Source organism: Rhinolophus ferrumequinum, chromosome 9 (genome assembly GCF_004115265.2).
Source record: "Rhinolophus ferrumequinum isolate MPI-CBG mRhiFer1 chromosome 9, mRhiFer1_v1.p, whole genome shotgun sequence".
NCBI lineage: Eukaryota > Metazoa > Chordata > Mammalia > Chiroptera > Rhinolophidae > Rhinolophus > Rhinolophus ferrumequinum.
Window position 1 is genome coordinate 87,554,167 of NC_046292.1, and position 288,358 is coordinate 87,842,524.

The 288,358-nt window shown below is 40.0% G+C and overlaps 1 protein-coding gene and 1 long non-coding RNA gene across 4 annotated transcripts in view; both read left to right on the top strand.

The window, feature by feature from the left end:
* LOC117027210 (uncharacterized) overlaps nt 1–4,934 on the top strand; it is a 12,580-nt gene extending 7,646 nt beyond the window's left edge. The window contains exons 3-4 of the long non-coding RNA XR_004423884.1: nt 2,044–2,148; nt 4,260–4,934. This is a non-coding gene — a long non-coding RNA (uncharacterized LOC117027210). The remainder of the gene's footprint in view (nt 1–2,043; nt 2,149–4,259) is intronic.
* A 10,052-nt stretch (nt 4,935–14,986) lies between these two features.
* On the top strand, nt 14,987–195,245 carry F13A1 (coagulation factor XIII A chain). 3 transcript variants are annotated; one of them, XM_033114690.1, is made up of 16 exons: nt 14,987–15,004; nt 15,600–15,660; nt 17,512–17,659; nt 34,167–34,355; nt 66,674–66,925; nt 92,064–92,182; nt 94,703–94,810; nt 120,408–120,582; nt 124,199–124,337; nt 141,678–141,781; nt 143,356–143,444; nt 152,590–152,743; nt 159,802–160,089; nt 166,477–166,637; nt 187,910–188,046; nt 194,139–195,245. In XM_033114690.1, exons 3-16 carry the CDS (start codon nt 17,530–17,532, stop codon nt 194,287–194,289), a joined length of 2,196 nt encoding a protein of 731 aa, XP_032970581.1. In that variant the 5' UTR covers nt 14,987–15,004; nt 15,600–15,660; nt 17,512–17,529; the 3' UTR covers nt 194,290–195,245. The 3 variants fall into 3 exon arrangements, with proteins under 3 accessions (XP_032970581.1, XP_032970579.1, XP_032970580.1); XM_033114688.1 differs by lacking the exon at nt 14,987–15,004 and adding an exon at nt 15,113–15,326; XM_033114689.1 differs by lacking the exon at nt 14,987–15,004 and adding an exon at nt 15,113–15,326 and having other exon boundaries at nt 15,604–15,660.
* Nucleotides 195,246–288,358: the final 93,113 nt, after the last annotated feature.

Below are 288,358 nucleotides of genomic sequence, written 5' to 3' on the forward strand. Positions count from 1 at the left end.
AACCTTATCTGTCATAACCCGTTTAGGAAGCCTGCCCGCTCTCAGTCAGAACTTGCAGGAAGCCGGACTGCTATCTGAAGTAACAATCCAGAAAGCCAAACAATGACTTCTATAACAATTGGCTCCAAATGGTCAAGACTAAATTAAGGGCAGGTTCTCTACTTTTTATTTCCACTTCCAACTTAGGACTAACCAGAGAAAGCCAAACGTGTACCCCTAATATATCACATGGGAGGCCCTGCATCTAGGGATGCCCTTCTACAGCCTCCTCTGCCAACAACCTCCGATCAGGGCACGCCCACAGCCTTCCTTTTTGCTACTATAAAGTTGTCCCACTCCTCTGCCTCCCTTTCTGTCTCTGCCAAACCACAAGAGATGGTGGCTCAGTTCCATGTTAGAGCAAGGTCAAAATCAATGGACTTTGCCTGTTCTCGTTTGGTAGGTCTTCAACTATTTCCACAGAAATTATGCACCCTGCGAAACCAATCTCATCAGCTCTCAATGCAAACACCATATTAAATAATCTTTATTATCAGTAAATATCACTTTTATTGTCCTCTTCCAGAAAGACTTCTCTTCTCTTCTCACCCATGTGGATCATGCACTTCAAAACCCTGCCCCCTTCAAAACCCTACCCCAGATTAGTGGCAACTACAGTTGACCTTTGAACAACACAGCGGTTAGGGACACCTACTCCCACCCCCATGCGGTCAAAAATTTGCATATAATTTTTAACTCCCCTAAAACTTAACTACTAAACGCTTACTATTGACTGGAAGACTCATTGATAACATAAACAGTTGATTAACACCTACGTTGTATTCTTACAATAACATTAGCTAGAGAAAATATTATCAAGAAAACCATAAAGAACAGAAAATACATTTATGGTACACCATGTATTTACTGAAAAAATTCCTCATGTAAGTGGACCCATGCAGTTCAGACTTGTGTTGTACAAGGTCAACTATAGTGTGATACCTTTGGCCCACCTTGTTCTCATCACCTCCTGAAGGCCCTTGGCATTCGGCATCTCCAGTGTGTATTTGGAGACTTGGATCACTGGGCCCTGTATTATTGGTTGTCTTAATCTTTAATTCAAATGTGTTTGCATATCTTCCCACAAACCCTTGAAAATTCATTAAAGGCTCTCTCATGGCAGTGCTCCTCAAAGTAGGCTCACAGACAGCATCAGCATCCCCTTGGAGTGTTTTAGAAATACAAATTAATTGGACCTGTCCCAGGCCTGTCTAGTCAGAAGCTCTTCTGGTGATTCTCGTGCAGGGAACAGTTTGAGAGGCACTGCCCTACAGCCACTGGCGCTGTTCTTGAGTCATAGGAAGTATTCAATGAACACATGCAGAATTAAATTGATTGCTCCCCTTTGAATAAACCAAAGCTTCAAATAGAGGCGCTGCCTTCCACCTTCAAGGACTGAACAAGTGCAATTGAGCAATACCTCTTTGCCCTGAGAACACAGGGGAAAACACACTAAAAACTCCCCACACATTTGGCCTTCACACACTTCAGAGACTTCAAGGAGCAGAGATTTTTATGGTCTGTGATGAATGAGTTAAATATTAGCAAATTCAGACCTAACAATAATGCTGGAGCTGGTACTACTCGTAGATGGGAAGTCTTGCAAAAGAAAGGAGGTTTATGCCGTGGAGAGTGCCGATTCCTCAGCAGGAGCTGGATCAGACGCCCGACACTGCAATGAACGCAGTCTTGGGTACCTTCAAGCTGTCACTGCACAAGAGGGAATCGTCAAGCCACAACAGCTAAATGAAGTCTTTTTCTTTCTCTCCAAACAGAGTGACTTAGGCAAAACTTGGACTCTCTGAGCAGTTGAAACCAATTGGAGAAGTCAAGGGCATGAAATTATATTTGGGGGGAATCTTGCATGCCATCTGCACAGGGTGTGTAGCTACAATCACTATTGGAAGAAAAGTAGCTGCAGTAGGCAGATCCTGTATACCTCTATTAGCTTCACTTTAAGGAAGTAAGGCCAGATGACCAGATTTTTTTCTTCTTGTGTTTTAGAAAGCATATGAAGTTGGCAAGAAAAAGAACATCTGAAATTAGAGGAAGAGATTGTAGCACTAGCCATGCATGTGGAGCCCTGGCAACCAGCAACTATCCCTCCAGGTCCTCTCATTTTTATGTCACAGTGTATTCTAAATGGTCCATGGGGTTCTTTGGTAATGGGGGCTACAAAGGGGGCCCAGGGACAGGCTGTGGGAACTACCAGCTGGCCGCACTGAAGAATCCAGAGAGTCTGATACACAATCATGGCTGCTTCTGCTCAGGGGGAGGGAAGATGCTTCTTGGACCCAACAGGCCTAATATGACACAGAAGTATGTTTCATAGGCACAGCAGGCTTCATTTTAAACAGGCCCTGCCTCTGCTTCACAGGTTTCATACTTGCCTCAAGAATCCAACGGAAACTAGAAAATAGAGTCTGAGGTTTTTTACTGGCAGTGCTCTCTATGCTATGCTGCTGATGTGAAAAACCGATCATAAAAAGCCAATATATAAATAGCCCAATAATTCCTCCATCTCCTTTCTAAAGGAAAAAAACATGATTAAAATTCCACACAAAGACCGGAGCCTGCCTGCCGATGGGAAGGCCGGTAAATACATTACAGCCACCTTAAAATGTGAGTGTTATCCTAGAACCATCTCAGCAATTAGACACGACAGTGCAGAATAAAGAACTAAAAGCCAATTACAGGTCCCCTGGGCCCTAGAGAGAGTTCATAAAAAATTAATGCAGGGTAAAATAGAAATCATCTGAACTACAGCTGGCAAACATGTGTGATGCACTTTGATCACCAACGCTCAGCCACAAAGAGTATTTTCCGTTATAATGTGTTAGAGTGGAAAGTTCTGTCATATTTCTTGTCTGTGTCAAAAGGCAATTTTAAATTAGGGAAGAAGTGGTAGGAAGTGTGTGTTGGAGTGAGGATGGTCGTTGGCTGGTGTACTTAGAATAACTGGGTGGTTTTAACCTGCTGTGGGGAGCCAAGGTTGTCCACAGCTCAATGAGCAAAATTCCAGCAGGCCGAGCCACAGGAAAGCGCCCTCAGGGGTGGGAGTATCAGGATTGAAGTGTCCGAGACTAATGATAAAGGCTGCTCTTTCTCTTCACTGATGAGCTGAGGGACAATATCTCTCTTGCTCCAGACAGAATCACTGACTTACAGAGGTCCACTAAAAACTAGTCTGTTGACTGACAGGTGTGGCTGGTGTCACCCCACCATAGGCAGTACCTCTGCGAGGTACACAGTAGCCATCTCACTATTGTCCCCCACTCACAACACTTAAAAAGCCCTGGGCCAATGCCTATTTGCCTATGTCACTGCTCAGAGTACTTGGATAGGTCCAGTCATTGCCTTCCAAAAGCAATGAGTCCAACTCTAGAGGGACTTTGGAACATAGCGGTTTGATGAGAAAATTTGCATAAGAGAGAGATGGTGGTTTGGTGAAAGTGTATTTTAGCTGAGACACTGGATTTGATGTTTTAAAAACTTTAATTCAAATCTCAGATGTGTGACTTATCAGCTGTGTAACTGTAAGTCCCTTTGCCTCTTCAAGCCTCAGTTTCCTTATTTGTGTACAGAGATATTGCAGAGGGTTATTTAGAGAATTAAATAGCAGTCATGAAAAAGCCTTGTATGATATAAGTTACTAGGCAACTACAAGGTACTAATATTGTACAATAAATCATATCCGTGTTTTCTATAATTAATCCCAATTTAAAGAATGACAGAAGTTACAATTGACTTTTTAGAGGAAAATATTTTGAAGGCCAATGCTAAAAATCAAAATGAAACACTTCTGATTTCTGTATCTTTCTCTAGGCTGTTCAATTCTATGACACCCATTATACCAACACATAAATACATATATATGCTTTCTGTATATATAAACATATATTTTTGTATGTATATAAATATGCATACATATATATCATAGAATTCCTACGTAAGTATTGTATCCATAAGAAAATTAAAATTTATGCTGTAATAATAAATTGTGTATATCTTTATCATCTGTATCTATTTATATATATATATATATATATATATACACGTATAGGGGAGAGAGAGAGAATTTGAGACTATTAAAAGTTATATAAATGAGTACTCTTATGGGACTAGGCTAGGGACTGAAAGAAATAATACCATATTAGTCTCAAGTTGATTTGATTAATTGATTTTGTTCATCTATGACATACCTAATGTTTCTCTTCCAGGAGCCCTATCTCCCTTTCAAAATGAGATTGCGCCTGAAGTTTTCAAGTTTATATTGTTGAAAACAGTACATGTGGGGAGAGGAGCATTTCGTGGACGTGGTTCAGGCTATTGAGCAGATTTACCACCATTCATAGATTACAAGTTTCTGTGCTACTGTTTCCAAATTCAGCTTCTAGAAGCTATTTGGTACTCTTCACATATGTCCTCAGATCAAGGAAGGGCCATTGTTAGCAAAGTATACATAAAGGTTTCCCAGGTCTGCTGGTATAGGACTTACGTGCTTCCCTCTGTTCTCTCCCCATGATTAAAACAAGTTTGATTTGATGCACATAACAGCCATGGAATAAATACCCTAAAGAAAGTGTGGAGGAAAGAGAAATCCTGGGAAGTAACATGTAAGTGGTTATTAGTTGGGGGACAGAGTGTGGATTGGATATAATTTACTTAAATAAAGATTACTATGCACAAATACAGCATTTTGGGACACAAAAATCATTACTTACCCTTGAAATTATTTGGTGTTCTTTTTATGTGGTTCTCAGATTTGGAAACCAAAGTTTAAAGTGAGTGGCTGACTATCAAGGCAAGAAAAAAAAATGACAGCTCTCCATACATAATTCACTGAAAGTCTTTGCTTCCTATTTTTTGTCAACAACCCATATTGCTTTCATTGATCAGAGTTATTCTACTGACTTTAATACATTAATTATTCAACACATATTTTGAACATGTATTATATGCCAAATTAGGTCCATATAAAAGAAATTTGTCATGGGAGAGAAAAAGAAAATATTTTGAAGTCTATGAAATCATTCAAACAGGCTTGTTGACTAAATCCCAAAAGACTAGCTTTTACTATAGTTTCCCCCTCTGGACTGTACCTCTGGACTGTATGCTTTAAGAATAATTATCACTTCTTATTAATTGCACAGTCTACCAATAGTAATTATTTAATAAATATTTGTTGGATTAATGTATCTCAGTTACCTTTGCTGTGTAACAAACTATCCCAAAGCTTAGTGGATTAAGATAAGAACCACTCGATTTAATTGCTCAATAGTTTTTATGATTTTGGTAGGACTCAGCTAGGCAGTTTTTCTCTGCTCCCTGTGGCATCAGCTGGGATGCCTTGCCTCCTGCCTTGCCATCCATTTCCAAGATGGCTCATTCATATGGGTAGTGAGCTGGCAGGGACAGATGAAGTCTGGGCTCAGTGAGGATGCTGGGACAGCTAGACTCCTCTTTCTCTCCATGTAGTCTCGGGGCATCTACCTCTCCACCTGGCCTCTCCATATGATCCCTCCACATGGTAGCTGGACTCCATGAGTATAACTAGACTTTTTATGCTGGTAAAGGTCCCAAAAGAACAAAATGGAAGCTGTTAGGACCTTCTAAGGAGTAGGCTGAGAACGGGCACAGTGTCAATTCCACTGCACTTCACTGGTTAAAGCCCAGACTCACTGTGAGAGGGGACTACTACACAACAGCGTGAATACTGGGAGGCGTGGATTATTGAGGCTGTCTTTGGAAACCAGCTAATTCAGAATGAATGAATGAATGAATGAATGAATGAATGAACACAATCATTAAAGAACCATTCAGGTTTGAGACAGGATGTTTTAGGACAAGTGGAAGAAAGTACTACAGAAAGCCATACAAACACACACATACACACACACACACACACACACACACACACACACACACACAGTGGTACCTTAGAAGGGTGCATAGAAAATGAAAATATAGTAGAGAAATATGTGGACACATTTAAAATGAAGTTAATTTCCATGAAGTGCAATGCTACTTATAAAATATTATTGGCTCCGTTCCCCCCACCAAAAAAACAAACCAAAAAAAGTTTTAATGAGCTTATGACTAAGAAGGAATTTGAATAATCAAGGACAATGTCCCATAAGTCATGGCTGTCAGAAGACTTCATTTTGGAATTCATACTAGACTATTATCACACATAGAATGTAAGAGGTAGGGTGGACCACTCAAGACTCCTAATATTCTAAGTCACAATATCTGAATTTATTGAACACATATTATATGTGTGCTTGCAAACTGTTTTTATTGAAGTTGAAAGTGAGTTGTGGGAAACGTTTTCAGTGGATCATGATAAATGTCCATATGGTAGAGCGATGCTACTTGAACAATTTACAGTTATCACTGTGATGGGAGACAATTACTAACAAGGAGCACATTCAAGGAATAACAAGGAAGGACTCTGGCACATTTATCTGCAAACCTCACTTCAGAAATTGCTGAGTGAGCAGCAAAGAAAAGAGAACTTGCCCCATTCCTTGGCTGCATTTTAGTCTCCCCACATATGGTTATGCAATGGCCTTTGCTTGCTTTGGAAATTCAAAGATCATTATCCAGAAGTTCTGCTGCTAGGAAGACCCTGCAGAAAGAACATCACGTCCTTTCCATTTCCGGCCCGACCTCTCTAGAAGCTTCTCTTCCAGTTTCCAAGTTTCGTTTTGTGTCTCTGCTCCCGCTCCCCATCAGAGCAGTCCTGCAGGCCTGGTTCTAGCTCTCCACCTCACCAGTAAGAAGGTGCTGTTTTGCAGCTACAACAGACAGCAGCGAGTGACTGCCGTAAACTGGGCACCGCTGCCAGTGGGCCTCCATGGGCCTCATTGCAGACTTTGGTGAAATGCCCAGGTAGGTCTGCCCTTTGACCTACCTGGGTGTGGGCTTCCAAAGAGAGCTGTGAACCATGCAAAAACTGATGCGTTCACTTGGCAGACTTCATTTAAAATCTTTCTCTGACCCACTACACTGACAGCTTCTTTGTGTTCGAAGATATTTCATTCGCTTCAGTTTGAAATAGACAACTGCAACCAGCCCGTTATAAATCTAATTCCCCATTGACAAGTGTGAATTGCAGGTGAAACTCCTGAAGAGTTTCTGGACTGAAAACTACTACAAAAAAACGCTGATTGTGACCAAACCCCTAAGTATCTGAAATTACTAGCAAGTTAAATATCCACTTCCCTGATAATGAGAGAGTATAGATGATATCAATTATTAGGAAAAATTAAATTATTCATCATGAATGAGTTGAGGATTCTCAGTTCATACCTCCCAGTATTGGTAATGTTTAGTATTCGCTTTGGACCAGGGGCACACACAGTGTTTTATATGTATCCTCTTCTTCCAGCTTTATGACCTGTGGGGTAGATACTACTATGATCACCACTAGAAGTGAGGGACTGAGGTGCAGAGATGTTAAGTAATTTGCTCAAGGTCACACAGATAGCAAATGAGGAAGCCTAGATTCTAACTCCAACTGTCATATTGTCCTTGGGGACATTGCAAAACTTCTACTGAAGATGCTCCTACCTACACACACACACACACACACACACACACAGCATTCTGGCAATTTTAATGAAGCAAGCATTGCTTTTAGTGTATCTGATAATTATCTGGTGTTTTTGTGGTTTTTCATTGCTACTATTCTTTCAATTAACACGTTTGTAATAAATATGTGGTATTACTATTAGGTTTCACTTCTGTTGATCATTTCTTCATATGCATTGCTATGTTACTGTTTTAATTGCTTTTTTTTATAAGGCTTTGTTATCATTGACTGTTTTTTCTTCTGAAAAGTGAGATAAGTGTGGTAGGTGGATGTTGGTCTCTTGTTTTGTTTCTATGGTCAAGAGTGTCTGGGCCTCGCCAGAGTAAGGGATGGAATTGAGTAAACCAAGCAGGCCTTGCACGTGTCCATGCTGTAAACTAGTGGGGCTGGTTATAGCTTCTCTACCCACTCTGGATGTCTTTCATTAATCAAAATTTTATAGGAAATTTACTCCCTTCAAATTTGAAAGCCTTCATCTATAAGAGATCCAGTTCTAGTTGACTTGTCGTATTTTATAAAGTCTTTTAAGATTAAAAAAATCTCTTGGAGTCTCTTTAAACCAGTCTAGCCAGAACTTTGGAATAACTAGGAAGCCAATGGAGAGTGTTTTCGGAGCTTACCGCCCCCCCCAGGAGAGTCCCCTTGGTTGAGACACCCCCTCAGGAATTCTCCAGTTCTCCCTGTGTCCCTGCACACACACTCACTCATACAGATGGGCACACACTCACATATGGATACACACTCACAAATACAGTCAGACATACACACTCACATAGAAAATGTGACTCCCATACAGACACACACACATTCACATAGATGGGCACACACACGTAGAGAAAACACTCACAAATATAGTCAGATATACACACTCACATAGACAATGCACTCAGAACAGCCACTCACTCACAAATACTCTTACACACACACTCAGACACACATATTCACCAGATGGGCACACACTCACAATTACAGACAAACACTCATATAAACAATGCACTCCTATACAGACACACACACTCACAAATGCCCTTATACACACTCACACACACACACACACTCACATGCAGGGGTTTAATGGGTCTGGCCTTTCAATTTTACAAGACAAAGAAATTCTGAAGATTGGTTGCACAATGATATGAATATACTTAATTATATTATATATATATATAATTATAATTACTAGTTAATTGTACACTTACAATAGTTAAGATGGTAAATTTATGTTATGTGTATTTTACCACCATTAAAAATAACAATGATACTGTATATCTGAAACTAATATAAAATAATATTGAATGCCAACTCTAATTGAAATTAATTAATTAACTGGAAAAATAACAATAATAGTAAAGATCTTCATTATGAGTACATTAGTTAAATCATTCACTCCCAAGGAGAAAACAGCTTTCGTCCATTTGTCCTCCTGGGGGCCCTGCCATAATAAGGAGAGACAGCCCAGCAATGCACTGCTCCTCCGGAAGGTTCGTTAGTGTGGTGGCAGGGCACTGGCAACACCGAACGAAGCTGAAGCGAGAGTCATCTGCCATCTGGAGCTGTCACTGGCGTGGATTACATTTCTCCTAACAGAAAAAGAAAGAAAAGAGCTGTTGGAGGAAAGGTCCTCTCTTAAACCTCAAGCGCTATTGCAGTGGTAGCTGTGATGGTGCTTTATAAATTCCTTACGGGGACTTTAAATGTCATTGTCAGCCTTCCGAAAACTCCCCCGAGGCCTTTCTAAAGACGTGAATGGATGAAGAGGGCCACTCTGGCTCACTACTGTGGCTGGAATGTGATTATAAACTTTCGCCCAGGCTTCTTTCCATCTCCACCCAACCCCACCTACTTCTGGAGTGGAAAGTTTCCCCCCAACTCCTAAAGCTAAAGCTCAAGGGCACATGGAGGATAACATCTCCCTCAGGAGGTAAACTTTGATCATTCATGCAGGAGGGTTGGGCATCTTTGTACCAAGCCAGTTGTTATTTATATCCACTCACGTCCCTCTGCAAGGACATCTGTAACCAACAAAATCCATGTTCTGTTTCACCTGGAAAAAACCAGCAGGGTCCAGACATGAGTGAGTTTTTTGTTTGTCTGTTTGTGTGGGATGTGAACTTTTACATGGAAGTCAAATAGAGTTTGCTGGAAAAGCCATCCCCTGAGCAAATACATTATGCTTCCTGGATATTACCAAAAAGGAGAAAGATAGTAATTTATCTAGAGAGAAGAAGATCCATGCCATAGAAATAAAAAACTAGAATTGAAAAGTCAGAGTAAAAGAACTTGGAATCTTTCCTCCCACACGTGTTCTGTCACCTACAACTCCCAAAGGTTGCTACTTAATTCTGACAGAAGCCAGGATCCCTAAGTGACTGCTTAGGCATTCTTTAAAAAAAAAAAATTAAAGTTTATTTGGGTGACAATGTTTAGTAAAGTTACATAGGTTTCAAGAGTACAATTCTGTAATACATCATCTATATATCCCATTGTGTGATCACCACCCAGAGTCAGTTCTCTTTCCATCACCATATATTGGATCCCCTTTACCCTCATCTACCACCCCCCAACCCCCTTACCCTCTGGTAACCACTAAACTACTGTCCATGACTATGCGTTTTTGTTTCTTGATTTGTTTGTCTTGTTCCTTTGTTGCTTTCAGTTTTATATCCCACATATCAGTAAAATCATATGGTCTCCACTGTTTCTCTCTGACTTATTTCACTTAGCATAATAATCTCAAGATCCACCCATGTTGTCACAAATGGCACTACATCTTTTCTTACCGCCAAATATTATTCTACTGTGTATATGTACCACATGTTCTTTATCCATTCATCTATCAAAGGACATTTTGGTTGTTTCCATGTCTTGGCCACCGTAAATAAAGCTACAATGAACATCAGAGCACATATATCTTTGTGGATTAATTTTTTCAGATTTTTTGGGTAGATACCAAGGAGAGAGATTGCTGGGTCATATGCTGGGTCATTCTATTCTTAATTTTTTGAGGAACCTCCATACTGCGTTCCATAGCAGCTCCACCAATCTTCATTCGCACCAACAGTGTATGAGGGTTTCTTTTTCTCCACAGCCTCTCCAACAGTTGTTATTACTTGTCTTGTTTCTGATAGCCATTCTAACTGGTGTGAGGTGATATCTCATCGTGGTTTTGATTTGCATTTCTCTGATGATTAGTGATGTTGAATATCTTTTCATATGTCTATTGGCCATCTGTATGTCCTCTTTGGAGAAATGTCTAGTCAGGTCCTCTGCTCATTTTTTAATTGAAATGTTGTTTTTGTTGTTGAGTTGTATGAGTTCTTTATACATATTTTGGATATTAGCCCCTTATTCAAGATATTGTTTGCAAAACCCAGAAATAAACCCACATAAATATGGACAGATAATTTTCGACAAAGGAGCCAAAAACATACAATGGAGAAAAGACAGCCTCTTCAATAAATGGTGCTGGGAGAATTGGAAAGCCATGTGCGAAAGAATGAAACTAGACTGCTATCTGTCACCATGTGCCAAAATTAACTCAAAATGGATCAAAGACCTAAACATAAGGCCTGAAACAATAAACTGCACAAAAGAAAACATAGGTACTAAACTTATGGACCTTGGGTTCAAAGAGGATTTTATGAATTTGACTTCAAAGGCAAGGAAGTAAAAGCTAAAATAAATGAATGGAACTATATCAAAGTAAAACCTTCACAGCAAAAGAAACCATCGACAAAATAAAGAGGCAACCAACCGAATGGGAGAAGATATTTGTTTAGGCGTTCTTGCCCTGCCCCTTGAGCAGGCAATAAGGTGTAAATTGCAGCTTTATTCAAGTTTCAATCAATAGAACATTCAGATCGTGGTCCCTTCAGTTGCAGCAAAGTGAGAAGGTGTGCCAGGGCTTATGTACTGAGAGAATGCACATCTCCTCAGAGGTCCCATTCCGAGCCCGTGAGGCCAGGGGAAGTGGCGGCAGAACTGCATTACCCAAGTGACCTTCCCACTGGAGTGTCTTCTTGCTCCAGGTCATTGTTGTGGTCCAACAACAATGTCTGGAAGGGACAATAAGGGACTGGCCCTACTGTGATGAAAGGTCTGCTGTTTGATGTGTACATACTGGAACTGTTTGCCCTGAGATCCACTCCTCACATTCTCTCTGCTCTGCTCTGCTCTGTCTTGGGTTGGGGTGAGGAGAGTGTGCAAAGGAGCCAACAGAGCAGCCCTGACACTACTCTCCTTAGAAAGGCCTCCTTGCAAGGCTGGCCCTTGGCAGCTGTCCGGGAATTTGGATTCCAGGCGCCCTCCCACCATTCCCTAACTGACCAGCATGGCTCGTTGCACCTACAGGGTTTGCACAGACAGTGTGGTTTATGCGGAGCACCTGCTTGCCTTCGGGGAGGGTGGAGTTTGGTACGTGCCAGGCAGAGGGTGTCTATGGGATCAGGTCCCGGTAAAACCCTGGGCACTGGATCTGAACTGAGCTTCCCAGGCAGACAGAATTCCACACAAGCTGTCACAGTGCTGGGGGAGTTAAGCATGTCTGTGCGACTCTATTGCGAGGGGACTCCTAGAAACTTGCACCTGGCTTCCTTCAGCTTTTGTCCCATGTGCTTTTTCCCTTTGCTGATTTTAATTTGTATCTTTTTGCTGTAATAAATCATGCTGTGAAGATGACAGTCTGCTGGGTCCACGTTGGAGTCACTGAATGTGGGGTGTTCTTGGGACACCCCCTCAACGCAGGTGTGGTGGTGCCAACTTCGCAGAATGTGTTTCCCTGACGCCTCTGTCAACTGATTTTAGCTGACTACAGCCAATGAGCGGCAGCAGAGGGAGAGTGAACGAGCAGCTAGGATAGCTCTTTCCTCCATTTTGACCTCAGGCAGTGCTTCTGACAATGGCTGAATTTCAGAAAGAAAAGACACTGTAGACCTCAGAGTCTATGCACCCAGCTGCTTCCTCAAAAGTCACATTTTTCTGGCAAACTCAAGGTTCATTTTATGGCCATAAAACTTTGTTCTGATTTCTAAGTCACAGGACCATGAGGAAAGGCTCTGCGACATAGATGGTCTTCAACCACATGCTAGGGATTGGCCCACACGATACTCTCTTATTGACACTACTTGTAGGCACAAGGAAAGCCATTGGACATTTAACGCTCCTGGATTCGGTTGGTAGTTTGGAAGAATTAGCGTGTGTGCATGTTCACGGAATAATCAGTGATGCTCAAGCCAAAAGGGACACTGTGGCGGTGGCTGTGAGGGTGACAAGGCTGTCCTGAAATGTACAACACAGCCAGGAATCCCAGGGGCAGCTGGCAACTGTACAACCTAATCTGGAGGGTGCAAGGCTGGCCACTCTTCCCACACCCCACGTGCACAGAGGTATCTAGGAATCCAGCACACTCAGGCTGGATGTTTGCCAGGAGAGCCACAAAAGTGTGATGGCAATGTCTCTCGGGGCTTTCTCTAGAGCTTAGCCAAGAATATGGGAAGGATGGGCCTTGGGTAATTGAATGGCCAGCAGCCCTTCCTTGGGGAACGCTGACTGGATTCTCCATCCTTTTGTAGTCTAGCGAAGGCATGCCCAGGAAACAGAAAAATGGCCATAACATCTGAGGCGCATCGTTACAAGCCAAGCTCCTTCTTTGCAGGGCACCTGAGTGATTTCAGTTAAGATCTGGAAGGTGCATAAGAAATAGTCTTGTAGACAGAGGACAAGAGGGAAGAGAGCACAGGGTAAGATGTTTATTGCGGCTGGAACGTACACGTAGAATGGGGTGAGTGGGGTGCTGGTCGGGGTGGAGGAGTGAGACAGTGTGCCAGAGATAGTGACAGAGATAGGACTGGAGAGTAAAGCAGGGCCTAGACGGACAGAACATTGGTAACTGATGCTTGGCATTTAGAGTAAGAGCAAAGGGAAGCAGCAGTAGAATGTCTTTGCGAAAAGTATTTGATTTCAGATTTAAGCTCCACAGAGCTCATTCTGACTACACTATGAAGAATAGATTGGAAGAGGGTATGTGAGTATATTCAAGAGATATTTAAGAAGTAGAGCAGAAAATATTTGTTGAAAAGTTCGATTTGGGAGTTGAAAGAGGGAAAAGGAAGTGTCAACAATGAAACTATGTGTTTGGCTAGGCAACCAGATGCAGGGTGGTGGCATTCATTGAGATAGGAAACCCCTGAGATGACTAGGTTTTCAGGGAAAATTATATATCTCGTTTTAGACATGATGAATGTGAGTTATCACTGGGAAATGCCAGTGAAGATGGTTGGTGGGCAGTTAAATAGGAGAGTCTGGAAAAGATCACGGATAAGACCTAGATTAGGGGATGTCAGGATAGAGATGAAAATTGAAAACATGGGCATTGCTGAGGTTATCAAGGGAGGTTTCACAGCACTGAAGACACCTAAGAGAGTGCAATGTCTCAAAGTCCAGGGGAGGGTGAGAGTGGGCAAAAGAGTTTAATTCTTCCAAAAGGTTAAGTAATTGAGAATTGAATCCTGTCCTTTGGGTTTAGCAAGTCAACTGGTGACCTTTAATTCCACTTCCAGTGGAACGATGGGGACAGACACTTGCAATCAAGATGAGGAGAGAGAGAAGCAATTGCTAGGGGGATGTGGGATGAAGAAGGTTTTTGAAAACATTGAAGAGCCTTGACTTCAAGTGTATCATGTTGATCGGAAGCAGCTGCTAGAGAGCAGGAGCTAAAGACACAGGAGGGAGAGGGATTCACAGGGTAGCCAGGCCCTGGAGGAGCAGGGGACACAGAACACAGGCCAAGGGGACAAAGCACACTTGGCCATGGACAGGGGGGTGGGAATCCTTCCCACTTCAGTAACATGAAGAAAGAGGGACAAGATGTATGAGGTTGCATGTAAGTTCACAGATTTGGTAGCAGAAAATTGACAGAATTACTAACCAATGGCATTTTTTTTTCCTCTGTGAAATTAGACTAAGTAGCAGGGTCAGAAATTTGGAGACAGTAAATAAAGGTTAAATATAGCCATGACTGAAAATAGAAGTATTGAGAGATATGAAGACTCAAAGAAAAAATATGGAAAATTTTAGAAGGAAAATTTTCTCTTTTTTTCCTCCAATTGTTTGAAGATAAACCAAATGGTTTTTGAAGGAGGAGGAGGAGGAGGAGGAGGAGGAGGAGGAGGAGGAGGAGGAGGAGGAGGAGGAGGAGGAGAAGAAGAAGGAGAAGGAGAAGGAGAAGGAGAAGGAGAAGGAGAAGGAGAAGGAGAAGGAGAAGGAGAAGAAGAAGAAGAAGAAGAAGAAGAAGAAGAAGAAGAAGAAGAAGAAGAAGAAGAAGAAGAAGAAGAAAAGTGCTATTTTCTAATTTTTGTGGCACTCTTAAAAGTATTTACTCATTTTCTCTCTGGCTGGGCATCCCCTCCCTGCAGGAAGTTTGTGGTTAGATGGTGGCTGTGGCTCCCAGGGATGGTTCAAGAATACAGACCATGTCCTTCAGCCTTATTTATACAAGAAGGACACCTGGCTCTTGCTTCATGCATGGTCACAACTGTCTGTGACCCGGCTGCAGGAGGACAGACCCTCCATTCTGCCAAACCCCACCAACCTGAATGGCAAAATCCAGACCCTTCTAGTCCTCTGGACCAAAGAGAAGGGGGCGGATCTGCCTGACCCTGCAGGGCCCTTTGCTGGTCCTCCCAGCCACCGGGTGAGGAGAGGGAGGCACGACTGGGGGTGGGGATGGTGGGGAGAAGCCAAACTGGGGAATTGGAAGTAAGGGGGCCATGGGTGGGAGGAGGGCGTGCATGCCAGAACAACAAAGCAGGATGGCAGAATAAATAGAAAGTCCTGAAACTGCTCACTTGCTCCAGCTGTCAAGAAGGGGGAGGAGAAAACCCTGTGGGAAGGGGGAGAAGGGAGGGAGCTTAGGAAGTTATTTAAAAGCCAACTTTCTTGTCGTTTTTTCCTGCATCGTTTTGAGGAAGTACTCCGGGGACTGACAGAGCCAGCGTGTTCTAGGGCACCTCAGGCGGGGACCGCAGGTAAGGAGCCATTACTCCTGCCAACATAGCCACAGCCCTGCACCCACGGGCCACCTAGGGCCTGCTATGTCCACCCCCCTGAAACTGGGTCCATTGGGCAGCTGCTCGGGGTACTGAGTGATGGGGTGAAGGCAGCCCCACTTATCCAATTCCTGTCCTCGGCCCTACCCAGCCCCTGTTCTGAGCAGGACTTCTCTCAGGTACTCCATGAAGCTTTCCTGAAGGCACTGCTTGCCAAGAAGGCACCAAATGGCAATGGGGATATTGGGGGTGCCCCTCAAGGGAATAGACTATGGAGAAGGGACCAAAAAGGTTGCAGAGATGGAGAAGTAGGACCAGGTAAGAACACCTGTTTGGCTGCATCCCAGTGTGCGAGCTGAAATGGTGCGCCTTCCCTTCCCTGAGACCTGGGTGAAAGGGGTACTTCTGTCCACTTATATGCACGGGCTCCCCAGTTCTCTGCTTTATGGGTTCTCTTTCCCAACAGGCTACTGCACTGTTCTGTACTATTCTCCCCAAGTGCTCCCCTCCCCTGGTGACACTATAGCCCATGCTTGCTATTTCCCTCACCCAGGATGACCTTTTCCTGCCTTCTCTCCATCATTAACCCTTTTTTCTCTCCTCCCTTCCTGGCCCCCTCAGTTCACTAGAAACTGTCTGTAAATAGGTCTGTAGATATTTAAGGATACCTGGTCAGACCTTATACTTCCCCACACTGCTGTCTCCTTCCAAGACCAAAACCTTAGGAAGTGATTCTCTTGTCTCCAGCTGTGTTGCCTTTGCTCAACGTGTCTCTGGAACGGTCTCCTCTAGTTGTCTCTATAACGGGAGCTCGTCACCTTTTGAGGGTGCACCTGGTTTTTGAAAACAGCCAAATCACCAGGAGTCATGACTGGGTAACCCAGGTGATCAACAGAACACTTACTTCATTGGAGCCAGAAACAAGGTCTCCCTTCATTTGGTCAGTTGGTCAACAAGTACTTATTGGGCACTGACAGTAAGGTGTGTGGCGTTTACACGGGCTCTTTGCCTGCACAAACTCCAAAGGAAGGGGACACAGGCTTGGCGCAAGGGCAGTGTCAGCACCACTGACCAAGTAAGTTTAGAGAACAGGCTATTTATTGCCCTGTCTAATATTGCAGTGCGCCTCCTTCTCACCTACCCACACTCTCCATTTCCCTCTCCTGTTCCTTACTCTGAAGCAGTAGCTCCGAAGCAGTGACGCTTTCTCACATCCTATTGAGTTTCCTTCTGAATTTTGTTGGTTCGGACACTAACGCTCACCGACCAAAAGCTCTACAGGGCAAGAATCCTCCTGTTTGTTCTCTGATTACCCAAGCACCCAGACCGCAGCCTGCCACATAGAGGTCCCTCAGGAAACATGAGTTGAATTAAATTGCAAATATGAATGCTTGGAAGGATGTCACTTATCTGGACATGATTATATGAGTTTATTCTTCAAAGAGACTTAGGCCTCACAAGTCTACCTGAAGTGGGCATTATATGCATGCATACAGCAGTGAACATTTCTTACAAAGGTATGGTCTTTAGGGGCAATGTGGAAAAAAAGCTTGCTCCCCAAAATCTTTTACATTGTTTTATTTTTTCAAATCAGCCCCCTTTCTTCTGCTTTCCATATGTTTTGACAAATCTTCCCAAGATCCTTGGGGAACCCCACTCCATCCTTAGACCAGTCTTCACCGCCACTTCTTAGGTTTTATTTATGTGAAACTCAACATGTGTTGCTCAAGTGCTATCATACACAATTATGCCTATTTCTCTATTTTTGAATCCTTGTGTCAAATGGAACTCGCTTCACATTCCTTTTCCATGTCTCTTTTCACCCACAAGGAGCCTGTGAAGCTGAGAATGTCGGAACCCCCTCGGACCACCTTTGGAGGCAGGAGAGCCGTCCCCCCCAACAACTCCAATGCGGCAGAGAATGACCCCCCCACAGTGGAGCTGCAGGGCCTGGTGCCCCGGGGCGTCAACCTGCAAGGTACAGGCACCTCTGGCCCAGGCACAGTCTCTGGGTCAGCACCCTCTGTCTCCACTGAGTTCCCACGAAATGGGGCCCCCTGCCAGTCTCTGGTTATAAAGAAATGCCTCCAAAGACCCGGATTCTTGTCCCAGTTCTGCCACTTAACAGCTTTATAATCGCAGGGAAGTCACTTCTACGAAACAAGGGCACGGGCTTGGTTGAGGCCTCTTCCAGCCCTACTATTCTGTCTTTAAAAATGTTCTCTAGCTGGAAGTTTCCGCTTCCAAAATGCTGTGGCTATTTTGATTGCCTGGCTTGCACCACCTTCTAGGTCCTCTGCCCTCCTACCTCCATTGCTGTGAATTTCAGAGCTGGGGAGAGGTGGCAGACTCTGACCGTAATGGAGATGGAAGCCATCTCTTTCTCTCCAGAGCAGCCTGGTGAGCACGCGAGGCAAGCTGCTTTTCTGCTCTTGCCTCTGCTGATCCAGAGGGACTTGCTCTGGGAGCAGCAGCCAGCAGCTGACCTCCATTCAGCCCTGTCAGCTGTGACAGGGCCCAGGTGCCACTGGTGGCTTAGTGACACAGACACAATTCCCCTGGGCCAGGCAGCGACATTCAGACTCATGTCCCTGAATGGCATTCAGCAGGGAGCACTTTTTGTCAGTAGCACACATGCACCAAAACCCACTTTTGCTCCCGAGGGTGTTCTGTGCTATGTTTCACAAGTGGTAGGGGTGGGGGTTAAACACCCACCTGCCAGGGTAGGTGCCCATGGTCACCTGTGGTTGTGCGGTTAATCCACCTCTTCAGAAAGAGATCGCTGGGGGAAAGCAAAGGAAAGGGCAGTGCTGATTCCCACAATCCAGCAGGTCGAGCCCCACCCAGATGCTGTGGGCAGGCTTGACTGTGTTTCTCTCATGTCTAGACGATTTGATATCCAACTGCGAAAAAAGAGAGCAATTCAGTACCTTCCATGAGATAACATCCAAATTTGGAGGAGGGGGCTCACAGAACAGAGGGCATCTTCTGTTGAGTAGAGAAACCAAGACCACTTCTGAACTTGTAGTTCTGAGCTCTCTCTCCCAGCTTGGGGCTGTACTCTAAAACTCCATTGTTATAGCCACAGAACTGAGTTTAAAAGGACTTGCTAATCTACTCATCTAAATTCTCATGTTATAAGTTAGGAAACTGAGGCCAAAGCAAGCAACTGATGTCAACTCCTTCACTGTCCAGTCTGGGAGTCTTTTTTTTTTTCTTTTAAGAATGCAAATAAATGGGGATGTGTGCAGTCAAATTATCATGCAGGTTACCTTGATGTATTCAGTCTTCTAGCCAAATTCTCTCTGGCAGAGAAGATGCTGGGCCCCAGGGAAGGGTGCTAGAAGTGGGCGGGAAGAATGGAAAGAGAAGGAGGCATGGGATCGGTGAGGAAAGTGTGAACTTTCACAAAGGCAGTGACGTTTGGCGAAGACTCCCGGGCCAGGACTCAGCAGACCTGGCTTCCTGTTCCACATCTGGCACTCGCTCACCCTGGGACTCAGGGCAAGTCATGGAAGTGCCCCAAGTCCCAGTTTTTCCATCAGCAAGTGGAAGCAATGCCTACATCCCAGTTGTCCTGCGGATCCAATGACTAGTGCCTGGGCGAGTTCCTGCCCCCCACTGAAGGCTCAGTATTATTGTTTTTTGTTTATTTATTTTTGGAGAAAGGGGTGAGAATTATTTTGAGCTGAATTATTTTGAAAAATCAGTCATTATTTGCCTGGCAATCGATCATGTGTCCACACCCAAGTGATGTTCTGGGACACTTATTACAGTCCCTGGTGTAGAGTGCCCGTCCCGTGGCTGTAGAATGAACGAACATGCAATCACTGGAGAACGGAATGACTCATCAGCCCCAGAGTCATTACAATCCTATTATTAATAACAGCTTCCAGAGCTCATCAATATGCATCCATTAACTATTTCTCACACAGATGAGCTAGGTACTACATGATATGAGGACAGAGTCTCTGAACCCAGGAAGTCCCAGATGAGTAGGACAGGGGAAAAAATACTAGCATATTAACCATCTGATGAAGCAAGTCCATCTCCTAGTTATACTTTGCTTTCAAATTTCTGTTAAATTGTGCCAAAAGTGGGTTTTCTGGCACTAAATAGTATATCCATTACTCCCCAAACCATCCTTGCTGAGGCAGTCTATGTGTTTAAGTGCCACCTTCTTGCAGTTCAAGCAGTCGCCACTAGTGGCCTTCAAAAGGACTTGCATCTCCCTGATGTCCTGTCTCCCAGATGACTTTGGCTCTGGGAGCACAAAGCCCGAAATCAAACTCTCTCTCCTCATTTGCTTTGATAGAAGCTTTTAGCAAAAGCCTCCCCTTAGCAGTGCTCTTGTGATATCAACTGAGAAAAGCAGAGAAGCAAGATTACAGAAAGGGGAAAAATGTCAGAATTTTCACTTTGAATGTCCTATGGCAGTCAATGTATATAATATATACTGAATGGGTGTGATATCCTTAAATCACAGCTTTTGTAAGTAAATATTTGACTAAGAATTATTTAGCCTATAATTTAAAATGTATAAACTTAAGTAAGGTTCCTCCCATACAGCAGCACAATATTTAAGAAAAATTGAAATATTTAGGTGACAATGAACCCTGGAGCTGAGATCAGCCGGTCAGTGGTGGGGTTTGATGTCCTCATGGGTGTTTGAAGATCTTTAATGGCCCCCTTTGAACTGAACTATAGTCAAGAAAAGTGTGTGAAAATCTGCTCAGATTGTTTGGCTTTGCATCAATTTCTAATAGACTGCTCTGCATGCACAGTTGGTGTTTCTGAAAATCTTTCTACAGTGTTCTTGTCTCAAAGGTTATTTTAGCAGGAGATGTAATGTTCTGGAACATGACCTTATATTCTTGGGCTGGTTTGACTTTGTATTATTAACAATGGGTGATCACGTGCAGCAGTAATTATAATACTTATTTGGCAGGTCTAATGCAGTGAGTTCAAACTGGAAAGCAAATCTGGATCTATAAAAATAAAATCAAATGCAGGCAGGATCTCCTATTTTTCAGGCTAATGGGGTCTTATGTCTTTCTGAGCATTTCCTCCCTCCCACTACTCCATGTCAGAACTAAATCAACTAATTAACTGGTTAGTGGTCAATCAGCCCTTTGTGCAGACTAAACCTCTCTAGATTCAAGGTTATTGAAAGAATAAGAAAGGCATTCTAAATATAATTAAGAAATTATGTTGCATAAAACTAGTTCATTCTTTTTTTTGGTTTCTGGAAAAATACTTAATGATTACCACCTGTGTCGGACACTATGCCAAGCTCTCTCTTGGGACACAAACATGAATAAATCAATCCCTGGCCTCAAGCAACTCTCCATCTAGTAAATGAAACAAATGAAAGGAATGTCTAGTGGTGTCAGTGGAGTGGGAAAAGGAGTGAGGAAGTTTTCATGATGAAAGGACACCTGAGTTAGGGCTTAGAAGATGAATAGGAGTGTTCAGACAGACAAGTGCATGGAAGGGCGGAGGGAACAGTATATGTCAAATAGTGAAGACAAGAGAAGGGAGATGAGCCTGGGACAAGTAAGCAGGGATCACACTGTATATCTTGAAGATCTTACCTTCCCTCTTCAGATAATGAGGGGCTTGTAAAGGATTCTAAATAGCAGAATGACATAATCAGGATTATGTTTCATAAAGGGAATGCTAATGATGAGGAGAAAATGGAGAGAGGATGGTACATTTAGAGGCTTCTGAGATACTTTGAGATAGATGAGAAATTGACCAGGGGGATTTTAGTTGCTAGAGAAGATGTTAGTCTCATTTCTCTTATTCTACTGTGTTTCCCCGAAAATAAGACTGGGTCTTATACCGTATTTCCCTGAAAATAAGGCTGCGTCTCATATTAATTTTTGCTACAAAAGACACATTGGGGCATATTTTCAGGGAATGTATTATTTTTTCATGTACAACAATCTACATTTATTCAAATACAGTCATGTCGTCTTCTTCTGGAACATTATCATAACGTACTAAATGCATCCGTCTGGCTGACGATCTTAACTTGGGCTTATTTTCAGGTGGGTCTTATTTTCATGGAAACACGGTAGCTTCCTCTAAGCAGCTGAGCATTTCTTATACATTTTAGTTGCAGGACATTTTTGATAGCAACAGTTAAAAAACAATAAGCTGTTTAAGAAGGTGTTTTTAATCATTCTAGTAAAAAATACTTTAAAATTCTGAGTATCCAAAAGAAATAGGAGAAAAGAACCTTTACTCTAATGTTTTCACAATAAGCAGACCTACTTCCTCGTGGACATTATATATGCCTATAGTTTGCTAATATTGCCAAAGATTGCATGGAGAATTCAGTTCACTAGGGAAGTCCTGGGATATGAACCTAAACATTTAACTTATTTCAAGATTCCATCTGTGACAGGTATAATCGTTCTCTGAAGAACATTTGTACAATCAAAGGAGAATATAATCCACTTTTTTCATATTAGGGAAAAGACAAGAAGACAGGGAAGCAGCTGGCTCATGAGTAGAGTTGTTGTTTTTTTTTTTTTTAACAGTCCATTTTCTGATGTGTTTAGAGTTAGGCTAAATTGTGTTGGGTAGACTTTTTCAAAGCTGTCACTTTGAAAGAGCGAGCTGCCAAGTGTCCAGCTACAATATCTCCCTAAAAGACAAAAAACTAGCTTAGCAATGAGTTGCTCCATTTTGCCAAGAACTAGGCTTAGACAGAGAGAAGCAAGCTCATTTCCTGTTTGTGGCAACTGGAACCCGGGCAATGAGTAGGCTCTTTCAGCCTAAACTATGTTTTGTTAAGCAATAAGCAAAGCAAAAATCAATATGCCAGCTTAATAAATGTTTATTGAGTCACGACTATGTGGACAGGGGCAATACTAAACAAAATGAATAATAGAAAGAACTATGATATTTGTATATCTATGCTTGACTTCATCTGTGGGTGATTCTCCATGAGCAATGAAAGAAATATTGTTTAATCGGTGGTTTTGGGGACTTCACCTCATTCTCCAATACGTGGGGCAAACTCTAGTAAATCTATACACCTACTAGGAGATTATACCCAGGATTTCCAGGCGGGAATTCCTGCCCGGACTCAGGAATTCTTTTTGCTTTCCCTTTCCCGAATCCCGAGATATAACCTGTTTTTCGTTCTCCACGATGAATTATTTCCACAAAGTGACGGCTCATACTACCAACCACCTGGGTTCAAGGAGCCGATTTTCCCGATTTCCCGATCAACTTTTCTCAGGATCCAAGAACGGGAAAGTGAAAGAAATTACTGAGAATGGGTGGGAATTCCTGTCTGGAAACCCTAATTACACCTAAGAGAAGGCGACATGGCTGCCATTTCCTTCTCCTTATAAAGAACAAACCACTCGCCTGTTACCTTTCCATATGCCATAAATTTGACTACAGTCTAGAACACTGTTTCTTTAAGCTCTTGACTTCTCAGTGTAGCTCTTAATCTTCAAGGTTTTAGTCACTTTATTTATTTATTTATTTATTTATTTTTAATTTATTGGGGTGACAATTGTTAGTAAAATTACATAGATTTCAGGTGTGCAATTCTGTATCACATCATCCATAAATCACACTGTGTGTTCACCACCCGGAGTCAACTACCCCCCCACCACCATACATCTGATCCCCCTCACCCTCATCCCCCACCCCCCAACCCCCTTACCCTCTGGTAACCACCAAATTACGTTCCCCAGATTAATTTTCAAACCCGCGGCCATCCTGTGGTCACCGACTGCCCTCCAATCCCCTCACCCTCCCCCCCACCCCCCACCCCTCCCGCCCATCTAGCAACCCTCAGTTTTTCCTCTTTGTCTCCAAAACTGTTTCTGATTATTTCATTCATTTATTCTTTTCTTTAGAATCCGCAAATAAGTGAGATCATATGGTACTTATCTTTCTCTGTCTGACTTATTTCACTTAACATAATGTTCTCTAGGTCCATCCATGTTGTTGCAAATGGTAAGATTTCTTTCTTCTTTATGGCTGCGTAATACTCCATTGTATAAATGTACCACAGCTTTCTTAATCCAGTCATCTACCGATGGGCATTTTGGTTGTTTCCATGTCTTAGCTATTGTGTATAGTGCTGCAATAAACATAGGAGTGCATAAAGATTTTTGAATTAAAGTTTTGGATTTCTCCGGATAGATACATAGGAGTGGAATTACTGGATCATAGGGTAGTTCCATTTTCAGATTTTTGAGATACCTCCATACTGTTTTCCATAGTGGCTGCACCAATCTGCAATCCCACCAACAGTACACAAGCGTTCCCTTTTCTCCACATCCGCGCCAGCACTTGTTTGTTGATTTATTGATGATAGCCATTTTGACTGGGGTGAGGTGGTATCTCATTGTGGTTTTTATTTGCATTTCTCTGATGGTTAGTGAGGTTGAGCATTTCTTCATATGTCTGTTTGCCATCTGTATGTCCTTTTTAGAAAAATGTCTCTTCAAGTCCTCTGCCCATTTTTTAATTGGATCGTTTGTTTTTTTGGAGTTAAGTTGAGTGAGTTTTTCATAGATTTGTGATATTAATCCCTTATCAGATATATCATTGGCAAATATCTTTTCCCATTCAGTAGGATCCCTTCTTGTTTTATTGATGGTTTCCTTTGCTGTGAAAAAACTTTTTAGTTTGATATAATCCCACATGTTTATTTTTTCTCTTAGTTCCCTCGAGCGAGGGTATATATCAGTAAAAATCTTACTCCGGGTAATGTCTGAGAAGTTTCTTCCTATATTTTCTTCTAGGTATTTTATAGTTTCAGATCTTACATTTAAGTCTTTAAGCCATTTTGAATTTATTTTTGTATATGGTGTAAGGAGGTGGTCCAGCTTCATTTTTTTGCATGTGTCTGTCCAGGTTTCCCAGCACCATTTATTGAATAGACTGTCATTACTCCATCGTACATTCTTGCTTCCATTGTCGTAGATTAAATGGCCATATAGGCGTGGATTTATTTCTGGACACTCTATTCTGTTCCATTGATCTATGTGTCTGTTTTTATGCCAGTACCATGCTGTTTTGATTACTGTAGCCTTGTAGTATAATTTGAAGTCAGGTATTGTTATACCTCCCACTTTGTTCTTATTTCTCAAGATTGCCTTTGCTATTCGGGGTCTTTTATGGTCCCATATAAATTTTAGGATTATATGTTCTATTTCTGTGAAAAACGACGTTGGCAGTTTGATAGGAATTGCATTGAATATGTATATTGCCTTAGGCAGTATGGACATTTTAACTATATTAATTCTTCCTATCCATGCACATGATATGTGTTTCCATCTATTTATATCTTCCTTCATTCCTTTCTTCAGTGTCTTATAATTTTCTGAGTACAGATCTTTTACTTCTTTGGTTAAATTTATTCCCAGGTATTTTATAGTCTTTGGAGCGATTGTAAATGGGATTGTTTTTTTAATTTCTCCTTCTGATGTTTTATTATTGGTATATACAAATGCAACTAATTTCTGAATATTAATTTTGTATCCTGCTACTTTACTAAATTCATCTATCAGCTCTAATATCTTCTTGGTGGAGTCTTTAGGGTTCTCTATATATAGTATCATATCATCTGCATACAATGATAACTTTACTTCCTCCTTACCAATTTGGATGCCTTTTATTTCTTTTTCTTGTCTGATTGCTGTGGCAAGAACTTCCAGCACTATGTTGAATAGAAGCGGAGATAGTGGGCAACCTTGCCTTGTTCCTGATCTTAGGGGGAATGGTTTTAGCTTTTCCCCATTGAGTATGATGTTAGCTGTGGGTTTGTCATATATGGCCTTTATTATGTTGAGATATGATCCCTCTATTCCCACTTTCTTAAGGGTTTTTATCATAAATGGCTGTTGGATTTTATCAAATGCTTTTTCTGCATCTATTGATATGATCATGTGATTTTTATTTTTCATTTTGTTAATGTGGTGTATCACATTAATTGATTTGCGGATGTTGAACCACCCTTGCATACCAGCGATGAATCCCACTTGATCATGGTGAATGATCTTTTTAATGTATTGCTGAATTCTGTTTGCTAATATTTCGTTGAGAATTTTTGCATCTATGTTCATTAGAGATATCGGCCTGTAGTTTTCTTTTTTTGTGGTGTCTTTGTCTGATTTTGGGATCAGGGTGATAGTGGCTTCGTAAAAAGTGTTTGGGAGTCTTCCTTCCTTCTGGATTTTTTGGAAGAGCTTGAGGAGAATAGGTGATAATTCTTTTTTGAACGTTTTGTAAAATTCACCTGTAAAACCATCTGATCCAGGGCTTTTGTTTGTTGGGAGACTGTTGATTACTGATTCAATTTCCGTGGTGGTAATCAGTCTATTCAGGTTTTCTGTTTCTTCTTGAGTTAGCCTTGGAAGGTTGTACGCCTCTAGAAAATTGTCCATTTCTTCCAAATTGTCAAATTTGTTGGCATATAGTTGCTCATAGTAACTTCTTAAAATTCTTTGTATTTCTGCAGTGTCCGTTGTCACTTCTCCGCTTTCATTTCTGATTTTATTAATTTGTGTCCTCTCTCTCTTTTTTTTTTAATGAGTCTGGCTAAAGGTTTGTCGATTTTGTTTATCTTCTCTAAGAACCAACTCTTGGATTCATTGATCTTTTGTATTGTTTTTCTGGTTTCTATTTCATTTATTTCTGCTCTGATCTTTATTATCTCCTTCCTTGTGTTCCCTTTGGGCTTATTTTGCTGTTCTTTTTCCAAATCCCTTAAATGTGAAGATAAACTGTTGATTAGTGATGTTTCTTGTTTCTTTAGGTAGGCCTGCAAAGCTATGAATTTCCCTCTTAGGACTGCTTTCGCGGCATCCCATAGATTTTGGGTCGTCGTGTTTTCATTTTCGTTTGTCTCGAGATATCTTTTGATTTCTTCCTTGATCTCCTGCTTGACCCATTCATTATTTAGTAAAAATTTATTCAGCCTCCATGAATTGGTGTGTCTTCCAGTTTTTTTCCTGTAGTTCATTTCTAATTTCATAGCATTGTGATCAGAGAAGACAATTGGTATGATTAGTCACTTTATTTTTTGAATGGAATGTTTAGCTTAAATTATTTTAATGTGGACTTTTAAGAGATTATATAGAGAAATTTTATTTATCATTGTCTTAGTTTTCCCCCACTGTGATTTCCTGTATTTTTTTCTTACTTCCTGATGGCTTTGACTTAGAGTGATATTACAATAGAGAATAAAAAGATCACTTAGAAAAACCATTTAAAAAATTACGTGCTTTGAATTAAATGTTTCCAAACACATAACAATATAGACCACATTATTTTAAAACAGACTCTTCATATATATGTGTGTGTGTGTATATATATATATATTTGTGTGTTTTCACTATGAAAAAACTATAAAACCATGAGGATTTTGCAGGGGCAACTTACATTTTTTTATACTCAAAGGAGTTCGTTAGCACTCTTTTGTTTACCCTTTGTTATAAGCATATAAGTGGGCTGTGAAGACATGGTATTTTCATTTCAATTGTTAAAATTGCTGGTTTGAAGGCCTGATGTTATAAAACCTCACATTACCCTCTTCAACAGTATATGTGCACAATCTTGAAACTGGCATGTTTTGAGAATGAAATTGTCTGAGAAATGACATTGAAAAAATCTTATGCTTAATTCTATGGTAAGTGGAATAATCTATTTAAAAATGAATAACCAACTCCAAGTACAATTTTTCAGGTATGAAATTTATTAAAGTGAAAAGCATCTGCTAAGGAAGTTTTGCACATTGCCCCGGGCACAGTGGCAAAATGATTAGGACATGATCTGGTCCTCAAGGGGCTTACAATTCCATAGATAAAATCACTTATATTAAGATAATAGCAAGTGGTTAATGATGATAAACTTTTTTTTAAAAGAAAAATATATTCTGGGAATTGAAAGGAGAAAATTATTTTATCCACTTATAGAAATTCAGGAAAAGAAAAGCAAGTCTATCTGCTCAGAAAACAGAGTATGTAATGTAGCATTTTCTCATTTAATCCCCACACTGCCACCATTTTTCAGGTGAGGAAACTGAGGCACATTTATCTAACTTGTCCAAAGTCACAAAGATAGTAAATGTCAGGGTTGGGATTTGAGTCCTGGCAGTCTGGCTGCAGAATTCATATCCATCCAATCTGCTATTCTATCTCTCCTAACAATCAAAATAATTATATAATAATAAAAAGTGTTGAGAATTTACTAGTTTATCCAGACACTGTGCTAAAGCACTTTACTTTACATGCTTTTAAAAATGTATGCTTAGACCAACCCTATGAGATATTTTGTTGCCTTTTTAAAAATAAGAAAACTAGACTCAGAGAGATTAAATAACTTTTCTGAGGTTGTACAATTAGTAAATAGTGAAGCATCTCCTAAAACATTTTTTGCAAAATGCTCCACAAAAAATAGTTTCCAGGGTCATTTAAATTTAGAAAACATTGTACTTTTGGGAGATTTGCAATGCATATCAGCATATTAAAGTCTCCCATAAATCCCACCAGAATACTGATTAACCTGGGTTAAATCAGCATTTCCCAAACTGGTTTAACCATGGAACTCTTGTTATTCCAATACTATCAGTATCCTACAGAACTAGCACTGCACTATGCCACCTCAAGGATGGGCAGATTCACTAGGCCTTAACCCGGTCCACTAGTAGAACTGGAAAGCCAGGATTTTCCTTTGTAATGAGTACTTGAACCAGTGAGAACTGGATACCAAAGATATATTTGAATTTCTCCCTCCAGCTTTATTTTTCTCTGTAGGCAGAGCTGTCTAAAACACCAAAGCATACAGCTAACCTGATCATTCTCAGGGGCATATTATCATGGGGGTGGGGGTAGGAAGAGGTGAGCCAAATCCTGTTAGTATCCTGGACTGGAGCATTCATTCCCTATATGCAGACTAGACTCTCCTATCCCTCACCTGGAATGCTGCAACAACCTCTAGCTTCCATTCCTGCCTCCAGGCTGTCATCGTCCAATCCTTTCTCCGTTCTGTCACCTGAAGCAGTTTAAATGTGTATACTATATAAAGCTAATTGTGTTGGTTTGCTATTTCGTAGTCTTCACTGGATTCTCAATACAATTAAAGTCCAAACTCCTTAACATGGTCTTCCAGGCTTGCATGAGCAGCTCCTGCCTACTCTTCATTGTGGTCCCACTACTACATTCCGGAAAACCAATCATCTTTCAGTTTTTTAAGTAAACCATGCACTCTCTTGTTTTATTCTTCACTCATTCTCCTCTCTCTCTGAAATGTTATTGCCTCCCGCTCTTTCTACCTGTATAACTTGCTCATCTTTCAGATCACTGTTTATGCTTCTCTTCTTCCAGAAAGCTTCCTTAATCCCCCCTAACCTGGGTTAGGGGCTCCCCTGTACCTCCCATAAGCCCTCCCCCACTTAATAACCTATGCTTCCTTTATCAGAGTGTTTATGACACTATATCATAACTACCTGTTCACTTTTTGGTGTCTACCACTGTGCATTTACCTAGCTTGTGTTAATTAGGCAATGACGTAATCAGCACTTATGTTCATGTCTTGAATGTCAATATAAAATATCACACTTATAAAATTCCTGGAGGACAGGAAGTTAGGGAGGATATTAAATACACTGGGTCTCAAATTATCTTAGGAACTTGGAACAGTTCACCAAATTCAGTAAGAGGAAATTTAATATGAATACATGTAAGGCCTTAAAATTGAGCTAGAAGAAAGAAAACAATTGCATAAATAGATATGGTTGAATAGCATTATGATTTAGTGACTTACAAGAGTCTGGGCTGAATTTTAATCCACTACTGGTAGAAATGACATCAAAATGTATTTTTAAGGCTTTTGCTTCACCAGACGCTTAATGTAAATCAACAATAAAATAAGAATATTCAAAACACTAATAATATTTTGGACTGAAATAATAGAAATATACTATTTATTTTGAAAGATGTAGTGGTCTCATTGTTTTTCATTGTAAAAACCAAAACCAGTGTAGTGTATTTAATTCTAGAGAAAATACTATGAGAGATAAATTTACAAAATGGAATACACATTCCAGGACAGAGTAATGAGTAAAAGGTATGGAATGATTTCTTCAAGAAAAGCTGAAGGTATGGAGGACGCTTTACTTGTAGGAAACCTAACAATAGTTTTTATAAACCTGAAGAGTGCCAAAAGAAATTAATAAAATGCATTCTATATTTATTCAGAAGTCAGAACCAGGATCTGATTATAGGGTATCAGATGTCAATTCATCTTAAGAAAAATTTTCAAATAATTAGAATTGCTTAAAAATGAACTGTTTGCTTTGTGAGATAGTGGAGGCTAGAAGCCTAGGTATTAGGGCTTTCATGGAGATATTTCATGCAGTATATACAGGTCTTCCAGATGGTCTAGAATGTACCTTTGCCCTACGAGATTCTGTGAGGCTAACACATCAGTATGTTCTTACCATTAATGCTGAAGAACAGAGCTGATTGAACTCGTTTCTGAGAAATTAGCATTTTAGACTTTTTGAAAAAGAAACATTATTAAAAAGCACAGTCCTAAGAAAGACAGCTAGATGAGTTGAGCACTAAGATCTTTTTAAACTGGGACATTTATGATTCTCTAGCTCTTTCTTTCTTTCCTTTTTATTCAAGTGTAGTTGACATACAATATTACATTAATTTCAGGTGTACAACACAATGAATTGACATTAAATTTTTTTATTAGTTTCCGGTGTACAAAACAATGCAATATTTAAATAGTTCACCCCTCACAAAGTGATAACTCCCCGCCCCCAGTGTCTATTGCCCCTCCGACAGGGTATGTATCTACTACAATTCCATTGACTCTATTCCCTATGCTGTACTTCATATTGAATTGATATTTAAGTACCTTAAAAGTGATCACCACGATAAGACTAGTAACTATCTGTGAAAAGTAATTATGATGATTGACTGTATTCCTTATGCTGTACATTACATTCCTGTGACTTATTTATTTTAAATTGGAAGTTTGTACTTAATGCCCTGCACCTTTTGCCCATCCCCCACTCTCCTTCCCTCTGGCAACCACCAATTTTTTCCCTGTGTCTATGAGTCTGTTCTTGTTTGTTCTTTGTTTTGTTTTTAAAATTCTACATATAAGTGAACTCTTACAATATTTGTCTTCCTGTGTCTGACTTAGCATAATATCTTACGGTCCATTCATGTTGTTACAAATGGCAGCATTTCATTCTTTCTTATGGCTGAGTAATATTCCATTATGAACATATACCTCACATCCATATTATACATATGGATATATATATATATATATATATATATATATATATATATATATATATCACATCTTCTTTATCTTATCTGTTCATCTGTCAATGAACACTTAGGTTGCTTCCATATCCTGACTATTGTAAATGATGGTGAAGTAATCGTAGGGGTGCATGTATCCTTTCAAATTAGTGTTTTGTTTCTTTGGATTAACACTCAGAAGTGGAATTGCTGGGTTGTATGGTAGTTTTATTTTTAATTTTTTGAGGAACCTCCATACTGTTTTCCATAGTGGCTGCACAAATTTACAATCCCACCAACAGTGCCTGAGGGTTCCCTTTTCTTCACATCCTCACCAACACTTACTATGTGTTGTCTTTTTGATAATAGCCATTCTGATTGTGTGAGGTAATATCTCATTGGGTTTTGATTTGCATTTCCCTGATGATAAGTGATGTTGAGCATCTTTTCAACATGTCTCTGCTGGCCATTTGTATGTCTTCTTTGGAGAAATATCTATTCATGTCCTGTGCCGATTTTTTAAATGGACTATGTTTTTTTGAAGTTGATTTGTATGTTCTTTATATATTTCGGATATTAACCCTTATTAGATATATCAGTTACATATATCTTCTTCCATTAATTACATTGCCTTTTCATTTTGTTATTGTTTCTTTTGCTGTGCAAAAGCTTTTTAGTTTGATGTAGTCCCATTGGTTTATTTTTGCTTTTGGTGGAGTGGGCAGATCGGGCAGGGTGGGACCTCAGGGGAACACCTCGGCAGAATGAACAGTATTGGCAAGGTTAACGACAAGTGTTAGAAACAGTGCCGGCCAGCTCCAGATCAGATAGGACTGAAAAAAAAGAAACAAGGATTTGCCAGTGTTTTTGTCCCCACAGAAAGTTTCAATCGATTCCTGCTCCTGCAACACTCACCCTAAAATTATTCAATGTATCTCCTTCAGTCTGATTTAGGAGCTTTTCAGAACACTGCCTCAGTGCTAGAACTCCAAGCAAGCAAGTTTGTGCTCAAGCTATTTAAGAGTAGAGTCTTGGTTTCCTACATCCCGTCAGCTCTCCTAGACATAAGCCCCACTGCTTTTCATAGCCAGATGCTATGTGGACTCTTCTTCCTGTACAGCTTCCCCTGCACTGGGGAACTCAATGTGGGGCTCAGATGCATCACTCCTGCGGTGGGGGTGGGGGAACCTCCATGGTTATGAAATCTCTCCCACTTGTGGGACACCACACAGAGTATGTGGGTCCTGACTAGACTCTGCTACCATTCTCAACGTGGTTTTTTCCTATTCCTTAGGTGTAGACAAATCTGTTCTGCTAGTCTCCTGGTCATTCTCAGAAATGGTTGTTCTAAAGGTAGTTGTAGTTTTAGTATGTCTGTGGGAATAGGTGAACTCAGGAATTTCCTACTCCACCATCTTGACCCCCTCCTCTCCAACTCTTTCTGAAGCTGGTTTAACACTGGGGATTGTGACCTTAATAAGGCCAGAGAACTTAGGGGAAATGCAGCTTAGAGGAGAGAGATCTAGAGAATTAAACGTCTTTAGCCCACAGCATAATGGAAGGAAAGTGCCCTTCAGGGGACCATGTACTGTGGCAGGGTTCTGAAATGAGGCAAAAATAAAACCGTGTCTTGCGCTTTCTGTTTGCTGTAGTGTTGCAGTCAGAATAACCCGTTGAGCACCACACCATGTAAAATATAAATTGGCTCCATCGGAGTTCATATTAAGCGAGCCACAAGTAAGCCTGTGGCCCACTATGTGGCAGGCATAGTGCCAGACACATTGCTTTGTCATGTCATTGAATCTTCATAGAAATTCTCAAGGTATTAGTATCCTCATTTAAAGTTCAGAAAATTCAGCTTTTGAGAGGCAATGTCCCTTACCTAAGTAATTATGAGACCTGATATTCAAATTTTGGATTACTTGAACTTTGAATTAATTAAGAGTGGTTCAGGAACTCCCAGACTTTAGAGCTGGAGACTATTTTTATAAATCCAACATCTTGGTTTTCCCAATGAGAAAAAAATGAAGCTGGAAGGAACCAGGTACCCTACACAGGATTCCTATGTGAAAGCAAAGGAAGTCACTGGAGTCTTGCAGAGTGATGCTGCAGCACAAACTCAGCAGCTGGGCACATTGTGTTCACAGATGTGAGGGTAAGCCATGCAGCCAGCAGCGTGCAGGAAAGGGAGGGAAGGCAAAAGGCCAGTTCATCACCCACACAGGCTTTACTGCCCAATGCCCCGTTAGAACTGCAAATGCACAGAGAAATCTGTCTCTAGGCTAGATTTTCTAAACTACAGGGTAGATGGGTAGCTAGAGTTACCTTCATATTTGGTGATCATTTGCAGAAGGAATGGGAAAAAGGCAGGAGAAGATCTAAACTTTATCCAGTGCCATCATGTCTCAGATAGATGTATTACTGACTTACAGTTCCATTTCCAAAAATTAGAGGAAAAATGTTTAGATTTTTGGCTTCAGACCAGGGTTTGACTTTTAGATTGGTTGATTAGTAGCTAGGGAAATGTGAGGCTTGTTTCTGCATGTACAAAGTGAAAACTATCATACCTATCTCATAGAAATGTTAGTATCCTTTCCCCACACCCATTCCTTCTCTTTCCTGCCTTTGAGGCACAAGATCTACTTTAAAAATTACAAACGGAAGGGTATTTGACCCTTCTTGATGTAAGATGAGAGTTTTTCATTAATGGTCAATTTTGTCCGTAGAAACATCCTCTGAGGTTTTGTCAGATTTGACTTCTCCCCTTTTAAAGTTAAGAAAATTGAAGTGGCTATTCCTTGCTTATCCCTAGTTAGTAGCACAGCAAGGCGGTAGGCACTTGGGAAACACCTGACATAAGGAAAAGCTGCATGAGACTGGGACTGTGAATGCTTGGATTTGGTCCTAGTTTCTCTGCATCGAGACCTATACAATCAACATCATCAACACTGCTCCATCTCAAAGTGAGTGCCATATGGTCAGAAATTAGATCAGGGGTGGGGGAGCTTTTTAAAAATCCTCTTTGAAGACAAAAATGTCACAAGAGACTGACTGCGAAACCTACAAGCCCCTATATAGAGTATTATCCAATACTCTTCAGGAAAAATAATCTTGTTTTTTGAGTTTGTATTTAAACTTAATTACTAAATCATTTCTCTCAATTGTTTTCTTTGTGCATAGACTACCTTAATGTCACAGGGGTTCACCTGTTCAAAGAGAGATTGGACTCCAACAAAGTGGATCACCACACTGACAAGTATGAGAGCAACCAGCTAATTGTACGTAGAGGACAGTCTTTCTACATCCAGATTGACTTCAATCGTCCATACGACCCCCGACGAGATCTCTTCAGGGTGGAATATGTCATCGGTGAGTAGCATGTGCAAGCCTTAGTCATGATAGTCCATCCATGTCATCATGTCACGATAGTCATGATAATACTATATCACACAATAGAGGGTGGGTACAGATTGAGTTGCATTATTTCCCAGAATCATACTTTAATCGTTGGCTGAAGCTGGGATTACATTCAGCCCCTGGACCACCCTATGCTCTAAGATGGGTCTGTATAATGCCAAACATCAATAATTTGGGTCTGCTTAGGCAAAACTCTGGTATAAATAAAAGTGAGTAAATTGACACAAAAGGTTAGTTATTTTTCCCCAAATGGTTTTAGCATCCTACAGTTGTGACTTTTAATTTATCAACTCTGCCCCTCATGATATAATTGGTCTCATATGCTGAAAATAGTTGCAAATCTTAGTATATGATCTCCATTTAAGCATTTCCTAAAGTTTATTCTGCTCTAATGTAGTATGTACCATGGGATGGTCCATGAAAAATGGATGGTCAAATAAAGTTCTCTAAACACTTTGTACCCTAATTTTCTCTTGCAAGTTAACAATGCACATTAGCTTTAATGGTTCTGGGAAGTACCATTTAACTTTGTTTGGTCCAGTGTTTCTCAAATTAATTTGATCATGGAACCCTTTATTAAGCAATAGCTATTAATATTTGACACACTTTTTCTGGGAATTTACAAGTGTAGCAAGTAAACGAATGCACAAAAATGCAAGGATGGCTCAATATCAGGAAATCTAGCTATATAATTCTGTATATAAATAAATTAAAGGAAAACTTCTGGCAATCAAATTATAGTCACTGAAAGGAACATGATTAAATTCAGCAGCTATTTTTAGAAACAATTTAAATAAAACAAAAGCAGAAGAAATCTACTCAATTATTTATCCCAAACCAAGTATTTTTGGTATCCTAAGTGACAAAAAGTTAGTAATTAGAAATTAAAGATACCTACTATCATCATTCCTTTAAAAAGCAAACAAACAAACATTGTTTTAAAGGTTTAGCAAATGAACCATATAAGAGAAATATCTACAATAAACACTGAAAAATAAGAGGTAAAAATCATACTTTGCTAATGCTATCATAGTATATATAGAAAACCCATCAGATTAAAAGAAATAAGCATAGTATTAACAAGACTTTAAAGCTGGGTAGAGAGAAGATAATAGGCTTTTTCTTCTCTATCACTAAGGGCTTAAAAATAGAAATAAGAAAAAAATATTCCACATATAAAAGTAGCTAAAACTATGAAACGTAGGAAGAAATTTTATAGAACAAGACACACAACCTATATGAAGCACCTATAAAATCTTTCTTTGTTCCCCCATCTCTCTCCATTGTTCTGCAGAGAGTCATTTTTATTTTTTCTTTAAATTAAAGTTTATTGGAGAGATAATTGTTAGTAAAGTTACATAGATTTCAGGTGTACAATTCTGTAATACATTATCTATATCTCATATTGTGTGTTCACCACCCAGAGTCTAAAATGTTAATAAAAGGCATGAAAAAACAGTGAAAAGGCAAATATGTTCTTGGATGTGAAGTCTCAGTACACCTGAAATTAGTGTGAAATAATATTGAATGTCAACTGTAATTGAAAAATTTTAAAAAGGGGGAAAAGATGAGGGAGAATAAGAGATCCGAATTTCCAGGTATAAAACTAATAAGTCACGAGGATGTAATGTACAGCATAGGGAATATAGTCAGTAACATCGTGATAACGTGGTACGGTGTCAGGTGGTTGCTGGACTTATCAAGGTGATCACTTCTTTAGGTATAGAAATGTTGAATAACGATGGCGTACACCTGAAACTAATAAAATATTATGTTAGCTATATTTTAATAAAAATCTTTTTAAAAATGGTCTCCCAATATTAATATGTGAATTTAATTCACTTCCAGTTAGAATCCCAATGGAAGAGGGTTTTTTGTTTGTTTTGTTTTTCCCCCTTTGAATTGGATAAAACAACAGAGTTTGAAAGAATAATTACCTGACAATAACCAAGAAAATTACACAAAGAAATAATAATGGAGCATTTTCTATCAAAAGCAGCTATGAGAACATACAATAAAAATTATTTAGAACAGAGAATCCAGAAATAGATCTCAGTATATGAGATTACTTAATATAGTTATTTGTTTAATGGAATAAGAAAAGTATGTGGATTTTTTCTGCTTTTTTTTTGTTTGTTTGTTTGTTGCTTTAATAAGTTAAATGATGCAGAAACAATTAGTATTTAGTATTTTGGTATTTTAGTATACATATGTATATATATATTTGGTATAACATTATGTATGCTACATGTAATATATACATATATATTTGGTACATACATACCACGATACCACAAATGGCCATATATATGACCAAATGGCCAAAACATAAATATATGACCAGAAATGCCACAAATAAAGTCAATGCACAAAAGAGCTCTGGGAAAATATTCAAAATATGCATCAGAGATAAAGGGTTAACATAGAAAGCAAAAAAGCTCTTACAAACTAGCAGTACAACGACAAGCAATAGAAAAATATGTAAAGTATATGAAGAGATAATTCACAAACGAGAAAATCTAAATGACCTATAATCATATGAAAATGTGCTCAAATTCACTAGCACAGTGGGAAAGCAAATCAAAGTAATATCTATAGACCGCCAAAATTTTAGAAAAGACTGGCATGTATATAGAGAAAAGGGATACATTGCTGACATAAAGGTACAATTTGATAACATGTTTAGAGAGTGATTTGTAATATCTATTAATATTTAAAAGATATATGCCCTTTGACCCAGCAATTCCAGTCCTAGGAATCCATATAAAAGATATTTAAAATCCAGTTTATAAAGGTGGGTATTATTTACTGCAGCAATGCTTACAGTCAAAAAAAAAATAAGCATAAATGTGTCTCGATAGTGAAATGATTAAAAATATTGTGATATATTCAGATAATGCATTGTTATTTTTTTGTAAAAAAAAAAGAAGGAATTAGACCTATGCCAGAAGACTTCAAGAAAGGTAGTGAGTAAGAAAATAAAATACAGAAAAGTGAACATAAGATCTTGTATATGTGTGTATAACTAGTCGCATATGTACATAGATCTGTATAGTATTGAGTTCAGACAGGAATATGAAGTGCATACATAGGTGTTGACATGGGTTCCTTGGTGACAGTGTTGCCAAAATAGGAAAAGTAACTGGGAGGAGAACAAAGCAAGAAAGGGAGAAAAAAAAGCAAGCATGATTTATTATATGAAAGCATTTATGTAAAATTATTGATCTCTGTGGTAGTATATATAAAGAAATTAAAAGTAATAAAATTAAAACTAAAAATACTCTCTTAGAAAAAATCTGTGATCCCCTTACTACTTGAGTAACATGGTTTGTGCTTACTTGCTTTTACAGTACAACTTTGTATAATTAGTGTGGGGAAATTGGTTGAAGACAGACTAGAAACGGGAAAGGAGAAAAGAAAAGAACAAACAGCATCAATGTGATGTTTGGGTTCTACACAGAATTTTTTATCATCCCAGTTATGGGGTAAGAGAAAAGGAAAACTAAATTGCTGTTCATGTGTTAGGGAAAATTAAATATCCACAATTTAATTACATTTAGGGAAGAGACTATTATTGTCAATACTTTTAACAATGGGTACTTCAGTTGTAAAGGAATCCACAGATAATATTTTTAACAATATTTTAAAATCTGATGAAAGTTTATCTCTCTTTCTTGTGTGTGTGCCCGTGCGCATGCACACTCATGCGCAATTTGGGCTAGATTTGAGTGACATGCCCTTGACACATTTATAATGGATCACTCCATGCATCTCAACAAATACACACTTGAATCTCTGTGCACAGTTTTGCTCCACCTTCACAGGAATTTTTATCTCCACCCTTATAGCAAGTATTTAGGGAAATGAAAATATGATAGGGAATATTTGCCCCTGAATTGGACTTGCTTGAGGTCTGAGATCTTCTCCCGCTGACCATTGAGAAAATAATTATGATGGAAGTCTTAAGAAAAAATATAGATTGAGTGTTTTAGATTGGTTTCCCAGGAAACAAACCCTGAGAAGGTAATTTGTGTGTTAAAAGTGTATTGTGGAGTGCTCTCAGGATGAACATCTGTGAGGGAGTGAAGGATCCAGTGTTGGCCAGAGGGAGGCATTGAACTGGCATCAGCAAAGGCCTCAGTGAATTCCCCTGCTGAGTTCTGAAGCTGGATTGGGTCTTCGTACTTGTCCAGTCTTGAGGCAGAGACGTGGGCCCTTCATACCCTAGCATTAACTGGACATTGGCTACAAGCTACCCCAGGGAGAGGATAATTACTGTACTTTGCTCTCTATGGCTGAGGGCAAACCCCTGAGAGCAACTCAGAGATTGCTGAGCCACCAACACTCTCAGCATCAGGGCCATTGATGCCTCCTTCCTGAAGGGAAAGTTCTGGCACGATACACCATACCACAGTACCCACTACAGTGAGCATCTGAAGTCCGCTTTTTCACAAAAACACAGTATCATTTTTGATCCTTTAGTAAAATAGTGGGGGAGGGGAAGCCAGCAAATTTGCCTTTGAGATAAAAATGTACGTAGTTTAAAAACTAATATGTATTTTAAATGCTTCATGGATCCCGTAATGTGTACTTTCAGAGTTAAGCTATATTCCAATACATATGGCATACATAGGCATTATTACAGTAAGTCCTCACTTAATGTCATCAATAGGTTCTTGGAAACTGACTCTTTAAGTGAAATGATGTACAACAAAATCAATTTTACCATAGGCTAATTGATATAAACAAGAGTTAAACATTCCTATGGCCTATTTCTGGTCATAAAAAAAAAAAAAAATCGCCAAACTTCTAAAGACCCAAAACACTTCCAGTGTTAAACATTGAAATAAATGAGAATTATACATACATTTAATAAGATGAATAAAAACAAGTAAGGTCCGGTAGATGATTAGATAAAGAAGATGTGGTGTACATACACACAATGGAATATTACTCGGCCATAAGAAAAGATGAAACAGCGCCATTTGCGACAACATGGATGGATCTTGAGATTATCATGCTAAGCGAAATAAGGCAGACAGAAAAAGTCGAGAACCATATGACTTCACTCATATGTGGGATACAAAACTGAAAGCAACAAATGAATAAGACAAACAAAAAAAGAAACAAAAACTCATAGACACAGACAATAGTTTCGTGGTTATCAAAGGGGAAAGGAATGGGGGGTGGTAGATGAAGGTAAAGGGGGTCAAATATATGGTGATAGAAGGAGAACTGATTCTGGGTGCTGAACACACAATGCGATAGATATGTAGATGATGTATTACAGAAATGTACACTTGAAACCTATCTAATTTTACTAACCAATATCACCCCAATAAATTTAATAAAAATTTTAAAAAAGTAAGATTATTATTTTCCAACCCACTGATTCCAGTTCAGGGTTGCAGGTGTCCAGGGCCTATCCTAGCAGCTCAGGGCACCAGGTGGAACCGCCCTGGACAGGACCATCACAGGGAACACTCATATACATACACCCACGCTCCCTCAGACTGGGACAATTTAGACTCGCCCATTCACCTCACATACACATCTCTGGGATGTGGGAGGAGAAAACCCATGGAGACCTGTGGAGAATGTGCATCCTCCACACAGACAGTGGCCCTGGCAGGAATCGATTTTCTTTTCTAGTTAACGTTATAACAAAATGATGTGGAATGAAATGTCGTTATTCAAGAAACTGCTGTACATTTGAGAACTTTCTATTTCCAAATTCATTGTAGAAACAAGAAAAGGAAAATGACAAAACTCCACATTCTACTATTTAGTGTATGAAAAATCAAGCACATTTCTAAAGGGGCCCTAGAGGGCCAATGATGGAGGACTTAACCCAATCAGTGTCTTTCTTGCATCTCACGTCACTGGGGGGGTGTCACAACAACCTCAGGCTTCACCACTTCAGTAAGACTAAGACTGAAAAAAAAAAAAAGAAAAAAGAAAAAAAAGAACAGCTCTGGACACCTACTGGGGCTCAGAAATAATTGTCTTAAAATGCAGTACTTGTTTCAGTAGGATTAAATAAAGCCATGAAAATTTTATTTTACAAGTAATTGCTGTAATGAAAAGAGACAAGTATCGAATGTGAACTGGAAATGAAATTAAGTGAAAAGGTTTGTCTATGCAGATGGACCTCACTTTCGAGAAACCTAGAATGTGAAAACTGATTTTAAAAAAGCAGTAAAGAAAATACTTTGTGAAAAATAAAGGACACATAAAAGAATCTCTTCAAATATTTTTAGAGTGTTTACGATAAGAATAGATTTATCAACAAAGATTTAAATATATGCACTACTTTTAAAAGAATATGACCATTGTGTAATCTATTATTACATTAAAAATACAGAAAAAATAAATTTGCACTTAATTGTTTCCAGTTTGCATTTAGTTCTTTGTTATTATTTCTTTCTCCTTCCCTTTGACTTTTTATAACATGGGCTGGCATGTGGAAGTTTCCTTTTGTTCCTGTCTTCAGAACCTAGGTCATGGGATTTATTTATAAGTGATTCTGCCTTCAAATCAAGCTTCTTTCGCTCTTTTCAAATATGTAAGTAAATCGCTTTTCTCGGATGGTCCTAGATAAACCCACTATGTGCTGGGTTCTCTGATTAAAGAAGATGAATAGAGGAGCATGTGCTGCAGATGGTCTTGGGGCTTTGATAACTGCAGTCATTAGTTGCTGGCTAATTAGAGCACAGCTATCTCTGTGAGATACGTGGGAGGTGTTAATGAATTTGAGGAGGTGAGTGTGGCTGAAAAATTTGCCTGGTAGTCTGTGGGGTCTTTTGTCTCTTTCCACCTCTGAACCTGCAGCCTTGACAAATCATGAAAGGCATGAAGCAGAGCGTTAATTATAGGTTTTGCTAACCTGTAGCTGGAGCTGTGAAAACTTAGGAACAGCTTGTGGTGCTAATTTGCTGTTACTTTAACATGGGCACCCTATTTCTTTGATACTCTGTTGAGCGAACATCATTATAAGGAAACGATTCTCAGCTGTATTTCTTACCAGCTCTCCTCAAAACAGTACAAATTGACTCTACCCAGTGAACCCTCCAAACTAACAATAGGGTCCGTGAGCAGGTTTCTTTCTCCCTGGAATCCAATCACAAGAGCCCTAAGTTGTCAAGGCCAGTATCGCAGAGATTCTCTTGACTCACAGCTCCAGGTTTCATATATTTGGTTGTGGCAGAAAAAAAGAAGGGAAGGATGGCAAAGCCGGCTTCTCTTACCATAATAGAAGTTTTCCCAGAAGCTCTCAGCAGGCCATTCCTGATTTATTGGCTATCCTTATCTGTAAAAGAATCATTTCATTTTCCAGTCTCTTCAGAGGAAAGGGGCAGGGAGAGCTAAGCATGGATGTCGGTAGACATCCAATGGTGCATGCCAGAAGTCCTTTCTATTTTTGCCATCGTGTGAGTCTAAAAGTGCAGTCCTGACGTATTGAGGTATGTCGTTCATACGTACAGTTATCATGTGCTGGAGCACATACAGGACCATATCAATTGCACATGTTCTGCATTATTAACGCAACAAAGCATTCAAATATGCTCAACATTTCAATATTTTTATTTCAGTCATTTCTTGAGTAGCATTTATCGAAAACTGGCTAGGGAGTCAGACTGATGTGTTTTAAGGATGGGAGTGACTTGAACTATTCTCAGTCATGGGGTTCAAGACTGGAGAGGAGGTGCTCAAAGGGAAGAGAATGAGAGCCTGGATTAGGGCAGAAGTGGTAGAGATGGAGAGGAGGGGCTGGACTTGAGAAATATTTAGGAGGCACAAAGTACAGGACCTGAGATTGGCAGTCTGTGTGGAGTCAGGGGGAAGAAAGAGTTGCTGGCTGTGTGACTATGATAGAGCTAGCTCTTCCAAATGCAATCAAGATTGTGGGAATTTGGGAGGAAAAAACTGAGTGTGGGAAATGAGGATTGAAGTGGTTCCCATGGAAACTCACTCACGGGATCTGGGTACTCACTTACTTCTTGAAGCACCCCTCTGGGTATTGGACTCGTTTTTTCAGATGAGATTAGGATTGAAGTGGTTAAGGAACTTACCCAAGGTCACACTTAGAAAGTGCTGAAGATGCAATTCGAACCCAGGCATCTCTGCTAATCACAATGCAAACTACCTCCACCAAGGCAACAGTGGAGGTATAAACATGATTCCATTTGAGCTGCTGAAATTTGAGGTACTTGAGGAACTGCAGGTAAACATACCCAATAGACAGCCCCATACATGAGTCTGAAGCTTAGGGAAGAGGTTTGGCTTGGATATATAGAAATGTGGAAATCATACACACAGAGGTGGGCAAGATCATTCAGAAAAAGTAAATCGATTGAGAAATGGACACAGGTCTTGGGGAAAAACAACTTTTAAAGAGTCAGTTCAGGAGCCAGTGTGCCTGGAGGAGACAAAGACCACATGATCAGATAAATAAAAGGGAAATCAGGGAAGTACAGTATCATTGAATCCGAAAGGGCTGGATATTTAAAGAGGAAAGTGTGACCAGTTTTATCAAATACAGTAAGGAGATGAAGGGATACAAGAACTTTCTACTGGACTCAACAGTTAGAGAGACATTGGCTATTTGAGGAGAAACAAAATTTTAATGGTCCCAAACTAAATGAGATGAAGAAATGGACATAGAAACGTGGATTAATCTTTTTGGAGATGTTGAAAAGAAAGGGAGGGGTGTTTTGGTTTGAATGTTTGTTTTAGGATTGGAGGTCCTTTAACATGTTTATAGTCAGAGGGGAAGGAGCCAGTGGAGGCAGAATCCTGAAGATTCAGGGAAAACATTAGGTAATGGGAGGGGAACGCTGGAGGAAGTAGAAGCATGGATTGAAGAGGCATGGACGAGGGATTGACTAGGAAGAAAAAGCCTTTGTCCTCTGAAAGAAGCGTTGGGAGAGAGGTAAGGGAGAGTGTGAATGTATCAGGTAGAGAGATAAACTGATCATCATACCTGATGACCTCAAATTTGTCAAAGACGTAGGAAGTAAGCAGGTGCAGGGGCTTAGGATGGCAAAGGACCATTATTAGGATGGCAAAGGCCTTATACTTGAGGCCATCGCTCACATCCTTTAAGACTAAGTGTCCCTATGGATTTTTGTTTCAAAGTCCAGATAAAATCACCGTTCATGATTTTCAGGCACATAGCACATTTTCTCTGCTGAGAAACTTCTTGCCCCAAATCATGCCGCTGGTAAGATATAAATATTCCTTAGCCTGTGCTCTTTCTACTGTATTATGCTGTGTTTTGATGAAAATAGGCTACCTATTTCATCATTTTGAAGCAACATTTATTTGGCAGTTATTTTCAATTTTTGCTTCTGTGTGTCTTGGCATCATGACAATCAGTGCATTCATTTTTAAGTGCCTCTGTGAAATGACTAATAATGGCATCTAAGAAACTAGGACAGTGTTTCCCAGAGTGTGTCATCTGTGAACACCTATTATGTGAGATGCTCCTTAAAAAAAATATTCTGTGGGCAAATACATTTGGGTCATGCTGTGGTCCATGCCTCTTCTCAGAGAGTCCCAGTACACATTAGTATATTAAAAGCTCTGAGAAGGCACAAAGTTAAAAAAAAAAAAAATCTTTTCTAGCCTAACATTTCCCCAAATTGTTTTACTATAAGCACTACTCTACCATATTTTTATTTTATAATACCCCTTAGTAAAATGCAGAACTCAATCTAGAAAATACCTAATTACAGTTGCAAATTACCTTTATTCTGTAAAATATTAAAGAGGATGGATGATGGAACTTGAGTGGATTTGTAGTCTATATGTTATGGCAACTTGACATAATGTGCATTTCTTCCTTTTAACACTTAAGACTTTGTGCCAACATTAAAATAATGATCAATTTGTCGTTCAGTTAAGTAACTTTTCTCTTCAAAAATAATTACTTTCCTTGTCTTATATGTATATAATTATTTTCCAGAATTTTATTTGGCTTGTTTTATCAAAAGCCAACTTACTGTCCTTTTGAATGTGTTTATTGGACTCTTACTGAACATCTTTCATGTGCAAAGCACTGTATTGAGAATAAAGTAGTAATACTGTGGGGACAGAGCCAGGAGTGCAGTTTCCAGGCTCTCGACCTCACATGGAAAGGTGCTGGCTCAGGTAATAAATGGCCATTAACTGTGATTGGATGGCCATCAGCTGTGGCTAGTTGCCGTCAGCTGTAACCAGTGAGCCATTGGCCACTAATATAACTGCCGTGGCTACGCTAGCAGAAAATAGGGGCTAGCAAAAAGATGGTGGCTGAGCTAGCAAGCACGGATTGCAGTTAGTAGGGCGGATTGCAGCTAGTAAGTGGGGTTGGTTGGTTGACAGAGAAGCGGACAGCAGGTTGCAGGTCGTGTGGATCCTGCTTCCTGTCTCTCCAACCCAGCCGCCAGCGAGACTATAGTGTTATGACTCCCCTATCTATGGCTCCGTGGGTGTTCCTTTTTGGCCTCACCATATCCTGCGTTCTTATGAGGGGAGCAGGAACTGAGACCCCGCATGACACCTGGCATGACACATGGTGCAGCGAGCAGGGTACGGTGCCGGCCAAAGCTCCCTGAAGGGCGGTGGAGCAGTTTGTGTATATGAACACTCAGTCTCAGGAAGACCAGGAGGAGCAGCTGCTGGAGAGCTGGACCCCCATGGAGGGGTGGGAAGACATGGACGTTTCCCCAACCAGCATAGGCCGGAGAAAGCGAAGGTCACTGCGGCCCTGTGGGCTGGGAAGTGCTTGCTGAGGCCCTCACCCCCAGGTTGAGGAGGACTTGGAGCCCTCGCCCTACGGAGAGGGCACAGATTTTGAGACTCACAACCCTTGCGAATGACTGTGGACTATGGGGAATTGCCGTCCATCCCTGATTTGATGGACTGCTTCACTGTTTCCCTGGGAATGTACCACCAAGTAGTGGAACCGGTGGATGTTTGCTTCCTATGTCTTGACTGGCTTCCATCAAGAATTTGTAAGCACCTTGACTGTGAGTCTCTGTTGTTCCAGCATGGTACCCTGAGAGGCCCAGAGAGAGTGGCAGTGCCCTGAGAGCCCTGGCTGTGTCCAGGAAGTCTGGCTGTGCCCAGAGAGAGTGCCAATGCCCTGAGAAACCCTGGATGTGTTTGGGGAGATTGGTGGTACCCTAAGAAGCCCAGGAAGTCTGGCTGTGTCCAGAAGGACTGGTGGTATCCTGAGAAACCCTGGCTGTGTCCAGAGAGCCTGGCTGTGTCCAGGATATTGCATTAACCTCCTGGCTCCTCGCATAGGGCCCCTCACGGAAGACACTTGTCACATAGATTGTGAGGTGAGACCCTGTAGGGATAGAGTGTGGGGACAGAGCCAGGAGTGCAGTTTCCAGGCTGCAGCCCTCACGTGGAAAGGTGCTGTCTCAGGTAGTAAATGGCCATCAACTGTGATTGGATGGCCATCATCTGTGGCTAGTTGGCTGTCAGCTGTAACCAGTGAGCCATTGTCCACTAATATAACTACCGTGTCTACGCTAGCAGAAAATGGGGCCTAGAAAGAAGATGGCGGCTGAGCTAGGAAGCACAGATTGCAGTTAGCACGGCAGATTGCAGTTAGTAGGGCGGATTGCAGCTAGCAAGTGGGGTTGGTTGGTTGACAGAGAAGTGGACAGCAGGTTGCAGGTCGTGTGGATCCTGCTTCTTGTGTCTCCAACCCAGCTGCCAGCGAGACTATAGTTTTATGACTCCCCTATCTATTGCTCCATGGGTGTTCCTTTTTGGCCTCACCATATCTTGTGTTCTTATGCAGGGAGCAGGAGTTGAGACCCCACATGACACCGACATGACAAATACATACATGTTTATCCTCTGCCCTCAAAGAGTCTGGAAGGGACAGCCTGAACAGCAGAGGTTGAGTTCAATGCCAGCCTTTCAGGCAAAATTCTTGGAAAGCACCCTGGAGAGATAAATTGGGAGGCTAGTTGGAGGAATCCCCAGGAAGTGTTATTTGAGCTGGATCTCAAAGGATGTGTAGGAGTTGATCCAGTTGAATATTAAAAGTATATATTCCAGAAAAAAAAAGAAATGAGAAGTTCAGTGCGGAAAGAAAACTTGTAAACACATTGATGGTCTTTATACCTAGATAGGTTTAGAGGTTATTCTACAAACAGCTAGGAGCCTTAACAGAAAGAAGTATTTTAAGTGAAATATTACAAAGATTTAATTTTTTCTTTTTAGATTACTGTGGCAGAGGATGGAAGATAAATGGGAGGGATGAGAATGTTGTCAGGGACAACAGTAAGAGATTTAGGGGGAAATTTTACCAATAGAAGATAGGGTAAAGGTGTAATGCATTTTTCTGTATGATTTTTCCTTTTTTAAAAAATGTCCTTTTATAAGAAGCATCAGCTCCTGGCCAAGAGTTTGCGGCTTGCTGGTCTGCCCTACAGATTTCAGACTTACCTCGGCATCCCCTATAACTGTGTAAGCCAATGCCTTAAAATAAATCATTTAATACACAACACACACACACACACACACACACACACACACTCACACTCATACACACTCACAAATAAATAAAAATGTCCTTTTATAAAAAGAGGTAGTGAAATTTACTTTTTCCTTTTCATAGTCAAATAAGACTCACCTGTAATAACGTAATGTCCTGTGGTCTGAGGAATAGGAGTGTGTTACAGTGACGAGCGCTTTGCCATTTGTAGATTCATTTCTCAGACGGCGGCTCACGTGATAAAAGGGCCAGGAGGCAGGTAAAGGTAAGGGGCTGGAGTCAAGCAGACCCCAGTCAGTAACTTACTGTCACCACTTCCAGCAATGATGGAATAGCCTCGTCCCCTGTGTTACTGTTTCCTCACCTGAAAACAGGATTGTAATATTTACTTCAAATAGCTTTGTATGTATTAAAGAAGATAACACACACCAGTACGAAAGCACATTTCTCTTCTCACAACGAAACTGGGCAGGAAGCAGGGAGGGTAGAAATAAACTTCATTAAAAATATGGAAACCAAAGGGATTGGTAAAACACAAGCACTGAGTGATTTACCCAGGGTTGTGCAGGGTAGGGGAGAACCCCTGTCCTCAATTTCCCCTCAGACCATCAGAAATTTAGCCCAGTGGCCTGTCCATCTTGGCCCTTTTAAAGAGGACACAACACACTGTCGAGTGCCAGGCTTGCAACAAAAGAGTAAAATTAATCCTAGTTACATTGTTTATTGGATTAATTCATTTATTCTGCTCTAGTCTCCCTGATTGTCTACTTGTAAAAGGAGATTTGGCTGAGGCACCAGCCTAGCCTGATTCTAGGTATGGGTGATTCTTCAGGCAGCTTTCCATGGGATCCACTTCTCCATTATTAAATATACACTCTGTAACGCCCCATCCCCGTCCTGGGTCTGCGGAGATGGGGGTGAGAGAGGGGCTCTCACCCCGCCTGCCTTCAGGGTGAGCCCTTAAAGACCTTGCAGTCAGCACCAACAGTTCTGGGTGAGGGTCTCATGAAAGACTTGTACTAAATAAGAAAACGTTGTGCAAAAGGCAAACACAAGTCCATTGCTTTCTGTCTTCTCTGTCCTGGGAGCAAAGCAAAGATAACGATCACTGAACCTGCAAACAAAAATATCCAGTGTCTACAACACCCATGCTGACAGCATAATTAGTCAAATGGGAACTCTGACAACCACAAGCCAAGTTCTGCCCAGAATAATTTGCCCACAGTTCTAGCTAAAATGATAGAGGCTGTTTAGTCTCAATGGAAGAGGGATAGCCATTCATATTCTAGTGCGAGAGAACTACCGGGAGCCCTCGGCCCTGCCCTGTGACCAACATCTCAGCCTGCAGAACTTGAGTTTCTAAGTGAAGCTCCGTGTCCTGAGGGTGGTGGAGTTGCCAGTGTGTTTCATAACATCAAGAGCACTGCGTGGAGCCCTGGGAAAGCAGCATGGAGGTTGCAATGCGAATTCCCACGCAGCTGCCTGACGCCTCCCTCCTTTCTCCTTTCTCCTTTTCTCCCCCTAGTTTGCCTGCACCCTTGCTCCTCTCTCTGTTTCTGTCTTCATGCTTGTGTCTTTCATTGACCTCTCTCACTTATGAGAATTCATAACCTTGGCTAATTAGCACCCAAATAATTGAAACTGTACTTTACCGGACACTCACGATCTGAACTCAGGGATTACACAGCATAGGCATTCCCTGCCTTTTTCACATAAATTCTAAGAAATTCTTGCAGTATATGAACTTAGGGGTGGAAAAGGTGGGGGGAAAGCATTTAATGAAAACTAATGTGCCTACTGTTATACCTTGTTCTCAAGTCTCCAATCTGTGAAAAGAGAGACGGTGTCCAAGTGGAATTAAAACCCACTGAAGAAAAAATAAAAGTGCACTAATTATTTATAATCTGCGCCCTTTCATTACTCCATGAGTGTGCTGTAAAGATTGATGAGGGACTAACTGAAAAGCTCTTGGGACTCCTTAGTAATGGTTGCTTGCTAGTAAGATGACCCAATTACCAGCCTTATTTTGAATATTGCACCTGTATAGGAAAGCTAAAACCTTATAGTATTCCTTAAGGAAATATAAACTCCATAAAACATTACTATAAGAGCAGTCAGAGCAAGACAGTATTAGAGGACCATAAAATAGCTATAAATAGTTGTACCTCTCTTTTGCTACCCTTTTCAGCCTTTCTTTCTTCTCAATATCTCAGTCCTTCTGATCTTCCCTATCATTTCTTGTAATGTCTCTTACTCTCCATCTCTGTCTCTCGGTTTCTCTCTCTCTCTTATTCTCTCTCTTATACACACATACACACTGTCCTGTGGATGAATGTCTTGTTATTTATCCAGTAGTTAAGGGAGAGACAGGAGTTACCCTCAGGAGGTGGGTATAACAATTTTTGAGTCTGTTCACAAGTGTTTCTTCAGCCTTCTGGAAGCTAGGATTGGATGTTCTAAATGCACCTCTGTTCTAAACATCCTCTGAAGCCTAGCTGAGCTGTTTGGAGGTCCCTTTGCTGCACTGTTGGAAGTTCTTCAGGGAGTCTCGATGTGGCTTCTGAAGTTCTCCTGTCTGCTTCCTTTCCCTTTCTGCTTAGGTGCCTCTATAACATCTCATCTAATGTCTGGGTTAGTGAATTTCTGATGCAGAAAACTGCTGGGTCTGGTGCGGCACGAGATGCCACGGGGGATTTAAGAAACTATCCCTGTCTTTAAAGGGCTTACTATAATTGGGGTGAGAAGAATTCCACAAACAATTAGTGAACACAACTATATATTATATAATCAGGAGTTAAACTGATACAATTCTCTATCAGAAATGTATGACAGAGGCAGGTAGGCATTGCTCTAGGCTCTCAGGAGGCACCTATGCTAGAGTTGAAGGGCAAGGTTCTCAGAACAAGGCAAGTCTTGAAATAGAACTTGAAGAACTGGGAGGATCACAGGAGGAATAGGAAATGTGTGCCTTCCATGCTGGGAGGAAGGCATTCTTGTAGGTCCAAGAGCTTATTGTCCTGCAGTTGCGTATGTGTTTCCAATGGAAAAAGATCTCCTTAACTGAATTAAGTTTCTCAGCTGTATTTGGGGTCCCAGGGTTTTGAGGAGCTTGCAGCAGTAGGGGAGACCAATTCTGGCAGGTCCGTAAGGGATGGGCTCCCCTTATGGAATCAGTCTCCAACTATTTTTGCTTCATGACTCTTTGCATTTCGGGGTAATAGAATTCAGAGTTCAGATTTTCTACTTATGTAGACATGAACTGCCGCATCTGGTTTCTCTACACAGAAGAATCACTATTCTTTCTAAACAATCCATTCATTTCATCGTGTCAGATTAAAACACGAGCCCTGAAAAACTATCTTTTATCAAAAATCAGAATCTCATTAACATGACCAATTGCAATTAGGTCACCATTAGTTTTCAAGAACAGTTTAAAAGGGACCCAATAAATGTTGTAGGTCTCTGTGCACATGGGAGCAAAGATAAACTTCAATGATATCCACCCCCTTTACTTATTCACCAAATGTGCCTGTGGGAGGGTAGAGATGGGGCATATCTATAATCCGTGCTTTCCTGCTAATCTAGAGGTAATCAGATTCTCCTACTTTGAATTGTGAAACCAAATATAATTTAAAAATAAAGGCTTCTAAGGGATGAATCAGATGGGTTATAATAAAAATAGATTTTCAATCTCAATCATTCACTTATTCACACATTATGTTCACCAATCATATGTTAATAAACATAGGATTGCCACCTGCCAAATCTATAGCCTAGACATGAAAGTCTACAGTATGTTGACTTCTTTCATTGTAGTTACTTCTTTGAATGAATACATAATAGCTGAACCTCCCCTAACAAAATAAAAATGCTCTGTGAGCATAGATAATACTGTCAAACTGACTCTTATTTATAAATCTGCACAAATTGGTTTTGCAGAATAACTAGCTGACATTCTGAAGAGGAGCAGTGTCCTAAGGAAACAAGGTATTCTAACAGTGAGTTTTGAGAGAAAAGATAAAGAGCATGGGGAGTCGGGCATGGACAGATGCAGGAAAGTAAGGTGCCATGAGTTGAAAGTGGGTGGAATGAAAATGCTGGGGGTTGAGCTTATATTCAAGGCAGAAACAGGAAGCTAAAGGAGGAGGAGAACAGCCTGGGCATAACTGCCCACTGAGCAATTAGGACTGGCTGCTCCAGAAAGCATTCCTCTCTAAATGTTTTACTGTATGTGTTTGCTCATCGTTAAAGGTGAAGCAATCTAAAGCGTGATGTGTTTCACAGAATCACAGAATCAGAAATGTTAAGGCTGGAAGGAATCATAGCCATCACTCTGCACTACCCACTTGTTTTACAGATCTGGAAACTCTCCACACCCAGTAAAAGGTTCAAATACGTTTCCTCACAAAGTCAGCCCAGGGCTGGATGAAGCTCAATGGGTCACAGTGAGGGTAACCCAGTAATTTATCCTCCAAACCAGCATACTTTTGAGAGGAAAGGAAGGGCTAACTAGATGGGATGCTAGAAAAACAGCCTTCTGTTCCAGCTGAATGGTCGGATCCCCACTGTTTTTCACAAGCATATGTGGGGGCTCCTCTTCTCGGCACCAGTACTCTGGGCTGGGGAGCCTTGTCTGAGGATCTGGAGTCCTTCATTCCTCCGGGGCGAACCAACATGCCAAGATATCCTTGCTGATTCTCAACCGCCACATGCAGGTTTGGGGCCTGTTCCATATCTCTGCCCCTCCTACAAGTCTTGACGTGGCATCTTCATTAAATTTTTAGTTATAGGACTTCTGTTCAGCCAGACTTCAGATGGTTCTCTTGGTTGATTGTTCTGTAATTTTGTTGTAGAACAATTTAGTTCACAGAAGGATGCAAGCACAGTGTTTGTCTACTCCACTGTCTTGGATCTCTCCTCAAGTCCTACTTTCTTAACTAGGAAAATACAAAGGCAAAATATCATTTCCTCTCAACCCTGTAACTGGCTCTCAAAGAGGGAAGCCACATTTGATGTTCAACATCTCAAAATTCAGTTGACATTATATATATGCTATAAGTTTTCCAGAAAATTAGTGCACAGTGTAGACAAGAGCCTTTAGTATTCTGAAGCAATTAATTTCACAAAAAGAGACAAAAATAATTATTCTATGACTAAAATGATGGAAATGAAGTAGTGCAGACAGCTAGGGTGGCATTTTCCATCAAACAACTTTTTTATTTGTGCAACATATTCGTAAGTGATAGAAAATGACACACTGTCTCCATTACTTCATTTCCGTCATTTCAATCTTTTCTAACTTTCATGTTTGTGAAACAAATGGCTTTAAACATGTCAAAGATACTCGAGTGGAATGTTAGCCAAATTTTAAAAATGAAGATGATTCATAAAGAGAAAACTTGTGTTTATAACCATCAAGGTAACATTTCAGGAAAGAAAATCACAATCTTGATTATTTAGGGCATAAATATAAGGTAATCATTTTCAGAAGGTAAAAAGAAATGTCTTTTTGCTCTTTGCCTCATTTCCTCTAGATTTATATGGTATAGTAAACCTGGTCGTATGGGTGCTCAGTCATCCCTGTTTCAGTGATTTACTGAGTAACTGCCCACATATTGATTTCATCAGTCTTGGATTCCATTTGCATTGCTATGCAACAGGTTGAGCTCTTCATTGACATTTTGCTCCTCCCTGGTTAGTCCTATATTTCCTTAGAGCTGATGTTTCTTGAGGTGAAGTTTACATGGTGCCCTTTGTTTGACCTAGGAAGTTGCCTAGTGCAAGGCAAATCAGAGGTATCCTTTCGGCACATACTTTTCAAGAATTGATGTTGGTGTTCCAAAGAGAGAAAGCTAAAAAAAGGACAGGAATATACAAAATAATTGTACAAATTGTATTCCGTTGTCGTTATTGTTGAAACGTTATTTTAAAATTTTGAAACAAACTTCCACTTTACAGAAAATTTACAAGAACACTACAAAGAACTTCAGGGTTTTTTTTCCCAGAACCACTGGAGAATTGTCAATGTGATATTGCATCATCCCTGAATACTTTGGGGCATATGTCCTATGAGCATTCCTATAGACATTTTCCTATATATCCATCAAAATCAGGAAGCTAACATTGATACGTTAAGATCACCTAATCTTCAGACTCCACCTGAGTTTTGCAAATTGTTCCAATAATGTCCTTGATAGCAAGAGGATTCCATCCAGAATCACATGTTGCACTCTGTTGTCATGTCTCATCTCTTTAGTTTTCCTCACTTTGGAAGAGTTTGATAGTCTTTCTTTGACTTGCATCACTTGATACCTCTGAAGATTATAAAGAAGTAATTTCGTAGAATGCCCCTCAATTTGGGTGTGTCTGATGTTTCCTCATGATTAAAATCAGGTTATGTATCGTTGGCAGTAATATCACAGAAGCCATGTTGTGTCCTTCTCAGTGAATCCTATCTGGTTGCACATAATTTTTTACAGATTCCAGTACTGATGATGTTATCTTGGATCACTGGATGAAGGCATTGCTATAGGTTGGTGTCTTAGTTCTTTTGGGCTGCTACAACAGCACACCATAGACTAGCAGCTTATAAACTAAAAACATTTATTTCTCACAGTTCTAAAGACTGTGAAGTCCAAGATCAAGGTACCAACAGATTTGGTGTCTGGTGAAAGCCTAATTTCTGGTTCATAGACGTCTGTCTTCTTACTGTGTCCTCACATGGCAGAAGGGGTAAAGAATCTCTCTGGGATCTGTTTTACAAGGGCACTAATCCTATTCATGAGGGCTCCACCCTTATGGCCTAATCACATCCCAAAGGCCACACCTCAAAATACTATCATATTGGGGTTAGATTTCAGCATATAAATATAGAAAGATAAAGGATTCAGTCTATAGCAGTTGGGTTCCCTAGGAAATAGGCTTTGAAATTAGCATGCAAGAAGTTGATTAGGGATTGTTCTTGGGATCAACCCCTGTGGAAGAAAGCAGAACTGGCAGAGGGAGAATTTCAGCTGTGATGCAGTCTCAAGGAAGACCACAGGTAACCTCATCAGGAGCTACAGAACTGGCATGGCTCTTCAGAATTCTGCTGGTGCGGGGTGAAGGGACTGGGCCCATGTTATTCATCCACTGGATGTGAGCTGCTCCTAAAATGAGGTGTCTTGGATGAGGAAGTTTTCTTCAGCTAAGACAATTCCTAAAGAGAGCTGACCCACTGAAGACCATATTCTGACATCACTTCCAGCATCTTTGTGTAAGTCTGTCATTCCTGAAGGGGGCTCTGAGAAGTACATCCAACACAGTGGTGTCTTTCAGGATTTCTCCACTGCAGAATTAGTCATTGTTCTCTTTGTAGTTGATAAATGCTTTATACGAAAGTACCTGAGACTATGAGATTATTCTATTCATCGTCAAATTTTTATTGATAGAATGATTAACTGATATCAGTATGAATTTCTGATATCTTCTTTAATTAAATGGCTTACTGAAATCTGTTACTATCATTAATTAATCCAATCCTCAAATTGTCCTAGATTTTGCCAATTGGAAACTCTTCCAATTGGCTTCAGTATCCTTTATTTCCTTATCTGGCACTAGATGCTTTAAGCTCGTCTTATATTTTCTCTGTCACAGATCTGGAAACCATTTCTCCAAGGAGCTCTGTTTTCTTTTAATAGAAAGTGGTATTTAGAAATCAAGATATGGGACCTAGGTATGTTTATTGCTATTTTATCTCCTTTCAGTATTTCCCAGTCTAGCCCAGGTTAATCTCATTTACCATTGTTTCTGCCTCTATGGTGTGCCTGTGTTGACCCCTGACCCATTCCCCTGAACCCCATAACATTTCTCATCCTTGAAGTTTCTCTTAATTCCTACCTAAGAGACTTGAGTGAGTATGAGTGTAGGCCCAATAATAACGTCACTCATAAAATGACATTTGGTAATCTTTACAATGTGCCAAAAATGTGCTTTGTGTTTGGAGTAGTTTTCTATTGCTGCTAAAACAAATGATCACAATCTTAGTAGCTAAAACAACAAGAATGTATTATTTTGACATAAGACATAATGACAATAAGTTACACAGGTATAATGATACCTTAACCAAGTTCTTCATACCTAATTTCTTCTCTCATGAAGGAATCAATGGAATTCAGTTGCGAATTGCTAGCTGGTCCTCGTATTCCTGGCCCAATGTTTGGCCTGAAATCTGGAAAGGTCTTGGAAGGACACAGAGTCCACTGAATGGGAGCCCATCCCCCTCTCCAACTTATATGTAATGAATGAATTCAACTATGGCAGTAGTAGCAGTAAATATAGAGGTTAGAGGAAGCATAGCTAGTCTTATCAGATATTAACATTTTAACAAGAATGAATTTACTAGAATGTTGCCATTGACAGTTAGCTGAGAATAATTCCCTCAGAATGAGTTGCTAAATGGCTGTTTTTATGGGGTGCAGTGTGGAGATATTTGGGGACTAGGAGCTCCCAGGGAAGGCAGGCCTAGAGGAAGTCCCAAAGTAAGGATTCTTTGGCCACTTAGCAGACAGTGTGAAACTTCAGAATACATGCTCTGAGTTTGGAGTTAAACCTTGGAGCTTATGAGTAGTGACAGATGTTTTAAACAAAGTTCCCTTACTGTGCCACTTTCCAAAGGACTGGACTTGGGTGTCATTCATAGAAGGCCAAATTATATCTCTTCAGTCCACAAATAAAGAAGTATTCAGCAATGACCTTTATTTTAAAAGAGTTTAGGCAAATCAGTAGGTAACAAGTTACAGGAAGAAATGAGGGAAGATTGGAATATACCCCAAGGCCTCGGGAAGATGTCAAGAAGAGCAGTCACCTTCTCCCAGTAGGTGTCCCTAGGCAGGGCTCCACTGATCCAACCTAGAACACGGTCCCTTTACATCCTTGTGTTCAAACAAGGTCTTCATGTTCACTTGTGAAGTTGATTTATGTCATTTATGAAAACCAGGCTTGAGTACAGTTCTTTTTATGATGTTTTTAAATGTAAACAGTGATCAGCTCATGAAGCAAATATGCACATCTATAATAAGCAAATGGACATCCACACATAAACATATATATGAACTAATAAAATGCAATGTGTGCATCATTCTTTCTGCCCATCCTTTAAGTTCTATCTTTGTTATGTCTTTAATAAAGTTGCTCTTGACTCCACCAGTAGTCCACAGCTTTTGACGGTCTGTTACCGTCATGTGGTAGAGTTCTTCTGACCTGAATTACAAGCTAAATTTGGATGTTGGATCATAAACTCACTGAGCACAGGAAGCATATCACATAGATCTCATATATTCACCCCTGTCATCTCCAGGCTAAGTGCTATTACGTTGCTCTATAAGCACTAGTTAATATCTGTTTAAATAAATGTTTATTGAGCATGCATTATCAATATCTACATGCAAACTAATAACAGATAGACTGCATCCTAATGCTTAGAAAATTTCCATGTTGATTTTTGCTTTACTAACAATTGGTTTAATCTCTGGTAATGAAAACTCATTTAACACTTGCTGTTATATATTGCATTAATATATATTGCATTCCAAAGACAGGCAAATATTTTGGTAGAATTACCAATGATTTGTCATTATTCTTGTTGTTGCCTTTAAATTATTAATAAGAATTGACTGTTCTGTGAAAATTTCATCACAGCTCGGTTTTATTTGGAAAACATTCAGTTAAACTTTTGATCTTATCTTTTTGGATAATGATACTGTTTTTTAAGTGTTGCCATGATTTTAACTAAATGAGTCTTTCTTTTAAGACCCATAAGTCTCAGTCTGCTTACATGGTGGATAAAATACAAACCAATGGTGCTTTGGCTCCATAGAATTGCCATTTGCTGGGGAAATTTAATGCTTGTAGGAGAGAATTTCTTATGGCATGCTTCCTGAAGCTGATTGACAACACAAAAGAGGTAGGCCCCAAAGCTGCTGGCTCTTGTATCTGGTCAATGATCCCCATTTTCAGTCCAAAGTATGTCCCTACCCACACTAAACTTGCCTTGGGCTTCCAGAGCCCAGCTTGAGGGTGGCAAAACCCCAAGAAATGTGGAAACATCCTTTGTCAGTTGAAAGTGTTGCTTAACAGTTGGAGTGAGGAGGAACAAAAAGCTGATACACAGTTTGGTTTATAATCGTGAAACCCATCAAAGTACAATAAACTAGACATTGTGCCACCGACATCCTATCACTCTCCTCCACGTCTGCGGATCCTAGTAGATTTCAACCCCCGTGGACTGATAGACCAACAGGGCTTAGTTTAAACTCATGCCGAGAAGGGCTCCAGATTGCCCAGAAACAATTGTGACATAGATAATCTTTGTACTTCAAGTGGCCACATTTTTGTACCATTTCGCATGGTATAAAAGTTTCACTATTCCCAATGTCCAGTTCTCTCCCATCTGTTAAGAACAGCTGTTAGGAAAGGTTTCATATTATAGAGTAGCAAATTTATGCAAACGTATCACCTTTCCCAGGGATAAAAGCATATTAGCATTATCTCTAATTTGTCCTCTATTGGGAGGATTTTCAGGATCAATAATCAAAATGGAAATGTTATGGGAAGTCAAGAGATTTTTATAGCAATCTCACACAGCAACCAAAGTGATTTTTCCCCCCAATAATGCAGTCCATGCTTCTTTCCTAAGTGATTTCTTTTCTACATCAGAATAAATTCTACAGTCCTACAAACAGCCTCCAAGGCCCCACTTGATGCCCCTCACCTGCTGTTGTCTCTGCTTCTGGAGGTCACATCAACCTCCTTGAGCATGCCAAATGTCACCTTACCATCATGTCCTGCTCTGGTCACTTTCTCCTAATCAGCACATCTACCCCCATCACTCTCTGTCCCCTTAAGCGGTTATATTTATTTTTTTCATAGCACTTACACCCATTGATATAATATATATGTATTTGTTTATCATCTGTTTACTCCCACCAGACTATATGCTCCATGAACGTATCCGTGTTGGTACCACTGTATTCTCAGTACCTAGAACAGTATCTGGCACTTACATGGCACTCAATAATTGCCTGTTGAATAAATCCCTGAACCATGCCACACCAGCAGCCACCTTCGTCACTGCCCATGTGGTCACACTCAGAAATAAAAATAAAATAGGTTTAGTAAGTTTTCTTTGCTGTTGTGACCACTGACAACATATAATAATGAGAATAATGATTATTTGTTCAGTTCATGACATGACCTTCACATATATTAAGTGATATTTATTATTTAATCCTCATCTTTTAAAATTGTATTTTTCAGATGGAAAATAGACTGAGGGGTTCATTAGCTTCCCCTGTCACGACTGCTGGACCAAACAGACAAGGGTTCAAATCATTGTTCAGCAATTTGATAGCTCGGTAACCTAGAGTCAGTTACTTCAGTTCTCTGAGTCCCAGTTTCTCCAGATGCAAAATGAATGTAAGTCTTAAAGTCGATATAGAGTGTCAGTACAATATCTCACACATTGCAATGTCAGGGTCCGGAGCATAAAATGAAAACTCCCCTAGTTTTATAATGAACAGAAGTTAATTCAAAACAATTGGTTACACTGATGAGAGAACACCTAAGACGTCAAATAAGAGACACAGTGAGGCAACCCAGGAATTAGCAATAGAAAAACAAACAAACAAAAAAAAACTGCCCACACCTGCAACAGCAGGTACATGAAGGAGGAAGTGTCACCAACACCCAGAAACCATCCCTAAGACAGCAGGGAGAGGTGGGAGCCATGGAGGTGACTCAGCCTCTCAAGAAGCAGAGAGAGAAGGGGAGACACACCTTGGCGTCTCCCTTTTCTGCCTGCAAAGGCTCTCATTGTCTAAACCTAAGTAGAAGCCAGAGGGTAAAGGAGCCTGGGAATGGGGTTTCCTGTGGATCCAAAAAGAGCATTCTGAAGTAAGTGTAAATCTCATCAGGCCACTTAAAGCAACCAGTTTCCAGCCCCTCCCTGGACACAGCCTAAATGCCTGTGCACAGTGTCAAAGGTCCCTTTGGTTCTTAACCTGCTCAGTCAGTGCTTTTCCTGCAACAGGTGTCTGGAGTGTCTCTCCCTCCCTTAGGCTCCATGCTTTCATTGTTCCCGCTGCTGGGAAGGCTCCTCTCCACATTACCCACCTTTAAGATTATACCTGAAAGCCACATTCTCTGAGGGGTCCTCTCTGACTTTTGTAGGCAGTCTCTGGGTTTCTACTGCACCCAACAGTTGCAATGATTTATGTTTCAGAAGCCTCCACCATAGCTTGTTCCTCATGGCTCGTAATCCGAGCCAAAGCCTGGCGTACTGTAGCCACATTTAAAATGTGTGTCAGATTCACTAAAGGAGCTCTAGAGAGAGTCCTGTTTCACAGGTGAAGAAATTCTCCTATCTCAATCTGTTCATGCTTCCTCTGAATTTTATCTCCTATCCTTTCCTTCCTCTCTGTGCTGCACCCTGAGCCACAGCTTCATCTCCACGTGTCCAGATTATTGCCTTGGTCAGCCATCGAAGGTGCGCACTTCTTAATGCTGATGGTCAGCATCACGCGGTAGCCTTATTATTTTTTTCTGAATCATTCAGTCTAGCACAGTGTTCGTTTTGTAGGTATTTTGCAAAATTACAGTTTACTCCAAAAAAGATTTTAAGAGAATTAGGAAGGATTGAAAGAAAGGTGAAATAAATTAAAGGTAGATAAGACACCTTAAAGAGTATCTATCTTCAATCACCAAATATTTATTAAGCGCCTATTATGTCCTAAGGGTCATACAAGCCACCGGCCATACAAAGTTAAACAAAACTCAGTCCCTGTCCTCGAGAAGCTTCTCCTTCCTTCCCTACTTCGCTGGGGCCACAGAATAAACAGTGCCAGGAAGATTTCTTCCTTTAGGAAACATCACATATATCTTCCTTTAGGAAACATCATATGTATCCATCTGTCTATGTATCTATATCTATATATCTATATCTGTATCTATATCTATATCTATCTACATCTACAGCTACACCTATATTTATATCTATATAAAATAAGGTGTGAATAGAAAGGGCAGGTTCCTGGAGGTCCTTATTGAAATGATCTGCTTTTGAACATTTGTGTTTTTCTCCTCTTTGTTGCTGTCATCCAAGATTTCTGTGCCCTTCTGATTGTTTCTTTTTGGTGGTGGTGTTTTATTTCTGTAGTTGGTAACCTAATGTTTCTAGGCGTCATTCAAGGACTTATTCCGTCCTGGACTCTGCACCCCTGTTCCATCATCAGACTGTTAAAACAAGCTTGCTTCCCTTCAAAAGGCTACTGCATTGGTGCATCCAGCTCTGCCACGAGCATCGCGCTGTCACAGTAACACTTCCGGTGCCCATTTGGAAATAGGTCGATTATTTTGAACATGAAAGGTGCATCTTGGTAAAAACAAATGAAGCAATTGAAAAAATGAGTTAACATCATGAAATTTACCTTCACCAGCTGGAGACATGCTATATTCATGAGTTCCTCAGAGACAAACCTCATAGAAGAATTCCCTATTAAAGAAAATCTGCAGTTACTAGGTGGAGTCATAGTTCAGCTTAAAAGTATTTATATCTGAATGGAAAACACCTTCTGAAGGAAAAATTTAGAGCTTGAAGCTTTGGTTTCATGGGAAGGGTGCTTGGAATTGCCAACTGGCTTGCTGCAGCCATCTCTTTCCAGGGCTTCTAAAGTCTCTCTCATGTGCTTAACAGGACAGGACATCTGCAAAACGCTCAATTCAGTCCCATTTGACATTTATTGGGCACCCACTCAGTACAAGGCATTGTGACTTTCTACAAAGACAAATAAGACAATACCCTTAGTTCAGTAAGAAAAATAGATATCTAAGTGAATAAGGGGGAAAAGCTCTGTTTGGGGTTTTCTGGTGATTGATTAAGGCTTGCACAACCAGAACTGATACTATTACTAAATGTAGCATAGGTGCCACTTGATTTTCAGATGACATGCCCATGAGATGAGAGAAATAGGTGTGTCCTGACATACGAGCTTCTTCACTTCAGTGCACCAGGGGAAACAGTGACTGACAAGAGTGTATTTTTCAGGTACAGGGGCCTCCTTCTCCTCCATGCTGAGTACAATCTTCCAGGTTCTAGATACAAGCAAGATGAAGTGTGTATCATCCTATTAGCAACAATATTCAACCATACCAACGATACTATACGCTAATGGTGGATTTCCTAGACTACTGGGGATCCGAATCACCACATGGGACATTGTGTTTTTAATATAAAAATATTCCAAAGCCATCAGCTGAACTATAAAATTAATTTTTTAATGCACACATTCCTCTGTAGGGTGCTACCTATGTGCTTTGACTGCAATGGGTTCTCAATTCTGAAATGAACGGTTGAGAGTAAACTCTCCCCACAGTCACACGTAACTGAGTCTGAGCTGGAGGTAGATTTCGCTGGCCAACTTCTAAGTGACACTAAGATGTAGAAACCATAAAAAAAGCTCAGGCCCATTGAGCCAAGGTAAAAAAAGAATAAAATCTTAAAGTAATTAAATATTTTTACTCTCTTCCTCCTGATTCTAGGCTGGGGGATTAAGGGGTTATGGTAGGTGCATTTCTCTGTATTCACAAATGTATATATAAGGAGAGAGTGAGACTAAAGAAGGCACAGGAGCGTTCCAATATTGGCACAGGGTCCAGCCAAATTTTGCCTTACAAATAGTATTTCTGTGGTCTCAAAAATAATTTACCGATTAAAACTAGCATTTAAACAAAGAGCATATGTTAATTTCTAGATCACTTGTGAAGATGGCACCAATTTTAGATAAGTGTGAAAGAATACAATTGGTAATTATATTTTTTCATGTTTGTAGTCCAATTTCAAAGATGAATCATTAAAAACAAAATAAAAATCCTTTCTGGGATATTATATTTCCTGCTTCTATTTTTCTTGCTCATAGTTTTTTAACACAAAAGTTATACAATTTGTGAGGGTAAAAACAAAACAAAACATCTATCCGGCATTTGACACTTTCAGTTAACATGAGCATGGTTGTCACCTATGTAGGGCTGCATTTCACATCCAGATTTGGCCAAGGATAGCTGATGGGCAGTCATAGCTGCTGATGGATGGGTGTTCCAGAGTGTAGCCTGATTGTGGTTTCAAACATGCCACCTCCTGAGGGTGAGAAGGGCTATTTAGTGAAATGAAATACTACTCTGTCACAGCTTCCTTACTCACAATTCAATCACGGAAAATTCTTCCCCAGTGCTGTCATTGAAATCATTACATCCAGAATTAAACATGGTGTAATAGAGCAAGCGACAATACCCTGAGGTACTATTGACATGTCAGGTCTCACATTAATAATCAGCTTTTCTATACAGTGAATATGAAAAGGACTGCCAATCTGGGTTCTTTTTTTTCCCTTTGGAATGAATGTAATCACTGCCTGTTCCTGATTTGCTTCCATACGCTGGTCTGGCGCCACATAGCCGGACCATACATATTCTCTCTTCAGTCACTGACACCACTTTAGAAACCTTCCCAACTCAAATCCATCTTAGCCCTGAGACCTTCTTTGCAGGCTCCTCTCAGCCAAGTTTTCTTTCTCACCACCAGTTACTGAGCCCTTGGACTCATACTTCTTTCTGTCTACTACCTACTACCACCACAGTACGTCCCCGCCCTGCCTTCTCGCCTCATAGCCCTTCAGATTTTCCCACTTCATTCTTCTCTTGGCTTCCTTCATCTCTGTAATCCCTCCAGCATCCTCCTCCTTGTCTCCATGGAGGCAGCATGATGCAGAGGACGGAGAATGGCCTTCACAGTGCAGACACCTTAGTCCACGCCCTGTCTCTGCCTCTGCCTAGTTACTTGATGTCCTGCATGTGACAACCTCATGGAGCCTCAGTTTCCCATCTGTGAAAATTCCCTCATAGGGTTTGTTGTAAGGAGCCCAGGAAACAAATCTTTATTCCTGTCACTTTATTCCCATCTCTATCTATGTGAACTACCTTCACAACTCTAAACTTTTACAGTAACAAAATTGAACATTTTAGCAATGTATAATGAAATCAATAAGAACTTACAACAAATTTCCTACGTCTTCAACACGCTCTGAGACTGTGAGGATTTAGCTAGAAGACATTAAGGAAACTAGATGTTGACCTAATAGTAGTTCAGTTGTTTGTTATTAGTTAAATAACAAATTTCTCTTTGGAAGGAAAAACTAGGTGATGATATTTTCTTCTTAGGCTCAAGTCTTAGACTGTGTGTCTATAATAAATCACCACTTAAATAAATAAATGTAAAACTCTCTAAGGCAGAAGTTGTGAAGTTTTATTGTAAGGGCCCGATACTAAACATTTTAGGCATTGCAGACCAGATGGTCTCTGTCACAGCTTCTCAGCTCTGCTGTTGTAACACAATAAGACGCAAATGAGTGAGCTGGACTGTGTACCAGTAAATCTTTATTTACACAAATAAGTGGCAAACTACATTTGATCCATGAACTCTAGTTTGCCGACTCCTGCTCTAAGGAATGAATGGAGATTATGGCGACCATAAATGATTCAAAAAATCAGAAATTATGAGTGGAGTTTAGATTTCAGGTGATTCTTCGATGACAATTCTGGAATTATTAAGGCTTTTCAGTTAATAATGAGCATCATCACTTTGGGTGTGTGTGCGTGTGTGTGTGTGTGGCAGCGTGACCTACAGAAGTCCTCTGACAGAAAACAGTCAGCTCAAGATTTGGGAATCTGGAATGAAATGGCCTTTGAAAGTAGATTTGGGTTCTATAGCTTTGTTGGGGTTCCTACTGCTGGAGCAGAGAAAGGACCATCTGGAGGAATCAGAAAGCCAGAGAAAACGGGGAAATAACAATAATAATAACAGTGATTTATTGAACTGCCTTCCTCATCATAAACTATGACCACAATTACCCACATTTTATAGAATAAATAAAAGGTTCAATTGAAAGAGGCTAAGACTTTGCACACACTCACACGGTAAGTATCAGAAACAGCCTTCCCTTTGGCCATAATAGTTCCCTCAACAAAAGTGACTGGCTTTCCCTGGGACAACCACCTTTCTTCAGATTTAGAACCTGAGGAGGTAAAATTGCCTCTTCTTCCTCCTGTCTTTACTTTCCAGTAACTGTTGAAAACACAAACAATATATATCTCCTGAGTCAGCCCATATTCTGTGCCTGGCATAAAGCTTTCATTATATTATAAAATCTATTTTCTTCCCATTTCCAGAACTAAACTGAAAAAAGACAAGAAAATGGGAGCTCAGCAATTAAGAAATGTGCCCAAAGTTGCGCCAATAGTTAATTGTGGAGTCAGAACTTGAACATAGTTCCCACCAACTCCAAAGCATCTTCTATACATACAGCTGCTGTGGAGTTTAGGGGTTAAACTTGCAGGTTCTCTCTCAAGCCAGACTGACTAGGTTCAGATCTCAATTCCACTATTTACTAGTTTCATCACCTTGAACAAATTGCTTAATGACCAAGCCCGTCTGAATTTCCTAATTTGTCAAATTAGGATGATGGTAATGATTTCTCTCCCACAGTTTGTTGTAAGAAATAAAGCAGTAAATCAATTGCACAGGCATTGACTTTTCCCATGAACTATAAGCTCCATGAGCACAGGAGTCTGTCTCGTTCACTGCCGTTCACTGTTGTATTCCTAGCACTTAGAATGATGCTTAGCACATAGCAGGCAATATTGTTGCATGAACAAAAAATGCTCAAACTAGAGTATTTAAATTAGGTCCTGAGTGGGTTCAAAGCCAGCATGAATAAACATGGTTTTCTTTTTCTTTACTTTCGTTTTGTGTAACATGAATTTGATAGGTCAAATTTAACATGAGTCTTTGAAATCATAATTTGAAGTGTAATAATGGAAACTAGTAATGGTCTTAGTTATTCCAATGCTCCCCACAAAAGTGGACATTAGTACAAAGGCCCATAGCATACAGCATCAGATATATTCTCCTAGTTCTTTGCTATTCCTGAAGGAACATCCTTATGAAATTCATTTTAAAATTCCTTTCACTCTTTTTTTTTAAATCTGAGTCTGTCATTATCACATAGATTTATCTCTGAAAGTTTATTTTTATTAAACTTGTGTCATATTTAATACTGTGTATTTTAAATCCAAGCCAGTATTTAGTGGCAACACCTGTCAGGAGCTACTGTAATAAATGAATTTAGCTGGCAAGATTGCCTTTGATATCTACACTTCAACAGTGATGGTGGTTCCAGAGAGCAACGATGCCTCCGGAGAAAAGGAAAACCTCAACCCCCAGTTTTAATGTGTGCAAGAGGAGTATACACAGGAAATTTGGGGAAACAGATGCCTTTGGAGCAAATAGCTTTTGCAAGTGGAATTTCTTGCAGACTTCTTGGAGGCTGAGCCCCATGTAGACCGAGAAAACCACCTCGACACTGTCCACCATGGCAGAAAACCATTTTTAAAGCTTTATTGATTTCTGATGATATTCATTCTGAGTGGTGATTAACTGGTACCCCTAACACAGAGCAAAATATTGGGGTTCTAAAACAATTGAAGTGAATGGATAAGTTTTGCTCTTGAAGTTTCTTCTGCTTACAATCAAAATAATTTGCAGACTAGGTTTGAAATGCAGCTTTCTTCATTTGAAGAATCAAATGTCTAATATATTTTGGAAAAGTTTGTAAATGAAAAGATTTGCTCCATTTTAAATTATTGATGCATTTGATTATCCTGTAAATTAAACTGTAATTTAAAGAGTGACAAAATGCTGTGAGTTTGACTTTTTATATACAGTGAAGACTTTGATTTTTCAGGAATCCATTGGTAAAATGTAGTTTAGAAGTTAACACGTGAAATAAGAATTTGTTCCAAAATGGCAGTAATAAAGAAAAATAAAATTTACCTGAGAGAGCTTATACATAAAGTATGATGAGCCTGGAAACATGGTAAAATACCCTGATGTTTAATCTTCTTTTGAAATAACTGCTGAAAATCTGTTATGCATGAAAAATTATGTGCACAGCATCTTGTATTATTTTATGTCATCCTTAGGTAACATTATTACCCTCATTTATTGATGAAGAAAGAAAGAAGGAAACAGGGATTTGTAAAGGTCAAGTAATTCGCCAGAGGTTTCGAGGCTAAGGAAGTAGCAGAGCCAAGATTCAAACCTAGATAATTGCCCCTGAAGCCTGAATTCTTGCCCAGGACATATGCCTAAATCATTGAGATTGGCAATAAACACATGTTTTGGTTGAATATGGAAATGGTTACGTAAAGCAACCTATAAATATAATCTTATTATAGGTCATGCAACACATAATACAGTTATATTCAAAATAAATAAATAACATTTGCCTTTTGCCATTAAAGAAGCAATTCTACTTTTTAGAGGGCAGAATTTTAGGGAAGGATAACTTCACAGTACCCTATAAGTTCCATGTCTGTTTCTGCAGTCCAGATTAGTATTTGTACATCTTATTTGAATTCATTGGCTAACCAACCAATAAAAATAAAAATCCCTATAAATATTGTTACATTTTTTATCTAGACATGACAAATCAGAGCCCTAAAGAAATTAAGAAAATGGCCTACCATCATGTAGCTAGTTGGTAACAGAAATGAAATTCAGCCTAAGTCTTATGATGTCAAGTCTAACAAATTATTTTCCACCTTCAGCTATAAGATGGCAGAGTGAAAACAAAACTGGTTTGTGAAATCTACTCAACACTGTACTTCTTTCTTCTCATAGGTCGCTATCCTCAGGAAAATAAGGGAACCTACATCCCAGTTCCTATCGTGTCTGAGCTGCAAAGTGGCAAGTGGGGAGCCAAGATTATCATGAGAGGGGACAGGTTTGTCCGGCTGTCCATCCAGTCTTCTCCCGAGTGCATTGTGGGGAAATTCCGCATGTACGTCGCGGTCTGGACCCCCTATGGAATACTCCGCACCCGCCGAAACCCGGAAACGGACACGTACATCCTCTTCAATCCTTGGTGTGAAGGTAAAGGGCAGGCATTTATTTTACTCATAAAAAAATATTTCATATGTGTACAATGCATCTCTTTTTGGAGGGATAACAAAATTATTCTAGAAATATGTTCCTTTTCTACATGCACTGTTTTCCATGATTAAAAGACAGAAAAAGATGCAAATTTTATCCTCAATATATATGAGGACAAAACCTGTATACGTAAAGTTAATGCTGCTATACATTGATTTCAGGCAATTGCCTGAAGTTGCACAATTAGCTAATTGTGGAGCTGTATGTTGATAGCGTCATCTCTGTGTTTACTATTGCTCTGTGAACAAAATGGACTCATTAAAATTGACTTTCAAAACTATTAAGATCCATAATCGGGCTTCAGAAAAACACAATAAAGTTGATCCTGTCCATAGTGGAGCTAACTTCTCTATCTCCCTGATTCGAGAACAGAAAGCCCTAATGTCTAAAGGCTTCTACATATTTGTTTATATGCATAATGGATGCAAATTTCATAAGCCATAACTGGATGTGCAAACACATAGCTTTATTTAAATATAATGCAGCTTAATCTCTACTGCCATTTTGAGTCTTCTTTCTGTCTGCTGCAGAAGCTTAATCTAGTTATATTTAAATAAACTCAGTCAAATCCAGGAATTTCTCTATCAATTCAATTTAAAAACTCAGTCACACACAATATTTTCTCTCCATCCCTATCTCTACTCTTCTATATCTGCCTCCTGCTTCCATACTTGGCATCAGGCTGATTTTAAGTTCCAGAGGCAGATGTAAATATTGCAGCAGTATTGGTGGGAGGGGCTCACTTTTAGCTCTTAAGAAACAAGGAAGGGCGTGGTAGATGAGGGTAAACAGGACCAAGTATATGGTGATGGAAGGAGAACTGACTATATCCCTCAATGTGGTATATAGACGATGTATTACAGAACTGTACACTTGAAACCTATGTAACTTTACTAACCATTGTCACCCCAATAACCTTTAATTTAAAATAAGAAATAAGTAGTAAAACATATAAAAGCTTACATGACACTGACTTCTCACATCATCTTACACCGTGTGCATTGCTCTCTAAAATCTTCCTAAATGAATCTATATTATTGCTAATTTTGAATGATCTTTGTTTGTGAATTGCTTTTGAATCATGGTCTATCTGGACTTACACATAGATAATAAGTGAACAATGTTTTCTACTCATATATAACATAAACCTGGACCCTACTGACCTTTTCTTTGAATTATCTATTCCAACAGTGTTGGCAGATGGCACCAAGTTAATTCTATACTTCCCACCAACCACCCCTATTATCGTGTTCCCAATAATCTTATCTATGTGACAGATGTTTAAGGTTGATGGTAACAGGAGTGTTACCTGGACCATGTGTAGGTCAAAGGTCCACTTCTGTTTATAGTAATCTTGTCAACCAGATAGAAGGCATTCTGCAACTGAGTGAATGGGATGCTATTTACAGAAATGGAAAAGACTGAGGAGAGTAAAGGTATAGAGACAGACTAAGATTTTGAAATGTTAAGTTGGAGATAACTTTAGATAGCAAACAAATGAAAGTAGTTTTCCTGATATGTGACTCTGGAGATGAGAATCTGAAATGTAAATTTAAGAGTTATCTGTACCTAGGGAGAAAATAAATCAAGAAGATACAGTATCAGGTCCTAAACAACACCAGCATTTAAGAATCTGATACAGAAGGAATCAGCAAAGGAGTCTGAAATGGAGGAGTACATAGGAGGTGGTTTATTTTAAGAAAATTGAATTTTAAAAATCCATACTTATAAAATAAATAAACCAGGAGTTTGTTATTGACTTTCCTTGTATTACAAAAGGAAAATCATATATCTGGTGTCCTAGGATATTTAAAGAATGATATGATTTACACAAACTTTGGTTTGTTTGCCATTTTCTGGATTACATCATCTGTGTAAAATGAAGTACATGTTTACGTGCATTTCAACTTATATGACCACTCTTCTAGAAGTGTAAAGGGTTAGTCATGTTGCCTGACATAGTCATTTTCCAGGAGAACCATTTCAGAGGTGGGTCGTCTAATAACTTTCGACTACTTCAGTTGTATCAATGGTGAACAGCTTCCAGGTACCTCTGTTCAGAAAGGGTTGCCTAGATCTATAGACCGCATGGCCCCAGCACTGGATACTGCATTACAGAAAAGGGGCGGAGGGACCTCCCCTAGGTATCACTGGTTGGAGGAAGGTGAGAATAAAACCAAAGAGATCAGAATGAAAGCTGTGGTGCAGGACAAAGATGGTGGACTGGACTGTGATGGTGGCCGTGGAGGTAAGAAGGAAGGGATGGATTAGAGATCCACTTTGGATTTAGAACAGAAATTGCAGAGGGATTGAACATGGCAAGTAAAGAAGAGGTTGGAGTCAAAAGCATCTCTGGTTTGACCAGTTGATGGTGGTACCATTCATTTTCAGAGCTAGGAAGACTGGGAAGTGGAGAGGGAGATCTAGTGGTGAAGCTTAGAGTTACATCTAGAAATGTTAATTTGGTGATATCTGTGAGACATTCAAGTGAAAATGTCAAGTAGGTTCTTTTTCTTTTTTTTTTTTTACTAGTTTCAGATGTATAAAGCAATGTAATAATTAGACATTTACACCCCTCACAAAGTGATAAACCCCCCTCCAATCTATTACCCCTCTGACATTGTATATAACTGTTACACTTCCATTGACTCTAATAATACTGAATGTCGCTATAATTATATATATAATTATATATATATATATATATATATATATATATATATATATATATATATGGTCACAGGATATGGAGTACAGTCAAGTAGATTTTTGAATAAGTGGATCTAGAGATCAAAGGAGATACCTGAGCTAAAAATGTAAATATAGGCACTACCAGGAGGTAGTGGGGATGTTTAAAGAAGAAGAAAAATGGACTTAGTATCATCAACAGTTAGAGTTTTGCAAAGGAGAAAAGTCTAGACTGAGAAGTAGTAGATGTAGTAAATCAGAAGAAGATGGTGTCACAGAGCCAGATATATCGGTTGACTCAAGAAGGCATCAGTTAGCGCTTTGGAATGCTGCTGGTAAATTGAATAGGATAAGGAAATACAGTAGCATACATTGTGGAAATGCAGAAGTAATTGGGGAACTTGAAGTGACTGTTTTACTAAAGAAAGAAGCCAGAAAGACCTGCATGGGCTGCCTTGTAATGGGAGGTGAGGAAGTGGAGATAGCAGGTATTGCCATTCTCATCAGAAAGACTTCCTGAAACTGAGTGGTGATAGGAAGATCAAAGGAGACTTTTTTAAAACAGGAGAGAGTGGGCATAATCTAATGGTGCTAGAGACAAACCAGGAAAAAGAGAGTTCGCTACTCTAGGAGAGGGTAGTATTCACATCCTTGGCTTCACACTGGAATCACAGGAGGAGCTTTATAAACTACTGATGTCTCATTCTCCCCACCCACACATTCTGAGGTAATTTGTCTGGAGCTTTAGGGTTCTTAAAAAACTCCACAGGTGATTCTTGGAGCCAAAGTCGAGGAGCACTGACTTCCCAAGTGCACTTCTTGAGTGGGCGGGATCCAGGGAACAAATGAAAGCCTTTGTAGATGGGGCTGTTCATCCTCCATTGGGACAAGAGCGACGTAGGAAAGAGATGGGCGAAAGCACGGGTTTTCCAGATTCCACTGAATCCAGGAGGATGAGGTTGTTGCCATTTTATGATTCTCTTTTCCTCAGTGAAGTGTAAAGCAAAGAAATCTGTGGTGAACAAGAAGGAAGGAGGGAATATTGGAGGCTTGATAGAGAAGACGTAAGAGTTTGAAGTGGGAAGTGGGCTTATTACAGAAACATGGTAGGTGGGTCCTCCCTGCTCCCCAGAACACAATCCCCTAATTCCTGGCCTGTGAAAGTCCAAACATTTCTGCAATTTCCTTGGGGATTTCTTTCCTTATTGCCCTTCTGCCTCTAGGAATCGTATTTCTCCCAGTGCTGACACAAATGCTGCCTCAAACAACAAAAACAGTCCCACAAAACATGCGAATGTCCAGACATTAATTGCAATGTGGTGTGGAAAGTGAGGGGAGAGAAGATTTACCCTAGTTGTCAAACTTGGAGCACATCAGAATCACCTGGAGGGTTTGCTACAGCAGATTTCTGTGTGGCACCCTCGGGGTGAGTAGGGGGAAGGCTTGAGAATTTGCATTTCTAACCAGTCCCCAGGAAATGCTGATGCCGCTGGTCGGAGTCACACTTAGAGAACTACTGGTTTATGTAAGAATCACAAAACAACAATTACAAAACATAGAAGGGTATATTTACTATTAAAATTTCATCGACTCCTCCCTAAACCTAATCCCAGTCTCTCCCGACCTTACTGCCCGCCCTCCCCCCGCCCTCTTTCTGTTCTTCCTTGTTCTCCAAACTTCTCGCCCATCCTCTCTTAGGAGCAAATTCCCTTTCTTCTCTCATGCAGAGCAGTTCAGCAAGCTTTTCTATTTTTTGTAATTAAATTAAATTATTGGGGTGACAATGGTTTAGTATAATTACATAGGTTTTAAGTATACAATTCTGTAATACATCATCTATATATCACATTGTGTGTTCACCACCCGCAGTCAGTTCTTCCATCACCATATACTTGACCCCCTCTTTTACCACCCCTTTTTCCCCCTTACCTTCTGGTAACCACTAAACTGTGGCCTGTGTCTGTGAGTTTTCATTTGTTTGTTTGTCTTGTTGCTTTCAATTTTAAACCCCACATGAGTTTAAATCCCACATATGGTTCTTGACTTTCACTGTTTGACTTAATTCTCTTAGCATCATAATCTCAAGTTCCATCCATGTTGTCACAAATGGCAGAATTTCATCTTTTCTTATGGCAGAGTAGTATTCCATTGTGTATATATACCACATCTTCTTTCTACATTCATCTATCAGAGGACACTTTGGTTATTGCCACGTCTTGACCATTGTGAATAATGCTGCAGTGAACACATAGTACATATATATTTACAGATAAATGTTTTCAGATTTTTGGGATAGATATCCAGAAGAAGGATTTCTGGGTCATATGGTAATTCTATTCTTAATTTTTTGAGGAGCCTCCACACTGCCTTCCATAGCGGCTGCACCAGTCTGCATTCCCACCAACAGTGTATGAAGGTTCCATTTTCTCCACAGCATCTCCAACACTTATTATTATTTGTCTTGTTGATGATAGCCGTTCTAACAGGTGTGAGGTGGTATCTCATTGTGGTTTTGATTTGCATTTCCCTAATTGATAGTGAAGTTGAGCATTTTTTCATGTTTCTGCTGGCCATTTGTATATCTTATTGGGAGAAGTTTCAGTTCATGTCCTCTGCCCATTTTTTAATTGGATTTTTTGTGTTATTTTGTTGTTGAGTTGTGTGAGTTCTTTATATATTTTGGTTGTTTAGGCTACTCCAACAATCAGGTTTTGGGAACCCTATACTATTTGAAAACCAGTCCTTCCAGAAAAATTGTGGTGCCAGCTTTTAATATAAAAACTTTTTACATTCTTATATCAGTACTCACTGATACCTCCCAGAGAATATGAAATGGAAGAAAGAGGTCAGCTCCTCATTTCACTCATTGTGTGATTTTCCCAGTCTAGAAGCTAAGGCATAAACCAAAAGGGGGATCTGTATCTCATGAACCCCACACACAGTCAAATACACTGTAGCCTGGAAATCACCATGTTCTGTGCTTGCATATGCTAACTGATAATAAGGGACTCTTAGAGATGCAGTCTGACAATTGGAAAGAAGGTAAAAGGAGAGGGATTTGGCCATCACCCAAGTGGGAAAGATAACAGAAGAGGAAATCAGAAATTGTTAGAGAGTAAGGTGAGCCAGATGCTGAAAACAGCACACTCAATGTGGGAGTGACATCCAAGGTGGCTTACGACACTGGGCAATTATACGGGCATGTACAGTAATTAATGATTAAAAAAAAATTGCTTGGCTGTCTTCCTGGAGACCATTCAGCTTGCTTTGTATTCATAGGCAATCTATCCTCCTTAATCACTAAATCATTAGCAGGAATCAATAGCAATACCACACTAGTGAGGACATGGGTGGATGCAGGGAGAATTATTGGCTAGTGTTTTCAATTTAATAGCACTAACAAGGCTTCAGATCCATTCCATGAGGCAGCCCTTCTCCAGGAGGTTGGACAGAGAACTGTACCCACAAGGGCAGCAGGAGTGAGTTAGATAGTTATTGTGAATTTATCTTGTTTTTCTGACTACTCAGAAACTCTGGATTATTGAATGTATTTCATTATTTAACTTCAGAATGTTCTAGATTGGTAGTGTAGCCTTAGCGCCAGACAGTATGTCCGGAAAGATTTAGATGTCCCATACCTGCGTTTGGTACTCTGTCCGGGCAGGGTTTGATTGAGTATCATTCATTTTCATGGAATCTTTCTTCTCTTGATGACTTGTTTCCCCCACCTTCACCGTCACTGACTTCCCTTACCTACTCACCCTTGTATCCCAGCATCTAGCCCAGTGCCTGGTACATACTTAATGTTTAACGAATATTTGCCACATTGATTTAATAATTCCAAGTAAATGATTTTTAGGTTCACTGCATCTATGAAGTTGTTTTTGTGGGTTTTTTTTTTAATTTATTGGGGTGACAATGGTTAGTAAAATTACATATGCTTCAAGTGTACAACTCTATAATACATCATCTATATATCACATTGTGTGCTCACCACCCAGAGCCAGTTCTCCTTCCATCAGCATATATTTGAAGTTTTAATAAAGCTTACGTGAAAACTTTAAGGCCTTATTTATTCCAACCTTCTAGTTAATAAAATAGTGTATGTCATTCTGCCCAGAGGCTCATTCATCCTTTTTATATCAAGTGAATATCATTCATATAAAAAACTAGGAAACAAGCTGGGGCTAAAATTTGGATATCCTGATTCAGTAAGTATAAGCTGTTTTATTTTTAAAACCAGAACCACTGGCATCCTGTCTTGTGTATATGAGAAACAAGAAGTAGGTGCCAACCAGGAAGCTTCTATGATATTATAATCAACACTGCAACGTCCTACCATGAAAAATAAATAAAAATAAAACAGGTTGATAGCTATAAGACCAAACGAAAATTTTCTTTGACAAAAAAATTACAAAACCATGTAAGCATGCCAACAAGGACACAGGCTCCCTTTGAGGATAAGTGCTAAGTAAAGAATCTCTGACATTTTTCTCTGTAGAATTGCTTCATGCATAATAGTCTATCTTCTGAAAATATTTCAGTACCCTTAAAAATCCTGAATCAGCAAAACTGGCAAAGTAGCACAAATCAAATACACTTCCCAAGCTGAGCTGAGCTGTAATGTAATGCAACATGTTTGCAAGGAAAGTAAATGGGCCCAAAGGTTGAGGAACCACTTGCCTGCGTTCCGTGGATTTGTTCCATTCCAGAGTTAATAGGTACAAAGGCAGGCCTCAAGAGCAGCTATATTTAGCTATTTTAAGAAGATAGTGGCTTTGAAACCTTCCATAAGAAAAAGGGAAAAAGCACAGACTCTAGAAATGCTGTTTCTTATTCGCCAGTGTTTCCCAACTCCCAGGGACAGGAAGTTCTTCCTAACACGCCTCCAGTACACACAGCCTGCTGGAGTTCACCACCTCTTCTGATTTACTTGGAGATGGAAAACATATCATGATGACACCAATCTGGAAACCCATTTGCTCTGCAGTTGAAGCCACTCCCTCAAAGAGTGATTGCACTCGTCCAGCATAAGTCTTCCGTCTTTCTTTAGTGATGTTCAGCTTTTATATAAAGGGGAGGCTAGTGGAAGTTATTCCTAATCCCCCCACTCAGAATTCCTCCCTTCACTGAAAAGGTGATACATTTTGCCTTCTTGAAGGGACCGAACCATTATTCTTTCTAAAGGATTTGATACAAAACCAAACTCTGATTTAAGTTGGTATGCACTCTCTTCAGAAATACCTTGTATAGTAGCATTACCGGACACTATGGTTTTCTTCCATCCCTCAATTCACTTTGCTGGTTGACTTCAATGACTTTGGAAATGGGACTTGCTTTAACTTTAAAATAGCATGTAAATAAGCAAAAGGAATTTTTCAGCCCCAGTAGTGATGAATAGCCCTCCTTTTACCAAAGAGGTTATACAGATACTAAAATCAACAGGCTCATCATTCCTTTTTATGTGTTTGTTATAAACTCTTCTTTTTCTGGGTGGGGAGCAAGTGGTAATTTCCAAGGTTACCTGAAATCAGCCCTATAACTGAGTCACAAAATTTCTCAGCCCACAATTTTCTTTTTTTAAACCCCCCCACTATTCCTACCAGGGGAACAGTAAAATCAATGAGATCATTCTTGTTTACTACTTGACTCCTGTGAGTCACCTTGGAAGGGTGGTTATTTACAAGGCATATGGAAGGTCAGTTCTGGTGGCAGAGCTGCTGAGTAAAGCGGGTGGATGCTTCATGCCACAATCACCAAAGATGCCCTGTGGAATCTGTTTTCCTCTGGTTTTATGCTGGTGGCTATTTGTCAGCGGTCACTTAGGATCAAAAAGTTGTCAGTAGATCCATGGTGCTGCCAGTCAAACTCCGTGGGCTATCTAGACCTAGCTTTGATCGGTTCTCATGTATTTGAGAAGTATGGCTCCCAATCACCACACTTACACACGCACACACACACGCACACACGCACGCGCACACACACACATCAGAATATATTTGAAGTTTTAATAAAGCTTATGTGAAAAGTTTAAGGCTTTATTTATTCCAACCTTTCAAATTGTTGGGTTTCTAGAATACTTCTAACAGTTCAAATTGTTGGATTTCTAGAACAGTTATTGGTCAGTTTGTTCTTACTAGTAGCATCCTCCATTTTACTAAATGGAGAATAATGTTCCCCCTGGATTAGTAAAACCCCACTATGCCTCTAATACTAACCAAAAAATCAAAACAACACCAGAAAGCCATCAAAAAAATCTCCAGAGACGAATTATTAAAATTTCCTTTTTTTTTGTTAGCCTATCAAACATAGCAACTTTTTTGGAGTTTCCATGGTGATTAAATTTTTTTTTTTTTTAAATCCAAGCTTGAGACAAACTGACAGATCTGAATAAAAGCAGGAAATAAAGCTCTGCTTTCCACATCTCAATCTTCTTTTAAAATCATAAATAAATTTAAAATTAAAATCAAGGCTTCCCATTTGACTTCCTTGCCATGTTGAGGATTCATAATTATGTCCGCCCATTTTCAGGGAAGATTTACTTCAGCTGCTGGAAGGAGAAGGGCTGCCTCAGTCTGAGCTACAGAACTCCTCCCTATTCATAGTGGGCCACCTAAATTTATAACTTCCCATCAACAATAACTGAAAACCCAAAAGTAAATCATTCATTTTCTTGGATTTCTCTCACACTCTCCAAGCTCCAGGTATCTATCCCCATCTCTCATTCTTGCAGAAGGCATTTATGCTGCCACGTTCCCAGGCACTCTGAGCTGGGAGCTGGGGACTAAGTGACCTGATCCCCTGGACTCGAGAGTCACAGTCCACTTGGGAGACAGCTTAGTATTCAAACCCTGCCTTCGCCTCTTACTAGCACTATGACCTCAGGAAAGTTACTTTACTTCTCTCTTCCTCAGTTTTCTCATCTATAAAATGGGGATTTTATGACTTCCGCTGAGGGATGTCATGAGTTTTAGTGAGTTCATTTGTTTTTGTACTGCACTTAGAAAGTTCCTGACACATAGTAAATACTAAACATATGCTTGTTCAATTGGCAATTAAATCACAGAACAATCTCCTTCTAGTGGGATAGAGGTTACCACAGCATCCATAGGACACTACAGGAAGAAGGCTTAATCCAGACTGTGCTGGTAAGAAAAAGGTACAGGGAGACTTAAAAGAGGAAGTTATTATCATATGATGATATTTAATAATGACATTGATAATTAAAAAAACATAACCATATTGTTCGTGAAGAAAAATTAATACATTAAAGTTGAATTTGGTAGCCTTTTATTAAACTTAGTTTCACTGAAATGCAACCACATTTTAAAAAATACTTTTTTTTCTGGTGATGAAAGTCTTATTATAGAAGTGAAAATAAAGAAAACATAAAAAGAACTCAGACTTACAAATCAGAGACACTGTTAACATTTTGGTGTATTTCCATTTATTTAATATAATTTTAATGGTTTTCCTTTTTAATTGACAATTAATTGAATATGCTGTCCTTTTTAAATATATACACATGTACTCATATATATGGTGAAAAGTATATTTTCCCTTTTTACCCTCCAATCCTAGAGAATCTCAAGAGTAAACCAACTTTAACTGTGTACATCATTCTGGATATTTTGCTATAATTTTACATATCAATGTCCATATAATACATCTATAGAGTTTGGATTTTTTTAACAACAAATGGGATTGTGTTAAGCATGTTACTCTATACCTTATTTTCTTGTACAATATGTCTTGGAGAGTTTTCTATATCAGTACATAATATTCTTTTTAATGACTGTTCAATATGGTTGTATCGTAATTGATATGGTCTTTTTATTTACAAATATTTAGATTGCTTCTTATTTTCACTATAGCATGCCAGGCTATATCACATGTTGCACATACATTTTGTACAAATATATTTCTGTAGAATTGATACCTGGAAATAACATTGTTTGGTCAAAATGAACTCACATTTTAGATTTGCATAGATACTGCTAAATTACCCTTTAAAAGGGCCACAGTTTTATAATACAGCCACAGTACGTGAGAGGATCTATTTCTTCATACCCTCATAGGCAAATGTAACACCATTTGTTTTAAAACTTGCCAATATGGTAGCCAAAATATAGGATTTCATGGTTATTTTAGTTTATATGTCTGTAATTATTAGTAAAGTTGAGCATCTTTTTATATATTTATTGAATGTTGAATTTCTCTACTTGTGCGTTTCTCGGACAATATAAGTTAAGCATTGGCAGGAAGAGACACATGCATCTCTTAAATCTATCAATAAATTTTGTATATAGTGAAAGAGGTCTTACTGAAACTTTCCCCCACATGGATAGACAGTTGTCAAAACATAATTTATTGATCAGATCTGTCATTACCTATTGTTTTTAAATGCCACCTATATCATGTCCTAAGACTTACTATACATCTAGCCCTATCCATGCATTTATCTTTTACTGTGCCAAAATCAGTTTTAATTACAGCTTTGTTTTTTTTAGCTATAATCACAGTAATGCTCCACCAGAAAAAAAACAAAAAATCCTACTGGCATACAACAATCAGCATTTAATCTCATGAATTTGGGGCTTGCCTGGGCTTGGGCTAAGGTGGGCTGAGCTTGACCGGCCAGCTGTGCTTCAGGTGGGAGTACCCGGAGAGGCTGTCCCCCTCACTGCATGGTTGTGGAGATGCTCTGCTCCAGGTGTCACTCATCCTCCTGTGACTAGTGGGCTTTACCGGGGAATGTTTTTCTCATGGTGCTGGCACATGCTTAACTGTGCAAGCACATTTCAAACCCCTGCTTGCGTCACTTCTACTAACACCCCTTTAACCAAAGCAAGCCCAAAGTCAAGAGGGGGATAGTCTACCTTTAGAGAGAAAGATGTCCAGTTACATGGCAAAGGGCATGGATCCAGGAATGGGTAAATTGGGGTCAAAAGTTCAATTTACCCTGGGGCAAGTCCCTCATTTTTTTTTCTTCTTTTTCAACACTTTTGGGCTATTCTTTCACACTGCCTTTTCAGATAAACTTTTGAATCTGCATGCAGAGTTCTAAAACCATCTGAGTGGAATTTTGGCTGGTTTGCATTGACTGTATAGACGAATGTGGGTAGAATTTATATCTTTACAATATTTGAATTTTCACATCGAATTAGAAACATTTTGAATGTTTTCATTTAATCAAGTTTTCTTTTATACCCTTTGGAAAAGTTTATTTTTATTATTAAAAATTTCAAACAAACTCAAAAGCACCAGGAATAGTACCATGAATACCTATATCTATATCTCCCACATTCAAGTTGTCAAGATTTAGCCACATTTGCTTTATCTATCCTTTTTTTCCATTAAGGATAGATAGGAATCTATAGAATTTCCCTTGGTATTTTCAAGCAAATTCCAGTCATCATGTTATTGTATCCCTACACATTTTATCATGCATCATTAAAAAATAGACATATATACATAAATGTGTGTGCATATATGCATGTGTATATGTATGTATAGGTGTGTACAGATACACACACACTCCATTATTACAACCAATAAAATAAACAAAAATTCCTTTGTATTATCTAATGACCAGTCCTTAAAAATGTCTTTTCACGCTTTCTTTGATTCAATGCCTATAAATTAAATTTGGTTGATATATCTCTTAAATCTTTTAGTCTAGAGCAATCCTTTCATCTCTTTTTTTTCATACCACAAACTTGATGCTAAAACTGAGTCATTTGTCATGTAGAACTTTACATATTCTCAGTTTTGCTAACTTCCATTCCCTGGTGTCATGTAATGTTTCTGTAACCTCTGTATTTCCTGTTAGACAGTTAGTCTGATCTAGAGTCTGAATCAGATTCATCTTCAAGTGATTCATTTTCTTTTTTGAGTGGGTGAAGGGAAAGAGAGCAAGAATACTTCATAAATCATTCTGTGTGCTTCCCAGGGCGTTCATCTCATCAGCTGATACATAATATCTAGTTGTCCCTCTTTTTGATGTTTAGATTTATCAATAGGATCAGGTTTTATTAGTTTCATCCATCGATTATGGAATTCTCCATTAGACTTTTAACAAATTTTAGTCTAGATCCATTATTTCACTATGGACTACAAAATGGTGGTATTTTAATCTGCCGTTCCTCCTGCATGTATTACATCAATTATTTTGTTGCCTTGAGGTAGTATTTATCTAAGAAAGTCTAGAAACATATCTCTTTCCTTATTTCTAAGTTTTCAGAAAAATGAGTTTGTTCCTAGCACCCTACAAAGGTGACCAATGAATTTTTTTTAAATCACCATGAATTTATAATTACTGAAATATTTTATTTGTTCTAATTCTTTGTAGTGACTGTTATTTGAAGGATATTTGAATGGTCCCATTCTTGGCCAGTGGGAGCCCCTTCAAGTTGGTTTCTGATTTCTTTATCATGACTCCTCGAATCATGATAGCTTCCTTGTTTTCTGGTATGAAGACGTAGTTCAGTCTAGTCTTGCGCATTTCCTGACACAGACTTCTTTGAATCGTTCTCTTGAGGAGCCCGGATGCCTTGTAGTGGGGAGAGGGGAGGAGGAGGAGTGGTACTTAGAGACTATAATCAAGGCTCAATGGCAGTTGTTGCTACTACATTGGTTGTTTTTTTCTAGTTCTATTCAATGGACGGAAACAGAAAATGTGATTTTTCAAGAGAAAATGAATCATGAGTTATTACTTATATTTTCAATTTATTTTTTTCTAATGTCCTTTTGCTTGATATTTTTATTATGATGGCTAAGTTTATGATTATTACAACATACTCTGATGGAAACATTTAACAATATTGTAAGGATTCATAGAAATGGGAAAATCTTGAGCAAACCTCCAAACAGCCATTTGTAGGCCATAAGAGCATAAGCACAACCATATGGGACGAGATAACCAATCTCTCCCTTCATATGTATTCTTTTTTTATTTTCTTGTTATACCTTCAAGAACAGTAGTTAGATTGGCCATCTCCCACCACTTAAAATAATCGTACCCCCCAGTGGGTGAACAAATTAAAGAGTCGTCATCTAGTGAGCCACTTTGGAGTCCTCAGTGGTGAAGTCTTCCAACTTCAGAGTGATGTGTCCTCAACTTGCATCATCATTTTAGTGGAAAAACATAATTTAATTTTAGTGAAATGAGAGTCATCTCTTGACAGCATTATTAACTGCATTCACTGAATTTCACATTCTTCTTTTGTTAACTGTGAAAAAGTGAATGGTAGCTAGAAGATCAATGGGAGTCTAGCTCCAGCTATAGATGGAATGATGATATACCAAAACAAAAACACCAAAATGTTGATTTACAAAACTAACAGTTTGTTACATTTGCGACTTAATTACAGACCAACCACACCACAACCTTTTAAAATGGCAAAAGAACAACCGAAATAAAATGTTACAAAATATTTCATGAAAAGTGCAGAGTCTAAGTGCATAGTAAATACAAGTATTTACAAGTAATATCTTCTAGAGGGAGTTCAGCTTGGAAAAGTTATTACTAAAGCTAAACATTTTTATTTTACACAAAGTACACTCAAAAATGGATTTATGAGACTGATTTCTGGCTAAAAATATCAAAGGATCTATCAGTCCAGAAACAAATACTTTACCTGACATGGGTGGATAGAAAAGAAACAAGGATGGTGCCTACCCCAAAGTCCTTATTCACTAATATTTCTGCAGTATTACTGTCCTAACATATATCCCTTAATGGCAGGCTGTGATAATCATGGAATTAATTCATGCTTAAGTCATTTTCAAATGAAAAAAAAAAACAAACAAAAATTAAGCCTGATACCATCTGACCAAACACATATCAATTTACAATTTCGAGATTATTTTACAAAATACCTACATTTACACAATAGTCTCCAGGCAGCATTCTCAGACAACAGATCTTTTAACTTATGCTCATATGTGTGCTGTGAGGGAATAAATCATACTCTTTAAGTAATTATTTAATGTTTTATTTATTAAGTTTATTTATTTATTCAATAAGTTTTTCTTTCTCTTGAGTCAGGACGAGAAAAAGAAAAGAGTGCACGTATAAGATGGAGAGGAGACAAGCAAGCACACATATAAGTTGCAGAAATGAGGGGCAGCAATCACGTGAACCTCATGTGTGAGGCTCTCCAAGCAGAAGAGTCCATCTTCTTAGAGCCATTTAACAAGGATTGTAAAGAAAAACTTCATGTTGTAGTCAAATCCTTTAATGCGTCCATTCTTATTTAAAACCAGTCTAGCTGTTAGTCTGCAGCTGCAGTGCTACCTAAGTATCATATCATGTATACAAGTCATTAAAAAAGAAAAAGAAAAAGAAAAGAATGCCTTTCCCCTGTTTTTATTTTAAATAAAGAAAATCGAGGAGAAGTAATATTAAATCTAGAATGATTTGCAAAGGAATATTATGTAACAAACGCCTTAAAGTTAGAATCCAATGCTTAAATTTTCATGTCTTTGACTTTGTTTATACATTTCTTCTTTTATAATGCAAATCTTGTTTTCTAATGTAGTTAACATGATTGCTTAGTTTCAAAATAGCAATATCAATTTTTCTACTAATAATTTGGTTACTAAAACAGTTTACCTTTTTCATTTTGTTTATTTTGCAATTTCTCTTGTCCTTATGTTACATTCTACTGGGAATAGGCAGTGAAATTGCTCAGTTTTAACGTAACTTAAAGTAATTCTCCGTGGTTAAGGCACCAACCTATTACAGCCATGTTCATTTGTTTCATTTTGGTTTCATTCATTTAGAAATTGCTTTGTCTTTCATTTTTATGTAGTTTTGTTGTATAACTTTCCAAAACATTTACATGACTCCAAATTTACAAAACAAAACAGAGATACTTCAGACAGAAAGTCTACCTTCCTACATTCCCTTCCCCTGAGATAATAACTTTGTTAATTTGGGGCTTATTTCTACTTTTTAAAATGTAAACACATATGTGTGTATATAAATGTGTACCTAACTACCTATTAACCCCCTTCTTTCTTAGATAAAATGTAATAAACTGTATATATATTTGTACACCTTTCTTTTTTTTTATCTCACAACAGATGGGCTATCCTTCCATAGCAGTATATAGAGATCTTCCCAATGCTTTATACAGCTGCATACTATTCCATTATATGGATGACCATACTTCATTCAACCAGTTGTCTTTGACAGAAGTTTGGGTTGTTTCCAGTCTTATACTATTACAAATAGTGCAATAGAGAATAAATAGCCTTATGTGTATGGTATTTTATGTGTTTGGGACAGATCTCTAGAAGTAATTTTTCTAAGCCAAAGTACAGATGCAAATGTAATTTTGCTAGATATTGCCAGCTCCCTCTCCACTGGTGTATAATATTTTGCATTACTGCAAGCCTTATATAAAGGTTACCTTTTTTCCTCTACATTGTTCCATTAGAGTATGCTGTCATATTTTTGCATTTTTGCCAATCTGAAAAATGAGAACTAGTATTTCAGTAATAGCTTTAATGTTACCCCTTTTGTTTGAGCAAATTTAAGAATGTCTTCATGTGTTTAAGGAAATTTTTAATTTTTTTCATCAATAATCACTTTATTTTTTTAATGTTTTTTTATTAGTTTCAGTTGTACAAAGCAACGTAATAGACATTTAACCCCTCATAAAGTGATAACCCACTCCCCAAGCTACTACCCCTCTGACATATTATATAACTGTTACGATACCATTGACTATCTTTCCTATGTTGTACTCCACATCCCATGACTATCTGTATATTTAGTTATAGTTGACATTCAATATTATTCTATATTCAATATTATTCTATATTGACATTCAATATTCAGGTGTATAGCGCATTGGTCAGGCATCTACAGTCTATGACGTGATCCCCCTGATAAGTCCAGTGTCTATCTGGCACCTTATGATTTTTACAACATTATTGATTATATTCTCCATACTGTATTAACTATCAATTTATATTTCTTAATCCTTTACTTTGTTCACCCTGACCCCAACCCCATTCCCATCTATCACCCTGATAGATCTAGTACCTATCTGGTACCATACATGCTTATTACAATATTGTTGACTATATTCCTTATGCTATAACCTACATCCCCGTGACTACTGTATAATATCCAATTTATTCTTCTTAATCCCTTCCCCTTTCATCCATCCTTAATCCCCCTCCCATCTTAAAGAACTCCCTCTAAGATTCCTTGTAATACTGGTTTAGTGGTGATGAACTTCTTCAGCTTTTCCTTGTCTGGGAAGCTCCTTATCTATCCTTCAATTCTAAATGACAGTCTTGCTGGGTAGAACAATGTTGGTTATATGTCATTGCTTTTCATCACTTGGAATATTTCCTGCCACTCCCTTCTTGCCTGCAAAGTTTCTGTTGAGAAATCAGCTGACAGTCTTATGGGGGCTCCCTTGAAGGTAACTAACTGCTTTTCTCTTGCTGCTTTTAAGATTCTCTCTTTGTATTTAAACTTTGGCATTTTAATTATGATGTGTCCTGGTGTGGGCTTCTTTGGATTTATCTTGTTTGGGACCCTCTGTGCTTCCTGGACTTTTATGTCCATTTCCTTCACCTCATTAGGGAAGTTTTCTGTCATTATTTCTTCAAATAGGTTTTCAATTCCTTGCTCTGTCTCTTCTCCTTCTGGTACCCCTATAATGTGAATGTTGGTACACTTGATATTGTCCCGGAAGCCCCTTAAACTCTCCTCAATTTTTTGGATTCTTGTTTCATTTTGCTGTTCTGGTTGGGTGTTTTCTGCTACCTTATCTTCTACATCACTGGTTGGATCCTCTGCTTCATCTAATCTACTGTTGATTCCCTATAATATATTATTCCTTTCCATTATTGTATCCTTTATTTCTGACTGGTTCTTTTTCATGGTTTCCATCTCCATTTTTATGAGATCATTGAGCATTCTTATAACCAGTGTTTGGAACTCTGCATCTGATAGATTGCTTATCTCTGTTTTGCTTAGTTCTTTTTCTGGAGCTTTGTTCTGTTCTTTCATTTTGACATGTTTCTTTGTCTTCCCATTTTGGCTCCCTCCCTGTGTTTGTTTCTATGTATTAGGTAGGGTTGCTGTGTCTTCTGGTCTTAGTAGAGTGGCCTAATGAAGTAAGTGTGCTGTGGGGTTCAGTGGCACAGTCTTTCTGGTCACCTGAGCCAAGCGCTCCAGGTGTGTCCCATGTGTGGGTTGTGTGTACCCTCCTCTTGTAGTTGAGCCTCGGTTGATAATTTCACATCAATGGAAAGGACTGACCCTTGGGCTCACTGGTTGTGAGGACTGGCCTTGATTACAGTGGTAGAGTTGTTGTGCAGGGGCTGATCCTACAGAGCAGGATGTGCTTCAGCACGACTCTTGTGCCTTCCCAATCCACCCCCTGCGTGTATCGTTCTTGGAGACAGCTGGGTGATGCTCCAGCTCTTTTTGAAGCTGGCCACTGATGGCGCCAGCCCAAGTATCACATGGGAGGGGATCTGCTGTAGGTCTACTTCAGCCACAGCCCATGCCCCACCCAGGGCCACCTAACCGGAGCCAGAAAGAAATCCACAGATGGCTGCCACATGTGGTGTGCTTGGAAGCATCTTGAGAGGCTAAGCTGTGAACGAAGGTCGGCTGCCACTAGTGCTGGCTTAGGTCTGCTCAGCCAGAGATACAGGCCACACTCAAGCCAGATGCTGCTTGTCTGGGTTCTGCGAACTTTTGAGAGGCCCTAGGAAAGTTTGCCTCTTGAGCCAAGGCAAGAGGCCACTGAAAGCAGGCTGGGTGTGCCTGAAAGTTGGGCGGGGCCAGGTCTCAAATCATGGGTGGGGCAAACAAACAAGGGAGACTCAGAAATTTCGGCAACCTGTGTTTGCATGCCAGGAAGGGGGAGGGTTCAACAAAGAAACAATGGCCTCCACCAGCTCCCCAGTCCAGGAGAAAGCTGCCTCTCCAGCCCCTGTCCCAAGCCAGGCAACTCAATTCCCCACCACTTGTCCCTGCTGCCTTTCCAGCTGCTGCCCCAGCGCTGGAGCTCAAAGCGAGTGATGCGTTGGTGGGTAAGTCCACACACAGTCCTTTTAAGAGGAGCTCCTGTGAATGCAGCCACACTCAGTCTCGCTCAGTCACAATCTCTGCTGGTTTTCACAACCAAAAATTATGGGGACTTCTCTCCCCAGCACTAGAACTTTGGGCTGGGGTGGAGCTGGGATGTCTCACTCCTTTAGGGCATGGGGGGGCCCCCACAGACGAAACAGCCCTCCCGATCTTTAATAGTCACACATGGGTGCGGGACCAGCCTGTTCAGCGTCTCTGCCCTTCCTACCGATCTGGAGGTGGCTTCTTCTGCACATCCGTAGTTGAAAGGCTTCAGTTCAGCTTGATTTTAGGTGATTCTCAATAATGGTTGTTTTGTAGATTAGTTGTAGTTATGATGTGGTTGTGAGAGAAGGTAAACATGGTTTTACCTACTGCACCATTTTGATTGTCTCGATAATCACTTTAAATGTAAATGAATTAAAATCGAAAATTTTTTTAATTTTAAATTACATATTTAATTTTTTTTCAGTGCCTAGGAATAATTAATATATGTGATCTTCTTCAGGGTATGACAGGAGCCTTTGCAAACATTGAGTGGAAAATTTTCCACTTAACCTCTACCACTTTCTGTATTGAAATCATCTGGAATTTTAGTTTCATGTTGTTAATAATGTTTTACATCATTCCTCAGTACTTTTTAATTGGTATTTATAATGCTTTTGTATTTGAATATTTCTCATTCAGTTAACCTCTGAATAACTTTTACAAAGAAGATGTGCAAGTAATCAAATTTCTGAGTTCTTATATGTCCAAAAAATGTCTTTTGGTTGACTTTCAGTTGAAAGGCAGTTTTGCTGGGAATAGAATTCTGGATGCAAAATAACTTATCCATGTGGATGTCTGTGACATTACTTGTTTGCCTTTTAGCATCCAATAGTACCTATACAAAATCTGCTATCAAAAAAGAAAGTTTTCTCTATGAAAATATTTTTCAATCTGTTTTCAATTTTTGAAGATAATATTTTTTAACTTGACTTTATTTAAAATTTTCACTTTTTCTTTGAAGTTTTGACATTTAAATTTCATCTAGTAGATGTAGGTCTTTTTTTTATTTATCATGTTTGATACACTATGATCCTTTTCAGCTTGGTTTTTTTAAATTTTTATTTATTTATAAATTACATGTGACATGTAATATTATATTAGTTTCACGTGTACAACATCATGATTAGGTATTATAAACCTTATGAAGTGGTCACTCAATAAGTCTAGTACCAGCAGATACCACACATAGTTAGTATAATATTATTGACTATATTCCCTATGCTGTACTTACATCCCCATGACTGTTTTTATAATTGGCAATTTGCACATCTTAATCCCTGCCTCTTTTTCTCCCATTCCCCTAACCCCCTCCAACCTGATAACCATCTGTTTATTCTCCGTATCTATGAGTTTATTTCTGTTTTGTTTGTTCATTTACTTTGTTGTTTTACATTCCACAAAAAGTGAAATCATATTGTATTTATCTTTCTCTGACTGACTTATTTCACTTAGCAAAATACCCTCTAAGTCCATCCATGTTGTTGCATTTGGCAAGACTTCGCTCTTTTTATGACTGAGTAATATTCCAGTGTGTCTATGTACCACTTCTCTTTCTATTCGTCTGTCAAAGCACACTTAGATTGCTTCCATACCGTGGCTATTTTAAAGAAAGCTGCAGTAAGCATAGGGATGCATATGTCTTTTCCCATTAGTGTTTTGGGATAAATATGCAGAAATGGAATTACTTGGTCCTAGCTTTTTCTCTTGTTACAGGCTTTATTTTAAAATCTACCTTGGCTGGTATAAGTATTGCTACCCCAACTTTTTTTTAATTCCATTTGCATGAGATATTTTTTCCCATCCCTTTACTTTCAGTCTCTGTGTGTCTTTTGATCTGAAGTGAGTCTCTTATAGGCAGCATATGTAACGGTCTTACTTCCTTATCCATTCAGCCACCTATGTTTTTTCGATTGGAGCATTTAAACCATTTAAAGTAATTGTTGATAGATACGGAGTTATTGCTTTTCACTATTCATATTTTTTACCTCTTTTTTTTCTTCTTCTTCTTAAAGAAGTTTTTTTAACATTTCTTGTAATACTGGTTTGGTGATAATGAACTCCTCTAGCTTTTTCTTGTCTGGGAAGCTATTTATCTGTCCTTCAATTCTAAATAGCCTTTCTGGGTAGAGTAATTTTGGTTGTAGGAGGTGTGATCAAACAATATGGTGAATGTTTAAATCAAAAAAAATGTATTATAGTAAAGATACATTGCCATTAATCCCCCTCAAAATACTCCCCCTCATTTTGAACACACTTATCCCATTGTTCTTGCCACTTTCTGAAGCAGTTCTGCAAGTCTTCTTTTGTGAGTGTTTTTAGTTGTGCTGTTGTGGCTGCCTTGATGTCCTGAATCATTTTGGCTTTGGGGAAGAGCCAGAAATCACACAGTGCCAGGTCTGGTGAATAAGATGCACTGTAATATTTTTATTTGACAGAAATTGCCATATGCCAGAAGTGATGTGTGACACAGAGCATCGTCATGATGAAGGATGATTTACGACACACTTTAAAACACACCTTTTCTCAACCATAGCTCACACCCGACTGACTACACTGAACAAGTTGAAACTTGTCACACACTGTGACTAAGGTTCAATGTGCTGCTTCCCGTATTGAAGATCCCTGCCTTTCTTGTGTGTTGGATCACACAAGGCAACAACATTCACCGTAGTTTGTGATCACAACGGAAAGGCTCCGTGTCACACATCACTTCTGGTATGGCAATTTCTGTCAAATAAAAACATTATGGTGGGTCCTCATCCACCTTATTCACCAGATGTGGCGCCATGTGACTTCTGGCTCTTTCCCAAGTCAGAATGACTTTTAAACCTTTGCAGTTCTTGGAATACTGCAGTTCTTGAAAACAATTTAGTTAAAATTGTTTTTATGTATGTATGTTTACATTTCCTCTTCTGTAATGGTTTTCCCTTTGCTGACTTTCTTCTTATGATATTTTTTAAAGATTTTTGTATTTTAATCTTTCTCTTATTGGAATTCTTTACATATAAGGGAAGTTTACTAACATTTTCTGTTGTTGCAACTGTTTCCCTAGTTTGTTATATACTTGTATTATATTTGAAAATGAAGTTTTATATGTATATTAAACAAAATGCATTAATTATTTTCTTTTTGATTTTTTTAAATTTTTATTTAGATAAAACTTCCTCATCTAGAGACCAAGTAAATATGTACCTTTATTTTATTCCAGGTTTCTTATACTTTCCATTTTTAAATTCAGATTTTAAAATAATTTTCAGTTTATTTTGATATACAGAAAATTTACTTTCCTAAACAACCAATTTTCCCAGCTGAATTTAACGAACACTCCAGTTACCTCCTTTGATTTATAATACTTTCTTTATCATATATTAATTTCACACATAGATATATGCATATCGTAACATCTATTTCTAGGCTATCCATTTTGACTCATTAATCTCTTTTTATACAAATTGTTTAAATCATAATAGCTGTATAATCCAATCTAATATCTAATATCTTATAGGGCAAGTCCATAAACATCTCAAATTATAAGCAAAGCATGTTTAAATACATTTCTAACTGGCATTTCTAGACTTCAGTGGTCTTAAGAGGTGATTTCTGTCTCAACAACTGGCATTTAAAACCCAACTGATATATTAGACTAGTCAGGGGGATGACTTCTTAAAGTATGTAAATGTCTAATCACTATGCTGAAATTAATATAAAATAATATTGAATTTCAAAATAAATAAATAAATAAGTGTAAAAAATAATTTTAAAAATTGGCTAAGATATTTATTATTACAATAGCCAAAACAGTTAAACCACTATTATCAAAGAATAAAAACAAAGGTAGCCTTTCCTTTTCAGGACATTTGATAGCATCTGGTGGAGGGCCATGTGCGTGCAAACGGTCAATGCCCTTTCACATATACTCTCACATTATTTTCTTTTAAAATAAAAGTATCCTTTCATGTTTTTACCCAGACATATTGACCTCAAACTTAGTTGTCAATTCTTTTTGTGTTATCCACTTGGAAATGAATCTGTCATTTCCATTTAGGAGCTGTAGGCCTTTACAGATTGCTGGTAAATCCATGGCATTCTGCCCCCAGAACCTGTCAAGGGCAGCAGTTTGAGGCATCAAAGTTTATAGTTGCAAGGACTGAGGGAAGGTTGCAGCATACTTGTCATGTAATTCTTCTAAAAAGATAAAATGACTTTAGGAGGAAGGAATTATTGATACATGCTACAACAGGGGTGAATCTCAAAATAATCCACCTGAGTGAAAGAAGCCAGACCCCCCCCAAAAAAAAAGTACATACTATACGATACTATTTACATAAAATTCTATAAAATGCAAAGTAATTTACAATGACAAAAAAATTCATATTAATGGTTCCCTGGCGGGGATGGGGAGATCAGAGACAGGCTCAGGAAGGAGGAATTACAAAGAGGCACAAGAAACTTTTGGGGTGATAGATCTGTTTATGATTTTGATTGTGAAATTGTGTACTGTAAATGTGTGCAGTTTATTGGATGTTAGTACATATGTAAGTTTGTGTATTTACAGTTGAACGTAACCAGGCAAATGGTAGGCAAAAAGCAGAGAACAGATACATCAAGATACAAGAAAATATTGGAGAGCAGACAAGATCAAGGAATCTCCAAAATTCCATCAAAGCTATAATATAGCCCATGATGGGGATCAAGCTGGTTGGGCTGAGCCGAATTTTGTAAACCTTAATATATATTTATAAATCCCCTGGGGATCTTATTAATATGCAGATTTTCGTTTAGTAGGTCTGAGCCGGGGCCTGAGATTCAGCATTTCTGACAAACTACCAGGTGGTGCTGATGGTGCTGGTCTTTCAACCCGTCTTTGAGTAGCAAGGGGTTAGAGAAATTTTTCTCAACTTTGCTTGCTTATCAGATTGACTGGAGAGCTTAAAATTAACTAATTGCTAAAAAATCCCTGATGCCTGGATCTCACCCTCACCCTACCCCCAACCCCCAGAGATTCTGATTTAATTGATCTAGAGTTCAGCCCAGGAATGGGGAATTTTTAAATCTAGCAGATGATTCTAATGGGTAGCAAATGTTGATACTTCTGTTCCAGAGAGTCATAAAAGCCTTATCAGTGAATGAGGAGGAAAGAACCCTGAAAAAGTGATAGGGAGGCAGGAATGACTTGGGCCAGAGAAATGTAATGAGCCAGGTCCCCAGTTAGAACCAAAACTGACCCTGGTTCAAACATGCAAGTGTACCTGATTGTAATTTATACCTACGGCCCTGCCTGTGTTAAAGAGGCTTTGGCTGCTTTCACACCTGCCCTGGGAATGTGTTTCAAACTGATTACTAAGTAGGTGGATGGGGAGCATGGCCTTCCTAAGATTATAGTCGCAGGAAATAAGAGTCTTTGCAATGAAGGAAGCTGACCAGAGGGACTAGTGGGGCACAAACTTCCAAACACATCCACAAGAACTGTTCATTGAATAGTCACAGGCATGTAAAGTACAGCATTGGGAATATAGTTAATAATATTGTAACAACTACATATGGTGTCAGATGGGTACTAGATTAATTGGAGGAGATCACTTCATAAATTATATAAGTGTCTAACCACTACGCTCTACACCTGAAATTAATATCAAGTAATATTGAACATCAACTGTGATTGAAAAATAAAAATTTAAAAATTCTTAAAAAAAAAAAAGAATTGTTCATGAAAATGAGACAACCCCCAGCCTCCCTCTTCCTGTCAGTGATAGGCCACAAACCAGGCATGACAGACGATGCTGCAGTCTTCTAATATGCCCCAGACTTGTTTTAAAAAAATCATTTGCAATTTGGCAGGTTTTCTGTTAACATTAATAGGTTGAAAATTATTTTTTGATCTGTGTTACAGATTTGTATCTGCATCACAGAATTCTGATTCTGAAACTACCGGTGCATCAGAATCCTAAAATGTTTAATAAGACATGTCGATTTAATTGTGCTGCTTAGAACTTAAAGAGATAGAGTTTGTCAGCATTTTTCTGACAAATGTCATCATTTACAGACTGATCTCGGGTACTGATTATGTTCACCATTGCTAAAATTACATATTGGGAAATGAGTTATCTTTAGTGAGACAAAATACTTTTTTTTTTTCATTTAGTTGATTTAATTACAGTTTAGCAGCAAAACAAACTTCAAATATACAAATGCAGTCGGTTTGACAGTGGTCACTATGTTTCCATTCTGGTGCAGAGGATGCTGTGTACCTGGACGATGATAAAGAAAAGGAAGAGTACGTCCTCAATGACGTCGGGGTTATTTTCTACGGAGACTCCAATAACATCAGGAGTAGAAGCTGGAGCTATGGTCAGGTGAGCCATTTAAAATTTGTCATTGTCAAGGACATTTTTGCTTAATATTTTTTGTCACATGTATCACTGCAAGATGCCATATGTCAATATTAGACAAGCACAATTTTATGCTTTTCAGGATCTGAGACTCCAAGACAGGCAGCCCAAAAGTAGAGACCTAGAAAGGTAACTGCATAATTTATGAGCTGAAATCACACATCTTCCGTTATTACAATGTTACAGAGATCACAGAGTCTATGGATAACATGGCATTGTGGCAAGAAATGCTTGGCATCTTAGTACAGTGAAATCTCATTAGCTCAGACAGTGCTCTGCAACCTGAAATGGACTCAGTTTTTCTTTCCTTATAAGGAAAGGCATTTCAATAATGGTGCAAAGGATACTGCAAGGTGTGTACCCAACTCAAAGAAATAATTTTTCTTAAGTGTTAATATAAGATACTGCTATGTAATTAGAAAAGTCTTGCCATTTCATCAAAGGAGGGCCCACTGGGCTTTTACCAAGAGACATTTTATCTGCTGCAACCTCAAGTTACTGTCTGGATATAAAGTAGCAAGTGATATTTTATTTAAGATATTCAATAATTTGAACTATTAGGTTGGTGCAAAAGTAATTGCGGTTTGTGGAATTATTTTTAACCTTTTAAACCACAATTTCTTTTGCACCGACCTAATATTTCAGTTTGGTATCTTTAACAATAGAACAAATGGATGATATTTTACCGTATTTCCATAAATGAATGCATGTCCTATGATTCAGAAACAACTTTTCATTGGCAGCATGAGAGGAGGTGAACGTGTCCGTTGTCAGAGAGTTTTGGCTGAGAGGATTGAAATTAGGCACCATTGTTCTGGTACCCACCAGGGAGAGTTCACATAACCTGCCTTACCAGGTCGCATGATACTTTCTTGGCTTCTTGATGCCTTGTTTTGCCTTCCACAGAGGCTCTCCTTGCACCTGTCACCCCTGCTCCAGCCTGACCAATGGGACCTGTGTCATCTCTAGCTCTTACGTTGTCCACCTGGTTTTGTGTCCTGCTCCTGAACCCTGACTCCTGAGAATCACATGCCTGGTGCTCAGTCTTGCCCCCCTGCATTTATGACATTCTGTCAAGCTAATGACCTATGTGCTCTTCCCCTGTTTTGGATCCCTGCCTGGCTCCCTGATTATACGCTCGCCCCTTCCTGAGTGACATACAACCTTGACCATTGCCTATTGTCTGGTGCCCTTGCTTTGGGTCCCTGCTTCCTAACCTTCAGATGTGATTCTCTTTATGTTCTTAATGTGACAATATATAAACAGCTAAGGAAAAAGTCATCAAGGTAGGTAGCAAGGAGGACTGGGAAATGGTCCCAAGAATGATCGGGGGACTCCTCAGCCACAGCGCCTTTGGTAGACACCCTTGAGCACAGCCACTGTCTGTCTCTACTCTCATTTGGAGTCCATTAATTTGGAGCCTTCAGCATATAGCACGAGCTAAGCCAATAGTTTGCAGTGATGCAGAGAAGCAACTAGTTCTATGACTAGTTCTTCCAACTCTCCAGTTCGCTGCTATCATGTCCCAGACACAGCTGAGAGATGCTGCTTAATAAGAACCAGGGTAATGAGTCCTTTACGTACGAGAAGAACTAGTGCAATTACCCGTGACTGCATCTGTCACACCAGTTTAGGGTGCACACAGAGTTGGTGTTCTAACTGGATTTAATAAAGAATCACATGGTGACTAGGCATTAAGATTGTGGTTTCTGTCACAAGAGCTTGTGGGGATAATTGCAAGATTTCTGTATTCAGGAAAATCTCCAGTACAGTGAGTTACAGGATGAGTGAAATCTTCCCATTTTGCCATTTTATTACTATTTTGTGTTTATTCCTTTTTTGGAAAATGCTGATGTTGCAAATGGCTGGCAGATCTATCTAAGGAAATTGAACTGACTTTTAGGCTGTTCCCTTCATAATATAATCTAATTTCTCCTGCCCTCTCTTTGACTCTGGAGTCCACCTTGTGTCAGAAGCGGGAAAAACCTTATACAGACATCTGCTTCTGGTGCGAGTTATACAAGCCTGATGTACTTCCTGTGATATACCTGAGAGCCATTTATTTTCCAGACGTATAAGGACTTTTGTTACTAGCGAGGTCTCAAGACTTTGGCCTGACTTTCATAAAGCATTAATTTCTTTGCCTTGGGCACTGGAATTGCTGTGTTGGAAAGATCCTTTAAATTAACTTGTACAATTTTCTGAAGAACTTCCAGTCAGTTCATGATCCTTGAGTATATTGGTTCTCTAGCAGTTCTGTTTATATTTCTAGCTTGCTCTTAAGTTCTTACTCATTTTACTGAGAAATAAAAGAGGATGTTTCCGTCATTCCACTTTAATATTTCATACTAAAGATTATGAGCATTTATGATATATGAAATACACATATCTAAACATTAGGTTGTGATTTCATTTTATTTTCCACCAGAGTGTCTTGTTTGCGCAGTGGACATTAAGTAATTTTTCATGTTTTCCCCCAAATAGTTTGAGGATGGCATCCTGGACGCCTGCCTGTACATGATGGATAGAGCACAAATGGACCTTTCAGGAAGAGGGAATCCCATCAAAGTCAGCCGTGTTGGCTCTGCAATGGTAAGCAACAACTACAGATTATGAAAATCAAGTACACGTCATTTGCCTCAGTGTACATGCCAGTGCATTAAGAGCTGTTGAAACTGTGACTTAAACTTAGTTAACTTTTATTTAGAATAGCCTGGAATTCCTCTAACTTGTCATGTGCTACGAAACAAAATTCTTATCCAGTACTGTATGTTTCTTTGGCTTCAGGTAGATGGCATGATACTGTAGACCAGTTATTCTTAAGAATCTCTTGCCTAGGGACTGAGGAGTGGCCATGAAAATACCAGTGACTATAATCAATCAAACAAACAAGCTTCAGCAGCAAAAACAAATATGCAAGACACAGCTTTTCTCCATTTTCAAACCCACAGTAAGAGTAAAGAAATAAATGACTCTATCTAACCCTAACTTCTATTACAATAATACCTCTCCATCAGGCTTTATAGTTTATGAAATGGGTTTGATTCTTCACACTAATTGCATGAGATAAATAGGGTGGGTATTACTCATGCCATTTTACAAGTGAGGAAATGGTGTGATGACAGGTTGTAATGACGAGCAGGGGAAAGGAGGAGGAGGGACACACGCTAGAATGGGGCTAATGAATTTATTTATTTAATACCTAATCAATTTATTTAGCAATATGCAATAGCAAAAGACAAAGGCAATTAATAGAATGTGCTAATGACAGACAGTAAAGGTGGTTAAGACTAAACTGTATACATCGGATAACAATGTCATGTCAGAGGAGTACACATACATATAAGTTTAAGAGATCCCAGCATATGTTTACTATTGATCAAAAATCACTTGGCTACATACACAAATAACATCAGTAAGGAGTATCCCAAAGCAGTAGAAAGCTCTATAGGATAGTAACTATTACAGTAGATGTCACAAGCTCACCAAACTAGGGGAGAACAGCACTGGAAAAGTCATAAATCCAAACCTTGCCAGGTCTGCAGCTGAGAGAAACTCAGGCGTCTCCCACAGCGCTGCTTGCTAGTTCCCAAGAACGCTGCTGCTGCTGGCCTTGTTGTTGTTAGAAGTCAAGGCGTCTTCTGATGCTATAAGCTGCAAGCTGCACATAAGTTTTCAAGGTGTTAACAATCTGAAGAATGTTGCTGCTGTTGTCATTGTTGTTATTGTTGTTAGAAGTTAGGACGTCGTCTGATGTTGTAAGCTGCAAGCTACATATAAGTTTTCTAGATGCTAACAAGTTCTCAAGAAGGCTAACAATGGGGAACAACACTGGAGAGGCCGGGAACCAGCCAGCCCTCACCAGGTTGGTGGCTGGAAGTCAGGACATCCCCTGGTGTCGTAAGCTGCATGTTGCTGGAAGTCTTCAAAATATTATAATGATGAAAAATCACTAATGACAAACGACCAAATGACGAAATAATAATTACACTGTCAACTGAGGTCTGACTTATATATTTCCTCAGATGTACCTTAGAGCCAAGTTTCTTTGTTCCTGCCTCCCCCTCCGGGAATGGCCAGTTTCGGGAGGGTCCAGCAGTTACTGATATGAATGCTGCCCATCCGGCCAAAGGGCCAATTCATCCAGATAAGTAACAAAGCCTGGCAATGTGCCTGCCAGGTCGTCCTGATATAACTTAGCTACTTCCTCACTTCATCTGTGATATGGGTGAAACAGACAGAAAGCAACATCGTCTCGTATCTCCCCTACTCGGGAGGGTGAGACCAAAGGGGGAATTCCTCAACCCCTGATCATAGACTTTTTTAACCCTAAGCTAACTATCACCTCAAAGCACAGACAGAACAATAGCTTCATCTCACACCTCCCAAGCCCGGGAAAATGAGACCCAAAGGGGAATTTACTCAACCCCTGATCACAGCACAGAAATCACCTCACATGCAGAAACAGATAAAAGCTAATAGACAAAAGCTCACATCAACCAATCAAGGCAAATTTTCCTCAGCATCTTACACTACACAGGTTGTCAGTGACAAAGCTTCCCCTAGAACCCAGATCTGCTGACTCCAAATCTAGACATTTTCTACCTTCCATTCTGCTCTTTGTAGGAAATCTTGAAACATCTTAGAGAATACAGAGATCCTGCAATGGAATAACTTCCTGTGAGAAGGGACAGAATTCCCATGAGTGGGAAGATTAGGGGTCAGGTGTGGGAGGTTGTTAAATGTGATGCCCAGGTCCTGTGCAGTCCTGGCCTATACTGACATACACAGCACATAGATCCTGCCCTTGGTGCACACAAGCATATACAGCAGTTCATGAGCAAAATATTCCTGAAGATACGTTAAGTTAGGTACTATTTCATTCCATCAAAGACTGAGCAAAATACAAATCCTTATGTTACCTATTTCCTTAAATTTTCTTTAAAAATTCTCTCTATGGAAGAATTTTGTCTTTGAGTTTGGTTTGAACTAAATAAAAACAATGTTGTCCCATCAATCAACATTAGACTGAGAATGATATGAAATGTAATTTCTAGTTAGTTCTTCAGAAAGATTATTTTTATTTTATTAATAACTAAGCTACATGTGAATTTATGAAATAGTGGAGCTTAAAAAGAGGGGGTAAAAACTAATATGTAAAGGCAGTTTTGTTTTCTGTTGTTAATTTACATTGCATAATGAAAAAACAATGAATTCTAAAGAATTGAGGCATTTCTTTATGATAACAGTTTACAACAACATGCATTAGACGCAGTCGATCACTATTTTTTCTGTTTCACAGACAAGATTCCCCTTTTTCTTCTCCTCTGAAGTCACCATGACAGGTTTGCAGTGAGAAAGGAAATGCTAGCTAGCGGTGGTTGAGTATAAATTAATTCCTTCTTATGCATTCTAAAATGGCATGCTCATCAGCCTAAGCTTACTCACACATTGTGTGTATTTTTCCTAATCTAGAAATCATTGCCTAACACAAGCTAATGCAAGAGGGAGGTCAACATGAAGCAGCTAACCCAATACTTTCTGTAGTACATTTGGCCAAGTGGAAGCTGTTCAATCTTGAATTAAGCATATAATCCTAACGCAAATTGCCTTGAAATTTTATTAATCAAAAAAAGCCTATGAAGTTCTAATTTTGAAAATCCATAACCCAATTACAAGAATTAGAACTAGACAGAATCTATATAGGGGGTTGTTTGGTTTGGTTTGATTGCTGGAGGGGGAGCCCTTGGGTGTCAGGGGTCAGAGGCCCCACGCTGGGCTGTTTCAGGACAATATGTCTATTTTTACCACCACCATTATTTACATACACAAAATACATGTTTGATAGTTTTCAAAACCCTTTCACAACTACTATCTTCTTTAATCCTTAAAATAGCTCTGTGTATGTTTCCAGAATCTATTCAGTTATAATAATTTTAGAAACTAAAATATTGAGCTTGCAAAAATCAATAAAAAAGATGACACTTAAAAAAAATCGACTGTTTTCTGACCATTCAGGCAGTTCCGCTCCTGTTCACAAATTGCAGAAGTCTACCATGAAATTGCAGAGTGAAGTTAAGCAGAGATTGAAAGGAAAGAAAAGAAAAGAAAAAAAAAAAACTCTCAAATTCTCAATTAAAGATTTGCCTTGAAATATTAGAAGATGTATTTAGAGAGCCCAGAAAACGTTGCAAAGTTGCGAGTCTAGCCAGAACCCTGATTCCGAGGCAGATGTGCCGGTGTATGCTTTCAGGGGGCTGGCCCAGTCTACTGGAAGAACAGAAGCCATTACAGGTTGTTTGGGGAGTTCTCAAACATCTCCCCAGCCTGATCACTGAGGCAGGGAAGTCCTTTCACGGGATACGCGTACTGAAACAAATACATTGTGACACATACATTTTCTGATTTCAATTCATGCCGAGATGAAAGTGATGGGAGGTAGAAATCTCCTGGGATCAAGTGTTGGGCACCTGAGGAGGGTAGAGTGGGGACAAGAGGCAGGAACCAATTTGAAGCCCCAGAGACAAATAGGCTTCCTGTGATCATAGCGAAGTCTAGCACTGAAGGTTGGCAAGGAATTTGCAGGGAGTAGTGGGGTGCACGATACTAAATGAGCACAGAGAGTAACTCAGGTTGTGCAAACTGTCTAATGATAATAACAACAATATAAATACGGACTTAAGTGCATAATCCCCAGATAAAAATCGCCGTTGTCCAGTGTCTATGACCTTGGGTGATTTTTTATTGTGGGGCTGTCCTGTGCACAGGAAGATGTTTAGCAGCATCCCCGGCTTTCACCCAAGAGATGCTAGCAGCTTCTTCCCCCCACCAGTAGCGACAATCAAGAATGTCTTCAGTTATTACCAAATGTCCCCCGAGGATCAAAATCGCCCCCAATCAGGACCACAGCAGTAAACCCTTCTGTGGCTCAGTTTCCCTGCCTATGCACTAGGCATGATCCTCTCTTCTTGCCTGCATGAAGGATCTGTCTTCTTTCCTCATTCGAAACCTGCTGGTTTTCATTCCTTAACCGAAGAGAAAGTGGAGGCAACATCATATGGGAAGGGCCTGGCCCTTGTCAGATCAGACCTCTCGGTTCTGACTCCACCATAACTTACTATGTGACCCAGGGCAAGTCACTCAGCTTCCCCGGGCCTCACTTCATCTTCAAAATGAAATTTTGTCCCTGTACTCAAACTACATTTGTTATTCCCAGTAGCAGTAAGAATATTCTTTTATTTTTCAAAATGATGCTCTTCTTTCTTCTATTTTTCCCTTTATAAATTCAGTATCTTATTAGTTCTTATTTTACTCTGCTATTACTTCACTTTGATGTGAAAATGGAAAAAGTTTTTGACAATCTGGACAGCCTTGGGCTATTGTATTCTCCCAGCAGAACCTCTGAAAATCCTGTAATTTCATTGTCTGGGGATTGGGCCTGAGATGTTACCACCTTACGTAAGCTACCTTTTATTTAGGCTCCTGAATACTGAGTGGTACATTTTACCAAAACTACACAGAATGATGTAAGAGAGGAAATTTTTAAAAAGAGAAAATTATAAAAATGAAGAAACTTATCCAAAGTTATACTGTCTCTCCTTTAAATTACATCGCTTGATTCCTGTTTTCTTTCTACCTCATATCTGGTGTGACGTACCCACCATGACAATTGACAGGAAATGTGCCAGGAAAATTTTAGAAAGATGTTTTGTGACATCTGAAAAGTTATTTTGCTCACAGGGCATTAATAAAGCATTTCGTCGCTGGCTCTGGATAACTGCGAAGAAACTAGACATGGACTCTGAGCCTCAGTCAGACTATCAAAACAGTTGTGTGATACCATGTTGTGACAAGTACAGCATGGTCTTGGGGCAAGGGGGAGACAGTGACAATTGCCTGGCATTCCTGCTGAGTGGTTACCTGTCTATGTCTGTTTCTACCCCCATGATTGATTGAATCTGGCAGCAACTGTGGGCAGAGAAGCTCTCTAGGGAGGTGCAGTGCTGCTCAATGGCTACTGTTGTTTATTATAAGTTTATCTGCGTACTAAGCAGATGCCACTTGCTTATTCACTGTGAAACCCCTAACCTCATCTCCGTGCTGGTTTGCTCCTTTGGGTTGAGACTTTAACAATAGAAGATCTATGTTGAAATGCACAGAGAACCAGTGCATGAGATCTGGATGCCTACCCAGGGGTCTTCTAGGTGAAGAAGCAAAGGCCCTTGGAAATGATGTCACTCAAGGTCACACAGCAAACAACTATCTGAGCTGGAACTAGATATTGTCCTTACTCTCAGATCATATTACCTTAGAGGGCCATTACCAACACATTAGTATCAATAACACAATTGCTATATCAAATCAAGTAGCTGCTTCCTAGAAAAAAAGGACCAAGGGAGTGGGGTCCCGAAACAGGTGAATTTTGAAATAAAAAATACATGAAGAAAGATGTAAATCAGAGAATTGTAAATGGCCAGAGGCATTGGGCCACCTGGGTAAAGAGTTCCCAAAGAGTATTGGGTAGCAAATATTGTTTGATGGTAGTATCGGTGGGTGCGGTGGTGGTGATGATGGTAAAGGTGATGATGATAATAGTGATAATGGTGGTGGTGGTGCTGATAGTGGTACTGGTTGCTGCAATGATGCTTATGGTAGTAAAACACTCAATATTAACTCATTCATTCAACAAATATTTATTGAGAAACTACTAGTTTAGGTACTGGGGTGCAACTGAAAACAAAACATAGTTTATGCCTTCACAGAGCTTAGAATCTAATAGACAAGACAGACTGGTAAGTAGAAATTTTCAACACAATGTGGAAAATTCTCTGATGAAATAAACGCATGGGAAAGCAAATCTCTCAAGCTTTGCTCGGAGTTCTCCCAGGATTGAACACTGGCCTAGCAAGTGTTGGGATATTGTCAGAAGAATGACTGACGAGGGCCCATAGCAATAATAAACCATGCTATTATTCATGGAAACCCTTTCTCTATGGTGGAAATTATACCTAAATAGCCAGTCACGAAAAGCACTGCAAGAAAATGTACACCAGGGTAATTTGCTCCTCCGGGGACTTATTAGATTCAATTATAATAATTTTTTAAAAGATATCATTTTGGAAGGAGGGAGGGGGGAATGTCAATATGCTTATATATTTTTAAAATTCCAGTTTTTATACTGTTTCCACCTTGGACTTTCCTGCTTCCCTTGAGGTCTACACTTTTATTTTTAACCTGGTCTTTTGCTAATATCGAACCACAATGCTATCATTAATCCCCATTAATATCCTGTTCTGACTGTGCCGTTAGAGCACTAACTTAAGATTGAACTTTTCTTTAACCAATCAATGTTCAGTGTACTCTTTAATGTTATAAAAGAAAAAGTCTTGAACTCCAGCTAGTAAGTCAAACTGACCAGAAGGGGAGGTAGGTCCTGAAGTTTCCTAAGACTGAGTACAAGACGAACGAGTAGAGCCCTCTGAGATAAAATGGTCTTCCGGGCTTCTGACCCCTAAGCATATGCAATTTCATAAGTAAACTGAAAATAAAGTTCTTTCTCACTTTGTCCATCTTTTCTGCCCTTCTCATTGTCCCAGGATTTTAAAAGTTATTTTTTTCTTTCCATTCATGAGAAGACAGTAATGACATCACTTCTTTGATATTTTGCCAGGCAATTCCACAGCCGACTTACTACAAAACCATGTTTCTATTTTCCTCCAGTTATTTACTTGGGCATCGTATGGGGAACCCCCTCACATCTAGCAAACTTCACTATGCAACAAACTACTAGGACTACTTAGATTACACTTAAAAATTCACCTGGGTTAAAAATTCCACCCCCTCAGTCATTCCAAATGAACGTTAGAGTCAGAAGTAAATACACGTAGTCTCTTCTCTCATCACACGGACCAACAACAGCATAGCTCCCTGACAGGTTAACTTTTAAAAAGTAAAATAAAAATTTCAGAAGCACTATCTAGCTGCTCCCTTGGTTAATAAGCAGCTAAAATGCCCTTTCTTGGAATGAACTGTCATGGAGAAATCTGACAACCCAGCTGTTCGGAGGCCATTGTTCCCAATCGTTTCACCACTGAGAAGCTTTTCCGCATTTCCCCATATGGATCTTATTGTTGGAAAAACTGAGCCTATCAGAAAAGCATGATTGGGCAGTAATAACTTGTTTCTCCATTCTGTGTCAAAGATTTATGTAATTGCCGGTCAGAGCTTCTGTTGGTGGTGGCAGTGGTGAGCATGACTCCCAGATAATCGGTGACAGCACGCCGAATGTGACCCACTGCCACCTTTGTCAAAGTGAAGGAACAACGTCCACGTGGTGTTTTGGAAGAGTGGCGATGACTCACACACCTGCATTCCAAACTCTGCAGGGGACTAGGAGCTAGGCTTTCCAAGCTGGTGACCATGGCCAGATGTAGGCTTCAAGATGGATTTGAGTCTCCATCCAGAGTTCCTGGGTCTCCAGCCCTATCGGTTTTCTTAATTTAAATTGCTATTTTTTTTTCCTCTCCATGATTCATGCCCACAGAAAAAGCTAGAAGCCTCTGATGTTCTTTATAACCTTTCCAATGGTCACAAATCTCAATCAGTAGGGGCTGCTCATGATGGCAATTTTAGAGAATCTATTGGTTAAGATTAATGAAAAATGTTATTGTAGTCCAACAGGAAAATACTAAAATTCCAATTCTAAGATTTTTTTAAACCCTTCATGTTAGAGTTTCAAGTTATCCCGAAGCATGCAAGGCATTTCTACAGTTCAGGAAGGAGCAAGGAAAGCCAATGACACATGGGAGGTACAGAGTCAGGACAATCGCTAGTACCTTTCAAACTAAAAGTGACACCATAAAGTCACCTTACAATACAGAGTTTCATTTCTGTTTCTGAAGAATTTTAAACAATTAGCAAATATATTGGAAACCAGTGGGAAAATAGAATTTACCTAACAGATACTGTTTTCATAGCCACTTTTGAAAAATTATATCCTTTCCATAAATAATCAATGTGCAGATGGAAAGACTGAGGTAACAGGAAGTTAAGTGACTTATCCAAGCTCGCTGGTGGAACTGGAAATTGACCTCAGTTTGCCTAACCCCACTGTTCCATACGCAATGTCTTATTTCCCTAGATATATCTTCTATCCTCTCTTCACATCACATGAGGTCCCTGAACACAAACATAGTGTTGGATTCAATCCTTCTCTTTAGATGGGAAGGGAAAGGGAGGAGGGGACAGCAAACTGTTCAGACCTCATTTTTCTCTCTTATGGTAAAAGCCAGCAATGTAATAAAGTTTCTATTTGTGGGCAAACAGCTTGGTTTCTCAATTATTAAGTTTACATTTCTTATGCCTGTTCTCCCCATATTTTTGGAGAAAAACAGACATTTATTACAAGCCATCTCTCGAATGTGATAATCATAGTCAATCTAAATGTCTCCTTTCCCTGATTTGCTTCCTGGAATGAGGTTTCAATGCTGCATCTATTTTGTAATCACATAGGCTATTTCTGAAACATAGGGATACTTTTCAGCACTCCCTCAAGGCTGTCCAGTCGGGCTGCTCTGGTCTCCTGGGCAGACATCCCCAGGACAGACAGATGGAAATGCAGCAAAGCCAGCATAACCGTCTAGGGTATGCCCTCACAGCTTTATGCACTTTGCGTCCCCTTCTCACCCTCTTTCCTTCCCCTCTCTCCTCCCTTGACATCCTTCTCCTTTCCTCTTCTGAATCTGCTTTTCCCCCCTTCCCATCCATCCATTCCTTTCATTCTCATTTTTGTGAAGGCCTTACACCATGCAGCAATGGTATAGCAATGAAAAAAGCAGACAATATTTAAAAAGCTTAAAATCTCAGTATCTCTCTCTCTCTCGGTCCACCTTTGGTTATTTCTCTCTGGATTGTCAATTAGTAAAATATGTTTTGGCCAAATAAGAACCCTCAGTTACTAAGGGAGATAAGGTCAATAATCTCTAGCTGTAATGGTTTTCATGAAAAATGAATCTAATTACCCACCCCTGCCGGAACTTGTGTCAAGTATATATATACCAAAGGGCATTGGCATAACAGTAGTTATATGCTTCACAGTATAGATTAGGGTTAATTCATGTAATTTTTTTTTTAATTGAAGTAAAATTTACATTTAGGTTTATGCTTCATCTTGAGTTGTCATTCTGTGTGTTGTAGGGTAGGGGTCAAAGTTTTTTTTTCTCCAATTGAAAAAAACTGCTGGAAACTAATTTGTTGAAAAGAATGTCATTTGTTGAAAACACTGTCATGCCCCCCCGCCCCCCCTGTCCCCATTGAATTGCTCTGGTGACTTTGTTGAAAATCAAATGACTATAAAAGTGTAGATCTATTTCTGGACTCTGTTCCATTGGTCTATTTAGCTATCCTTATATACCATTCTGTCTCAATTACTAGTGTTATCATAAGTCTTCAAATCATGCAGTCCACCGACTTTGTTCTTCTTTTTCAGCATCATTTTGGTTATTCTAGATCCTTTGCATTTCTACATAAAGTTTAGAAATATCTTGTCACTTTCAACGGAGTATCTGTTGACATTCTGATTACCCATTTCTCTTGATCTAGTAAAGGAATATTAAAAGGTGGCCTACACCCTCCTTCCACTGACACCATATCAGTTCATTCAGGGGAATTATTTAGTGGCCACTCTGTGCTAGCACTGAGAATACCAAGTCAAAACAGCACGGTGCCTTCCTTCCTTTTGGGAATGTACATCTGCTAATGGGAGCAATCAATCAGCTAATAACAGAGGCAATGTAATAATGAGGAGGACAGTACTAAGCAAAGAATACTATGTGAACAAAGACATCCAAATCAAAATGATAGGTGAGTATTTCCAGAAGGAAACCATCTGAGTTTTAAAAAATCAGTAGACATGCGCCAGGTAAATAAAGAGTTTGAGTATGGAAGAGCATTCCAGAAAGACAGAATAGTATTTCCAGTAGCACCAAGATAGAAAACAGCTTTTCGTTAAACCCACAACTATGAAAAACCCAGGACATTGTAGATGGCTGTCTTTTTCTTTGGATTAAGACCCTAGCTGTCATAAGTGTTATGAAAGTCCAAAAGGAATCAAAGATGAGGATCCAGGCCATGGAGGAAATAGAATTCTTGCTACCCTAATTCTTTCTCTTGTGTGTATTTGTTGGGAGGCCTGCCTGTGAAATAACCTGTCTAGGAATACTTCATCGCCAGCTCATCTCCATTCCTATTCTCATCACATAACTTAAAAAATGTCAGAGCAGACACAAGAACAAGACCAGTGAGTTTACTTTCCCAGACCAGTGAGTTCTCAGATTTTACTTTTTGGAACTGATATTTTTCAAATAAATACCAGTCAAACCCAGATACATAAAAGAGAAAAGCAGAGTTGTCATTGAAGAAAGATGGTGCCTGAAGCCCCCACCGTTCCCACCACTCAGTCATCTCCTTCCCCACCCCCCAAAAAGGTGACTACTGAGGCTCTTTCTTTTGCAGAACTCTAGAATGTCAAGGACACAATTTGACATCCACTATATGACTTCCACCTACAATTAAGATGGACCACCACCAGATTATAGCTGGGGCCTTGTGGTTCACAAAATCTGGAAAGGGTCTGAGTCAAGGAATAATTCTTCTCCTTTAAATTTAACTCTCCACATTTGAAGCTAGTTCATGTTACCCAAAATTTATATCCAATAGTCTTCAAGAAACTATTACAGACAGGATTAGGTATAAAACTGTATTCTACGAGTTACAGAAATCCTAACCTGTATGAGAACATAACTCTTAACAATGAAATTTAACAGAATATAATAGTTTTATGACAGAGTGAAGTCATTTCATTATAGCCATATAACGTGTACACAGGATAAGAAAAATACCTTTACCTTTAAAAGGAAGCAAAAAAAAATAGCAATTGTGCAAAATGTAAAGGTTTGTGCTACAGAAAATTAGAGAATCAAGAAATGTCACATTTCTTTTTCTTTTTTACAGTATCAATATCAAGTTAAAATCTGCTCAATTCCCCATGACCAAAATTGGAGAGAAGCTCAGTTTTGGTCATGCTTTAAGGCCCTCCCTGTCCTAGGATTATACAAGAATCCAGGGCTATTCCTACCCTAAGGTGAGGTCTACTCAGCGTTACTCCAGCGCCAGGCCCTCACGTCAGAGGAGCCTCTCTGCCAGCAGGCAGCTCCATTTCAGAACCAAACATATGCCAGTCCTCCTACAGCCATCCATTTAAAGGGTCCCCGGCCCCAAAAGCACTGTATTACCTACTGCATTTCCCGCAATTCCCCATTCCCTGGTGGTCACCTCCTGAAAGCTTGGCCGCCCTATCCAGCCCTCAAAGAGCTTTGCCTCTGCGCCTACCCATAGTTGAACAAACCCAGTTAAGTCACTCCCCGTGGACCTCGAATTCAGAGAGGCAGCCCACCCTACAGTTCACAAAATAGATTTTAACTATTCTCTCCCCTGGGATAAATATTTGGGGAAATTCTAAACATTTTTAAAAGGGTAAAAAAGAAAATAATAATTATATATATTCTTACCCCAAGAATTAAACAGTTAGCATCTTAGCATATCTGCTTCCAGTTTTTTGTTTTTGTTTTTGTTTTTTAATGAAAGATCTTTTTTATTTTTTGGTTTAAAAAAAAAAAAAAAGGTAATGCTCTCCAAAAAGAATTCAAACAACCCAGAAAATATTTTAAATGAAAGTTGAAAAAATCCTTTCCTCAAAAAAAATCACCCCAATTTTCACCAAGAAATAATTATTAATATTTGATGTACATCATACCAACTAGATATATAGATATTTAAATAGATACAGTTTTAAAATCATAAATGGTATCATACTGTAGATGCTAGTTTAATTTAGAAAGTATTACACTTACTCTTTTTATAGCTTTCTTGAGATCTTGTTGACATATAATAAAATGTGCATATTTAAAGTGCACAATTTGATCATTTTGATGCACCCATAACTCCATCACCAAAATGAAAATAATGAATACATCCATCACTGCCCGGAAGTTTCCTTTGTAATTTCTCCTTTTGATGACTCCCTGCTTTGTCTACCATCCCCAGATAATCACCGCTCTGCTTTCTGTCATTACACATTGATTGAATTTTCTAGAATTTTATATAAATGGAATCATGCAGTATGTACTCTTTTTTTGTCCGATGTCTTTCATGCTTCTTTCTCGTTGGGAGATTCATCCATGTTATTGTATGTATCAGTAGTTCATACCTTTTTATTGCTGAGTCATGTTCCATTGTGTAGATGAACTACAATTTGTCTACTTACTTATTGGTGGACATTTGAGCTGTTTCGCACTTTTGCCTCTTATCAATACAGCTAAAAATATTGATCTAAAAATCTTTGTATAGAATAAGCTTTTATTTCTCTTAGATACATACCTAGGAGTGGGATGGCTGGGTCATATGATGAGTGTATGTTTAATTTTTAAGAAACTGCCAAAATGGTTGTACCATTTTACATTCCCACCAGCAGTGCGTGAGAGTCCCAGGTGTTCACATCTTCCCCAACACTTGATATGATTAGTCTTTTTAATTTTAGATTTTCTAATCTGATTAGGGTTTTAATTTGCATTTCCTTATGACTAATAACATTGAGCATCTTATGTTGTGTTTATTTGTCATCTATATATTTTCTTTGACGTAGTATCTGTTCAACTATTTTGCCCATGTTTTTAAATTTTGTTCATTTTCTTATTATTGAATTTCAATATTCTGGATATAAGCCCTTTATCACATGTGTGATTTACAAATATTTTTGCCCACTCTGAACTTATCTTTTCATTCTCTTAACAATGTCTTTCAAAGAGAAAAAGTTCTTAATTTAATGAAGGCAAACTTTTAAGTATAATCTTTATGGGTAATTCTTTTGGTAGTGTATCTAAGGAATTTTTGCCTCACCAAAGAGTACAAACATTTTTCCCTATGTTTTCTTTTAGAAGCTTTATAGTTTCAGGTTTAATATTTAGGAAAGCTATAATTCATTTTGAGAAAACTTTTATCTATGGTACAAGATATGAGTAAAAGTTCGCTTCTGCTTATGAATATCCAATTGATCCAGCACCATTTGTTGAAAAGATTATCCTTTGTCTATGGAATTGCCTTTGCAACTTTGTCAAAGATTAGTTAACTATATTTCTGGGGTCTATTTCTGTGTTCTCTATTGTGGTCCATTGGTCTGTTTGTTAGTATTTATGCCAAATAGTATCATGCTATTTAATTTAAAATATTACTCTTAATTGTACTCAAATTATATTTAAGTTTTACTTAATTTTACTAAATTTTACTTTCACAGAAGATAAAATATTGAATTACAACAGAAGAAATTATTAAAATTCAAATGTTTCTTCACTACCAGAAATATTATTTCCTAACAGATCCCTCTAAGATTATTAAAAATTCATGAAACCATTAAAAGAATAAAGTAATTATATTTTTAAATTATGTTTTAATTTTAGATGATGTCAATTAACTAAGAGAGATCAACACATTAAAACATTAGTACTTCCATTCTTTCCTCCCTAATGTCTATTTTTCTTAGGATTATTGTTGTTTTTACATTACCAAGTTTTAAAATTCATATTCATTCTCCTACTACTACAATTCTCCAACATTTTTATACTTATATGGATTTTTCTCACCACTTTTACCACAAGGTCTCTGTTCCTGGGTTCTTCATTTCATTCAGCCCTTAATTATCTTGATACCACCTTTCAAGTAGTTTGTTTGTTTTCTTGGTTTTTTAACTAAAGTTTATTGGGGTGACACTTGTTAGTAATGTAGTTTGGTTCTGATGGATACTATATACCCTGAGATCCTTCATCTTTGAAATGTGTGTGGGTTGCTTTTATACTTGCAGAATATCTTAGCTCTGCACAATATTCTTGGGTCAACCTTTCTTTCAGGACTATGTAAATATTGATCGAGTGTGTTTTGCCATTGAATGGTGCTGTGGAGAAGTCTAAAGGCAGCCAATGTCCTCACTGTTGTTAATTTGCATTTTCTGTCTGTATTATTTCTTTATCTTAACATTCAAATAGTTTGATTAATTAAAGTTCCTAGGCAATTAGCATTCTGTATCTCTTTATCCTGGAGCACAAATTGCTCTTTCTTTCTTTCTTTCTTGCTTGCTTGCTTGCTTGCTTGCTTGTTTGCTTGCTTTCTTGCTTTCTTTTTTTTAACTAAATATTTTTGGGATGACAATGGTTAGTAAAATTACATAGGTTTCAAGTGTACCATTCTGAAATATGCTAAGCAGATTGCTCTTTCAATGTATACATCCAATTTTTCTCAATTTGGTAAAATTTCCTTATATTATGTCTTGAATGTATCTTCTGCTTCATTTGTTGGGTTTTCTATTTTAAGGATACTAATTATCCTTATGTTGTATCATCCTTATCTTTCATAACTGTTAGCTTCTCTCTAAATAACTTCATCTCTTCACCAGTTTTATTGGTATATTCTTCATCTCAAGCTTTTTTCTGTCATTAATTTATTTTTAGCAGTATCTATTCTGTTTTTTACAGCTTATAATTTATTTTTAGTTCCACGATGATATGATTTGGTCCTCAATTTGTGTCTTTAAGTCTGTGATCTCCTAAGAGATTGTGAGAAAATACTTTATATTTCTTAATTTTGTTTTCTTCTATGTATTATTTTTTTAATATTCTCTCTCTCTCCCTCTCCCTCCCTCCCTGCCTTTCTCTCACCTTCTCCTTTCCTCGTTGCTTCTTTTCTTTTTATTCATACTTGCATAACTCTTCTCCAAGTGTTCTATTTGCTCTAATATAGTGTAGATAAAATCTTGACTCTTCCCAATCTAAGACTATTTTGATTTCTCCACTGAACATCAGTATATATTTCATTTTATTTACTCTTTAGTCCCCTGAGAAAGATTGGAGCAGGGAAGGGGAAATTAGCTGAAAAGATGGCAATCTCTCTTACAATACTTGGGCTCTACTCTTTCTTTTAAGATTCTATCAAATTTCTCATTCCAGAATCCATTCAACCTAGTTGGAGATATGTCTCATTCACATGGGGGACTAACTCTTAGGCTTTGTATAATTTCCCCTACTGTAGTCCCAGAGTCTTTACCTCTTTAGAGGTGTAGACCCTTTTTCACCTATTTCTCCACAACACTTGTGTCCACTATTCAGTCAGAACAAGGACAAAATCAGCCATTTTAATTCAGTTTGTTTCTTTCCAGATTTTGAAATACAAATGAGAAATCTCAGGATACTGTTGAGTTGACAGTAGGGCTTCCGAAGAACTGATGGTTAGGGTTAAGAGCTGAGCCATGGTGGCTGTCTCCTCCACTCCATAATCCTCATCTTTTTGGGGGACCATGTTTGGAAGTTTACTGAATTATGTTATGCCACTGAGGTTACTGACAGTGGTTGGGGGGGGGGTGCCTGGTTTTTCATTTTTCCAATATTGTAGCCATTATGGGAGGACCATGTAGTGCAACATTAACAATATTTAAAAACACTCCCTGTCCAAAGTCCTGGGCTTATATTGTCTCCTTGACCACCAGTGATGCAAGACTGAGACATTTCATTCTGTCACTGGTCAAGCTCTAATTTCATAATAGGGTGTTGAAACAGTCCGTTGTGGCATAAAAAAAAGGACCAGCATGCCCTTGAAGTGACCCCCAAATGTCCTGTTGTCTAGGGAGCGGGTTGTTACTTTAACCCTTTACATCTGTCTCTAAGGACTTATCTCTTTCAGTGTCTAGGCTCCCCAGAAATCAATGTTCTAATTAGAAAACAGTAGCTAATCTGGCCAAATGCTAATAAATGAGAGTTGTGATTTATCTAGCAACAGGGGAACAGCTCAGCATTAACAATTAAAAGATCTGTAGAGGAGATAGCTTTTTTTTTTTCAACTCTTCCCCTTATTTGATTGGGTTCAACCATAAGCTAGAAATAGCCCTTCTAATTAATGACTATCTGTTTGAAAATCAGTCATCAGAAACATAGTTTAGACACTTTGACCTCTGAGATTCATAGGCCCTCTTCTACTTCTCAATAATAAGGAATGGTAATGTGAGTTAAAGCTGAATCTACCTATCTACCAAGACCAAACCACATCATAGCCTACCAAGGCACTCTTCTGGCTTTGTTATAATAAATGCAGATTTTTAAATAATCAATTTAACTGCAATGAGAAGTATTGATCATGAATAGAGCCAACATGGTTGGCTCACCCCTGTTGCAACCCCATCATTTCATAGAGTTACAGGATAAAATCAAAGTTTACATAAAAGGCGTAAGTTTGCAATTATTTGAACAAGGTCCTCCAGAAATCTTCAAAGAATTACGATTTTTCTACCTTAAATTAACTGGGTGGTTACCTTCACTTTAACCTGACTGGACAGAGTAAAGGGGGAAAAATAGTTTTTCTAAATCAAATTGAATAGTGATCTTCTAGAGAACATTCCCCAGAAGGAACCTCTTTGGGAAATACCACTCGGTGCTAGAGTAAATCTCACATTTCAGTAGAAGATCTGTCATTCAGAGTAGAAGTATTTTCCTCTAATATTTTCTTTCTATTTCATCCAAAATTGCCTATTTACATGATACCCATGCAGAGTTCCTAGCAGGCTCCTGAACCTGCCATATTGTTTCATGACACCAAGCATTTATTCAAACTGTTTCCACTATGTAAATGGCCTATTCTGGCCCTCAAAACCAAGATTTCATATCATTTCCTCTAGTCAGCCCACAACCACCCCAACTACCAGCACCACCACCACCACCACCCTCAGCCTGGTAAAAGTGATTACTCCATCCTTTGGGCCCCCTCTCCACCTGTATATCTTTCTCTCTTAATACCAGTAAACTTTACTTCCACTTGATTGATTTCTTATCTATCTCTCCCCAAGGAGAAAGTCTTATTCAGTTGTACAATGCCTATATGCTAACTGCAAATACAAATGGTTATTCAACAACTACTGAGCACCTGCTCTTTGCCAACATTTGCTAGAAGTCAGAGAGGCAGATTTTCATTTCTATCTTCAATTAACTCATGACCCAGTGGGAAAGATAAACTCCTATACAGCTAGACTCAGCAAGCCTAAGAGAGGGGTCTGGGCAAGTACTGATGCTGAGCTGTTAAAGGGCAAAAGGCAGTGAGCACATAAAAACTCACTATATTTTAATATTTCGTCCATGGTTTTCATAATCCACACACACCTGCTTCAATCATATGTTTCACATTGCTTACTAATGTGTTCTCAGCATAGTCTGAACCTGTTTCTCAAACTAATGTGCACACATATTACCTGGGGATTTTGTTAAAATGCAGACTCTGATTCAGCAGATCTGGAGAGCAGGCTGAGACTCCGCATTCCCAACAAACTCCCAGGCGATGCCATTGCTGCAGGTCCACAGACCACACTTTGAGGAGCAAGGCTCTAAAAGGTTGTCATCAACGTATACACATGGTTTAAATAGCACCAGTTTGGGGGAAAACTCCCACTGCTGCCAATCTAGACATTCTTCTGACTATAATCAAACATGATGAAAGTTATACTAAGAGAGGTAAGATTCATCGGTGCTCCCCCCCAAGACAAATTGACAGGATGGGGGCCAGCCCAGTGGCTCAGGTGGTTGGAGCTCCATGATCCTAACTCCAAAGTCTGCTGGTTCGATTCCCACATGGGCCAGTGAGCTCTCAACCACAAGGTTGCCGGTTTGACTCCCGCAAGGGATGGTGGGCTATACCCCTGCAACTAGCAATGGCAACTGGACCTGGAGCTGAGCTGCGCCCTCTAAAACTAAGACTGAAAGAACAACAACTTGACTTGGGAAAAAAAAAAGTCCTGGAAGTACACACTGTTCCCCAATAAAGTGCTGTTCCCCTTCCCCAATAAAATCTTTAAAAAAAAAAAATTGACAGTAGACATCATCAAAATGGCAGCGTGAGGTGAGCCTCTGTAAAGCTCCCCTGGAATTTAAAACTAATCGAACAACAATAACTCCACAAAGGACTCCCTGCACAGCAGACAGGCAAGACAAAGAGGCCCACTACTGAATTCACTGAAAGGTGGGCGAATCGCGCAAGCGGCGGAGGAGGGAAAGGAGAACTGCAGCAGGACGCAGACCTGGCTCAGCGCTCCGAGCTCGCTGCATCCCAGAGCTACCGCAGCTATGGGAGAGGGAAGCACTCGGACTGCTAGGGCTCCGCTTATGGCCCACAGGGCTGAGGGGGCAGCATATAACACGGCTGAACCCAATGCTCACGGCAGAGACCTCGGAGCAAAGACTGAGGGAACAAGGCTGAAAACGGTGGTTTAAGCCCTCACTGCCGAGCAGAGATCGGAAGCCTTAGGCACTGAGACCGGCCGCCCCCTCCCTACCCTCCCAGAGCTTGCCCCACCCCCACCTGCCCAACTAGTTCTGGCAAAGGGGAGGGAACTGTGGAAGCAGGACCGGCTGTGGTGGTGGTCGCTGCCATTGCTCTGGGCCACCTCTCACAACTCACTCCGCCCCTGGCCCCACCTATCTGGGCAGATCCCTGCAGGAATAAACAGAACTGCTGAAACATACCTGCTCTGAATCTCGTGCAGGAAGAGCTTTGGAACTTCAAAAGCTCTCTGCACACCCACACAGACACTGCGCCCTGTGACCCAAGCGAACTATCAACAGAGGAGAAGCCCATCTCCCAGGGAATCCCCCCATTGTGTGAGAAGCTGGAATAGTGCAGAGAAAACATAGCACTACCGTGTGAGAGAAATAAAAGGCTGCAGTCGGAAAGAAAATAAGACATTCTACCAAAAGTACTGGAAAACAAAAGAAAGACCTCTCCCTATCAAACCTGTGGCAGAGGCCACTCCTGTAGATGTCTAGGAAGAGAAATAAAAAATCAGTAATTGCCATGAATAACCAAGGCAACAAGACAGCTCAGAAAGAAAGTGAAAAGTCTCCAGAAAAGGAACTTAAAGATATGGAAATATGTGACTTAAACAACAGAGAATTCAAGATTGCAGTTCTGAAAAAACTTAATGAGATGCAAGAAAACACAGAAAGGCAATTTAATGAACTCAGAAACGCAATCAAAGAACACCGTGAGCATTTTACGAAAGAGATTGAAATTTTAAAAAAGAACCAAATAGAATTTCTAGAGATTAAGAACTCAGTAGAAGAAATTAAGAATGAAATAACCAGCTTAGGTAGTAGAGTTGACCAGATGGAGGAAAGCATCTGTGACATCGAAGACAGAAACCTGGAAATTACACAGATGGAAGATGAAAGAGACTTGACACTTAAAAGAAATGAAAGAACTCTACAAGAACTTCCTGACGCCATCAGAAAGAGCAATATAAGAATAATGGGCATACCAGATGGAGAAGAAGGAGAGAAGGGAACAGAGAATATATTCAAACAAACTGTTGATGACAACTTCCCAAACTTGTGGACAGAACTGGATCCTCAAATCCAAGAAGCAAATAGAACACCTAATTACCTCAATCCCAACAGGCCTTCTCCAAGGCACATTGTATTGAAGCTGTCTAAAATCAATGACAAAGAAAGAATCCTCAAGGCAGCCAGGGAAAAGAAGATGGTAACCTACAAAGGAAAGCCCATTAGATTATCATCAGATTTTTTAGCAGAAACACTACAAGCCAGGAGGGAGTGGAACCAAATATTCAAACTATTGAAAGAGAGAAATTATGAACCAAGAATAATGTATCCAGCAAAGATATCCTTTAGATATGAAGGAGGAATAAAGACCTTTCCAGACATACAGAAACTGAGGGAATTTTCTAATACACGACCTACACTATAAGAAATACTAAAGGAGGCTATTCGACCACCATCAACAGGGACAATTTGTGACAACCAAAACATAAAACGGGGAGAGTAAAGGCCTGAACCGGAATATGGGAATGGAGAAAGTAAGCGTGCTAAAGAAAATGGAATACTCTAAATATCAAACTTTCTTTTACTTAAACTTAAGGGTAACCACTCAAGAAAAATCCAGAACTGAAATACATACTGTAATAAAAGAAGAAATAGAGTGAGAAACATTATAGAATACCACCATACAGAAATAATAGACAACAACAAAAAGGCAAAGAAACAATGGAGACACATCCTTACCAGAAAACTAAAGATAGAATGACAGGAAATCCTCACATATCAATAATCACCTTAAATGTAAATGGACTGAAGTCACCAATAAAAAGGCACAGAGTAGCAGATTGGATCAAAACACTAAACCCAACCATATGCTGTCTCCAAGAGACACATCTCAGCTACAAGGACAAGCATAGACTCAAAGTGAAAGGGTAGAAATTGACACTCCAAGCAAATGGTCCCCAGAGAAAAACAGGTGTAGCCATAATGATATCAGATGAAAGAGACTTCAGGGTGAAAAAGATAAAAAGAGACAAAGATGGACATTTCATAATGGTAAAGGGGACTATACAACAAGAAGACATAACAGTCATCAATATTTATGTCCCCAATCAGGGAGCCCCGAAATATACCAAGCAACTACTAACAGAACTAAAGGGAGAAATTGACCAAAACACAATTATACTAGGGGACCTAAATACATCACTGACAGCTATGGATAGATCTTCCAAACAGAAAATAAATAACTAAATAGCAGCCCTAAATGACACATTAGATGAAATGGACATAATTGACATATATAGAGCACTTCATCCTAAAACATCAGACTATACATTCTTTTCTAGTGTATGTGGAACATTCTCAAGGATAGACCATGTATTGGGACATAAAATCAGCCTCAGCAAATTTAAGAAGATTGAAATCATACCAAGCATAATTTCTGATCACAAGGCTTTGAAATTGGATATCAACTGCAAAAAGAAAGCAGGAAAAAACACAAATACATGGAGATTAAACAACATATTTTTAAAGAATGACTGGGTCAAAGAAGAAATTAGAGGAGAGATCAAAAGATACATAGAAACAAATGACAATGAAAATACATCCTACCAAAATTTTGGGGATGCAGCAAAAGCAGTTTTAAGAGGGAAACTTATATCATTATAGGCCTATCTCAAGAAACAGGAAAAATCCCAAATAAAAAACCTCATGTTACACCTTAAAGAACTAGAAAAAGAAGAACAAGGGAAACCCAAGGCCAGCAGAAGAAAGGAAATAACAAAAATCAGAGCAGAACTAAATGAAATAGAGAACAAAAAGACAATAGAAAAAATTAATGTGACAAAGAGCTGGTTCTTTGAAAGATTAACAAAATTGACAAACCCTTGGCTAGACTCACTAACATAAAAAGAGAGAAGACACTAATTAACAAAATCAGAAATGAAAAAGGGAAAGTTATCACGGACACCACAGAAATACAAAGGATCATCCAAGAATACCATGAAGGACTATATGTCACCAAATTCAATAACCTAGAAGAAATGGCCAAGTTCTTAGAAACATATAGCCTTCCTAGGCTGAACCATGAAGAACTGGAAAATCTAAATAGACTGAACACCAGTAATGAAATTGAATCAGTCATCCAAAACCTTCCCAAAAGCAAAAGTCCAGGACCAGATGGCTTCACTAGTGAATTCTACCAAACCTTCAAAGAGGATCTAATACCAATCCTGCTCAAACTCTTCCAAAAAATTGAAGAAGAGACAGTACTCCCCAACTCATGTTATGAGGCCAACATTACCCTGATAGCAAAACCTGGTAAGGACAACACAAAAAAAGAAAACTACAGACCAATATCTCTGATGAATACAGATGCAAAAATCCTAAACAAAATTCTAGCAAATCGAATACAACAATGCATTAAAAAGATCATTCATCACGACCAAGTGGGGTTCATCCCCGGGGCACAAGGATGGTTCAACATCCACAAATCCATCAATGTGATATATCACATAAACAAAATACAGGAAAAAATCAGATGATTATATCAATTGATGCAGAAAAAGCATTTGACAAGATACAACATCCATTTATGATTAAAACACTTAATAAAATAGGTATAGAAGGAAAATACCTTAACATACTAAAGGCCATATATGACAAACCCTCAGCTAATCTCATAATTAATGGTGAAAAACTGAAGCCCTTTGCTCTACGTTCAGGAACACGACAGGGCTGTCCCCTATCACCTCTGCTTTTAAACATAGTGTTGGAAGTCCTTGCCAGAGCAATCAGGCAAGAGAAAGAAATAAAAGGCATCCACATTGGGAATGAAGAAGTTAAATTGTCACTCTTTGCAGATGACATGATGCTATACATAGAAAACCCTAAAGACTCCACCAAAAAGCTATTAGAAACAATCAACGAATACAGTAAAGTTGCCGGCTACAAAATCAACGTACAAAAGTCCATTGCATTCCTATATACTAACAATGAAATTTCAGAAAAAGAAATGCAAAAAACAATTCCTTTTGCAATTGCAGCAAAAAGAATAAAATACCTAGGAATAAACTTAACCAAGGATGTGAAGGACCTATATGCTGAAAACTATAAGACATTTTTGAAAGAAATTGAAGAAGACACAAAGAAATGGAAAGACATTCCATGATCATGGATTGGAAGAATCAACATAATTAAAATGGCCATATTACCCAAAGCAATACACAGATTTAATGCAATCCCCATCAAAATCCCAATGGCATTTTTTAAAGAAACAGAACAAAAAAATCATCAGATTTGTTTGGAACCACAAAAGACCCCAAATAGCCAAAGCATTCCTAAGAAAAAAGAACAATGCTGGAGGTATCACACTCCCTGACTTTAGCTTGTACTACAGGGCTACAATAATCAAAACAGCATGGTATTGGCAGAAAAACAGACACATAGGCCAATGGAATAGAATTGAGAACCCAGAAATAAAACCACATAAATATGGACAGATAATTTTTGACAAAGAAGCTAAAAACATACAATGGAGGAAAGACAGCCTCTTCAATAAATGGTGCTGGGAGAATTGGAAAGCCACATGCAAAAGAATGAAACTGGACTGCTATCTGTCACCATGTACCAAAATTAATTCAAAATGGGTCAAAGACTTAAGCATAAGACCTGAGAGAATAAACTGCATAGAAGAAAACATAGGTACTAAACTTATAGACCTTGGGTTCAAAGAGCATTTTATGAATTTGACTCCAAAGGCAATGGAAGTAAAAGCTAAAATAAACAAATGGGACTATATGAAACTTAAAAGCTTCTACACAGCAAAAGAAACCATCGACAAAATAAAGAGGCAACCAACTGAATGGGAGAAGATTTTTGCAAACAGTGCCTCTGATAAGGGGCTAATATCCAAAATATACAAGGAACTCATGAAACTCAACAACAAAAAAACAAACAACCCAATTGAAAAATGGGCAGAGGAGCTGAAGAGACATTTCTCCAAAGAGGACATACAAATGGCAAATAGACATATGAAAAAATGCTCAACATCACTAATCATCAGAGAAATGCAAATAAAAACCACCATGAGATATCACCTCACTCCAGTCAGAATGGCTATCATCAACAAGACAAATAGTAACAAGTGTTGGAAAGGCTATGGAGAAAAAGAGACGCTCATACACTGTTGGTGGGAATGCAGACTGGTGCAGCCGCTATGGAAGGCAGTGTGGAGGTTCCTCAAAAAATTACGAATAAAATTACCATATGACCCAACAACCCCTCTCCTGGATATCTACCCAAAAAATCAGAAAACATCTACACATAAAGACACGTGTGCTCCAATGTTCATTGCAGTTTTGTTTACGGTGGCCAAGACATGGAAACAACCAAAATGTCCTTTGATAGATGAATGGATAAAGAAGTTGTGGTATATATACCCAATGGAATACTATTCGGCGGTAAGAAAAGATGATATAGGAACATTTGTGACAAGATGGATGGATCTGGAGAGTATAATGCTAAGCGAAACAAGTCAGACAGAAAAAGCAGAGAACCATATGATTTCACTGATATGTGGTATATAAACCAAAAACAACAAAAGAACAAGACAAACAAATGAGAAACAAGAACTCATAGACACAGACAATAGTTTAGTGGTTACCAGAGGGTAAGGGGGGAGGGGAGTGGGAGATGAGGGTAAAGGGGATCAAATATATGGTGATGGAAGGAGAACTGACTCCGGGTGGTGAACACACAGTGGGATTTATAGATGATGTAATGCAGAATTGTACACATGAAATCTATGTAATTTTACTAATAATTGTCATCCCAATAAATTTAAAAAATAAATAAATAAATAAAATTTTTTTAAAAATAGAAAAATAAATTGACAGGATGCCTTGGAACTGTTAATTCCTGATCTTTGTTTTATTGTCTAAATTCAAAAGATCTTTGTTCCTGCACTTGAGGGCTGCTGCTAGCAGATGACTGGTCTGAACGTATAGCAAGGTGTTTTCAAATATCCAAGACTGCTATTATTCACTTAAGTCTCTTCCATATTTATACTATAATACCCTAGGTCTTTATATAAATAGAATGTCTTTTAACTAAGCTATAAAACTTTAATCACCTGAAGCAGTCATAAAGAAAATATTTCTTTAATGCATCATTTTTTAGACAAACTCTGTAAGATACCCATGGGGATCTAATTTCTTATTAACTCTTTATGATTCCTATGACAGCATCTGTCGACTTTTTCAATTCATTAGCATCTGCTTCTCATCATCAATGCCAAAACTCCTTAGACCATAAGACTCCGGGGACCCACTCTACCTATACGTCTTTTGCCATTTGTCAGTTTTGAATTCTCCTTCCACTGCAACAAGATCACGACTTGGTCCCTACTTGAGCTGTCTTTTCCTGTAGGTCTTCTTCTTCTCTTCCTCACACCATTCTCCAGCACTATTTCAACCAGACCAAGTGCCCTGTGTGTACCATCTAAGGATGTGGAGATACACATCTATCTGCTATTCACCACTCCTCACTATAATGATACTTTATTTAAGAGGGAGTCTGGTTATTCAGTTTCCCCAGCTCACTTAGTTACTGCATCACTTTCTCTGACAACATAACAATGAATTGAACAGTAATGAACTATTTTCATCATGTAGGGCATATAGAAGACACTGGAAGCCTTAGCTTGACCAATGTCAGAGTCTGGAAAAGACTCTTCTAAATGATGTTTTGTCTTTCTCACCTCTTGTGATCTCTTTTAGGTTAATTCTAAAGACGATAACGGTGTCCTTGTTGGATCCTGGGACAATATCTATGCCTATGGTGTCCCCCCGTCAGCCTGGACTGGAAGCATTGACATTCTGTTGGAATACAAGAGTTCTCAGAATCCAGTCCGGTATGGTCAGTGCTGGGTTTTTGCTGGTGTTTTTAACACATGTAAGTATCCAATTGAGAAATATTTTTTCTTTTAATAATTTTTTTTTCAATTACAGTTGACATACAATATTATATTGGTGTCAGGTGTGCAATATGACAATTAGACATTTATATAACTTAAAAAGTGATCACCCTGATAAATCTAGTACGCATCTGACACCATACAAAGTTATTACAGTACTGTTGAGTATATTCCCTATGCTATACTTTACATCCCCATGACTATTTTGTAACCACCAATTTGTACTTCTTAATCCCTTTCCCCTTTTCACCCACCCCTCAACTCCTTTCGCATCTGGCAACCATCAGAATGTTCTCTGTATCTGTGATTTTGTTTCTGTCCCTCAGAGGGGACCCCCACAGCCCAAATATCCCTCCCAATTCTTAACTGGAACATGTGAGCATAGGACCAGCCAGGTCCACATCTCCACCCCTCCTACCAGTCGCCACATAGCTTCTTCTGTATGTCCTTAGTTATAGGAGTTCTGCTCAGCTAGACTTCAGGTAATTCTCAATAATGGTTTTTCTGTAGTTTAGTTGTAATTTTGATGTGGTCGTGGGAGGAGACAAGCACAGATTTGCCTACTTTGCCATCTTAACAAGAAGCCTGAGTAATGTTTTTTTAAAGTAAAGGAAATTTCATTTCACAACATTATACCTATAACCTGGCAAAGAGACGTAGCAATCCCTATTGGCTCTATAGAATTTATGCGTGGCTATTCTGGGATGTAGTCAATGCATAATTCAATTGTTCTGGGCCAAATATACTCATAGTTTCTCTTTGACTGCAGAATCTTTATAGAAAGAATGATGGGCTATTTCCTACATAATTCATCATTCTACATCCAGAGAATTGGAGGTTCCCAGGGGCCAAATAAGGATGTAGGAGTAAGGATATTGCATTTTTTCAGTAACCCCCCACAACTTAAAAAGGTTAAATTATCCAAACTTAAAATAATAAATAATTTAAAAGGATGTATGCTGCTTATTTATTATTGAGAAGTCTTATAAATATACTTATTTGCTTATTGTTTATTACTGAGAACTTTTGTAAATATAGCCACTTAATTTTTACCCTAGCTATGGCAATGATTGTGGCAGGTGGTCTTATCTCCATTTTTTTTTCATCTCCATTTTTACATGTGAGTCTCGACATCCCTGAGCAATTACATATCAGAACTTAATGAGCAATCTTTACTCCCCAGTTTCCCTTCTGGTTTTTGATCCACCTAACATTCAATCCCTAGAGGGAAACATATGGGAACAAAATTATTTTCTTCTGCCTTGCACATCAATTTTGAAATGACATTTGTCTATCTAGGCCTAGACAATGTTATTGTTAATTTAGTGAATATTTTTTAAAAAACATTTAATTCAGCATGTCTTCATCACTGGTAATGATTTTCATTCACATGCCATTTCTTGGTGAAAACATTCAACTCGAGTTGGAGTGCCCTTTCTGCTTGCTCATTAAAAATGTTTTACCTACATAGACGCAGACAATAGTTTAGTGGTTACCAGAGGGTAAGGGGAGAGGGGGATGGGAGATGAGGGTAAAGGGGATCAAATATATGGTGATGGAAGGAGAACTGACTCCAGGTGGTGAACACACAATGGGATTTATAGATGATGTATTACAGAATTGTACACCTGAAATCTATGTAATTTTACTAACAATTGTCACCCCAATAAATTTTTTAAAAAAATGTTTTACCTAGTAAGCTAGCATTTTTTTGATCAGAAAAATCAAGGAAGGACGGGAGTCCAGAAGCTGAGATGAGGCCGTTTTTTTATAAATGATGGTGAAGCCCATCAGTTTCAGCTCAAAGTCTGAGAATTAGTTAGTGATTTAAGTGAGAAGAAATCATGCGTTCTCTGTTGTATTTTGTTTCTCCATGGCATCAAACTGAATAAGATCATTTTCTTAGCCATTTGAGTATAGCCAAGTACTAAAGGAATATATATTTCTTCAGAGCTATCATGGCCAATGTATAAGTCCCCTAGAAGGACTGGTCTTTGAAGTTCTAGAAAGAAGCCTGAACTTCAGAATGAGCTAAAGGTTGGAGGTATCCCCTTCCCTCATGGTTCCCAAGCCAAGATTATGCAGAGGGCACCCAATGGATACAGCCACTGTCATGAAATGACTCCAGGAAAACAGAAAGGACCCTCTGACTCCCCATATCCTCCTGCTGCCTATAACTTCATTACCCCAGTGTAACTCCTTCAGGCTTAGAACCAGCGAAAATAGCACCTTCCATCCATTTATGTCTTTTGTACAAAAGGTCACTGGATCTAATCGAGGCTTTGATGGTAAGCGAGGAAAAGACAGAAGTACAATGTGGGACATCACAGTGAGAACAAACCCCAAGAGGGAAGTTGGAGGGAAGTGGGAGGGGAGGAGGTACTACTGGTGCCCTAGTGCCAAGCTTTACCTCACCAGACTCCACTTTGGACTTCCAAGGTTGTTCTATTGAAGGAGGTGAATAGTCTTTGGTTAAAAATGCTAAACTATTCTGAGAAAATAAAAGGCAAGCCAAGTCATTAATCTTAAAATTGTCAGCTGAATTATTTTCAATGAACCCTGATATGTGGTGTCCTGGGAGCCAGGGAGGGCATTTGGATTAAGTTTAATCAATAGGTACATATGGCAAGAAATGCATCCAGGTAATTTATTACCTAACAATTAAAATGAATCTGTGGTGTCACCCTCCACCAAGTGTCACGGGATAAATTCCATCCAGAAGAGCAACCCCCAGTGAGAACCTGCTTTGTAAATCCCTAACTTCCTATTAGTGTTTTTAAATTTTATTTATTTTATTTTATTTTATTTTATTTTCAGAAACATAGTCTGCTTAGCTGGGCTAAAATACTACTACTTTGACAATCTGATGATTAGCAGCAACTAAACAACTGGAGCCCTGTTACTAGGCTTCTATTCCAGTTGGCTTCATCTGGCCCAATTTCAGGTCATGCAGCAAGGTTTCTCTGCAGCCCTAATGCCTGGCAGTAGTCCCTCTTCTCCAGTACAGATTATTGGAGGATAATATGTGCAAAAGGGCTTTTCATGTTGGTGTTAAAATCAAAAGCCAATGGAGACCAGCCTTGAAGATTCCGGGGCAGACAAACCAGTTTAGTCATACAAACAGAGCTTATGTTAGCTTATTTTGCAAGACTATGTTGGCCTGGGTCATTTCTTGCTTATGCCTCTGGAAATCATAAACAAGACTTGAACTGTTTCCCAAGGTTGGTATAAGGTAACCACTGGCTAATTCCCTGTCATTTAAGAAAATTCTAATCTAACCAATTGCTGTGAAGAATAAACAGTCACTGCTTTCTGACCACGTAAGCTGCGTTGTAACAATACACCCCTGAGCCTCACCCCATGTTTGGTTTGAGTGCTCTGGTTTGCAAACTGTTTTTTGTTTTTGTTTTTGTTTTGGTGTGTGCACAATAAACTTTTACTAATTACTACTCCAGTGATTCATTGTTTTTACTTCTGTTATTTCTGAACTTTTGCCATTGGTAAAGAAGAAAATCGCTCATGAGAAGGGACTGCTCTCTAAGTATTTAGTAAATTTTGGTGATGTGTTTCGTTGTGGCCTGTCCTTTGCTACAGTTCTGCGATGCCTTGGGATACCGGCAAGAGTTGTTACCAATTATTTCTCAGCCCATGATAATGATGCCAATCTGCAAATGGACATCTTCCTGGAAGAAGATGGGAACGTGAACTCCAGAATGACCAAGGATTCAGTGTGGTGAGTTTGATTTCCAAGGACATTTGCTGATGTAAAATTAAAGTGACATTATACACTTACCACAAGACAGACTTGGTCTAATGTTTCTTTCTCTTCTATTCTAAGGACTGTTCAATACCATAGGCAGAAATGTCTGATTGTCAGGGATTGTTTTTACCTAATGAATGAGAAATGTTACTGAACATGTTCCTAGTAATAAAGATCAGTCATCCCGTTACGACAGCAACCACTGTAAAAGGGCGTCATTGTAGAGGCTACAGTCTATATTGGTTCTTCTCTACCCTAGTATATGAATATTATAGTGAATGGCAGAGATATAGAGCCAAGCATTCTTTATGTCAATACTCTAAGAATAATATAGCTAACATTTAAGTTTATTAAATACTTACTATGTACCAGCCTCTGTGTGTGCATAGTCTTATCTAATTCTTATCAGGTGGGTGCTTATTAATATCTCCATTTACAGATGAAGAAACTGAGGCCCAGAGAGGTTAAAGTAATTTGCTCAAGGTCACACATCTGTTAAGCTGAGAATAAAACCCACATGACCTTTAACCACAATCTTTTTTTTTTTTTTTTGCCTTTGCAATATAGGATTGCTTTTTTGAGTATAAAGATGTGGTTCATCTTGATTTGTGACCTCATCATTCATTCACAGATAAAAATGGGAATAAAGTTGAAATTGTTACCAAAAACCAACCACACGGTTCCTTCACTGACCTGACCAGCTGCATCACAAGCTGGCTACAGGGAGTTTAAGATCCCGAAGAAATTTACTTTTTCCATGGGACCCCCTCTGTCCAAAACAATAGTCTATAAATTGGGAAAAAAATCCTAAGAGTGCAAATTTCAAGAATATTTATGAAGGTCTGTATGGGAGGACATTGCCAGGCATTGAACTAGGTGGAATTTCCAAGCCAAAAATATGTCTCCTCTGGTTGTTCTTTATAAATAATAAAGCTAAAACACTGCCAGTTGCAAAAGTATCCAAATGGGGATGGTAGGAAGTTATAAGCTCATTTTAGGAGAAATTAAAAGTTAGGAGTGCCTTAACTCCCCCATGTTACAGGAATGGATCACAATTGTAGGAGCAATATTAACTCACCAGTACCGGTGAACGCTCATTTGAGAATGTTGAAAGAAGGAGATCCTGAACTGGTGGCACAGTGCTGCTATGAATGAAAAAACAGTGCAGTTCATTCTCAGTGAAGGAGCTGAGCAATGGTAAGCTGGAGAGTATAGACAAGACAAGACCTCACCTCTGTAAACTGAACAGCAATTTAAAGCAGCATTTAAACCCTTGGGATTACAGTATAGCAACCCTGCATGTATATGGAATGACAAAAAAAGACCAAAATAGCCACCCCAAAAGCCCATTGTGACATTTGAAAGTGGCAAAACGAGACTTATTTGGCATTCTGCACTGCGTACCTCTTTCTTACACACACATACACACACACTGCCTTTGTCGTTAACTGCAGTTGGAAATTATTCTTCCCTATTTCTTGATCCAAATACCTCTCATTATAAATCCCCATGAGACACCCCAACAAATAACCTCACGAGGCCATAAACAAAATTGATGCAAAATTGTGAAGCTGATAGATCTTGCTCTTGATAACCCTTTTCTCTTCCAGCTCCTTGCTCCAAATTTTTTTCCCTGTCCCTGTCCCCCTTTGCACATTCTTTGCCTTTCCCAAATATCCCATCATCCTGGGACTGTATTCCCTGGTCTGGGATCCTTACTCATCCTCCACAGCCAGACCACTACCCTAGGCCCCTCTTTCCTCCGCTCACTTGGTGCATAGTTAGCTTTCCAGTATATCATGACTTAGCTGAAGGGCTGATGTTAACACAACTTAGGGCATGCCAGGCCACAGACAACCAGGAATAAAGGGCTCAGTCAGGTCTGGGTCCCAAGGCCAGGCTCTGCCACTGATGAGCTGTGTGACCTTGGGCAAGTCACAACCTCTCTGTGCCTCTCTTTTCTCCTCTAAAGTGGAGACCACAAAATTTTCTACTTTGCTCAGCACAGAGCCAAGCATAACAGGTGCCTAATGGATGTTAGCTGTTTTTATTGCCTTCATTATTAGTCACACAGCTGGAATTTCTTGGAGGCAATATGTCGCCATCAACCTAAGCACATTGAAGCCGTCAGGAAAAGAGAGGTGCCAGTGTCCTAAGATGATTGAGCTATTTTGGTTACTTTGGGGTATTTTTAAAATAAAATCAGAAATGTGTACCTCCTCAGTACAAATGCTAATGGACCATAGAAGCTATAGATGCTCCAGAAAAACAAAAGTATTTCTAAGACCTTCCTTGATTGATGAGGCTGGTGGGAGCTGTTCTTGGAAACATCATCGGAATATGGTCACCAAAGATAGACCCCCAGGTCGAGCTCTGGCTTGGAGAGGGACTTGCTGTGTGACCTTGAGAAAATGGCCTTTCCTCTCTGAATTTCAGTTTCTTCATCAATAGAATGAGGGCAATCTTAATAGTGACTATTTCCTGTTGGGGTGGTTGTGACAATTAAATGAGGTAGTCCAGGTGAGGGACTTACCATCCTGCTGGTGCTAGCTCATTAGATCAGTAATTGCCACTGCTTAGAACAGGGGTCACCACAAGGCTGACAGAGGCTGAGGTGAGGGCAGAGAGGATTTGGTGGGCATCAGCTGACCCTGAGAGGCCAGTGCAGCGTGGCTGGCAACATGTGGCCTAGCAAATTTCCTTGCAGGGGTCTCAGGAGCAATTAGCCTCACCCATGCCCCCAGACTCACTTCCTTCCACAGGCTCCAGTCGGGCAAACTCGCCCCAACGCCCTCTTAATTTGCATGCGGCTCCTGCCCTCCAGGCCCTGCCTCTTTCCTTTCTTTCTAAAGGAAACCATGAGAATGATTTCTTGGTTTCTCTCTCTTGTGCCTCCATCATCTCTTCACTGAGGTCCTGATGGTACACGGTTTGTGGTGAATTAATTTATCCGGTTGGGTCTCAAGGACCCAGGGTGGCCTGTTCTCCATGACTCAGTCAGCCCACAAATAAGCCAGGAGGAGAGCACAAGAATGCATATGAGGGGGTGTCATGCTTAATATGCTCCAAAGAGGCAAGGTTTGGATTTCCTCTCATGTTCTGACTCTTCTCCCTCGTTACCACAAACCATCAAGCTGGCTGTTTATTTGCCTGCTTCCTGGTTTGCCACCATGGGTTTCCCTTCTGAGAGTGTCTCACAGGGTCCAGCAATTTTGCAGAGTGGACATAGTGTTGATGCCTATACAGGGAAGAGTCAGCTTCTTAGCGATTCAGGACAGGGAGGAGCCAAGAACCTTAGACGGGCACGGCTGGGCAGAGCAATTGACCTCAGGGTAGCAAATGAAATTCCGAATGGGCCAACACAAGGTAACTTATCCTGGAAGGAGCAATTTAAGCCGCCTGTCCCGAGTGCGCGGATGGGTTTTGAATTATGCGTAACCTCTGGGGGAGGCATCTATGAATCATTGTGGACAGTTTCATGAAGATGCTTGTGCAATGTTTAGCTGCCATCCAACAGTGCATAGGGCTCATGAGGGCTCATTGAGGAGGAAGAGTAAGGGCTCATTCTGATGGGCTGGGGTGAAGTCTCTGGCCTGACCTGGAAAAAGCGCAGTTTAGTCACCTCGTTATATGATGATCACAATGGAAATGGAAACGATTTTAAAAGAAAGATGGTGGCACTTATTAGGGTCGTAAAAGGTATTTCCATGAAAGGCTCTTCTCATAAGTGAAAGCGTTATACTGGGTTCTTTTAGTGGAGAAAACTATCAGATTTGATAATTCTGGGTGAAAGAACCATGTCGAACTCCTGGCTTGCCTCCACCAAACTGCAACCCCCATGGGCGGGGGTTGGGTGGGGTGTTGGGGAGCAATGACTGACCTAATTTATTTTTCTTTGTCTTGGCAGCATGTAACAGCCTGCAGGGCATAGAACAAGAGCTTAATAAATAGAATTGGTTGAAAAAGTTTTAAATGCTCATTTAACTGAATAAATATCATTTAATTCATTCAACAAATACTATCGTGCACTAATATGTGTGAATGCCCAGATGCTAAGGATTCAGAGAGAAATTAACCAGGTCACTGCCCTTGAGGAGCCCCATCCAGGGTTTGTGGGTGCGACAGCCACGCGTAGAACACTCTATGAGAAATAGAAGGTGGGCTGTAATGTGCGCCGGGAGTCACAGAGAGGAGGGCAAGGGGCTTCCATCCTAAGCCCAGGGGAGGAAGGGGGAAGGCTGTTCACATGATGAGATGAGACAACCGCAGAGCATCTGTTTCCAGGGCTGGACAGGGAGGAATGGAGTTTCACGCAGAGTTATCTTGTACGTTATGACTAGGTTGTTGAATATTCAAACTAACTCTCATGATGCAGCCCTTTTCTGCTCCTTCCTGTACAACATCAAGAACATCTAGCTCTTTGCTTGCCTTACTGAAAAGACTGATTCACCCAGGCTGTGCATTCACAAGGAGCGGATGGAGTTAATGCTAAGAATTCAGAGAGAAATTAACCAGCAATTGTAAATGGGACTGTTTTAGCAGTGGGGATGTGTTGCTATCATCCATGTATCACTACCTCTCCCTCTTCTCTACCCTCTAGGCCTGTCCAGCCCTAGGTCCTGCTTTCTTTAAAACAAACCCTCTTTGTTTTAGGGTCCAATAGTCCACAGTGTTGCAGATTCCCTCTTGGAGCCCACCCCTTGCAAGCCCCTCCCTCATGTGACCTTTGCCATCCTGCTCATGTTCCCAGAGAAAGTTGTTCCTCTCCGGACAGTGGCATTCCAGGTCAGGTGCAGCAAGCATGTCCTGTGCATGCCATCAGGGTGTGAAGAGAAGGGGGTTGAGCACACCTGTATACATCAAGGGCCTCACACTAACCAGTCAGTCCGCTTCTCAAAGTCCAGCTGGCAGATTGGCCAACTGGCAGATGTAAAACACAGCCTAATTCAGAGTTTTAAACATCTTATATGATATTAAAGATAATTGTAAAAGCAGTGAGTGCTAAAATAATTAGCAAGAGACTTTACTTCCTTTATTGCCTTTTCATTTGAAATTAATTATGTTTGATTAAATTGGATTTTTCGATTTATCTTTTAAGATAATTGTAAACCAGCAAATTTGTATTTATCAGTTTGGGCTCAGTTTCAACAATCTAAGAATTAGTCACTTATCCAAGTAAAAAGAAATCACAGTTTTATTTTGTTTTTTCTCAGGAAAAATATTTTGTTTTTTCCTGGAAAAACTACCAAATCAAGGCAAACTATTCTTGCAAATTTTTTTCCATCCCTCCCTCTCTCCATGGTGCAAAGCAATATGGTTAACACTGCCACAAATTAGCTGGGTTACTTTGAGCAAATTGCATGATTTCTCTGGGCCTTGATTTTCTCAGATGTAAACGAATAAATGTATGAGTTTGTTCTTAATGATCTATAGGATCATTTGCAGCTTTAAAATTATTATTTTTTAAAATAATTTTCACTGTTCTTCCAACGAGGCCTTCTCTCCCATATTCAGCAGGGCCCACCATTTGTTCTGTGTGGTGACCCCCTTACCTGCACAGGGCTGGACTGTGACCTGCTTACTCACATATAGCTGCTGCTTTGTGAATTGGCTTCACGTCATTTCCCCGGGGGTGGGGTGGGGAATAGAAATCAAACACAACACAGAGAATTTCTTGACTGGTAATTGTTTGACTGGACTCAGTGCATCTGGTTCTTTTAAAAAAAAAAAGTTCCAACTTCCTTTAGTACTTTTTCGAAAGAGTGTACTTGCTATTGTTTTGTTTTGTTTTTTCCCTCCAAATGCAAAAATTTCTGTGCTGCAATGTACTGAATCTATAAACAAAGCTCTTTGAAAGTAAGTTTTAGAGTGGCAATTAAGCAGCTTTCACACCTGGGAGTCAGCCGGGTGTAAAGCAGCCACCAATCCTAATTCTCATTGCAATCTCTGCACTTGGCATGGTGGTTTGCACACTGTAGGCCTGTTTTTGAAATGTAAACTAATCCACCTTGTACACTGAAGAGCTCAGTGTGTTCTAACTCATTGGACTTTCATATTGTTCTGTTATCCTAAGTTTTGATCACTGTATGTGAAAACAATAATCAAAAAATGAATTCCAAATAAAAAAGTAAGAGAAAAATTCTGAATACAGACAAAACTACTTCAAGATGCTTAAGGGTTTATAAAATTATCCTGTGATGCATCCAAAATAACAATTCTGAACAGCTAACAAAGATATTTATTTTCAAATAGATTGTCTTGTTAATCACATTACAGTCAGCCAAATTGTTTTTAAGAAAATCACCTAGAGCTAGATCATGAGAACTGTCATTATAGAACTAAGAATATACACTGAATCCACACCAGAGTCTTGAAAAAAAGGATTGAAAAAGTGTTTTCCAAAGAATCAAAATAGCTTATGAAACACTTTTTCTGTGTCAGATCCTGATCAAAGTGGGTAACATATATTAGCTCATCTAATTCTTTATTAATCTATTAAGGTAATTGCTATTATTTTCCTCCTTTATAAATGAAGAAACTGAAGCACAGTAACTTAACCATGGTTACCAGCCAATAAGTGGAAAACCTGAATTACAAACCCAAGGGGGCCCACCCTAGATCCTACTTTTAAAAAAATACCTTTATTGAAATACAATTCACATACAAGTAATTATAAAATTTTGCTGATGAGTTTATAATATAGAAAGATATAATCTGTATTTCAATAACAGCACAAAGGGCAGGGGGAATGGAACAAAGTTTTTGTATGCTATTGAAATTGGTACTAATCTGAACTAGATTGTTTTAAGTTATGATGTTGTCATCCCCAGGGAAATTACTAAGAAAAACTGAAAATATATAGTAAAAAGAAACAGAAAAAAAAATTAATGATATACTAGAAATTAACTGGTTACACAAAATAAGGAAGTAATGACAGAATAGAGGAAGAAAAAAGACATAATACATAGAGAAAGGAAATAGCAAAATGGCAGGTATAAATCCTATTTATCAGTAGTTACATTAAATGTTAAGGGATAAAACATTAAGATTTGTTTTATGGCTGAATATATGGTCTATAATAAAGAATATCCCATTTGCACTTGAGAATAGTGTGCCTTTTGCTATTGTTGGCTGGTGTGTTCTATAGATGTCCATTATATCTAGTTGGTTTATTATGTTGTCATAGTCTTCTATTTGCTAATTTTCTACCTGCTTGTCCTATTCATTGAAAGTGCAGTATTAAAGTCTCCAACTTGTATTTGTTGAATTGTTTTTGTTTTGTTTGTTTGTTTGTTTTATTGAGGTATAATTGACATACATTAGGTATAGGTGTAAAACATAATGGTTCAATATGTATATGTATATATTGCAAAATTATCACTACAATAAGTATAGTTAACATCCATCACTGGACATAATTACAATTTGTGTGTGTGTGTGAGATGAGACTTTAATATCTACTTTCTTATCAAGTTTTAAATATTACCGTATTACTAACCATAGTCACCACATTGTGTATTATATCCCCATGACTTATTTATTTTGTAACTGGAAGTTTGTGTCTTTTGAACCCCTTCACCAATTTTATCCAACCCACACACCCTGACTCGTGTTGAATTGTTAAATTGTCTATTTCACTTTTCAATTCTGTCAGTTTTGCCTTCATGTAATTTGGGGCTGTGTTATTAAATGCAGATATGTTAATAATTGTTATGTCTTCCTGATAGCATTACCCTTTTATCATTATGAAATGTCTTTTTTTGTCTCTCCTAACAATATTTGCCATAGTCTATTTTGTCTGATATAACCACTTCAACTATCTTTTGGATACTATTTACATGGTATATCTTTTTACATCTTTTTACTTTCAACCCATTTGCATCTTTGAATATAAAGTGTATCTCTTCTATACAGTATATAATTAAATCATGTTTTGTTATCCATCTTGCCAATCTCTGCCTTATGATTGGAGTGTTTAGTCTATTAACATTTAATGTAATTACCAATAAGTAGGATTTACATCTGTCATTTTATTATTTCCTTTCCACATGTATTATCTTTTTTCTTCTTCTATTCCTCTGTTACTTCCTTATTTTATGTAAAGTATATATATTTTAGTGTACCATTTTAATTCTTTTTCTTTCTTTTTACTGTTTTTCAGGGTTTGTTTGTTTTTTCGGTGGTTTCCCTGGGGGTTACAATGAACATCATGACTTAAAAATTATCAGGTTCAGATTAATACCAATGTAATTTCAATAGCATACAATAACTTTGTTCCATTCCCCCTGCCTTTTGTCTGTTCTTGTAGTACAGATTACATCTTTCTATTTTATAAATGCAACACAATTTTATAATCACTGCTTTATAAAGTTATGTTTAAAAACAGAGAGGAGAAGAATTACAAACAAATATGCTCTAAACTATCTTATTTCTCTATGCAGTTATCTTTATGTTCTTTTTTTAGAAGAGTTTTGCAAGATATACAATTTTTGGTTAACAATTTTTCTTTCTGCAGTTTGAATACATCATCCCACTAGCTTATAGCTTTCATAGTTTCTGATAAGAAGTCAGTTTTAATCCTCTTGATGATCTCTTCTATGTAATAAATCACTTTTTTCATGCCATCTTCAAGATTCTTTGTTTCCAGCTTTTGACAATTTGACTATGTGGTGTTTAGGTGTATATCTCTTTGAGGTTATCATATTTGAAGGTTTTTAACTTCTCAGATTTGTATATTAATGTCTGTTATTATATTTGGAAAGTTTTCAGCTATTCTTTCTCAAATATTCTTTCTTCTCTTTTCTCTCTCTCCTTTCCTTCAAGGAGTTGCATTATAAATATGTTGGTCCACTTCATGGTGTCCTACTTGTATCTGGGGCTCTATTCATTTTTCTTCTTATTTTTCTTCTGTTATTCAGATTGGATTGTTTCAGTGGACTCCAAGTTCACTGACTTTTTTTCTTTCAACTCTGCTTTTGAGATCTCTAGTAAATTATTGAAAGTTCATTTCAGTTCTCCTAATTTTCAGCTCTAAAATTTCTGTTTTGTTCCTTTCCATAATTTCTATCTTTTCACTAATATTCTCTATTTAGTTAGACATTGCTCTCTTTAGTTCTTTAAACATGTTTATAATAGCTGATCTAATATCTTTGTCTAATAAGCCCAATGTCTTGGCTTCCTTAGTTACAGTTTCTCTTGACTGCTTTCTTTTTTCTCTATGGTCCATACTTTTCTGTTTTGTTGTGTGTCTTATAATATTTGTTTAAAACTGGACATTTTAAATAGTATAATGTGTTAACTCTGAAAATCAGATTTCCCACTCCCCAGAGTCTCTTGTTGATCTTTGTTGTTGTTGTTATTGTTGCTGTTTGTTTGTTTAGTGACTTTCCTGAACTAATTCTTTAAAGTCTGTGTTCTTTATCATTTGTGGCCACTGAAGTCTCTGCTGGGTTAACTTAATGGGCCACTAACAATTGTACAGAGTTCCTTAAATACCTTGAACCAACAAGTTCCCAGTCTTACCAAGAAGCTCTATGTATGTTTGTTGGGGGAATGTCTTCAATGATCCAGCAGGAAGTTTACAATTCCACTGTAGCCTTCACTTCCTGCTTGTACAGAATCTCAAGGTCAGCCAGAGGTGGGCGATTAGTGCTTTCTTGGGACTTTCCTGGGCACGCACACAGTCCTGCACAGGTGTGTGGCCATCTAGACTCTCAGGCATATGTTAGAGTTGTTCAAAACCCCCTATGGACATCTCAGTCCCTTGGTTTTCATTTTAAGTTTCTTGGGGCAGCCTTTATTATCCCCAACTTGTATCACTGCTTCAGGCATCTGTGATTCTTACAGTTTCTAAACAATTTCTTCCAATTGTTTTTTAAAAGCATCCTATGAATAGGGCTATTTGCACAGAGTGAACACTGAATTAGATCAAATAAAAATGAGCCCTGAGAATGGAGCATTTTAGATAGCTGACAGATAGGTTAAGTAGTGACAATTCTTCAAAGATGGGGCTTCCAGAGAGTTCCAATCCCATTTTCTTCCCTTCATTGGTTAATAGGCTGCAAGTTTTTAGAGCTACTATAGTTGTGAGGCTGTTGGCTTTCAAGACACCACGGAGATATATAGAAGGGGGTGGGAATAAAGCAAATTAAAATGTCACAAAGGTAACCTTTCTTATGGAGATTCATTTGTTTTTGTTGAATAAATCCTCCTTAGATTTTGCAAGTCTTTAGTTAATTTTCAGAGTTCTGAAAAAGTTGGTTTTGATCACGTTTACTAGTCTCATTGTTTTTATGGAAAAACAGATTTTTGAAGGTCCTTATTCTGCCATTGTCGAAGTGACTCTTAACCACTATACAAGTGTTTCCAAATGGGGGTCTACCAGCCCCCTTAAGGGTTTTACATTTTATAGGAATATTTTGACGTCTAGTATCATCTTCCTGACATCTATCTGTCGAAATACATATTATTTATTTTATGTATATCCTTTTATTTCTCCATTTCTTTGTACATTATAGAGCATTATATTGATCTTTTAGAAATTATGTGTACAGAAAGCTATCTAACAGGTGTTACAAAATATTTGTTTTAAAATTAGCAAGGGACTTTTTTTTAAGATTGAAAATCACTGCACTAGACCCTCCTCCCTTCCTGTCATACACTTACCCTAGAATATCTCTAGAGTGCCTGCAGTCCCTAGTCTACTCTAGTCCCACTTGGAAGTGAGCAAAGAGGAAGTTTGGGAGGTAAAAAACAAAAATCAGAGGTCATTACAAATACCTCTCAGGAAATTAGAATGCCATACAAAGTGGAAGCCATCTAATAAACCATGGAAAACTCTAAGGTACATCTCATAATAAGAAAAAATACTATGTTTTGGTTTATCATAAATTCTGCCTAAGAGATTCATCATATATACCATTCAAACGTTACCATTTTTTGAATAATTAAAATCTAATAAAATATGCACCACCTAAGCTAGGCTGAATGCAAGTTAATTTCTTTTCATGATTAATAAGACCTTTGGAAAAGCTTTATATAAGACCTACCAATCTAAGAATCTTATACTCATAAACAGCTTTATAATACAAAACAGTGACTTTGGTATCTGCTAAGACTGTTGATTATATTTTTTAAAACTTCCATCAATAATTATGGATAAACTTGGCCAGAATTTATTATAGAAATATTTTTACACATTAGCATTATCCAAACATATATTCTCAAAATTCAGTCTTTTCTTTATTTTCAGGTGGGATATCAATTTCTAGTTTGCTATGCCAGAGAGAGTGGTAAAGGGGGACAGGGTCTTATTTTCAAAATGAATCCAGCAGAGCGAATCCAACAGAGTTACACAGGAACTTCTACTGAGTAGTGATGGCAAATATGTTTCATGTGAATGGGTGATATCTGCTTCTTGAGCACTATGGGGAGTTGTTTGTTATGTTTTTGCAAATTTAGTTTTATTCTCTGTTTCTTCTATTTTCTGGTGCCACAATGAAAAAATAAAACAGATAATCAAAGTGGGGAAGCTATCAAAAGCGGAGAAAAAAGAAATCTACATCATCGTCCCTTAATTTTCTAAAAAATCGATGTTAATAAAGCTGTTGTAAATTCTCTTAAATATTCAAAAAATCAGTACCTAGAAGCTTAAGAAGAGAGTTGAAAGGCTGTACTCTCAGGACTAAGGAAAGACACACTCCCAAGTAACTTTGTAAATGAAAAGAAACTTATTAAATGCTATCATACTGTATATGTAATTGAATACATCTGGGTTGGCATTCATCCAGTACTCCCTGGTACGACTGTACTGGCATTTAGAGTGAGTGTCCTTTCTGATTGGTTGCAGCTTCCAATTGGTTCATATCTGTGTCTGAGCAGTTATTAATTATGTTGATTATTGACCCTACTATAAATATACTCCATAGTTTCAATTTGGAACTTACAGCCCATACCCAAGTCCCGCCCCCATCTCCAACCCCCTCAAATGGAGCTTCTTAAACTACATCAAACTGTGCTTCAACTTTGACTTCTCAATAAGCATTGTAGGACCCCATCCCCTCCTGCACAGGACAAGCAAAAACAAACACCTTTATATCTTCTCTCTTTTATTGGTGGCAGTTGGTTCCTACAAGGGGACTGGCCTGGTCTCCACCTGATTGGATATCTGGCCTTTAACTGACATGACCCCAGAGAGACCCTAAATGACCTTTCTGGTTTCAGCCCTCCAATTGCTCCTAACAGTGAAAAATTACATTCTGAAGTAGTATGGTGCTCCCAGCTCCTGGCTCCATAAAAGATGCCTCCAGTATGCCTCCCTTCCTCTGGATAGTTCTTTTTCTGTTGTCTTGCTTTGTTGCCTTTCCTGACCAGTTTTTCTTGGTCTAGGCTTTCATTTCCACTTTGGAATGTTCTGTTAGATAAGCCTCAGAATCCATTGACTTGTCCCTATTTCTTTCCATCAGCTCCAATTCTACCCCATCCCTGCTGCCACTGGAACAGCCAGAGCTCAGCAATTCCAGGGCATTGTGTCATTTTCATCACCAATTTCCTTGCCTGTATTAGGAGTCTACAGCAGAGCCAGAGAGGTGGGGCTGTGCTCATTTGCTACGAATACACAAATAATTTGCAAGGTAGACAACTGCTTTTTTCCACACTCTGCCATTTTTAAAATAAAAGAATTCAAACACTTGGTTTACACTTGAAGTTGGTCCAAGACATCTCCTCTAGGGCTCTCTCTACACCTTATTTGGGCTTGCCCTTCATCCCTAATAAAGCTACAGAAACAAAGCTACAGGCTCATATTTCTTTCTTCTCTTTTAGGGATTCCTTTTCTCTGAAATCTTTCTGGACAGATTGTAAATGAGATGACCCTGTAGAGTGATTAAGCAGTCAGTTAAGTTAAAGACAGTAAAGGACTCCTTGCTTAAATCATCCACTTTGTTTCCTTTGAATATATAGCACACAGAGCCCTCAAGCCCATCTTGGTGTCAGCTGGGCTCTTTGCCTACTTCTCTTCCTTCCCATGGGCTCCTAAAGCTCTGGATGTGACCTTAGCCAACTGTTAGAACCAGGGCAGATTTTGAACTGTGCTCTACCTTCTTTTAATAGAAATAGTCCTCTTGATTTTTTTTGAGGGGGAAGGAGACTAGTGCACATTTATTATAAACATTTCAAACATTGCAGAAAAAGGCAAAAAATTAAGTCCCTCACTTTCTACCTATTCAACATTTTCAACATTTTGCTAAGCATTCTTTAATATGTCTCTTTGCATATGGTATGCATTTTTATAGCTATGTAACAAATTACCAAAATCTTAGCAGTTTAAAACAACCCAAATTTATTATCAAACAGTGTCTGTGAGTCAAGAATCCAGTCACTGGGTCCTTTGCTCAGGGTGTCAAATGACGGCAATCAAAGTGTTAGCTGGGACCATTGTCCCATGTTGTCTGTGCCTCTGCTCAGGGTTCATTCAGATTCTTGGACGAACTCAGTTCCTTGCAGCTGTAAAACTCTTGGAAGCGTCTTCTTCAAGGCCAGCAATAGAATGTCTCTGCTGCTTTGACTCTCTCGCTTGCTCTGTCCCTGACCTCTAAACCTACATTTAAAGGGCTCCTTTGATTAGGCCAGGCCCACATTGGTGATCTCCATTTAATTAACTCAGAGTCAACCACTAATTACCTGAACTACATCTGCAAAATCTACTTTGCCATGTAAAGTAACATAATTTCAAGAATGATATCTCTCCTATTCAGAGATTTCAAGAGGAGGAAATTATACAAGGGTGACGGTCATTTAAAAGTCTGTCTCCACACTTATATACATACACAGTGAACACATAAACAGTATATGGTGTTCTGTGGTGGAATTCTAAAAAATTAATATGCCATTGGTATCTTTCCTGTCTAATAAATATAGAGCTGCATTTTTATGGCTGAATAGTATTCTATTTTGTGTTTCAAAGTAATTAATCACATATTGGGCAGTTAGGCTGATTCCGATTTTTCCTTCCGACGGATTATGTAAGGAGGAACATCTTATGTACTTGTCGTTGCATATCTGTGATTATTTCCTATGTGCAAATTCCAAGGAGAGTGGTTTATTGAATCAAAGGATAGACTAAACCAATGCTGTGCCGTCCTTTTTAGGGTCCCCAAGCACTTCATGGTGCTGTTTCTCTAGTGAGGCTTTGCCTTTGGTGAAGATTTTCTGGGTCCTTTGTACCAATACTGTTGAATTATTAGCATCCTTGAAAGTTCTAGAAATCACTAAGGGTCACTGCAGGAAGCATACAGAAACTAACATGAAGCAACAATGTGTTCTGCATTTGTCATCTCCATTATTATCCATCCCCAAAAACTTATTTTTAACTTGATTAAATAACACAATGAAATGGGGACTTTATTTTAATTTCTGCATTGCTTCTTTACAAAGAGGCAACAAGGAAAGCAGATTACCTTAAAGGTATATATATATATTTTTTTAACCTTAAAAGGACACTGCACATTTTGATAGCATAGTGAGAAGTCAGGTTTCAAGTTTAAAAATGTGAATCTTAGAAACAAACAAAGATTAAATTACACCTGCCTTGCCAAGAGATGTCCTCATCTTTCAATCCACCAATACTTTGTGAGTGCCTCCTAAGGGCCAGTTCTAGTTGCTGGGAATGTGATGGTGAACAAGACAGAGCCCCAAAAGTGAATCCACGCACTCTACACGTGCACGATGAAGCTGCAAGATGAAAACAGAATGAGTATTATGTATCTCTCGTTATTCTCTCTTTATCCTCTCTCCCTTTCTACTGGTTCTACCTCTATAAGCATGACAATCTCTCCCCTCATGTAAAAGTAGTCCAAACAATTTTCCCTGCATTGCATGACTTTCCAGCCACCACCCTATTTTCTCTTCTTCCCTTCACAATATAGATCACTCTTGGAGGAGAAATCTACACTGCATCTCTCCCCTTCCCATTCACTCCTGATCTGGCTCTTTCCCCGCCTCTTCTCCATCATCAGTAAAGAACCTAGGGACTCCCTCCTCATCAAATCCTGAGTGTTATATGTGTGTTTAAAAATCCTCTTGGGTTCCATCCCTTGGATTTGCCACAGGCACTCAAGTTCATCGTGTCCAAAATGAACTTGTCACCCACCCAACACCATCTCCACCAACACAAACCTTCTCTTCCTCCTTCATTCAGTCTTGTTAAATGGAACAATCATACTTCCTACAAGCTCAAAAGTCTTCCTCAACTCATCTGGTTCCCACACATCTCCAGAAGCCATCAGTTTTCCTTCCCAATGGCTGCTCTGCATCACCGCAGTGATGACCACCTCTGCAGTGAACGCCTTTTTGATCCATTGCAGACTATTGCAGTATTTTGACGAGAGCATGGGTAATTCAGGTCAATCTCCCGTAGTGCCTCTCCACGCACCTTCCACAAATACAGAGCTGCAAATTTAATTTGCCTAAGAATGAAGCCCAAATATTGAATTTGGGATAAAAGGATCTCACAGTCTCATCCTTACCTATAACATAACTCAGTGTTAAAAGTACAGGCCCTGGAGCTCTATCACTGACTAGCTGTGCAACCTAAGGCAAGATTCTTAATCTCTGTTCTTCAGTTTCCTCCCTTGTAAACTGGGGACAATAATAATAGTACCCTCCTGATAGAGTGCTGGGAACAGCAGATGTGGCAATATTCAGAAAAGTTTTAGAAGAATGCCTGGCACACAGTAATGCATATTTGTCAGTTTTGTAATTTACTGTCCACCCTCACCCACCAACCCCCTTCTCTGTCACACACAAATGCTCGTATGTAAATATGCTACCCTCAAGTCACAGTGACAGATACATTTCCACAAACACACTGTGTTGGCTGTTCCATGCCTCCACAACTTTATTCTTACTCCTTTTGTCAACCTGCTAAACTCCCACTTATTTTTCAGGACTCAGTTCAAATACCACTTCTCCTGTGAAACCTTCTCTCAACCCCTGAGAGTTTTCTACTGAGACCCCATTGCACCCCAGATGAATTTCCATTCTAGCTTGCATCACTTCAATTAATTATTTTTAGAAGCCTGTGAGTTAACATTTTGAGCGCTTATCACATGCCAGATGCAGTTCTATGATACATACTTTACATGTATTATCTTGTTTAAGCCTCACAGCAAACTTACGAAATGTTTGAACAATTGGTTTATATATTTGTCATTCCTCCTAGATTGTGAGGCTCTCTATGGGCAAAACTTATGTCTCCATCTTCGTTGAATCTCCAGCACCTAGCATGGTGCCTGGCGCATAATGAGTACATAGTTAAATACCTCTGAATGAGCCAATCAAAGATGAGTTTAACTCAGAGAGAGAGAGAGAGAGAGAGAGAGAGAGAGAGAGAGAGAGAGGAGCATGCATAAATTACTGACCTTGAAGGATATTTAGGGAAAGGATGGATAGTAGTTGGATCTGAAATTCATCCGTGCTATAAACAAAGACTGCTTTAACTACCTCACCCACCATTATATGAATGTTTTCTATGGTGTGGACTGGTTAACGTGCTCTCATTTGTTTCTGTACTGTCATATAATTTGAAGGACATAATAATACAATTCATATGACATTTTATTCCAGGCTCTTGCCTCAAGGGTCATGTGAAAAGTTTTGCATGGCTCTCAGCACGTGGGTTGGCCATCTTTGATAAAGGGTAAAGAGACACTCACCCCGACAACCTTTCCTTCATGCTGAACACCAAATGGAAATTTGCCACAAATTATACAAAATTATAGTCAGGAGACAATGTTATAGTTTCTATGGCAATGGTCTAAGCCCACAAACACAAGCATTTCATTGCTTAATTGTTACAAGGGATATGCTTTTTGTAAATCTAATACACACACACACACACACACACACACACACACACACAAGAAATTCAAAGATATATGTATTTTGGTTTCAATTAACTTTTCTTCCCTACCCCTTTAGCACGTAGTAAATTCTGTTTCACTGGGCAGCAGAGAACGGTTAAGATCAAAACTGTTTAATGCGCTGATTAGAATATCTCTGGGTGGCCTTGAAGCTGATATTAGCAGCAGAAAAGCAGTGTCCAGCCACGTGTGTGCCCCCAGGGGTGCCAATGGGAATGGATCTGCCCAAACTCAAGTCTAGAGCGCCAGGATATTTCTAGGAGCCCTCAATTTAGTTTAATCCATTCCAATAATTAGTAGATGGCTTATCCTCAGGATTTGTTGGCACTTTTTTTATTTTTGGAGCACTAAATGTGATGAGAAGTTTAATCTCACTAGAGTGGTGTTTTCTAAGGAACTACCACTGCTGGAATGAAGCCTGGATGACGAGGCCTGATCTTCCGGTCGGATTTGGAGGTTGGCAAGCCGTGGACAGCACCCCCCAGGAAAACAGTGACGGTAAAACTGCATCCTTCCTCGAGGGAACTGTTTAACTGCCAATCTTTATTTTGCTTTTATGACTGCACTTAATGTGTGGGAAACACTCCCAGTGGGAACCAACATCAGACGTGTGCTTTCTGGGCACATGTACAGTATTAACTGCCTGCCAATCAGGCTTAATTTCATTTCAACAGTTAGCTTTCCCCTGATTATTCTATAACTTTTAGAAAAAGAGCATAAAACTTAACATATATAATTCATCTACTCTTGCTTTGATATGCAGTTTTGAAGACAGGAGAAAAAAATATCTGTGTAAGCACTTTTACTAGGCTATAAAATATACTTCAGCTCTCCCTGATATAAAAAGCAGTAGAGAAAATGAAGGACTCAAAAATAATTACAGATCACCCTCTATTTTTTTCTGTCTTTTCTTCATTATTTTTATCTTTTTTCTTTTTTTTCTTTTTCAAGCCCTTGTCTCGAGGGCTGACTTTCCATAGATCTCAGCAAGGAAGCTGTTCCCCTACCTAGGAAAACCGCACCCAGAAGCAGGTCGTCTAGGAATGGTTTAGCACCAGGTTCTCCACGAGCATGCGCCATGTGACGGGCGACGGGGCGGGCCCCTTTCCGGCAGCACCCATACAGATCATCCTATAAATTGTTTTCCCAGAACCTGATTTCTTTTTATGTTTCGTGATTTTTCTTTCAAAACTTGATTATGAGGGTATTTGTCATCTAACCTGCAAACTATGTTAAGTAGTGAGTGACAGCTATGACCTCCTGTTCAGATTTTTATAAAATCATATCATAAGCCTCCATTCATCTTTAATATGATAAAAAGCAATGGCCTGGGGATACTATATTTCCTCAGGTATTGATATGAGATACTGGTATGTGTATAGCTACACAATACATAAACTTTCATTACATATTCTTAAGAGAATCTTAATGGATTTTAAAGGAGAAAGTTCAGCACTTTCTGGTGTTCTTAATTATGTATCAGAGAGACTTCAGAGGTGACTAATGGCAGTTAATCTCTTATTAACTAGACACAGCTGGGTAAAATGTAAAGAACTTTGTAAATATAAACATGGGCCTACTGACTTCCTGAATACAAGTTGGACATCGGTCATTGTGTGTGGATAGTGTCCAAATTCCCCAGGGAAACTTGACAAGTGTTGGTAGTGGCCAAAAACACAAAACAAAAATCAAAGCACCAACACCACCACTGAGGACACATCACCATTTCCAAATTCCAGTCACCAACTGTAAAAGGATAAATGTTCTATTAGCCCACAGCTTGGCACCCACAGGAGTATGCATCTTTAGGTGGAAGAATAGATGCAAGGAACAGTAATGTCCTGCATTTTTTCATGGCTTCAAATTTTGGTCTGAAGAGGCATTTCAAACAAAACCCTCTTGATTGTACACGTTCATCATCTGCTCTTTCTGGCCATGGAAGCATTTTGGCTAAATCTGTGACAAAGTTGAGAGACACTTCTCTACAGAGCCACCTCAGTGCTGTGACCTGAACTGCATCAGGACAGAATCGAAGACGACAAACTCATACTCTCTTCCTCTGTGTGATGCAGGGATGTATCGGTGTGGCCCGGCCTCTGTTCAAGCCATCAAGCATGGCCATGTTTGCTTCCAGTTTGATGCACCCTTTGTTTTTGCAGAGGTAAGTGGAAAACCAGGGGGAAGTGCTGCTTTCCTCCCCAACCTCTTAGCACCTCAAAGAATAAGATCCTGGGTTGTTACTTCTAAATTTCTCAGGTGTGTGTGTGGTGTAGGCTTTGTGTTTACAAAGTTAACTAGACATCATTGCAACCTCCAGGCTTTTCATTCGAAATGTAGTTCTTACCAAACATTTTTCTTTCCTTTATGTTTTTTTTCCTTTTCTCCTCCAAAGCAATTGCATTACTAACCTTCCCCAGTTCTCTGCACCCATGAAGTAGGTATCAATTGCTCCCAAGAAATGAAGTGATTAAGTGAATCACTCAACTAAAAATTGGTTGAGATAGTCCGTGAGTTGAAATTTCAGTGTACTACATTACTCTGGGACTAGCCCAGCAAATCATGTAAAACAAATCCAAACACACTCTAAACACGGTCTTCGTCTGGGAACTACCATCCATTTTCTGCCATCCAAGGCCATCATCTATCAGAGAGAGAGCAGAACTGGCAAAATAGAGGGGGAGAAGCAGGAAGAAAGTGATTGGTCTGCAATACACTTCATGAGCTGATGGGGACACTTTAGTAAAGGACCTAAAATTCTGGAAGAGCTGGACAGGAGCTATAAGAGGAAGCAGTTAAAGGTGCTCCAAGGAGAAAGGCTGGGAGGCTGCTAGAGATGGGGGCCAGGGTTTGGTAGAGAAATATGTAAGAGGCTGAGAGGCACGACTTGCCCGGAGTATAGTTTCACCAATAAACACACTGAAATAATGTCTATCATGTGCTGAGTTCTTACTACAATGTTTCCCGGAAAAGAAGACCTAACCGGAAGATAAGCCCTAACAGGATCTTTCAGGATGACATCCCCTGAACATAAGCCCTAATGCATCTTTTGGATCAAAAATTAATATAAGACACAGTCTTATTTACAGGGAAACACAGTATGTAATCACTTTGCCTACCATTTGATATTCTGAGCAACTTTTAAAAATGGGTATTATAATTCGTCCCATTTTACAGAAAAGAAAATCAAGGCAAAGAGCGGTTAAATAACCTTTCCACTATCATCTAAGTAATAAATAGTAGCGATAAGGTTGAAAGCCAGGCAGGCACCTGAGCTCACACTCGTAATCACCACACTATGACAACTCTAGAATGAGTAAATATCTATATTAATATGTATCAGACACTGTGCTGTGGGGAATTCAGAGGCCTATGTCCTTAAGAAAATCGATTCTTGATGGGAGGTGGAGTACATACGTGCATCAAAAGTTAAATAACAGTAATACAACAGATGCTATGGGGCTAATTGTCAGATGAGCGACGCAGGTGATAAATGGTCTGCAGTCATTAACTGAGAAATATGGGACAAGAACTGCAGTAGGACAGCAAAGGCCATAAGGCCATGTTTCAGGCAGATGGGTGACATGGGGACAGGTAGTAACAAAACCTTTGTGAGAGCCACAGTCGGATGAGCAGAGTGTTGCCAGAGAAGTAGTGTCAGGATGCTCCCTGCCAGGATCAGTGCCTGAGCTGAGTCTTGAGAGCTGATTAGTAGCTTTTCCAGGCAAAGGAGGTAAGAAAAAAGCCAGAGGAAGGATAGAATTGTAGGCATAGGGGACTACTTGAGCATCCAAATGGTGAGAGGGACATTAAAAGCTAGCTACGCAGACTCACAAAAACGGATGCATCAGGGGATGTCAAAAGACGACAGCTGAAGGCACTAGACATGAGGTGCTTACGTCCTGAATAGTGGGCACTTCCTCCTGTGAACAACAGAGTTCCCACAAGGCAGGCGTGAGATTTGTGGAGCACAGACTTGGTGGGGACACCGTGCAAGTGCGGAGGCCAGCTAGAGGTTGTGACGTTACTCCACGCCAGAGAACTGGACAAACAGCAATAGCAGGGGAAGGAAGAGGCAGGATTGGGAAGTGTTTAGGAAGTGCATTAAGCATAAATATTGAGACAGCAAACTCAGAAATGTGAAATACACAAAAGGAACAGCATTTCTTCCACCATACCTCCCACTGCAGTTTCTAGAAGCCATGGAAGAAGAGACATGCTGTATTTGGAATTTTATTCCCTCTATTTCAATTTTAGATGTGAAGATTTATGCAAACCTCCTCAGCTGCCATCTGATAGTTTATGATGCTACAGGAGCCTCTTAATTGGAAATCACTCTAAAATGCACAAAGCCTTATTTTTATTATGCTTTATTGCTGCTAAGAAGGAGAGAAGAAGGAACCTCCTTCCAAGAGTGAATTGCCTAATAGCTGTTAATGCAAACACTTTCTGCTCTTATTAAATATAGATCGGGGTGTTATGTGTGTCATCAGGATTTGCAGATTATAATTACTCTCTCATCCTCTGCAGACTTGTCTGATAGTGTACGATTTGTTGCTCTGGCTCGGGCTGAGCTCCAGGCCTGAGTCATTTATAAGAGATGTTCAGGCTCTTGTTGAAAAGTGTATGAAGAATCTTTTCTCCAGTGTGCCTAAAGTAGGACCCCATGGGGGCATCTACATGACTCAGGCTTTAGACTTCGTCCTCTCTTCCAGTTCCCATCTCCCTGGTATGTAAGCTTACCTCTCACTGTCCATCCCAGGTACACCAGCCAGAACTTGCCTTTTCTTGTCCCTCGGCATGCTGACTTTCCTGGTCATCTCTTACTCATTTCCGGGCCGGATCAAGCGTCATGTTTATTGATGTGTGTGTGTGTGTGTGTGTGTGTGTGTGTGTGTGTGTGTGTGCCTTCTCAAGGCCTAGGTCTTCTTTAGGGAAAGCAGAACCAAAAATAAGAGGGTATGCACGGGAAGCATCTTACCTCTGTCCCTTTTCGTCTCCATTTTGGAAATTTATCCTTAGTATTTCTAGATTTATTTCAGGGCTTGAGACTTAACTTCTTTCCCCTCCTACCTTCTCATGCCTTCAGTACTGGTATGAGTTTCTCCGTCCTGGAGGCCCATTTTCCTTTTCCCTTCCCAACTCGTAGTGTTCTAGAGCTTCTAAAGAGGTGACAAGGGAGCAGAATGGTCCTAAATGTCTGAGGTCATCTTCTGAATTCCCGTGTTCACTAAGCTCTCAGGAGTTGCTGCTTCTCTTCTATCTTAGCTTCTTCTAATTGGATCTGTCATCTCCTTTACACCATCCCACCCCAAATTCACACACACACACAATGCACACGCACATGCACACAGACACAGCTGATTTTCACAGCAGCCGTGACTGACTCCTCATTGGGGTAGATAACTAACTACCCCACAGCTCCAGAAGCTCCGCCTTCCCTAGCTCTGGGCCAGCAGCTCTCTGTGTACAAACTGTGCAGCTGCTTCTCTGCAGATTCTTTATTCTCAATTCAAAGTTATATTTTGCTACCACTTATTAGATGGCAGCACGTTTTGGGTCATCTTCTATTCTAATCTAAAATAATTCATCTATTCATTCAAATAACGTAAAATTTGGAAATCATCTTGTCTTCTCTATTTAACCTCCCTCAGGCATTTTGCCAGAAATATCTTTAAAAACTGTCAGTCATCAACCACGTCTCTGATCTTCATCATGACCCTCTGAGATTATACAGCACTGAGCATTGTGAAGTTGCCTGCTAATTCATCTTCCTCATCTTCTCTTACCCCTTTCCTGTTTATTCTCCACAAATCAGCCAGAATTATTCTTTAAAAATGGAAATAAAAACATGTCACTACCCTGCCTCCAACCGTCTAGTGGATTCCCACCACCGTACAATAAAATTGAATATAAGTCTTTACAAGATTCTGTGTGACCTGGCATCTGTCTTTCCTGCACCCCCATCCCTGGCTCATTTCCTTCCAGTTATACTGACCTTCTTACTCTTCCAGAAACATGAAACATGCTCTCATTTCAGTCTTTACACACATTGCTCCTTTCGCTAGGAAAGCTCCTCCCCCACCCTCTGCCCCACGTTCTTGTGCTGTTCCCTCACCGTACCCAGGTGACCTCCTCAGAGAGTCCCTCACTCACCCAGCCCCGCAACCTGAAATATCAGAATCAGCTCTGTTGTTTTTATCCTTCCACCCTCCCTTAGTGTTGATTATTTCTCTTCCTCATAGAATATAAACTCCATGAGGTAGGATCTGCTGGGTCCTCATTGCTGAAAGCAAGCTCTGGCACATAGTAGTCATGAATGAATACTTGTGGAAGGAAGAAAGGAAGGAAGGAAGGAAGGAAGGAAGGAAGGAAGGAAGGAAGGGAGGGAAGGAGGGAGGGAAAGAAGGAAGGAAAAGCTGACACAGAGTATCCTGCTAAGAACAGTAACTCAGAGATAGGGCCCAGATGGTACCCTCAAGCACTAGCAGTGCTGGTGGGAGATGGGGCATACATAGAGCCTGGCAGCATGGCCAGCCCTACAGGTATGGCAGTTGTGCCAGGAAGGCTCGTGGACCAGGCCGGCATTCTCTGCCTCAGTATGTCCTCAGAGAATCACCACTTTCACTGCACAGCCTATGTGCCATGTAGTCTATGTGGGAACAAATAAATGAAGAAACCTTTGTCCTGGGTTCTGAAGAAAGGGACTCCAACCTTAGTGGTGAAGAGTGTAGCTTCTGGCAGCAGTGGACATATGTTTCCATTCCATGGGTACAAGCAGAAATTTACAGAAAGGAGGCTCTTCTAGCCTATTGCCCCAGCCCATCTTTGCTGAGGCCCTGGGGAGGCGGGGGGAGAGGGGCGCTGCCTAGGAAGTGCCTGTGTCTGACCAAGAGGCAGGGCTATGCTGAAAACAGCCCCAGATTTCATGTCAGGATGTCCAGGCTTTCCATGACCACAGCCCCTTCAAATGTAGGGTAGAACTAGATGACCAGTAAGACTCCTTTCCATTCAAAAGAAATTGGCCGTAAACATAGGGCTTTCACAAGTAGTACTGATCTACCTACCAGTCCTTCGAGGAAAATATTAAACCCAGCCTCAGAGATATTCAGTCACTTGCCCAAAGTCACACAGCCTGGGTCGGTTATTTCTTCCAGCATCCCCTGCTCTTCTGACTGTCCTACTGTAGACATACACACACAGTTGTTCTTGGGTGGGGGCTATCACTGCTGCTTTTTAAACTCCTCAGTGACTCTTATGTGCAACCAGGATGGAGAACCACTACATTGGTGGCTGAAACTAAAAAGAAAACTTGCTGATGTCATGTCGATTGGATAGAATCCTTCCCCTCCCCCACTCCCAACATACATATGCAAAAGCCATTTCACGTGTGTGTTTCTTCTCTCCTCTCTCCACAAGGAACAGTGCTATTGGTTGGCCTGACATTTTCGCCTACATGAGTTTTCTAAGCTGTGCTCAAAGGGAAACAAGGATTTAGTCACTTTCATATTTAGCCTTATCTCCCTGGAAAACCGTAAACTGTTGTAAGGGCTGGTATTAAGAGGATATGTATCATTATTGTTGGTATATTTTGAAGGTGGAGGAGGGAGCTGTTTGTACTTGCATGGCCTCCCCCAGAGAAAAAGCTGAAATCCTCAGTAGGCTCATTTAAAGGGAGCTTCCAAAATGACAAATATTCCTCAGGTGTCTGCTAGGTCATCTCCCGTCCAATCCCTGATTTCTCATTTCAGCCTTTCACATCATATGGCTAGTGCCACCAAGCTCTAGTTACTCTACTGTGGATCAGGGTCATCATTTATCTCCCGTCAGAAATCTGAGGCCCAAGCAGAGGACCATTTCACCACTGCCTCGCAGTGCTCACGGTCCTGCGGGGTGACGTGGGAGAGGCAGTGTGCTGTGAAGGTCAAGGACTGTGCTGTGGGCCACTTCAAGGTGAGGGTCAGGGAACGTGCTGTGGGCCAGCCCAGGGTTCGCATTTCTCTACCAGTTCTCAGCCGTGTGTCCACAAACACTTTGATGACCTTCTGAGGCTTTGATGACCTTCTGGTGTCATCTGTAAAATGGGGATAATAATGCATACCTCACCGGGTTGTTGTGAAATGTATAAGTCATACTAGATCCTATCTTACTCAATTCTAAAATGTTCCTTTAAAATTGGCAGAATAAGTATAATTATTTTTATTTTATAGAAGCAGGAACTGATCAACTGATTATAGAGGTCAGAGAGGATGAGCTAACTTTCTAAAAGTACACATCTAAGACCAGAATCCAATTGTCTTGCAGCTAATCCACGGTCTCTCAAATATATTCTCCAGAACGTTTGCTGAGACTGGTCCCTATGCCTGTCATAGCCTTCTTTCTCTCCTTTTTTTTTTTTTTTTTTGGCTTTGATTGTTTTTAGCTTTATTGGGGGTATGTCATTTTAAATTGCACAGATTTAACATATGCATCTGTGATACCATCACTACAACCAAGGTACTACACATATCCATCATGTCCAAAAATGTCCTGTGTTCTTTTGTGAGTTTTGTGTTTGTTTGTTTGTCTGTCTGTTTTTTTGGTAAGAACACTTAACATGCGATCCTTTAGTTCACTGACTTCTATGCATCTTCCAGATTTCAACTTGGCTGTTACTTCCTAGCCCCAACACCCCAACTTGCCCCGCCCGAAGTGCCCCCATGGTATCCTGGACATTTCTCTGCAAGGTCCTTATTGCACTATATATTTCAGGGGTTCTCAGGTCTAGGTGTCCAATAGAATTATCTAGGACCTTTTATAAAACAAAAAGATAATAGATTTAAGGTTCTATCTAAGACCCCCCCTTGATCAGACATCTATTTCTTTTTTAAGTTCTCCCAGGTGATTCTGATGGACAGAATATCCCTTAGTAAAGTATAAACCCTATAAGTGACTGAATCTCTTTTGTTCCTCATTAGGCCTCCAACACCTTAAACAATAAATAATTTATCATTATTATTGTTGATAATTTTTATGAGTGTTTGCTCTATGTCAGGACTATGATAAGTAATTCACTTGTGTTTATTTCAGTTAATTCTGCCAACTGCCCTGAAGAAGGAGCTGTTGTTACCTATTTAAAAGAGAATGGAACTGAGGCTTGGAGAGGGGCTTGGAAAATATTTAGTAAATCCATCAGTGATCATTTTCAGCTGGAGCACCTGACATAGCAATGCAATTCATGTTTCCCACCTGCTTCCATGCTAATAAATGGAACCCCCAAGAAATCAGATGTAAAGAATATAATAAGGGACTCTGGGGAATCAGCCTTTAGGCACAGATTTAGACATTGTCTCTCAGGAGTGACAAGGCAAAATCTTGGAATAGCTTGGGGGTTGGTCAGCGTGGCCCCAAGACACTGTTTCCAAGTCCCACAAATAGCATGGTTTAGTTGCTGATTCACCAGAAAATTGCCTGAATTCCTCCTGGGTAGCTTAATATTTTTCCCAATTAAAATGCTTTGGCTGCCAGCAACAATTAAAATGACTTAAACAGTAGGAGTTTGTTTAATTTCACTCATATAAGAAATCCTGAAGGATAAAAGATTAGTCTGTTTTACAAACTACAATAAAGCCTTCGATTATGTGGGTCAGAAAAAGCTATGGGTTGCTCTGAAAGAAATGGGTGTGCCTCTGCATTTGATCGCCGTGATGCGTAATCTGTACTATGGACTGGAAGCCATTGTAAGGATAGAGTATGGAGAGGCAGAATGGTTTCCTACAGGCAAAGTTATCACACAAGGGTGCAGTTTATCTCCCTATTGTGTAATCTGTACATAGAACATATCATCTGAAAAACTGGCCTAGACTCAGAGGAAACAGGAGTGACAATTGGTAGAAGACATATCAATGACTTAAGATATGCAGATGACACCATACTACTACTGGCAGAAAGGAGCAATGATTTGAAATAACTTCTGCTTAAAGTGAAAGAAGAAAGTGCTAAAGCAGGGCTGCATTTGAACATGAAGAAGACAAAAATCATAACTATAGAAGAAACACACAACTTTTACATAAACAATGAAGACATTAAAATTGTTAAATATTTTGCTTATCTTGATTCAGTCATCAACTCAAACGGAGACTGAAGCCAAGAAATCAAGAGAAGGCTGAGATTTGAAGGGCAGCAATGGAAGAATTAGGAAAAATCACCAAGCGCAAAGATGTGTTATTAGAGACTAAGGCTAAGATCGTCCACACTCTTGTATTCCCAAGTTCCTTGTACACATGCAAAAGTTTGACAGTGAAGGAGGCTGATGGGAAGGGAGGGATTTGTTTGAAATACGGTGTTAGAGGAGAGCTCTACGGCGATCCTGGGCCACCAGAAAGATGAACAAGTGGGTCCCAGAGCAAAGTAAGTCTGAAACATCACTGGAAGCAAAAATGACAAAACAAACTGTCCTTCATCATGAGAAGGCAGGGTTCTTTTAAAAAGATGATGACACTGAGGAAAAACAGAAGGCAGCAGGAAGAGAGGAAGACCAGATATGAGATGGACTGACTCCATAAAGGAAACCACAGGCATGAGTCTGCAGGAGCCGAGCAGGGCTGTGAGCACAGGACGTGTCTCATTCACAGGGCCAGCGGGAGTCAGAGCTAACTAAACGGCACATGACACACACAAGAAGTCCTGAAGTAGGTAGTCCAAGGTTGGCTTAGCCATTTAACAGCATCGTCAAGCCCTCCATCGTCAATGCTTCTTATCTTTCTACTCTGCCGTCTTTGTAATGTTGGCAGTGTTACTCTTCACTGTCCCAGGATGGATAATGCAGCTCCAAGCATCACTTCACTTCACAGGAAAACATTCAAAAGCAGGAAGGGAAGGGCTAACTCTCCCATGTACTTCTCTCCTTTTATAAAAGAGAAAAGTCTTTCCCAGAAGCCACCCAGCAAACGTTCTCTTCTTCCTAGAAGTAGGTCACATAGCCACTGCTAGCTTCAAGGAAGTCTGGGAAAGCAAGTAACAGACAGAGTGCTTTCTCCTCTCTCTTAGGAGGTAGAATTTATCAGCAAGAAAAAGGGGAGAAAGAAATGATTGATGCTTAGACAACTGATAGTCCCAGCCCCAAATATTCTTAATTTAAAATACCTGATAATTAATCTAGACTAGAACCCCCTTCAGAATAGCTTTAAAATGAGCTTGGCTCTATGAGCCCAGTGTTGTTGAAGAAGCATGTCAACTCTGGGGCTCTTAGATGACTTCCCCAGTAAGAGTTAGAGATTTTGGGGACAAGGACATTTGATATGGCTAATGCTCTGTCTTCTTGTTTTTAGGTCAACAGTGATCTTGTTTACATTACAGCTAAGAAAGATGGCACTCAGGTAGTGGAAGCTGTTGATACCACCCATGTTGGGAAATTAATTGTGACCAAAGAAGTTGGAGGAGATGGCATGAAGGATATTACTGATACCTATAAATTTCAAGAAGGTAATTCACTATAATTGAATGAAGATTTCTTTGTCCAAGTCCATTTAGTACTTACCTGCTGTCACTATGAGATGAGTCCCAGATAATGCACTGGCATTTGAAGCATTTGGTAGTCAGAGCAGAAGTATAAAGTCTCATGAGTGAAAGACACATCACACCTACAATTTTTCATTGTCTGAATTCCCCTTCTCATGGCTTGTGAAAATGATTGATTTTAAGTTATATCTATTTTAACAGCATATAGAATATATGAAAGAGCAAAAATATGAAAGAACATAATTTTAAATAATTCTATTGGAAAATATTGTATAACTAATGTAATTTTAGTTCAATAATAGAAACTTAAATAATTATACACAACTGTTTAGTACTTTACATACTATTCTTGCAGACATTGTTCCATTGAATTATCACGGACATGCCTTGAGGTAGATAATACGTTACTAGTAGGACAGTGCAATCTCACTAATTCAGACAATTAAGTTGAAGGCCGATTTCAATTATAAATAAATGATATAAATGATATAAAATAGTGAAAAGGTGGTGTTGTTAACTTTTATTGTGTAGAAGGTTTCAGATGGCACTGTTGAGCTCAATTTCCTCTCAATCAGCACTGATTTCCTACTCTGTGCCTGGGATTGTCTTTGGTGCTGGAGAGCCTTCTAAGTGAGCAGAACTCAATTTCTGTTACTGGCCAAGTGGTAGGGCCATTATGCAGAGGGGCCTATGATATCAAAGAAGAGGGACTCAGTCCAACCAGGAGATTCAGAGAAAACAAAGCTGGGGGAGAGAAATCACAGCCCAGGTGGGGTTTCCAGGCATGGAGGTGTGACGCAGCTGCTGTGCTTAGGGTCCTGCGCACATGACTGAAGCATCTAGCTCAGAGTGCACAGTGGCTGAAGACAAAGCTGCCCGAGGTCAGCAGTGGGCAGGAGGTGGAGCATCGTAGGTGTCTTAATGGGGAACATGGAGTATATTTTACAGATGATTGGCCAACAGAGCTCTTAGGACTGGCATTCATTTTAGTGAATGGAGAAAAATGATGAGTAATTAGCATATACCTAAATATTCATCCGTATGCCTGAAGTGCTAAGGAGTGGAGAATTTGGTTTAAATATTTTAGACTCTCTCTGCTTTTATTTACAAAAGCAATTTGCACTATAAAGAGAAAGTTTGCTGACTTGAGAGAGAACTCTTGTGCATGGTATTAGAAATTCAGAATTTTTGACATCTGAACAAGTGAATATTTGCTATATTTCTGAAATGACTCATTCTTCTTTTCTGTTGGTTCTGATCCATTGCACAACATAGATAAAAAAAAAATGTTTTTCCTTTTTTGCTTTTTCCTAAAAAGAGGTGGAGAAATAATAAATTTAAAGACATAACAACAGAAACAATCCCAAAAAAAAGATTGTGTGCTAAAAAAAAAAAAAAGCACGATAAAATAAAATAAACAAGCAATGCCCTCTTACTGTAGAGTTACAGGCAAAAAAGCTTGAAAAGGAAAAAGATATTCCTTTTAAAAAGTAAGAGAAACTAGCTGCAACATTCACTCATTTATTCATCATTCATTCAACAACTTGCTAGTAACCACCCCCCATATTCTCAGTGCTGTGTAGAAATGGAGGCAAGCACAGCCTGCCTTCCCATCTAGCTGGGGAGACAGGCAGGAAGTAAGCCCTCACCAAGCTGTGTGCTGGGTGCCGCGAGCGGGGGCGGGGGGGGGGGGGACAGACACTGCAGGGCACAGAGAAGGGACTCCCACACCAGCCTCACAGATCCTGAAGGACCTTGGTGATGGGCTCACTGAGATGGAAAGATAAGCAGGAATTAGCTAGATGAAGTTCTCCAGGAAAAGGCAGCAGGACAGGGATCGTGGATACACTCTGCTAATGTAGAAGAAGACCTGACCAGACAAGAGAACAAGAGGGAGCCGTCCAAAGGATCAGCTGTCTACTCTAAACCACACAGCAGAATCCATTAGCTATCAGCCACGAGTCCAAATCAGGGTCAGACGTCAAAAGAGGAAGGACCCCAGGGCAGTCTACGAAAGAGGAGTCAGGGGCTTGGCCAGGGGCAGACACCAGACTAAAGCAAATAAAATGTTCCAACTCTGAATGGGGAAGATGTTTGCGATCCAGGCCTTCAGAATTTGGCAAGAAGGCAAGGCTCAGAGGAGTGGACAGTGTAGGGGTCTGGTCTAAACAGAAGGACTCCTAACTTTGCATAGATAATTATAAGAGACACCCCATCCTGCTACTGGGCTGGAGTTTGATCCCAGGTAGATGGATAATTAGCCACTTAATCAAGGATAGCATATGTATTTCAAATTCTAACTTTGGGAATGACTGAATGGAGTGCTGTTTAGAGAAGGATGCTGAAAGGACATTCAAATACAATGGGAAAGCTTGAGTGATTATTGCTGTCTGCCATGGGCATCTAGGAAGGAGCTGCCAGCATCCGTGGCCAACCCTGATTCTCATTATTGAACCTCTCATATAATTTCTCTATCCAAAAATTCTGAGTGTGGCCACTAAAATGTGGCAATGAGTAAAAACATAGAAATTATTACCAGATTTAGGAATTTACTATTTTAGTTAACTAAATTGTGGACAGATCATTTTTCATTTTGATGAACTAAAGCTTAAGGTTAATTTTATACCTTTTATACTATACAATTTTGAAAACAAGAATTCTTAAAATTTCTCCCGGGGCAATGTATCTTCTTTATGATGGTGTCTAGATCCCATTTTCTCTTTGCTCCATCAGTGATTCCCTCTGACTCGTATTTTCAATCTCTCCTTCTCTATTAGCTCTTTCCCACTACCATTTAAGCAGGCTCAAGTGTCACTGATGTTAAAAAAAAAAAAAATTGCGAAACCGTTTTCCAACAATACATCCCCCACCAAACGCGCCAGTACTTTCTTCCTCCTTGTCTCCACAGCCAGGCTTCTTGGGAGAGCTGCTTGCGCCTGGCATCTTGTCACGTTCCTGTTCCTTTCATTCCTCACCTACTGTACCCTGAGTTTTGCTACGAGCATATCCTTGAAGATCTTCTCAAGGTTGCCAAGACCACCAGACTGCCATGTGGAAGGAAATTTTGCAGACCTCAGCTTGCCTGACCCTCCTACACCTTTTCATGCTATGGCTCACTCTCAATTCTTGAAATTCTGTTTTCTTTGTTTCTATTAATATGATACAAATGTCTCCTGGCTCCATCCCAACCTACTTGCTTCTTTTTTTTTTTTTTTTTTTTATCTCCTTCTGTACCTCTGAGCTCCCCTTTCCTCACCCCCTCTGAATCTTCCTTCATTCTAGGCTCCCATCCTTGGGCGTCATTCCCACCCTCTTTATGTTCTTTCTTCACAGCTGGTGTTATGTTCGCATATATGCTAATCACTCCCAAGTCACTGTCTCAAGTTTAGTCTACAGTTTTCAGCTCCACATTCACCTAAATGTCCCGCAGAAACCTGAAACTGAACCTTCCCAAATGCCACCTCTCCCACTCCCTCCCCCACCCCAGATCTATTTCCCCTACACCCCCACCTCAGGGAAGAGAACCACGATCCACCCAAATTTAGCAATCTGAGAATCAAACAGCACATCCTCTAAATGTCTCCTCTGAAATAGCTTACATTCATCCCTCCCCTTTATCTCCATGGCCTCTCTCTGAGAATTAAATTCTATCCTGTGCAGAAAGCCCTTAGCATAGTGCCTGCTATGTACGAATAAAGTGTCTGAAAAAGTTAGTTTCTGTTACTAGCAATGCTATTATTACTGCTATACCACTACTATTAGCTTGGGCTATGATTGTTTTTCTCCTGGATACCTGCTATAGCTTCCCAATTCCACCTTTCCCCCCATCCTCTTTCCCTCATTCTGAACCCTGCATCTCTGCCCAAGTGACATATTTGAAATATAATCTGAGCCCATTACTCCACTGCTTAAAAGCCCTCTCACCCTGTTCAGTCATCTCCAGGGCACTGCAATCGGAGCTCACCACGCCTCTGCGATTTGCCCTTTTGACCCCTTGCTGCCCATCCTTGCCTCTCCCACAGGTACCGTAAGCAGCAGCCAGGTGAGTTGTTGACAGTTTCTCCAACGAGAGAAACAGTGTCTCTCACTTGCCTGCCTTTGCTCTCACTCTGGAGGGAAAACCCTCTGAGAAGCCTTCCCTGACCCCAGGTGGTGTTCAGTCTCTCCCAGGTGCCCTGCTCCACCCGCAAACGTCTGCCCAGCATGTGTGATGGACACACGTAGGGTGATCCCTCTTCACTCGTCCCCCTAGACTCCTTAGAGAAGGGCTGTGCTTCTCATCTGAGCCTAGCACAACATCTGGACATTATAGGGTATCAGCTAGCATGAAATGATCACATAAATGGTAATTCATATGGCACTTTCACAGGTGAGCTTAACTAAACATAAAATGTCCTAAACTGGACTAGTTAGTGAAGATGACAGTTTTGTCTCTGGGAGAAAGCAAAGGGCTTTACCAAACTCGCTCCTTCAGAGCCTCTGTGGCAGGCTGAGTTTTAGGTCCTGGAGCTTTCGTTTTAGCAGGGGAAATAATGTCACATGGTGACAAGTACTGGGAAAAGGCAAGGAAACCAAGTAATATATTAGTAAGAGATGAAGAGGCTGGGGTTGGGGACACATTTTACAAGGTAATGGAAGGGAAGGCACTCTGAGAAGGTGACATTTAAGCTAAGACTCAAACAAGAGAAGAAGCTTCATCAAACATAAAAGGCTACTTTCATTGCATCCAATGAACAGAAAGTTGTTTTTGACCTTGCTCCTGGAGGCCACAGAGAAATCTCAGAGAATACAATCTGGCTTTAGATCATTCTCTCACAGCACTAAATTCATGGCCTGAATTATGTAAGGCATCAGAGTACAAAGCACCACTGCAGAGTGATGGGAATTCTGCCAAGCTCTGGGGAAAGCCTGCAGGTCTTGCTGCTTTTCTGGACCTGTGCTTCCTGTAACAACCCCAGCCCGCCTCTGCAGGGTACTCCCTGCTCACAGAAGCAGGCTCATCCCTGGAAGGAAGCGAGAGGTGCCCCATCTACGACACAATATGCCATAAAATCTCTCGTGGCCCTGTCCCTTCTGTCTTCCCAGCCAGCTCAACCTCTCTCCCCCAAGGAGGCACCTCTTTGACCATGTTCCTGCTGCTGTGTCCACCACCTGCATTTTGCCTAAATGCATATTTGGTGCCCATCCGAAGCGATAACCCTTAATGCCCTCGTTCTCACAGAGCTATTTGCCAGATGCTTTCTGCTAAAATATTTCACTGCACTTTCCTTGTCATAGCACCTCCTTGCTTTTATTACTATCTCTCTCCTATTGACCTGTAGACATGTGCTCTAACGAATGCTTGTCCTAGACAAATTGCTCCTGGCACATTCTGGCAGTCTTGACAATCAGAGAAACTCTTCACACACACACACACACACACACACACACACACACACACACACACACACACATCTTCGATTGTTTGCAACACCTGTTGGCATTGTCTGTGTCTTTGCAAAGTACTAGTAGCTGCCAATTCTTATACATGTATTACCTCTAATCCACCTATCGACCCTATGATGTCAGCTTCCTTGTTTTACAAACAAGGAAATGATGATAATAATGGTGGCTGCCTTGTCGAGTTGTTCTGAGGATTAAATGAGATAACATACAGTGCACAGTTACCACAACACTCATTGCATAGGTAGCTGTCAAGGATAGTTCTTAGTGATTGACCTCTTCATCTCTGTTGCATTTTATTAAGTAAAGTGAAGACAATATCTTAAAATTAAGAGAATTATAAAAGTCAGCATTTTTGTTTTTTTGCTAGCCATTGCCATGACTAGTTTTACAAGCCCCAAGATGTGCCCCTCTATTTTGCACAAGGCACAAGAGACATCTGAAGGTATTAGGGTGGCAAAGAAGGTAGCGCTGATCCTGTCACACCTCCTCAGGCCCTGTCTCTCAGGGACAAACACGTATTCAGTGCTGTGTGAGGAATGTCAGCCCAGCTGATTTGACAGTTGGGAGCAGCAAGCTCCGAGGCCTATCTTGTACCTGAACTTCTCACTTCCTCACCTGCGCAAAGCTATATTTTTCTTTTTCCAACTCACCCCTTCTTCTTACCTTCTCCTTACCTCCTCTTCTCCCTACCTTCTTCTCCTCACCACGACTTTGGAAATCCTACATGTGACGTTTTCCTAAAAACAGCACACAGTCTCAGTCAGACTGCACCACCAGAGGCCAACAGGTGTCCCTCGAAAAAAAAAAAAATGCGTTCAGTGTCAGATGACTTTGGAAAATCTGGTGTTAAATAAGTCTCCTCACTGTAGGGTGCAACCTGAGACCCTTTCATAGGCTATTGAATGTTGTGAACTTCCAGGATGCACTAGAGAACCCAGTGCTCCCCCAGGGAACTTGGACTTCGAGCCCTTTGCAGGGAAGGCTTGTTAACCGTCTGCTCCATCTGAGTGTGGGGACAGTGTGCTGTGCAGGGGGCAGCGATCTGGCAGGCGAAATGGAAAGACAGGTGAGGAACACAGGTCTTGTTGGGGAGATCCATGAATAGGAGAAAATTCATATTGCAGAACGTGGAATGGCCAGATGCAACTATCACTAAAATCTTTGCTTAGAGATCCCCAAATTCTAGCTACGTGGCTAGGACTTGTGGAGGGAAGCAAATCCATACCACAGTTTGCGAAGAGTTAGATTTTGCCGATTCTACGTTCTGAACCCTGAAACAATCGAACTGGAGAAAGAACCTTTAAAGCTAGCCCCTTAGCGGTCCCCTTTCAGACGGGCCCTGGGGAACACCGCCTGCCTCTGCCACTGGGCAGGTCATGACTGTCTGGGAACTTGACTAGGCAGACTTGGTAACAGGAATAATTTTGACACGTCACCTATCGCAAAGGAAGTTGTGAGGCAAGCCAACAGGTACAGCGCACAGTGCCCAGAGTGCAGTGTGACTATCTATTAGTGCGACTTCCTCTTTGATGGATTGCATTGCTTTTTCCCTGTCATCATCTCTGTGTCTGTCTTAGGTCAGAAAGAAGAGAGGTTGGCCCTGGAAACTGCCCTGATGTACGGAGTTAAAAAGCCCCTTAACACAGATGGTGTCGCCAAATCGAGGTCTGACGTGGACATGGACTTTGTGGTGGAAAAGGCCGTGCTGGGGACAGACTTCACGCTCACCATCACCTTCCAGAATAACAGCCCCAATTCTTACACCGTCTCAGCCTATCTCACGGGCAGCATCACCTTCTACACTGGCGTCTCCAAGGAGGAATTCAAGAATGAGACATTCGATGTGACGCTGGAGCCTTTGTCCTGTAAGTTGATGGTGGGGGTACGGGGGGCGTGGGGGCTTGCTGTTTCCTCCAGGACTTGTGATGTGCTTCTCCGCCTGGCTCACGCAGACATCCCCTGATAACTTTCCATCAAAGTTAGAGTTCCGCCCAGAGTTCAAGAGTGTGAAGCACACGGGAGAACCAACTTCCAGGGAGGCCCCACCTTTCCTCTTCATGTCTCATGCATAGACGTGAACGCTGACATTTGCATGAATCATGAAAATGAAATATAACTTAACTGCTTGCTACTCAAAGTGTGGCCCCTGCACAGGAGCAGCAGCACCCCGGGGAGCTGATTAGAAATGCAGGCCCTCAGGCCCCCCAGACCTATGGAGTCAGGATCTGCGCTTTAACAAGATCTAGGAGCATCAGCCTGCACAGAAAAGTTTGTGAAAAGCACATCTCAGAAAACAGGCCCCCTGGTGGTGCCTCTCTCCCCGAGTTAGGAAAGGCTTCTGGGGGGCTGCCCCAGAAGGAATGGTGGGGTTTGCTTTACCATTTAGAAGGCAGGGAGGTCTAAGTTCTGCATAAAGGCCATTTCTGAAAAACGATCTGTCTGATGTATGAGGAAAGAGCTACCCTTGGGAGGGAGACTGGGCACTCAGGCTGTGCTCTCTGGAGCCTCTGCGAGGCTTCGCTCCCCTTCCATCTCTCAGGGGCCTCCTTCTCATCCTCATCCCTTCCAGCCTTGCTCTACGCCTGCCCCTCCAAAGCATCTCTGCACTAGAGAAATTCAGGATATTTTAAGCAGGATTGAGATTGATGTGCTGCAGCTTGCTCTGGGATTACAGTTTTGACTAATCTCATTCCCTGGGGTCCTCGTATTTAGTGGGCACAACAGTTGGTCACACAGCTGGCAAAATGAGTCAACAGCAAGAAACTGGTCTCCAGGCAGAGCCGGTTGGTAAAGGACCTGAACACTTCAGGGCATCAGGTTTCCATTGACCTGACATGTGGCATTGCAAAAGAAAAGTATTAAGTTGGTGCAAAAGCAATTGCGGTTTAACAGGTTAAAAATAATTGCAAAACCCACAATTACTTTTGCACCAACCTAATTAAAAGGTATATGAATAATGAGTTTTAGCAGAGGCAAGCAAGGCTAATATGCTCCCCTGAGATGACCAAATCACGTCTCCATAGTGTTCAGACTTTCTGGATTTGGTGTCTGCACCAAGCCACAGTAACTACCCTGTGAGGCTTCAGAAAGATATTCCTAGAAATATGGGACTCTATTCCTTAAAATCCTAATTCCAAGAAACCTACCCAAACTTGAAGGAAGCAAACCTCCCTAGCTTCCATAATGTGGCTTTAACAATTAGGAAACCAAGCACTGTGGTTATTTTCTTTGGAAACTGGAAGGTCTAGCACTTTTCCTATCCCTCAGGGTAGGAAAGAGAAATCTTATAGAAAAGAGCAGTTGGTATAAAGGACTCAGGAGCCAAATGGTCATCGCAATTGTTTAGCGCAGGAAGGTGTAGTGGATTTTGGAGCCTGAGCCTTGGATTAGACAAATCTGCATTTGAGATGTGACTATGACACACTAGCTGTGTGTCCCCAGGCAGGCTACTGAAGTCACCTGAGCCCACTCTCCTCCTCTGTACATGGGAACAATACCACCCACATCGTAGAGTTGTTGATTCACTCCCCAAACTTTTACTTTGTGCTTACAAGTCTGGGTGCTGCTTGGTGCTGAAAACATAGCAATAAACATGACAGAAGTGCCTACTCTCATGGAGTTTATGGTCTCCTGTGGTGGGAGTGGGTCTCAACAATAAACAATCAAACAAGTGAATATATAGTGTAGTTATGCATGTAATAGGAAAATACAAAACAGGATAAGGGAACACTGATGGGCGTGAGGTCATCAGGGAAATCCTCTCTAATAGGTGATGTTAAGAGAAACCTGACAGAAGGGTAGGAGTGAGCTTTCCAGCCAGAAGAAACCGTAAGTGCAAAGGCCCTGAGGCCAGAGCATGTCTGGGTGTTCAATGAGCAGCAAGGAGACCAGAGTTGGGAGCAAACGTGGCAAAGGGGGATGGTGGATGCACACCATGAAAAGAGTTGCAGGGCCGGGTAAGGACTTTGGCTTTGATGCTGAGTGAGCTGAGGAGCCATTAGAAGGTTCAGAGCAACAGTGTGGCATGATCTAACTTAGGTTTTGAAGGATCACTCTGGCTGCTGTGTGGAGAACAGACTCTAGGGGAATTAGGGCTGAACCTTAGACAGGATGCTATTGCAATAGTTCAGTGAAAGATGGTAGGGTAGTGAGAGAAATATAGAGTCAGATACAGGTCTGTTCTGAAGGTAGAGCCTACCGGATTGGTTGACAGATCAGATGTGCGGTGTGAGAGGAAGCCGTGGAGGAAACTAAATGAGGTGAATATATGTGAGATGCTTCACACATGGCAGGCTCTCGTGTTAAGTTCCAACATGTTTACATTTTGGGAAACTGAGCCTGGAAAGATGAGTTGATGTGTTCAAGGTAACACACAGTATTAGAGTCAAAGCCGATAATGGAAGCCAGGTCCCATTCAGGCAACTACAACGAACTATCTTGGTGTAAACTTGGGCTTTACGTGGGCCAGTGTCTCTACTCAAGCCCCTGTTACCTGGAGTCCAGCTGGCCCTCTTGCCCTGGACAGGGAACTATATACCATCCTTTACCACCTCCCAAGAGTCCCACCGCTCAATCTCCTTCCCCTTCTCTCCCTAATCCAATAAACGAATGATCTTATATGAGTTAGTGGACTAGAATGACATGATATATTAGCTCTGTCAGTCACTGATCTAGGGACAGCTGACCAAACCTAAGCCTGACTCAATATTAATATAGGTCCCATCCGCTCGGCCCACCCCAGGGCTTGTCCTGAATAACTTGAAGGGAGTTGGAGACTATTTCTTGCTTTACCCTGTAGGTAGGTGACATTAACTGCATGCAATAAACTGCATATTGCAATCTAAACTAAATTGCACATTATTGCAAAAAGCCACATGATTCTAGACCTTGATTTAGCAGGTCACAGTACATTCCTAGGAGGCTGTATTGCAAAGAAAGTTTTCCAAGTAGAATGGGAGGCATACTTTCCAGATTGATGATTAAAGGAAATGTGTGGGCTAGAATCAGCTTGGAAGACTTGGATAACTTAAAGCTTCCAGTACCTTCAAAGGTGTTACCATTTCCACTTGGCTATATTTAGTTTTCTTTGCTTTTCGGAAAAGAGATGAGGCAGCTCCAGTCTGTGTCTCCCTTGGCTTTCCCCAGACACCGTAAATGATACTGGCAGGATCCCAGCACCACCACTCATAGAATGGAAAGCTATTCTTTCTCTTGCCACGTTTAATAAACTTTATCTAGAACAATTTCTTGTGTGGTGGCAAAAACACAACACTTACATAACATACTATTTCAGGAGCACTGTTCTCTTGGGCTCAAATCACAGCCCATTTTCCTTAGTGCTATGATTTAGAGAATGCTCTGCCTCAGAGATTAAGGGCTCCTGATACCAACATTATAAAGGCAGCAAGAGCCTCTGTAAAGACTGGTGGAAAGCAGTCAGGCATATCTCACCAGCCTAAAGGAACCCAGTGGTCAAACACTGCCCTCTAGAAATAGCCAGAGGAGGTCCATTTCTTGAATTATTTCTGGAGGCAGCTAGAGGCGAAATGCACATTCTTTTTTTTTTCCGTTAAAATTTATTAGGGTGACAATGGTTAGTACAGTTACATGGGTTTCAAGTGTACAATTCTGTAACACATCATCTATATATCACATTGTGTGCTCACCACCCAGAGTCAGTTCTCTTTCCATCACCATATATTTGATCCCCTTTACCCTCATCTACCATCCCCTCCGCCTTACCCTCTGGTAACCACTAAACTGTTGCCTGGGTCTATGAGTTTTTGTTTCTTTCTTTGTTTGTCTTGTTCCTTTGTTGCTTTCAGTTTTATATCCCACATATCAGTGGAATCATATGGTTCTCTATTTTTTTCTGCCTGACTTAGAGAAAATGCACATTCTTCAAGGCCTGTCATTTTGCCACTCCATCTGTCCAGATCTGGGAAAGTAAAAACCAGGTCCCATGTGCTCCTCTGAGGTTGGATGCAACTGAGACACAAAGTTGTATTCGTCTGGATAATTAACTGCTAGGGAAGCCATGAGGAACCAGGGGTCCAGGCTCAGGCCCAAAGAAGGCAATATGACTGGGTCATTCAAAACCGCAGAATTCGAAGGCCAAGATCAAGGCAAGTTCACAGATCCCAAAGGCTGGCTCTGAATGCAATAAGACTGCCCCAGGAATCAAGCCAAGTGGTTTGGTACTTGCTTAGGAAGGACCTTCTAATAACTCCGCATAGCCTAGGGCAGTGTTTCTCGGGTGAGTCACACTGACATTTCAGGCTGTGGATAATTGTTGTGGGGCTGTCCTGAGCATTGTAAGATGTTTAGCAGCATCCTTGGCCTCTGTCCAGTAGAAGCCAGTAGCAAACCCCAGTTCTGACAACCAAAAATATCTCCAGACATTGCCACACATCCCCTGGGGGCCAAAATCATGCCAGTTGACAACCAACCACTGATCTAGGATTACCAACCTTCCCAGTTTACCAGTGAGTTCTAGGGTACAAGACTTTCAGTTTTAAAACTGAGACTGTCCTAAGTCCTAAGTCCACCCTTGTATTGCTAGAACCTCTTATCTCTGGGGCTTTTTAAACCTGCATATGCCTCACTGGGCACCTTAATCAGTGCAGGTCCTGATCCAGTAGGTGGGGGTGGGAGAACCTGCACCTCCAACAAGCGCCCAGGTGCTGGCGGTGCTGCTGGCCTGCAGACCTCACTTGGCGCAGCAAGGGCCTGGGTTGCAAAGGCCATCCTTTCCGCTTGAACCGAGGCTTTTTCAGGACTGATTCTGTGGGGATCAGCCCCCTGGCTGTTGGAGCACTGCTTCTCAGCATGGGCTGCACATTGGAGTCTGACTGCGGCACCTTTAAAACAATGTCCAGGCCTCTACCTCCCCGGTTCTGATTGATTTGGTCTGAGGTGGGATCCAGCACGGTAGGGTCTTAAATGCCCCCAGGTGACTGTGATGTGGCGCCACCACTGAGAACTCCTCAGTCAGAGGGCTAGAGGCGGTCACAGCACCTAAGCATCTACGAGGAGACTTTGAAGAGGTGCTGAGCATGGCCTCATGCGCCCTCGCCTGTGAAACCGGAAGTGAGGAGGCCCCTCTGTGGCCGCCGCTGCCTCCACGCTGCGGTCGGGCCGCGGCGCAGGGGCGGCCGCTCATCCTGGAGGGTTAGAATGAACTGCGCTCTGCGCTTGAAACGATGACCATGGGAATGATTTCCTCCAGTAACTTCCTCAGGAAGGAGGAATCGTTGGCCAAAGGTAGCCGTTGGGCCGGGGAGCAGCAGTGGAGACCTTCGATTCCATGAATATTTACCTGTGCTCTGTACATGGCAGTCACCCGTTTCCCTGCCGGGCCTGCTCCCTGAGGATGCCACACTAACACGTGGCTCCGACCCGTAGCCGCGGGTGCTGCACCGCGGCCCCAGGCTTGGCCTTCGGAAGGACTGCCCTTTGCTCTCTAGATTTCTGGGCTGTGGGAAGTGGGAGTGATCAAGAGAGTGGGTGATAACAGCCAAACAGAACCTCACTGCTGTGGCCAGAGCCACGGGATGGGACCAACCCTCCCCACCCCCACCCCTGTTTTCCGCCGGATGGTGAACGGAGGCAGCCAGGACCAGTCCCCATCCTCCGAATGTTGTCCTCACTGGTTTGTCCCTAGCACGTAAAAGTTAACCTCAGTGACTTGAGGAAACCAGCATTTGACACAGAGGTCTTGTAAGTTGCAGATAGGAGAGGGGGTGGGAGAGAGTTGAATGCCGATGGTGAAAATTGGTTTTAACAGCTTCTTTCTCATTAGAAAACTCATGTCAGATTGGTGGAGAAACAGCTGGAAAAAATATGGAGCACTACAGGGAAAAGGTTTAGGTAGTCGACAGTTCTGCTCAAGCGTGGCCCATGGCCTGGATGAGACATTTCTTATTGCATGAGGGAACATCACCACTCCACATCTGGATCCCACCCTATCTTGGGATTGTCCTTTCCCAAATCAAAGCAGCCACAGTTAAAATCCCTTGGTCCTTGATTTTAAGCATGGCATTGTATTTTACAACAGCAAAAGTGCAGTTTGAATAATTCGGCACATTCTCTCTAGTAAGACTTGACTGAATATTAAATTTTCAGCACATTCTTTCTTTACCCAGAAGCAGAAGAGCTTATCCCTGAGGAGAAGATGGGGGCACTCAGGGAAAAGTAAAGCAGACCCTGACTCAGGTCTTGATACCCAGCATGTTTGTTTTTCCTCCTTTCAGTGAAGAAAAAGGAGGTGCTGGTCAGAGCCGGTGAGTACCTGGGCCACCTGCTGGAACAAGCGTCCCTGCACTTCTTCGTCACAGCTCGTGTCAATGATACCGGGGATATTCTGGCCAAGCAGAAGTCCACTGTGCTGATAGTCCCCAAGGTCATCATCAAGGTCAGTTTTAACATCTCAAACAACGGAGATCGGCAAGGTTGTTGATTAGTTGTCCAGGCTCATTGCGTTTTAGTGCCTTTGTGTGTGTGTGTGTGTGTGTGTGTGTGTGTGAGTGTGTATGTATGTGAACGTGTGTCCTGCTCCAAAAAAAAAAAAAAAAAAGTGGAGCTAGGATCCTCCTGCTCTTTGAAAGAAGTAAACAGCTCTATATATAGACATGCACATACAACACTTTTCTCTCCTCTCCAGATTTAAATATATAGATCTGGCTACAGATATAAATATAACCTGTGGGTATAAACACACTTGTGGAGGAAGATAAAGATGTGTAATGGATACAGATGCTTAGAACTCTGTCTCCAGCACAAAGTGGGTCGGGCACGGCAGAAAAGGGAAGCCACTTGGATCGTCTCCCACCTGCATTTTGGACAGCACTATTATTCGTTGAGACGTAACTGTGTACAGTAGAATGCACGGACTGAAACGTCAGCTTGGCGACAGTGACTTTGTATTTATGTATATACCTTGCATCCACCAGGCAGATGAAGATGTAAAGGGTTTCCAATGCTCCAGAAAGTTCCCTCACGTCTTTTCCAGTAAATAACCCCCTTCGCTGTCACCAAGATCAACACATTTTCTGACTTTTTTCCCCATAGGGGTTTTGGCCCACTTGGCGAGTAGTGTTAATGTTGTCTCTCCATTTACCACCAGAAATCTGTGCCCAAATGGCTCAAAGGAACTTGGCAGACGAGGGCTGAATATGGTAGCCTGTTTGTTCCCACGTCTCAGGAGAATGGCAGCATCTGTAGCCACATCCCTGACACGTCTTCCCCCCTTGTGAGCAGGAACCCAGGTTTCCAGCAGGGTCCTTGGGGGCGTGACATCTTATGCCAGCCTTATCCAGGGCTTAGAGACCTTCCCAAGTTGCTGGAGAACATTTTTGTTGAAGTGATTAAGAACGATTAACACAAATCCTAAGTTGCATTCCTCTAACATGACAGACAAAGCAAAGTTAAACAAAGTTGCTCATATTTTAAATGCCCCTGCGGGGGTGGGGGGGCGGAGGGGGGATGGTGGCAATGGGTAAAGAAAGGGAGGTAAGCCTTGTGTCTTACGAATAATTTTCTGTGAATCATTTGTAAAACTGATAAATGTGGTGTAGCATTCAAAACGGCAGCTTTCTTTGGGTCTGGTGCCATGTAGATGGCTTGAGGACGACTGTACAATGAGTGACCCAAGGTCAAGGCTTATTCAAACACAGATATGTAGTCCCCTTCCAGGAAGAGAACCCCAGGCCCTTCATTTCTAGAAGGACTTCAGTCATCATCTCCGTTTTGTCCTCTCACCTCAGTCCCAGGCTCATTACGGCACCGTCTGCATAAGACACAAATAAACACGAGGATATGCAGGGTCTACAGGAAGACTAGAAAATAAAGGCAAAACAAAGACGTGGTGTTGGGTGTCCTCCATAGGTGCCATCAACCCCGTGAGAGCATGAATGCAGTAGCGTGAGGTGCTGGCTACCAGAAGCAGGGCCAGCTCCCCCTACCCCACAGGGCCAGCTCTCCCTGCGGTGCCCTGCGGCCTCTCCCAGCTGCACGCGGAGACGTCCTTTAGCCTTTCCCACTGCCAATCATGAACTCAGTCTGGGAGGTTTTCCCACCAGAGGCAAGGCCCACATGCTCTCTGTGATCGTGATGTGACGGCTTGTCCCTGTGAAGGGCTCAGGAGAAAGCCCTTCCAAGCTGTGAAGTGCTCAAACCACAGCACAAAATAGAATTTAATTGCACCGCTGATAATAAACTGGATGTATGAAGGAAACTAATAACTTTCATCTTTTAGACATTATTAATTTGAAAGATTATTTGTTAGTTATCTTCTGGTTTACTTAAAAAGCAGTTTCATTCCCCAGGGGCAGAATTAAACTACCTTCTCCCACAAGTGGAGTGACCTGGGCAGGAAGGGTGCACTTTTTAATAGAGCTATGTTTTTATTTTGTTTTGTTTTTAATTTCCATAAAAGTATCAGGGATGCTGTTTCTGGAGGAAACATATTTAAAAGTAGGACCATTTGACTAGGACTCAGGCATGAGAGAAATGGAAATTCTGGCTTCTGTCCAGTGCCAGGATTGTTCAGGAGAGGAGGCAGGAGGCATCCTCACATAAACTGCCCCTAACCACTAATGCCATTAACCCTATTAACCCCAAGGACGAACTAAATCTAGCAGGTGTGCTAGATAAAGCACCTGACACTTTAAAGGCCACCCAGGTGTCCCTGAGCTGTAAGAGGCCCTGATTCCAGCAACTCTGGCTAATGGACTGGGGAGCTATGGGGCTGCTTAGCCTGCTGGAGATATGAAGCACAGAGCTGTGGCATCCGGATGGCAGTTGTCATCCTGAAAGTGACTGAGGGAGGGAAAGAAGACACAGAGAAGAGAAGGGAAAGGAGTAAGAGGGGGGAGAAGAGAAAAGAGGCAGAAAGGGGAGGGGAAGGGAAAGGAGGAGAGGAAAGAGAAGAGCAGAGGGGAGGGTGGAGGATTACTGAGGGAGAAGAAGGAAGAAGGGGGAATGAGGAATGAGGGAGGAGAAAGAAAGCATTACATTGAAATATTACACAGAAGACTTAGAGAGAGGCGTCAAATAAGTTAAATAAAACGAGCTGGGGAGGGCGCTAAACACCATGAAAGTACAAAAAAAAGCACAATGGCTCAGAGGTCTAGAGTCGTCTAGGACATGTCCCTAAGTTCTAGGAAAATACTAGAAACTTTTTGTCAATCTCTTTGAGCCGGGGACAGGTCCACAGCTAACAGAACCCTTCAGGGTCTGCAATGAATGTTCCTGCACAAGGAACATGACCCTCCTGTCCTCAGCTCGCGGACAGGAGGGAAGAGACCAGCATGTGGTGACGACACTGATAGGAGCTACGAATTATTCAGCTCTGTGCTTCTCTTGTATTATCTGATTTATTCCTCTTTACCATCTTATGAGGTGGGTATTATCCTAACACTACTTCACAGATGAGAAAACAGGCCCCGAGAGGGTAGTGTCCTGTAGCGTAGTGGTCAAAACATGGGCTTTGGGACCAAACTCTCTGAGTTCCAAGCCTGTTTTCTCAACATAATAACTGTGTAAGCCTGGACACATGATCTCTCTTAGTGACTTTTTCTCATCTGTAAAAGAGAAAGAATGGCAATACTTACTCATAGGGTAGTTGTGAGTATATAATGAGTCGATGGACACCTTGTGCCCAACTCGCAGTATACAGCCAGTATATGTTGGCTGTTGTTATTGTTGTCATTACAGTATTAGAGTTCATAAGCAACTTGCCCATGATCACGTGCCTAATGGAAGAAGTGAAGGTTCTAAACCACGTCTGTCTGACTCAGGAGTCTGTGCAGATAACCGCTAGGTAAGAACTAGTTAAGAATAGCTGCAAACCTGCTGCCAGGCAACTCCAGTCCCAAGGCTGAGCCGGGATAAGAGAGCGCTCCCAGGATAAGAGAGCGCCTGGGGCAAAGGCTTTCAGTAGAAGGGAGAAGGAAGAGAGGGTCCTACCCTGGGGAGGGCAGAACTGACAGTAACGTCACATTGCTCTCACCCTGGAATTTGCACAGAAAGACAGTGACTGCCTTAAAAAGGGTCTGTGATTTTCGAGGGAGTTTGGTTGGAGTGAGGTATCAAAAATTCAGGCAGTAAAACAATAGATGATCCTCGATGAATGGATAACATTTCAAGCAGTGGACATGGACGTAGAGACCACTCCAGATCCTAGAGAAACACATAAGCAGGGACACGGAGAGGTAGATGGCAGGCATGGGGAGCAATTAGAAGCTGCGTTGGCTGGAGTTGAGCAGGGGACCAGTGGCAATAAACCTAGAAAGGCAGCTTGGGGCCCTTTTAAGGCGAGCCTAAAATTTTCGGATCAGAGCTTTATAATTGACTCTGTGAACACAGGCTTCAGAGAAGATTCTAGAGCATAAATGTAACATTACTATCAACTCTGCCCTCCACAGGGTCGGAACCTCTTTTCTTTCTCCCTTCTCTTCAAAGCCTTTGCCCAAGACGCTCTCTTATTCTGGAAGTCCCCAGCTCAGCCTTGGGACTAGAGTTGCCTGGCAGCAGGTTTGCAGCTTCTTAACTAGCCCCCTCTTTAGAGCAGATAGAGGCCAACCTGGATCAATATGGATCCCACCTGTCTGAATCCACATTACTGCCAACCCAGGTAGAGCAGGTGGCCAGTGGACAAGTACTTACATCCTGGTAGACCCAGTCTTGGATTGCATTCTTCCCCATGATGATAACTTAACTGTACCCAGCACCCACCATGCATGAGTCATAATGTGTGATTCTCACATGGAAAATGGCAGGGAGAGACAGTCATTAAATTTTAGTGAGCACACATCTCTGTTTCCATGCTATCAAAATATTTTGATGAGGAAAGTATATTTTATTAAAATCAAACAGAACTTTTCTCTGCCTTCCCAATGTGGTGCTGGTTGTAAGATGCTTTAAGTCAGAAACAGACTCTTCAGCATTTTGATTTTTAATGAAGAGCTATTTTTTTGGACAGGATGGAGGCAACGGTGTTGGGTGTGGCCAGCAATTCAGCTCATCTCCAGGCTGGAGACTCGTTTGTCTGGAATCTGTGATGTGTAACATGAGAACAGCGTTCTGGCGGGCTTCTCCCATTCTCAGTTAGCAGTGAAGGTTTCACATTTTTCATGCTCTCACCCAAGTCAACCACCAGAACACCAGGAGGGACACCTGCAGCCCCTTTGTACAGAGGCAGAATAGCACAGTGGCTTAGACATGGCTGCAGTCAGGCCACCTGGGTTCATAATCCTACCTGGGCTGCTCTGGGCTAATTACTCAATCACCTTAGAAGGAAGCTGGGTCCAATAATAGCATTGACTTCATTGGGTTTCTGGGAGGGATCATTAAAATAATTCAAAAGAGCTTAGCATGGTACCTTGATCATAGTAAGTTCTCAGTGAAGACCAATGTCTATCAGCTTCCACCACACATACCTAACCTCTAGTTTGTTTTTCTCCTCCTCCTCCACCTCCTCTTTCTTCTCTCTGTCTCTCTCTCTCTCTCTCTCTCTCTCTCTCTCTCTCTCTCTCTCTCTCTCTCTCTCTCTCTCTCTCTCTCTCTCTCTCTCTCTCTCTCTCTCTCTCTCGTATTATCTCTCTCTGAACTTCAGTGTCCCCCTTTGCAAAATGATTTAATGCACTAATAATTGTAATACTACTCCTATTAATTACAATCATATAAAACACAAAGCTTTCACGGGTTAACATCTGTAATGTTTGTGAGGATGCTTAGCATGGCAACTGCTGATAAAAGTTTTCTCCCTCCCTGCCTAGTCCCATCTATGCCTGGAAATCCAGCAGTCACACCCAGAACTGCTTAGAGCAGCTTGTGGCCCTCTGGCCTAGCGTGAACGTAACGCTCACCCAGTGGCCTTGAATCTGACTGCTGGGTCTGGAGTGTGTGCATTGTTCCCTGTGGAACCCACATGTGAGGGAGACTAGTCCTGAAGAGCCTGGAGGAAGGCTGAGGGGAGAGAGAAGAGGTTTCCACATGTCCCTCAGATGACCTCCATTCCGTACCTGGGAAATAAATTTTTGCAAGTGCTATTCTCAAACAGCTCAGGTGCCGACACCTCTGTAGCATTATCATGTGGAACAAGACCTACAGACTTTCAGGACATCATGAAACACAGCACTCACTTTCTCCTACGAACCAGGAGCAATTTTGCTAAGAGAAACTATAACCACTTTCTATGTACTTAATTTTTTAAATTACAAGCATGAACAAATAAGTACTCCAAAAATTTTTAGAGTCTTTTAAACATTTAAAATGAAAACAATTGACTGTTTCCAAGATTATTTTAACGTCCATTTTAATGTGCCTCCCTGCCTCCCCCAACCCTGAGGTGGGCACAATCCCCACAAGTGTAGGTGTTGTCCTGGGATGGCGTTAACAAGATTTTAGCATGAATTTGATCCTTACTTATTTGTTCTGTTGACTAAAAGGAATTTCTAGTATTCATTCATTCCTTTGTTTATCCACTCATTTATTCATTCACTTATTCACTTCACTCAACAAATAGTTATTTTGTGCCCCCTCTGTAGATAAGTTGTAAAAAAAAAAAAAGCATTCTAAAAATTATCAGTGAAAAAATCAACATTGAGACTATTTTTATTGACTTTTTCTTTGAAATATGGAAAGATTGCTGGTATTTCCATTTGGCAGTGGCCGCCCTTTTAGCTCCAGGAGCACAGCTGCTCTGTTTTCTCATGGGCCAACCACCATTGCCACACAGCCTGGGACACTCCTCTTGTACGGTGTTTACAGGGCCTATGAAAGCGGCTGGTTCATAGAAATCCATAAGCAGAATGTCTGCACCACTAGCTCTGACTGGCCAAGCCTCAGCGCACTAGACGTGGAACAGTGAGGAGAACGCAGGTCACATGGCAATGTCTCTGCCAAACCTCTAGGGCGGGTGCCAGGACGTACTTCTAGGTGGGCTTCACTCCAGGCCAACACCTACACTTGTGCAGACTGCCCAGCCTCGGGGCGGAGAGGCTGTAAGGGGACCAAGTCCATCCTACTGGCCCCTCTCTGAGCCATGCAGAGAGCTGCATCCACCCCCAAAAGGGGCGCCTTTCCCTAACCCGCATGGGCACACACCGCCATTGGCTCAACATCCAGATCTCTTCTGACTCAAGACACTATCTTGGTTTTTCTTACCAACTGTTCTAATGTTGTATTCTAACTGGAGCCCACAACTCTTCCTGAGGTTAAGTGTGGAATGCTCTCTGTGCCCCTGCCTGGAAGCCTCCACTGTAACCAGAGTAGAGCAAGGCCGAGACGACTGCTGCGGTGGGTACCTGAGCCCTGCTCCTACAACAACCCAATTCATATACCTTTATCCTGCAGGAAAGGTGAAAATTGGGGAAGCCACTTGAGATGCAATAAGTGCCCCCAAAATGCCTTACAGCCAAATGGCTTGATAGCCAACTGTAGACCTAACTACAGTTTTGTTTTGTTCTGTTCCGTGGGAACCTAAATATCTGAAACTTTCCATCAAGGCACAAAATCAAAACAGAGACTGTGTTCCAACGAACCCCTGAACCCTAGCCCCTGAACTATTTCCCCTCCCATGTCTTCTATCAAGCACATTTCCCCTTCCACCCTCCTTGTGTTCTCCCTGACTCTGTCACATGTCCCCGTCACCTGGATGTACCTCTGCCCTGTCCTTCCCCATGGCCCTTCAGTGGGAGGCTGGGGCAGCGGCTCAGGGAAGTGGGCTTCTCCACTTCTCTTTAAAAAGTCTTGATGGAGGCTCCCAGTTCCTCTCTTTCGTGGTCCTCTTCCCCAATACCTAAGAAATCAAATCCACACCATTCTCCATAGGGGAACTTAGGGATAAGGAGGTTCTCCTGGTCACCTGGCAACATTTCTTTCTTTAAACCTCAAAAGCCTTTAGATTCACTAAATGCTAGTATGTTTCAGATGCTCTTCCAGATCATTTCACAGTAAACCCATAACCACATAAGAAACCGAGGCCCAGACGGTTCAAGCCACTTGGCCTAAGGTCACACAGCAGCAGCCCCTGGTCTTCAGACCCTGAATCCAGCACATTTTCCCTTCAGCTTCCCCCAGTATGGTTACTGTCTGGGTGTCAGCCACAGCAGTCGTGCCCCTCGGCGCTGGCCTAGATTGTTTGTGCGGAAGATCAAACACATCTGTCTCAGGTGCTACTATGAGGGCTCTGAGCAGGTAACGCCTATGCATCCTGAGAGGGTCCCCGGCGGGACATCTCCACCTATGGCTTTCCGTGCTTGAGTCACTGAGTCTGCACCCACTCACAGCTGTTGGGCATGGAGGGTCAGACAATGGGTGGGCTCCGTCAGCCAGGAGAACACATCTCAGACCTGCCAATGAGGGAGCCCTACCACTGGAAGATGTAGGTTTCCATCTCCCTGCACAGTCCAGCTACAGAACGACCTGTATTTGAGAATTAAAATGAGAAATCTCTGGTAATTGGAGTACCCAGAACATAATTTGCTTTATGCAAAAATGTTCACTATTTTTTTAATCTTAAAAAAGGACACATAGAGGAAAACATCAAAAATAATGAGTCCCATCTACCTTATCAAATAACCTTACTATGTTTGGGCTACTGGTTATTTTTTTTTTAATGATATCTCCATCTTTACCCTAAATAGAAAATCCTATTATCATCCAGTAATATAATATATCAAGACCCCAAGGCTACATTTCGTGCTACATTTTTACTCTGGCGTAGGAATCTGATTCTCTCCCCATAAAGTCAAAAAGAAAGAACTGGTTTTATATATATATGTTTTCAAATTTAGTTCAAGCCCAATTTATAATCATTGTGCTCAACTGATAGTTTAGTGACAATGTAAGGTAATACTGAAAATGATTCTTCACTGGATTTCAGAAAATAATGAGGCTATTTCCAGCAAAGAAAAAGTTACTATTTTTGCCTCTCTGCTGTCACAGATCACAGTGTATGTAGTGTTTAAAGATGAATGTTTTGGAGTCAGAAAGACCTAGATTCATTTCTGGTTTCTACCAACTTTCTAGCTCTGTAACTTGGGCATTTTGTTTATCTTCGAAGTTTCAGTTTCACATCAGGGGAAAGTGATATGTGATATGTAATAATCATGTCAACTCCCAAGCCCCTACGGCTGTAGGGAGGATTAAGTAAGATAATACACATAAAATGATGAGCAAAATGCTTGCATTACTAAATAAACACTAAAAAAAATGTCAATTACTATTATTTTTTAAACTTGATAAGGCACTTTATTTTTTTCAATGATAGTTGACTTTCAATATTATTTTATATTAGTTTCAGGTATATAGCATAGTGATTGGACATTTATATAATTTAGGAAGTGATCCCCCTGACTAATCTAGTACCCACCTGGCACTATATATAGTTATTACAATATTTTTGGCTATATTTCCTATATTGCACTTTATATCCCTGTGACTATTCTGTAATTGCCAATTTATACTTCTTAATGCCTTCACTTTTTTTGCCCAGCCCTCTAACTACCCCTATCGTGTAACCATCAGTTTGTTCTCTGTATCTATGAGTCTGTTTCTCTTTTTGTTGTTGTTGTTGTTTACTTTATTCTTTAGTTTCCACATATAAGTGAGATATGGTCTCTCTCTCTCTCTTTCTCTCTCTCTATCTCTCTCTCTATGTCTCTTTCTGACTTATTTCACTTAGCATAGTGCCTTCTAGAGCTATCCATGTTGTCACAAATGGTAAGGTCCCATTTTTTATGGCTGAGTAATATTCCATTGTATAAATGTACCACATCTTCTTTATCCAGTCGTCTATTGATGGGCATTTCAGTTGTTTCCATATCTTGGCTATGGTGAATAGTGATGCAGTGAACACGGGGTGCATGTAACTTTTCAAATTAGCACTTTGGATTTCTTCAGATAAATACCCAGAAGTGAAATTGCTGGGTCATAAGGTAGTTCTATTTTTAGTTTTTTGAGGAACTGTTTTCCATAGTGGCTGCGCCAATTTGTAATCCTACCAACAGTGCATGAGGGTTCCCTTCTCTCCACATCTTCGCCAACACTTATTGTTTTTTGATTTATTGATAGCCATTCTGACAGGTGTGAGATTCATTGTGATTTTAATTTGAATTCATCTGATGATTAGTGATGTTGAGCATCTTTTCATATGTCTTATCGGTCATGTGTGTCCTCTTTGGAGAAATGTCTGTCGAGGTTCTCTGGCCATGTTTTAATTGGATTGTTTGTTTTTCTGGTGTTGAGTTGTATGAGTTCTTTATAAATTTTGGATATTAAACCCTTATCAGATGTATAATGGGCAAATATCTTCTCCCATTAAATAGGATATCTTTTTGTTTTGTTTGGTTTTCTTTGCTGTGCAACAACTTTTTAGTTTGATGTAGTCCCATTTGTGTTTTTTCTTTTGATTTCCTTACCCAAGGAGATATGTCAGAAAAAAAAAATATTTCTAAGGGCAATGTCAGAGAGTTTACTGACTATGTTTTTCTCTAAATGTGTTATGGTTTTGGGTCTTACATTTAAGTCTTTAATCCATTTTCAGTTTATTCTTGTATATGGTATATGAAGGTGGCCCAGTTGCATTTATTTGCATGTATCTGTCCAGTTTTCCCAGGACCATATATTGAATAGATTGTCTTTACCCCATTGTATATACTTGCTTCCTTTGACATGGATGAAATGACCATATAAGCATGGGTCTTATTTCTGGGATCTCTATCCTGTTTCATTGATCTATGTGTCTGTTTTTATGCCAGTACCTTGCTGTTTTGATTACTATGGCCTTGTAGTATAATTTGATATCACGTAGTGTGATACCTCCAACTTTGTTGTTCTTTCTCAAGATTTCTACGGCTATTCAAGATATTTTATGATTCCATATAAATTTTAGGATTATTTGTTCTAGTTCTATGATAAATGCCATTAGTATTTAGATAGAGATTGCATTAAATCTATAAATTGATTTGGGTAGTATGGACATTTTAACTATGTTAATTCTTTCCATCCATGAGCATGGTATATGCTTCCATTTATTTGTACCTTTTTCAATGTCTTATAATTTTCTGAGTAAAGGTCTTTTACCACCTTGGTTAAATTTATTCCTAGGTATTTTAATTTTTTTATGCAATTGTAAATAGGATTGATTTCTTACTTCCTCTTTCTGATAGTTCATTATTGGTGTATGAAATGCAATCAATTTCTGAGTATTAAATTTGTATCCTTCTACTTTACTAAATTCATTTAACAGTTCTAATGGCTTTTTGGTGGAATCTAGGTTTCTCTGTATATAGTATCATGTCACTTGTGAATATTGACATTTTTATTTCTTCCTTTCCAATTTGGATGTCTTTTTTTTTTTTTTTTCCGGCTGCTGTGGCTGAAACTTCCAATGCCATGTTGAATAAAAGTGGTGAAAGTGGACATCCTTGTCTTGTTCCTAATCTTAAGAAAATATTTTAGCTTGTCCCCATTAAGTATGATGTTAGCTGTGAGTCTGTCACATAGGGCCTTTTTGAGATATGTTCCCTCTATTCCTACTTTGCTAAGTTTTTATCATAAATGGATGCTGGATTTTGTCAAATGCTTTTTCAGCATCCATTGATATTATCATATGATTTTTAGCTTTCATTTTGTTTGTGTGGTGTATCACATTAATTGATTTCTATATAATGAATCAAACTTGCGTCCCAGGAATACATCCCATTTGATCATGGTTTTAAATGTATTGCTAGATTCAATTTGCTAATATTTTGTTGAGGATTTATACATTACATTTATCAGGGATATCAGCCTATAGTTTTCTTTTTTTCTGATGTCTTTGTCTGGATTTGAAATCAGGTTAATGATGGTCTTGTAGACTGATTCTGGGAGCTTTCCCTCCTCTTCAATTTTTTGAATAGTTTGAGAAAAATAGGTGTTAATTCTTCTTCAAATGTTTGCTAAAATTCACCTGTGAAGCCATCTGGTCTAGGACTTTTGTTTGTTAGGAGTTTTTTTGATTACTGATTCGATTTCATTTGCAGTAATCATTTGGTTCAGATTTTCTATTTCTCTTGATTCAGCCCTGAAAGATTGTATGCTTCTAGGAATTTATCTATTATTTCTTCCAGATTTCCAATTTGTTGCTGTAGTATAATTGCATGTAGTATATATATATATATATATATTTGTATTTCTGTGGTGTGCATTGTCACTTCTCCTCTTTCATTTCTGATTTTATTTGTTTGGATCCTCTCTCTTTTTTTCTTGATGAGCCTCGTTAAAGGTTTATCAATTTTTTAATCTCTTGTATTGTTTTTTTAGATTCTATTTCATTATTTGCACTCTGATCTTTACTATTTACTTCCTTCTACTCACTTTGGGCTTGGTTTGCTATTCTTTTTCCGTTCTTTTAAGTGTAAAGTTAGATTGTTTAGTTGAGATGTTTGTTTCTTGAGGTAGGCCTGTATTGCTATGAATTTCCCTTCTAGGACTGCTTTCACAGTGTCCCAACAAACCCAAATTTGGGGTTGTTGTGTTTTAATTCATTTCCCTTTGTCTTAAAGCATCTTTTGATTTCTTCTGTGATTTCATTTTAACCCATTCATTGTTTAATAGCATGTTATTTAGCCTCCATGCATTTGTGTGTTTTTTCAGTATTTTTGTTGTCGTTGTTGTTGTGTTATTGATTTTTAGTTTCATATCATTATGGTCGGAGATTCTTGATATGATTTCAGTCTTCTTGAATTCATTGAGACTTCTTTTGTGGCCTACCACATAGTCTATCTTGGAAAATGTTCTAATGTGCACTTGAAACAAATGCATATCCTGATACTTTGAAGTAGAGTGCTCTAAAAATATCAGTTAAATTCATCTGGTCTCGTGTGTCATTTAAATCTGCTGTGTTTCATTGTTGATTTTCTTTTTAGAAGATCTGTCCATTGGTGTCAATGGGGTGTTAAAGTCCCCTACTGTGACTATATTACTGTCGATCTCTCCTTTTATGTTGGTCAATATTTGCTTTACATATTTTGGTGCTCCTACATTTGGAGCATAAGTGTTTACTAGGGTTATATGCTCTTATTGGATTGATCCCTTTATCATAATGTAATGTCCTTCTTTGTCTCTTATTATAGTCTTTGTTTTAAAGTCTATTTTGTTTGATACAAGTATTGCTACCTCATATATGTTTTTTTGTTCCATTTGCATGAAATATCTTTTTCCATCCCTTTACTTTCAGTCTCTGTGTGTCTTTCAATCTGAGGAGGTTCTCTTCTAAACAGCAAATGTAGGGTCTTGGTTTCTTATCCATATATCTACCCTATGTTTTTTTTTGTTTTGTTTTAGTTTGGATTTATTTATTTATTTATTTATTCGTTTATTTTGACATTCAATATTATATTAACTTCAGGTGTACAGCATAGTGGTTAGACATTTATATAATAAGAAGTGATGCCCCTGACTAGTCTAGTACCCACCTGGCACTGTGCATAATTATTATCATATTATTGACTATAGTCTCTACCAATTTGTACATCTTAATCTCTTCACTTTTTTCACCCTGCCCCCAACTCCCCCACCTCATCTATCACCCCGATAAATCTAGTGCCCATCTGACACCAACTCTATGTCTTTGGATTGGAGCATTTAATCCATTTACATTTAAAGTGATTATTGATAGCTACCTAGTTATTGCCATTTTATTCAGATTTATGTTCTTTGTTTTGTTTTCCACTTTCTTCTTTAAAAAAGTCCCTTTAATATTCCTTGTAATACTGGCTTGGTGGTAATGCATTCCTTTAGCTTTTCTTGCCTGGGAAGTTCTTTATCTCTCCTTCAATTTTAAATGATAGTCTTGCTGGGTAGAGCAGTCTTAATTGTAGGTCCTTACTTTTCTTCACTTTGAATATCTCAAGCCAATTCCCTCTGGCCTGCAAAGTTTCAGTTGAGAAATCACCTGACAGTCTTATGGGAGCTCCCTTATAAGTAACTAGTTGTCTTTCTCTTGCTGCTTTTAGGAATCTCTCTTTGTCTGTACCCTTTGCCATCTTAATTATGATGTGTATTGTGGGCCTCTTTGGGTTCATCTTGTTTGGGACTCTCTGAACTGCCTGGACTTGTATGTCTATTTCCTTTGCCAAGTTAGGGAAATTTTCAGTCATTATTTCTTCAAATAGATTCTCAATCCTTTGCTCACTTTCTTCTCCTTCTAGTACTCGTGTGATGTGAATGTTGTTATGCTTGATGTTGTCCCAGATGCCCCTTAAACTATCTTCATTTTTTAAAAATTCTTTTTCTTTTTGTTATTGTGATTGAGTGTTTTTTGCTACCTTGTCTTCTAAATCACTGATTCAATTCATCTTATCTGCTGTTGATTCCTTCTAGTGTATTCTTAATTTCACTTATTGTTTCTTTATTTCTGACTGATTATTTTTTAGAATTTCTATGTCCTTCTTTATGCTTACTACCTCTTTGTTGAAGCTCTCACTAAGTTCCTTGAGCATTCTTCTAACCAGTGTTTTAAACTCATGGTCGCTGGTACCATGTTTCCCCAAAAATAAGACCTAGCCAATCAGCTATTATATTATATTGTATTGTATTATATTATATTCCCAGTCTTATACTAAAATAAGACTAGGTCTTATATTAATTTTTGCTCCAAAAGATGCATTAGAGCTGATTGTCTGGCTAGGTCTTATTTTGGGGGAAATACGGTAGGTTGGTTACTTCCATTTCATTTAGTTATTTTTCTGGAGTTTTCTTTTGTTCTTTTATTTGAGACATGTTTCTTTGTTTCCTTATTTTCTCTGCCTCTCTTTGTTCATTTCTCTGTATTAGGTAGATCTCCTATGTCTCTCAGTTTTTGCTGGGTGGCCTTATGTAGTAGGTGTCTTATATGGCCCAGTGACACACTCTCCCTGATCACCTGTACTGTGTGTGCTCCATGAGTGTCCCTTGTGTGGGATGTGTATGCTTTCCTGTTGTAGTTGAGCCTTGATTGCTTTTGGCAAATTAGTGAGTGGGCTTAATGCTCTCTGGCTGTGAGGATTAGCCATGCCCACAGCATATAAGCTGCTGTTTGGGGGATGACCCTTCAGAGGGTGTTTGCCCCAGTGGCTCCTGTGGGTGTTAAGACCACCCTTTGGATGTGCTGCTTGTGGGCTAATCACCTGGTGATCTGTTGTGGTCTGAAGCTGGCCTCCAGGTGTGTTGCTTCTGGTGCCTCCTGGGAGGGATTCACATGCAAGCCAAGTTCAGCCATTGCCTGTGACCTGCCCACAGCTGCCTGGTAGGAGCTACAATGCTATATGCAGTTAGTTGCTGTCTGTGCTGGACCTAGAGGCATGTGGGTGTGGCCCCACTGAGAACCAAAGCTGGCTGCCACCAGTATCAGGCCTGGAGCATTTAGCAAAAGGCTCAGGGAAACCCTAGGTCTGTTGCCACCGGTCAGCTTCCCATAAGGATCAGTCGCTGAAAGAGCCTCCTTAGGTGCAGGGGGCCGGGCTGCTTGCCCTGGTGCAGAAAGTACCTCCAGTGGTTCTGTGAGTTGGGCAGGGCAGGGTCCCAGGGAATCACTGGGGGAGAGGGCATGGTGTTTACAAGGTTAATGGAGTTTCAGTTCTTGAGCAAGAGCCAAACCTGTGTCCACTCTGCAAAGTGCCCAGTGAACACTGAGGCCAGCCGCTGCTTGCCTTGGGCCTGCAGAGCCTCAAGAGTTTTCTAAGAAAGGCTGTAATGCAAGTTGGGACTGATTGCCCACCACCTGTGTCTCAGGTGGCTGCACAGGCTGCTGTGGGTTGTTTGTTGCTGGCAGAGCCTCCTGCAGTGTTCAGGGTGGGGCTGGTTGCCCAGGTGCTGAGAGTGTCTCCAGCAATGTTGCAAGTATGGGGGGGTGTGTCTCAGGGAGTCACCAAGAGGAGGTGCACAGAGTTCACCAGGTCAATGGAATTTCAGATTTGACCATGTGGAAGAGGGCTCAACACAGGAAAGATGGTACCTGACTGTAGGCTATACATGAGGTGGGCTCCACACAGGGATAATGGAGGCTGTTGCTCTAGCCCTCACCCCATAGCCACACAACTTAGTTTTACCCTGTATGTCTCTGGCATCTTTCAAGTTGCAGCCTCTCCACTGGAGCACAAGGTGAATACCTGCAAGAGAATGAGTCTGTGTTGTGGGCCTTTTAAGAGGACGTCTGGGTTTTCAGCCACCTTTGATCTCACCTGGATGGGCAGAATCCTTGCTGATTTTCATAGCCAGGTGTTATGGGGACTCCTCTTCCCAGCACTGGCACTGGACCCTTGGCCTGAGAAACTTGATGTAGGGCTGGTACCCCTCACTTCTCAGGAGGACCTCCACTGCCAAGATATCTCTCCCAATACTCAACCATTACCTATGAGTGTGGGTCCAGCCTGTTTCATGTCTCTGCCCCTCCTACCAGTCTGGACATGGCCTCTTCTTTATATCCTAAGTTATAGGGGATCTGTTCGCTAGGCTTCAGATGGTTCTTGAGGTTGATTGTTTTGTAATTTAGTTGTAATTTTAATTTGGTCATGGGAGGTGTCAGGCACAGCATTTACCTATTCCAGCTTAGAATCTTCTGATCTGTAAGTTACTATTATTATTACTAATCAGAGCCAGTCTAGGGATATGATTAAGCAATGACTCTGGCACCAGACTGTCTGCATTCAAGTCTCACTTTCCCTACTTACTATCTGTGTGAACTTGAATAAATTATTTAACTTCTCTGTGCCCATTTCCTAATCTGTAAAATAGTATTTACTTCATATGGTTGTGAGGATTAAGTTAGTTAATGTACATAAATCACTTTGTTCAATAGAACTTTCTATGATTATAGAAATATTCTAACTCTGTGCTGTCCAATATGATAGCCATAAACCACATGTAGTTATTGAGTACTTGAAATGTGGCCAGTGCAACTAAGGAACTGAATTTTCAGTTTGATTAATTTAAATAGCCCCATGTGGCTAGTGGCTACCATACTGGACAGTGCAGACTTAGAACACTGGCTGACTACCTTAAACCATTAGCATTGTTTAGTAAATGCCAGACTAAGTGTGTTAGCTAATAGCAGTGGTGATTGTGAGCATCATTTATAAGCAAGCAATTGCTTATTATCAGCAGTGACCATAGGCTGAGGAGGAGAAAAAAAATCATCTTCCAATAATACCTGTAATACAGTGTTGAAAACACAGGAAGCAAGGGCTGTGAGGTGAACTAACAAATCATATGAATCATATTTCCAACTAAATTCATTCTTTTTCAAACTTTTTCCTCTGTTTCAGTTTCTATTTTGAATATAGTTATGTATATTGTAAAGCATGTCCTCAATGGGAGAGATCCTGTGATTTCCTAAAAAGTAATTTCTTCCCAAAAGTGAGAGAGAGAGAGAACAACTTTCTTGTTTACCAAAGAATTAGAATAGTTGCTTATTATCATGAAATAGCATACAAGACAAGAACTCAGTATGTCAATATTGATGAATGGTGTTTAACTTGAAAAAGCATCACATTTTGTCAATTTAAAAAAAAACAGATATTTTAAATGAAAATTTTTTTTAAATCAGGGCCATCAAACATGTGGAAAATAATTTAATGTCACCAAGAATGATATATGCCTTCTTTACTCTGATCTGCATAATAGCTACTCTTCTCTAAAGTAAATACACATAAAAATTTCTTCTTGATCTAACCATCTCAGGATTACTAAAGGCTCCCTTTACTTAATGTTTTATGAGAGCAAGAAAATCAGAAATATAATTATGTTGATATGGAATTACTTTTATAGTGTTTAAGAAAAGCAGTACAGATACCCTAAAAAATTAGATTTGAACAGACCTTTTTCCCACAATAGTCATCATTCTCAGGATTTCACAGATACCATAACATGGCACATCACTCAAATCAATGCACAATATGGAAATACTGTGTACGTTCTATTTTCCTTAAGAGAATGGAGGAAACATCTCCACTTAAGATACTAAGCAGAAAATAGCTATGTTAAATGTTGGACAGGCTTTTTCCTTTTTTAATTTTATTGGGTCACGGTGTTTTTTTCCAGGATCCATCAGCTCCAAGTCAAGTCACTGGCCTTCAATCTAGTTGTGGAGGGCGCAGCTCAGCTCTAAGTCCAGTTGCAATTTTTGATCTAATTACAGGGGGCGCAGCCCACCATCCCATGCAGGAATGGAACCAGAAACCTTGTTGTTAAGGGCACGTGCTCTAACCAGCTGAGCCATCCAGCCACCCACCAGCAGCTCAGCGGCAGCTCAGCTCAAGTTGTTGTCTTTAATCTAGTTGTGAAGGGAGCAGCTCCCTGGCCCATATGGGAATTGAACTGGCAACTTGTTAAGAGCACGCGCTCTAACCAACTGAGCCATCCGGCCACCCACGACAGGCTTTATATTTGGTTTTGTTTGAGCTTTAGGGCTCATTATCATCTCAGTAGTCAGGCAAAGGAAGTTTAAATTTGGGTACAGGAGACAAATGTCAGAAAAGTGACACTGAGTCTGTTAATTGCAAAAGAAACACTCTACAATCTGGAAGAGCCCTCTCCTTTCAGTTCCCCAGCCCTCCCCAGGCTCCTCCCCGCTCCAGCATCAGGGAAGGCTGGGCAGTATTTATGTACCCATGCCAGCAGCTAATTATAGAGATAATCTCTGAAAGCAAACTGATTAGGTATGACATGTGAAATTATCTGAGAAAACTTAGTCTTCTAATCAAATCAGATCTAAAACCTATACATGAAGGCCCAAACACAGGGGCCAACTTTTCAAATACCCGGTTTTCCCTATAACTGTCATCAGTGACCTGGAAGAGTGCACTTGGCTTTCCACAGCACAGGGATCTCCTTGTAGAGCTAGCCTAACAGTATGGAAATGATTCTCAACCTGGAGCACTTGGTCCCCAGAGGGCTATGAATAGATGACATGGGACTGTAATGAATCCCCTGAAACTACATTCACGTTGTGTCTGTCTTTTATATTTGTCACTGTGTATGAAGGGTCACTAGCTACCGTGTTTCCCCAAAAATAAGACCTACCCCAAAAATAGGCCCCAGTTAAGATCGTCAGCCAGATGGACACAGTTAATATGTTATGACGATGTTCCAGAAGAAGATGACATGATTGTATTTGAATAAATGTAGATTGTTGTACATGAGAAAGTAAGACATCCCCTGAAAATATGCCCTAATGCGTCTTTTGGAGCAAAAATTAACATAAGACCCAGTCTTATTTTCAGGGAAATATGCATGTAGGTCTTATTTTTAGGGAAACATAGTTTTCTTTTAAGGGCTTGTGCCCATACTTGTAAAAGCATGCCATGAAGAAGGTAAATGGCTCCAAAATATTTTCCCCACAAAATTAAAGTGATCAGAGCAAATACTTTTACAATACCGTGTTTCCCCGAAAATAAGATCTAGCCAGACAATCAGTTCTAATGCATCTTTTGGAGCAAAAATTAATATAAGACTCAGTCTTATATTATAGTAAAATAATGCCAGGTCTTATATTAATTTTTGCTCCAAAAGACACATTAGAGCTGATTGTCCAACTAGGTCTTATTTTCAGGGAAACATGGTAGTATCTCTCAAGCAGCCTCTCCACTTTATACAGTTTTTGTAAATGTTACCTTTATCTTGTATTTTAAAAAATCCAAGTGTTCTGAAAATTTTTTTTTCAACTCGGGAAAAATATTTTGGACACACTTGAAAATTAAACCTAGAATATCATGTAAAGTATTCTCATAGTGCACTTCTATACCTCCAACATCTATGATAGACTCAGGACATTTGGGAAGAAAGTAAAAACCTAAGTCTGTCTTCCAAATGTTTTGTCTGGGTCAGTGGTTTCCAATGGGGTTGGGGGCGGGAGTGTGGGGCGTTTTCTAAGTTGGTCCTTAGAAATCAACAGGGATGCTTACAATAGACATATTACAGGCTCCACATCCGAGATTCTAATTTAATTATTTGGGGTGAGCCGAGACCTCTGCAATTTTAAAGTTCCCCAGTGATTCCATTGTGCATGCCAGGCTGAGGACCACTGACTCAATTGCTGGACACACTGCTTGGCACACCATCCATGCTCTGCAGGTGACATCTGCTGTGGTCACCATCGTGATCAGTGTCTGCTACACCCCATTCCTCTGAGCCCACTCTCCACACTTCGCACCTCAGGAGATGGGCATTTGAATCTAATAAACATGGGGAATGGGCTACAATTTCCACTTTTCTTGTAAATTTTTAAAATCCCATAGATCTAGAGTTAGTCACAAACTGTACCTTAAAGAGTAAATCCATAGGTTTTATTCTTGACTGTAGAGTCAGTGAGAGTCTTCTTCTCCAGGCAATGTCCTTCCCTTTTCCCCTCTATTCATAAGAAAGGCTCATTTCCACCTGATTTTTCCTATACTATACACTGCCTAAAGAAATAAGGTATGATAAAGGCTAGGATGTTATATAGAAAACTCAGAGAACCATTAAATTCCTTTTTTAAGCAGTCAACCTAATTTAACAAATATTTACTGGGCACTGGATAGATTTTGGAGTAGAAAGTGGGCTAAAATATAAGGTGAATCAAGCAAACTACCCCAAGCACTGCTACTTCAAAAGTATGAGTTATAAAGTACTAAAACTTTGCCAGGTGCCATGCAGTGTGCTAGCAGCTTCATATGTATTATCTCATCCTATCCCTTTGTTATAAGGAAGAACTTTTATTATTATGTTGTGCCCAAGTTACTGGAGCTTATACAGATCATCCACGTGGAACACATAGGCCCTGAACAACCAACCAAACGCTACAGTCACCTGGCCATTTTCCAGCACATTGTGTGGGTGTTGGGAAAGCATGTAGTTCCAGTGTGTGGCACAGTGCTGGCACAGAGTGAACACAGCATAAGAACTACTGCTAATAACAGCACTCTACCTAGATCACCCCCTAGAAATGTCAGTCAGTTTCAGAGACAAAGTCAGTTTCTGAGTCTCAGAAAGCCACCCAAGGTCCCACTGCTAGTAAGTGTTGAAGCTGACGTGGAACTCTGGCATCTCCTGCCAGATACCTGATACTTCTGAGATGTATTATGGATAAACTCAACACCAAATAGCCTCACACCCTCCTGGACTCTGACATCGTACCTGCAGATGAAGTCTCTGGTCTATTTTAGTGTCCAGCTTCCTGGTCTTCAAGTTCAGCAGTGAGGACTGCCTCTTTGGACTCATTTCTTTATAGTGTTTCTAATAGTAACCAGGCACAGGCCCCCTGAGCATTTTTTTCCTCTTGAACTCAGGGATCCCCCATGTCCTGGCGGGAAACTTGAGCCCTATCCAGAAGCAGAGTTCGCCTGGCCGCTGTACCATGGAACTCTGTTGCTGCACCAAATGTGCTTCCACTTCCTGCCGACAAAGAGCAGCCGGTAGCCAGGCTATTAACCTGAGCTCTAATTAGGGTGGTTTTTATAATGAGGAGAAGAGTGTGATTCTAATTAGTAATTTTCCATCTTTTTCTCAATAGGTATCCCCCAGTCACAGCAATAAGCTACCCTCATCGCACTGGCTCCAATGCCAAAATGTAATTACACTGTGAAACAGAGGCAGAAGTGAAGGTGGCTAAGGCCACAGGACAGCAGAGCGAGGTTTCCTGTGCTGCTAACGACCTGCATTTGCCCCCAATTCATTTCTTAGGTCCGTGGCACTAAGATGGTTGGTTCTGACATGGTTGTGACAGTTGAGTTCACCAATCCTTTGAAGGAAACTCTGCAAAATGTTTGGATACGCCTGGATGGTCCTGGAGTGATAAAGCCAATGAGGAAGATGTTCCGGTATGTGCTGAGGGGCCGTGGGAAGGTGCCGGGGGCTGTGGGAAGGTGCCGGGGGCTGTGGGAAGGTGATGGAGGCTGCGGAAAGCTTTATTGCTCTCTGTCTTTTCCAAACTTACATCTAGTCCCCAGTGAAAATGTCTCAGAAGCTGCTACCTCCTTGTTGGCATTTCTATGTGGCAAAAGGTAAAAATAGGGTTGGTTTAACAGGTACTTCCATCGTTTCATCCTTTAAACCACCCAAATGTAGTGGGTACTATTATTATTTCCCTTCAGTAGCAGAGAAAGTTGAGGCTTTAAGAGGTCCGCTGGTTTTTCCCAACGCGCACAGCTTGTAAGAGCAGCGGCAAGATTCAGTCTCAGGGTGGCTGAGTCCAGAACCCAAGTCTCACGCATTTTGCCATCCTACTTCCCCGTGTATCGATTCTACTAATACTTATTGAGTAGCTACTATGTGTCAGATATTACGGTGAAAGTGTTCCGTTTCATGAATCCCCTTTCCAACTCCACCTCCCAGATTTCACCAACCCAAGCACTCTCTAGAACTGTTGCTTTCAGTAGAATAAAGTTAAGCCTGAAGAGTTCTATGGTTAGGTCCCTAGTCAGGGGACCAATGACTACCCCCGGCTCTGGAATAATAATAATATGAATGAAACTTTGCTGCTTTCACACCTGGCACTATCAGATTGTGCCATACAGTTCTCAGCTTCTATGTCTGCTACTGACAAAGACAGTCAGTCACCCAACGAGACAGACCATTCCAGGGTCAAGTAGCTCTGATTATTCGAAAACAGTTCTACCCTTTGATCCTACCAGTTCTGTCATCTGGACCTATACACAGAGTAAGGCCCATCTCTCTTCTACCGTGTTTCCCCGAAAATAAGACTTAGTCAGACAAGCAGCTCTAATGCGTCTTTTGGAGCAAAAATTAATATAAGAACCGGTATTATATTATATCATATTATATTATATTATATTATCTGGTCTTATTTTAAAATAAGCCAGGTCTTATATTAATTTTTGCTCCAAAAGGCGCATTAGAGCTGATTGTCTGGCTAGGTCTTATTTTCAAGGAAACACTGATGGCTTGCAAACATTTGCAAACAACTGTCACATCTTCCTTGAGTCTTTTCTATACCTACCCAGACTTCATTCCACTCACCTCTAATACGGTTTTAGCTCCCTCCCTCTTCCATATACTTTAGTTTGTCTGTGCTCCTCTTAGACTATGACACCCGGAATGAAGCCCAATCTTGAGGTTTATTACTTTCATTCTTCCACAAATAAGTCCCTGTCAGCACCAATCAATCTAGCACATTTCCTGTGGGGTGACCTTCTAAGACATAGAAAGGGAGGTGAAGGGCTTAGGAAACTGCCTGAAGAGCAGCTGTGTTGGGGATTTCCCCGATGTCCTTTACAAAAGCTACCCTGCTCTGTAGTCTGTGTAGTCTGCATGTACAAGGCCTCCTGTACCCCTTCTGGGGCACCTTTAAAAACCAATTTGCCCACTGAGGCCTCTCTGCATTTCTTTGAAATTACAGCTTCTAAGAGATGCCTGATGCTGCTGGATGCAATAAACAGCAAAGAAAATAATTTGAGTGCTCTAAAAAAAAAAAAAAAATGGAAGTACAAAACATAACAACCTTCCTGTGCTAATAGGAAAGTTGCAGGGGAAAAAAAAGAATTAAATTAGAAATCAACGCCAGCTAGCGGGAGAGGTCAGCAGTAATAGTCCTGCTTTCGTCAGAAACGATAGTCTCACTCACCCGTTCTCGCACCTTCCCACTCGAATCAGATGCAAGAATCGCTCAGGCAAAGTGAAACACGTTTCTTCTTCAAAACAGCCCCCTGCTGTATCCAATTTTTCCTTTTCAAGCAGTAACCCCACAAGCTTCATCTAAGGATACCAGAACCTCCTGCTACCTTTACATCTTGGCTGTGCCAAGAATGCCACCTTGATCAAAAGCCAATGCACGAGAAGAAACAATCTCTGTATTAGAAGAAAGATTAATGCTCACACAGTGCAATGACCCACCATTGGGAGGTCCAGGGCTCAAAGAAGATTGAGTGTCCAGGTACATTGTTTATTGTTAATGAAGATGAAAGGATGAAAGAGGCCAGTCCCTGCGTGAACGCTGGCCCAACGTCCCACTCATACTCTGCTTAAGGTACTATTAGTATTAGCAGTTACTTCAACATATTGGTCTATGGAAGATGGGTACCAGACAGAACACCAGGTCCTCAGACTCTCGTGGGAATTCAGATCCAGGGGTGGATCTCTCCAAAGTAAGGGAAGCTTTATTTCTTAGAGACTATCAAAAATTGGAAAGAACCTGCCATAGAAAATATCTATTATCCAGGGTGGGCTTGGGGATCTGGAGAGAGCAATGCTTCTCCGTTTCCTCCTGACTCCAGCACACACACACCTTCACAACCAAGCCCTGAGCCAGCCAGTGCCCACAGCCATATTGCCAGATAATTAGAAACGTTCCAGTGTACCCTCAGAGCTGATCTAAGAGTGGTAGATCCAACTTGTACCTTTAAGAAGGTCTCCTGTAGAACCAGAATCTTTCACAAGACTGCATTCCTTCCTAGGATACACATCTTGAATAGTCGAGGCTGTTGCCAGCCCTCCTGTCCACCCACACGCCTGCCAGGCCTGGAAGGCAGCAGCTGGTGAGCAGGGAATTGAACTAGGGACAAGAAAGGCAGTGGGTGCCGGGTCTCATTCCTTGATCAGGGTACAAGCCAACTCTACTCCGAGATGGTTTACCTTCTTGCTCTCCCCCCACCTCCTCCCACCTATCTCAGACGCTCCCACAGACTCTCTCAGCTTTCAAGTTTCTGCACTTGATACTCCCAGAACATCAAATAATTCATCTCCCAGATTCATTTTTCTCTTTAAAAAATGGTCAGATTCCAGGAGTTACATCAAGCAAAAAGTTCTCCAACTTTGTGATTTTCGTTTAAATGTTGAGTTTTTCAAGTAGGACAGAAGCCCAGGGCTAGACACACAGAGGACAAACTATAGATAGTTGCAGTTTGTTGTAATAATAATAATCCCATTTGCCTGTGCGTGTTCAAGATGATAAATGACCAGCATATCCTGATGGCTCAGCATATTACTGAGAATCATTTATCATAACATCTATCCTCAGGCAAATAGGGTTATTCCAGTATTACTCCACTTACCAAGATGGGTAAAGGATTTATTTCCTTCTTCTGTATGTATTTATCTTCAGGAAAATGCATACATAGGCACGCACGTGTATCTTCACGTATGAGTATATTTTTATGATACTCATACATGATGAGCGTACATGTACAGGTATGAGATGCAGGTATGAGTATAATTATGTGGATGAGTTTATGAGTAAGTGCAAATAATGAAGTGAAGCTGAAGGATTATAGTTTCTGTATGAAGCAGTTACCTGTATTACATGGGCCCAGCCCAGATCCATAAGCAGGATGACTATTTTGCAAAGTGTTTCTGATTGATCACGTAGGGAAACCAGAAAAGAGAAAATGAATGGATCAGGTAAAAATAGCACAGTTTTTGAGAAATAAATATCGGAAATCCTATATTCATATTGAATTAATCACTGTAAATTAAGGATGGATAACACCGTACAGGCAGGAGGAACCTGCTTTCCTAAATCATTTTGTAGCTCATTCAGGCAGAGCAAACAACATCCACAAAGGTGGTGATGATAATAAAAGTAATAATAAGAATAACAACGACAACATACATCTAATACTTGGCACTCACCGCATCTTGCCGTAGTTCTAAGCACAGTACAAATAACTCACCCTACCCTCTGCACATCCTATTCAATATTCCACAGTGTCTGCTTTTTACAGGTGAGGAAACCCATGATGAGGTCGGTGATTTTCAAACTTGAAGTCATAAAATCAATGTATTGAGTTTGAAAAATACATATACAGGTTATGCATGTGTACTTTTCATATAGTTTGGCTTTTATAGAACTGATTTAAATCATTTATGTAGCCACGATTATAAAGAACAAAAATTAGGAAAAACATTAGCAAATACCTAATTGAGATGTTGACACTGTCAGTGTCAAAGTGAATGCCTGGAGCAGTCCAAAAAGAGGGATCCCCAAGGCCTTCGATGTCTGTCCCAATTCATTGGCCACAGATGCACGAGAGAAAGGGATTTCTTATTTAGTGTCTGGATTTCTAGGATTGGGACCTTTTTATCCCAGAGGACACACCCGTGGCCAGCTGAAATGTATATTGTTTTAGTGATAGTTGAGAGAATCTTGGGGTTCCAACTTTACGTAGAATAGGTCAAGTACAGGGATGTGGTCCTGTGTTTCTCCCTTCCTGTTGGCTATGCCTAAAGTGATGTTAGATGGCTCCAGCCCCTACAAGCAAGTGGAGGCTCCCGTGACTGAGGCCTTGAACCACTCCAGACTTTCCTTCACAATGCTCCTTCCTTGCAACCCCGCCAACCACCCCAAGTTCGAAGCTTCTTTGGCCACCACGTCCCTCCATAGTGCCAGCAGGAAGTGCTTTCCCCCAGCCCCTGACTCCTCACTCAGATTGTGTGGATCTATCCACAGAATTCCTCGGCACAGCACATTCCTCACGTCTGAGCACAAGCACCCTCATCATGGCCCCCAGTGTGTCTCTCTTCTCCCAGCATCTTGGCCATCAGGCTCTGTGACCATGGAAGATTCCATAGGCCCCTTTGGATCTCAGTGTTCTCATCTGTAAAATGAGACAGCCAGACAAAGTGATTTCTAAGTCCTTTCCAATTCTCACATGTTATGCCTCAATAACCCCATGAAAATAGATCCCTTTTTTCTGTTTACAAGACACCCGTGGGCTCCCCGTTCATTTCCCGATGCTCTCCGAGAAAAGCACTGGCCCAGCGTCCCATGCTGAGCTACCTAGCATGTGCCCACCTTGAGAGTCGGAGAGCAAAGACCAGGAATCCTCTATGAACAACACCTGCAGGAAGCTCTTAGTACAGAATAGAAGGTTATCTGTCTCGCTTGAGAAACTAAATGTGTGAAAAAGCAGCACAGTGATCAAAAGTCATCTTTTTATAGGACATAGCAGAAATACGGTTCACAGTAGTAGAAAGAGCATGGATGTGGGAATCAGATAAACCTGGGTTCAAATCTCATCTCTGCCTATTAACAGATCTGTGATCTTGGAAAAGTTGCTTCACTTGTTTAACCTTCCATTTTTCTTAACTCTGAAATGTGTCAAATAGTATCTACAAGGGACGATCATACAGATAGAAGCTGCATGTAATCTCCTCCTGAGGCCCACATGGGGTGATGTATGTGAAGCACCCCAACCCTGATTGACCTTGGTTATGCTCTGGAATGGGCCTGGCCATGAAGCCGCGGAAGAAAGACCTCAGAGCATGAGCTACAGAGGAAAGGGAGTACTCCAGGACCATGAAAGGCTAGCACATCATCAGGATGCGTTAGGGCATCGGCAGCAAGCGAGCAGCAGAAAGCTGCATGGGCAGAGGACCCAATGTGGTGGTTGAAACAGGATTACGAATTACAAAGCATGCAGATACTCAAAGTCAGTTGAGAGCAGGCAGGGCTATGATCTTGGGCCTGGGAACAAGGTCTGCCCTAGGGGTTTGGGAAGAACTAATTAGAGTGCCAGGAACTCAGCAAAGGCAGCTGGGGGCGCAGAGAGGAGGCTAATCCCAGGAGGGAATTAGAGCACCAAAAAATGAGCAGAGGCAGATTAGTCACATTGATGAGGCTGCTGCGGAAGCTGGGGGACAAGCTAGAGTTCAGTTGACACATGGCTGGTGGGGCTCAGCCCAGCTCCACCGCACACTGGATGAACCACATACACTCAGGGACCTGCTGATGCATCCACGTGGAAAGAGCCATGATCCAAGGGGTTGTCGCTGGCAGGCGCTGGCAGAGTCTCATTAGGGGCATCATTTGGGTTGTAACTGGTGGAATCGGCCCATCTTCTCACCACCAACAACTGAGAGAAAAAGAGCAGGAGTTCTCAGTGCTTCCTGATCAAAGTAGGAAACTGGATCTGCCTCTCCAGAAAGTAAAACCTTTCCTCTCTTTTCCACCCTTCAGTGAAATCCAGCCCAACTCCACTGTGCAGTGGGAGGAAGTGTGTCGGCCGTGGGTGTCCGGCCGTCGGAAGCTGATGGCCAGCATGACCAGTGACTCCCTGAGACATGTGTACGGCGAGCTGGATTTGCAGATTCAAAGACCACCTTCGTAAATGCACAGGAGGCTGAGATAGACCTGGCACTTAGCCTCTTGTAGTCTTGGCTAAGGAAATTCTAATGCAAAAATAGTCAGCTCTTGCTTTACCTTACGTGTGAAAACCCAGACAGGACAGGATAGGGCCCCAGAGTAGGGATGCCATGAATTTCAAAGACACACTTTTCCAAACCCAGGCTATTCAGTGTGGAAGTTAGATTTTAATCGCTCTACCTTCCAAAGGATTCTGAGGATTAGCTTTAATTAAGCTCTAATTAAGCTCTCATAGCTCATATGAGTAAAAGTCATCATTTATCATTGCAAGTGGCTGCAGCTTCAAATATCAGAGGACTTTCTTGAGCAAGGGGATTTGCTTAATACCTAGCCTCATGTAAAACAAGACTTCTGGTCCCCCATTCAGACTTTTGGGGTAACATACTCCCCAAAAGGGAGGGAAGCACATGATTTTGGCCCTAGAATTCCACTCCTCTCTCTTACAAGCAGGATCTGCCCACTGTGTCAGAATATTTTTCCCAGGAATCAAGTACAGCATCATTTGTCTTCTTGGCAAAGCCAGGGGAAGGTCTTTCATCTTGCACCTGCAGCAAAACAACCGCCTGCCAAATTTCACAGATTTACCTTGTGAGAAGATGTGGCCCCATATTAACAAATTGCATTTGTGAGAAACTTAATCACCTAAGAAGAGATAAGGAAGCAGGTGTAATACTCAGATCTATTAAATAATGTAGTTTTATGGCTCATTTTATAGGAGGTGTCCCACCATGGCCTGATCAGCAGGAACCAATAGCCCTTACTTTAACCCTTTCTGGGCTGCAGTGCCGGCATACCTCAAAGATATTGCAGGTTCAGTTCCAAACCACCACAATAAAATGAATATCGCAATAAAGCAAATCGTAATCTTTCTGCTGATGAAGGCTCTTGCCTTCAATTTGTGAAAAAAAGAAAAAAAGAAAACGCAAGTATGCCTGTACTAGAAAGTAATGAAGCTGACTCGGGACAGGAGGAATTAGACTCTAATTAGTGATTATACTTCACCTGTCTCTCTGGGATCATCTTCACACAATGATGCAGGCCCAGGTCCATTTTTAGAGCTAGAACAAGCCCAATAATTTGGAGAGGCTGGCAGACTGAGTGAGCAGACGTGTGGAAGGATGGGCAACCACTAATTCTCTCTTGTCCTTCGCATCACCTATGTTGAGACCACAGCTCATCACTCAGCTGCCGCATGTGCCGTAATGTGGCTTCCACCTTGCAAACAACCAGTGCTACTGCAGATCCTATGACAGAGGATGCTGACATCATTTGTGTTGTGTTCCAAGGCTCCAACAGACAAGGCTGCCTGGTGTTTATTTGCACGGCTGATTTACGGTCAGAATTACCCATTGGTATGCCTAGGGCATGACTCAGGTCAGTAGGGTGTGATTATTAACAAACAAAAATGAACAGTGGGTAGCAAACTGGGAGAGGGAGAGCCAGAATAGAATTCTCTAGTCAGTACAAGCACGTTTCTAAGCCTTTGAGATTGTTGCTGAGTCTTCGGCACCAGGAATCCATGAGGGTAGCTGATTCGCTATAGCAATATCACACCTAACCCCTACTAAGTAATCCCCCAGCATTCGCCGAGCCTATCAACATTCAATTTTAAAATGAAATGCATTTTGCTAGACGGTTTAACTGGCTTAATGTGGTATATTCTTATTAACTAGAATGTAATCAAAGTTTAAAATAAAGTTAATCTGATTGTATTTACATCTGCACAGAAGTGAACACTTTGAATTTTCAATACAACGTACTACTAACCACAGCTGCTCAAGAAATCACCCTTCCTTAGCAGTAGATAACACACCTGGATAGAAAGATAGGCATTTCTCCTTTCAAGAAAATGACTCTAATAGTTGTTGATGTCACAGTTAGCTTTCCTAACTGCTCTCTCTACATTTTAACCACGTTGACTAAAGGAGGATGTTTACATATTTAGTTCAAAATCCAGCTTCTAGAACTGCAAAATATCTGTAGAAACTTTCCCACAAATGATCTCTTGAATCATTAAGATGAACCAGCATAAATACCTATCATAATGAATACCTGTCACAATGAATACCTTTTGTGGTCTTAAAACAGAGATGGAAAATACATGGCAAATATGTAGGAGCCTATATTCATGGCAGACATCACTAAACAATTGCAGCTCAGATAGGGCCTCAGAGTCCTTCTCAACACAGTACTCCAGACAGCTACTACCAACTAATTTGAAGCTGGCACTCAAAATAAAACCTATTCACTATACCTACCTTAGAGTCAGCCCAATTCTTTCGATAGCTGGGATTATGCAGTGTGTAATACTACTGTGGCTCTACAGATCCTTTGTTAGCAATGGTAAACAATGTATCTCAGAGAACAGCAGTCTCTGAATTCTAGTTTCTGCCTGTGCTAGTCCTCCATGCTTCTGAAAATATCCTTGTTTGTGTTTGTAGCTTTAATGACTGCAGAGGAGTAAAAATACTAACATTTCTACAAGGCTCTTCTAGAGGATATATCAAGCAAACCTTAGTAACAGCACATGCAAAACTATAGACAGGTAGGTAGGTAGGTACATGACAGATAGATAGGGTAGAGAGATACATGATAGATAGATAGATAGATAGATAGATAGATAGATAGATAGATAGACAATAGCTAGATATTGCATGAATATATATGGTGTTTGTTTTTTTTCAAATAATTTTACTTCATCAACCTGTAAAAGGAGTAAATATAATTATTTCTAAACTGTTGCTGAAGAACATAAAGAGGCCCAAGAAGACATGTATCATGGCAAATTAAGCTGGGGTGGGAGTAGGCAGTGAAATCAACCTCTAGTTTTCTATACACTCTTTAAATCTCTTGTTTTCCCTCTAGAGTTTTAAGAATGCTGACTGTTAACACCAACTTCAAGACTCTTTGAAGAGCTGCAGTATAACAAACAAAAATATGCACAAATTTATAATAGTAATGTAGGGGGAAATGGAATTTGTGCTAGAATCATTGGCAATTAAAAGTCACAGAATTCTAGGTGTAAGGTCATCATTTATGAATATCTATCCAATATTATTATAAAATTAATAAATTGTCAACCAACCCAACCATCTATTCATTCAACTTGTCTACTATTCAGCCATCCTCTCACCATTCAGCCAGCCAGCCAGCCAGCCTTTCAACCACCTATCCATCCTTTATTCCAACCATCCATATAACCACCCAACCATTCATTAATAAATGTATGCAAGCATGAATTCAAAAGTATTTATTGAATATTAGGCATCATACTAGAGCCTGGGGATTCAAAGATGGAAAACCCATGGTTCCTATCCAAAAAGAAGTCACAAACCAGAGAAGGAGCCAGATGCATAAATAAAGTACAAATGGATAGGTATGTTAATAGAGGTATATCTAGAGTACTATGAAAATAAAGAGAAAAAGATGCATGTAAAATCCTCTCCCGAAATCTCCAAGAATAATGGAAAAAAATTTCAATAGAGTCTTGAAAAAGGAATAAGAGGCAAGTTGGAGATCATTTGACAGAAGAGCTCATGTAACAGCCTAAAGGAAAGAAAGAGCATGGCCCTTCTGGAGGACTACAATTAGCTTGGCATGGTGAGATGGTTAGTATGCAGCAAGGAGAGGCAAAGCTCTCCATATTTGCCCTAGTGATTCATGAGATTATTCAGAAGAAAGTATCTACAAAGATTCTAGCAACAGAAATGTAGGATGGGTCAGAGCTGGAGAACTTCCAGGAATGGGTATGTGTTACTTTTGCACTGTGTTTTGGAGGGAGGCTAATAGAGCCTGCTATGACACACTGGATACAGAATTGAAAACTATGGAAAGGTCAAGGGGTGACACGGCCAAGAGAGTATGGGGTGGAATGCCTGACTCAGGTCAATGAGGAAGGTATAAGATGAGGGGTGTGACTGCATTTTGGTTCAGAGATGGGAAATGAGATGTAGGTAGTGTGGAAGAGGTAGCACGTTGAGGGAAGCTGTCCATTTCAAAAAAGCAATTCAAGTGTGTGACAGACATGTTCCTAGAAGCTAAAATTTTGACGGCCAAGTAATTACCAGGGGCAGGGACTGCTAAAGACCCAGGTCTTGTTCCTAGGACCATCTCATTTCCATGTTAAAGGCAAAACTCTTCAACTCTGTACCCAAGAAAGCTGTTTCTAGAGACACTTCTTCCCGTCTTAGGACAAGATTTTCCTTATGTTCTCAGCACCTCAACTCATTTAGACTCAGTTTTACTTCCATAACTCTCCATAAAAAAAATAAAAATAAGGCAACAATTACATATTTTAAGTATGTCTGTCAAAAATCACTCTTTAAAAACAAGCACATTAATAAATGGGAAGAACACAGTAAAGCACCTCGGTTGCAGCAGGAAAAGTTACTAGAAATTTGTGCTCACCTCAACTGCCAGGAGTTACACTGACAGTTTCCTAGCTCCAAAGACAATGGACATTTTTAAAAGATGCGTGGTGAACTTGCTGCTGATACAATTCATGAACTATTAATTTTCACATTAATCATTGTTCTAAGATTTAAGTCATTATCTAAGCAACGTTTCATCATCCCTGAAACTAATTCAAACACAGTGCCTCTCCAGCCTGACGTGCTCACGGTGCTGGCCCACTATTGCCAAACCTGCTCTTTTGTACATTGCTTTTCTTATAGACACAAGGCTGAGCTCATGAGCTCTTTGGTCTTGCCTATCACCGTGAATTCAAAAAGTATGACTCTGATAAAATAATCTGCCTTTTATGCTAATCATTAAAGGAAGTACTAGGTATCTTCAATAATATCCCAATTAGCTTTACTGAGTACACAATGCTAAAAGCCCATATAGATCAACAAAATGTTACTACTGACATAAAATTGAAAAATAGGTGTAATACAATAAAACCTCTCTCTATGATGAAAAACAATAGGCTTCAGTTAGACCTTCACGAGCAATGTTAAGCAAAAATGAAGGCCATTATCTGGGAAATTTAAGCTAAAAAAAAATAAGCCTGAGCTCACCTAAATAACCTAAATATTGAGAACAAAATATAAAAGCATTCTACTTCAACTATTTTTTTCTTTAAACTTGGTTATCTCCTAAAAAAAACTAATTTAAAGACAGCCATGCGATCTATATATTCTAATCAGTGCTTAATGTGTTGTTCTGTTAGTGTTTAATACACGTAAAATAACAACACATACTGAAGTACTGGCTGTTCATGGCTCTTCGCAAATTAATACATGAGGTAATTAGGTATGCAAAAGATTACCTTCACTGTTACTATTTTTTATTAGTATTATTACTAATAAAATATGCCTTTAAAATCTCATGCACACTGGTCCTGTGCTGAATTGAGAAGGAGCGAAGGGTCCTGCTGAAACAGTAGGATGATTAATTGGTCTTGGGCATCACTGGTAAGAGTGTAATTGGTGCAACCCCTTTGGAAAGCTATTCGGCAATCTCTACTAATCTGAATTCATGTGGTGGCCCAGTAATTCCAACTCCTAGGTACATTTCTAACAGAAGTATGCACATATATTCACCAAAAGATAAGAGTGTTCAAGAATATTCATAGCATTCAAAATAACCAAAAAAGAAAATAGAAATCCAAGCATGACTTAGCCGCGTCATGCTAAGATTTCTCTCAAGGCTACAATCTATGTTAGGCAGGGCTGTGGTCTCATCTAAAGGCTCAGCTGAAAGAGGCTCTGCTTTCTTCACAGACTGGTGAACCAAGGGCTTCAGTTCCTTTCTGGCTGTTTGCTGGAGGCCTCTCTCAGTCACTTGTCATGCTGACCTCCTCTTGGGCCAGCTCACAACTTAACATCTGACTTACATCAAGAAACAAAAGAATAAGATAGGGCAAGCAAGACAGAAGGCAAAATTTTTTTGTAACTTAAACTCAGAAGTGACACCCTATTACTTTTGTTATATTCTATTAAAAGTGAATCACTGGGTCCAGCCCATAGTCAAAGGGAGAGGATTATACAGGGCACGAATATTAGGAGGCAGGGATCATTGGGGGCCATTTTAATTATACCTCAATTTATGGAAAAAAAATTCTTATGATTACTAAGATGAAGCCACAGCATTTGGCTACACAAGGTTTTTTGGTTTCATGTTGTCCTTCTTCTTTGGCCTAAGAAGCTGTCCATGAATACTTATTGATTTCCAATTCATTTTCTTGGGGCTTATTCCTCCTTAACAGAAGATATCAAGTTTCAGGATTCACTTCTTGACAGACTGCCATCTGACTAGATCCAAATAAGCCTCTTGGATCTGCTAGTCTACTTCTCTAGCTAAGAAGGCAATATCTGGATGCCAGGGAGGGAGGAGTTGCTGTTTTCACTTCAGTGTCATATTTTAGACACAGCCTAGAAAAGAACCTGGAAAATCAATGCCTATCACCATTAATATTTGTGTTACTTCAATTGGGACTCAGCTCTCTGTGTCTAAAAACCAATAAATACAGCGGAGATTGTATGTCGGACCATATGTTAACACATGGAAAAATAATACCCTTTAAGTTTAAACTTGATTATCTCTTTTTCCATCTCTGTTGTGCCTTGGCATGACTTCCCTGACAATTTTTACCAAATGTTGAAAGAAACTGTAGTTTTTGACTGACCCATCACGATGATTTCCTTTGCCAAAAATGACTAACAGTCCCAAATGATTAAAATAGATCCCATTTAGGCAAGCATCCACTTTTCATCTTATAAAAGGAGCTCTGTGGTTCTGGCGCACACAGTGCTATGTACCTGGTGCAGAATAGCCTGCCAATAAGCATTTGTTGAATGAGTGAATTATCATAATAGTCATCTAATGGAGTAAAGAAGGAGTGTTACTCCTGCTGGTACTCCAGAGTTCAGACTACCCTCTGTCATCTTGGTTGCTCCTGGTCAAGCATCTTCCATACCACTAAAATCCCAAAGCCTATTGTCCCCAGGCAGCTTGTTTCCTCTTTACCATTCCACCTTCTAGAGTTGACTTCAGCATCAAAGCTCAAATAATATAAAAGGAAATATGGGTCAAGAAGGGATGAGAATCAGAACTCAGTCATTGAACACAGCTCATTTGACCATACTCCATTGTCTATCTGCTCTTCCATGGAAATGAAACATTCTGAGTTACTCTAACCTGAATTATCCTAACCAAGTTTTCCCATCAACCTAGCTCCCATTTTCTCATGCACGAGCACCCTCAAAACATTAATCGGAGACTCAGAAATAGTCCTTTTCCCTCTTTGTACTACTGCCAAAGTGATTTTAAAGAACTCTACAGAAAACATCAGTCACTCTAAGCTCCTTCTGTTGCTAAGATTGCAGTTTGGGATGAGGCTGGGTTTAGGGGATCTGGAGATAAAGCCAATGGAAGAGAGAAGTTGAGCTTTCACTTTATATCTCAGAACTAGGTACCATGCTGACCTTCCCATAAATTAAGTTCTCACCATAAACCAAACAACCACTCAAGGTAGTGAGTCCCCAAATTGAAGATGCCCAAGCAGAGGCTAGGCACCCAGTCCATCACGGGGAATGGTTTGGTGAGGACTGCTAAACTAGGCAAGAGAATGAATACGACGATTCTTAAAGTCACTCCCAAGTCTAAGAATCTATTACTATAAGATTCTCATTTGATGTAATACCACACCTAGCATTTCCCCACCAACACCGTGAGCTGAAATACTCACTGTGTCATTTAGTCTTTCCTGTGATGAAGACGGCTATCATGGGTTGTGTTTGTAGTGTGTGTAAATAAAACTGTGGTTACCTTAACCCATAACTTATGCCTCATCAGTATGCCCTTCTATGTAACTGTTTTTGTCAAATGAAGACAATATGCTTTTCAAGTGCCAAAAGTCAAAGATGGTAAAGGTTACAAAAAAGGAGAGACTTCCCAATTTATTACCCAGATTCCCAAGCTTTTTCCACAGCACCTATGGCCCAATTTTTAATGACAATTGCCTGCCAATTAACAACCATAAAATCAGGAAAAATAAATCTGGAAGCAAAGAGATGGTAAGGTCTAGGCAACTAATAATAATCCTACAAAAATGACAATTATATTGGCAGGTTGGAAGAGTCAAAGTTTCAAAAAACCACTGCCTATGTATTGGAGGCACAAATTCACTGGAAAACACATGGTACTCTGTGTTGCCTAGACCCATTCCTAACTAAGTACCACCGAGAATACAGATAAGCCTTGAGACGGCTAAGATGAAAAGACAGGTCTGGGGGGAAGAACCCCATATGAGCTGCACTCCATATGATGAGATGAAGGCTCATTGTCCATCAAACGTAGCTGGGAGAGGGACTCCTCCTTTAGCCTGGGAAGTGTTAGGAGCCCCTGGGTAGGAAAGGCAGGCCAAAGTGGTAGTCTAGAGTGAATATAAGGAAAGACCTATGCCCCACAGGGGACACTATAAAATAAGGAGACAGGACATTTAAATAAGAGAGGTACCAAAATGTCTCCTACTTTATCAATCCACATCCACTTAATATTGCTTGACCTTCTGCCCCCAACTCCTCCACACAATTAACCAATTTTTTGGTACTTTGACCTTGGTCCTTGGTCTCTTACTTTATCCACCAGGAAGCAGTAAAACAAAGTCTGCTGTGTGGCGAACCTGAGCTGTTTCTCTGAAGGTTCAGTCCCCACAGGTTATAATCCTACTAAAGGTCATAGAAAATTAGGATTGTCTGTTCTGTAAAGAATAAGGCATCAAGGGCTAATGATATAATTACTATTTTCTGTCTTCTTCATCTTAACAGCACATAAGAAACACCAGCTCTGGACAGAAAGATTAATGTTCAAACTCCATTCTGTGTCTGCCCCTTTGCCTCCCCTGAGGAAATTTTCTGGGAAAGAAAAAGCCTGTAATTCCAGATCTACAGATGTCTCGTTTAGAATTAAATATTGATGTCTATTATTTCCAAATTCTTAGAGCTTTAAATGTATGAGAACCATGCTCTCAGGGAAATAGGAATTAAAAGAAATGATGCTATGAAGAAAAACAAAAAGGAAATTCCTTATGCCTCAAAAGGCCCATGCTGACACCATGTCTCCCGACCTTAAACGCATTGGCCCTGAGTCCTGAGAAACGGGTGGGCGGACTCAGCAGATGAGGAACTGACACAAAACGACTCCGTGCAGCCTCTTTACATCGGCCTGCTCTCAGAGTCACAACAGCTCTCTCCCTGGCCTTCCCCCGGCCCTCAGGGAGGGTGCTCAGCATCTTTGCATCTGCTGTGCATCCCCTCTCTACCTTGGCTCATTTGCATATGCATGTGAAAAAATGTTAGATTTTGGAATTCTAGGAAAGGATAATAAAGATGCAGGGCCTCACTGTGGCTGACCCTTATAGGGATCCAAATTAAAATGTGGGTAGTGCTGAACACAAAAGCACTATCAGCTATAGAGCTCTCTAAAGGATGCCAGATTTGTATATAAAGACAATAGCCTTATCTCTAAAGACACAGTCTTAGCAGCACCTAATTTCATTGACTTTTAGAATAATTTCACTTTAATTCTATTGCATTTGTGTCCTATACATGAAGAGAAAGAAAATATTTTTAAAAAGATGAGTGAGAAGCTATTTAAAAGTTAAATGATAGAGATATGCTTTTCGGTGATCTCTTGATGGGGTAGGTAACCTACTAGATGGTCTAGGTAAACCAACAATCATTATTTCATTCCACGTTAGTTGTTGGAATGCTGTATCATTTTAGTCTTAAAAGGCTAACTAACTATCTACTCTTTGGTTAAGTATTCATCTCAAGGGGATAGCCACTAGATACTAAAGCTTACAAGTGCAAAGTTACACTTGCTGATTTGCAAAATAAATTATTTTTCTTATTGAATCGCCTATGCCAGGCTTAATCCACTACTATTTAAAGCCATGCAAGTGAGATGAGCTAACTCAGATGATTTGACTAACTTCTGCCTTCTCCACATCACCTATGTAATGCTTTACACATAGTACATTCTCCATTATCATCTTAATTTAACTTTATCCCATTTATCATTTATCCACATGGAAAAGACTGCTTAAATGCTTCTCTTTTACAACAAACTAAAAACATGCCTTTTCGGTTCTTACTAATATTTCTCTGTGTTCTTCTCAAATGCCATGGACTTAATGAGAATGAAAACTATGCAAGGTCAGATTCTCATGGTATCACACAATGACAGGGCCCAGGAAATCAAGACGAAGGAAGGTTGAAAGCACTCCAAGCTTCCAGTGATGTGTGTGGAACAGAGACCCCAGGGCAGCCCCTACCCATACAGAATAACCAGGGAGCTGACAAAGGCTTCAGGGTCCCTCACTTGCACAGAACCCTTCCAATGTCCTGGAGGGGATCTTGACATTGTTTTCACATTGTCATAAGTGTTTGTGAAATTTTCTAAAAGACAATATTTTAAGCATAATCAGTTAAATTAGCAGTTTTCCCTGTTTCCCACTTCCCTTTGTGTCAGGTGGCATTACACAATCCACATGCATCTTTTCTCCCCACTGGTATTTTGAGGGTCTAGATAAGAAAGGATGAATTAAGGACAGATTGGCTTTGTATGCAGTTGAATACACTTGCGTGGTCCATGGTCTGCCTTGTGTGTAGTGAAGTTATCACTGGTTGTCTCAATGTACGAACAACTTCCAGGAAAACTGCCACCTCTGAGCACAAAGGGAACAGAATGCTGCTGCAGTATGAATCTGACCGCGCTGCTCCTCACTAGAAGTCTGTGGGAGAAACTAGGTATAAAATGTAGAGCACTGGAAGCTAGTCTGGGTAAACCCGTAAACTAAGGATTCAGTTTTCAATGACAATTCAAAATGAAAGAGCTCTTCTGTCAGGTGTACACTAAATAATACAGCATGTATAATCCTAAACATACTATGAAGTCAGACAATTAAGTTCACAAACTCATCCTAGAAAAAGTGCTACGTACTTCATTGCTAAATATCACTATGGTCACCTTCAAAGTACTCCCCTTGGGAAGCTATGCACCGACATGAACACCTAGTCCACTCTTCAAAGCAATTTTGGAACTCTTTTTCTGGAATGGCCATCAGAGCTGTCGTCGTATTACCCGTGATGTCCTGAGTGTCATCAAAATGTCTTTCTTTCAATATTTTCTTTATCTTCAGGTAAAGAAAGAAATCTGGCACCTGATTGGGGGCCAGATCAGGTGAGTAGGGAGAGTGTTCCAATACAGTTATTTGTTTACTGGCTAAAACTCCCTCACAGATAGTGCCGTGTGAGCTGGTGCATTGTCGTGATGCAAGAGCCATGAATTGTTGGCAAAAAGTTCAGGTTGTCTAACTTTTTCATGCAGCCTTTTCAGCACTTCCAAATAGTAAACTTGGTTAACTGTTTGTCCAGTTGGTACAAATTCATAATGAATAACCCCTCTGATATCAAAAAAAAAGGTTAGCAACATCGTTGGAACAAGTTCGCGAACTTAACCGTCACACTTCGTATATGTCTGTTTCTCATGGGAATAATGTAAAAAGGAATTTTTAAAACTCTTGAGTTTGTAGCACTCAAGCAATTATGTCAGCATCTGTACTCACATTTTATGCATCCCAAAGTATCAGATCACATCTTAGCAGATTTCATGCACCAAATCTTAATAATAAAGTCTCATAGTGTCAGATGAAATATCACAAAAATCCCCATTGATTTTTGTGAAACAGGTTAAGTGAAACAGGTTAAAGAAACAAGTGTTCCAGGAGCAAACTCCTACATATATTCACCAATAAGTCAAAGGCATAGCATAATAATAATTTGATTATATAATTATATAACTAGGTATGACATAGAAGTAATTTTTAAATGCATTCAAATTACTCTTGTTCGTGCCTTACTACCAGATAAATTTTGAGATATTTTCAGAATTCTATATCATACTAAAATTCAAATGTGACTGGAGGGAAGAATCCTAGTAGGAGCCAAAATGTAAACTGAAAGAAAGACTTACAGACATTTTTGCAGTCAACAGAGCACGTATAAAAGTCAGTGGCAGATAAATGAAAATGAAAACACGACGACCCAAAATCTATGGGATGCCGCGAAAGCAGTCCTAAGAGGGAAATTCATAGCTTTGCAGGCCTACCTAAAGAAACAAGAAACATCACTAATCAACAGTTTATCTTCACATTTAAGGGATCTGGAAAAAGAACAGCAAAATAAGCCCAAAGGGAACACAAGGAAGGAGATAATAAAGATCAGAGCAGAAATAAATGAAATAGAAACCAGAAAAACAATACAAAAGATCAATGAATCCAAGAGTTGGTTCTTAGAGAAGATAAACAAAATCGACAAACCATTAGCCAGACTCATTAAAAAAAAGAGAGAGAGGACCCAAATTAATAAAATCAGAAACGAAAGAGGAGAAGTGACAACGGACACTGCAGAAATACAAAGAGTTTTAAGAAGTTACTATGAGCAACTATATGCCAACAAATTTGACAATTTGGAAGAAATGGACAATTTTCTAGAGGCGTACAACCTTCCAAGGCTAACTCAAGAAGAAACAGAAAACCTGAATAGACTGATTACCACCACGGAAATTGAATCAGTAATCAACAGTCTCCCAACAAACAAAAGCCCTGGACCAGATGGCTTTACAGGTGAATTTTACAAAGCGTTCAAAAAAGAATTATCACCAATTCTCCTCAAGCTCTTCCAAAAATCCAGAAGGAGGGAAGACTCCCAAACACTTTTTACGAAGCCACTATCACCCTGATCCCAAAATTAGACAAAGACACCACAAAAAAAGAAAACTACAGGCCGATATCTTTAATGAACATAGATGCAAAAATCCTCAAAAATATTAGCAAACAGAATTCAGCAATACATTAAAAAGATCATTCACCACGATCAAGTGGGATTCATCCCTGGTATGCAGGGGTGGTTCGATATCTGCAAATCTATTAATGTGATACACCACATTAACAAAATGAAAAATAAAAATCACATGATCATATCAATAGATGCAGAAAAAGCATTTGATAAAATCCAACAGCCATTTATGATAAAAACCCTTAAGAAAGTGGGAATAGAGGGATCTTATCTCAACATAATAAAGGCCATATATGACAAACCCACAGCTAACATCATACTCAATGGGGAAAAGCTAAAACCATTCCCCCTAAGATTAGGAACAAGGCAAGGATGCCCATTATCTCCGCTTCTATTCAACATAGTTCTGGAAGTTCTTGCCACAGCAATCAGACAAGAAAAAGAAATAAAAGGCATCCAGATTGGTAAGGAGGAAGTAAAGTTATCATTGTATGCAGATGATATGATACTATATATAGAGAACCCTAAAGACTCCACCAAGAAGCTATTAGAGCTGATAGATGAATTTAGTAAAGTGGCAGGATACAAAATTAATATTCAGAAATCAGTTGCATTTGTATATACCAATAATAAAACATCAGAAGGAGAAATTAAAAAAACAATCCCATTTACAATCGCTCCAAAGACTATAAAATACCTGGGAATAAATTTAACCAAAGAAGTAAAAGATCTATACTCAGAAAATTATAAGACACTGATGAAAGGAATGAAGGAAGATATAAATAGATGGAAACACATATCATGTTCATGGATAGGAAGAATTAATATAGTTAAAATGTCCATACTGCCTAAGGCAATATACATATTCAATGCAATTCCTATCAAACTGCCAACGTCGTTTTTCACAGAAATAGAACATATAATCCTAAAATTTATATGGGACCATAAAAGACCCCGAATAGCAAAGGCAATCTTGAGAAATAAGAACAAAGTGGGAGGTATAACAATACCTGACTTCAAATTATACTACAAGGCTACAGTAATCAAAACAGCATGGTACTGGCATAAAAACAGACACATAGATCAATGGAACAGAATAGAGAGTCCAGAAATAAATCCACGCCTATATGGCCATTTAATCTACGACAATGGAAGCAAGAATGTACGATGGAGTAATGACAGTCTATTCAATAAATGGTGCTGGGAAACCTGGACAGACACATGCAAAAAAATGAAGTTGGACCACCTCCTTACACCATATACAAAAATAAATTCAAAATGGCTTAAAGACTTAAATGTAAGGTCTGAAACCATAAAATACCTAGAAGAAAATATAGGAAGAAACTTCTCAGACATTACCCGGAGTAAGATTTTTACTGATATACACCCTCGCGCGAGGGAACTAAGAGAAAGAATAAACATGTGGGATTATATCAAACTAAAAAGTTTTTTCACAGCAAAGGAAACCATCAATAAAACAAGAAGGGATCCTACTGAATGGGAAAAGATATTTGCCAGTGATATATCTGATAAGGGATTAATATCACAAATCTATGGAAAACTTACTCAACCCAACTCCAAAAAAACAAACGATCCAATTAAAAAATGGGCAGAGGACTTGAAGAGACATTTTTCTGAAAAGGACATACAGATGGCAAACAGACATATGAAGAAATGCTCAACCTCGCTAACCATCAGAGAAATGCAAATAAAAACCACAATGAGATACCACCTCACCCCAGTCAGAATGGCTATCATCAATAAATCAACAAACAACAAGTGCTGGCGCGGATGTGGAGAAAAGGGAACGCTTGTGCACTGTTGGTGGGATTGCAGACTGGTGCAGCCGCTATGGAAAACAGTATGGAGGTATCTCAAAATTCTGAAAATGGAACTACCTTATGATCCAGTAATTCCACTCCTAGGTATCTATCCGGAGAAATCCAGAACTTCAATTCAAAAATCTCTATGCACTCCTATGTTTATTGCAGCACTATACACAATAGCTAAGACATGGAAACAACCAAAATGCCCATCGGTAGATGACTGGATTAAGAAACTGTGGTACATTTATACAATGGAGTATTATGCAGCCATAAGGAAGAAAGAAATCTTACCATTTGCAACAACATGGATGGATCTAGAGAACATTATGTTAAGTGAAATAAGTCAGACAGAGAAAGATAAGTTCCATATGATCTCACTTATTTGCGGATTCTAAAGAAAAGAATAAGTGAATGAACTAATCAGAAACTGTTTGGGAGACAATGAGGAAAAACTGAGGGTTGCTAGATGGGCGGGGGGAGTGGGGGGTGGGGGGGAGGGTGAGGGGATTGGAGGGCAGTCGGTGACCACAGGATGGCCACGGGGTTTGAAAATTAATCTGGGGAACGTAATTTGGTGGTTACCAGAGCGTAAGGGGGTTGGGGGGTGGGGGATGAGGGTGAGGGGGATCAAGTGTACGGTGATGGAGGGGGAGCTGGCTCTGGGTGGTGAACACACAGTGTGATTTATGGATGATGTGATTCAGAATTGCACAACTGAAATCTATGTAATTCTACTAACAATTGTCACCCCAATAAATTAAAAAATAAAAAAATAAAAAAAAAGTCAGTGGCAAAAAAAAAATAAAGTCGATGGCAGCTTCATTTGATGAATTTGTTGATTTCAACTTGTATTGTGATCTTTCCAAATGACCTGTTTTAATAAGAAATAATTTCATTAGACATTCTTTAGTAAAAGACTATTTGATTTTTTAAATCATGTATCCCAAAAATGTTAACGGAGAATGAATCAGAACACAAAATGAATTCTAAAATATCTTTTTTCTTAAAAAGATATTTTAGTAATAAAAGTTAAAATTTCAAAATATTCTAGATCTGAGATAGCCTATTACAAAACTGAAAGTTTTGTTATTGTTTTGCATTGTTTTATTAACTTTGTTGGAGAATTGTTTTTAGCAAGAAAACATTATTTAGATCTGATAGATTTGCAGACTGGGTAAATATATTAAAATCTCTCAAAAGTTGTAAACACTTCACAAAGTACAAGGGTGTTTTTGCTTGGATTACAAAAATAAAATGTAGAAGCAATATATTAAAGAACAGATAAGAAAGAGCATTATGTTGAGGTGCTGTTAAGAGTAGTTGTAGTTACTACATTTTTTACATGAAAGAGGGTTGGTCTTACACAGGTCATGCTAAAAAGTAGCATTCTTCAAATAATAGAAATGTGATTGTAGTTGTCAAGCTAGTTGCTAAATTTTATCCACTTTTCATGACCACTTGGACAGATACGAATAAGTAAAATCAAAGTGACTAACTATCCAAATATTTCACAAGGAATTAATTGAAATAATGGGGAAATGTGTACAAAATTAAGTCATCAATTAAAACTACTCTGTTATTGTAGTCTACAATATATGTGACAAATACTAATTATCTGGAAACACTTCTGATTACTTATTCTAATGTAAAATGCTATAAATGATCTTTAATTTTTTGCTAACTGAAAACCATCTGTCAGTGAATCTAATAAATAAACTGAAACAAGATCTGGAGAATTTTAATTTGCAACTGAACAACATTTGTGATCTGTCAACAATGAAGCTATTGTGAATGGAGAGAACAAAGGACTTCACAGTTTGTTTTTTTAATATTAGTAAGGGACTTCAACTTCTGATCACTTTGGAAGAGTGGTACCAGTCTAGCTTTTCATCTAGACAAAATTTAGGAAACCAGTGTTTCAAAGTGTTGAATACCAGGCAGTGAAGAACTGTGATGCTTGAGAGAAGGGAAACAGCAAAATGAGCCCTGTTATTTCTCCAACTTTCTGCCTGGAAGTCCTTTTCAGATTTTAGTGCAGAAAAGTTGAGTCCAAATGAAACACAACAGTCCTGCTGAACTGAGAGTAGAGAGATTGAAATTCAAGGCTCCTAAGGTATCAAAATTTTGTGGAACAAGGTATCAGATTGAAGGGAACTGTGAAGAGATGGGGCTATAGAAATCAGCACATGGGTCCTCATGAGTCCTTGCGTAAAGAGCAAGCTGTGTATGTGCAGGCTGAGAGTCTACAAAGTCAAGCAAAGACAACAACCAGGAGAACAACTACTGAGACCTGTGAACTGCTGAGATCAGTTGCCACAGCTCTTTCGGGGCTAAGAGCTAAAAACCAACAAGCTTCAGTGGAGATCCCAGAAAGGCAGTGCATTAGAACTAGGCCTAGTCTGGTCCTACTCTTGACTCATCCTAACAGAACTTAAAAACTAGGCTTATAATGTTCAAGTTGTTGCTCAAATAAATTAAATGCCTGTGAGAACAAACATTAATATTCTATTAACTTAGACAACAAAATACAGAAACTCTAAAATACAGTTTCTATAAAAATGTAGCAGCCAGCATACAATTAAAATTTATTAGACATGCAAGGAAGTAGAAAATTGTTACCAATAACCAGGGGAAAAATCAGTATAAAGAAACCCAGATATGACAGAAGTTATTATAACAGTCAACAAACAAACAACAACAAGGCCATTATAGCAGTTAATATAAATATGGGCAAGCATTTCTAGGAAAATATATGCATAATAAAAGAACAAATAGAGAATCTTCATAGAGAATTAAAACATATTTAAAAATTGCTAAATGGAAATTCAAGAACAAAAAATATCTATGATTGAAATGAAAATAAAATTAACTGGATTTGTTTGACAGATTAAACAATTGAAGACAGGGTAATAGAAACTACTCAAAAAAAGTACACAAAGAAAAAAAGGCTGAAAACTAAACAGAGCCTCAATGACATATGGAGCAACATCAAATGGTCTAAAAGATACATAATTCAAATACCAGAAAAAGAGCACAAAGTGGGAGAGAGAGCAAGGACAGAAAATATATTTGTAGCAATAATGATTTAAATTTTAAATATTTGATGAAAAACTTGGTCTCTGTGGGTTTATTCAATTTGCAAAAGATATCTCAAGCAAAATAAACAGAGAAACACACACCAAGGCACACTATAGTCACCTAGCAGATAAAGAGAACAAAACATTAAAAGCAGCCGATGAGAAAAGACATTATATACAAAGGATTTTTAAAAACTCAGCAAAGCATCAGTAGGATGAACTTCCTTCAACCTGATAAAACTAATACTGAGCATAATACTTTATGGTGAAAGACTGAAGTCTCCCGTTATGAGATAGAACAATGTAAGTATATTCTTTCTCACTATTTCTATTAAACATTGTAAACAGAGGTCTTAATCAGGGCAATAAAAAATAATAATAACTGGCATGAGGATTAGGAAAAAAGGAGTAAAAATGTCTTTATTCACAGATAACATGACATCAACCTGCAAAATCTCAAGGAATCTGCATAAAAGTTACTAGTCTAATAAGTAAATTTAACAAGGTCATGGGATGCAAGGTCATCTATACACTAGCAGAAAAAAATAGGAAAATCAAACCTCTTAAATTCTATTTACAATCACATGTAAAGCACAAAGTAATTACTGACAAATTTAATAAAGTATTGCAAGACCTCTGCACTGAAAGTGATAAAACATTACTAAGAAAAATTAAAAAGACCTAAAGCATAGAGAGATACAATATTCGTGTTTTAGAAGTCTCAATATTGTGAAATATCAATTCTTCTCAAATTGATCTGTAGATTCAATCTAATCCCAGTAAAAATACCAGCAGACATTGTTACATAAATTGACAAGCTGATTCTAAAATTTATATACCAATACAAAGAACCTAAAATACCCAAAACAATCTTGAAGAGAATAAAGTTGGAATATCTATCTACGTAACTATATTTTAAGGCTTTCTATATAACTATAGTAAGCAAGATATTGGTGTAAAGATAGTCATATGGATGAATAGAATAGAATAAGAGAATCCAGAAATAGACCACATTTACATGATAAATTGATTTTTGACCAACCTATGCAATGCAATGAAGAAAGAAACTCTTTTTGGCAAATGTAGCTGGAACCACTGGCTATCCACATGGGGAAAAAAATGAACGTTGACTCATACCTGTCAACATACACAAATTAGTTTGGAATGGAACATAGACCTAAATGAAAAAGCTAAAGCTATAAAGATTCTGGGAAATATAAAAGACTATTTGTAGGTTTCTCTTAATGTTAAGCATATATACGAGATCTGCCAATTATGTTCAACAACTTGCTACCATGCGCTTACATTGGCAGCAAACATTGTACAAACAACTCAGTAAGGTTTCACAATCTTGGTATATCAGTGTCTCACAGCTGTGTTCATGTCAACGTGTGGCGGTGTCTTCCTGAGTGGCATTCATTATTGTTGTTGCATGTTTTTGTGTGCCATCGCAAAAATGTCTGAGTTTGAATTAGAGCAACGAACAAACATTCAATTTCTTGTTAAACTTGGCAAGAGTGGAAGTGAAATCAGGGACATGTTAGTCCAAGTTTATGGGGATAATGCCATGAAGTAAATGGCAGTGTACAAATGGATTAAACATTTTTCTGAGGGGAGAGAACGCATCACTGAGGTCAGGGCGGCCAGTAACGAGCAGAACTGACAAAAACATTGCAAAAATTCATCAAATTCTACATCAAAAATCGTCAGCTGACTGTGAGAAGCATAGCAGAACAAGTCAAAATCGATAGAGAAACAGTTAGGAAAATCTTAACTGAAAATCTTGGCATGAGAAAGGTGTGTGCAAAAATGGTCCCGAAGGAGCTCACCAATGAACAAAAGCAAAGGAGAATCGAAGTTTGCCAAGAGCTACTGGAGAGGCAAGATGATGTTTTGGGCCATGTTACCAATGGTGATGAAACGTGGGTGTACCATTACAACCCTGAAACAAAGCGTCAAATTGCACAATGGAAGTCAGCCAATTCTCCATGACCAAAATAGTCCAAATCAAGAGTCAAAATTATGTTGCTAGCCTTTTTTGATATCAGAAGCATTATTCATTATGAATTTGTAGCAACTGGACAAACGCCATAGTAAAGTTAAACAACTTTACTGTTTGGACGTGATGAAACGTTTGTATTAAAAAGTTAGATATAAATGACCTGAACTTTTTGCCAACAATTCATGGCTCTTGCATCATGACAATGCATGAGCTTACATGGCATTGTCTGTGAGGGAGTTTTTAGCCAGTAAACAAATAACTGTATAGGAACACCCTCCCTACTCATCTCATCTGACCCCCAATGACTTCTTTCTTTACCCGAAGATAAAGGAAATATTGAAAGGAAGACATTTTGATGACATTCAGGACATCAAGGGTAATGGTGATGCCATTCCAGAAAAAGAGTTCCAAAATTGCTTTGAAGGGTGGACTCCGTGCTGGTGTCAGTGCATAGCTTCCCAAGGGGAGTACTTCAAGGTAACTATAGTGATATTCAAAAATGAGGTATGTAGCACTTTTTCTAGGATGAGTTCGCAAACATAATTGTCAGAACTTGTAGAGTGGCTGAATGAATTTTTTAAAAAAGATCCAAGGGATTTCCAGTCAAGATGGCAGAGTTGATACATACTGTGTTTGCCTACTCCTGTGACCACATCAAAATTACAATAAAACTAGAAAACAATCATCACTGAGAATCTTCTGAAGTCTAGCTGAACAGAGGTCCTATAACTAAGGATATACAAAAGAAGCCGCCTCAAGACTGGAAGGAGGGGCAGAGATGCAGAACCAGTTGGCCCCACACCCATGTGTGGCAGTCAAAAATATGAAGGGATATCTTGGCTGCAGAAGTCTCCCCTGAGAAGTGAGGGGTCCCAGCCGCACACCAGCCTCCACAGCCCAGGGTTCCAGTGACAGGAAGAGAAGTCCCCATAACTTCTGACTGTGAGAATCAGCAGAGATTGTAGCTGAGTGAGATGATAGGCTGCTGGAATCACAGGTGTTTCTCTTAAAGGGCCTATACACAGACTTACTTGTTGACAGACTCTCAGAGCTCTGACACTAGAGCAGTAGCTAGAAAGGTGCCAGCGATATACAAAGAGGAACTGAATTGCCTGGCCTCAGAGTAAGGGTTGGAGAGGCAGCTTTCTCATAGACAGAAGTGCTGGCAGAATCCATTATTTCTTTCTTGAGCCCTCCCCTCTCCCAGCATGCAGACACAGGTGGCCACCATATATGAGTTGCCATCAATCTAGAAAACAATGTTTGCCCTGCCTTGGTGATTCCCTGAGATCCCACCCCACCCAGCTTGTGGACCCACCCAAGCCTCTTCCAGTGGCTTTTCCATACAAACAGGCTGTCTTGGCTTATTCTGTAGACTTGGCTCATTCTGCTCATCCTAAAATCTCTCGAAGGTTCACAAAATCCAAATAAGAAGTATCTGGCCCCAGCAGGCCCTGTATCACTTATTGAGCAGCCCAAAACTTTGCATTGGCAGAAGCTGGCCTCGGTTTATGGGTTGGTCTCTTGAGACACCCCCAAGCCCTATGTGGGTGGATGCCTCCTGAAGATTGCTTTATGGCTCATGCCAGGTGGCCCCAGGCAATACACGGGCTGCACCTGAATTTGGCTAGCACTGAGGCTTCTCCCAGGAGGCCCTGGAGCCAGCACACACAGTGGCAAGCTTCAAACTAAGCCAGAGCACTACCTGGCTCCCTCCGAAGATGGCACACTCAAAGGGAAGACTGAGGAGGCACCAGAAGCTTGCTAAACCAAATCCTGCTCTGTAGGGTCAGCCCCTGCACTACAGCTCCTCCACTATAGTCAAAGCCAGTCCTCACAACCAATCATACTGAGGGTTAATCTCTCCCACTGTTGTACAAAAAACAACCAAGTCCCAACTACAAGAGGAGGGCACACAAAAGCCACACAACTATCAAACCTGGAGCACCGAGGTCTGGTGACCAGAGAGACTGCACCACTGGGTCCCACGGTACATCTACTATATAATGACACTCTATTAACACTAGGAGGCATAGCAGCCCTACACAGAAACAAACACAGGGAGGGAACCAAAATGGGGAGACAAAGAAACATTTCCTAAATAAAGGAACAGAATAAAGATCCAGGAAAAGAATTAAACAAAATGCAGACAAGCAATCTACCAGATGCAGAGTTCCAAACACTGGTTATAAGTATAGTCAGTGATCTCAGGGAGAACTTCAATAATGAGATAGGAAACATAAAAATGGAGATAGAAAACATAAAAAAGAACCAGTCAGAAATAGAAATTATAATAACTGAAGTGAAGAATACATTAAAGGAAATCAAGAGTAGATTGGATGAAGCAGAGGATTGAATCAGCTATGTAGAAGATAAGGTAGCAGAAAACACCCAATCAGAACAGCAAAAAGAAAAAAGAATCCAAAAACATGAGGACAGTTTAAGGGGCCTCTGGGACAACATCAAGTATACAAACAATCACATCAGAGGTGTACCAGAAGGTGAAGAGAGAGAGCAAGAAATTGAGTATCTATTTGAAGAAATAATGATGGAAAACTTCCCTAACCTGGTGAAGGAAATAGACATAAAGCCAAGGAAGCACAGAGAGTCCCAAATAAGATGAAACCAAACATGCCTGCACCATGACACATTATAATTAAAATGCCAAAGGTTAAATACAAAGAGAGAATCTAAAAAGCAACAAGAGAAAAGCAGTTAGTTATCTACAAGGGAGCTACCATAAGAGTGTCAGCTGATATCTCAACAGAAACTTTGCAAGTCAGACAGGATTGGCAAGAAATATTCAACATGATAGAAAGAAAGGATCTACAACCAAGATTACTCTACCCAGCAAAGCTATCATGTAGAATTGAAGGACAGACAAAGAGCTTCCCAGAAAAGAAAAACCTAAAGGAGTTCATCACCACCAAACCAGTATTACAAGGAATCCTAGAGGGACTTCTTTAAGGAGAAAAAAATAAAAAATATGAATAATAAAATGTCAATAACTACATACCTATCAACAATTACTTTCAATATAAATGGATTAAATGCTCCAAGCAAAAGACAGGGTGCCTGAATGGATAAGAAGCAAAACCCTTATATATGCTGCCTACAATAGACTCACTTTATATTGAGAGACGCACAGAGACTAAAAGTAAAGGGATGGAAAAAGATATTTCATCAAAATGGAAAGAAACAAACAAACCAAAAAAAGCTGGGGTAGCACTACTTATACCAGACAAAATAGACTTTAAAACAAAGACTATAGCAAGAGACAAAGAAGGACCCAGTAATCCCAATCCTGGGTATTTATCCAAAGAAATCCAAAATGCTACTTCAAAGGGACATGCTCATCCATATGGTCATTGTCCCAATATTTACAATAGCCAAGATATGAAGGCAACCCTAGTGTCCCTGAATGGATGAATGGATAAAGAAGAGGTGTACATATTTACAATGGAATATCACTCTGACATGAAAAAGAATGAAATCTAAAGTGTATTGTGCTGAGTGTTGTAAGTTAGACAGAGAAAGAAAAATGTCATATGATTTCACTTGTAAGTGGAGTCTAAAGAACAAAATAAACAAACAAACCAAAAAACTCATAGATACAGAAAATATTTTAATAATTGCCAGAAGAGAGTGGGTTTCAGGGTGGGTGAAAAAGGGGACGGGATTAAGAAGTACAAATTGGTTGTTACACAGAGTCATGACGATGTAGGGAAAACCATATGGAATATAACTAATAATATGGTAATAACTATGTATAGTGCTAGGTGGGTACTGTCGAATAACTATAACGTATACCTGAAACTAATATAATATTGTATGTTAGCTATGCTTTAATAAAAATATTTTTAAAAAACAACAAAAATTCCAAATAAACAACTTAACATTATATCTTAATGAACTGGAAAAGGAAGAACAAATGAAAACCAAAGTCAACAGAGGACTCTTTGGTACAGCAGAGGACAACCTGGAGATTACTTGGTGGGCTTAAGCCAAGACTGGCGCTGCTTTTTTTTGTTATGTTTTGTTTTATATCATTGATATCTTTGCCTGTGTTAAGTGTGGGTTATTAGTTGTTTTTACATGTGAATGTATTTGATTTTTTCTTTGTTGTTGTTGTTGTTGTGCTTGGTGATTTGCTTTGTTCTGAAATTGCCCTACACCAGGGCCCAGCTTAACAGGCACAAGATTCAACACACCCAGAGGCCAACTCCAGACCAAACCAGAGTATTACCAGGTTTGACCTACAAGTGACAGATCCAGAGGAAATTCTCTACAGGCACAAGAGCCCATAGAGGCCAAACCACATTTAAGTGGTCAACCCTCACACACCAGAACACCCTGCGGTGGGCAGAGCTAAGTCTCACAACTAGTAAGCCTAGGAGTCAACCCCACCTACTCACAAGCTAAAAGCAATTAAAGATCAACTTTAAAAGGACAATATACACAACACAAGAGTCACCTTTGGAGCACACGCAAAGGAAAAGGAGGAAGTGGGGCAAGTCAAATATAAAGGACATACACTACATAAGATAAACCAGCAAAAACTAAGAAACCTAGGGGATCTACCTAATACATTGAAGCAAACACAGAGAGTCAGCCAGAATGGGGAAACCAAAGAAACATGTCCCAAATATAAGAACAGAAGAAACCTCCAGAATTGGAATCAAATGAAATAGAGATAACCAACCTATAAGAGACAGAGTTCAGAACACTGATGATAAGAATGTTTAAGGAGATTAGAGATGACATGAAGGACAGAGAAATCATAATGAATAATCAGTTAGAAATAAAGAACACAATTACTTCAAATATATGGTGATGGAAGGAGAACTGACTCTGGGTGGTGAACACACAATGGGATTTATAGATGATGCAATACAGAATTGTACACCTGAAATCTATGTAATTTTACTAACAATTGTCACCCCAATAAATTAAAAAATAAAAGAACACAATTACTGAAATAAAAGAACTCACTTGAAGGAATTAACAGCAGGTTAGATGAAGCAGAGGATCGAACCAACGATTTAGAAGACAAGTTAGCAGAGGTCACCCAAAAAGAACATCAGAAAGGAAAAAGAATAAAAAACAATGAAGATGGTTAAAGAGACCTCTGGGATAACATCAAGCGCAACAACATGCGCATCATGGGAATACCAGAAGGTGAAGAGAGGAAGAAAGGGATTGAGAACATATTTGAAGAAATAATGTCCGAAAACATCCCTAACCTGGTGAAGGATACCGACATACAAGCCCAGGAAGTGCAGAGAGTTCCAACCAGGATAAACCCAAACAGGTCCACACCAAGATACGTTATAGTTACAATAGCAAAGGTTAAAGACAAAGAGAGAATCCAAAAAGCAGCAAGAGAAAGACAGAGGGTTACATACAAGGAAACTCCCATAAGACTATCAAATGACTTTTCTACAGAAACATCACAGGCCAGGAAGGAGTGGCAGGAGATACTCAAAGTGATAGAAAACAAAGGCCTACAACCTAAATTGCTTTATCCAGCAAGGCTATCATTTAAAATTGAAGGAGAGATGAAGAGCTTCCCAGAAAAGAATAAGCTAAAGGAATTTATTACCACCAAGCCAGCATTGCAGGAAATATTAAAAGGACTTCTGTAAACAGAAGAAAGATGAAAACTAACTACAAATTTAAAACATGGCAATAACTATGTACCAATCAATAATCACTCTAAATGTAAACAGATTAAATGCTCCAACCAAGAGATATAGGGTGGCTGAGTGGATAAGAAAGCAAGACCTTTGTATATGCTGTATAAAAGAGACTCACCTCAGATCAAAAGACACACACAGGCTGAAAATGAAGAGTTGGAGTAAGATATTTCATGCAAACGGAAATGAGAAAAAAGCTGGAGTTGCAATACTTATATCTAACAAAATAGACTTTAAAATGAAGAATATATTAAAAGACAAAGATGAGCATTATATAATAATAAAGGGATCGATCCGACTAGAGGACATAACCCTAGTAAACATCTATGCACCCAACATAGGAGCACCTAAATATATAAAACAGATATTGACTGACATAAAGACAGAGATCAACAGTAACACTGTCATAGTAGGGGACTTCAACACACCTCTGACAACAAAGGACAGGTCTTCCAGACAGAAAATCAATATGGAAACAATGGCCTTAAATGACACATTGGACCACTTGGATTTAATCGATATTTTCAGAGCATTTCACCCCAAAGCTGCAGAATACACGTTCTTCTCAAGAGCACATAGAACATTTTCCAAGATAGACCACGTTAGGCCACAAAACAAGTCTTGATAAATTTAAGAAAATTGAAATCATACCAATTGTCTTCTCTGACCACAGTGCTGTGAAATTAGAAATGAACTACAGGAAAAAATCTGGAAGACACACCAATTCACGGAGGCTGAATAACATGTTACTAAATAATGAATGGGTCAACCATGAGATCAAGGAAGAAATCAAAAGATATCTCGAAACAAATGAAAACACAACAACCCAAAATCAATGGGACGCCACAAAAGCAGTCCTAAGAGGGAAATTCATAGCATTGCAGGCCTACCTAAAGAAACAAGAAAAATCACTAATCAACGTTTATCTTCACACTTAAGGGATCTGGAAAAAGAACAGCAAAATAAGCCCAAAGGGAGTACAAAGAAGGAGATAATAAAGATCAGAGCGGAAAAAAATGAAATAGAAACCAGAAAAACAATACAAAAGATCAATGAATCCAAGAGTTGGTTTTTAGAGAAGATAAACAAAATTGACAAACCTTTAGTCAGACTCATTTAAAAAAGAGAGAGAGGACCCAAATTAATAAAATCAGAAATGAAAGAGGAGAAGTGACAACAGATGCCACAGAAATACAAAAAAATTTTAAGAAATTACTATGAGCAACTCTATGCCAACAAATTTAACAATCTGGAAGAAATGGACAATTTTCTAGAAGCTTAAACCTTCCAAGGCTAACTCAAGAAGAAACAGAAAACCTGAATAGACTGATTACCACCAGGGAAATTGAATCAGTAATCAACAATTTCCCAACAAACAAAAGCCCTGGACCAGAAGGCCTTACAGGTGAATTTTACAAAACATCCAAAAAAGAATTATCACCTATTCTCCTCAAGCTCTTCCAAAAAACGCAGAAGGAGGGAAGGTTCCCAAACAATTTTACGAGGTCTCTATCACCCTGATCCCAAAATCAGACAAAGACATTACAAAAAAAGAAAACTACAGGCCGATATCTCTAATGAACATAGATGCAAAAATCCTCAACAAAATATTAGCGAACAGAATTCAGCAATACATTAAAAAGATCATACACCATGATCAAGTGGGATTCATCCCTGTTATGCAAGGGTGGTTCGATATCTGCAAATCAATTAATGTGATACACCACATTAACAAAATGAAAAATAAAAATCACATGATCATATCAATAGATGCAGAAAAGCATTTGACAAAATCCAGCAGCCATTTACAATAAAAACCCTTAAGAAAGTGGGAATAGAGGGATCATATCTCAACATAATAAAGGCCATATGTGATAAACCCACAGCTAACATCATACTCAATGGGGAAAAGCTAAAACCATTCCCCTTAAGATCAGGAACAAGGCAAGGTTGCCGACTGTCTCCACTTCTATTCAACATAGTGCTGGAAGTTCTAGCCACAGCAATCAGACAAGAAAAAGAAATAAAAGGCATCCAAATCGGTAAGGAGGAAGTCAAATTGTCATTATATGCAGATGACATGATACTCTATATAGAGAACCCTAAAGATTCCACCAAGAAACTATTAGAGCTGATAGATGAATTTAGTAAAGTAGCAGGATACAAAATTAATATTCAGAAATCAGTTGCATTTGTATATACCAATAATAAAACAACAGAAGGAGAAATGTTTTTAAAATCCCATTTACAATTGCTCCAAGGACTATAAAACACCTGGGAATAAATTTAACCAAAGAAGTAAAAACTCTGTACTCAGAAAATTATGACACTGAAGAAAGAAATGAAAGAAGTTACAAATAGATGGAAACACATCCCATGTTCATGGATAGAAAGAATTAATATAGTTAAAGTGTTCATATTACCTAAGACAATATACATAGTCAACGCAATTCCTATCAAACTACCAATGACATTTTTCACAGAAATAGAACATATAATCCTAAAATTTATATGGAACCATAAAAGACCCTGGATAGCCTCAGCAATCTTGAGAAATAAGAACAAAGTGGGAGGTATAACGATACCTGACATCAAATTATACTTCAAGTCTACAGTAATCAAAACAGCATGGTACTGGCATAAAAACAGACACATAGATCAATGGAACAGAATAGAGAGCCCAGAAATAAATCCATGCCTATATGGCCATTTATTCTATGACAATGGAAGCAAGAATTTACGGTGGGGTAAAGACACTCTATTCAATAAATGGAGCTGGGAAACTTGGACAGACACATGCAAAAAAATGAAGCTGGACCACCTCCTTACACCATATACAAAAATAAATTCAAAATGGCTTAAAGACTTAAATGTAAGATCTGAAACCATAAAATTCCTAGAAGAAAATATAGGAAGAAACTTTACAGACATTACCCCAAGTAAGATTTTTACTGATATATCCCCTCGCGCTAGGGAAGTAAAAGAAAAAATAAACATATGGGAATACATCAAACTAAAAAGTTTTTTTCACAGCAAAGGAAACCATCAATAAAACAAAAAGGGATCCTACTTAATGGGAAAAGATATTTGCCAATGATATATCCGATAAGGGGTTAATATCACAAATTTATTAAAAAGCTCACTCAACTCAACTCCAAAAAAACAAACAATCCAATTAAAAAAAGGGGCAAAGGACATTAAGAAACATTTTTCTAAAAAGGACATACAGATGGCAAACAGACATATGAAAAAATGCTGAACCTCACTAACCATCAGAGAAATGCAAATAAAAACCACAATGAGATACCACCTCACCCCAGTCAAAATGGTTATCATCAATAAATCAACAAACAACAAGTGCTGGTGAGGATGTGGAGAAAAGGGAATCCTTGTGCACTGTTGGTGGGATTGCAGATTGGTGCAGCCACTATGGAAAACAGCATTAGAGGTATCTCAAAAATCTGAAAATGGAACTACCCTATGATCCAGCAATTCCACTTCTAGTTATCTATCTGGAGAAATCCAAAACTCTAATTCAAAAAAATTTATGCACTCCTATGTTTATTGCAGCACTATACACAATAGCCAAGACATGGAAACAACTGAAATGCCCATCGGTAGACGACTGGATTAAGAAACGGTGGTACATTTATACAATGGAGTATTACGCCTCCATAAAGAAGAAAGAAATCTTACCATTTGCAACAACATGGATGGACCTAGAGAACATTATGTTAAGTGAAATAAGTCAGACAGAGAAAGACAAATACCATATGATCTCACTTATATGTGGAATCAAAAGAAAAGAATAAGTGAATGAACTAATCAGAAACAGTTTCGGAGACAAAGAGGAAAAACTGAGGGTTGCTAGATGGGCTGGGGGGGGTGGGGATAAGAGGGAAGGTGAGGGGATTAGAAAACAGTCAGTAACCACAAGATGGCCACGGGGTTACGAAAGTTAATTTGGGGAATGTAATCAATAATGTTATAAAGATTTTGTAGGGTACCCGATGGACACTTGTCTCGTTAGGGAGACCACCTCAGGGATGATGTAGATGCCTGATCACTGCACTGTACACCTGAAGCTGAAGCTGAACAATAATGAATGTCAACTACAAGTTTGTATGTATATGTATGTATATATATATGTGTGTGTGTATATATATATATATATATATACGTATATATATATACGCATACATATACATACATATATATGTATATGTATAGAGAGACAGACAGACAGACAGACAGACAGAGACAGAGACAGAGAGAGACATATATATATGTATATACTTACAAGAAGCGGAGTACAGCATTAGGAATAGAGACAGTGGAAATGTAATGGCTGTGTGCCGTGTCAGAGGGATAGTGGATGGGGGAGGGGATTGACACAGTGTGAGGGATATAAATGATAAACGTCTAACTGTTACTTTGTTTTGTGCACCTAAAACTAATTAAAAAAACAATATGTCTGCAAAAAAAAAAGCAAAAAACAAAAAAGCAAAGTCAGCAGAAAGAAGGAAATAATGAAACAGAACAGAACTGAATGAAATAGAGAATAAAAAGACAATAGCAAAAATTAATGCAACAAAGAAATGGTTCTTTGAAAACATTAATAAAATTCGCAAATCCTTGGCTAGACTCAGTAAAATAAAAAGAGAAAGAACACAAGTAAACAAAATCAGAAATGAAAGAGGAGAAGTTACCATGGTTACCACAGAAATACAAAGGATCATACAACAATACTATGAAAGTCTATATGCTACCAAATTCAATAACCTAGAAGAAATGGACAAGTTCTTAGAAACATATAGCTTTCCCAGACTGAATCACGAAGAACTAAAAATAGATTTTCTATTTAGAAAATCTAAATAGACTGATCAACAGTAAGAAAATTGGAACAATCATCTAAAACCTCCTCAAAAGCAAAAGTCCAGGACCAGATGGCTTCACTAGTGAATTCCATCAAACATTCAATGATGATTTAATACCTGTCCTCCTCAAATTCATCCAAAAAACTGAAAAACAGGTAATACTCCTAATTCATTTTAAAGGTGTGGGGACAGAGCTCCAGAGAGCAGTTTCCAGGCTCTCAGCCTCACATGGAAAGGTGCTGGCTCGGGTAGTGGATGGCCGTCAGCTGTAACCATTGAGCCATTGGCCACTAATATAACTGCCGCGGCTACGTTGGGGAGTCCAGGAGAGTCCGGGGAAGTCAGAGAGTCAGTCAGTTGGCAGAAAAGCGGACAGCAGGTCGCACGTCGTGTGAATGCAGCCTCCAGTGAGACTATAGTGGTATGACTTCCCTACCTATGGCTCCGTGGGTGTTTCTTTTTGGCCTCACCATATCCTGTGTTCTTGTGTGGGGAGCGGGAGCTGAGACCACGCAGGCTGTCCCACGTGACAAATGGCGCAGCGAGCAGGGTATGGTGCCGGCCAAAACCTACCAAAGCATGGTGGAGCTGTTTGTGCATGTGAGAGCCCAGCTTCGGGAGGCCCGTGAGGAGCGACACCAGGAACGGGAGGCACGGTCTGCCTGGGAGACTCAAGCCTCCAGCTGGCACACCATCCTCTTGGCCATGGAAGGCGTTGCCTTCCTTTTGGTGATCTGCTGCGGCCTTAGGCTCCGAGGGTTGTGGACATTATACACCAAGGCCTCCACCCACTCAGACACCTGGCACGGAGAGCAGGATTCCGGCCAGGTAGGAATGGAGTCTGACTCTGGACAGGAGGACGTGTGGCCCCCACACAGTGTGTGGTGTCTGGTGGCCACTGTTCTCAGGAGTTGGACCCCCAAGGAGGGGTGGGAGGACATGGACGGCTCTCCGGCCAGCATGGAGAGGGCCCTGCAGGCTCTGGCTGAGCGGTTGCCAGAGGAGGAGAAGGCCACAGCCGGCCGTGTGGGCTGGATGTTCCTCACGGCCTTGAGTCTCAACACGAAAAATGCGCTTAATGAAATGGCCCAGGTGCTGGACCAGGTGTCCCGGTTGGAAGCGCTGGAAGCTCGGGTCCCCCTGTTAGAAGAAGGGCCCCACAGTGGAGACTGAGGCAGAGGCAGAGGAAGCAAGTGGAGACAATGTAGCTCCAACCCCCAAGCCCAGCCAGTCTTGAAGCAAAGGGTAAAACGTGAGCAACCTTTGGGCCCCGGGGGTGTTGCTGCGGGCAACCCAGCTGTGACTGAGTTCACAACCTGCACCCCTTACACTCCCACTGAGTTCCAGGAGCTGGGGAAGCGGTACAGACAGCACCCTGGAGAGCCAGTCTCGGCTTGGCTACTACGTTTATGGGATGAGGGAGCAGACAGCATTGTTTGCTCCCCGGGCGAGATGGAAAAGCTAGCCTTTGTGACAGTGCATCCGTCCCTGCGACAAAGGTTATAGAACTGCCATAGGTTGGCCCACAACCAGGGCAACCATTCTCTAATGGAGTGGCTCACTGCTGCGGTTCGCACAGTATGGGGACAGGCTGGCGAGCTGCCAGACACTGTGAGTCAATGGCAGTCATATACGGAACTTACGCAAATCATCCGTGAAATGGGTATGAGACATGCTATTTGTCACCTTAACATGCAGGGGCCGGATAACGAGCTCTTTACAGCCAGCATGAGAGATCTGGTTTTGGATACTGCACCTGCGAGTGCTTTTGGATCCTTGGTTGCCATTCTTACACCCTATGTGGGGCGACGGATCCATGAAATTACAATTGCCATGGCCACCCTAGGGGATGTTGAAAGCCGGAGGCAAGGGAAGTTAAGACAGGAGGTTCGCACAGTGGAGACCTGGAAGCCCAAACCAAAGGTAAAGGGGCGAGGTCGCGGGTCTCAGAGAGTAACATGCGCACAGGTGTGGCGTGATCTCGTTGCAGCAGGGGTCGATCAGAAGAAAATAGACTGACAACCCAATGCACTCCTGCTGGAACTTTGGAAACAGTTGCGTCCAGAACAGCAATTCCAGAGAAGCCTAAAGGAGAAGTCTGGGAAAGCACGACTCGTGTCCCTCCAGGACTTCATGTGGCCGCTTGAGGCTGACTCCTTTGAGCTTGATTAGGGGTGGGGCCAAGGTACCCGGTCAGAGGGGACGAGCAGGGACCGGAGGCCCCATGTGGAACTGTCCATACATTGGTCCCCTTCTAATGTGCAGAGGGTTTTGGCCCTAGTTGACACTGGCGCAGACTGCAGTCTTGTTTATGGGAACCCAGAACTGTTCCCCGGACCAGCAATCTGCATTGATGGTTACGGGGGAAAGACTGTGACTGTGAAAGCCGTTTCCTTACCACTGGGTATAGGAAGGCTTCCCCTTTGTACCTACAAGGTTTATGTCTCCCCTGTTCCAGAGTATATTCTAGGGGTGGACGTGCTACATGGCCTCAGCTTAGAGAAGTCGGTAGGAGAGTTCCGTCTCTGGATCCGGGTGGTGAAAGCAGTGACACACGGACAAGTTCACAACCTTCCTCAAGTGTTGCCACAGCCCAGGCGCGTGGTTACAGTGCGACAGTACCACCTGCCAGGAGGGCAGGAGGAGATTGGTTGTACAATATTGGAATTGGAGAAGGCACATATTGTGAGACCAACGCACAGTCCCTTTAACTCCCCAGTATGGCCGGTCCAGAAGCCAGATGGGACCTGGCGAATGACTGTGGACTATAGGGAGTTAAATAAGGTGACGCCACCTTTGCACGCGGCAGTACCTTCAATACACGATTTGATGGATCGTCTGACTGTCTGCCTGGGGACACATCACTATGTAGTTGACTTGGCCAATGCTTTTTTCTCCACTGACATTGCACCCGAGTGTCCAGAGCAGTTTGCTTTTACTTGGGATGGGCGGCAGTGGACTTTTCAAGTCCTTCTGCAAGGATACTTGCACAGTCCCACTATCTGCCACGGGCTCGTGGCCCAGGATTTGGCACAGTGGGATCGCCCGTCCTCTGTGGCCTTGTCTCATTACGTCAATGATATTTTATTAACATCTGATTCTCTTTCTGATTTAGAGCAAGCAGCTCCCTCTCTTCTCTGCCACCTGAAGTCACGTGGCTGGGCAGTGAATGAGGAAAAGGTCCAATGCCCTGGCTTATCCATCAAGTTTTTGGGTGTTGTGTGGTCGGGTAAGACAAAGGTTATACCTGAGGCAATTATTGATAAGATACAAGCCTTTCCCCGGCCGACCAAGATCTCCCAACTGCAGACGTATTTGGGAATGCTAGGATATTGGCGGGCGTTTGTACCCCATTTGGCACAAATGGCAGGGCCCTTGTATAATATGATAAAAAGGGGGGCCTCATGGGATTGGACAGAGGCTATAGAGCAAGACTTTGTTGCCACGAAACGGGCAGTGCAGCCAGGCACAGGCTCTGCAAGTAGTGGACCCCAGCCGCCCATTTGAACTTGATGTTCACATAATCCAAGACGGGTACGGATGAGGCCTCTGGCAATGGCAGGAGCGTCTCTGGTTGCCAGTGGGATTTTGGTCCCAATTATGGAAAGGAGCAGAGGTCCGCTACTCACTAATAGAGAAACAGCTGGCTGCTGTGTATGCAGCCCTAGTGGCCACAGAAGCTATCACAGGAATGGCCTGGGTGTTGGTTCGAACAACCTATCCTGTCCAGGGGTGGGTCCGTACGTCGACCCAGAGACCCAAAACAGGGGTGGCACAGACCACCACCCTCGCCAAGTGGGGTGCCTACTTGGAGCAACGTAGCACCCTTAGTTCAAGCCCTTTGAGCACAGAGTTACAACAGATCCTGGGGCCTATGGAGCTTGTAGCCCAGGCTGAGCCAAGCACTCTGCCTATAGGGGAGGACTTGGAGCCCTCGCTCTACAAAGAAGGACAGCCCCCAGTATCTGAGGATGCCTGGTTTACCGATGGTTCTAGCCGAGGGGCTGCAGCTGTTTGGACGGCTATCGGTGTGCAGCCCAAAACAGACACCATTTGGTTTGATACTGGGGTGGGCCAGAGTAGCCAGTGGGCTGAGCTACGGGCCGTGTGGATGGTAATCAGCCACGAGCCCGGGCCCCTAGTTATTTGTACTGACAGCTGGGCGGTGTTCCGGGGCCTAACGCTGTGGCTCCCTACGTGGAAACACCAAAACTGGTTGGTAGGACACTGTCCACTGTGGGGTCAAGCCATGTGGCAGGACCTTTGGGACCTAGGGCAGAGAAAGGAGGTCACCCTAATGCATGTCACAGGTCACTCCCCCTTAGTGTCCCCAGGTAATGATGAAGCAGATGCCCTAGCACGGGTCCGATGGTTAGAACGGGCTCCTGCCACTGATGTGGCCCAATGGCTGCATAGGAAATTGCAGCACTCTGGAAGCCGAACCATGTAGCAGGTGAGCAGACGCTGGGGTCTGCCTTTGAAATGGCAGGAGATAGCAGATGCCTGCTATGACTGTGCCGTCTGTGCCCAGGACAACCCCCAAAGGCGGAGGCTCCCCTGGGAGACACAGCAGATTATGCAAGGGAGGGTGCCCCTCACTCGCTGGCAAGTGGATTACATTGGACCCCTGCCTAAGGCCCGCAATGCGATATATGCATTTACAGCACTGGACACTGCTACAGAGTTGATGTTTGCTTGGCCGTGTCCTGCTGTGGATCAGCAGCATACAGTGGTCGTTCTTACACAGCTGTGCGCCCTCTATGGTCGCCCCCAAGTGACAGGCGTACCCATTTTACGGGGCAAGAAGTGCTGTGCTGGGCTGCCAGGATGGACGTGCAATGGTTGTTTCATGCTCTGTATAACCCACAAGCAGCTGGCATGATTGAACGCTATAATGGCCTTTTGAAGCAAGGTCTCCAGGTGTCAAAACACCCTCCCACGATGCGTGACTGGGCCTTGCGTCTATGGGACGTCCTGAAAGTCCTGAATGAGAGACCACGGAAGGGAGGGCCCGCACCAGTAGAAGCTCTGCTACATCGAACGGCCGCTCCCATTCAATTACAAGTTACCACCAGTGAGACTCTGTTAAAGCCAGGCTACGGCAGAAATGGAAACATTTTGCTGCCAGCACCCACATGCTTGAAAGCAGGGGAACGGCAGTAATGGACTTGGCCCAGGCAGGTCAAAAGCCCCCAATGTCGATGGTTGGGCCTGATAGCACCGTGAATGGCCGGTTTGACTCATGATTTGCAAGTGATGCCAGGGGTGGTGGCTGAGTGGCCACCACAAGTGACTGTAGTATATGGAGGTCCTGATACTGGGATGATTTTTCAGGGAACATATGTGCTCTCACTATGGCCTATTATGGGGTCCCCTGTTCTGTTACATATTGAAACTATGCAAGGGACCCCAAGCACTGCCATAAAGGTCTGGTACCACAAACCGGGAAAGGTGCCAGTGGCAGCGACCCTCCTTTCCCAGGACAAAAAACTAGCATGTATCCTCCCAGATGGAAGGAATTTGCCATTGTTGGTTCTTAAGACTACTGTTCCTTTTTGTCCGTAGGTACCGATAGGCTAATATGGCACAGGGACCCTCGCAGAAGTGCTTGTCGCATAGATTGTGAGGCAAGACCCTGTAGGGGTGGAGTGTGGGGACAAAGCCCCAGAGAGCTGTTTCCAGGCTCTCGGCCTCACATGGAGGGGTGCTGGCTCGGGTAGTAGATGGCCGTCAGCTGTGGCTAATTGGCCATCAGCTGTAACCATTGAGCCATTGGCCACTAATATAACTGTCGCGGCTACGTTGGGGAGTCGAGGAGAGTCAAGGGAAGTCAGAGAGTCAGTCGGTTGGCAGAAAAGCGGACAGCAGGTCGCACGTCGTGTGAATCCAGCCTCCAGTGAGACTACAGTGGTAGGACTCCCCTACCTATGGCTCCGTGGGTGTTCCTTTTTGGCCTAGGCATATCCTTCATTCTTATGTGGGGAGTGGGAGCTGAGACCATGCAGGCCACCCCGCGTGACATAAGGCTAACATTATCCTGATACCAAAACCTGGTAAGGATAGCACAAAAAAAGATAACTATAGACCAATATCTCTAATGAATACAGATGCAAAAATCTTAAAATACTAGCAAATCAAATATAACAATACATTAAGAAGATTATACATCACGATCAAGTGGGGTTCATTCCAGGGCACAAGGATGGTTCAACATACACATAGCATCAATGTGATACACCACACAAATAAAAGATAAAAGTCATATGATTAAATCAATAGATGCAATAAAAGGATTTGACAAGAAACAATATCCACTTATGATTACAATATTTAATAAAATGGGTATAGAAGGGAAGTACCTCAACATAACAAAGGCCATATATGACAAACCCTCAGCTAATAACACACTTAATGGTAAAAAACTGAAAGTTTTTCCACTACAATCAGGAATAAGAGAGGGACGCTTCCTGTTACACTGTTATTCCACATAGCATTGGAAGTCCTCACCAGAGCAATCAGGCAAGAGAAAGAAATAAAAGGCATCCAAATTGGGAATGAAGAAATTAAAATGTCACTTTTTGCAGATGACATGATTCTTTATATAGAAAACCCAAAAGACTCCAGCAAAAACCTATTAGAAACAATAAAAACATACAGTAAATTTGCAGGATACAAAAATCAATGCACAAAAATCCATTGCATTCCTATATACTAACAATGAAATTTCAGAAAAAGAAATAAAAACAATTACTTTTGTAATTGCAGAAAAAGAATAAAATACCTAGGAATAAACTTAACAAAGGATGTGAAGTTACTTATACACTGAAAACTGTAAGACATTATTAAAAGAAATTGAAGAAGACACAAAGAAGTGGAAAGATATTCTGTGTTCGTGGATTGGAAGAATCAACATAGTTGAAATGGTCATATTACCCAAAACAATATACAGATTTAATGCAATTCCCATCAAAATCCCAATGGCATTTTCTTTTTAAAGTAATAGAACAAAAATCTCCAGATTTGTATGGAATCACAAAAGACCCTGAGTAGCCAAAGCAATCCTAAGAAAAAAGAATAATGCAGAAGGTATCACACTCCCTGACTTCAGTATATACTACAGAGCAACAATAATCAAAACAGCATGGTATTGGCAGAAAAACAAACACAGAGAATGGAATAAAATTGAAAACCAAGAAATAAACCCACATATATATGGACAGATAATTTTTGACAAAGTAGCCAAAAACATACAAAGAAAAGAAAACCTCTTCAATAAATGGTGCTGGGAAAATTAGAAAGCTATGCGCAAAAGAAATGAAACTAGACTATCTGTCACCATGTACCAAAATTAACTCAAAATGTATCAAAGACCTAAATATAAGTTCTGAAACAGTAAATTGCTTAGAAGAAAGCATAGGTACTAAGCTTATGGATGTTGGGTTCAGAGAGGATTTTATGAATTTGACTTCAAAGGCAAGGGAAGTAAAAGCAAAAATAAATGAATGGGACTGAAAAGCTTCTGCACAGCAAAAGAAACCATCAACAAAACAAAGAGGCAACCAACTGTATGGGAGAAGATAATTGCAAACAACGCCTCTGATAAGGGGCTAATATCCAAATATATAAAGAACTCGTACAACTCAACAACAAAAAACAAACAATCCAATTTAAAAAATGGGCAGAGGACCTGAACAGACACTTCTCCCAAGAAGATATACAAACAGCTAATAGATAAATGAAAAAATGCTCAACTTCACTAGCTACTAGGGAAATGCAAATCACAACCACAATGAGATATCACCTCACACCAGTTAGAATGGCTATCATCATCAAGACAAATAATAACAAATGTTGGAGAAGCTGTGGAAAAAAAAGGAAGGTTCATACACTACTGGTGGGAATGTAAATTGGTACAGCCACTGTGGAAAACAATATGGAGTTGCCTCAAAAAATTAAGAATAGAACTACCGTATGATCCAGCAATTCTTCTCCTGCGTATCTACCCAAAAAAGAAGATGTGGTGTATATACACAATGAATTACTCAACCATAAGAAAAGATGAAATATTGCCATTGCGACAACAAGGATGGATCTTGAGATTATCATGCTAAGCAAAATAAGTCAGACAGAAAAAGTCAGGAGCCACATGACTTCACTCGTATGTGAGATATAAAACTGAAAATAACAAAGGAACAAGACAAACAAACAAAGAGAAAAAACCTCATAGACACAAACAACAGTTTAGTAGTTACCAGAGAGTTAGGAGGGAGGGGGTGGTAGAAGAGGGAAAAGAATGTCAAATATACGGTGATGGAAGAAGAACTGACTCTGGGTGGTGAACACAAAATGTAATATATAGGTGATGTATAATAAAAATGTACAATTGAAACCTATATAATTTTACTAACCAATGTCACCCCCAATAAATTTAATAAATAAATAAATAAATGCTGGAAGGTATTTAACCTCAACATTATGACTGTGAAGTGTTCTTCATGATTGGATGACATCTCGAAGCTTGGGGAATTAAAGCACAAAAGATACCCTGATAGTTCCATCACTGTGATTTTATACAAAATGTTAAAGGAGAAATGGGGGCAGAGGTCTTCAAGAGAGAAACAGTTACTATATCACAGGTGACTTTACCCACGCAGGAGAAAATGTCTTTATGGTTATAAGATCATCACAGTATTTCCTGCAACTGGTATGGAGACTGCTCATTAGAATCGCTTCTAAGAAATAGTCCCAATACCCTTCTTGCTTTTATTGCCCACAGAGTACACATCTGTCACTGCTGGGGCTTCAGACAGGACACTCATACCAACGGCAGTTCAAAAATCTATTATAAGTAGATTACAGGGGTTGGCCAGAAATATAAAGTAGCATTAAGTGTGTTAGATACTGGCATGAGGCCGTGAAGAAAATGCAGAAAGCACTCATTCCCGCTTCATTGTTCCACGCAGCATGATCAGGATTTGGGAGGTGCAGGGTTGGGGAATGCTCAAATTGGAAGTAAAAAGGTTTCACTTTTCATGGATTGCATCCAATGGCAGGGTGGTAACAGTCATTTCGAGTGCTCCCTAAGCCCGAACCTTCCAAAGTAGATGCCCACCATCCAAGCTCCTCACACAGAGTGGGTGGTCATTTTGTCCTCTGAACACTGCACATTGTTGGAAATTGTTTTACAAATTTTTCAGTTGTAGAACAGAAATACTTTCACTCACAAAAGGGCTCCGAATATTGTTATCAGAATCTCCAAATATTCCTGGTACTTCAAATCCAGAATTGTTAATATGAATTTTGGAAGTCCAATGTTTATTATAATCTCTACAATACCCTGGGTTTGTGTCTTAAAAAGAGAGCGTTATTTCACAGCAAAAGAAAAAAGACAGATATATTTTGAGGCTCTTTGCTTCAATGTGTCAACATGTCCCAAGTTTTCTTTCAAAGTATTCATTAGTGTGTCTGAGGTAAGAAGTTGACCTGGATACCCTAATGCAGCCAGGACAGGCTACTTCTATCTTGTCATGACCTCCAAAGAAGTCTCTGTTCAGCCCCCTCTGCCTTTCTTTTGCCAAAACAGTGTGCTAAGGAATCAGGCCTCAATTTTACTTTGATTTTACTCCTATTCTCTCCCCTCCAGACACTGAGACTTTTCCTCTTGTGGGTTTGCTAAAAGCAGAAGCAACCATCTTAATTACTTAAACATTAAATTTATTATTTGTAACCAAAAAGACACTTGTTGCAAAAAGCAAACTTGTCACCCAAGGGTCTCGCCTGTGATGGCATGAGTGGATCTAGTCCACACTACCTTCCCGCAGTAGCCCCATTGTTGTTGAGGGAGCTCAGAGAATACTGTTCTGATGGCGAATGGCCATAGTAATCTGTTCATTTCTCTCAAAAACTCTGACAATTTAATTTTTTGGGCCAGTTTTATTGTTTCTACAAACTTGGAAAGCTGTCGATCAAAATGACCTCTGGCCATTTATTCATTGGATGCTACAGGCATGAGACACAATTTCGCTTCCTATTACCAACAAGCTAGAAGGGGCTAGAAAATATAAACTATTAAAAACTATATAAAATATAAACACAATTTCGCTTCCTATTACCAACAAGCTAGAAGGGGCTGAAAATATAAACTATTTCAGTTAACCCAGAAGTCCCCATGGGTTATTGCTCTTCACATGTTGACTAATGTCATATGTACTGGAGGTAGATAGAGTAATTCACATTATCATATCATCCAAAGATTGAGAGGATCTAGAGCAGCACTGTCCAATAAAAATATAATTCAAGCCACATATTTGATAGTGAAGTTTCTAATAGCTAAACATTAAAAACAAGTAAAAAGAAATAGGTGAAAATAATTTTATTAATATATCTTATTCAACCCAATCCAAATATTACTATTTCAATAAGTAAAACAGTAGATTAGTTTCTTATTACAATAATGCAATTTCCTATAGCAAATTACCACAAATTTAGTGGACTAAAACAAGACATTTATTACCTGGAGATCTGAAATCTAAAATGGGTCTCATTGGGCTAAAATCAATGGGTTCACAGTGCTGTAATCCTTTCTGGAGGCTCTAGGGAACATTTCATATTCTTGCCTTTTCTAGCTTCTAGAGGCTGCCCTCATTCCCTGGCTTGTTGTCCGTCTTGCGTTTTCAAAGCCAGCAATGGCTAGTAGAGTCTTTGTCACATCGCTCTGACACTGCCTCTTCTGCCTCCCTTCCCCACATATAAGGACGCTTGTGATTATAATAATATGCTCACCCAGATAATCCAGGATAATCTCCTTATTTAAGATCAGTTTATTAGCAACCTTAATCCATTTGGCCGTATAACAGAACATATTCATAGGTTCTGGGGATTAGTACATGGCTATCTGGAGGGGGTTATTACTCTGCCTGCCACTATCAATATAAAAGTTATTAATGGCATTATTTTATGGTCTTGTTTTCATACTGTCTTCAAAATCTTCAGAGTTTGGTGTTTATTTGCACTTAGAGCACATCTCAATTCTGACTAACCACATATCAAGTGTTCAATAGCGACTGAACTGGACAACAGAGGTCTAAAGCCATCATTCTCAACGTGGGCTGCAAAATAAAGTCATCTAGGGAGCTTCTAAAAATTCTGATTCGCAGTCCATACCCCATTCCAAAGAAGTCAGAATCTTGGCATCGGTGGTTTTTTAAAGCTCCAGTGATGACTCCAATATGTAGCCAAGATGGAGAACCTATAATGTGGGCAACAGTAAACCCCAGGATGATACAATCATGTCGAGACATTTCCCCAGTCTCTCTTCTCTCTAGAACCAGAGCTCTTTCCTTTGTGTCAAAGGCTTGGTCGTTGTATCATTGTAGGCATTCAAAATGTCAGCCACCAAATGAGTGTGTGTGTGTGTGTGTGTGTGTGTGCACTTAGCATTCATCATTTAAAAATGTAATACTCAACTTAACCTCGGAATCCTCTGATTGACTCTGAGACCCTTCACACACATGTATTTGTTCACTAGATAGTTACTGAAAACCTGCTGTGTACCAGAAAGTATGCCAATACATCATGGCACCTCCTACTATCGTTGATGGGAGAAGATGCTATGGAAAAGCCATAAGGTCAAAATGTCCATTCCACAATGACTGTTCGCTCTTCTTCTGGGCACACAGAATGCACACACACACACAAATAAGTAAATAAATAAATAAATAAACGCATAGTTTTGATAACCCAGCATCAGGATTGCTGGAGTTAGATCTGGATAAATCCACTCTATTCCTGAAAGAGCATCTCAAGATGAACTCATGCTCAAAGAGAAACTGAAACCTTAACGGTATCTCTGCTACCAAGTTTAAATGATGAAATAGCCCCTGACCCTTGAAGCACAAAATTTCCTTGAAGCTTCCTGAAAACCTTCACTTTCAACCTGTTTGCCTCCTTTTGGCTGCTCCTTTCTCTCAACTCTTGTGTATTTCTGGATCTCCCCTCGTGGTTAGGAAGATGGTCCCATACAATAGGCCTTCCACCCTTCTACTCTCCCACTTTCTTAAGTAACGAGATTATATCTAGTATTACCCACAGATTCTAATTTCTCTTTAAGTGTCCTCTCCTACTATTTGGCATAAATTTTACCAAATGCTACTAATATGCTTTTCCCAAGCAGAAAGCTGTCCCCTCTCTCTTTTTTCTTTCCACACTCATTACATACAGAATAAAATCCTAACCCTTAACGTGTTTCAAAATTTGTCTTAATTACATTGACACTTTCATTCCCACTGCCCCTCCCCCTTCACATCCAGTCCTCCAGGCAACTGGAGTCTGCCGCCCCCTAAAGAGATCCTGTACATTGCTCAGGCTGAGGTGTCTGCTGAGCTTTACATCCTGGGTGGTCATCCCACCCACATTTCATGGCCTTTCTCAACAAACCACCCTAAACTACATAGCCAATGATGCACCCACATGTTCCATTTGTGCAAATCTGTGTATTAGTCAGGGTTCTCCAGAAAAAAGCAAATTAAAGAGGTCTGTATATATTGAAAGATTTATTTCAAAGAAGTGGCTTACGTGATTATGTGGTCTGGCAAGTCCAAAATCTTCAGGGTAGGCCAGAATGCTGGAGACTCAGGGAAAAGCCAATGCTGCAGCTCAAGTCTGAACGATTCTTTTTTGCTTGGGGGAGGTCAGTCTTTTGTTCTATTCAAACCTTCAACTGATTGGACAAGGCCCACCCACATTATGGCAAGTAATCTGCTTTACTCAAAGTCCACCAATTCAAATGTGAATTTCATCCATAAAACACCATCACAGAAACATCTAGAACAATGTTTGACCACATATCTTGGCAACACAGCTGAGCCAAGTTGACACATAAAATTAACTATCACCAACCTCTTTGAGCACCTACAGGGCAAAGATTATGACTATTTCTTCACTGAATCCCCATCTTGCTGCACAGCCCGGGGTATGCCATGATCACGGACCCATGGCAAGCCCTCAGGAAACACAAGCTGAATCGAGTTCAGCCAACGCCCACATATAGGCCCTGACTGTGTGTGGTAGGTACTATGTCACCACCTGAAAAGCAATCATTCATCACCCAGGTGAGATTTGTGAAGAACAGTCTTTCTGCAGAATGTCTTCTCTTGCCTTTGATCCTTTCTCCTCTTTTCTCGCTGCACTTGCCTGTAAATAGTAAGAAATGTGTGTGTGTGGTGGGGGAGGAGAGCGGGGAGAGAACAACTCTCAAATAAAAGTCTTACATGTACTTAAAATCTCCTTGACACTGAGGATATGTCACAGTCACAACTTGGGAGTATTGCAATGACCAAAATGCCCTTGGCCAAGTAAGCCCAAGAATGTCCAATAAAGAGAGAGACACTAAAATAAAGTCTGGTTTGCTAACCTGGGAATTCCTACAGGCTGTGTATCCCTCTTCACTTGCCAAGGTAACAAACCAAGGCCCAGGAAGATTCACAAATGTATATACACAACTCACAGAACGTAGCTCTCATTAGCAAACCATGGAATAAGAAAATCGGGGACCCCGCCCCCACCACATTCTGACACTCCTGGTCTGCAGGGCAGAGCTGAATAAGCAGCTGACCTGCCAGCTAGAAAGCTCTGGGGGATCAGAGCCAATGAGAGGCGGAAAAGCAAGCACTGCCAGACTTCCCCATCCATGGAATGCCTTACTGGAAGAGATGGAGCTCTGAGAGGTTCATTTCCTTTTTTCACTTCCACTAAGACCTGTATGGTTTTATAATGGCATTTTAAGCTAGCTGTTAATGTGGGTAATGTAGTTTGGGAAAAAGCAAAAAGACCCAATTATAAGAATCAATATATTATGTGGAAGGGAACAAAAGCCTCTATTAAATATGAAGCAGGGCTTCCATTCCAGTCAGAACTAGGCCGACAAGGAAAGCGAAACCATGGCGTGAGATAGCCCTGTTTCTCTGCGCTGAGCTTCTTCACGTGAGTCTCCCACCTGATGGAAATGCTCCAGCTTCACTGGATGTAGAGAGCTGAGGAATCCCAGGCCCAACCTGTACCTGCGCAGAGACCGCAACAAGCCCCTAGTAAATATTTGTTGAATTAATTCATGAGCAAATGAATGAATAAATCAGTTGACGAATAACCCTGCCCTGCCTTATCTATTTCATTTAAATCAGTCCTTTCAAAGTGTGGTCCCCTGAGCAGCAGCAGCAGCATCCCCTGGGAACGTGTCCACAAGAAAAGGCTCCCTCCGCAAAATCAACAGACCTACAGAATCAGCAGTCTGGGCAGGGGGCCCAGCAATCTGTGTTTTACCAAACCCTGCAGGCAGTTCTGAGGTGTACACTACAAGGTCGCAAACTTCTGCCAAGCCCAGGTTTCAACAAGGCAATCTACGATTCAAGAACGATCCATTCTTAGCACTACAGGGATAAAAAGGTGAATCTGACATATTCCCTGCCCTCGAGGAGTTTTTGCAACCATTTCTTTGAACCAGTGGCACTTACAGGGTTCTTCAGAAAACTGTATTCTTCCCTCCCACTGTCCTTTTAAAGACAACTGAAATCCAACTGTGGGGACTAGTGTGTTCCCAGCACCTGGATGAAATCTGCAGGGCTCATGATTTCTCCCATCCATCTCAGAGAACAAAAATATTTTAGTCCTTTTTAGCTATAGGTAATGTCTCATTTCAGTAATATCTAGTTCAATGTCAAAATCACCTCACACCATACATTATTCTCTCCTTCCTTCCAGCTCTGTCCTGCTTCAAAGAGGAAGGAGGGAAGGAAGGGTAGGCATAGTCACCTTCTCTTTTATTTACCAGCCAAATTCTTCTGTCACTCCTCCCCCAGTCATCAAGCCGTCCCTGGCTCCTCTAGGGCAGAAGGGTGGAGAAGGCTGAGGAGAGAGGAAAGGTAAGGAGTAAGGGGGTCCTACTTGACTGGGATGGAAGCTATGAGGCACCCGCACGGCAGCCCTCCAACTTCAGCCATGTGGGCAATGCCTGGCAACCTGGGATTTTTCACCCAGCCTCTGGTATCTGGTCGTACTCCTCTTTTAGGGTCACCTGAGAACTGCAATTCTCTTGGATGGAATCACAGAACTACCCCTAGACTGGTGTCACTCACCAAGTCCCCAGGCAAAGCATGCACCTTTGGCCCACCCTGTCTGGGAAAGATGTTCAAATCCAAGCTAGTCATCTTTCTTCATTCCCTAGGTGGGCAGGTGGAGTCCAGCATAGCCTTCCACCTTCCAGGAGTAGGAAGTCATCAATCTCTGGGTCCTACAAACTCCAGGAGACAAAGGCCGACTCTTCGCTCCTCTTGAAGCCCCTCTCATGTAGTTTGAGGGAAGCAAAAGGCCACAATCTTCCAACAACTCTCCCTGAAGGAAACTACTTGCCAATAACTAACCTCTTTCCCTAAATCCTTAGCTTGCAGTTATATAACCTGGAAGGAGAGTGATGAGTGAACAGTCACAAAACTCATTTTCAGAAACCTCCTTGGCCAAACCCACGTGGGTTTTCTCATGCCTCACTTTGAAATGCGTGCTTGGTGGGTGTCGAGGCCATTGGGATCTCAGAAATGGAGACCGTTCTATTTTGACATTCTTTTATACTATGCATATAAATAACTAATATTTATATGGTGCTTCCCAGTTAATGAAGGGCCCCTTGATGTGATAAGATATGTAATGGTTTTACTGGAAGCCAAAAAGATCCGTAGGAAACAAGGAGGATTCGATTTTAGAATTTTAAGAAAGAGAAAGATCACTTACTTGGTAACCATTAACCAGCTATTCATAGCAATACAGGATTTGTTCATATTCATCAGGAAGTGCTCACTTCCCAAAACTTGAACAAATACGCCTTCAAGATCGCTCACTCAGACAGGTCACTGCTGTTACACAAGAGCTCAGGCCCACTCCTTGCCTCTCTCAACTTCTCTGATAACACTGCTCCCACATTTTCACTTTTTTAACACTTTTCCAAACTTAAGAGTTTACCCAAGGCCCTGTGTGAGGTAAACAGACACCAACTGCCAAACCATCCACTGGGGGTTCTGTACTGATAGCTAAGCAGCAGTCTCTTCTGACTGTGGTTTAATGCTGCTGCAGTCCGAGCTTTTTCTGCAGATCACTGAGGAATTTGTAAGCAACGAAGTCACACCCTGGTCCCCAGCTGGGAACTGACTATGCCTGGCCGGAAGGCACTCGGCCACACTCTGGCTTTCATGCCCTGACCAACCCCAGACACAGCCAGATCCTGTTCCTATGGAACAGAAAATTCATGTGGATTTCGATCTGTTCCCAAGACCCTTCTGGCCCTTCCCAGAGAGCACAGCTAATTGCCTCTCATTGATTATGTGCAAATGAAATTTCTGACTCAACCAGAACTCAGGACAACTAGTTTCTTCTTGACCTGGTTCTGTGAATCCTGAAGTTCATCTGCACGTCTGCACGCCAGGCGTCTCCCTGTAAACTCTCCAACATGCGGTGACTGTGATCTACTGTCAGGCAGACATCGGCAGAAACTAATGGAGAACTTCTATTCTTAACGAGAGACTTCAGATATTGATAAAGCATGCCCCTCACTGCCCAGGCCCTGGCCAAAAAACATTAAGTATTCAGGAAAATGCATAAAGCTAATTGTTCAACAGCACTCTAGAGCTGAGCTCTCCGTAAGGGGCCAGTAATGGAGCACGTGGATAATTTTACAGCACAAATAACACCGCCTGCAATTGCACAGACATGCCTCAGAGATATTGCGAGTTCAGTTCCAGACCACCGCAAATATTGAAATAAAGCGAGTCACACAAATGTTTTGGTTTCCCAGTGCATGTAAATGTTATGTTTACACTATACCATAGTCTATTATGTGTGCAATAGCATTGTGTCTACAAAAGCAATGCACATAACTTCATTAAAACATACTATTGCTAAAAGGTACTAACCATCATCTGAGCCTTCAGCGAGTCGTAATCTTTTTCCTGGTGGAGGGTCTTCCCTTCAATTTGTAATACAATCTCATTATCCGTGAAGCACAATAAACAAAGTGCAATGAAATGAGGCACACCTGTATAGTGTGTATTCTCCATAGTGCTTATAAATGAGTGGGCCACACGTCCTGCCTTCCTTCTTCCCCACCCACTCACAACTGTAACTTGAATGCCTGGGATGGCCAATGCTGACCTCTTAATTCCAAAAGTTTTGATGTTTTCCTGGAGCTTATGACCCTATCCCACACTGGCTCCCTTCACTCCACAGAAACTCTCTCCTCTCTTGTTGACTCTTCTCAAATTTGTCTGATGTCCCTTCTTTCACTCCCCTGCCACCTAAATAGCATTTTCTCCAAATTCAGTTCTCAGCGTTCTTTTCTCCCCATTATGCCCGAGACCCTTTATTTTAGGGACCATCTATTTCCAGAGCTATATTAGAAATCCCAGGTTCTCCTCTGACCTCGAGTCCAAATTTTCTAAACCCCTGATGGGTACTTGTATTTGAATGGCATATGATCCCCTTTCCTGCTTTGGGAGACTTCTAAGTCCTAATGAACTTCAGTGGGAGACAGAGGCTGTATCCCACTACACAGCTGAGAAAGCCAGACACTCACTCTTCCAGCTGCCCTTGCAGCTCTGTGTGGCCATGCGGCCCATGCCAATCAAGTGCACCAGCCCCTTGAATCGGGAGCTCATGAGCTGGAAAAGCAGGAACTGAGAAGCCTGGTAGCACAGGTGACTAAAGCAGTGGCTGAGAGGCTGAGGGTGCAGAATCCAGGGTCAGCCGCTCTGCAGTGCACTCTGCAGTGGTCAGGGCTCAGAGCCAGTGGCAGGGGTGACCTCTCCGCTAGGGTCATGTTCCAGGATGGGAAGCTCTAAGCCTGGTTCTATAGATCTCCTGAACTCTGCAAACTATCCAAGATTCCTCTAAAAAGTTCTTTTCACAAATAAATCACAGTTGATTTTTGTTGCTTCCAACTAAGAATCCTTACTGATACAGTTTCTTATCCATCATCTTGAATTCAACTTATCTAAAATTGAATTCTGTTTTTTTCCCATAAAGCCTGTTATTTATTGTAACTTTCCCTTTCTTTCCAAGACATCATTCTCCCAGTCACCTAGACTATAACTTCAGAGTTATCTTCAACTTTCTCCACTCTCTTTCCCAAACTTTCATTCAATCAAGTGCTGTCGATTTTCTGTGATAATACCTCTCTCGTTTATCTCTTCTTGTGTTTTTTTTCCCAAATTTTTTTCTTTTTTTTTTTTTTATTTATTTATTGGGGTGACAATTGTTAGTAAAATTACATAGATTTAAGGTGTACAATTCTGTATTACATCATCTATAAATCCCATTGTGTGTTCACCACCCAGAGTCAGTTCTCCTTCCATCACCATATATTTGATCCCCCTTACCCTCACCTCCCACCCCCCAACCCCCTTACCCTCTGGTAACCACTAAACTATTGTCTGTGTCTATGAATTCTTGTTTCTCATTTGTTTGTCTTGTTCTTTTGTTGTTTTTGGTTTATATACCACATATCAGTGAAATCATATAGTTCTCTGCTTTTTCTGTCTGACTTATTTCGCTTAGCATTATACTCTCAAGATCCATCCACGTTGTCACAAATGTTCCTATTTCATCTTTTCTTACTGCCAAATAGTATTCCATTGTGTATGTAGACCACAATTTCTTTATCCATTCATCTATTGAAGGACATTTTGGTTGTTTCTATGTCTTGGCCACAGTAAACAAAGCTGCAATGAACATTGGAGCACATGTGTCTTTCTGTATAAATGTTTTCAGATTTTTTGGGTAGATACCCAGGAGACGGATTGCTGGCTCATATGGTAATTCTATTCGTAATTTTTTGAGGAACCTCCACACTGCCTTCCATAACGGCTGCACCAGTCTGCATTCCCACCAACAGTGTATGAGGGTCCCTTTTTCTCCACAGCCTCTCCAACACTTGTTACTATTTGTCTTGTTGATGATAGCCATTCTAACTGGGGTGAGGTGATATCTCATTGTGGTTTTTATTTGCATTTCTCTGGTGATTAGTGATGTTGAGCATTTTTTCATATGTCATTTGCCATTTGTATGTCCTCTTTGGAGAAATGTCTCTTCAGGTCGTCTGCCTATTTTTCAATTGGGTTGTTTGTTTTTTTGTTGTTGAGTTTCATGAGTTCCTTGTATATTTTGGATATTAGCCCCTTATCAGAGGCACTGTTTGCAAAAATCTTCTCCCATTCAGTTGGTTGCCTCTTTATTTTGTCGATGGTTTCTTTTGCTGTGTAGAAGCTTTTAAATTTCATATAGTCCCATTCGTTTATTTTAGCTTTTACTTCCATTGCCTTTGGAGTCAAATTCATAAAATGCTCTTTGAACCCAAGGTCCATAAGTTTAGTACCTATGTTTTCTTCTATGCAGTTTATTGTGTCAGGTCTTATGCTTAAGTCTTTGACCCATTTTGAATTAATTTTTGTACATGGTGACAGATAGCAGTCCAGTTTCATTCTTTTGCACATGGCTATCCAATTTTCCCAGCACCATTTATTGAAGAGGCTGTCTTTTCTCCATTGTATGTTTTTTGCTTCTTTGTCAAAAATTATCTGTCCATATTTATGTGGTTTTATTTCTTAGTTCTCAATTCTATTCCATTGGTCCATGTTTTTCTGCCACTACCATGCTGTTTTGATTATTGTAGCCCTGTAGTACAAGCTAAAGTCAGGGAGTGTGATACCTCCAGTATTGTTCTTTTTTCTTAGGATTGCTTTGGCTATTTGGGGTCTTTTGTGGCTCCAAACAAATCTGATGGTTTTTTGTTCTATTTCTTTAAAAAATGCCATTGGGATTTTGATGGGGATTGCATTAAATCTGTATATTGCTTTGGGTAATATGGCCGTTTTAACTATGTTGATTCTTCCAATCCCTGAGCACGAAATGTCTTTCCATTTCTTTGTGTCTTCTTCAATTTCTTTCAAAAATGTCTTATAGTTTTCAGCATATAGATCTTTCATATCCTTGGTTAAGTTTATTCCTAGGTATTTTATTCTTTTTGCTGCAATTGCAAAAGGAGTTGTTTTTTGTGTTTCTTTTTCTGAGACTTCATTGTTAGTATATGGGAATGCAATGGACTTTTGTACGTTGATTTTGTAGCTGGCAACTTTACTGTATTCGTTGATTGTTTCTAATAGCTTTTTGGTGGAATCTTTAGGATTTTCTATATATAGCATCATGTCATCTGCAAAGAGTGACAATTTAACTTCTTCATTCCCAATTTGGATGCCTTTTGTTTCTTTCTCTTGCCTGATTGCTCTGGCAAGGACTTCCAACACTATGTTGAAAAGCAGAGGTGATAGGGCACAGCCCTGTCGTGTTCCTGAACGTAGAGCAAAGGGCTTCAGTTTTTCACCATTAATTATGCGATTAGCTGAGGGTTTGTCATATGTGGCCTTTATTATGTTAAGGCATTTTCCTTCTATACCTATTTTATTAAGTGTTTTAATCATAAATGGATGTTGTATCTTGTCAAATGCTTTTTCTACATCAATTGATATAATCATCTGATTTTTGTCCTTTATTTTGTTTATGTGATGTATCACATTGATGATTTGTGGATGTTGAACCATCCTTGTGTCCCTGGGATGAACCCCACTTGGCCATGATGAATAATCTTTTTAATGCATTGTTTTATTCGATTTGCTAGAATTTTGTTTAGGATTTTTGCATCTGTATTCATCAGAGATATTGGTCTGTAGTTTTCTTTTTTTGTGTTGTCCTTACCAGGTTTTGGTATCATGGTAATGTTGGCCTCTCTTCTTGTGTTTTTGTATGGCTACAACTCTATGCTTCTAATTTAATCTAACTTCATCTACGATTATACTAATGTAGCAAACGGTATTCTAACTGCTCTCCCTGCTTTACAGTTTTCCACCTTTCATTTCCAGCGCATGTTACTTGAAATGCCCATAACACTGTTTTGTTTATATTAGCCCTGCTCAAAAATTTATGTAAGGCTCCCTAATTACAGAACAAATTCCATAGTTTTGTGTAACCCAGAGACCAACTGGCTCTTTACCCTTGGCTTCTTCCTTTCACATGCTGTTTCTGTTTTTGCCGCATATCAAACTAGATTAAGAGCTTATTCTTTGGATAAATACCCAGAAGAGGGATTGCTGGATCATATGGTACCTCTACTGTTAATACTTTGAGGAACCTCCATACTGTTTTCCATAGTGGCTGCACCAATTTACCTCACTACCAACGACGTATGAGGATTTCCTTTTCTTCACACCACCTCCAACATTTATTTCTTCTTGGCTCTTTGATAACAGCCATTCTAATAGGTGTGAGGTGATATCTCATTGTGGTTTTGATTTGCATTTCCCTAATAGTTAGCAACGTTAAATATCTTGTCATAAATATATATATATATTCACTGCAATTCACTTCAACATTATTTACAATAACCAAATTATGGAAATAGCCTAAGTGTTCATAACAGATGAATAAATAATATGTGATATATATGGAGCACAATGAAATACTCCTCACCCATAAAAAAAAGATGATGAAATATTGCCATTTGTGACAACATAGATGGCTCATGAGGGTATTATGTTAAGTGAAATAAGTCAGACAGAAAAAGACAAAAACAATATGATTTCACTTATATGTGGAATATAAAACAGAAAAGTAACAAATGAACAAACAAAACAAAAATAGATACAGACAATACAATGGTGGTTACCGAGGGAAAGAGGAGTGACATGGGGTAGTGAAATAGATAAAAAGATGAATTACGTAATGACAGATGGAAACTAGGCCTTTGGTTGTGAGCACACTATAGAGTACATAGACATCAAATTAGAATGTTGTACACCTGAAGTTTATGTAATGTCATTAACCAATGGTACCTCTCAAAAAACCAGCTTAGCCTTTCTTTGGGTTTCTCCAAATAAACCAAACATTCCAAAGTGTTGGTGATTTCATAGGAGATGTGGAATAGGAGTTCACATTGCACACCCCTGGACAAACATGGTAGCTATCCATGTTAGACATCTCTGCTTTCTTGACCATGGACGCAAAGACACACTTGATTATCTCTTGGTTCTCAATTTACCTTTCTGTGTCTGTTTGCTCATCCGCAAGATGAAAACGCGGTAATAACAGAACCTGCTTCACTAGGGTTGTTGTGAGGATTAAATGGGTAGATAGATGTGAAGCTCTTAGACTGGCAGTGCACACGTTTATTATTATTGGCTCTGAACTTCCCAGTTATGTGAGCCAAACTTCCTATCTCTGCTGAAGCAAATTTCAATTGTCTTCCTGTCCTCTTGCCATAAAAGACCTGGTTGTAAAAATCCTAAAAGACATAAAAGACACAATCATATGAACTACATTATATTTTCCTCATTTTTACAGGGAGTTAGTGAAGCCAATAATGTTCTTTAGCAGTCTAGTATATTCATTTTTGGCCTTCAGTGCCATTTTAACAATGGGAAATTGGAAAATGCCTATTTTAAGGTTATCATAAATATTTTCTACCTTAGATTTTCTGAAACTCCCCAAACATCTGGTTCATATACTTTTTTCTTAAATAATTTTTAGCTATGAAATATTTTAAAAACATAGAAAAGTGTTAAAAATAACAGACATCTTGTGTTTATTTCTAAAATGCACACAGGTTGTTTTTCATAATAGGTCTTTAACACACCAGGATTTTTTGTTGTTGTATAGTAAGGGGTACAGATGTAATTGCATCTTCTTCCATATAAATAATCCATTGTAGTTGTGTTAAAGAATTCTTCCTTTGCCCAATAATTTCCAGTGCCATCCTTATTTTTTAAGTTACAAAACATTTAAATGCCAGTTTCTAGATTCTTTTTCTGGCACATTTTTTTCTCTCTGCTATGTCATTCCCTTACAATATAATCCATTTTAATTAGTATAGCTATATACTTATATACAATAATTGTATAAGCTACGAGGTCTGACAATTAAGTTCACGAACTCATCCTAGACAAAGTGCTACATACTTCATTTCCGAATATCACTACAGTCACCTTTGAAGCACTCCCCTTGGGAAGCTATGCACCGATACCAGTGCCTATTCCTCCTTTCAAAGCAATTTTGGAACTCTTTGTGGAATGGCCATCAGAGTTGTCATTGTATTACCCTTGATGTTCTGAATGTCATCAAAATGTCTTCCCTTCAATATTTCCTTTATCTTCAGGTAAAGAGAGAAGTCATTGGGGGCCAGATCAGGTGAGTAGGGAGGGTGTTCCAATACAGTTATTTGTTTACTGGCTAAAAACTCCCTCAGAGATAGTGCCAAGTGAGCTGGTGCATTATGGTGATGCAAGAGCCATGAATTGTTGGCGAAAAGTTCAGGTCGTCTAACTTTTTCACGCAGCCTTTTTAGCACTTCCAAATAGTAAACTTGGTTGATTGTTTGTCCAGTTGGTACAAATTCACAATGAATAATCCCTCTGATATCAAAAAAGGTTAGCAACATCGGTGCAACAAGTTCGCAAACTTAATCATCACAACTTCCTATGGTGTAAGAAGTTGACTCAGTTTCATTTTTTTGCATGTAGCTGTTCAGTTTTCCCAACACTACTTTTTAAATAGACTGTCTTTACCTCACTGCATATTATTGCTTCCTTTGTCATAGATTAAATTACCATATAGGCATGGGTTTATTGCTGGGCTCTCTATGCTATTCCATCAATCTATGTATCTCTTTGTATGTCTATATCATGCTACTTTGATTACTATAGCATTGTATCAGATTAGATATCAGGTAGCATGACACCTCCAACTTTGTCCTTCTTTCTCAAGATGGTTGTGGTTATTTGGGGTCTTTCGTGTTTCCATATAAATTTTAGGAATATTTATTCTAGTTTGGTGAAAAATGCCATTGGTGTTTTGATAGGGATTGCATTGAATCTATAGATTGTTTGGGATAGTATGGACATTTTAATGATTATAATTCTTTCTAATCAACACAATATATGTTTCTATTTACTTGTATTTTCTTCAATTTATTTCTTAAAGTCTTGTAATATTCCGAAGACAGCTCTGTTACCTCCTGGGTTAAATGTATCCCTAGGTATTTTATTTTTTTGATGCAATTGTAAATGAGACTGTTCTCTTAATTTCTCTTTCTGATAGTTCATTATTGGTGTACAGAAATACAATCAATTTCTGAATATTAATTTTGTATCCTGCTACTTTACTAAATTCATATATCAGTTCTAACTGTTTTGGTGGACCCTCTAGGGTTTTCTCTATGTAGTATCATGTCATCTGCAAATAATGACAGTTTTATTTCCTCCTTTCCAATTTGGATGTCTTTTATTTCTTCATTTTGTCTGATTGCTATGGCTGGGACTTCCAATACTATGTTGCATAAAAGTGGTGAAAATGGATATCCTCGATCTTAAGGAAAACGCTTTTAGCTTTTGACCATTGAGTATGATGTTAGCTATGGATTTGTCATATATGGCCTTTATTATGCCACAGTATGTCCCATCTATTCCCACTTTGCTGAGGGTTTTTATCATAATTGGTTTTTCTGCGTCATATGATTTTTATCTATCATTTTCCTTATCTGACATATCATGTTAATTGATTTGTGGATGTTGAACCAACCTTGCATCCCAGGAATAAATCCCACTCAATCATGGTGTCTGATCTTTCTCATGTATTGCTGAATTCAGTTTGCTAATATTTTGTTGAGGATTTTTGCACTTATGTTCATCAGGAATATTGGCCTGCAATTTTCTTTTTTTATAATGTCTTTATCTGGTTTAGGAGTCAGGGTAATTGTGGCCTTGTAAAATGAGTTTAGGAGCATTCCATCTTCTTGAATTTTTTATAATAGCTTAAGAAGGATGAGAGTCAATTCTTTTTTGAATATTTGGTAAATTTCACCTGTGAAGCCATCTGGTCCAGGTCTTTTGTTTGTGGGGAATATTTTTTTATTTATTTCATTTTGTTAGTAGTAATTGCTATGTTCAAATTTTCTGTTTCTTCTTGATTCAGCCCTGGAAGATTGTATGCTTCTAGGAATTTATTCATTTTTTTCCAGATTGTCCAATTTGTTGGACATAATATGATTGTTCATAATATTTTCTTATAATCCTTTATATTTCTGTGGTGTCCATTTTCACTTCTTTTTCATCTTTGATTTTATTTATTTTGGCCCTCTCTCTTTTTTTCTTGATGAGTCTAGTTAAAGGTTTATCAATTTTGCTTATCTTTTCAAAGAACTAGCTCTTGGATTCATTGATCTTTTGTATTTTTTTTAAAGTCTCTATTTCATTTATTTTGCTCTGATCTTCATTATTTCCTTCCTTCTACTCACTTTTGGCTTCACTTGGTATTCTTTTTCTAGTTTGTTTAAGTCTGAAGTTAAATTCTTTATTTGAGATTTTTCTTGTTTCTTGAGTTAGAACTGTATTACTATGAATTTCCCTTAGAACTGATTTCATCGTGTCCCATAGATTTTGGGTCATTGTGTTTTCATTTTCATTTGTCACAAGGTATCATTTGATTTCTTCCTTGATCTCATTGTTAACCCATTCATTGTTTAATAGCGTGTTATTTAACCTCTGTGTGTTTGTGTGCTTTTCGATTTTTTTCTTGTAATTGATTTCTAATTTCATACCATTGTTGTTGGAGAAGACGCTTGGTATGATTTCAATCTTCGTACATTTATTGGTGGTTGTTTTGTGGCCTAACATATAGTCTATCTTGAAAAATGTTCCATGTGCATGTATATTCGCTGCTTTAAGGTAAATTGCTCTAAAAACATCAATTAAATCCATCTGGTCTAGCGAGTCATTTAAGTCTGCTCTTTCCTTGTTGGTTTTCTGTTTGGAAGATCTGTCCATTGATGTCAATGGGGTGTTAAAGTCTCCTACTGTGATTGTATTACTGTCAATCTCTGTCAGTCTTTTATTATAGTCTTTGTTTTAAAGTCTATTTTGTCTGATATCAGTATTGCTAACCCAGCTCTTTTTTTGTTTTGTTTCTCATTTCTATTCTCATGAAATATCTTATTCCATCCCTTAACTTTCAATCTGTAAGTTGGTCTCTTGTAGTCAGTATATGGATGGGTCTTGGTTTTTTATCCATTCAACTACCCTATATCTTTTTTTTAAACTTTTATTTATTTAAGTGTGTTTTTCCAGGACCCAACAGCTCCAAGTCAAGTAGTTGTTTCAATCTAGTTGTGAAGGGCGTGGCTCACAGTAGCCCATGTGGGGATCGAACCAGTAACCTTGCCACCAAGGGTACCACACTCCAACCAACGGAGCCAACCAGCCACCTTACCCTATATCTTTTGATTGGAGCTTTTAATCTATTTACATTTAAAGTGATTATTGATAGGAATATAGTTATTGTCATTTTATTATTCATATTTATATTCTTTCACACACACACCCCTTCTTCTCTTCTTCTTAAAGAACTCTCTTTAACATTTCTTCTAATACTGGTTTGGTGGTGATGAACCCCTTTAGGTTTTTCTTGTCTGGGAAAGTCTTTATCACTCCTTCAATTTTAAATGATAGCCTTCCTGTGTAGAGTAGTCTTGGTTTTAATTCCTTGCTTTTCATCTCTTTGAATATTCTGTGCCAATTCCTTCTTGTCTGCAAAGTTTCTGTTGAGAAATCAGCTGACAGTCTTATGGGAGCTCCCTTGTAAATAATTAGTTGACTTTCTCTTGCTTCTTTTAGGATTCTGTCTTTGTCTTTAAATTTTGGCATTTTAATTATGATGTGTCTTGGTGTGGGCCTTTTTGGGTTCATCTTGTTCGGAACTTTCTGTGCTTCATGAGCTTGTATATCTATTTTCTTCACCAGGTTGGGGACGTTTTCCATCATTACTATTTCAAATATGTTTTCAATTCCTTGTTTTCTCTTCTTCTGGTATTCCTATGATGTGAATGTCGATACGCTTGATGTTGTATCATAGGCCTCTTAAACCATCCTTATTTATTTATTTATTTATTTATTTATTTATTTATTTATTTATTTGGTATTAGTTCTGATTGGGTGTTCTGTTACCTTGTTTTCCAAATTGCTGATTCAGTCCTCTGTTTCATCTAATCTACTGTTGATTCTTTCTAATGTATTCTTCATTTTAGTTATTGTATTCTTCATTTCTGACTGGTTATTTTTAATTTCCTCTCTCCATTTTTATGTTTCCTATCTCTTTGTTGAATTTATTCCTGAGATCATTGAGCATCCTTATAATTAGTGTTTCAAACCTTGCATCTGGTAGATTGCTTGTCCCCATTTTGTTTAGTTCTTTTTCTGGAGTGTTGTTCTGATCTTTCACTTGAGACATGTTTCTTTGTTTTCTCATTCTGGCTCCCTGTCTGTTTCTTTCCTTTTTTTTTTTTTTTTTAAGTTTATTGGGGTGACGATTGTTAGTAAAGTTACATAGATTTCAGGTGTACAATTCTGTAATACATTACCTATATCTCACATTCTGTGTTCACCACCCAGAGTCAGTTCTTTGTTTCCATGTATTAGGTAGATCTGCTACATCTCCCAGTCCTGACCAAGTGACCATATGTAGTAGTAGGTGCCCTGTGGAGCCCTGTGGTGCAGTCTTCCTGATCACCTGTGTTGGGTGCTCTGGGTGTGTCTCTTGTGTGGGTTTTGTGTGTTCTCCTGTTCTAGTTGAGCCTTGATTGCTGTTGGCATGTCAATTTGTGGGACTGACCCTCTGGCTGACTTGCTATGAGGATTGGCCACACCCACAGTGTACACACTGTTGTGCAGGGGCTAACTCCATGAAGCAGAATTCACCCCAGCAGGATTTGCAAAGACCACACTTTGGGTATGCCGCTTGTGGGGCTAATGGGGCTGTGCTCTGTTGTGGTCTGAAGCCAGACTCTGGGTGTGTTTGGGGGCCTCTTGGTAGGGGCTCCAGTGCAGGCCAAGGTCAATTGCTCCCCGTTACCTACCTAGGGCTACCTAGGACTTACGAAGAGATCCACAGTTGGACACTGCCTCTGCTGGTTCTGAAGGTGTGTGGGAGAGACCATACTACAAATCAAAACTAGTTTCCACCCCTACTAAGCCTGCGGCAGCCCAGCAAAAGGCTCAGAGCACACCAAGGCTAGCCACCGCCCACCTGGGGCCAGAGAACCTTGAGAGTTGTCTAAGAAAGACTACAGCGCAGGAAGGGGCTGACTGCTAGCTGCAGAAAGTGCCTCCAGCAGTGCATGATTTGAGTGGAGTGGGGTCTTAGAGAGTCACCAGGGTGAAGCGACCAAATGCAGCCAACGCAGATTCAGATTTGGCCTTGTCAGGGGAGGGATAAACACAGGAAAAATGGCACCTGCTGGTAGGCTGAATGGAAGGAGATACCAAGGCAGGGACAATGGTGGCTGTCCTACAGCTCTCAACATGAAACCACCAACTCAGTTTCTGTCTGTATGATTCTGGCATCTTCTGAGCTGCTGTCGGTCTGCTGGAGCCCAGAGTAAGTGCCCAGGAGTGAGAGTCTGTGCCCAGTCCCTTTAAGAGGACACCTGGGTTGCTGGCAACTTTCCATCTTACTTAGATGAATGAAATCCCTACTGTGTTTCATAGCCATATGTTATGGGGGCTTCTGTTCTAGGCACTGGTGCTCTAGGCTGGGGAGTCTGTTGTGGTGCTGGGACCCCTTGCTCCTCCTGGGGTACCTCAGCTGTGAGATATCTCTTGCAGTTCTCAACTACAACATGTGGATGTGGGCCAGCCAAATTTAAGTCTTAGTTCCTCCCCCTAGTCTCAATGTGGCTTCTTCTTTACATCCCCAGTTATAGGACTTCTGTTCAGCTAGTCTTCAGATGGTTCTCCAGGATGATTGTTCTAAAATTTAGTTGTAATTTTAATGTGGTCATGGGAAAAGGCAAGCACAGTGTTTACCTACTCTGCCATCTTGACCAGACTTTCTCTCTCTTTTTAAAATCAAATTATTTCATAAAATTTTTTTGTAGTCTGTAATAATTTGCTTTAGTTATATGACAGTTTCCCAGAGAATAGAGATGGTTTGTTTCTCTCCACAATGTTATTTTTTAACTCAAATATTATACTAATAATCTTAAAATGTCTAGCAGAAAAATAATTCTATTTTACTGATTTAAACTTTATTTATGATGCTAGACAAAATTAAAATCTTCTGTAAAAGGTACGTACCTTGTCTTTAGGTATTATAAGGGAAAATATTGTAATTGATGATATTGTCTACCTCTCAGAAAGCCTAAAAGATTAGATTATTTTTACTTCCAAAAGCCCTTTATAAAGTTAATATTCTATTTTGAAATTTTAAAATAATCTTATATTTTATACATATAATAAATTTTTAGTCCATTAATGCTCCAATGTTATGATAATATATGCTCTTTGAATCTAGAGATGAAAGGCATTCAGCAACTTGTTATTTTTAATTTTTTTCCACATAATGTGGCTATTACCACTTCTACTAAGAATGTTTTGAGATACCAAAAATAAAATTTGAAAATAAGAAGGTGCATTGATAAGAAGCTCTTTTTCTTTTTTTCACCTGACTATAAATCTTCTATCATCCTATGCCAGTACAAACAGGTATACTCATTCTTTTTAATGATTGCTCAGTCTTGCTCCATAGCATGGAGTACTCATTAACGAGCACTTCTAGTTTTTCACAATTACAAAAAATGCTTCAGTGAACAAAAAGGTATGCCTCAATTTTTATAAGTATTTCTGCCAAAGAAGTTTCTAGAAGTAGAATTGCTGTTTCAAAGGACACATAAATTTTTGTTCTATAGATACTGCCAAATGGTTTATCATAAGACCATATAAAGGTAAATAATATGAAAGCTTGGTAAAATATAAGAAACTTTCATTCATTGCTGAGCTAGCCAAAAAAAATATTTAAAAATCAAGGACTCTACAAAGGAAAAAAAGTTAGTGGGAAAGTGAGAACTTAGATTAAAAGAACATCCAAACCAGCTTTTGCCCTAAGATTGACGTTCAAACTCTAGTGATCTTATGCCTCCATTTTGAGAGCTACATGGATCATGAGAAATAGGCAACAACACCCAGGGTCCCACCAAAATAAGAATCAAATAGAAAATCCCTACATAAACCTGAGAGGCCTAAAGGCCTGGAGCTTCACTGTAAAGGTGAAGAGGAATAAATCTCCAGTTGGAAACTTTCTTCTCTTAACTCTTGTACTAAATAGAAGGCAAAATAAATTACCTTAAGGATTTGTAACCATTTGTCTAACTTGTGTCACATTACTTAAGAAGGAGTCTCTAGGGAAATTCAAAGATAACAGGGAATACCAAAACAAAGACACTAGAGGAAACTTTAGCCTCTAACACCTACAGCCACAGCAAACAGTAAACACAGGCTAACTCCAAGCCAGATAAACATAAAACCTCACATGAAAGGACGAGTTACCTAAGTTCCTTTTACCTGATACATTATGTTCAGCTTTCAACCAAAAGTTACAAGACAAGCTAAAATGTAAATAACACAATTTAAAGAGGCAAAGCAAGCATTAGAACCAGAGCCTCAGATAATGGCAGAGATTTTGCAGTTATCAGACTGGGGATTTAGAGCCCACTATGTTAAGTGCTCTAGTGGAAAAATGGACACACAGAAGAACCGATAAGTGATGCAGAATGATAAATAGTAAAACAATAACACAAAGAGATGGAAATTCTAAGAAAAAACGTCAAAAGGAAATGCTAGAAACAAACAAACAAACCTCTGTAACAGAAATAAAGAATGACTTTGATGGGCTCATCCACAGACTGAACACAACCAAGGAAGGAATCCATGAGCTTGATGATATGTTGATAGAAACTTCCCAAACTGAAATGCAAAGAGGAAGAAAACAGTACATCCAAGAGCTGTGGGGCAGTTACAAAAGGAATAACATATCTGTAGTGGAAACATCAGGAGACAAAAAAGAGATAAAGGGACAGAAGAAATATTTGAAGGAATGATGGCCGAGAATTTTCTAAAATTAATGAGTCATACCAAACCGTAAATACAAGATCAGAAGCCACCAAGGATAAAAACCAAAAAATCCACACATAATCATGATATTTAAACTGCAGTAAACCAAAGACAAAGAGAAAATCTTAAAAGCCAAAGGAAAAACAATAGTTTCTCGGACAAACAAACCCATTGGCCTCACCTGCTTCCCTGATTCTGTCCTCTCCGACCTTTGCCCAGCTGCCACCTTTGACCACCCCCACGTGATGCTCCCTCCATCAACAGACTAGGGTTTACTGGTGCCACAACTCCACAGCCTGTTGTCAAATAAGCCAGAAAACATTCTCCCCTTCTAGGCTTAACTGGGAAACGGAGGGGGAGGGAAGTGGGGATTATCCCATATCAGATTTGTTTAAGTCCCAAATTGTTTGAAAAGCAAGCAAGCTTTTTATATCTCACAGGTAGCCTCATTCATCCCCACAGCATACCCATAGACCACTAGATTCTCTCAGTTCTGTGGCCATCCTTCCTTTGAATCTCATTTCCATTGCGCTCTACCCACTTTGTGTAGCTGAAAAGTTTCTATGTGTCTGAACCCCAAATGAAAATATCATTAAAACTTTCATCCACTATCAACCAAATTGTAATGGATGGATCTTGTCTGGATCTTGACCTCTCCCTCCCAAATAATGTTTTGTTTTAAGAACTGAGTATTAAGTTGTATCAAGAAATAGGAGTTTATATTATAAATATAAGAAAATATAAGAAAGTTAATATTTTTAGAGATGCATACTGAAGTATGTAGGGATGGAATGGCATGATAAACTGGATTTTCTTGAAGCTATCTCAGCAAAGAAAATGAAAACGTTTGATACTTATTAAATCTGAGTGATAAGTTTATTGAAGTTAATTCTATTACTCTATTTTTGTGTTTGAAATTTTTCACAATTTTCTTTATTTCCATCCCCACTGCTTCTTCAGAAAGTGTGTCACTTTCCATTTAATCAGATGTTAAATAGATGCCAGGACACAGCTTGTTTACCTAGTTCAAGCTCCATTCATTTCCTTGTCTAGATTGAACCCAGGCAAGACCCATTACAAAAATAGCATTTCAGTAAACTCACTTGTACCTAAGTCTTTGCTCACATTTCTTATTATGATAAGTTTATTGAATGGGTAATCCCTGGGTCATATTGATTGTGTTTCAGAAAGATAAAACCAGTTATATTCCATCCGTAATGGGCAGGGTGCCCTTTTCACACAGCCTTGCCAACACTGGGTTGTTATTTTGTTTTGTTTTGTTTTGTTTTGTTTTGTTTTGTTTTTAACTTTATTTAAGTGCAATGTAGAAAGATAAATGGGATTTAACTTAGCCCAGTCAAGGGGGAAGAAACATTCAAGGTGGCAGAAACAGCCTCAGCAAAGGCACAGAGGTGGGAAACAACCTGATTTCTTTAGTTCTGTTACCAGAATTCACTTATTTAGTAAATATTTATTCGCCCAGAGCCTCGGTATTTAAATGGATATTAATGCTACAAGCTGTTAAATATATATTAGTAGCTAATTGAAGCTTTATTCATGATAAAAGAAGTGAAGGGAAAATGCTTCTTTTTAAAAGTTAGCAGTTGTACACCTGAAGCTGAATAATATTGAATGTCAACTGTAATTGCTATACATATATATGTGTACATATATACATATATACATACATATACATATGCATATATATATATATATATATATATATATGGTCACAGGATGTGGAGTACAGCATAGGGAATAGAGTCAGTGGAATTGTAACACCTATATATGATGTCAGAGGGGTAGTAGATTGGGGGGACAGTGTTGTCACTTTGTGAGGGGTGTAAATGTCTAACTATTACAACGTTTTGTACACCTAAAACTAAAAATAGATAAATAATTAAAAGTTAGTTTGTCCAGACCAATGACAATCCAACATTTTCCTTTATCTTGTTACACTTTCAGAAAGTGTCATGGTTTAAGGGGGTTTTTGTTTGTTTTGTTTGTTTGTTTGTTTGTTTTTGCAGCAGTAGATTCTCTAAAACATATTACTAAACTCTTCTAGAAGAATTAAAGAGCAAGTTCTCCTTTAATAAAGACCGAGAAAGACACATTCATTTTCAGTTGGGCTGAAATTCAGACTTCAATAATCAAATCCCTTTCTCTAGAAGTCACGATGTTTACCGTGAGGAAAGGAATGCCTGTTCCAGGTTAACTGGAGAGAAAGGATGTTTCCCTTCGGAGTCACTGCAGCTAAATTACCCCTACATTGCAAAGCCTCCTTGCTGTGTTCCCTCTACAAGCCGAAGCTTTCAATTCTAACAACCTGCTTTGCTGTGTTTAATACTCTGGTTGCTCCAATTTGCTAGTCCGCCGGCACATTTGAACATGAATGATTGGAAACGGGGAACAGTGAGCAAGAATCACCAAGACAATGAATGAGCAAGGGCGAGAAGTGTTCTTCCCACCGCAACATCTCATTATGATGTTTTCCAAGGGGCCGTTTGAAATAAACGGAATACGTGGGAAAACTTAAGTAGGACCTTTGCGAACAGGTTTCACCGCACTGCGCACAGACGGGGGCCCCCAGGAAGCGCCCGCCTGCCCTGGCTCGGCAGCCTGACCTTCCTGGTAGACTCCAGCTCGGGGCTTTTGGTCTGACACAACTGAAAACAACAACAACAAAACAACAAAAACAAACAAACAAAAAAACACAAACAGACAAATAAAAAAAAGAACAGCACCCTTTATTCCGGTATTTTAACAATCCAATCAAAGTCGTTTTCAAGAAATTAGCAATCTTTTCCCTGGAGAGAAAAATGCAGTAATCCCTTCCCTTAAAAGCCAGAATCAAGAAGAACAATGTTTCTTAAAAGATAACACAAAAAAGGAAAATAAAAACCCCTATTTGTCCTACTTCACAGTGGATGGGTAAATATACAATGATACAGTATTTGCTTTGCATTTAAATGCTTTATCATGTATGTTTCGTCTGCCAGCCACCTTTCCATATATAAGCAATCTCTCATCCGTTGGGAAGGAGAAAAGATAAATCCTTAAAGGAATGTTAAATATACATATACGTTTTATGTTCTTTTATAGTAGTATAGTTTGTTATAATATAAGGCATGTTTAATAGTATATAATATGCACATAAATATATAATAAGGACAGAAATACAGTGCCCTCTACTGGATCAAATTCAACTTGATTAACCACTCCCTTGCAATAGTTAATTTAATGTTCCTTCAAGTGACTATCAACAACTGGCATATAAACCTTAATGTTAGGTGATCATTCATGTCAGATGATTCCTCTCTGGCTTACACTAGCAACAAGCAAAACACCCTTGCATATGCTATTTGTCTTGATCATGCTAGCTTAGTACGCCGCCTTGTTCCAATCCTTCATGTTCAAACGGATTATTCAAATTTACTCTATAAGTGAACTTGGGTTACGAACTGTGGTGTTTGGAAGCCAGTACACAACACAAAGTAAGGAAAAATTTTACTGTTTAATTTATTTGAACTATCTAAACAATCTAGTAATTCCCCAACAAAAAATAAACTTTCCTTACTGTGTGCTACTTGAACTAATCAGATATAATTTTAAGAACTAGACAGATGTGGGTTGAAGTACAGTTTCAAAAAGCTTGATAATTCAAGACATCATGCATAAGTATTGGTTTAAAATCAACATTATATAGACAACTTAAATAATACAGGAATCATGATTCTGAATAATTCGTTCTGAGTGATACAGAGACCCCATGGAAAACATACATCTGCTCCCAAAAACACTGATAAAATCTCTTATGTAGATTCTTGAAAATTGGGAATAATGGATTTAGGGATTCACAGGAAATGATTAAAAATAACAGAAAGGGTTATTTTAAAATAAGAATAGTTTCAAAAACTCCACACACTACAATTTAACATGTATGTGACACTGAGGGACAGCTGGAAAGGAAAGTGATTCTTAAAATGTAGGGACTACCTGTAAGAGTCTTCTCATCATGATATTCAAAGTGTCAGTGTTTCCTTTGCTTGAGGGGACCCTGTCCCAACCTGGATCGCATCTCCTGGCTACCAAGGGCAAAGACCCACAAAGTTAACCTTCCACAGACTTGTCAGAAGCTAGACAGAGCTTGTTCTGGAAGTTCACAATCCAGCCAAAGTAAGCCAGCTGGAAAATCAGATGCCTGTCTGCTTGATGCAGGAAATTTAGAAAAATGTCAGACTGATTGCAATCTCATCCCAACCTCTGCTGCAAAAAAACACAGGAGAGAAATTTTCTAGAGCCTTTCAGCCGTCCCTATCAGTAACACGGAGAACCTTGTGGATCGACCCCTGAAGAAGAACCGTGGCTGGAGGTGAGGTTTGCCCCCTGCCCACGTTTTCCAGTGAGGCTCAGTCAGCTGCATGGGGTATTTTAGCTTTACAATTCAACCATCACATGAGAGTATTGGACTCTCCTAAGAAGCTCGCTCCTGTCCAAGGTCAAACATGTTGAGGAAAGCCCGAGGACCCCTACCTGGGCGGTTATTCTCATCCTACAGTGATTATAGGGACCCCTGGTGGGCCTGTGGAAAATCTGGAGTCCATGGCTGCTCTCAGAGACTGGTTCAGTGGGTCTGGAGAAAGTCCCATGAATCTGCACCTTAGCAAGCAGCCCAGGTGACGTTGGTGCAGTTGGTCCTTGCACCACATCTTAGAAACACTGTCTGAAGGAGTGCAAAACATGTATTTCGCCAAATGCACTGACATCTGAAGACCTTGTCTTTATGAGCTCCCGTTTTTAATGAGATCCTCATGGAACAAGAACTTCCTGGTGCTCATTTTTGTCCTTACGTAAATAGTATTATAATAAATGGAGCTATCACTTTGAGATTCAACCCTATGAACAGTATACATGACAGAGCAGACATCCTGAGACACCTCTTGGTCCCAGACTAGCTCTCTGCCATGCTTTTTATTTAATGCCCCAGCTTCAGGAATGGGTTTCCTACTCCTTTCTTAAAACTGTCTTCACCAATTCTTTCTTACCCAAGTCTTCTCCCTGCAGCACTGCAGAGTAAGCAATCACGTCGCTTTCCCCACCTATCCTGTCTCTTTAAAAGGGCACAAGATGTTTCAGGTTTTCATGGAAGATTTATTACAAGCAACAATGAGAGAAAGACAGGGGGAAAATAAATATGGACATAGAACTGGAGAGAAATCTCACAGTCTCGTATAAAAAGTACCCCCAAAATTCAGTTTTTCTCTTTAGCAGTTGTTTAGACTCTATAATAATACCTGTTTTTATTATTTTTCTCCTGTTTCTTTCTTTCTTTCTTTCACATATTCATTCTTTTCTTTCTTTCTTCTTCCTCCCTTTTCTCTCTTCCTGTACAAATGTGTATTGACTGTCCACCATGTGTATTGTGTGTTCACTCTGGACTTGACGGCACGATCCACACATATCTCAACAAATGCACCAAAGTGCTAAGAAAGCACCAAGGAATGGAGGTTTTTAAGTGAGGCCTCACGGAGGACTAACATGAGAAGAGCCTGGAAGAAAGAAGAATTGACCAGGCAGATTGTGGGGGAAATAAATTCCCTTCAGCAGAGAGAACAGCCCCATACGGAGCCACAGAGAAATAAAACATGTCATCTTCTGAGAACCCAGTAGTTCAGGAGAGCTGGAACACAGGGAGAGTGTTGGAAATTAGAGAGTACTGGAAAGCAGACTGGAATGGTATGTGGGGTCAGCTCAGGAAGGGACACAGGGGTCACTGCAGTGAGTGGGAGTTTATCTGATAAGCTATGTGCAAATGACCACATAATGACTTTTGTAACAGATGAAGTTGGCAATTTTATAAATACAATAATTTAAGGTCCACACCGAGAGGGAGCGGGGAGGAAGAGGCAGGCTTAGTAATTATTCTACTAGGACAGCAGGCGTAAACCTGGGCTGTCTGGGGCAATGCCGATGGCCCCTATAAGCAGAAGGTGTCCTGGCATCTGTGATAAAGCCCCTTGACTCGTTTCTTCCCTTGGTGAGAAACTCTTCATCATATGGGCTTAACCCACTTGGCATCTAAACAGCACTACTTAGGGCACAACCCAGATGTATTGCCCTAAGTTCTTTTCTCGTCACAAAGAAAAGTTCTCCTAGGCATTTCCATGATTTAAAAAATAGTAGCTTCTTGAAAGGAAGAATGGAATTTTTCAATATATTGTTGATAACTGACCACACTGTGACTTGCTTAATCAATCCTTTTTTTTCCAATTCTTCAATCATAAATAATGAAAATTGAGTTAGTACAAAATCTTAAAGACACAAGGTACATGATTTCTTAAGTACAAAGAATTCCTCGTTTGTTTTTGAAAAGGTTCTGCATTTGACCTAAATCAAAGGGTCTGCAATATACTATCTCAGAGCTCTACCAGTACTCACCTAATATTATCAATGTCACTGTGCAAGCCAATGAGAGGCAGTTCCTAGACCTGCTGGCAAGGCTGCAGGGGCTGAGTCATTCTTGGGCAGGAATGACTGCCCATAGGACCATCCAGTTGCCACATGAGCTCAGTCATTCTTCTGCTCAGGAACAACAACAACAAAAATCACAAATTAAACAAGTGTTTGGTACTGCTCCAAGATTTAGAATGAAATATCTTTATTGGAGAACTAAAGAGTCTCAGTAGCAGACGTATTGTGATGTTGTTTGCCTTGTGAAGCTCATAATCCTTTTTACCGTGAGGCCAGCCATATACTAAATGCCACACATTAGCCAGATCCCACACAGGGCTGTGGCAAGGAGGAAGGACTTCAGCTCTGGTAATGAGAAAACACAACCTCCTCTGGATTTCTCTGCAAAGGTCACCTGGTCCTGCTCTGACAAATAATTTTTGTGCAACCGATTATGAGGCGCTCTAGGACAGTGATACACACACGGAGGGGTCTTGTGAATTTGCATTCACCAGGGCTGGGGTGGCACCTGACATTCCGTATTGCTAACAAGTTTGCAGGTGATCCTTATGCTGCAGATCCACAGACCATACTTTGGGTACCAAGTGTCTAGAACATACTCAGAAACAGCAGTGTTTCTGAGAAATTTCAGAGCTGATATAGACATTAAGCCTGAAAAGTTAAGATGTTGACTCATTCCAGAAACTCTGACATGTGTGGTTATCTCATTTTGCACCAATGTCTTGGAACCATGGGTGGGTTACAGATCATCACAACTTCTTACACAATTGTTCAGGCAAATCTTATTTTGGATCCTCACCAAAACTACTCATAAGCAACCGATAACAAAGGGGGTTCGTTTTAGCATTGTTCTGCTCATATTCTGTATGCTTTCTCATTTCATAGGACCTATCCTCCTTCCTCTTCATCATCCCTTCCCCCCAACCCCACCTCCCATCCTCCACCTTCATCTGAATCTAGTACTTCTCAACTTTGTTCCCTAGTTTCCCTCCCCACAAAAACATTCTTTCAAGAGGAAAATCTGACTAACCCATCCACATGTAAATAACAACAGCTTAATGAGGTGTTAACCTAAGCTAAAAGAATGACTAGCTGGTGGCAGAATTCCAAACACCATCTAGACCTGAGAAAACACTTGGGAGCGTTAAGGCCTTTCCAACAGTGGTCTGGGGCTGACCTGAAATTTCATCCCAGCATGCTTAAGTCTACTTCTAGACCCTTCTGTGGCCTAGTATCTCTCACACCTACCCCAGTAGAAGCTTCTATCCCCAGAGTGGTCCTAAAAGCTGGCCTTGGGCCACCACAGCCTCAGATACTCAATCGATGTAAATGGGAATTCTTAATCTCAAATTTGTTTACTTATATTTACAGCAGCAATGAGTGAAGTTAAAAAACCCCTCTAAGTGAAATCTAACTGCTGTAGAATGTCAGATTTTGCTATGACTCAAAGAAGAGCCCTCTATTTATTCTTCATCTCTGGTGCATTACTTTTGTCAAATACATGCAAATTGGGCAGCAGGAAGAAATGGCAAACCTCTGTTTCCTCGCTTCTACTCTGTGTCCTAAAGAGCATTCCTGTCTTAGCTGAATGGAAAAGTACAATGTTTCTTGCATCACGTGGGCTGGATTTCTGGGGTTAAATCATTGGGGCTGAGTCACTAGGGCCAAACTGAAAATGCTTGTTGTCATAAGTTGCCCAATCTGTCTACCATGTCATTTACAAAATAAAGACAGTATTGAATTAGGATACAAGAGGGCTATGAATCCAGATGTCCAGCCAATGGAAAGATCGGTAATGAGGAAACAGAGCCGACCTCTTTCAGCAAAGCTAGGAAATGGCAGGGGAACGTAAGAAGCAGCTGCTCACTTTTGGCAGCCACAGTGAAGGGCAATGTTATGGAATGTCAGAAAACAGCGTATTTCATTGCAGCTTCTCCAGTGCCCTTTAATGATTCAGGAGCAGAGCCATCTTTAATGACACTTGGCATGCTGTCTGGTTTAAAGACAAATAAAATGTCCTCATTTCATCAGCCTTTCCAGAGAAGGAGAATTTGAAAAACTGGAGAGAAGGATAATGGTCAAACTGTGTTCTTCCCCTGAACCACTTGAACGTCAGTTTGTGCCCTAGAAGGACCACCAGACACTCCTCTCTTCCATCTTTGCTTATGAAATAATTTCCTGCTTTGCTTTGAGAACATCTACTAATATATTTTTAGATCCCAGTTTTATCATGGCATCTAACTACTCTCAAAATTGTGGATCATAATTTAAAGATATAATACCATATTAAAGCTGTGAGAATTTTCACAGCCCTTTAGGGCCAATAGCCCTAAAGAGGGCTTTCCTAATTCAACAGTGAACCAAGTTCGTTATCATCAATTGTAACATATTCATTTTTTTAAATGAGCTCTATCCTTAAAAGTTGCTCACCACAAAAGTCATTAAATGAGGCATATGGAGATGTTTTCTCATAGCTCAGTTTGGGGTACATAGCATGAATAAAGAGGAGGACCTGATAAATATTGTATTTGATCAAACTCAAAGTAAACCAACTAATGAGCTTTGTTAGAAGAGTCAATTATAAGTTATACAACTTAGTTTTTAATTAATGTTGACTAGATCCCAGTTCTGAAAGATTCTTTAATTGATGGCATTTATGTCATTATGACACAAAATAAAAAATATGTGAAGTGCATGGTGATTTATGAATTAATTGATTTTCACCAAAGATGTTGTGATTTTGAGATACCTGACCTGTCAATATTAATTCTGAGGTGCATCACAAATAATTTGTCACATTTAATTATTAAAGCACTTGGGTTTTTTAAAAATAATTTGCCTTTTATATTTGCCACATTTATAAATGGCTCTGTGTGTGTGTGTGTGTGTGTGTGCACGTGCGCGCGTGTTAAAGCAGATTCAAGATTATCCCTAATATGCCATTACTCCCATTCATACTCCTGAATTGTTCAAGAAAGAAAGAGGTGATATTGGAGCAATAACTATTGAGTCAAAACTGAATATAACCAATAGTAAGTAACCATTGTCAGTGCCATCAATAATTATGTTTAAATGGGCTCCTCTAATTCCCCACTTCATTCATGAGGGGATTTCCCACCACTTTGTTCCTAGCTGGTATGCTCCAAAGGAAATCCAGCTGTGGAGCTGCTCTCATAGCCCACCATATCTGAGGGAGAGTCAGACACTGAGCTCCGGAAGCTACCTGCCACTGCTGAGCAGATAGAGGGGCAGGAAGTCCACCGGGAAGCCAGACAATCAGTCACATAATTATTGACAGAGACTATCCTATCCTCCAAAACTCACCAACCTAGATTTTAACTTTAAAAATACAAACATAGGCCTTGAGCCACTTTTCTTAGTGCTCGGCCTGCTCCTAACTCTTCAGAGTGTACTACCTTTTCTAATAAACTTTTCTCTCACCACTTAAAAAAAGAAGAAAAAAAAAACCATAAAATATCTGAATCATTGAAACTATTGGTTCCCACCAAAACTGAATTAAAGCAGAAAAGGATAGAACTTCTAAAATATTCCAGATTGAACCCTCAGTGAGATTTGAGAAGGTTTGGAAGACAAAACAAGATCAACAGAGGAACAATATGAGAACAAGAAAGAATTCTTGGGAATACAAAATAAAAAATAGATGACATGATATTTTCACCTAGAAAAATCCATAAGGGCTAGCTGAAAAACATTTTAAAGCCATATGTTTTGGTAAATTGTTGAGTTAATTATAGATTTTTAAAAAATCTCCCTGCCTGAAAACAGAATCACAAAACCAAAAAGCCACTGATAACATCTAGAAGAAAACTAGATGATACGATATTCCTAAGAACCTCAAACAAGAGCAGGTCAGAACAAGTAGCACCACGAGACCCATGCGGTATTAGCGACTGAAGGAGGAAGTAGAAGGAGACAACAGAGCGTCTGTCAGTCTCGGAACAGAAGAACCCCACACTCACCAAGAATTTTACATCAACCAAACTGACCTTCAAACATAAAGTCTACAGAGAAGCTGTTATGGACATACAGGAACTCAAGAAAGGGTTCCCATGAGCCCTTCCTGGAAATCCCCAGAATAAGCTACAATCAAGCAGAATGACTCGAGAGACTTGACGATAGGATTAGAAGGAATACGGGTGACACAGGAACATGGAAAATGACACAATTGGATTCAAACAAACAAAAAAAATCAGAATGTGGTTATTTGGGGAACAAACTAAAAAAGGTGGTAGGCGTGAACTTATAGATTAAAAGACACTTATGTAACATGTTGTCGTGCAGGGGATCCTGCCGACTTGGCCATGTGTCGTGCGGGGCGTCAGGCGGGGTCTCTGATCCCACTCCCCACACAAGAACGCAGGACATGGTGAGGCCAAAAAGGAACACCCACGGAGCCATAGGTAGGGGAGTCATGCCACTATACTCTCACTGGCGGCTGGGTTGGAGACACAGGAACCAGGAGCAACACAATTCTCAACCCTCACTGTGCCGCTTGCAGACTCAGCCACCATCTTCTTGCTAGCTCCCCCTTTTTTTGCTAGCGTAACCACGGCAGTTATATTCGTGGCCAATGGCTCACTGGTTACAGCTGACGGCCAACTAGCCACAGCTGCTGGCCATTTGATCTCAGTTGATGGCCATTTACTACCTGAGCCAGAACCTTTCTATGTGAGGCCGAGAGCCTGGAAACTGCTTTTTGGGGCTCTGTCCCCACACATGTTCAGTAATTACAGTGTGTTGGAACTTATTTATCCTAATTCAAACAAACTTTAAAAAAATTTAAGGAAAATGAGAAAATGTAAACCCTGGATATTTAATGGTATTAAGGGATCGGTGTTATTATTTAAGTGTGTGATAATGGTATTGTGGTTATACTATTTTTTAATAAAGAGTCCAAATCTTTTAGAACTGTATAATGAAATGTGATACCTGGTAATTGCTTCAAAATAACCTGGAGTTGGTGGGAATCTTGCACGTGGAATGTGATTGGCTGTGGGATGATGACTGTTGGGGCTGGGTGATGAGAGCTCCATAATAAAAACTAAAAGAAAAATAGATAAATTTTTTTCCCATAATAAAAGCTAAAAGAAAAATAGATAACTATAAAAATCAGTGGCAATCTCTAACCCACAAATAACCAGATAGATAATATAATGACGGAGGCACCCCTTTAAAAAAGATTTTTATTAAAATATAGGTAACATACAATATAATATTAATTTCAGTTGTACACAATAGTTATTCAACATTTATAGACCTAAAGAAGTGATCACCATGGTAAGTCCAGCAACCACCTGACACTGTACCACACTATCACAATATAATTGATTATATTTTTTACACTGTACATTACATCCCCAAGACTTATTTGTTTTATACCTGGAAATTTGAACCTCTTGTTCCCCTTCACCTTCTCCCCCCCCCCTTTATCAATTTTTCAATTAGAGTTGACTTTCATTATTATTTTATATTAATTTCAGGTGTACAGCATAGTAGTTAGACATTTATATAATTTAAGAAGTGATCTCTCTGACTAGTCTAGCACCCACCTGGCACTATACATAATTATTACCATATTATTGACTACATTCCCTACGCTTTACATCTTCATGACTATTTTGCAACTAGCAATTTGTATTTGTTAATCCTTTTCTCACCCTGCCACCCAACTCCCTTCTCCTCTGTCACCCCCAAGAAATCTAGTACCCATCTGACACAACACATAATCATTACAATATTTGTGACTATGTTCCTTATGCTATATCCTACATGCCCGTGACTACTGTGTAACAATTATTAATACTTTGTACTTCTTAATCCATTCCCCTTTCTCACCCCAACTCCCTTCCCATCTGGCAACCATCAATATGTTCTCTGTATCTATGAGTTTGTTTCTGTTTTGTTTATTTTGTGCTTTAGATTCCATATATAAGTGAAGTCATATGACATTTGTCTTTCTCTGTCTGACCTGCTACACTCAGTACACTACTGTCTAGGTCCATGAATGTTGTTGCAGATGGTAAAATTTCATTCTTTTTAATGGCTGAGTAATATTCCATTATGTATATGTATCACCTCTTCTTTATCCATTTAGCCAATCAGGGACACCTAGGTTGACTTCATATCTTGGCTATTGCAAATAATGTTGCAATGAACATATGGATGTACGTGTCCCCTCGATATAGTGTTTTGGGTTTCTTTGGATAAATACCCAGAAGTTGGATTACTAGGTCCTTCTTTGTCTCTTGTTATAGCCTTTTTTCTTAAAAGTTATGTGGTCTGATATAAGTATTGCTACCCCAGATGTTTATTTGTTTCCATTTTAATGAAATATATTTTCCATCCCTTTACTTTAAGTCTGTGTGTATCTTTTGATCTGAAGTGAGTCTCTTGTAGGCAGCATATGTAAGGATATTGTTTTCTTATCCATTCAGCCACCTTATTTCTTTTGATGGAAGCACTAATCCATTTACGTTTAAAGTAAATGTTGATAGATATGTAGTTATTATCATTTTACTACTCATATTTTTATCTTTTTTTTTTTTTCCATCTTAAAGAAGACACGCTAAGATTCTTTGTAATACTGGTTTGGTGGTAATGAAAACCTTTAGGTTTTTCTTGTCTGGGAAACTCTTTATCTATCCTTTGATTCTCGATAATAGCTTTGCTGGGTAGAGTAACCTTGGTTGTAGATACTTGTAGAACACTTTGAGTATTTCCTGCCAGTCCCTTCTGGACTGCAAGGTTTCTGTTGATAAAACAGTTGACAGTCTTATGGGAACTCCCTTGTAGGTAACTAACTGCTTTTCTCTTGCTGCTTCTAAGATTCTCTCTTTGTCTTTAACTTTGGCATATTTATTATGATGTCTTGGTGGGGCCCTTTAGGTTCATCTTGTTTTAGACTCTCTGGGCTTCCTGGGCTTGAATATACATTTTCTTCACCAGATTAGGGAAGTTTTCCATCATTATTTATTCAAATAGGTTTTCAATTCCTTGGTCTCTCTCTTCGCCTTCTGGTACTCCTATCATGTGAATGTTGATAGGTTTGATGTTGTCCTAGAGGCGCCTTAAACTCTCTTCATGTTTTTGGTCTTTTTACTTTTTGCTATTCTGATTGGGTGTTTTCTGCTACTTTATCTTTTAAATCACTGATTTGATCCTCTGCTTCATCTAATCTACTGTTGATTTCTTCTAATGTATTCTTCATTTCAATTATTGTATTCATTATTTCTGTTATTTTTTTGTTTTTTCTATCTCCGTTTTTATGTTTCCTATCTCTTTGTTGAAGTTCTCCCTGAGCTCATTGAACATCCTTATAGCCAGTGTTTTTAACTCTGCATCTGGTAGATTGCTTGCTTCTATTTTGTTTAATTCTTTTTCTGGAGCTTTGTTCTTTTATTTAGGACATGTTTCTTTGTCGCCCCATTTTAGCTGCTTCCCTGTGTTTGTTTCAATGTATTAGGTTGGACTGCTATGTCTCTTGGTTTTAGTAGAGTGGCCTAATGTAGTAGGTGTCCTATAGGGCCCAGTGACATAGTCTTCCTGGTCACCAGAGCCAGGTGCTCCAGGTATGTCCCTGGTGTGTATGGTGTGTGCACTCCTATAGTAGTTGAGCCCTGATTGCTTTTTCACATGTCAAGGGGAGAAATTGACCCTCAGGCTCATTGGTTGTGAGGACTGGCTGTGACTACAGTGGAGTTGTGGTGCAGGGGTTGACCCCACAGAGCAGGATTCACTTTAGCAGGGCTCTGGTCCCTGCCCATTCTTCCCTTTGAGTGTGTCATCCTTGAATGTGGCCAAGTGATGCTCCAGCTCATTCCAAAGCTTGGCACTGGATATGCCAGCTCCAGTGCCTCCTGGGAGGGGAACTACCACAGGCAAAGTTCAGCAGCAGCCTGTGCCCAACTTAGGGTAACCTGGAATAAGCCACAAAGCAGTCCTCAGATGGCCACCATCCAAGCTGTGCTAGGAGGTGCCTCAAGAAGCCAAGCCAAAAACCAAGGTGAACTATTGCTAGCACTGGGCTTAGGGCTGCTCAGTTGGATGTACAGAACATGCTGAAGCCAGATGCAGCTTGCTTGGGTTTTGTGAATCTTTGAGAGATTTTAGGAAAGTCTGCAGCATGAGCCAAAGCAGGTTATTCATATGGAAAAGCTACTGGAAGCACACTTGGGTGTGCTTGAAAGTTGGGTGGGGTGGGGTCTCAGAATCACCAGGGCAGGGCAAACCAATGGTGTCAGCCATGTAATGGAGACTCAGATATGGCAGCTGCCTGCATCAGTCTTGAGATGGCTTCTTCTGTGTGTCCTTTGTTGTAGGGCTTCTGTTCAGCTAGACCTCAGGCAATTCCCAGTGATGGTTTTTCTGTAGTTTAGTTGTAATTTTGATGTGGTCATGAGAGGATTCAAGTGCAGTGTTTACCTACTCCTCCATCTCATCTGGAAATCATGAGGCACCCTACTAAATAGCAACAAAAATACATAAAATATTTAGAAATTAACTTAAGAAGTATAAAAGACCTATGAGAAAAAAACAAGTTACAAAACTTGACGGAAAGACATGGAAGAGCTTAATCAATAAAAAAGACATTTTATCCTCCAAGTGGAAAGACGACATTCAAAGATGTCATTTTTTCACAAATTTGTCTAGAAATTTAATGCTACTCCAATCAATCTTTTAACAAGACGTTTTGAACTTGACTAATTAGTTATAAAGTTCACCCATAAAGGATAAAAAAATAATGAGGAAATTTTTTTTAAAGAGTTAAGACGAAAGGATATTTGCCTTACCAGTTAACAAAATACATTGCAATACTGGAGAAATTAAAATAGTGCAGTGCTGTTCTGACCCAGACAAATCAATCAGTGAAACAAAATAGAGATTTTGGAAACAGACACAGGCATGTATAAGAATTTGTTATAAGGAAAGATAGCATTTCAAATCTGTGGGAAAAAAAGATGGATTATTCAGTAAGCACTGTAGGAATGACTGGATCTACTTTGGAAAAAGAAATAATGTTAAATTCAAACAAAAATAATTTCCAGACATTATGTATAAAATGTAAAAATTAACACTATCAAAATACAAGAAATATGAGAAATTATGTTTATAATTTTAAAAGATAATCAAGATATTCACAGCTTTAAGAGAGTGAGAAATCTCTCTGTGATGAACTGAAACAGAAAGAACTCCAAAAGTTACTGTCAAATCTTTAAAAATATCATGGTACAGAATGGTGTGTATAATTTTCTACCTTTTGTGTATAAAAACAGGAAAAATGGATATCTATATTTGCCTGGAATTAAATAAATAAACTCTGAAAAAATACATATGGCACGAATAATAGTAGCATCTGTCACAGTTGGGGAGTATAGGAACTGAATGAGGGGCACGGGGTAGGAAAAAGATTTTTCACTCTACAAATTTGTTTTATTTATTTTAAATTGTTGAATTATGTGAATATATCACTCATTTCAAAAGTTACATAAATAAATATAATTAAAATATTTTCTAACATTATAAACAAATTGAATAGACAAAAGACAGAGGAGGAAATGTTCGTCATCTGGATGACAGAGTTAAATGTTAAATGTTTTAATATATATAAAGCTACTTACTCTAAAGAGAGGAGAAACCAAATGTCTAAATAGAAAAAGCAAACAAAAAATATAAATAAATAATTTACTCCCCCAAAAAGCAACCCAAAAAAATTTCAAAGCCATAGAGAAATTCCAAGTCAAATAACAGATCTTTTTGCCTTTAGATTCAGCGAGATTGGTAACACCTAACATTGGTGAGAAGGTGACTAAAATAATACCTCACACAGTTGGTGGAAGTGATATAAATTGCTATGATTCACTCTGACCTGTCTTTGACCCCACTCTCTCCACTTAAGCTGCTCCTGCGAAAGTTGCTGACTCCCACATCACTAAATTCAGGACGAATTTTCAGTAGGTGTCCTTCTTGCCATAACTTCCTGCCTTTGGCTTACATGACACCATATTTCCACTCTTTTATTCATTAAAAATATTTATATATTCTAAGAATTGTGCTAAACTCTACAGATAAAAGAGTGACCAAAAACACACCTAGTCCCCAACCAGAAGGAACTACCTGTAGGTTTTCTCCTCTCTCCTGGCTTCTCCTCTCAGCTTCCCTCATCTGCCTCCACCCAGTGTGTAAGTCCTAGAGTTCCTGCAGGCTTAATCCTTCTCTCATTCAGTGTCTCTACTAGGGGGTCTACTGCCTTAATCTCCAGCACCAATTAAACCTAATACTCAAACCACTTCTCTGTTCTCCAGATTGGTAAGAATTTACTCAGGGGTCCCCAGGCACTGCAAATTCAACAGTCAAAATGAACTCATAATTTTACTGCCTTGCCTAACATGATCCTCCAATAGTCCCTCGCTCAACAAATAGAACTCCCTTTAGCCAACTGGGCCTGCCAGAAACCTCCAAGAAGTTCTCCACACCTGCCTCTTCCTCAGACCCATGGCCAATCAAGAGTCAGGTTGTTTCTATTCCACCTTTTAAACAGATCTTGAATCCATTGCTTCTCTCTACCTCCACCAACACCACCCTGGTCTAAGGCACCATCATCTTCAGTATGGAAATGACAGTAGCCTCATTCGTGCCTCCAAATTCGTTCTTATCCTCTCTCCATCCATTCTTCACACTGCAACCAAAATGGTCTTTTGGAATGGAGATTTGATCGTGTCGTTCCTCTGATTCAGCTCCTCAGGTGGATTCTCATTGCTCTTAGGATAAAATCCAGGCTTATTATCCAGCTCTGCACTGGCTGACTCCTGCCTGCTTCAGTGGACTCCTCTCAAACTACTCTACTTGGTAGCAATTAAACGGATGTGGTAGCTCTGTAAGTATTCACATGGAGACTTATCCATGCTGTGTTGTTAAGTTTTAGAAGTAGGTTATAGGATGATCCCACTTTAAAAAAAAAAAAGATTTATATATAAATACATATGAATATATATAAATATGCATATGAGATCAGACAATTATGTTCGTGAACTCATCCTAGAAAAAGTGCTACATACCTCATTGCTGAATATCACTATGGTCACCTTTGAAGTACTCCCCTTGGGAAGCTATACACTGACGCCAGCGCCTAGTCCACCCTTCAGAGCAATTTTGGAACTCTTTTGCTGGAGTGGCCATGAGAGCTGTCATCGTATTCCCTTTGATGTCCTGAATGTCATCAAAATGTCTTTCTTTCAATATTTTCTTTATCTTCGGGTAAAGAAAGAAGTCATTGGGGGCCAGATCATGTGAGTAGGGAGGGTGTTTGTAGGGAAGATGTTGAAGAAATTTGCCTTCATTGGTTGATGTGAGCTTTTGTCTATTAGCTTTTGTCTGTTCCTGTATGTGAAGTGATTTCTGTGCTGTGATCAGGGGTTGAGTAAATTCCCTCTTTGGTCTCATTCTCCCGAACATTGGAGATATAACATGAGGCTGCTTTCTGGGTCTCATTCTCCTGAGCAGGGGAGACATGAGATGAGGTTGCTGTTCTGTCCCCCTTTGGTCTCATTCTCCCGAGGAGGGAAGATATGAGATGATGTTCGCTGTTCTGTCTGTGCTGTGAGGTGATGATTAGCTTAGGATTAAAGAAATTCCTGATCAGGGGTTGAGAGAATTCCCTCTTTGTTCTGTCTGTTTCACCCACTTCAGCAGATAAAGTAAAGAAGTAACTAAGTTATATCAGGACGACGTGACAGGCATGTTGCCAGGCTTTGGAAGACCTTGGGCTGATGGTCCCACCCAAGAACAGTAGATATTACATGTCCAGATGAACAAGCCCTTCAGCTGAATAAGTAATATATTTTCTTTTTTTTTATCATTGACTGCTGGACCCTTCCGGAACTGGGGATTCCTTGAGAGGGGAGGCAGGAACACAAAACTTGACTCTGGGGTGCATTCAAAGAGATTTATAAGACAGACATCAGGTGGATTGATTGATTGATTGATTGCTGTTTCAAGAGGTTGCTATTAAGAAGATTTGTTGTTTCAGGACTGTTTTTCAGGATTGGATTGTTTCAGAGTAAGAGATCGGAACTTGTCTCAATGGACAGTAGAGACTTCTTTTGTTGGTGAATTGTCATCATTCTAGCATCTTTGGCAACTTTTATGCAGCTTGCAGCTTGCAGTATCAGACAATGCCCTACCTTCCAACAACAACTATAACAACGCCAACAGCCCCAGCATTCTTAGGAACTAGCAAGCAGTGGAGTGGGAGACGCCTGAGTTTCTCTCAGCTACAGACCTGGCAAGGTTTCGATTTATGACTTTTCCAGTGCTGTTCCCCCTTCCCCTGCCCAGGTTTGGTGAGCTTTTGGCATCAACTGTAATAGTTACTATCCTATAGAGCTTATTACTATTTTTAAATACTCCTTACTGATGTTGTTTGTGTATTTAGCCAAGTGATTTTGATCCATAGTAAACATGTGTTGGGATCTCTTAAATTTATATGTATGTGTACTCCTCTGACATGACATTGTTATCAATGTAGTTTAGTCTTAACCTTTACTTTCTGTCATTAGCACATTCTATTAATTGTCTTTGTCTTTTGCTATTTCATATTGCTAAATAAATTGATTAGCTCCACTCTAGCATGTGTTCCCCTCCTTTCCTTTTCCCCGTTCATCATTACAGTGTTCCAATACAGTTATTTGTTTAGTGACTAAAAACGCCCTCACAGACAGTGCCGTGTGAGCTGGTGCATTGTCACGATGCAAGAGCCATGAATTGGTGAAAAGTTCAAGTCGTCTTTTTCACGCAGCCTTTTCAGCACTTCCAAATAGTAAACTTGGTTAACTGTCCAGTTGGCACAAATTCATAATGAATAATCCCTCTGATATGAAAAAAGTTTAGCAGCATCGTTGCAACAAGTTTGCGAACTTAATTGTCAGACCTAGTATGTATATACAATAGTGTTTTATTATGCAGGGAAAAAGTCAACTTTCTTCATTTTACACTTTGATTATGAATACCTATGTACTGCTTTTTATAATAAAAACACCAAAACATGTAATTCCACTTAAAAATTTATTTTGGGATTATGCATTTTCTGTTTGATTTTTCTGTTGATGTAAGGAAGAATACAACAACAGGTAAAGAAACACGATTGATAAATACACCAATATCTTCCAGGCACATGAGTGAGAAGGATGCTATGAACTTGCTGGTTAGTCACTTGGCAACTGTTAGTTCAAAATCAAAGGTAGACAAAATGATTATACAAAGAGAAATTAGCAATAATTTTATTCATAGTAATGAGTATGTTGAAAGTAATAAATCTACATGTTGTAAATTTTGTATGAAATAAGTTTTATTTGTTCTTATTCTTTAACAGCTCATACTTTCTATCTTGTCAATATCACTTACGGATTGACAACCTAAAAGCATGAAGCCTCTTTTAAGAAGTTCAATTGTTTTTTCAAAATTATATAATGTATATGTTCTTTGTAAAAGGACAAGTTTTGAGATCTCTAAAAGACAGATTCATTACTCACATGCTTATACAATATATTTTATGAATGCCATAAAAGTTGCAATGTCATTTGCTTTACTTCTCTGCTTTACTTCTCTGCATAACCATGTGTGGTCCAGAGAATAGCAGCCATCATGTGTACACAAGGAAGAGAGGGAAAGAGGTTTAGAACTGCTGCTGGCCTAACACGCAGAGGTCAGAGCTGTACATTTGGCATCTTGGCCTTAGTACCCATTCCACTGCTGACTTCTGGAAAGTCAAAATCTACAGCTCCTTTCTCTCCATCAAAATATGGTTAATAATGCCAACATTGCTACATTGAAACACTTACTTCAAAGACCCTCATGTCAGATAGTTACCTACAGAGAGCTAGGAGGTCGGACCCAGAAAGGGGCCCTGGATCTGACCTTTGTCAGGAGCCTGGTGACGGAGGAGCTTCCCATGGATATTGCCAGAAAGGCACTATAGATGTTTCACTCTCCGATTCTGATCCCACTTGTCCACTTGTCTGAATACCCGGTGATGACAGTGATTGTCCTGATTGCTAATTACCACCGGTCTTACATAATGTGATTTCAGAGCTTAGGAAGGGCACAGAGTCATTTTTTTAAATCTCTGCTTGCTAGTATTAAAAATAAGTTTATGAAATAAACTTAAATGTTAAGCACTTTTTCTCCCAGCTGTCTGTATTATTTCTCAGCTAATATTCCATTCCTCATGAAAAATGTCATGGGCAATTGTTTTGTTACCAACACAATCTATTTTCCATCTCCTCCAGCTGCTTATAATTCCTGAGAGAGAATGGCACAGGGAGAATATATTTTATTTTGTTTTTCACTTCTGTTTTTTTGTTTTTAAAAATGAGGCCATTTCAAGTGGTGATGATGGGGGATTTTGTTTGCTTGGGGGTTACTTATTTATTGGGTACTCTCCTGCCCTTTCTCTTAGCTCCCCTGTAACACACGTGTTGCTTGTATGAATAGTTAGCCCTCTGTAGCTATCTCTTGTTTACTAATATGTGGACGCCATTCAGCATCACCCTGGTATCAAATTCAAATAAGGGAATCCCCAAATTTTGGATTCGGCCTACGGACAGAACCCTACTAGACTTCATTTTTATCTTCCTCAGTCTTCACTCCCCTGCTTGGCTCAGGCCTCTTTCAGTGATCTCTGGACGCTCCGAAACATTTTGGTCATTGATGTGGGCTGGTCCAAGGCAGCACCTGGTGGTCTATTGCATAGCGCAGCAGTGCCCCGCCCCACTTCCCAAGTCCCCCTCCCTTGTTCCACCCCCCCACCGGCCCCACCCACGCACTGTTTAGGATTCACCCACAGCGGCTCCCATGACTGCCAACCAGCTCCAATCTCCACATCTTCAAGACAGTCTGTTCTGATGTCCACATGGAACCACACAAGATACCAATCACCTTGCACATGGACCCTTAAAAATCTAATTCGGAACGTCTTTCACATTCCATTATCTCTGAAAGATGATAGGCTCCCCAGGGACTAAAGGAAGGGAGAGTCTAAAATCAACACACCCTCCCAGAGGTGTTCATGACAAAAGCCAAATTACAAATCTTCCCTCTACTCCAAATTCTTTCAGCCTGGTATGGGCCATATGGACTATTATCAGCCCGGGGTTACCACAGGTCCTGATATTATTATTATTATTAGATATTATATTATATTATGATATGACACATATGATATGATATGATATGATATGATATGATATGATATGATATGATATGATATGATAATTATTCTAGCTCCTGGAATAGCTAGAAGCCCAAAGTACAGGATGCAGGTGGGGGTGCCACTCTGCTAGTGAATCAAGTCACAACTCATTTCCACTCTCATCAATTTGGCCCTGGCTATGCAGAAAACATGTTCCCTTAAACTCCATAGGATAAAAGATAACATACCCTTCACTTCCCTCCTGCATATGCTGCTGCCCATTCTGGCTCATTCATATCCTGACAGGGCAGGACGACTCAGCAAGGGCTACTTGTTGCTTTTCCAGCTCAAGGGCACAGTGAAAGGAACTTATTACATGCTTTTAAAAATGGGTGGTTTTGGCCACTCCATTTCCCATTCCTCAGTTTCTTCATCAGCAAAATTAAACAGGGAAATTAGAATAAATGGTCTTTAATACCATTTCCAGCACCAACCACACAGAATGTTTCTGGGTGGAGATACTGTGTGTGGTGACAGGACCCATTTCTGGAAACCTACGGGCCATCATGGAAATTGACCCAAGCAACTCGATTTATGTATTGACTCCAAGCTCTCTGCTACAATATTTTGTCATACATAATCTCTAGTATTGGATTTTTTGCTGCATATCGCTAATGCTAAGTTAATAGATGTTCATAATTCCCAACTTGAAGCACTACAAAATTTTGATATTGTCAGAGGGAAAATACACTCAGTTTAGTTTTTATAGACTTGAATACAGTCTTTAAAAAAATCAGTTCTGTCATCTCTCTGCCTATCTCACCAGAATGTTATGGCATAAACATTCTGGGAAACAGGTATAGTTTACCATAAATAACCTGTACTTCTGTCAGTGATGCAATTAGAACATTCTGGCATTCTGGACTTACGTATTTAAGATTACTTTTTGTTAATATTCTTTTCCTTTGTCAAATGTCAAGAATTATTAAACATTCATAAGAAACTCATTTTGATCCTTTGCTATAAACTGGTAAGCCTTGATAAGTCTAACACCTTCAAATCTTAAATACTAAAATATGACCTATCTTTTCCAAATGTGAACAAAGTACAAAGAGTGGGTCGGGGGACCTGCCAATGGTTACAAGGGGTTTGAAGACTCCAGTCAGTTGGAGCCTTGTAAGAAAAACTGCAGAAAGGCCTTGATTTTGTCCCATCTGTGTGTTAATCGCAGTCTGAATCATACAGTCCCACTATTGACAGGCTCATAATTGACCAGAACCACAATACGATCAGTCTGATTGGTTTCAGTATAAGTATGGTCCCAAAGGAGCCAGGCTTGTGTATCCCTGCATCAGTTAGTCATTGGCTGCAGCAGGTCACTTGGCAGGGAGGGTGGGCATAACTTCCCAACATCTGTGGACAAGGGACTCCTATTAATGGAGGGGAAAGTTCCAGAAAAGGCTGCAGCTGTGCATTGTTAGCAGACAAGACAGGTTGGAGACCCCCACCCAGTAAAGATGACATGGGCAGAGCACCAACAGCATCTCTCCACAGATGTAGCCAATGGGTACCTGGAATGCTAGGGGAAGAAAGGGACATCTATCCCCAAAGCCAAATCAAACATTGTAGTCAGAATATAGGAAAGCCTGAACACTTCATAGTTTGAAATAGAGGGAAGTTACTGAATGTAAAGAGAGAGTAACAATAAATTGCCACCCTTGGAAACTGTCAAATTTGTCCACTGGTTTACTGATTCAGAAGATATGTATCGAACGGCTAACCTTTGCTAAACTAGACTGTGAAGCTATATAGATAAATAAACCTCACCCCTGCCCTGCAGTAGCTGACCATTTAGTGAGGAAGATGGGCGTCTGAACAGATAATGACAGTTGAGTTATAGGATGTGTAACGGTAGAGACATGGGAGAAATTACAAAGAAGAATCGCTGCCTTATTAGGTGTTACTATACACCAGGTGCTAGAGATGTATATGCACTATCTCATTTAATTGCCATAACACCCCTGGCAGATGACCTTCTTTATCCCCCTACAGCATATAGAGAGGCTCAGTGACTTGCCCAATGTCACATAGCTGGTCTGATGTTTCTAACTCATGATGGATTCCCCAGCCCCTGCTTCTGACTGTACACATGCTGTCATCGCATATGAAGCTGGGCAGGCAGAGAGGAAGAGCAAGAAAAGAATCCCTAATTATTTAACCTACAAACCCCAAATTTGAGGAGCAACTGGGAAGAGAGAACGGGATGATTTCTGAGATTGAGTACAGTGATCATCCTGTGTTTTTTGTTTTGGTTTGTTTGTTTGTTTGTATTCTAAACAATTGGTATACTTTATGAGCAATTCCCTGAACTGCTATAGTATGGTTTTGAAGAAGAAAAATAAGGTCATATGTCAACCTGATATGTCTTACCTGCTGAAGCAAGGTAAAATGCTTATGCACATTTTTTTTTCTAAAATAAGGGAGATATATTATCACTGTGGCTATCAAAGTGTCTGTGAATGCAGAAATGTTCATTATTTATATGGAAACAGAAATGCATGCGGCAATTTACTATACATAGCACCTGCTGAACAAACAACTCCCTCCCCCAAAGAGCTCAGAAGAGTACAATATGGAAGAATTCAACACATGATAAACATAATCTAGACAAATAGAAAGTAGTCTGTGGTCTTTGCCATCAGAAAACTTCATAGAACAGACATTATTTTCTGTTTAAAGTTTAATATTAAACAGGCATACCCCTCTTTTATAGTGCTTCGTTTTATTGCACTTCACACAGATGCTGCGTTTTGTACAAATTGAAGGCAAGACCCTCCACCACCAAAAAGATTACAACTTGCTTTATTGCGATACTCACTTTATTGCAGTGTTTTGGAACCATATTCACAATGTCTCTGAGATATGTGTGTCTGTATTCAATGATCAGACTCTATACATTGTATTTGTAAATTATGAATTTGCCTAATCAGGTCTATCGTTTTATGTGCTTCAGGAAATCAATGAAACTTGATTGACTTATGTGTTTCAAAATGAGCTCTTTGGGTATTAAAGTGGAAAAAAGGACAGCGGTTTAGGGAATGAAGTTGAGAAGCGGGTAGAAAAGACAAAATGGGGTGTAAACATTAACAGAATTGGTCATGATTTAAAATAATTTACATGAAAGGTTAGAGAAGGGCTTTGTCTTAAGAAATGTATTTCTCGGTTGGGCAATGCATCAAGAGTAAGGTCTCCATGACCCTATGTAATTTATTTACCTTTATCTGTGGCCACAGACTCAATCTGCATGGTCTACACAAGCAAGTCACAAATGTGGGTTGTGGATCACAAGAGGAAATGGGCCAAAGCGTGGCTTGAGACACAGAGATCATCAGTACTTTGACAAGTTATTCAAATTAGCTATTATGATGATGAATCAAATTAACTATTACTGGGGTGTTATTTTTAAACTGATAGCACTAAAGTTAGGTAACACATACTTTTTTAAATTGTATGAATGCATTATCAAAATAACCTCTAGCCAATTAATGGTAGGGTGGCCATATAAATTATTGTCTAATCCAAGACACTTTTGGTGGTAAAGGAAGGTACTGTTAATAATCATCCCAGGATAATATGAGCACCCATGACTGTTTCAGGCAAACGTGGACAGATGGTCACCCTATCTACTCGTCAACCATGTACAAAATGAGGAAATGGCCAGATTACCAAGAAAAATCTGTGAAATCTGAATCCACTTTATTCATTATCAGCCTTCAAGGAAGTCAGTTAATCTCCAGGAAGTAACAATAGATACAAGACTGCATTCTGCACAGCCTCCTGGATAGCAGCCAGAATTAGGTTTCAAACAAGTTCGGAGAGTTTATCCTTATTGTCTACTGCATTTCTTAATCAGTTTTACCGATTTTAAAGGAGCTTTAAAGAAAAAAAAAAAAGAACCTTTAAGATATGTGTGAAAACCACAGCTTAAAGGGCATATTTAGCAATGTTTTTGGCTCATTGCTTAGAAAAATCCTGCCTGATGAACGTGAGTCAACATTTATCCATCCAGCAACTGTGTTCACTCTTCAACAGAAGACAATGGACTTGTTACACTATAGGCCAGCATTTCTCCACCTTGCCACTCTCAACCTTTGGGACAGGATACTTCTTTGTTGTGGGGGCTGACCTGTGCATTGTAGGGTGTTTATTAGCATCCTTGGCTTTTATCCACTAGATGCCATTAGCACCTTACCCCAGTTTTGGCAATCAAAAATCTTTCCAGTGTTCCTAGGGGGCAAATCACCCCCAGTTGAGAACCTCTGTTAGAGACCATGGCCCTCTTTTGCCATTCCATCTGCTACCAACTTGGCCCGTGCCCAGAAGGTCTACACATAGTTGCATCGTTCAGCTGGAAGGGATCTCAGAGGAAGTAAATCCTCTCTTCCACGTGTTTATTAAAGCATCTGTAACATAACTGGTGGGCAATCATCCAGAGTCTCCTTGACTCTCCCAATGTCAGGGTGCTTGCTTCTTCATTAGAATTTGATGGTTAGGCATTTTGAATATGAGAACGCTCATTAACACTGAGACGAAATTAGCTTCCCTGTGATTCCTCCTTTCATCTGAATTTACTCAAGGGAGCTCTATATACAGCGTCCCCTCCTTCTTCTACCACACAGCCCTTCCAATGTTTGGAGCCTCCTTTCTTCCCAGAGAATCTTCTCTATTTCCTTCCATAATACCTCCCTTAAGCAACCTACCAGTTTATCTCTCTGCTTCAACATTTTCTCGACCATCAAAAAGATGATGGGGGTGAAGATATTGATTATGATGGTGGTGGTGGTGATGATGATGGCAGAGAAGGTGATGCCAGGTGTGGTGATGATGATGTTAGCTATCATTTGCTGAGTTACTTCTATGTGCTATATGCTCTATACCTGTTACAATGCAATCCAATGTACCAAACACACTACACCAAACAAAGTTAGCAGCAGATTAATTTATCTAAATATCATTTCCACCATGTCACTCCCTGCTTTATGAACTTACCCTGGCTTTCTACTGAACAGTCCTCTCCAAGGTTTTCAGAGCTCTTCTTGAGCTGTCTCCACTTTTAGAAGCCAATGTAATTCTCCTCTTTTCCCCTATGAGAGGCTCCAGTGCCACTCCCCAGTCTCTTCACATCCCACCACATACAAATAAAAATCACAATGGCACACACCCTTATTTTTCTTTCCTTGGAATTCCCTCCTACTGCCTCTACACTGACTCAAATACGTGTTTCCCTGAAAAGAAGACCTAGCCAGACAATCAGCTCTAGTGCGTCTTTTGGAGCAAAACTTAATATAAGACCCAGTATTATATTATATCATATCACATCATATCATATCATATCATATTATATTATATGACTGGGTCTTACAGTAAAATAAGAACAGGTCTTATATTATTTTTTGCTCCAAAAGACCCATTAGAGCTGATTGTCCGGCTAGGTCTTGTTTTTGGGTAAACACGGTATGGTTCTTCTTCAAAGCCAGGTAAAAGTTCTTCTTCTTTTTTTTTTTTTTAATATTTATTGGGGTGACAATTGTTAGTAAAATTACATAGATTTCAGGTGTACAATTCTGTATCACATCATCTATAAATTACATTGTATGTTCACCACCCAGAGTCAGTTCTCTTTCCATCACCATATATTTGATCCCCCTTACCCTCATCTCCCACTCCCCAACCCCCTTACCCTCTGGTAACAACTAAATTACGTTCCCCAGATTAATTTTCAAAACCCCGTGGCCATCTTGTGGTTACTGATTGTTTTTTAATCCCCTCACCTTCCCCCTTACTCCCACCCCCCCCGCCCATCTAGCAACCCTCAGTTTTTCCTCTTTGTCTCCAAAATGTTTCTGATAAGTTCTTCTTAATTCACTCACTTAACTAATAGTTTTGAGTAACTCTTTGAGCCAAGCACTGTGCTGCCTGCTGATACAGAGCTCACAGCCCAGCTCTCGGATAACTTGTGACACAGACGAGATTTAGTCATCAGTGGGACTTACCACTCTTTCCTCTCCCCCCTGCCAACACATTCAAGACAAGTTAGTCTGACCAGTTCAGATGCTTTCCCTCCCTCACTCTGTAAAAAGAGTTGTCTTTGCCAGATTGGCTTCAGGGACTTTGTAAAGCAGAACTAAGAGAATGAATAAAGAAAAGAAAAGCCACATAGGCAAAAAGAGCTGAGAAGTAAGACAAAATAAAAGGTTTGGATTGGATGTCAGGAAATTTAAGGGTGTTATGTTTGAAAGGCTTTGGAGAAGCCACTGATTCTAGGAACATGTAGGGAGACAGAAGCTAGACTTCTGAAGAGTATCACTGTAGATTAAAATTTAGATCACCTTTCATGTTTCTTAAGACACAAGAAACATTTTTAATGGCTCTTAGCTTGACTAGATTGCTTATTTAGTTACTAGATCACTTATTTGAATGCAACAGCATAAAAAAGCCTGGGCTATGTGGTTCTCAGTTTACATTTGAGTTATAATTATATTTATAATCTATATTGGGACATTTTGGGGAGCAAATGGGGAATTATTAATAATTATTCTGTAATCACACACATAAACCAGGATTGTGTTGGGCACACTGGGATTTCAATCACCCTCATTATAGTCATTATAAAATGTGGCGAGTAAAGGGATGAGATGGGCTCCGGATACAAATGGGCCCAGAGGACGAGCATCTCATCCAGGGAGTGGCGAGAGAGAGGAGAAAAAGTATTTCCAACTACGTGGACCTCCAGTGAACTTTCTCATTTCTAAATTAAACAGCCTATGTCACCTGTTAAGAACTAAAATACATCCAATATCAAGTTAGTTGTTTTTTTTTCTTCTAGTGTTCACAAAGAGTAAAAAAAAAGGAAAACATCAATCTTTCATATCATCAGAAGGAAAAAAGCAAACATCATTCTTCTACATCTCTCGTAATGCTGGGCAGTATGAGAGACACCACAAAACAACAAAGAAGAGAAGGAGGAGGAGCACAGTATGTGCATGTTGTTTGAACAATCTTATTCCGCTAGACCAGGGGAGGTGCACCCATTTTTCAATTATTTTATAATGGCCTTTGAGCAGATGCTCAGTAGTTGGGCAATAGTGTAATGTCAATACTTTCAGACAAGCAGGCAAACATTTCTATTTTTGATTAATGGACAGTAGAGGGGACTAGAGACTCATTTAGCAGGCTTCCCCATCATCCCCAAACGTCACTTACCAGTACACCTACACTGCCAAGTGGAGGTAAACACTATTTGTCTTCAGCTGTGAAAAAGAAAAATGCTCACCACCACTTTCCTGCCTCCACCCCCAATCTGCTGCTCCAACATTGCGCTAGTTGGCTTGAGTAAAGAATTTCAAATGCTATTCTCTGACCACTGGGTAGGGTCCAAGAGAAACGGATGATATCTCTTGTTCAGTTAAATTCAACGTGGCGCAGAACTTAAGACAGCAGGTAATCCAGGCTGCAATCACTGCCCTTGTGGCTCGGGTGGGACAGGGGCAGATTTTTGGCAGAAGGGAGCACTTTGCTGCAAAACCATCTCTTTGGGTCCTCCAGAGCACACATGGGATGGCGAAGGTTGGAAAAGACCAGTGGAGTGTGGTAGAGAATGCCTGTCACAGGCAGAGAGGAAAGCTGTGGTAATCCAACGTGGGTCTTTTGATTGAAATGTCAAGTTAACATTGACTTGTGCTCATGAGAACAAGAACATTCTCTCGCCTGCCTAATGTGGAGGTGGCTCTTCCACTGACTGGTCAGACCCATATGAAATTGTTTCTTGGGCACCCTTTTCACAACATATTGTTTAAGAAGTATTTCTAAGACACAACCAGTTTTTCTGATAGCTGGTATGTATTCATCTGTGCTGTATTTAATATAACAAAGCTCAAGCGTTATATTAAAGGGAGGAAGGAAAGACGTTTCCTGAGGACCAAGGTCAGGCTGAGAGTCATCACCAACAACTCATTAGATTCCACAGAACGACAGAAACGTGGATAGACTGCTGGACAAATGGTGTCATCCCTGCCTTCTCTCCACTTAGTTCCCTGAGAAACATAAGGGACTCCAACAAGGTAGATCCCATTTTCTAACAACAACATTATTAAGGAGTCCTACTTTAAACCCAAAATGAAATACATAAATTAATAAAACTACCTTTCTACGTTTCCACTAAAATGCCCTCATCACCATCAGTTAACGGGGACTATAGATGCCACCTCAACTTCAGGCTCAATTCAAAGCAGATTATAACTAGGAACAATCTGTCACAAGTTTTTGGTACATTTTATCCTGTTTTGTGACAAAATCCCAAATTAGACCAAAGTGTACAGGGAGGTAAAGTTCAATAAAGTTCTAGGAATCTAAAGAGTAATCTGTCCTTTTATTTTGCTGCTAATAAATATTTTAGTGTTGTTTGGAAAATATGTAAGTGAAAACAGCAATTTCCTGTCTCTGACTATTGTAGAAGTGGTAGTTACTTCTTCACAGAAGGAAATAAGAATTTCCTTTCACTGCTTGCCTGTGAATAAAACGTCACTTAGATAAGCAGCCGGTATGCTTCTAAAAGACTGGGTATGAGATTATTTCACTTGAGCTTTTGTCATATATTTAAAGAAATAAATATTAGACTTTGTATAGCCTTTGGTAAGAAAACATTGTTCCCATAGCTAAAGTTTTATGCAATTTACAGTGTTTCATAATTTAGAGATAAGTTCATGGAGAACATATCTAAATCAATTTTCTAAGGTACTTATAATTACTGAAATGCCTTGTCTTTCCAACAATACTAGAAAATATCATATTCTGCAAAGATTAATATTCTTGAACTGAGCTGAATACAAGCTTTATTTTTCAGGATTTCATCAAGTTTGTGAAAGTGCCCCCCAAAATGTATCATATATTTGCTTGTTTTCTTAAACAAAATGTGATGTGCATAAACTACTGTCCATAGTTATTTGAAAGGCAGCCATGACTGATGCCAGATAGTTCTAGGGGAAAGAACTAAATTGCATTCCACACTTGAACCTTTATGAGGGAATCACTCAGACCATGTGTGGATTTGTCATACTCCTTCTGGTTCAAGTTTATGAAGCCTCTGGAGAGAGACACATTTAGTCTGAATCCCAAATACTCAAGGACTCCCCCTTTGCCACACAAGCTCATAAGAGATATATGCAGAGGCCCACACAAAGCAGCCCAGTCTGTTTGTCATAATCAGGCAGACGAGCACACTCAAGCCCCACAGGGGCCAGTTAGGTAAAGTTAAATAAAGGACTTCTGTTGGATGTAGAACAAAACACCATTGCAGACAGTAACAACTCTCTGTTTCGAGGGGGACACTGTTACTCAACTCCAGTTCATTGGGCTAAGCAAGGCTGTAGACCCCGTGGTCACCAGCTGTCCTGACTGTGCAAGAGCAACCAGGAACCTAGATTTTTATATGACTATGCAGAACGCACAGAAGTTGCCTCAGGTAAAATGTGACCTGAGAGCCATCTTTCATCTAGTGAAAGCCATGGACTCAAGATCTTATGTGGATACTACTTAATTCAGAAAAATTAAAGTGATGAGCTAAGTTAACTATGGGCAAGTCCCTAAAAATTCATCTTGTACCTCTGGACCGAAACCTGTATTAGTAATCGATCAACCTAAATCAGTCCTGTTGATTCAGTCTATTAATGTCACAGGAACCATCCACTTCTTTGCGTATCCATGGTCCCCAACATCCTTCCTTCCCTACCACCTCAACAGCTTCCTGTATTGGACTCCCTGCCTCCCCTGGCCCCACTCAATCCGTATGCCACAGAGCTATTCATTTCTGTGTCCTGACCAGATCAGATCATGTCTCTACCCTCATGTGACACTGTCCTTTGAAACCCTTTAGTAGTAGGGTTTTAGAATAAAATCCAAACTCCTTATGGTGGATTGCACGGCCCTGCCTGATCTGACCCCTGCTCTGTGCAAACTCATCTTGTACCCCTAACCACTTCACTGTATTTGTCGTTCACTGGAGAGGCTTTTCTAGACTCTCACACATGCAAGCTCCTTCCCACTGCTTGTCTCTATGACAGATTTTATTTTTCCTGATCCGTCATTATTGGCCATCTTCAAATCACCTTCCCTCTCTTCCTGTCCCAGTGTCCAAATTTCCCTTCTTATCAGGACATGGGTAATATTGCATTAGGACCTACTCTGATGATCTCCTTTTAACTTATTACCTCTGTAAAGACCCTATTTCCAATTAAGGTCTGCTTTTGAGGTACTGGGGTTAGGACTTCAACATATCTTTTTACAGGGACACAATTCAGCCCATAATACCCTGTAACCCCAACAAGATGATCACACCATAGTTTCACCTCAATCTGTTTCTCGGTACATGAGTCACTCATTTTGAAGTAGTGTCTCATCAACGTCCCCAATCCAGATTTGATTGCTTCAAGCTCATTTAGATCCTTTATTCAACTTTCCCTCAAAAAACCTCAGGGTCCAGGTTCACCCACAGTTATATGTTTTACACACACACACACACACACACACACACACGTACAATGCAGTAAATAGTGACTGTATGTTATACATCAGGGGTTTGGGGTGCTGCTCATTCCTCCCTTTGCCCAAGGTTCTGAAAAGAGTACACAATCGACACAAAAATCATGGGAAACAGAGAAGATTGTCAATCTGAACACTCAGCACCTCATAGCAAACCTCTGACAGAAACCGGAATAGAAAAGATGGCTTAATCTTCAGGCATAAGTGGACCTCCCACTTCCCACTCCAAATTTAGATCTTAGGACCAATGTACCATACCCACCTGGCTTGTAGGAGCGAGAGAGAGAAGCAGGCTGCAGAATGGATTCCAAGTTCATGTACATAACAAGTTGTTCCCAGGTGGACTACAGGCCAACCGCATTGGCTTCTGGAAACACAAAAAAGGACAATCACCCAGTATAAGAACTGACCAATAGAAGAGTGACTAGATTTGCTTGGGAGAGGTGACTTAAAAAAAAAACAACG

What these genes read in the sequence shown, in the direction of transcription:
- F13A1 (XM_033114690.1), top strand. Translation starts at nt 17,530, where the DNA reads ATGTCGGAACCCCCTCGGACCACCTTTGGAGGCAGGAGAGCCGTCCCC. An exon ending in TGCTGGTGTTTTTAACACAT is followed by an intron (nt 120,583 to 124,198) that starts GTAAGTATCCAA and finishes CCTTTGCTACAG; the next exon opens with TTCTGCGATGCCTTGGGATA. An exon ending in TACCTATAAATTTCAAGAAG is followed by an intron (nt 152,744 to 159,801) that starts GTAATTCACTAT and finishes TGTCTGTCTTAG; the next exon opens with GTCAGAAAGAAGAGAGGTTG.